Genomic DNA, 262,657 nt, shown 5'->3' with positions numbered 1-262,657 from the left:
GTCCTAGTCTTGATTGCACCCTCGCCTTCTCAGGTGTTTAAGCATCCTTCTGTCAGTCCCAACTCCCTACCTGGCACCAAAATTTATATACTAGCTTTCTGCTTTATCAACCAAACTCTCCTCCATATTCAACTTTTTATTTCCAGACATAGGCAATTGGAATGTACTAAGTATTAGAATTATTGTTTGTTTTTTAAAATCAGATTTTCTATCTCCAAACAAATGTTCATCTCAGGAAATCTTCACAATAAAAGGGTTTTTTTTTTTTTTTTTTTTTTTTTTGGGGGGGGGGGCTGCCTTCTTCAGTGAAAAATGAGAAAGATTGGTGTTTTAGTCAGCTATTTTGCTGCTGTGACTAAAGGACCCAACCAGAATAATTGTAGGGGAGGAAAAGTTGATTTGAAGGCTCACAGTTTCAGAGGTCTTAATCCATAGACAGCAGGCTCCATTCCTCTGGGCTCGAGGTGAGGCAGAACTTCTTGAAGGAAGAGTGTGGCAGAGGGTAGCAGCTCACATAATGATCAGGAAGCAGAGAGAGAGAGAGAGAGAGAGAGAGAGAGAGAGAGAGAGAGACACTCCACTGGCCAGATACAAATATATATACCCCAAAGCCACACCCCAATTCTCACCTCCTCCAGCCATACCCTATCACTTCAGTTACCACTCAGTTAATCCCTGTCAGGGGATTAATTCACTGACTGGGTTATGACTCTTACAACCGAATCATTTCTCCTCTGAACCTTCTTGCATTGTCTTGCACATGAGCTTTTGGGAGACACCACCTCTAAACTGTAGCAATCGGTAATCAATACATAATTTTTGTGTGGGCAGCATTTCCAAAGTACTGACATACTTTGTTCTCTTCATTGCTTTTGCTACAACCTAGAGTTTATGTTAGTCATCAGATCTGCACGTGTACTGAGGGATGGTATCTAACTCAGTCCAAACTTACTCACATCTCCCTCAAATAATCACAGAAGACCTACTGTGTGCCAGAGGATACAAATTGAATAAGTGGCAGTGTCTGCATGTTTCTGAGGAATAGAAGCGAATAGAAAATCATTGTCGTATGCCTAAGGCAATTGTGGAAGAAATGGGGACCAATGGGGATCCAGAGGGCTGATAGACTTGATCCAACTCAGAGAAAGACATGAAGAGTGTCATTGGGCCTATTTATGTTTGGGAGTTCACATTGCTTGAGTTCGCATTCATATTTCACGTCCTTGCTTTTCATGTGACGTGGAAAGTTATTTAAAATCTCTTGCCTCAACTTCCTCATTTGTAAAATGAGAGTACTAGTCATTACACCTATCTCTGTGGATTACTGTGACTGTTAAGTAATTGAGCTTCTTCTCTAAGCTGAAAAATGAAGAACGGAACTGAATGAGCTCTGCATGGGTAGGGAGGTTGTTCCGGGTAGAGGGAGCAATCTGAATCCAAACTCAGAACCATGACAGCATGGCATACTAGGGTCACTGAAGAAGTTCCTCATGGCAGGATCGTTTTCTTTTTTTAATTAATTTTTAAATACAAATGGAGTACAACTTCTTAATTTCTCTGGTTGTATATGATGAAGAGTTACATCATTTGTGCAATCATATTCATACACAGGGGTAATAATGTCCATATCATTCTACCATCTTCCTACTGACACACTTCCCTTCCCTCCCCCTCCCCCCATTCAATCCAAAGTCTCTTCCTTCTTCTCTTGTCCCCCTCCCATTATGGATCAGCATCCATTTATCAGAGAAAACATTTGGCCTTTGGTTTTTGGTATTGGCTTACTTCACTTAGCACAATATTCTCCAATTCCATCCATTTATCCATAAATGCCATAATTTCATTCTACTTTAAGGCTGAGTAGTATTCCAGAATTGATACCACAGCTTATTTATCCATTCATCTATTGGAGGGTATCTCAGCTGTTTCCACAGTTTAACTATTGTGAATTGAGCTGCTATAAACATTGAGGTGGCTGCATCACTATAGAATGCTGATTTAACTAAGTCCTTTGGTATAGATGGAGGAGTGGGATAGCTGGATCAAATGGTGGTTCCATTCCAAGTTTTCTAAGGAACATCCATACTGCTTTCCAGAGTGGTTGTACCATTTTGCAATCCAACTAGCAATGAATCAGTGTATCTTTCCCCTCACATCCTCACCAGCACTTATTGTTGCTTGATTTTTTTGATAATTGCCATTCTGACTAGAGTGAGATGAAATCTTAGAGTTGTTTTAATTTGCCTTTCTCTAATTGCTAGAGATATTGAACATTTTTTCACAAATTTGTTGATTGATTGTGTATCTTCATCTGTGAAGTGTCTGCTCATTTTCTTAGCCCATTTATTGATTGGGTTATTTGTTTTTTTGGTGTTAAGTATTTTGAGTTCTTTATATATCCTGGAGATTAGTGCTCTATCTGATATGCATGTGGTAAAAATTTGCTCCCATTCTGTGGGCTCTCTCTTCACTTCATTAATTATTTATTTTTCTGAGAAGAAGCTTTTTAGTCTGAATCCATCCCATTTATTAATTCTTGATTTTACTTCTTGTGCTTTAGAAGTCTTGTTAAGGAAGTCAGGTCCTAAGCTAACATAATGTAGATTTTAGCCTGCCTTTTTTTTTTTTCCTAGTAGGTGCAGAGTCTCTGGTCTAATTCCTAGGTCCTTGACCCACTTTGAGTTGAGTTTTGTGCAGGGTGAGTGATAGAGTTTTAATTTTATTTTGCTGCATATGGATTTCCAGTTTTCCCAGCACCATTTGTTGAAGAGACTATCTTTTCTCCAATGTATGTTTTTGACTCCTTTGTCTAGAATGAGATAACTATATTTATGTGGGTTTGTCTCTATGTCCCTTATTCTGTACCATTGGTCTACATGTCTGTTTTGGTGCCAATACCATGCTGTTTTATTACTGTAGCTCTGTAGTATAGTATAAGTCTGGTATAGTGATGCCTCCTGCTTCACTCTTGCTCAAAATTGCTTTGGCTATTCTGAGTCTCTTATTTTTCCAAATGAATTTCATGATTGCTCTTTCTATTTTTATAAGGAATGTCACTGATATTTTGATTGGAATTGCATTAAATCTTGGCAAGATCTTAAAGTGAGGAAGAGGAGAGAATAGATGAGGATGGTAGTAAAAGACAAGACTAGCAAGATAGGCATATTATGTAAGCTATGACTTTGGACAGCAATATTTTTGGAGAAGTGAACTTACCCATAGATTTTAGGATCTGAAGACAACCTAAATTTACAGGTGAATGGAGTCCTAACAACTGGTGTTCTGTGTGTGTTAACTTGAGTTCCAGGAGAGCTGCAAATGTTTGAGACGAAAGCATTTGGCAGAGAGCTTTGTGGAAACTATTTTTAAAATATCAACACAGAGAAACATTTGTAAAACTTTCAGGAAAAGCCATTCTGCTAGTGGAGGAGAAATATCAAGATTTGCACTTAGGTCTGAGATGGTACACTAAATATTTGGAAATTAAGGTGTCTCTTTAGCTCCACGGAAATGAGATTTTAAAGTTGGTCCTTGGAAACCTTGCTTTCCTGGTCTGTGCTGATAGAAAGATGTGTGTGTGTGTGTGTGTGTGTACACAGATTAATGGATGGATGGATGCACTTGATGTCTGTGCTTCAGGGATTGTAGGAAATGGGACATCTGGTCACCTCCTTTCGTACACATGGTCTGTATTACCTTGACATATTTTTAGTCAAGAAAAGGAATGTGTTCCGTATGGTGCAAGGGTATCAAGGAGAATGAACTGCTTCTTTTCACGCAAAGCCCAGACAGGGCTATAGTGGGGTACCAACAGGGATGGATTAGATGGATAATCCATCTGCTGCTTCCTGTTTCAGTTACTGCCCCAGAACCAAAAAGTCATTCCTCACCTGGGCACCCCCCCTACTTCTCACTAATCCAGCCTCCCACTTGGTCCCAGAGCCCCAGGGGAGCACCCCACCTCCTAGACAAATTTGTGTTTGTCTATGCTTCTTCAGACGCTTGAAGAAGGAAGGGGAAATGAGGACATGCTTATTCTTCAAGGCTTAGCTTACATGCTGCCTCCCAAGCTCTTCTCCAGCCCCATCTCTGGTGATTACCCACATATAGGTGATCTTCTGCTCAGACCTAATAGTTTATAGTTCTGTTAATGTATTTCTGAGCATTATCCATTGGCAGGCCTTGGTCCAAGCTATGCCCTCTGCCTAGAACACGCCCTTCTCTCTTCTTTGTCTTCCTTACTCCCACTCATGTTCAAAACTCCTCTTGAGCATCACATTCTTACCCTGAAGTCTTTCCCAGACTTGGTCTTTGACATTGGAATTTAAATATGTGCTCATTCTCCTATCTCCACAGATAGGAAATTCCCTGAGGCCAGAGGCCATGTGGTGTTTGTCTTATTCACTGGGGAATCTCTATCACCTAGCATATTAGATGCAAGCACACACCAACTTTTGAAGGAATTTGCATTTGCATTTGTGGATTTCAAAGTGGGCTCTCTTTCATCAATCAGCAGGAGCAATATCACATGGAAAGTTTTTAGAAATGCACATTCTTGGGCCCTACACCAGAACCAATGAATCAGAAACTCTGAAGTGGGGCCTGGTAATTAGTGTCTTTAACAAATCTTCTAGGGAATTTTGATGCATGCTAATGTTTGAGAGCCCTAGTCTAGAAGAATGGATTGGTGTACTGTACTGAGAACATCAAGGCTCCTATGAGTTTCTGTGTAATCCAATTTCAGTAGAACTCAAAGGCATCATGCTGTGGATACAAAGTTCTTTAGTAGGAGATAAAATGGGGGATTCTGTGGGCAGTTCTCTGTAGATATAAACTGTTAGAAAAACTCAAGGATTATCCAGGTCTACGGTGACATATATCTCTGCATACAATTCTCTTTTCCTATAAAAAATGGACTGGACTCCTCACAGTCTTTCTGGCTACTTTGTGGTCCCTAAACACTAAAATATTAATTGCATGTATGTGCATTTTAACTAAATTATCCCACTTCTTTTTCTTTCCATCCTCAATATCTAATTCATCACTGACAATATTCTACCACTTCCAGTAACTCTCTTGATTCCAACTTCATTTTTCAGCTGCTGCTACAGGACAACAGGTCATTTTTCACCTGGATGGCTCCCAGCTTCTCAGCACTCCAGGTCCCTACTTGGTTTCAGTGAATCCTAGCTCTCCCAGGCAACCTGTGTTCCACACAGTGGGATCCTCTCAAAACTGAAATTTGTTCATGATATTCTATTTCCTAAAAACTGCCATGGGTGTGCATCACAATCAGAACAGTGTCTAACCACATGCCTGCCAGAGCAGATCCCATTCATTCGCTGTGCACATCTCTTGCCGCCATAACATATGCTGGCCTGATCCCAGTCAGTATCCGCAGCAACATTTTGCCTGAGAGCTTTTCCTGGTGGCCTGAACCTTTTGTGCCCACCAGTGTGAAAAGGAGATTGTTGGAAGATTAATCCCCGAGGGGAATTCCTTGACCAGTGACTGATGGGAGAGATTGGCAAGTCCTCTAGCTGTCTAGCATCTCAGAAGTGTACTATCCACTGACTTGCCTCTTTCCTGGGAAGATTCATTTGCAGCTGCTCACTGTGGTAACCTGTTTGATAATGTACCCTCTTTTTGGCTATATTCACATCCTGGTTTCACATGCCATCTCTGCTTCTGGTAGGTACTGGGATCATCATCTTGATAAACTGCTTGTATTTGAATCTTGCCTCAGGGTCATCTTTTGAAAATACCCAGATTAAACATTTGCAAAGCTCTTGGTGGTTTTGTCTGTGTATAACTCTCTACCATCTCTCTTCCCAGTGTGGCTCCTAGGTCCCTTTTCCCCAGTCCAAATCCCACTGGTCTGAACATGAGCTTTTTCCCACACAGTCGTACCCTACATCACCTTTTCAGATTTTGTGCATGTTATCTCTGCCTGCAGCATGTATTGTTTTCCCCTGGGATGAGCTACATGCTTGTCTCTAAATGTGGTTGATAAACTCTGTGACAGCAGTGGCTGTGAATGTCTGAAGCAGGCACCACTCATATCAGTACTTTTAGTCCAATGCATTACACACAGTAATGTTCAGGAAATAACTATTCAACACATGATTGAATAAATTATACATGTATTCTGTGATGTTTATTGTGGTGTGTATGTGGAAATAAATTATTTGTAATGTTTCAATTCCAAAGATGTTGTCTGAGGGAGTCTGTCCCCTTCCCTGCAACCTCTGGAAGGAATTCTCTTTGGAGTGCCATGGATTTAAAGAGATAAATGAAAGCTATGCTTATACAGAGTATACTCTCTAAGAACCATGGGGATAACCATCCCTCAACCCCAGGGTGGACCACAGCTAGGCTAGTGTCAAGAAGAGAGAAAATAGAGCACCCCCAAAACTGGGGTCCTTGGCTGCCTTTAATGACCACCACCATTTTATCTTGGAACCCAAGCTTCCAAGACCTTATAGAACTCTGAATCCCATCAAGACCCCTGTGGAGAGAACTCAGAGACCAGGAAGCAGCAAAGCAGGTAGGTCCGTGATGTCTCTGTTCTCTACTTGTGGGCTCTGGGCCAAAAACAAGTTCAAATCCTGAATGAACTTTTGTCAATTTTCCTTTCTGTAAAATAGAACAGATCAGATCTTTTGCTTTTACATCACGCTCTTGGGAACTCCAAAGCTCTAGATAGTTGTTGCTGGGGCTACCCTGGGTTGGTTAGAGAAAATTAAAGCGGAATATCTAGAAGAGTTCTCTTCCTTACTTTGATTAGAGAATCTCTTTTGATTTGTTGACATTTCGTATAAATATTGCACTCAAAGAATGGATGACATGGCAAATAGATTTGAGAATCCTTGATTGATTTGATTACATCTGAGATAGCCTCACAGAGATATGAAAACCAGAGAAGGAAAAGGCAGACACTGTACTGAGATATACAGTTACGGGTATGTGATGATTATACCCGACAATTCTTGGGTAAAGCGGATTAAGAACCATCTGGCTCAGTCTGGGTTAGGATGAGGTTCTCTGAGGTTCCAGCCTCATTCCCTTCACTGTTTCTGCACCACTTTTCCATGGCATCTCTTGGGAATCCATCACAAGAGACCCAGACCAGCTTTTCCATCTTCTTCCTGGTCATCACTATCCCCAGTGCCTACACAAGGAATCATGAGGCTCAAAGATGAAGTGGCTTGTTCATAATGACAGTGACATAAGGCAGGACCATACCGGCTTGTATTTTCACAGCACCAGTGCACGTTCTTATGCTCCGCAGCACTACCATAATAAAAATCAGACTTCACCATAACTCTCAGAGCAGATGACCATATTCAAACTAGAGCAAATAGCAAAATAATAATAAGCAAAACATTTATGTCATTAGAATCTGGATAGGGGTTGGCCTTCAGAGGGATGGTAATGGGAATCTCTGAAAGGACAAGAAGACTTCTGGGGTACCAGTAATCTCCTATTTCTCAATGTAGGTATACTTAATTCTATTCAGCTTGCAAAAATTCATTAGACACTTGAAATTTACATTCTTTTCTGTATGTGTATCACGTATCAATATAAGTTTTGTCACAGGCAAAAATTCCCCATGGAAATAAGACATTTTTTAAGCAGTTTGGGGAAGAGGACTGAGATTCCACTTACTTTCAGCCACAAAAAAATTAGAACTTAAATTATTTTCAAGTCAGCAAAATGATTTAAAATATGATAGCTTGTTATTGGATGTTTGATTTATGTTATATTTCAGCTATTATGAATAACTTGCTTCAAATATGTATGTGTAGGCACTTTTTCAATATCTGTTTTGGGGGTGTATGTCTTTGAGAATCCTGGAGTTATATGGTAATCGTACATTTGAATTTTTGATGAACAAAAGAACCATCCCACAGTAGCTATAGCATTTTTACCAGCCCACCAACAATTCATGAGGGTTCCAATTCCTCCACATCTCCAGCAACACTTGTTATTTTTCATTTTGTAAAACTAATAAATAGCCAACCTTTGGCTTTACTCTTTAGAAAAATATCTGTCTAGGTTCCCTGTCCATTTTTAATAGGATTATTTGTCTTTTTGTAATAGTTCTTTATTCTACATTTTAGAACTTTAGCATATACATGATATGCAAATATTTTCTCCATTTTCTTGGTAATGTTCTGTTAATGTTATTGAAATTCAAGTTAAGTTTTTCTTTAGTGGCTTGTTCTTTTTTGTGTCATATCTAAGGATTCATTGCCAAACGTGAGATCATGGAAATTTACCCTTATGTTTTCTTCTAAGAGTTTTGTGACTTTATTTTTTTTACTTAGTTTGTGATCTATTTTGAGTTAATTTACGTATATGATATGAGATGGGGGCTAAACATCATTCATTTAAGTGTGGATATTCAGTTGTCCTGGCACTATTAATTCTACTTTGTTTATTTTTGTACTTCATGAAAGTGGAGATTATATGGTCTATCCTTTTTGTGTTTCTTTTAGTCAGCGTCATTTCTGTGGGATAATTCATGTTGTTATATGAGGTTGTAGTTCATTTATTCTTTTATTGCTCTATTTTTTACAGTATGGAAATTGAATCCAGGGCCTCACACATCCTAGGCAAGTGCTATACCACTGAGTTACATCCTAGCCCTTGTTATAGTATGTCAATGTATTTGATATACTCAAATGCCCCCCCCACACACTTCATACTGTTGGAGGAGGGGCATTTGAGTAGTTTCCAGGTTTGCGCATCATGAATATAGTTATGCACATTCTAGAACATGTCTTTTGGTAAACATATGTGTATATTTTAGCAGCATGCACTTATAGAAGTGGAATTGCTAGCTACTATCATAGCTCCTTTCTAACTAGGAAAAGACTTAAAGAAATTTTTCATGTTTCTCTTTGGGAATAATTATCCTTTCTGTTTTTTGCATATGGGAAATAGGAAATGGGGAAGATAGACTTATGAAAATTGGGTGAGCTGGAAATAAATTTATTTCCCGAATAGGTATTTTAATTTCAACTTAAAGCTTCCCCTACGCCATGTGCTATGTTTCTTCTTTCTATAAACCAACCCTGACTGCCCTTTCTAAAGAGCAAATGAACTGAAATGTGTTAAAATCCCCCTTTACCTTCAGTAAACTCTACCTTAATGTCTACAACCTTCCAGATTGTCCACCACAGAACACCTACCATCAGAGATAAAAGAATCTTTAGAAACCAAAAAGTTCTACTACCATTTTGAGAACTGATAGGGAAGATTGAGGACCAGAGAAAAGAGATTTTCTCTAGCCATTGAGAACACTGGAACAAATCGTTTCCCCTCATTTTATCATGACAAAGGAGAAAAGAGCACAGGGAGCCGGTGGGAAACATTGGTTTGAAAATCTAACATTCCCGGATAAAAATCCTGTCTCTGCTTAATATTTGCTGTGTAATTTGGGTAAGGCACTTTATCTCTCTGCACCTCAATGTTCTTACTCATAGAACAGACTTAAAAATAAACATTTATACCCCTAATGTGAGTCCTGAAGAAAGCATAGAAGGTGACTATTGAGTGACTGCAGCTTCTGTTTAACAACTATTTTAAGGGTTGATTTCCATATCCTAGCTGGTCAACAGAGGATAGGATAGCTGAAGAAGTACACAAAGTCTGCTTTTCTCCTAGGTATTGGAGGAGATCAGTGCCATTTAAAGAACCAAAATTCAGCAAGTCATGGAAGTCAAGTTCTGGCAAAAATACTCTACTTAGTACAAGTGATAATATACATTGGTAAATTGTACAAGGAAAACAGGATAGTGTGAAGATGATGATGTGCGTGTTCCAGCAAGAGTCATTCTCGCCAAGGGGAGAGAGTACTCTCCAGGGAGGGAGAATTGGGGCTCTTATATATCTCTGGGGAATCCCCTCCCCCAACCCAAAACTCAACTCCTCATTGGACAAATAAAGGGTTATACAAAATACAAAAAGACAAATATAACATTTATACTAGCACTCTCTTTCCCATGTCCATGATAGGTGGTATATAGTAAAAACAAAAAATATTTTTTCTTCCATACTCATACTCGACACTTCTGCAACCAGATTTATGGGGATTTCCTCCTCACTATCCAATGCTCCAGCACCAGCAGGAGCATTGGATAGTGAGCCCAACATTGACTAAAGCTAGCACAGACTCCACAGGCAGGCCCAAAAGACTATCCCCTAATTCAGACACTGATCACAAGTCCCCATGTTACTCAAACTTCTGTCCAATTGGGCTGCAAACTAGGGGTTCCCATGATTGCTTTCTGAAGTTGTAAAATTTGCTAGAGTGGTTAACAGAACCCAGGAAACAGTTTAATTGCTATTGCCAATTTACTATAAAGAATATTTTGATGGAAATAAATGAATAGCCCTTGGAAGAAACAAATTAAGGTCCAGAAGGTTCCCAAGAGCAGACACTTCTGTCTCGGTGGAGTTGAAGTGCACCACCCTCTTGGCATCTGCATGTGTTCACCAAGCCTACAATCTTGTAGGAATTTTTACGGAAGCTTTATCACACAGACATGCCAATTTTTAACTCCATCTTCAGTTCCTCTAAAGATGGGATGTGGGGATGAAAGTTTCAAGCTTCTAATCACAGCTTAGTTTTTTCTGGTGATGAGCTCATATCCAGGAGACCACTATGAGTCACACCATTAGAACAAAAGATGCTCCTATCACCCAGGAATTTCCAGGGGATTTAGGAGCTCTACATCAGAAATTATGGATAGAGACCAAACAGATAGCTTTCATTTTATTACAAGGGGCTATGGATAAGGAAACTGAAATTCAAAGAATTGCCTGAGGTCACATTATCTTTTTTTCCAGAGTCTGGCTGCATCCTCAAAGTTCTTCTCAACTGAGCATTAAAACTACTGTCAGTCAATCTGTGCTGATGTGACGTTGAAGCAATTCCCATCCTTGGAATATTTAAATAATCATGCTTTTAGTTTAAACAGACTCAAAACAGACATGACAAGAAGGAATCAGTGTAGAGTCTAAATCTCAAAAAGTTCAAGTTTGCTGCTAGGTCCTCTCACTACAAAAAGTCACTGACTCTCACCTGCAAAGATTGTCTCAGGATGCCCATATCATAGTGTTGTGTGAGAATTAATAGAGAAACTTTTAAGATGTATCTTAAGATGCACCTCTCTCACACCAATCTTTGTTATTGCCCCTTTGAAGCACAAGTCAGAAATTATGGAAATGTGCTGATTTAAAGTTTCTAAGATTTGACTTCATTCTGGACCAATTCCATTACTTAGGCCTGTGACCATGATGTGTCCCATATCACAGACACGGAGGCAAGTTGAACGGATTGCAGAATGGGTGATGTGATAGTGATGTATATTATCCCCAGGCAAATACTGAAAACTGAGCTGGGCATACTGCATTTCCTCCCCTCCACACCATTGCTATTGCAAAGTGTAGCCTGCTGTGGGAGTCAAGGATGGGCTGGAGAAGTGGGAGGGGACAGGGTCAGGACTAGTATCTAACAAGTACCTACTATATAAAAGCACCCTGATAGCACTTAAATTATGACATACTTTCCCTAGGTCAGTCAGATTTCAGATGGTAACATTGAACCTCATTCCAAAGACGATGCTACTGAAACTCAGAGAGGTAGGATACTGCTCAGGATAACACAGCATGTCTGTAGCTATGATCCCAGATCCCACCTGACACCATCATTGTGACCCCTTCCCCAAAGTCTTCCTCTCTTCTACTGAGAGCTCATGGTGAAACCACCACTGTCACATGAATTTACATATCTACCTGCCTGATCGCTTCATCTTAGTTTCTAAGCTGGTCCACAAAAATAACTGTTTTCTTGATCTGAGATTTTACTATTTCAAAAGAGAACTAATGGGGACTCTACTTTCTGTTTGTTTGTTTTCTGTCAACCTAAAACTTTTCTTAAAGACAATATCTGTTAATTTTTAAAAATAAATCTAAATCAGTGTAAGGCAGTGGCATATGAGTTTCTAGAATTGTAGAATGTAGAGACTCTAAAGAGCTTCACCACATATTACCAGAAAATGTCCTCTGCCCACCCGCTGCTACTACTTTCATCTAAACAGCCATCATTTCTTTCCTGGACTACTGTAATGTCCTCTGAACTCTTAATATGCATCTGCTCTGAACTCCTTCATCTTTCCCCTTTGTACTGCATCCAAGGCGGGGAGCCTCTCTCAACCCCACAGATCTGATTCTGTAAATTTCTAAACACTATTCCACAGTTCCATCTTGCTGTCAAGATAAAGTCTGAAATCCTTGGTGTCCTTAGTGTGGCTCACGATAACCTCTCCATCCTCTTGGACCATATCACCCTCTCAACTATCTAAGCACATCAGCCCTCTCCATTTGTCTCTCAGTTCCTTGAGGGTGCCCTTTTTGTTTTGTTTCTTTCCAAGAATCATGCATCCCATTGCTTCCACATTACACCTGCTTTTTCTCACTGCCGACTCCTCGACGCCTCTTGCTTTAGCAAGGGTGAGTGAGTTGCTCAAAGTCACAGGGCAGAGGGGTCCATGAACTTGTTCTTTGATTACTTATCCTTGTACAGTAGGATTTTTCACCCCAAACCTCATCCCTTTATAGTTTTTAAACATTTAGTTAAAAAAGTAAGGTTCCTGGGTTGAAGGTTGAAAGTCTGCTTTTTTCCTAGGTTCTGGTTGCCATACTGAAGTGGAAAAGTGGGGAGACTTGCCGGGGTCAGTGTAGCCTGTTAGAATACCTGCACTGCACTTTTTAAATGTTAATGACATTTTCCTTGTTTAGACACATTCTGAAACTTAGGTGATAACTATAAGTAGCTAAATGCTGAGCATTTCTGCCTTCTTTGAAGTGAGAGAGGAATATTTTTTCCCATTAGATTAGGGAACTAAAACCTACTGTGTGTGTGTGGTGGGGGAGGTGGGCAGGAGAAGACACTGTACCTAAGAGCTCACATCTTCTAAGAGAAAGCTTTCTGGCCTGTGATGTTCTGTCTCCACAGACTAAACAAAGGAGGATAAAAAGCTTATTAATACTCTCTTAATCTTTCTATCTGGAAAAAGTTTATCTCTTTTCATGAACCTGTTCAGTAAATTTTTGTCTTGATCTTCATAGTGAATTGAAGAGAACTACATAACTGCTTTCTTTTTTATCACTTGTCTTACTCTGAAAATAACTAGTTACCTTGAAAATTTAGCAATTTTTTTTTGGTGGCCTCCCTTATGTCTTTCAGTGAATTATGTTTAAAAGACTTGATAAAATGCATTGTGGATAGTTCTTAACTTCCCTTACCTCACTCTTGTATGTGATTCTTACTGATGTTCCCAAAATGCCTTTCTGCAAAATTAAAAAATTTTCAAGAATCAGCAGATAGATATTTTGACTTGGCTTAGGGTGTACTGCTAGCCAACAGCTTCATATACACTAACAATAAATTCATACCATAGAAACACCTGTGCCAAGACTTGGGTGCTTTAGTGCATCCTGTTTTTATTCTTTTAAAAAAGAATATCAATAAAATTCATCTCTTGTTAATACTTGTCATAAGCAGTTTGGGTCTCATGATAGTCACAGTAAGACCTATCACAATCTGTCCCAGTATTATTCTAATCACCTTACATATTGATCTTGTTTTAATTTTAGTAAAAGCCTTATGAAATGGGTACTTTTTAAATTTCCATTTCACAGATGAAAAAACAAAATCCCAAAGCAATTTTATAACTTTCCAAAGATCATGTAGCTACTTAGTGATGACAAAATGAGCAATGAGATACACTAAACAGATAGAAAGCAGCAACCAGATCAGTTTGGACTGCCGACACATTTGAAGAACTGGGTGATTAAGATTTCAATTAAAAAAAATAAAAATAAAGAATATACTGGAATATGCTGCTGCAGAAAATTCAAATACAAGATATAACTAGAAGTGAACTCCCCAGAAGTGGAACTTTCTTATATTATGTAAAAATGTTTTCCAATTTTTGCATATGTTAATGTAAAATTCTTTTTCAGGAATTAAGTGGAAGATTGGGATGTATGTTAGATTCAGCTTCATGCTATCATTGATTTTCTAATTAAAGGCACTGGGATTTTTCCCCCCATATTAGTTTGTGTGTGTGCACAGGCACATGTGAGTGTGAATGACTGTCATTTAAAATTCCAAAACAAAAACCACACAACCTTAGGGCTAGGATTGTGGCTCAGTGGTAGAGTGCTCACCTAGCACGGGTGAGGCACTGGGTTCGATCCTCAGCATCATAAAAATAAATAAATAAGAACAAGGAAAAGAAAAAAACACACAACCACACATTGAAGCATACAAGCTATTATATATTTTCATAATATAGAACTTTAAAGTATAGTAATCAACAGTGGCAAAATATTTCTGTCTTTGACATTATTATTATTATTTTTTTGTGAGATCCAACCTGTAATTGAGACCAGAGAAAATGGTATGGAAAAACAAATTCATGAGAATAGGATAAAAAATATCATGAACAGCAAAATATGTCTGAGTATTTAAAACCGTATAGAAAAAATAAATTAGATGAACAATTGTGTAAATATAAATTAAAAAAGATGACATTCTTAATAAATAAAGTTTACTATTTACATTTTTATATTGCTGAAAGACTTAACTTAGATCCATAAACACACATAAACAGGAAAAAAAATAAAACCCAAAATAGGAGCAGCAAATTTATGCGCGTGAGGTACAGAAAAAGGATTGGAATTGTGTTTAGTTTTTGGTGTTTAGATTCTTTCTTTTTTTTTTTTCTTTCTTTCATTTTTTTACAGTAGGCCAGTAGAATTCTCATGAGAACAGATTTTAAGCACTTCAATGGAGTCATTTTTTGGTAGCTTCCAGAAGGTGCCAAATTTCAACATCATAATAATTAGAAATACCCATAATAATTATAACAATAATAAAAAGGCATAATATGATACATAAATATGGAAGAGCAGTTTGTAATATGAATACATTTTCTCTAGACGAGATCACAGTTTTATTTTGTAAATATTACATTTAAGTATATATATACACACATATATGTACAACTATATATACATGTGCATATATATGTAAATTTATATTTATATATAATATCTTTATATAGATAGATATCTGCAGACGGGTTATTGATTATAGAGACCCAAGAAAGCAACTCAGTAATTGTTCGAAGTTCCCCTCACTGACTGCTGGTGTGTAGTTTAAGAAGCCCGACTGGTTTGCACTCAGAATGCCGTCTCTTTTTTTTCGTGGAACACTCGATGTGGAAGCTGAAGTGTGAGAAGTAAGGAGTCTGTGGAGGAGGAGACCTGGGAGACTCCCTTCCTCTCTAAGGTGGAAATGGCCCATAAGTCTTCAATAGACAACAGTAAACTGACTTTTACTCTGTAGGAAGTAACTGGCCTGTAATCAAATCACTGAACCAGTAAAGGCCAGAATAAGGGGGCGGGGGAGGGGGCTTACCTAAAAAGTGATACAAGTCTCTCTCTTAAGGGGGGGGCAGTAATCCAGGGGCTCTAGCTTTATGCTTTGGAATATCAACAGGACTCCCTATCTTTCTTCAAAGGCCAATGGACCCATGTGTTGAAAAATAACCATGGACTTCATGTCAGAACTTGGTCCTCACAGATTGCCACAGCCCATTTCAAACCTCAGGGCCTCACAATCCTCTGCCCTCCCACTGTGAGGTAGGTAAGTAGTAGTATCCCCATTTTGCAGCTAGAGAAACTGAGGAAAATGTAGAGGCAATTGGATCACTTGTTCAAGATCACTGAACAAACTGCTACCTGGAGTCGAGAATTCGAGGTCCCTATGGTGGGGACCTCACTCCTCTCTTGGCTATGAATATATTGCTCATCAAAAGCAAATGATTGGTAGCAATTTGGCAAAATTTGAAAAAAATTACACAGAGGCTTTTGATTCATCTGCTGTTTACCTTTTATGTTTGTTGTTTTCTTGGTTTGTTTTGTTTCTCAAAGCACATTGGAATTACCTGTCTGGTCATGTAGCAGCTGTTTAGGAAATGGGCCTGTGCGGTGTGCTCCTGAGTGCAGTCTATATAAAGCCCTGTGCTGGTGAATACAAACACCTCATAGCATGAAAAGCAGAGCAACGTGGTACCTCTCCTTGACATTGGGTAAAACCAATAAAAGCCCTCCCCACGCCCTGCTATCCCAACTGCACCCAACAACTGCAAGAAGCGCCCCCCCCCCCAACAACAACAACAACAACACACCAAGGGGGAAATGCCATATTAACTGGACCTACCACAATGTACAGAAAATAACAGTGTTATAAAACCCCACTCTCTGTTTTCTACGGAAATCTTTATGCTGTATCTAACTACTTGGTCTGTAGAATAAACAATTTTCTTTAGGAAACATAAAAATAGGGTTTTATTCTTAGTTGTTAATCATGCATTTTTATTTCCTTTTAATGTAATTGTTCTCTATTTATTTCTATCTGTACAGCTCTGTCACCATCAATTCCTTCTATATATTTTCTTACTTGAAGTAGCTCCAGAGAAAACAAAACGAAACAAAAAACACAAAACCTCAAAACTGTTAACTTGACTTTATGGTTTCCTTCCTTCCTTTTCTCCCTTTCTTTCTTTCTCTTACTCACTTTCTTTTCTTTTTTTTTTTTTAAACACAGGTAAGACCTATAACAAATTGACAGTTACAACCAAGTTAAATCAAACCTGGAAGGGAGGTAGCTGAAATCTGTCTCAAAGAATTATTTTCAACAAACAGCATTTAACCATTGGCCAAGATGGGAATAAGACCAAGAGAATTATCTAGGCAGTGACCCAATGTGCCGAAGCCAAAAGTAGCAGCTGATACCCTCCATCTCCAAAGGCCTGCTATTGATCTTAGTCTCTCTCTTCCTTTACACCCCATTTGCCAACCCAAACTGACTGACCGAGGACTGGATTGCCTGCAAGATCGTTGGCACAGAATTTGGGGGTAATGCAAATCCTCTGAAAAGACAGTTAAGGTTGTGGTTTGGAAAGACTTCCCAGGACAGCTTAGAGAATTGTCCCCCTCTTCTTTTCTTTCTTGCTGCTAACAGGCTAATACTTCTTTAGATGCTGAGCTCCTAAGCATCTTAGGGCCCCCGGACTGTGGATATATAGCAGTGCTTCAGAGACACCTCCTCTTGAGTACTCCATTGTCCCAAGTAGATAACTGAAGGGAGGTGACAAGGAGTTTATTCCCAAGGAGAAAATGGAACTGGGCATCAGTGCATTGCATTGCATGGATAGAGCTGATGCTTCTAATAAGTCTAGAGAAAAGTCTATTAATTACACATTGTTTGTGAGCCCGGGGCTGGCCACCAATCAAGCAGCCTCTTCTGCGTAAATAACAAGTTTGAATGACAGTGAGGAGGAGTCTGGGTGGGTCTTTACCCAGAGGACTCCATGGAATATGAGGATCTGAAGATGAAAGCCAGCCTCTGGGAATCTTTGCTCAGGTGGAGAATATAGGGATGGGATAGAGGGCGGTGAGAGTGAAGGCGGACATGGTATTAGGATTGACATAAGGGAAGCTGGTGAGATTTATCCACGGTTCCTGCAATCCTATCATTAGTAATGCCAGTTTTGGGTTTCAGAGCTTTTTCTATTACTTATGGGTATAATTTAGTCTCTGGAAGGTCTGGCCCTATTACCTTTCTTAGCTCGTACCTTCTAAACTAACACCTCAGTATGCTAACTCAGCTAGGGCAAGAGAGGGGCCCTAAGAGTTCGCAAGAGTTCTACGATATGGAGAAGGTTAGAAAGTAAGGTCAATTCTTCTAGCACTCTTCTTCTTCTTATTATTATTACTATTTTTTTTTTTTTTTTTTTGCTAAGGATCGGCCCTGGTAATTTAAAAAATCCCTCAATATAAATGTGATATGGTTTTAAAGGGGGAAATATAAAGGATTTGAGCCTGGCCTGCACAGTGGTGGCAGCCTCCCCATTCTGGAACTTAATCTCAGAGTTTGTAATAAACTCAACACTGCATCTGTGGGCACCTGTGCAAAAGGCACCAGATATGTTTCTTAATATAACAGACTACAGATGACCAATAGATGCCTTTTCAAGTGTTCTTAATCAACAGGTAATGGCTGTTGGGAGTAATAAGATTATTTCTGAAGTTATTTTTGGTCCCAATAGGAAAAGGGGACATGATGGATTAATAATGCCTGCCTTGGAAGCGGGAATTAGGAGGGGCTGCACATGTGCCTGGTGTTTTCCATTTCTGTCCAAGACTTTGCTTTTGTTGGTTGTCTTCACTTGACTCGAGATCACTTGATTTACAGTAATCTCTATGGATACAATTAGTTTAAACCCTCCCATCTCCTTACGTCCCAGCTCCAGGTTTCAAAAAATATGTCAGATTTAACAACTGTCTCCATTTCATCCTGTATGAATATCTTCCCATATTAATTCAAAGGGCACGGACAGGCAACTGACTTGAAAGAGGTAAAGAGGCCCTAATAGAGGTGGAGACTTCCATGTTCCATTGGCTGATTTCCTCTTGGCTTTTGGAAGCTGAACATGGAAGAGAGGGAGGGGTTGTCCATTCACAGGTGTGGAAAGGAGTCCTGATGGCTGGAAAATTATATGGAAAACCTGATGACCATATTGGTTTCCAAGGCTGTGATCTTATGGGCTTCCCTCTGTTTTCCCTGTAGAACCCAGCCCCGCTGATCACATCCAAGGTGATTCCCTGTTCCAGAATTGTAACTACTCAGAACAAGAGTGAGGGTCTCAGAATCAATTCCGACTCGAGCCTGGAGGGCTAGGAAGACGAGGAGACACATAAGAATCCAACCGTCCTGACAATTCCTAGTCTCTGGATGGCTCCGACATCCCAGAAGCTTAACACTGTTCCACTTGATTACAAAATCTAACACTGGCTTAGACGTTCTGGACTCTCTGGAAGGGCTCCAGCATCTAAGGTCCCTCAATTCCCTTCCAGGACAAGAGACCCACCCATAGGGTTCTTAACTTCTCACCATGTGGGCCCATGAGGGTTTTTTTTTTTTTTTCTTTTGTAGAAGGGCTAAGTGAGGAACTGTGGGAAATATGGGTCATTTTTAAGGCAGACTGCTTGGTTGTGTGGGTTTTTTTCCTAACCTAGTTCTACCATCTTGGGGTACTTAATGTATAAGATAGAGCAGCAGGAAAAGTAGCAGCAAATGTGGTCCCAAGGCAAGATCTGGGAAACTGGTGGGATGTGGAGGGATCTTATGACCTCAAGCCTCAAGCAGGGGGCTGGTATAATACCTTGACTTTGCAGTCCTAAGCCATTTCCAGCTTGGCCTCGAACCCTTGAGTTGGGATAAAATCCCCATGGCAGCAGAATAATTGGGTGGGGGGGGGGCTTTGCATACCTTGGAATCTTTACCTTTTCCTAGGCCCTAGTTCCCTAGAAGGTGGGTGATCACGGATCATTTCACTTCTAATCCCAAAGGACTGCACAATTGTGCATGCCATACATATTCTGAGCCCCGGGATGTGAGCAATCTTGGCATCTCAGTACTTGGTCTTAGCAGTTTCTGTAACTCTCTTTCTCCCAAGGATAGTGTTGGCTAGGAGCTTGGGAAAGGAAAGATTGAGTTTGTTCCAGTCTCTTTCTGCTCAGTCTCCAGAGCTGTCCTCACACAGATGTTTGTATGGGTGTGTATGCATGCATGTGTTCTAACCACAGATATGCATACTCCTAGATACAGAACATGTTTTTGCTGTGGTCATGTGACAAACGGTTAGAATTTTAGGAGGCTCTGGGACTGCACACTGCATATGCCATCCATCTCAGATTTTGGGATGGGATTCCATTCTCATTCAACATGGCGAGACTTGGTTCATTTGCCCCACTCTGAGTCCTTCCTGGGTGAAATTAAAGGCAGACCGGTTGGGTGCTAAGGATCCCTGGTGTGGAGAGGCCATTCCATTGAGCAGCGGACTGTGAAATCAATACCAAAGGGATGTAGGTCTTGGCGTTGGGAATTCTTTGAAAACTCCTGTCCTTCCTTAGCCGTGACTGTATCCCCGAAGATCTTTCCGGCTGTGTTCTTGGGCCTCAGGGTCCCGACAAGCACAGTCACCTTGTAGGTCACAGGACATAGGGAAAGGGGTGACCTGCAGAGGGAAACAGAAAGGGAGTGAGTTAGGTGGTTAAGTCTAATGCAGTAATTATCAGAGAGGCAGCTCAGGGCAGGAAGACCACCACAGAATTTGAGGAGAAGATTCAAAATCTGGACATGGTTCAGCTTCTTGCTAGCACTGCAATAACTTTTATCAGTAGCACCATGGTCATTATCATAGCAGGTCCCCCTTTGCAGAGGTACTCTTTATAACAGTCCATGTGCTGAACACTTTGCAGACAACAAAATACTAATTTGCTTTTATAACTCTCTAAGAAAAACTCCAACCAAAAAAAAAATCACCCTTTCATTGATGAAGAAACTGAGGCTGAGAAAGGGACAGGCATTTGCCCAAAGTGATAAGAGATCTGTTACTTAAAGAAAGATAAGCTACTTCTCTCTGAGTGTCAGGTTACTATATTCAGAGTTGATATGTAAGATCCACTGTCAACTAAAAGGGCTGAGTAAAATTATGTTGGAAAAATTGTGATACACTAATACATTATCCCAACATTGTTTAATATAGTTGTACAGTGGGATACCTAATATGTAGAACTCTTGATGACCAAGGGAAATAAAGGGTGTGGAACTGTAGTTTAAGAAAACATAATTAGCTGGTTCAGTGACACACACCTGTAATTCCAGCAGTTCGGGAGGCTGAGGCAGGAGGATGGCAAATTGCAAGCCAGCCTCAGCAACTTGGTGAGGCCCCAAGCAATTTATTGAGACCTTGTCTCAAAATAAAAAAAAATTAAAAAATGGGCTGGGGATATGGCTTAGTGGTAAAGTGGTAATCTGTGGTTAAAAAAAAAAAAGAAAGAAAGAAAGAGAAAATGAAGAAAGCATCACTAATGCCTAATTCTCATATTGGTAGTCTGGGCCGAGGCTGAAATCCTGAACAGGAAATAATTCACATGTGGGTTTTGAACAAAATTTATTTTAAGGACCTCTGAAGCAGGCTTTAGCATGAGAAAAAGTGAAAGGCCCGTGTTCTGGTTCCTAGTCCATCCTTCATGTGCTCTGTGACCTTGGGCTGGCTTGCCTTCCTAGAAACTGAAAGGAAGAGCCCAACAGAGACAGTGTCTTCCCATCCAGCACACGATCCATCTTTCCAAAGCGAGCAGTGCAGTCCCTGCTGGAGTCTCAGCCTGAACTAACGCAAGTCGATTTCACCTCATTGCATCATAACATTTGCTTATAACTTTCCCCAGAGGGTCCCCATCTGCGCAGATGGATTTAATGACCTCATTCGCCTCCTGCCTGGGCAGGGTCTCCAAGTGCTCACAGTCTCTGAGAGCATCTTTGTTTCCCTCCTCGTCCTCAGTGTATTACTTATGGGCTCATTCTCTATAGCCAGCTCTTTTTTTTTTTAATCTTTCTCTTTGCCCTTCCTGATTCTCTCTCTCTCTTCCTTCCCTCCACATCCTCTTGGCTCCCAACCTCTCTCTGTCCTAAAATTTTTGCAATAATTTGAAATGTTGGGCTGAACATCAGTAAGATTTAGATCTACAGCACGGCATTCTCATCTACTGAAGTTGTGACCTTGGGCATGGGATAATTCTCTGAGGCTCAGTAAATGCATTCATTAAACAGGAATAATGAAGGTATACACACATACCTCCCGACAACGTGATGAAGGATAAGCCAAATAACGCACAAAACACACTTAATATAGCACTTAACATATGCCAAGCGCTCAAATATACATATGTGTAATGTACACAAATATACATTTACATACAATCTCTCTCTCTCTCTCTCTCTCCCTCTCCCTCTCCCTCTCTCTCCTCTCTCCTCTCTCCTCTCTTCTCTCTTCTTCTCTCTTCTCTCTCTCTCCTTCTCTCTCTCAGATCTATCCTCCCACAGACTTTTTGGCTACTGTGGCAGGGACCATGTCTTATTCGTTCTTGTTTTCTCAGAGCCTAAGCCACAGAGTGAATGGATTTTCATTTCTGTCTCCCTCTCTTCTTTCTTTGTACTTATGTCTGGGCCATCTCTTTGCTTCTCTTTTTAATTTAAAGTAATATGTGCTTGATTCTCTTTTCTTATAATTCCCTATTCAGGATATTGACCTTCCTACTTCCATAACTAGAATCTAGAATGTTCTTCCACAACTTCTAGAATCATTTCCCCACAACCTCTTAACTTTCAAGACGAGCACAAGAATATTAGAGCTGGAAGAGACAGAGAAAACTCTCCATGTCCAAGTGGGGAAACCAAGGACAGGGTCACCTCAAATTCCAATGACTGAGCTTAGCATATGGAGAGTACCACCCTAGTGGCCCAAAGGCCTGAACTGAAATCCATTTGCCTCACAGTTGCTGAGCAATTTTGGGAGAATTCCTTCACTGCCATGACTGTGAGTTTCTACATTTATAAAAGGGTGATTTTTTTTTAAAAAAAGTACCATATGTCATGTAGTTGTGAGGATAAAACAAGAAGAAACATGCAGAAGCCCCAGCACATGGCCCAACACATAGGAAGATGCTCAACTCCACATCCATTAGTGCAGAATCAAATTTCTCACAACTCATATTTCACTATCATCTCTGCCTACTGTGCCTCTTTCATCTTGCACCTCCACCATGTGGACAATCTCTTTGTCCTCAACTCACCCATCCCTTTTTCCATCCCCTTCTCCTGCCCTTGCTCGCATTCTACCATTAGAATGATCCAGTTACCTCTAATGTCTTCCCTGAAACTCTTCCCTATTGAGCTGCAGTACCCATTAGGGACATCATCACATCTGCATCTCACACAGGCACAGGTTCAACAAATTCTGCCTCTTATAATAAAACCCAAAGTCTTTACCACAAGTTCAAGGCCTCACGTCATCTGATCTCTACACAATTTTCACACCTCACCTGGTTCTTTTCCCCCCTCACTCCCTGGGCTTTATTATTTATTAATAGGTTTCTCAAATACTCCCAATATTTTCTTACTTTGAAGTCTTTAGCCATTTGCACTCTTCTGCCATGACCGGCTCCTTATTCCTCTTATCTCGAACATCTCACTGGTCTGGCCAAAGATGGCACCACAGCCTTCGTACTAAATCTTTGCACCCTATCTTTACACTATTCTTGTACTAAGTGACTTCTTCACTGTGTGCCAGCTCAGACTGGACAGGGGCCAGGGCTATTGTAGAAGTCAATCTACCATATAATTCCATTCAGTGGACCCACTGGGGTAAGATCAAATGAATGCACAAACATTCAGACAAAATACTAGTTAGGGAGGCTCTTTCTTGTACTCACTTGCTGTGGAACTCAGTAAAAGTTATCTCTCTTCTCTGGCTTCAGTTTCCCTATGTGTACAACGAGAATTTACTTCCAACTGGCTAAAAATCCTTCTCAGTTTGAGAAAGGTAGAAGGCCAAGCCCTGGCCAGAAAGGAATTAAAAATATGGACTTTTCCTGCAAACCGTGTCTTGTCTACAACTGTTTCTGCCTTTCCCAGTTCCATTAGCTTCTTCCAAATCCTTGGTGGACAAGGCCTCACTGCCATTGAGTTCCTCAGGCTGCTCTGGTCATCTGGCTGTACTGGAGTGGTGCCACCTTTCTCTTCCCTTTGCCCAGTAGCCCAGGAAGTTTTAGCCTTTTCCCAAAGAAACATGACTCAGAGAGGGAAACCCAATATAGAATATGATAAAATCTAAAGGATTTGGCCTCAGAATGCAGATCCAGAGTCTCCTTGTCTATACCACATGCTTTAAGTGGAGCTGTATTTACTGAGCAAAGTTTGGAATTCATTTATAGGCTCCACGTAGGGACGGTGTGACTTTCACTAGTCCCTGGCACCCTGTACACCTCAGTCTCGCCATCTGTAAGACAGAGGTCCTCATCAAGATCTCCACATGTTCTGTTAAGAAGTCACTGAAATCATGTCACCTCCAGTTCTCAGAGTGTCCCATGTGGAGGAAACGCACAGTGCCTGGTTCCTTCCCCTTGCTTGTTCACAGTCTTGCTTGGTCTCCCTTGTCACAAGGTTGGTCACTACTCAAGGGTCTGAGGTTTCAAGGAGAAGGGTGGAGGTGTCCTGGTATTCCTAGGTTGGTCAGAAAGAGACTGCAGGAAGCCTGTTTGTGCAGGTCAAGCAGCAAACACAACTGAGCAAACAAATTAGCAATTGCCAGGGCTTTCCACAGGCCAAATGATTTCTGCATGCCAGCTCATTGATGGCACAATCTCACGATTAGCAACACATGGAATTTGGGGGCTTCAGAATGTTCTTCCAACTTGCCTTCAGTCTCAGCACCAGTTGGTAAGTTGATGGTGCAGGATTCTAAACCCCATTTCAATAACACAACTTTTCAGCACGTGAGAGTAAAAAGAGGACACTTTCCTCACCACCTGGCAGGGTTGGCTGCTGTTTCTGTCTAAATGGCCAACAGCCTTTCTCCCTTATGATGTGCCTGGCACTGGGCTAAGCTCAATGTGCATCATCTCTCTCACCCTTCCCAGCAACCCCAATAAGGCCACTATCCTCTTGTCCTCATGTGACATCTTAGAGGAAACCAAGATGCAAAAAGGTGAGTCGACAGGCTGGCAGGTGGCCCAGGATCTTCAACCATGTGTGTAATCACTCCTCTGTACCATCCCCCAAGAAGCAGGAAGAGCAGCAGTCAGGATCTTCTCTCCACAGAGAGAGAAACGAGGCATAAGAAGAAGCATCACATCCCGCCAAAGTCAGAGTTTAGAGCCTGATTCCCAGATTCTCTGACTCCCCAAACAGCTTCCCAACTAGTCTTCCGGATGGCCTCCCACAATAACTTACCACACAGAGCCTGAACTCCACTGTGACTAGTTTACATTTGGAGATTCCCAGCACTATGTGGCCAGGCTGTCCCATAAATGGCTTGGCCACCCACTCTGGGCTCTGTTAACAAGCCTGGTCAGTGACTCAAAGTCAGAGTCTGTCCTGTTTTCCTCTGGGCTAGAGATGGTGTGCAGGCACATGGGTTTCTCCCTTGGGGTGAGTTGTCCAGGTTAACACCTCCCTGCGTGTGTGTGAGTGGTTCAGGAATGTAGCTCAGGCAAATGTACCACAAAGCTGACTGCAGATCTTGTCTGGAACTTGGAGACAGGCAGGGGCTAGATTCTGACTCAGATGCAACAGGGAGGTACCAAGCAGAGAATGGCGTGTGCATTCTGGGAAACAAGAGGCATCCTGTGCTGATGATTGGAGAGCTTTGGTTCTGCCACCTGCTGGCTGTGGCACCTTGGGTAAATCACCTCACCTTCCTGCATCTCAGGTCCTCCACAACATACATGGAAAGACTTAATGAGGCCAAGTAGACAAAGGCATGATGTGAAGTGTGAGGACTGTCTGTGAGCTTCTTGGGGGTAGGTTGGATATGGTGCCTGACTTAGGGCATGGTTGCAATGAGTGAGTCCAGTGGCTTGTCTGCCTGTGGGAAAACTGTTCATGTGGATGAATGGAGGATAAAGTGGAGCAACACATGGGTAAAGATGAGAAAAGCAGCCTCCGTGAGATGGAGACAGGTTTGAGTCCTTGCCTTTTTGTTGACTTAGCATATGCTACCATATAAGTTACTTCCCTTGCTAGGCTCTAGTTTCTCTGTCAGTAAAATGGAGGTAATAACAGTCCTATCATGTAGAGTTGTTCTGCAAAAAAGTATAAAATTCACTGAAAGCACTCAGTACAGTGTATGCCATAAAATATATATCCAACAAATGCAATGATGGTGGTGGTAATGGTGGTGGTGGTGGTGGAAGTCATGGTGATAGTGACGGTGTTGGGAATGGTGGTGATGTGATGGTGGTGGTGGTATCGGTTATGTTGATAACGGTGATGGTAATGATAACTTTTTCAAGACAACAGGGTAGATTCTTTCACAGGATAAAGCTAACGATGGATGTCTCCTTCATACACATAAAAGTTATATAGAGCTATACCCTAAAAGGGATGGAACCATAGCACTTCTAAAGTCAGTAATTGTACAGGGAGGAGTTAGTCTAGTTCTCTGAACTATCTGCCTGTTACCTTCCACTAACACTCCAAGTTGAGCAAATCCACTTTCTTTCCCAGGAAATCTTCTGGGATCCCCTAGACTGATTCTGTGCTTAGTGAAATACTCTGTGAATGTCCCTATTGTCTTTTGGAGAAAGTGCAAACTCCCTAGTTAAAGTATAAAAACCCTTGATTGCTCTTCAAAGCTCATCTCTTACCCCTTCCCCTGTGTCCCATGCTCTAGCCATTCTTGGGGCTAATATTCTTGGGGCTGATACCTGGGCTTGGGCACTATGCCCTTTGCTAGAAACACTCTTTTTCCTTGCACCCCTTCTTTACTCCTCCCCTACTCTCTTCACTTGGACACCATTTTGGACAGGTCATGTCTTACTTTGGTGTTGCTTTGTCGACCTGCTTATCTGCTGTGTTTCCATTAGCACTTACTACACTCTAAATGTACAGCTGCTCAGCCACAATGTAAACTCAGCATAGCTGGGACCAGACCACAGCCTACACAGCATTGAGCACAGATCAGGGACTATCTCACTTCATCTCACTCAACATGGGTTTATTTACGGGCACTGATCACCTACCTACGGGACAGACAATAGTGACACACTCCGAAACTTGGAATACATCAGTGAACATAAGAGATGTACTTTCTTGTCCTCATGAAAATTTCATTCTAGCAATAATAGGGATAGGAATTGTCTTATCATAGATAAAAATATATATATTTTAGCTTGGTCTTATAAAGGAATCTAACTCTTTATCTCAAAAAGTTATTATCAACCTTGACATTATCGACACCATCACCACCCCCATCATCACCACATCATCAACATGGTGTTAGGGAAAGAAGAAAAAAAGTAGAACCCAGGATAAATAGGTGTGGAGATGCTAGGGGGTGCTGTGGGGTGTGAGGTCAGGGTGTGGCTCATTGAGAACATTACACTTAAGCAAAGACTTAGAGGAGGCGAGGAAGTGAGTCATGAATGGAGAAGAATATTCTCAGCCAAGGGACTAGCCAATGACAGAGACTGCAGGGTAGAGGACTGCCCGATGGTGCCAGGGGCAGCAGCATTCCGAGCACTGGAGTTGAGCAATGGAGGCACAAGTATTGTAGTATGAGGGCAGATAGGTCATGGGGTGGGCAGGACTGGTATTTTTCTGAGTAAAGTGGGGAGGCTCTGCATGGCTCTGCACAGAGGTGTGATATGATCTGATTTGATTTAGAAGGACTATTCTGGCTGTTGGATAAAAAATAGAGATTATTGTGCATCTCCAACTCTAGCCCTTTGTCAATGTGGGCCATGGTCCACATAGCTAAGAAGGCTGCTCTCCATCTAATGATCTGGATTATCTTCCCACATCTAACAGAATCACTAGGCTCCTTAGGCCAGTATGCTAGACATTGGATATATTGTCCCTTCCTAATAAATCATGTTCTCACTTAGGTAGGGTTTCCAGATTTGGCAAGTTAGCATAGCAGTCTTACAGTTTGTGTGATCAATTGGGTGTACCATTCTGTGCTGAGATGTGCTGTTGGGATTATTTTTTCTTCTCTGTAGTCTCAGTTCCAAGTAGCCTTCAATTCCTCCCTCACTAATCACCTCACCCAAAAACCATATGAAGAATCCTTAACCATGAATTTAATTCAAATGTTATAAGAACCCAAGGCGACTTGGGTCTTTTCACAGTCACAGAGCTAAAAAATCACAGGACTAGGACTACACCCCAACACCCTAGACATCTTTTGGAATCAGTCCTTTAGCAGCCACCAGCAACATGACATAACAAGTGTTCCAGGCCACCACACCTTAGAAAGGTAAGTTGACTTTGTTAAGGACATTTTCCCTTCCTCCTTCACAATACCAATATTCGCTTACTTAGCAAAAATCACAAACTGATTTTTGGTTTTGGTATGAAGAAATGTCATTGGAGCAACCATTACAAAAATCAGCTCTGTTTCTGAGACTCCAACAAGAAAATAATAAACCGGCATTCTAAGAGGCTAAGTCCTGCCCCTTCCTGTCTGCCTTGCACTGCAGGCAGGTTTCTGGGTGGGAAATTGGACACCCCTGTCAGACGGGGTTTCCTGCATTGCCTTGCTCCTGTCTGCCAGCAGGGCCCCGATCGATCGCTCTACAAGGGGGATGTGGAGAACAGCTGGTGTCTGCACAGACAAACAGGGCAGGAAGAATGGCAGGAGCAAGCAGACAGACATCATGCTGGGCCAAGTAACAGGGAGGCTCCAGCCCTGGGGACCAGGAAGAGACTTAGAAAGAAAGCTGGCAAGAAGGAAGTCTAGGAGAAGGTGCTGAGAGCTTGACCCTGGCCTGGAGTTCCTACCAACACTCTGTTCCAGGAGGTCTGTCATTCAAGAAGCTCACCTACCAGGGGGGAAAAGCAAGATGCTCAAATAAGATGCAAGCTCATTGCAGCAAGACGTTCAGACAACTTAGGGGCTGGGACTATGTGGTTTACACACTCTGGATTTGCATCTCGGCTCCATTTTTTACTGGGTGGGTGGCCTTAGCTCTTCTAAGAGAGTTTCATCATCTATAAAAGAAGGATAAAAGGACAACAGCTACAACCGAGCTACTGTGCTGATGAAATGAAACGAAAATCCAGTTAACACTGCCGGCAAGGAGTGAGCTTTCAATAAATACTAGCTATTATGACTTGTTTGGAGTTAGGAAATCCCACACCTAGCTCTGTCACTTTGTACAAATGATTCCACCTCTCTGAGTCTCAATTTTTCTAACATGCCAGACTGTTCTGGAGTCTAAATGAGACAGTGTGCACACATATCTAGCAAATCAGCACACACTGCTCCACGAATGGAATGCGTGTCATTTAGGAGAGTGCGGGAAGTCCATCTGCCCTGTGGGTGAGTTTCTGAGGGCAAGCCTGGATGCTCAGAGGAAGGGAGTTTCCTGTGATATAGGGTTGGGGCCCAGGGGATAAGCTGAAGTTAAATAGGACCAACAGATAAAGGCAGAGGAATGAGAAGGAAGTACTTCTCATCCACCATGAGGCTTCTTACTGTGAAAGCTGGAAAGAGAAACTAGAACTTTCTCCTGCCCTGTGGACACCCAGGGGAAGCTCCCGTGCAGGCTGTCTGGATGACATGGATGACTGGCAAGGAAGGAGCCTCTTCTACCTCCACCTTTTCTTTGCTTTACTGTTTGCCATGGGGAGGGAACCCACATCCAAATCCCTGGCAGTCTGGGTTCACGGTGAAATGTCTCTAGCCAGGACTGGAGGGGCCATGCCCAGGTGCACTAGAGACAAAGTCCTATTCACATGTACTTTCTACATCTGAGACTCATCCTTATGCAGCAGAAAGAGCAAGGCTTGTGAGTTGGAAAACACTGGATTCAAATTTTGGTATTCACCATTCACTACTTGGGGAAGTCCCATAAGTAGTCTGAGCCCAAATTTGTCCACTGTGAAAATAATAATATTGATCTGTCAGGGTTGGTGGAAGGATTAAAGAAGATAATGGAGGCCAAGTGTCCAGAAGTGGCTGACATATATGGCAATCCACATAGTATTTGTTGTTATTGATTTTCTCTGCCTATTTTCACCTCAAAACCAGTCTCCTGCAGGGAGTAGCTGGGTCCAAGAAAAAAAGGAGAAAAAATTTGGGAAGTTGGAGTGTATTTAGAAGTTACACATGGGAAATTTAAATTATGGGAAGTGTTATTTTGAGATTCCTTTCTTCTTGAGGACTCAAATGTCCAGAATCTTGAACCTGAGGAGCCCTATACACCTTGGGCAACTGGAATAACTAGGACAAAGTTGACTCTGCCACAAGAGAGCCTTAAATCTAAGACATACTTCACATGCATATCAGGCTCCCTTGCAGACAGTAAGTCTCCCAAGAGGAGCAGCCCTGTCTGCCTGGATCCTACCATGTGCACACAGCCTGACCCAGAGCTGGGCAAAAGATGCTCGGTGGACATTCAGCTCACTTGAAGAAGGAAGGCTAGCCATCTCCCTTCTGCTGCCTTGGCCAGTGGAAAGAAAAAAATTAAAGTAGAAGATGAGAAACTTTTAAGACAAAAATTTCAAACCACATTTATAATGAGGGGTCCTTTGAGAAGAGGTGGTGCTGATCCCAGAACCCTGGAGCCTGAAATTGTTGCAACTGACCCCAGTTCAAGAGTCACAAATGGAGACAGGCCTTCTTAAAAAAAAAAAGAAAAATTATACACACACACACACACATATGCACACACATACTGAAACCAAAGTTACTATAAAAATTTGGAGTCTACACTTCAACCTCATGACTTCCTCTCCCTACTATATACTCTGTAATAAAGAGTAAATATATTTAAGGATGTCTCACCTAAAATAAACCCCAGTTTTAATTTTATTTTTATATTTTAGTACATAAGTGGCAGTAGTCAGGGAATGAGAGAGCTGTTCTCTCATACTGATAGTGTAAGATAGTTTTAATTCCATAGGAAACTTCTATGTAAAACAAATTTCATTTTCCATTCATTTTCAAAAACAGCCTACTCCAATAGAATGAAATAGAGATGACTATGGTATACATTCATTTGGAAAGAGGTATCAAGAACTGTAAAAATGCTTACAACTTTTATCTGAGTCATTTCAATCCTAAGGATCAATTGTAAAGAAACAAGTATTTATGTGCAGAGATGTTTATGAGTGCCATTATTTATAATGGTAAAAAACTGAAATAACTGAAAAATTAAAAGTGGACACAAATAAATTACTGTAATCACCATCATATATAATAAACAATAATACAGAAAAAGTATAGTCAGAAAGTTCTCACTATTATTATATAATTCTTATGTATAAGATTTGCTGTGCTAAGTCAACAAAACCAAATAAAAGAAGATCCCAATTTATAAATGCAGCGATATATACATACACACATATATCTTCACACTTAATAAAATACACAGAAAATACACCCAAAAGAAATACAAAATATGCCAAAAAGAAAACAGAGGCTATCTTTGGATTTTAGGAGAATAAATGGATTCATTTTTTAAAAAATAATTTTCACTTGTCAATGGACCTTTATTATTTAATTTATTTATATGCGGTGCTGAGACTCGAACCCAGTGCCTCACATGTTAGGCAAGCGCTCTACAAATGAGCCATGACCTCAGCCCCAGTAAATAAATTCTTTTGTTCTCTTCTTTCTGGACTTTCCAAAGGATAGAATATATATTGTTTCGTAATCAGAAAGACAATAAAATTTTTAATAGAAAGCAAATTTTATTTTCCTGTACAAAACAATGTATGCCTTCAGTATTCTATAAGACAATCAAAATCTTGGAGAAAAGGGTAAGCATCCTAAAATTCATTGCTACACAGGAATGAGTGATCCTAGGGAACCCTAGCATCCTTTCTGTCAACCAGCAACAGTGCCCCCATTTGAGTGTGTCCTTATTCATCCCTGAATGTTACAGTCAGAGCATCTTTCTTGAAGGCACCAACTCTGAAGGATGTTGCATATAAAGGGATGTGGACTGGAAGCCAGGAGACTGGCTCTGGGTTTATTACTCAACTCTGCCACATTGCACAAATCATTCTTCCTCATGGGCCTCAGCATCCCATTAATAAAATAAGAAGTTTGTGGCAGATAAACACAGAGAGTTCTTCAGCCAAGACTGACTATGATTCTTGGCCTGACTTTTACAGTAAGATCGAGTGCAAATGATTGTTGAGATGGAAGGACTTTTTGGCTCACTTTATTTATTCATTTATATTTTGTGGTGCTGAGGATTAAACCCAGTGCCTGGCATGTGCTAGGCAAGCACTCTACCACTGTGCCACAACCCCAGCCCTTCATTGCACTTTAAAGATGAGTGTAAATATAGAAAGAGTTTCCAATTAATTCATTCACCACATGCTTCTCAACTTGGGTTGGGTGAGTTTAGCACCCCTTAGCTCTTGGCTGGATCCTCAAACTCTGGTGCCAGCTATAGACAGGAGGCAAACAGAGGTAGCCACTCTTTCATGAGTGTTTGATAAGCATATCTCACTCAAATGCTCCAGTTTTACTGAATTGCTCCTGTGTGCATCCAAATGGCAAAGGAAGAAAATCATGACCAGGATCCCCCCTCTCCTCCACTCCCAATTCCACAGGTGGGAAAACAAAATGGGTGATAAAATGCTCCAAGGTCATGTGTCCTTATTGGGGATGCTCCATTTTGTCTCTCCCCCCAGACTTCAGCCACTACTCCCTAATACATAAATTCTCTCTCTAGGACTTTGCATTCCAAAGTACATGTGAGGTAGAAATTACCATCCCCAACCCCACCTCCCTACCCCTTCTCTTTACCCTTCAAGTTTAGGTATAGATACAGCTTTCTCTGCAGGGCCTGTCTAATGCCTCACCTGGGCCCTCATAGCACATGTAATTTACCTTTTCAGAGTACTATTTATTGGCTTCCATAGCTGACTCTAAGCTCTCAGGACCACATCGGCCAAGGTCATCCAGGGCCCAGCACATGCTATTAGCCTAACTTTTGACTAAAGGAATAAAACATAAAACGAGACAAAGCTTGAAGACAGAGCGCTAACACACCAGGACAATGGGTCACCCAGCATGTAGGAGTGACCCTGGCCAGCAAGCTGCAGAGGCGTGCAGGAGGAGGCTGCCCAGCACCCCACACTGGCCTACCTTTTTGGTCTTCACCGTGGAGGTGCAGCAATCCCCACCATCATAGTTGCAGAAGGCTCGGTTGTTGATGGCATCACAGTAATTGTCTCCCATGAAGGGCTACAGAGGAGGAGACAAACAGGAAGGAAACAAGGCTTCGTGATCAGCCTGGAGTGAGTGGAGGCTGTCCTCAGAGTCTCATGGAGGCCTCTATGGTCATTTCAGTCTCTAATCTTACAAACATCTAGTAAGCTTATCTGTCTTCAAATCCCAACACCCCCTTGGATAGTTAATCATTTTTTTTTTTTTTTTTTACTATTTATAAACACTGTTGTCTGCCATGTTTTTCTCCAAAGGAGTGCTGTCTTGCAGAGAAACATACTCTTGTGTGGTGGAGTATACCAAGCCATAGGAAAGATCCCCGCCTCCTCTCTGACACAGAGGGCTCATTTTACTTGAAGAAATTAAGAAAGTTTGAGCTCACTTTCCCCACTTTTCCTGGTAGTGAGTAATTAAATATTTAATTCATAATAAAATATATGCAAATAAATTAGGAACCTGAATGTAAACAGCTCCGGAATCATAAATGTAAAATGTTAAGAACTCATAGGAATCAGGCACAATGATCTGTGCCTAAGGGTGGATTCCCTAACAGAGAAGTATAAAGAGACTCTGTTAGGTGACTACCATAATGAGCCATGACGCCACATGTTTTAAATGTTTTTTGTTTTTTTTTTTCTCTTTCTTTCAACAGTATGTGAGGTAGACATTACCATTCCCACTTTACAGATGGAGACCCTGAGATTCACAGTAAGAAAGAGACTTGGTCAAAATCACACTGGCCAGAAAAAGAGTAGTTATTTAATCTTATCTGGCTCCGTATCTTCTTCCTTTCATTCAATCACCACTCTAGAATATTCGAGATGGTACTGATTTACTTCTTTTCTTTTTTTTTTTTCCTCTGTGTTCTTTCAATCCTGTGATGCTCCAAAGATGAAGAAAAGATGATGGGGTCAAATCATTACTGATCTGAAGCCAGAGTCATCTTAGATGAAATTGCAAGTGTCCCTTTGATTCCCCTACCACCTCTATGTTCCCTATCCCAACACTTAGCACACCATATTTTGTGGCTGTTTATGCTTTTATAGCAGATGCAAGTCTCTGAGCTCCTAAGAACATGAGCAATATCCAATTCATCTTTGGACCCCTGTCACCTAGAAAGCTTTGTGGCTAGGGATGGTTCTCCGATGCTCTGTGTCTCACTGATGGGAAAGAAGATGCCATCACTTAGCTCAGCCCATCACGTTGCAGCATACCACCTATGATCTAGTGGCCTCTGCTTCCCATCTTGACAGCTCAGGGGAGCACCAAGCTCATAAGGAGTCCATCCCATGTAGCATCCCTGGATTTTGCATCTCTGCTCCAAATTCTCATTCACAAAGCGTGGGCCCTAACTCAGGATGCTAGAATCCCTTTCATTACATATTATTAGATTCTAAAAAATATCTTGGCAAGATGGAGTTAAGAATAAGTAATTGCTGAGCTCAGGTGTGTAGTGTGCATGCCCGTGGCTGAGCCCAGCTGTGACTCTGCTGTGACTACCATGATGAGCACACGATTGCATTCATGTTAGAACAGAGGGGAACAAATGACAAGGGCTGAATCTTTTCCTCTGTGCCTCAGGAGGTCTGCATGTGGGCTCTGCTCCTTGCATTCTTCCTCATACAGTATATGGACAGGCTGATGAAGGACCAATGGTCTCTTCTTTAGAATGAAAGGAACTGGCTTGGTAATGAGTAATCCAGAGAAGAGAAGGAGGAAAAAGAAAAAAATATATATAAATTAAAGTGGTTATTTTTCTTTTTTAATTTGGCCCCTGCAAAAAAAAAATCTCCTTTCTCATTACTAGCTACTTTCCCTATGTGGCCTTTCCTGTAGCTATACCTGTCTGTCCATCCACATATCCATCCTTTATTCAACACTATTTATCAAATGACTGCTATATACACATTGCACTAAGGAAAGTGACATAATAGCGAACATTTCTATCTCCTTCACCTCTAGACCTTACATTCTAGTGAAGAAGAAGTCTTTAATCAAATAATCACACATGTAATTGGCCAGTTTCTACTCTGATAAGAGATATGAAGGAGAAGTACATGATGCTATTAGAGTAAAGCGTTTGATTTAGTCAGGGAGCTCAGTAAAGGTGTCCCTGAGGAAATGACATTTCAGCTGAGATGATAAAGATGAGTAGGAGTTAATTAGGTGGGGGTGGAGGAGGGAGACTTTCTAGAGACAAGGAACAGCATGAGAAAGTCTCTGCTGCTTAGAAATTTCTCCCATCACTGGTTTTACTCCTGTTGCTATTTTACACGAGGAAAACAACCTGTCCTTCAAGATCTAGTGCAAATATTGCTCCTCCAAAATGCCTTCCCTAAATCACCCCCTGGGTACTCTGTGCTTCAACAGCTTCTTGTCCTTGCTTTGGTTACAGTCTTGGTATGTCATGTTAGAATTCTCTCTTAAATTATCTATTTTATTCACTGTGAGTCTTTCTCTAATTGTTTATTTTATTTACAAGGACTAAGAGTCATCCATTTTTGTCCCCCAGATTTCCTAGCAAAATGGTAATTTGAGCAAAACTTTTGTCAAATAAATGTTCGGTGAATGTTTACTTAATAAAATGATGGATGAATGGATTGATGAAGGACAGGAAAATATCACAGGTGAGTGATAGTTACTTTTTCATTCGAATAAAACCATTGTTTTATTCTTAGACTAGTGACTAGCATATAATAGGCACTCAGTGAAACTTTGATGGACAAGCAAGGGATCAACTTTGAACACAACCAGGAGCAGAGGAGAAGGGGCTAAGCGCCACCCAAACGCTTTCTCTATCTTGGCTATCTCAAGAGACACTCAAAGCTTGATGATTCCTCCCTGCTCTCAGGATTTATTCCTCTTCTAAGCATACTTTCAGCCTTTAATAAGATACAAACTATTAACTCTTAGCCAAGGGAAAAGAGAAGATCAGGGGCACCTGCAAGGGCGAAAGTGATAAGCATCACTGTCAGGGCTCGGAGCCTGACAGGTAAGGGTCTCTGGGGCCTCACTGCTGAGTCAAAGGAGAGATCGAATTCTGCTGTCACACTGGTTGCTCAGACTGCCGACTCAGCAGAAGGGGTGCCCAGGTAACTGAAGCTGCCTTTTCCAAAAATGCTGGACTGATCCAGAGAGATGGAGCAACAGCCGCAAGGTTTTGGTTTTGCCATTTCCTGGCTGAAGCTTGAAAGAGTGGGAGTTCTTCAATACTGCAATGTCAAGTGCCCTGAGAAGCTGCCACACCTCACAGAAAGAAGTGTGTAGCCCAGACTGTCTTGTGACACTTACAGATCGGGAATGGCTCATGGCAGGGGGTAGCCTCGTGGAAGAGAAAAGCAGCAGCCCAGAAGTCAGAGACCTAGGCTCTTGCTTTGGCTCTGTAGCTCTCATGCTGTTCAAACACAGACCAGTCCCTTCCCTCTCTGGCCTTCATATCCTAGTCTATACAAAAAGCAAGTAGAGCCAGATCACACTAAGATCCTTTCCAGTGTGGGGATCCATCAAATTCTGGACCTGGCTTCTGCTTAGGCCACCATTTCCCCATCTTTAAAATCAAATTTTAGGTTTACACAATCTAGAAGAGCCTTTCTCATCCTGCCGTTTAAGAGTTCCATCAAGTGCATATTTTTCCATAGCACAATTTAGTCCCTTTCACCTGCATTTTCCTTGGTGAGCTCTAGGGAGACTCACAGAGATTGGACATCCTTCTGGAGGAGATTTTGAGCCTCCGTTCTACTTTCATTTGAGAGGAACCAAATGGGGGAAGAGTGACACATAGAAAGGTCTTTGGGTTTCATTAGCCCTCTCTGGAGGACACATCTGTATCCCAAGAACCTGCCACCTTCAAGCTTGTGACCGGCACATAGGTCCTGGTCTCCATAAGGCCAAGACTTAGGGAATGGCTCAACTATGCATTCAAGGGTCTGAAAGGTTCTTCCATTTCAGCTCAATGGTTGGATCTAAGACATCCACATTACCTCCATGGTTGAAGAATAAGTGAATACTAAGATGTAGGGCACAAGGAACTCATCTGCAAATAAAGGTCATGAATAAAACGAAAATGAGAAAAAACTGCCTCTGTAGCTCTGTAAAGGCTAAATGTGGTAATGATGATAAATTTCCTGGCACATTAGAGATGCTTAATCAATACTGCCTCCCTCTTTTCTTTTCTTACAGAACCAATATTATGCAGGCCATAGGCATTGGCGACAGAAAAGCCTGCCTTGGATTGCTAGCTTTGCTATCTATAACCTGTAAGCTTGAATATGTTTCTTCATGTCTCTGTGCCTCAACTGCAGCATCTGTAAAATGGGATTGCTAATCCCTGTAAGAAGTCTCCCCAATGGATACTCATGACCCTTTTTTTGGCAAGGTAAATGGTAGCCATCATAAGCACAGCATAACAACATTAGAATTATTTCTAGGTAGCTGAGGAGTATTTCCTTGTGACTCACCTCACAGCCTTTGACACAGTGAATCAGAGCAGGATGAGGATACCACTTGAGACCAGCAGTGCAGACAACTCTCTGCAGAGAGATGGAGACAGAGGTCAGATGGGTTTGGGATTGGAGGCAGCCCCCTCTTTGTTGGCACCATATTCAACCACTCCACCACTCAGGCTTTCCAAGTCCTGACCTCACCCTATATTTACATGGAGAACTTGCCCAGGTACTTGTAATAACAGGAGCCATAAGATTAAAACAATATTTGTGTTCACCGTATGTGTCATGACTCTGTATTTCCCTGGCAGGAGCAATGGTTGTGGAGAAGCGGAATTGGGAGATGGAAACATGAAGAGAAAGGCCCTTCAGAAAATTCTTGACTGATCTTGGACCTATTGGTGTAGTTGGGGATAAGGTGGGAGAAGCAGAGTTTGGTGTTTGTGAGTGTGTGCATATATGTACGTGTATGTGCATGTGTGTATGTGGCCACAGCAGGGAGATGAGAGCAAGGCGTGGAGCAGTCTCTCCAAGCAGGACCTGCAGACTGTTGTCATCAGAATTAAAAAGGCAAATTCCTGGAGTCTGTTACGTATCTAATGAATCTGAATCTCAGGGCCTAGACTCTTCATTTTCAAATCTAGCCTCTTCAATGATTCTGATGTCCACTGTGGTTTGAGAGCACGTACTCTGGAGGATGAGCAAGCCAAACTCTGCTTGGAAACCCAGCAAAGCAGGGATCCTTCCTGTTGTCCTCATCACATGGATACAATTGGCTGAGGCTGCCTGGGCTTTTGTAACAGAATATTGTTCTTGCAGTTCCTCTTCATTAAAATACCCTTCCCCATCTGGGCACTTTAAGAATCTTTGGTATCTTTTAAATATTTCCCAAGACTTACTTCCTCTGTGGTGCATTTCCCAACCTGCTTAGGCAGCGCTTGTAGATATGCATATATGTACTTATTTATAGCCTCCCTTAATAATAATGATGATGATGGTGATGATGATAATGACAACTAAAATATACTGAGTATATTTGTGGTGCTAATTACTTTATGCATTATCTTATTTATTTCTTGCCACCCTGCTGTGAAGTGGGCATTAATCTTGTGTCACAGGAGAATAAATTCCCCAAGCTCCATAGTAGAGAAACCAAGGTTTGAAACAGGCAATTGTTCCAGAAGTGATTTAAAACGGCTTATAGCATAAAATCCAACATGATGATATATTTTTAAAGTAAGTGAAAGAAGAATGATAAACAAAACTAGTAAGAGAAAATACTGTACAGAAAGGAACTATCAGAATAATCTTAAAAGCTCCTTTTCTACTCCCTACAGATGCCCTGATTGCTAGATTATAATTATTTTCTTAAAAAATAAAATTGTGCAGGGCTGGGGTTGTGGCTCAGAGGTAGTGCACTCGCCTAGCATGTGTGAGGCACTGGGTTTGATCCTTAGCACATAAAAATAAAGATATCATGTCCACCTATAACTAAAAAAATAAATATTAAAAAAATTGTACAATGAGAGGTAGTTGTGTCAGGGACCAGCAACTGAGGTCTATGTGATCAGGGATAACTCTCCTGGCTGAATGCCAGTTGATTAATTTTAATTAAGAAATGAACAGTCATACGGGCCAGAATGTGGGGAATCCATGTGACCAGCCCATTCTCTCCCTGAAGGCAGACGCATATAGAAGCCAAAGTGTAATTAGGTTTCTTGGCAAGCTTGTGACAAAAGGAATCACATGACTCCAAGCTAGGAATGGGTTGGTGCCTTTCTGTTCTGCTCCACGACATCACTGGCTCATGTGTGAGATCTCATGTGCCTGGGAAAAGGGCCTGGCACACAGAGGAACCCCAGTAAATACTTAGGTTATGAAGGAATAGATCCATCTCAAAGTCGAAGCCATTTTACCAATGAAAAATAACTTCCCCATTTGTTCTCTTCTCTTACAGAGTCTCAGTGCCAGGCTAAGTGGTAATTTAGGGGGCTAACTTTGTGTAGACTGAATTAAATTAGAGATCTTGAACAAGGAGCTTCACATGATGATGTGCCAATCTGTTTCTCGATGTGACATCTTCTATCTGGCTCCCTATTGACACCATCTACCATTTCCCAATACACACATAAGGTAGTTTATGAGAAGACCAAAAGATCTTGAGTAGGGCAGGTGTAGTGGCAACTATAACTTGATATTCCTTTGTAAATTTCCAATAGGAGTCTTGGTTCTTCCATGTGTGAATGGGTACTGGAAATGTCAGAGGCTTATCATGATGATGCACTGAGACAAATGGTTAGAGAAATGGTTTCTCAGATCAACTCCTGAAATTCCATAAGAGTAGGTTGAAGGCTTCAAACACTTCTTGACTCCCTCCAGGATCAGGCCTGGAGCACAGCAAGCAAATACATATTTGAGAATTGTGAATGGACTTCATATTCCTTCCTCCCTCTGCTTCCCAGCCATGGTACCAGAGTGGACAAGATCACTTGCTTTCCTCCTCTGTGAAACTTTAGTGAAATTTTTTCCTGATTCTGAATCTGCCCCCAACCAAAATCCAGAGATGTTGGAAGGTGATTGTAAAGATTCAGAGGTAGAAAACAGCAAGATGGGGACCCACCAGTTACTGGATCCCCATCCTTCCCCCTGTTTACCCAATAGCTAATTTAATCCATCTGTAGGAATGTCACGATGTGGTTGTACAAGTTTCTGTCAATTGAGGTTTACCTGACGTGAGTTCAGAAAAAGGACTTTTATACTATCTGCATGAGCCTATTTATCTTTCCAAGGCTTCTGGATTTTCCACTATTACTCAGGGCTGCTCGCCCCACCTTTCTGACTACAGGGCCCCTCTGTGTGCTGGGGGAACTGGGAAAGGGGACAGGCACTGGAAGCTGAAGGAAAGGCTAAGCTGTTTATGCCACAGATTGAGAGATCCCAGAAGGGGCCCCTCAAATGTCAGCCTTGTTTCTCCAAATGCCAGTGAAGACATTTAGGCCAGGCAGAGACTTTTCAGACCAGATTTGGTAAGAAGGCTCCATTTCCTGCCTTGGTGGATAGGGAGAATAGACTTGTCTCTTATTCTTGGCTTCAATTAACATCATCATACCAGCACCAGCACCACTGCCATCATCACCACCAGCATCATCTGTAACACCACCAGTAGTATCCTTGTCACCATCAGCACCACCACTATCATCAACACCATCATCACCATCATCCTCATTAGCCCAAAAGTAAAGGAATCACATGACTGGGTACTGGAAATGTCAGAGGCTTTTCATGATGATGCACTGAGATAAACGGTTAGAGAAATGGTTTCTCAGATCAATTCCTGAAATTTCGTAAGGGTAGGTGGAAGGCTTCAAACACCTCTTGTCTCCCTCCAGGATCAGGCCATTTATAAAATAAATGAATATTATATTCTCAGCGTCATGCTTGGAGGTTTCACCTCATAGGTATTATTTTTTACTCTGGTTTCCATAAGAGGAAACCAAGGCACCAAGAAGTTAGACAACCTGCCCCAAATCACACACACACACACACACACACACATACACATACACAGTGACAGCAATTAAATCTAAATCTGTCTGACTTCAAGGTCTACACTTTGAATACCATACGGTACTTCAAAGTTTCAGAGATTGTCATTATAAAAAATGGTCACTGAAGTTGTCATTATAAAAAATGGTCACTCAGGCAAACAATGGGAAGATCAAGGTTCAGAAAGGTGGAGAGACTCTAAGATCAGTGTAGGAGAAGCAGAGTATCTAAAAAAATGAAGGCCAGTGAAGACAGGTCCCAACCAGAGTCCAAGACATGGGGGAGAGTCTTCAGAGGGCCTCCTTGTGCTAAGGCCCAGATCTGATCCCCTCTTAGATGTCTACTCAGATAAGTTCTCCTTCTCCCTTGACTTACAGGTCCTGCTCCTAGTGAATCCTATCAAATAGTGTTATCAGCCTTTTGTTATCTGTCACGGAGCTTCTGGTTTCTTCCATGTGCTATCATGGAAGCCCCTAGTGTTTAAAGCACACCTGCCATTGGGAAGTACAAGATCAATGTTTATGCATGAAGGAACAAACAAACAAATGAGCAAAGGAGTGAATGAATGAGTGGGTCCATAAGTGAATGAGAAATTACTCAATATACTCTGGCTGCATCTCTTCACTGTAAGCTTCCCCTCTGGGGAAACTGGTATCTTCATCTACACGGAAGATGGACTGGACTTACTAGTCACAACCATTCTACCTATGACCTTCAGACTCTTGGGATGGCGGTCCATCATGTCATCTTCTTTTCAGGGAAGCAGTTCTGCATCCTCTGTCTGCATGTACCGCATGTGTGTTTTTTCAAAATGTGGAGGGTGGTTGACTTAAAGGATGTAATGAAGCAGAATTAGCTAATTCAACTACACTGGTTATGTAAACCAGGCAGCTGTCACCTCTCTGAGCCTCATCTTCAACTGTAAAGTGAGGTGCAGTTCTCATTGGATGTGACAGAGACACAGTAAGGTGACATCTATGGCCTCTTCCCTCCTCATTCCCTATTTCACTCCATTCCTCTCTTTCCTCCTCCCATTCTTTTTATAGAAACCATTGTTAAAGCCAAAGGCTCTCCTACCAGAAGGAATCCTAAGGACACATTTTATGTAAATCTCCCAGCATCCCTCAGCAAAGAGCATTGCAGGGGCAGATTGGCCAGGCTTCTTAGGAGCTGATAGGAAAAGCTTCCATCCCCAGAATTCAGATATCAAGGCTAGAAGAGTCTATCTCATCCTAAACTTTCAATCTTGCACCTTCTAGGCTACATAACCTGCAGAAATGTTTGCTACGGCACTCCAGTGACTAAGACGGTCAGAATTAGTTATCAATACTAAAAGAAAAGGAAAAGAGATTTCAGATTTTAAAAAGAGATTTCAAATTCATTGTACTGAAGAAAAAACAAAATATGTGACCGCACAAGGCCCACATTTCCTCATTGCTGCCTTTGACTAGACCCACCTCCCACCGGAAGTGGCTACAAAAATGATGTGCTTTTTTTTTTTTTTTTTTTTTTTAATAGTTCACCACATTCCCCGCCCTTCTTTGCTTTCTCTCCAGCATCAAGACAGAGGGCATTTCTGACTATTGTTGAGTTTGCATCATATCATTCATTCAGTTCGAGGAAGAAGTCTCCATACTGCTTTCTCTTACAAAACGGCATGTGGGGGAAGTAAAGTTGAGAAGGGGATGACTTAGGGGGGAAAAAGGGGAAATAATGTTTTTCTTTGTAGAAATTAAAATGTGGCTATGAAAGAGGCATATGAGACATATACTGTGTGATTCTAGTTATAAGTCTAAAAATCAACAAAACCAACTGCAGAGGTGGAGACTCAAAACAGCCATCCCACTGATTAGTAGGCAAGGTCCACATCCTGATTTCAGGGGTACACAGGGCATAGGAATTGATCAATCTCAAGCCTTGTGCTTCCCATTTGTGTAAGTTACATCTTAAGAAAGGGAAAATGAAAACTTCTCAAGTTTTTTTTTTTTTTTTTTAAGTTAGGTACTATGCACAGGGGGGTTTGTTGTATTTTTTTTGTCAGTCTCTCTGTCTTTATGTAGTATTCATAGTAAACACCGGGATCACTAATGTTGATAACATGCCTAGGTGTTTAATATATAGGATATGCCAGCCTGTTTCCCCTACTTATCCTACCTGCCAGGTTCTGCAGGTGTTTGACGGTAGGACACCGAATCTAGGCCTAGCTTTCATTTCACAAATGAGGAAACCGTGACCTAGAGAAATGATAGAATTCTCCCCAAGACCTAGAGCATGAAGGTGCCAGGACTCGGACTACAGCCTCGGTCACCTGACTCAGCAACCCTATATATTTACTGAGCATCTACTGTGCACTAGGAACTGAGGGAAGTGCTACGGTAAATAAGATGACCACAATCCTGCCTGCACAAGCTCATTGTTCTCGTGTTGTAATCTTGACGCATGATCTCAGGGCTGATATTCTGCTCGTCTACATAGTCATCAGACGTGTCAGTGCGTGCAGAGACTGTTGTGGGTAAGTGTCAGTGGTGGGCCGCAGCTTAAAGAGGGCCAAAAGTCTCTGTGTCTTCCCAACTTTGTTTTCAGCGATGGATATTTACAGACCTTGACACCTGCTCTGGTGGAAGTATTTACACCACAGAAATCGGCAGACGCTATAAACATCCTCTTTTTATTTTTTTTCTTTTTCTTTTTGTCTGCCCATTCCTGGTAAGCAATCAGTAAGCGTGCCTTGCCTTTGTTATTATTATTTTACATTCCCCAGGGACTGCTGGAGTTTCTGAATCAAATGGCAGCATTGGGCTGCTCTGGGTCAGGTCCCTCTCTAACTTCTCTTAGGCAAGAGGCGCCATCTCTGAGATTCCATTTCCTCTACTGATAACACCCACCTATTATGCAGGGGTGTGTGTGCGGGTGGGGAGTGCCTGGCCCAATGTCTGGTTGCAGAAGGCATCTTTTGATGGCAGTCGTGACCCCTCTCACTGTTACTCTGGGGCAGAAGCAGGAGGTGCTGGAGCAGAACCTCACTCTAACCGTCTTCCTCGCAGTACTGCACAGAGGCCAACCCTCAGGAAGCAGAGGAGCTATCCAGGGCCTCCCTGGGCCTGGAAATCCTGCACCGGCAGCTTTACTTGTGCAGCTCTCAGCGCATGAAGGGCAAGGGTGCAGCAGGGGCCAGCTTTTCTGCCTTATTCCTGGAAGTCATCAATCTATGCCCTTCGCCCTCCTCCCTTTTTCTACATTTTTTTCCTCCTGGATAATGAGGCCTCCAGAGACCGGTGGAGGTCTGAACCTCGTTATGGCTCTCTCGGTAGGCCGGCATCAATAAAGGCAGGCAGACTGGGGAACTGGGTGGGGGCTGGAGCGGGCAGGCAGCGGGTGGGCGACTAGGGGGGTGGGCGGCTTGCAGGCTTTCAAATCCCTGGATTTATTTCACAGTGAATTACAACTGAACTCTTTAGTGCCCCCGGCTCACAGAGGGAAGGGTGGGAATTCACTCAAGGGATGGAAAAGACCTCAAATGAGAGCCTCACCAGGCCAGGAAGACTCTTGATACTGGGGTGACAGGGAGGTCTCTTGTGTCAGCTCTGTGGGTGAGTAACGCTCAGCTGCTTTGGGGTTTGGAGGAGCTGCCAATCACAAGTCCTGGCTGGGGGTCTAGCTGTACTGCCCATGTGATCCCGACCATCCCTCCCTCTGCAATCCTCAGCTGCTCTGAACAACCAGGGGCTTAGATTTGGGAATCTCCAGATGCCTTGAGAATGTGACTCAGGTGCTCAGCACATCCACGTACACCAAGGCACTCTGGGAGAATCTGCGTGGGGATTCAAGCATAGGAATCGGGAAGGGCACCTGGAGGAGGAAGAGACTGATCAAGGAGCCTGAGGTGAAGGGACTCAGGATTTCCTGTGAATGTACAGAGAAAAAGAGAGAGGATGGCGATGGGCAGGGGACGAGTGGTCAGAAAGAGACAGACCAGTGTGAATGAGATAGGAGGAGAGAGAGAAGGAGAGCAGGAAAGTAGGGGTGGGGTAAAAGGAAATGAAATTGGAGAAACAAGGATGAAACAGAAAAGAGTGGAGTAGGAGGAGAGACAGTGGAAGGGAGGTGGAGGGGAGACGCAGACCAGGGTGCACAGGGAAGCCGAGGGTTCTGGCCAAGTCCACTTGCCCAGAGCGCTGAGTAAGCCCTGGAAACCGTGCCCTCAGCTCATTTGAGAAACAGTACACCCCGTATCAGGTTCTGGCCAGCTATCCAGGGCTCAATCTGCAGCAGGCGGGCAGGCGGCAGTTCCTGACACCCCAGGCAGAAAGGCTGGTGGAGGGATATAGAGCTGGCTGAACCTCACCTGCCCCCACCTCCTTCTCTCACTTCTCCAAGGTAAGGAGCCAATGTCCAGACCAATCCATGAGGCCTGGGAACCATGCTGCCCTGGAGGACAAGAATGGGTTCCACCTCAGCTTGGGGTCCCTAGCTGATCAGGTGACATCAGGGAAAGTGAGAGCCACCAACCTCAGAGGCAAACTGACACTGTTACAGGTGGGGGCCTCCACAGTCATCTGGCCAGGAGAATGGGAGCTTTGTGCTGTGGGAAGTGCATGGTGTTGGGACTTGGGTTTGGGTTCAAGCCCTTGCTTTGGGTTCTTCAAAACACTCTGAGGTCTCAGTGTCCAGGAGTGCAAACAACCACACCCCCTCCTTCCTCCTACCATCAGTAGTGGGTTTAAATGTTATCTTGTGTGCAAAGCCCCAGGCACATGAACAAGGTAAGTGCTCCATAAACAAGAGGTGTGACTATTCCCTGTGGTTAGTGCACATAGTAATTGCTTCCCACCAAACTGGTAAAGCATGAAGAAAGAGTCCCCCAATCCAAGGCTACATAAAGTGCTCAGCTACAAGGAGGGTGTTAGAGAAGCCAAACAGCGCCACTTTACATCCCACCGACATTAGACTGAGACGTGGCTCTGTACCCCCTACCTATGTGTTCTTGGTGCCTCAGTTTCCTCACCTGTACACTAGGTACATTAGGACTCTTATTCCTACTCTTTTATCAGAACTCAGAGGGACAATAAATAAAAGTCCCTCAGCACAGAGCCTGATGGGAAGTATTAAATAATTATGGTCTGGAGAAGGATTGTGAGCTAGCCCCCCACTCTAAAGGGAGGTATGATGATTAAATGTGACAGTAGTGGCAAAGGAATGAATTTTAGGCTGGGACATGGTAAGGGCTCTACAATGGCACCTCCCTCCTCATCAGCTGTAGCTGGATGGCCCTGGTCACTCACCTCCACTCGTGTGGGGTTCAGCCAGTGGGGGATGTCACGCACGGTCACATTCGTGGGCAGGATGATGGACTCGCTGTTGTGGTCCAGGCACGAGGTGGCACACTCTGACCCTGAAGGGAAACACAGCACAAGGTGGCATCTTAGCCCGTTTCCCAGTGGCCACCAGCTGCCTTCTCATAGAGTGGGCATGGCCGCTCCCTGGTCCCCAGTGGACATGGCTGTCCCAACCTCAGGGCAGTGGAAAGGAGTGAATTCTCTTGGCAGGGCCACCTCTGGTCTCTCTGACTCCAACCACTTGTCTCCAGTCCAGCTGGCAGCTACCATTTCCTTGGCCCTGAGCCTAGTTGGGTCATGATCCTCTTCTGCTCGGAAACCTTTCCTGTGTTGCCCACATCCAGGACAAAGTCCAGTCCACTCTGCTTCCCCTTCAGTGCCTCTCATGATCTGGTCAGTTTTCTCTCTACCTTCTTGACTCAGTTCGTCCAGTGGCACTGAACTCTATACACTTGGGCTTCCATCTGAGCCCCAAACTTTTCTACCTCTGCTTCTGTTCCTATTCACCCCATCTGTTCATATATCCCCCAAGACTACCTTCCCATAACCAAACCTTATCAGTTCTTTAAGACCTTTTCAACCACCCCAAGATGTCTACGCTGATTTCTGCATCTTCTCAATGACTACTGCATTTGATCACTCTTTCGGATGGGCACTGATGAGTTTCTCTTTCCCCCTTCTGCCCCAGCTCCACAGTCAGATTGTTGCCTAGGAGGGTAGGCAACACCCTGGGCATCTACCAAGTGAGAGATGAGGACATAAATGCAACTCAGCCCCTTAGTCCCCATGTTCCCCTTCTACTGAGCTCTGGTCCCTACCTCTCCTGGGCCTTCTGGACCCTTCCCATTCCTCTTCAACTTCCACATTACTAATGACCCTCCTCCAGACTTCAGCACAAGTACCACTTGCCCAGAGAGGACCCATGGCTTCATGCCAGGTCAATCCTTACAAGCACCCATCATCCATTTGTCACATTGCCATTTCTCATTTGTTCAACGAGTGTTATATCAATAGTTTTCTTTCCTGATTGACTGTAACTCCATGGGGTCAGCACCATCCATGTTCCCCATTCTATGCTCAGAGCCTGAAATGAGTGACAGTCTGAATGAGTGAGTGAGTGCATCAGTGGACAAGGAAATGCGTGCATGAATGGATGGAGGAGTGAGGGATAAGTGTCTAGGTATCTTATGAAGGAGGAAGTGAGTGCATACCTGCATGTGTGAGTGGGTAAATGACGGATTAAACGGATAAAGGAATAGAAAATGAATCAGGTGATGAGTCAATGGCAGGAAGGATGATTAACAGGGACAGGTTTAGTACACAGAAGTGCCTCGTCCAGGGATTTCAGGGTGAAGACGGTTGACCTTCAGGCTGTGGGTTGGCAGGTTGACTATGACTTGGCTCATTCTTTTTCCAGTAGGACCTCACAGGCTCTGTGGTCTCCTGAAAATAAAGCTTATTATCCCATTGGATGTTCCCAGGACTCCAAAAGGGTCCTTATCCATGTGGGCAAGAACCGCCCTGTCAGAATCTGACCAGACACTGAGGAGGTCACCTCTCTGTCCTGGTGCCCAAACAACCCTCTGAACACTAAACGGTCGCTGAAAGTGAGCCAAGTCTTTCTCTCAATATTCTATTTAATTAGCCTTTCTAAACCCCTCCTCCCACATGTAGATAATGTGTGTGTGTGAGCACGTACATACATATGTAACGCACACACATGCTTACACGCATATATGTACATAATCTCTCCACGACCCTTTCCTTTCACCATCTTACCATGATCTTCAGCCTGAGAAGCTCACAAGGGCCAAAGACAAAGTTGGGGTTGGTGTCAAGTCCAGAACAATGTTTAAAACCCATCCATTTAAATATGGGGACACCCCCAGCCATCAGGTGGTTTTCCTAAGTCACTTCAGTCCCTAGCAGCTCCAGCCCTGGGTCACATGTGTCCTTACACCCCTTTGGTAGGTTACAAAGCCACAGGCCCTGCAAAGGACAAGGTGTGGCCACATAGAGAAGAGCGAGGGAGACAGTAGAAGAGCACAGAGATGGTGAAGGGCAGAGGAGAGGAAAGAAACGGGGTGGGGGACATAAGAAGATGAAAGGGGGCGAGAGTCAGATACTTAGGGAGAATCAGGGGTGTATGTTTTGTCATGAGACCAGTCTGAAAGGAGCTTTAGGGAGCAAAGATGAGACAAGACTGTGATGATAAAATTCTTGTGGAAAATGCTTCCTCTGAGATGCATCACTCAACAGACAAAGGCTGTCTAAGCTCTGGGAAGAGGAGGAAATGGGGTCCACACGGGGGGGGGGGGGGCCCTGGCTGTCCTCTGCGGCAGTCCTGCCTTCCTGCCCTCCTTTCTCTCTGCTCCCCTCCCCCAAGCCTGGCTCCTGGGCTTCAGGACCAGGCTGTGTGTTGTGATCTATGAGCCATAATTGGTATCATTACAGAGTGGTGATCTCACTGAGCCCCGCCTCCCCTTCCCGGGAGGCGCAGGAGGTGGCAGGCCAGTGGCAGCAGCAGCCGTCTACAGGCTCATATCTGCCACAGGAGCCTCCCCAGGCTGCTTGGGAGGGCCAGGCTGGGCTGGGTGACTCCAGACTGTGCCTTCCAGCCCCCACCCGCTGCACACAGGCTTATAAGGTCTCTGATCAAAACCCTGTTCCTGGGCAGGTGGGCTCTCCCCAGGCAGTGCTCAGCCTGGGGGCTGGACAAGGGGCTTTGTGGGAGCCCAGAAAAAGGGAAGGGAGCATCTTTCCTCCCTTCTCATTGTCTTCCTCAGTCTCCCTGAGTTCCACGTGGGTCCCTGTGTACTGTCACCCTCCTGGATATTGTGTTCATAGGATGGGCATCTAGGGTCCCATGGGTTCTGGGACCCGTTTGTTTTCCAATGTCATACAGATTTCTTTCTCTTTCTGCTTTGACCTTGAAAAAGCTCAGTGGTAAAGGAATCCTGCCCCGACACACACCCCTTCCTCTCTCTCTAGACAGTTCTGAGGAGAGTGGAGAGCCAGGCATTGCAGTTCATTTGCATGTGGTTGTAACACGTGAACACAGTATGCACACAATGTGGCCGTGTCATCTACTCGTGTAAATGTGTGCGTGAGCTCTGTGCAGCTTTGTGCGTTGGATATATTTGGGGGCCTACAATGTGTTGATGGCCCTGAAAGATGTGTACTTGTGTACTGCGTGAGTGTTTGCTATGTGTAGGTTATGTGCTTTGTGTGTGTGTGTGTGTGTGTGTTTGTGTGGAGCCTTAAAATCTTAACGATATTATATCAATTAAATAGAACAACTTGATTATTAACTTCTAAAAGTCGTAATTCTGACACAATTGTGTGATATTTGGATGATCTGCAGGTGTGGGGCCTGAACTTACTGTACGGTGTGGGGGTGTGTGTGACGCTGCATTTGGTTACAAAGCACTTATGCATGTGGTGTGTGTTTATAGGTGTGTGAATGTATTTGAATGTGTCCAAGTATAGACACACAGTAAATCTACTTCTCTAGTTTTTTTTTTTTTTTTAAGAAATGTTATTAATCAGAACTTTACCCACAGGGATTCTTAATGTCAGTCACAAGCATGATCATTCACAGGTCTATTCTGATTGCATTGGGGACAGGGACCCCATCGTAGCCATGCGTGTCCAGTGTCATGCATGCCCATCTGGATGCAGCAGAAAGTGTTGCTCACCAGGGAGGCAACCGTTGCACAGACAAGAATGTCAATCTTGGCTGGCCCCACAAGATCCCATCTCTCTACAACCCTCTTGGTCACGGTCATTTGGATTAATGGGCTCTGTAAGATCTTAAAGTTCCTTCTGAACCATCAGAGAGAGAGCATATCCATGTGCTTTGGTGTTTTCTGATGCTTGCAGAACAACTACCCTAGGCAAACACAGAAATGCTGATTCCTATCCCACATTTAGATGAAGAACTTCTGTCCTCTGAGGAGGTGGACAGTGCCCCAAGGGTCTCCACTCTCCAACCACAGGCCTTGATTCCTGAAATGCCGTGTCGACTCCCAGCATGCCAGTTAAAGATGTTGCCTCTGTGGATATTCAGATAACCTCTGCCCAAGAGAACTCTGGCAACTTCCCCATAAATCACACTGGCCATGAGAAAAGACATTCGATTCCCTGGGCTTTTCATCATGGTCAATTAGGGAATCAGATCAAGAGGTCAGCATCACTGCCCTGGAATGAGGTCAGGCTCCATGGGCTCCGAGTTCTCGGCAAAGTCATGCAGCTGGTGATGGATGCCTCTGTCCAGAACCCTGGTTTCAACCAGAGAATCCCTGGCATCGGGTCCCAGGTTGAATCCTTCACTGTGCATTTCTCAAAGTGGCCTATCACTGCACAAACAGTAACTTGAAAATGCTGATTATCTTCCCTGGGAGGCATCCCAGATGTCATGGAAAGGAGCCAGGCTCTGAGGAGGCCAGGTCTCAGGACTTGGGGGCACATTTCATGGCCTCTCCAGGTTCAGTTGTCTCATCTGTTAACGTTATTGAGAGGAAAGGAAATGATGCCCTTTAAGTCCTTGACCCAGGGCCTGACCCCATGGCAGGTGCTCATTGACATTTAGTGTGGTACAAATTTTAAGAGTTACAATGAAAGCAGGTACACAGGCTTCCTATAATTTCCCTAGACATGATTCCTACTCTCATATCTCCTGCCCCTTGGTCCCATGGTTTCCGGATGCCCTTTCTTAACTGGCAGGCTCTTTCGAATCTCTGGGTAAGCATCCCTTCCTTCAGAAGCCCCTACTTGGCCATGCAGCAGGTTTCTCTGCTGTTGACTCTGCCCATCCATCTGCCATGACTTCACCAATGCCCCGTCTCTGACTCCCTTTCTCGAGGTCAGGGTCTAGTCTCATTTGCTGTTTCCCTGATGCCCATGCAGGATCTCACATGGAGAGCTGCTCGGTGACCCACCCAGGCACCCAGTTCCTGGGAGGACCCAGCCTCCCACTGCTCCCCTTGTCGGCCCATCATACCTATGGCGTAGCCGTCGGGGCACTGCAGTTTGAGGTTGCTGTTGAGCTGGGTCGGGGCTGAGCACTGGCCTTGCATCTCCTGGCAGACATGGAAGGAACCACTCCAGGTGCCATCTTTCCGGCAGTGGATGATGTTACTCCCGCGTCCCTGAACAGCACAGGTACAGAGTCAGGGACCCCAACTATCCATAGGACAAACCTCTCAGAGTACAAAGAAACCAAAGTCTCATTTCCCACAGGGCTGAAAGTGTTCCAAAAAGATTTCTTAACAGGGGCTGGCCCTCAGTCATCCTGAAAGAGAGGGACGGTTAATATCTCCATTTTAAAGATGGAGAAACTGAGAACTCTAAACAGGAAGGAACTTGCTCCAAGCTTTCTAGACAATGGAACTCCAGGTTTCCTAAGATCTGAGCACAGTGATCTTTCAGAAATTTCAATCTAAGCCATTGTGCTTGGATTTGTGCTATTGATTTTGTTGTCTTTTTTATAAAATCGAGATGGTGGGAGTCCACTAGCTCCCCTACTTTTTGAGCCAGTGAGAGAGAGTGTCTTGGCAGATTTACCAAAGCTTGGTTTCTCTTGGCCTGTGAGAAAGCATCCTACGTCAGGGTTCTGCCTGGCATTCGCTGGGTCACCCCAGCCCAGCTGAGAGGCTTTGCCATCCGTGGCCTCCCTCCCTCCCTCCCTTTTCCTTCTCTTCCTTCTCTCCCTGTCTCTCCTTTCCCCTGTCCTTCTCTTCCAGCAGTAATAGCACCAAAAGAAGGGTGTGGGGCTACTTCTAGTTGTCACCTGCCCACACCTTTTTTAAATAGGCAACGTATTGTCCCTCAATCTACAAAATATTAGGCAAATGCAGCAGACAGGCCCTTCTTCAAGCCCCTTCCAACCTCCAGGATTCCAGTGGGTGGTTCTTCCTTTGTAGGTATTTGAGAACTGCCACCAAATTCAAGGAATAGTCCTACTCTCTGCCCAGCTCTGTAGGGTAAAAACATAGGGGACCACTATCTGCCCAGGGAGCTGGTGGGAAAGGTGGGCATGGGAACAGCTGGCCATGTCCCTGTAACTGTGCTCAGTGACACAGAGGGCCCCTGGAGCTGTGAGTACTTGGGGAAAGGCAACTGGTGGTGAGTGTACAACCAGGGAAGGCCTCTTAGAGGAGGTGGTACACGGAAAAGAGAGTGCAAGGATGGGAAGAATTCAGGAATCAAAGAACATGCTGGAAGATGGGCATGTGGAAATGCCAGGTAAGGTGGGCACAGCAGAGCCTGGTGGTGTTGGGGGTCTGTGATTCCGGGAAGGAAGAAAAGCAGATGAGGTGTGGGCTCTGGAACCAACTTAAGGAATTCTGACTCTCCCCAAGGAAATGGAGGGGTCAGGATGGTTTCTTCACATGGGGTCTTTCTTGCAAAAGATTTCAGAACAAGCTGTACATGCTCTCCCTCTCCTATAATAAAATGAGAGACTCAACATGGTAACCTTGAGCATTCGTTCAGATTCCTTCTCTGCCCTCCAGGGCCCTCCCAGCTCACTTCTTCCTGGTGCTCCCCCTCAAGGTCCTCTTTAGCACCCTGAAGGCCAGTTTCAACTACCTGCAGTCCAGAAGGCCCACGTATTGTGCTTTCTATTATTTGTGTGTGTGTGTGTGTGTGTGTGTGTGTGCGCGCGCGCGCACGCGTGCTTTTTGATCCTCTATGCCCCTATCTCCCTGTCCACCTGGCAAACACCTTATCTACGGGGACCCTGTCTGCCCTAATTCTACCCCAATTCTGCACAGTGCACTACTTCAGTATCTCTGACACAGTGTCATCTCCTGGTTTAGTCTGGTTCCCCCACTAGCTAACGAGCTCCTCAAGGCCAAAGATGGTACCCTACTTGGCCCTGTGTCCTCGGGGCTTCTACAATGTCCGGCCCTTCAGTCCACTCACATATCACTCAACAGATATTTTGTTCATCTGGAACTGGATTTTTAACCAAAGATGGGGCGAATAAGTGGAGAGTGATGAAATGAAATATTTTTCTAATAAACAGGAAAATACATGAATGCATAATCGAGGGAATAAATGCATAAGTGAGTAAACAGAGAAGTGTGGGAATAAATGCAGAAAAAGTGAGTGCAGAGAGACATGAATAAACTCTTTGAAAGGGCTGATGTGGACGGAAGCTTCCCTGTCTGAGAAAACAGCTGCAAGGAGACAGGATTCAGAACAGAAAGGGGGCCTCCTCTCTGGGTCTCGCCTGGGGCCAGCAGGAGAGGGTGCAGTTGTAGTAGAAGCCCCTCTGGCCATGGGAGAAGTTGGCCTCTCCCAAGCTGCGGGGCAACTGGCAGAGTCCCTCTCAGTGCTTCTGTGTGAGCTTATGGCAGATTTATGCAGCTTCATGTGGCTTTAGAGAACCTAGACTCTCCCTTTTGGAGCCCCAGGCTCTAGGCCCCATGATTCTGCTGGGCCCTCGAGGGAGTAGGAAGTTGACCCCAATTTCCTGGAGCCTTGGCCTGGGCCTATGATGCACTTGGCCTCTAGCCCCTGTAGGGCTGCAGACCTCAGCACTACACGGGCCAGAGCTGGCTGGAGAGCAGGATTTGCAGCAAAGAATATATTAGAACTAGCTGGAATCTGCTCAGGGAGATGCAAACAGGGGAGGTCTCGCCATAGAAGGTGCAAGCAGAAAGCACTGGTCTTGCTGCCTCCAGTCTGTCTGTCTTTCTCTCTCTTGCTTGCTCGCTTACTCTGTGTGTATGTCTGGTTCATCTGGCACTTTCTGCTGTTACATTTGCCTTAAAAATCACAGCAGCCCTCTGCTAGGCTATCTTAGCCTTCAGAATAAGACAGTCTTGTGGGCCAGCATTCAGGGCTTCCACAATGGAACCCAGAGGACACTTCCAGCCGTGCTTCCTGCTAAGCACACATCCTCCCTTCCGGAAAAGTTAACCCTGCACACCTCTCTTGCTCCCCTGCATCTTTGCATGTGCTGTGCCCTACACAGCAGACACCTTGGGGTCTCTAGGTGTTGAGATCCTTCCATGGAACTACATCTCAGTGTGCTCAGCATTTGCCCACCACCTGCTACACAGCAGATTCTTGCTGATCACTGAGTTGAATTTGACTACAGGGGATTTGATGAGGATCCAATCTGGGAAGACCAGAGACCACTACTGTGGATGCTGTCAGAGAACTGAACCAATGGCTTGGGTTTGGCTCCAAACACACAATTCTGCCTGCTAAGGTAGAATCTCACAAGAGCACTGAGCATTCTTCACCAAAACAGTTCACCTCTCTGTGCCCATGCACCTATCTGTAAAAACCATGTGGTATGCTCTTGGTACCTCTATATCTTTAACCACTCAGATCCACAGAGAGCAAAAGGCACTTTAATAATTCTATTTTTGAATATCTATTACATGCCAAATGCTCTCAAAATCATTTCAACAATTCAGTAGAACAGAAATCATTTCCTTTCTACAGATTTGAAAACTGAGGCTCAGAAACAAAGTGTAAAAGCTGAGAGCTTTTGCCCCACGCCAGTGGAATGGTTAAGAACATGGACTGGGCTGGGGTTGTGGCTCAGTGGTAGAGCACTCACCTAGCACGTGCGAGGCCCTGGGTTTGATCCTCAGCACCACATAAAAATAAATAAACAAAATAAAGGTATTGTGTACAATTAAAAAATAAAAAAAAGAACATGGACTTACACTGCCCAGGTTCAGAAGCCAGTTCTGCAACTTCCCAGCTGTGTGAACTTTGGCAAGCTCCTTAACTGCCTGTCCCTCAATTTCCTGGACTGTTCAATGGACATGAAGTCCCCTACCCAGGAGTCACCATGAGTACTGAGGAGTCAGTTTGGGTAATATGTTTAAAGTCTAAGGCACACCCTGGGGTGACCATCAGTTGATGCTCAGGACCACTTTACTGCTTTGTCTTGAAGGGAACTCCAGAATCAAGCTAGCAACAACGTGGTTTAGAAACCGCAGGAGCCAGAAAGAGGAGGCAATTGGGTCTAAGGGTAGCCAATGCACGGCACTGGCCTCTGGGTGCCTCTACTACCATGGAGGGTGAAGGAGAGCAGAAGGAGAATGAGGCTGCTTCCGCTGGATTAAATAAAAATCAACAAAATAATAATGGCAGAGGGAAACGTGGTGACATTGGAGCCCGATAGCAACAGACAGCGTGGATGCCTCGTGTGGCTGAGGTGCTTACTGAAGCCATCACTGTGAAGCAACTTGGCTCAGCAACTCGCACAGAGTGAGTGTTCACCAAGTGCCAGCTGCTGCTGGTCATTTTCCTCTACTTCCTGTCAAGTCCAGGGGTGACAGGTAGCCCCAGGAATGAAGATGGGCAGAAACGGTGTCTTGTGCCATGTTGTGGTACAGAGATTTAGCTTGAGGCCTGACTCTTCCAATAACTTGTGCAACTCAGGGTAAGTCTCTTCTTACCCTGTTTAGAAACAAAGGGACAAGCAGGACCGTGGAGTGGAATACCCCTTATTATCTCAGAGCTGCGGAAAAGAACTGAGCCTCCTCATCTACAAAATGGGAATGCCGTTTCTTTTTTTTGAAATTTATCATGCGTTATCAAAATAAGAATCTTCAACAGTGGCTTGGCACTCATAGAACACTAAAAGAAATAGTTGTTTTAAAGTTCTCTGTCTTGATTTAGAGGGACCAGAACATACAAATGCTAGAGCTGAACAGTGCAATACCCTAAGTATAACTGTAGCTGTTTACATTTAAATTTGAATTGATTAAAATGAAATGGAACTTAACATTGAGTTGCTCGGTCATGGTAAGCATGTGTCCGCTGCTCGGAAGCCACATGGGGGCAAGTGATGTGCTACAGATTGACCACAGTAGAAAGTTCTACTGGGCAGGGCTGGTCTAGCGGGACTAGTGGACCATTTTATTCTGCAGATTTATTTGGGCAAGAGGCCAGGTTTCACCAGGGCTCACACAGGTCTCCCCACACCACATCTGGCCTGTCTCTGACTTTCTGAGTCCGCCAGCAGGGGGCTACGTTTCAGTCTTGCCTTTGTTTCTCACATCAGGGATTATCTGCTCCAGAATGACCTCAAAGGCAGGTGAGTTCATTTTTTGTCTTCCCAGGGGCAAACAGAGGGTGCTGCGGGTTGGACAGAGCAGAACTCCAAGGGTACCCCTAGCCACACCCTACTTTCACTGCCTGCTCAGTCCTCCCAAGTACACTATGAAGTAGGTAGTAACCTGCACGCGGAAACCAAGGAAACCAAAGCTCAAGAGGTAAGTAACTGGTCCTCCAGCTGCTAGTGGTGAAGCCAGGATCCTAACTCAGGTTCCAGATCCACCATCTTTCTGGCTCCCATGGAATAAATGGAGGTTTTATTTATCAATTTGCTTTTAGTGGCAGTGGGAGGGAGTGTGTGAGTCTTTCCCTAGAGTAGCCCCCGGCCTTTCCTGCCAGGATCTGGAAGTTGTTTGGAAAGCTCGGAATTTCTGCACTTTACAAGCTGTTCCATTAGAGATGCTCTGGGCCATACGTTTCTTCTGTTTACAGGCAGGGAGAGGGGATCTGAGGTGAATCCCAGTCTTGGCTCTCAGGCCTCTGGTCTGAGGGAAGAGGAAATCCATTTGCAGTACAAACTAGACACGTCAATTGTATTAGGAGCCCATTTGGCATGGACGCCCTCACCCTTCAAGCCTACAAGCAATACTCTGCTCGGCCGTCTAGCCTCTCCACCCTCGGCCAAACAGAACCGCTCGAGTCGCCTGATAACTTTACACTTTCCTCTCCTTTAAATACAAACTGGCCATGAAAGTTACTTGGCAGGACCCAGGCCGACTGAGTTTCGTTTGATAACACGACCACGGCCAGAATATCATTGACTCAGCAGTTTGGGTAACGGTTAGCAACAGGTTTATGTAAGGGAGCGCGAGAGAAGCTGATTGGCCTGCGAGAGGCCCTAGTAGCCTCTGGCCTCTACTGGTTCCAGCACTGGTTCCTGCTGCCCTGGCAGGCAAGGGTGGGAGGGCTCCCCTGAGTGTGTACAGCTTGCACAAGTGTGCACCAAAGCCGAGGAGTGTGTGCTGCCAAGGCTCGTCAGGTGCTGCCTGCTGGACCCAGGCTAGCTGAGGGCAACTGGGCTCTGCCTCAACTGATAGCAGCTGTGCTACCTTGGGTGTTGAGTCAACCTCTCTGAGTTCTGACTTACTCAAATATGAGAGGATATGGCTTCCACGTTTATTTCATCCTTTTCTCCTGACCTTAATTCAGCTGTCATTTCCTGGGTACCTACTAGGTGCCTGGTGCTGTCCTAAGTGCTGAAGGTGCTGCAAAGTTAAAGGAGCAGGGGGGGATTTCACAGTCTGGTGTGGGAAAGAGAAATGAAAGCAGATGATGATAATGTCCTGTGGCCAGTGCTGTGAAGGGGGAACCCTGAGAGGAGCACTGAGCCCCCAAACAGAAGAGAAGGGGCTGTGGGAGGAACAGTGCCTGGGTTGGGGCGTGGAGCGTGGTGAGGAGGACAACAGTTGGAAGGGGCGAGAGATCTGGTTAAGGCAGAGAACTCAGAGGAGGGAGGGGAGATCTGTCCTACTGGAGATGGGGAGGGTCTGCAGCCCTGCCCAAGGAGCTGGGATCTTACCCCCAAGGACAGAGGGTTCTGGCTCCTGAAGGGCTATAAGCAGAGTGATGTCATCATCAGAAGGGGAATGAACAAGAGGCTCAAGGTGGCCCGGGAAAGAGGTGATGGTGGCCCAGGTTAAGGGGGTGTCGTTGGGAACAGACGAGAAGAGCTTTGAAAGATGTTCTGGATGGACAATGGGCAGGGCTTGGGAATGGCCTGGATGAGGGAGAAGGAGAAAGAGGAGTCAAAGGTACTGCTCAGGCAGCACCTGGAGAGTGGAGGCTCAGACTAGCAAAGACCAAGAGAGACCAGAGAAGTCTGGTGAGGACGAACTGCACTGTGTCCCCTTCTTCCCCAGGATTCACAAACAGCACTGCAGGCCCCGCTTTGGTCCCTTTCTCTCTGTGCCTCAGGAGACAACAGACGTCTACAGACAGTGATGCTCTAGTGACCGTAAACACACCAGGCACCGATGTAGGAGGCCATGGTAGGACAACGGCCCTGGTCCCTCCTATCAGAAAAACTTCACTCCTCAGTTTCTTACTCCGGGATTCCACATGAGACTTCCTCTAGTGCTAAAAAAAAAATTAAGCTAAGAATCTTTGGACAAATAAAACAGCGTTGTAAGATGAGAAATGATGCTGAGAGAGATTACCAGGGGAGACAGTTGGTCACTCCCACGGTGGTGATGCTGGCGTTCTACACGCCAGGCCTGGGCAGACAGGGTGCCGGAGAAGGCGGCGTTGAGGGTCAGGTGGATCTTTGGTCAGCAGAGAGGAGACGGTTGCGGGATGGATCTCAGTTTTCCACGAGGCTTACCTGGGAGGCGTCACTGTCTTCACACTTGATCCTACACTCGCTGTTGAACTGGAAGCCATTGGTGCACTGGTAAAGCCCATGGAATTTGGGTGGAGGCGGGTCACAGGTCACAGGAACACAAGCGCTCTCCTGCCAGCTGCCATCCTGGGTACACTGAGTCTTGAAGGCCCGTCTTTAAGAAAGAGATGACAGAAGAGACATCGCAAGGACCAGGTGGCTAGCTCCATGCCCTCCCCAACACCAGGGGGTGGCCTCACATCTCTCTCCCTAATCTTGATTCCCTGCCTGTCCCGTTGGGTGGTGAAGCATGTACAAAGATAAAGGAAACCCCCATTCACAGAAGCCTTTCACCAGAGGCAGGCAGGACCGTCAGGTTGAGATAAAACTCAAGCTCCACGTGCCCCTTTCTCTCCCTTTCTCCCCAAGTGTTTTGATGGGTGCTGGCACAACGATGACACCCACACCCACTATTTATTGAACAACTGCTATGTGAAAAGCACTTGGCAAGCACTTGGCACACAGCCTCCTTGACTCCTCACACCCACCTTACGGGGTGACTGGTACCTCCATCCTTATCTTGCCACTGAAAAATGGAGGCTGGAGAAGGGAAGGCACTTGCCTGAGACCACCTAACCACTCTGTAGCCCGGCTGGAATAACCCAGTGGCCATGACTCGGGGGTAGGTACTGGCTCCTGCAGAGCAATGAGCGGGTCCTTCCCATTGGGCAGCCGGTCTGCCTCTGTTCCTCCCCTGATCCCTTGGGGATTTTCCTGGGTACACTTACTTCTTTGACTTCCGAGAGGAGCCGGGCACGTGGTATCCTGGTTTACACTTGTACTTGCAGAAGGAGCCCACTTTGTGCTTGTTCTCTCGGCATCGGGCCGTCTGGAGGTCTGCGTTGGGCACCGGGGGTGGAGCCAGGCACATGAGCTCACACAGGGCCTCTGGGAAGGACCACAGCCCATCCTCCATACAGGTCAGGAAGCTGTTGTTGCCTGGAGCACACAGAGAGGCAGAGGTAGCCGAGAGGAATCCCTGAGAGTTGAGCTAATGCTCTGGCTACCTGGATTTTAGCCAGCTTGATGGCCCAGAGGATCCCTGATATGGAATTCCAGTTCCTTCCACCTATAACTGAGGACCCAAGGGAGCTCAAGAGAGCTGCCGTGAAGGAGAGGAGGCTCCAACTGGGGGAAATGATCACCCTGTACCTGCAGTGAGTTAAACTCCAAGGCTTCCGAAGCTGACTCTCAACCTCTGACGCTGCACCAGAAAGAGGCTTTTGCAATCCCTCCTCTCTCTCCCTTTCCTGGGCATCCTTCCCCAGAGGTGAAGGACTTGCTTTCTAACAGTTGACAGCATGCACTCCTCTCAGAACTTACTCCAAGATCTGCTATCAGTGTGCTGTGTACCACTCCCCTGAGGCCTGGGCCCCAGAATCTGTTCTGGCCCACTGGTGCCTGGAAGTGACAGCATCGTGTTATCAGGAGGTTTGACTTTCTGTCAGGCCCCGGCGCTCAGTGAAGCTCTGCCAAGGCAGCTGAGAACAGCACTTCCTCTCTTCCGTGCCAGCGCGGACAGAGTGCTGATCGCCACCGGGATGCTGGCCTCATGGGGAACTTTGCAAAGAGAAGTAATACTCAGCAGTGAGGCTCCTCACTGCCAGCTCATGTATTATCAAAGCTCAGCCTGCCCGAGACTCCCTAGGACAATTACAGGAGGACCTGAAACGTATTTCTCCATGGAACGCCCCCCTTCCTGGCTATTAGTGAATGGTGTTGACAACCAGGGCTGGAAGCCTGGGATTTGAAGGCTGGAGGGGTGGAGTGACAGGGAGGAAACTGACATTTACTGAGCAGTTACTATGTACTGAATGATTCTTCTATGCATTATTTTTTGTTCTCATAAATCAACAGTGGGTTTTAGTGTGACCATTTTCACGTGGAAATGGAAACTCGGAGAACAAGGTGACTGGACTTCTTAGCTTGTGTTACAACCTCTATAGGAAAAGACAAAACTCGGGTTCCACATTAATTTTGTCTAATCAAAGGGATGGTTGTTTTTAATGGGAAGTTGGCTATATATGCTCAGCAGAGCCCTTATTTTCCATTCTGGGAAAGCCCACTTCAACTTTCCTAACCGTGGAAAGTAAACAGTTGCTTTCTGATGCTGAAAAGATCAAATGCACTGACAGTCATGAAAAGTGCTGTTGATGTCCTTCTTGCTTCACTTCCTCTCTCCTTCCCACCTCCTTATGCTTTCACCTTCCCTAGCAGGTTTGAAAGGAGCATGTGAGCTGCACAGAATCCTTAGTTCATTCAACAGGCATCTGTTCAGTGTTGGCTATGTGCCAGATGCTTTTATAAATTGGGGGCAAAGCAGTGACCAAAACAAAATAAAACAAACAGAAAAAAATAACCCTGCCCTTTTGGAGCTTATAATCTAAGGAGACAGGAAGAGATGCAATAAATCATACGAAAAAAGTAGATGACTTATTGTGTTAGAGGGTGGTGAGGACTATGGAAAAAAATAAAGTAGAAAAGGGAGAGAGTGATTTGCAATGAGAAGTCGGCCCCTCTGCTTTTCCTAGCAACATTCATTTCCTTCTATTTCCTCCCTTGTAAATATAATTCCTCTCATAAGAACAAGACAACTCAAGGTCTGTAAAACCCACAAAAAGCACTACATTGATAACCTGTGGTCCTGCCCATTACAGATACCTTCCCATCATGTAAGAAGAGTAAAGGAGCCAGGCACAGAGGTGCACGCCTGTAATCCCAGGGGTTCTGTAGGCTGAGATAGGAGGCTTCTGAGTTCAAAGCCAGCCCCAGCAAAAGTGAGGCACTAAGCAACTCAATGAGACTCTGTCTCTGAATAAAATACACACACACACACACACACACACACACACACACAAAATAGGGCTAGTGATGTGCTTTGTCATTGAGTGTCCATGATTTTAATACTCAGTACCACCCAAAAAAGAGTAAATGATATGCAGGGTGATTTCATTTGACTTCCACAGAAGCAGAGAAGCTTCCAGAACACCTGTAACTACAAACTTCTCTTTGTGCTGCTTTTGGAATTGGGTTGGTCAGTGCTTTGGAGCACCCAGGCGTCATGACATAAGCCTAGTGAGAAGGGAACTATACAAGATACAGGGAGTAAGCACTTTCCAAATTGCTCAAGAGGGATAAAATATCTGTGGACAAAGCATTGGAACTCTCTTACGCAGTACACTGGATCAGCTATGCAAATTTTAAATTGTGAAGTGAGAGTCATTGTTCTTCTGTGGGAAGACAAAATAAAAACTGCTAATCAAGAGAGGAAATGTAAACCATAATATCCATTCTGGGAGAGTGTAAATAGGAGTCAGCAGTGTCAAAAGAAGAGCCACCCTAACAGGATTGTGATTCAGGACCATGGATATGTCCCCACCCCCACAAGGAACTCATGAGGTGCAGACAATGGGCTGTACAGAATCTGGATTTCCAAGCCCCCGCTGCTGCTGCAACATGGACCCACCAAGTGAATTTGAAGAAAGAAGGACATGATGCAGGGAGTCTGTATCCTTTCCTCATGCCTGACATTGACCTCTATATACTGAAGGGTGCTCACTGTTCTGGCAACTCTCTGCTTGAGTGCTCTGCCCATTCACAGGGCAAACTCAAAGTGCCAAGTAGTTAATGCCTCCAAAAGTAGCACTCAACTGGTGATGGAGCTGGTGGATTAACATGCCAGTGGTCAGAGTTTTGATTGCTGGGTGCATTTGACACCGTCCCTCAGGGCTCCCCAGAAGGACTGAGATCTAGTTGTCCATAGTAGCAATTAGCTTTGGAAAGAGACCCTTATTGACCTGTGAATTTCGTGCCTCTTATCTTCAACCTGACCCCATTTCCTGGAAACACAACTCGGATCACAGAGTAAAGGTGCATCTGAGCCTGGACTTCCCAGGAGAGGCTAAGACTATTGATATTAGAGAGTAAGTTCCCATGAGTTTGGGGTCCCTGTATCTTCATTACTCATCTTTTAAAGTCAGAAAAACAAATCTTGCTCAGCCTGTCTACAAATGTGGTTAAGGACACTTCAATCTCTAGTGAGCAGTAAAAAAAAATGGTAAACTGGTAGCAACGTCAAAGGAGAAGTGTTTTTTTTTTTTTTTGTATTTCATTGAAAAGATTACCCAGAAAACCAGGTCTCTTTGGGTGTGCTTTTAAGGAAAATAAGTTCTGGCGTTCTATGGAACCACAGGGTGACAGCAGTCAACAATACCATATTGTATGTTTCAAAGAAGCTAGAAGAAAAGAGTTTGAATGTTCACTCCAGAAAGAGATGATAAATAAATGTTTGAAGTGATGGATACGCCAGTTACCTTGATTTCATTACACAATGGACACAAATATCAAAACAACACATTCACTCCTGAAAGTATATTTGATTATAATGTGTGAATCAAAAACAATTAAGAACTGAAATCAACACAGAACATTTTCTGAGGGGAGAAGTATCACAGCTTCAGTCTGATTTCCTTAACATTTGCTCTACCGTCTGGCACTGCCTGGATCACAAGGCAAGGGCTGTATCCTGCTCATTCTTTATTCCCAGAACCTGGACTTCTGCCAAGCACATAGTAGGTCCTCAGTTCCCATTCATTACAGCATAATGTTTCATGAATCTAACTGTGATCTTGAACATGTCATTTAACCTGTCTGGCCTTAAACTAAAGCTGTATCTGCGTTCCAGTTCAGTGCTGGTGTTTCTGGATGGGAAAGGATACTTACTGACCACTACACAGGAGAAATCAGTAAGGCAGTGAGCTGAACTAGAAAAGGGGACTGGTACCAGTGGTTTTGCAAGGATATCCAATTTCGTTGCTCTTGGTGAGAAACAGATGGTAACAGAAGGTAGGGAAGAAGGTAAACTGAGGATAGGAGGCACAGATGTAGGAGAGGGCCAGGAAGGGCAGGAAATGGGGGAACAAAGGATGTCAGGCTGATTGCATTCCCAAAAGCAGCCCAAGGGAACTTCCGCCAGCCTTGGTGCTGGAGAAGGGCAGAAAGAAGCGAAACAGAAAAAGCCCAGGCACCAAAAGAAGCATAGGATCCGCTGCTGATAGGAGTTCGGAGAGCACATTTTTAGTCTCCTGGAATCCCGGTGAGTTAACGATTATTTTCGAGTTGAGCCTGACATTCCCAGAAAGCATATGGCTTACTCAGGAACACTGTGCTCTCAGCTCCAATGTGGGTGAATGGGATTACATTTTGATTGTTTAATCCCTCCCCACTTTTCTTTTTTTCTAAATCTCTAAAAGGAGTTCAGCCAAGGGCTATCTGTAACTGAGTCCACTAGGTAGACACAAGAAGCATGACTGGTGCTATCTCCTTGATCCTCCTATTAACCCAATTCCTCACTAACACCATTCTGTAGGTGAGAAAACTAAGATGAGAGGGTCCTGCTAATCATCATGCAAACTAAAGCTGGGACTCAGTCTAGGTCTGTGGACCCCTATGCGATGGCTTTAGCCCACTGTAGAGCTTCTGCCCAGGAGCATGGCCAAAGAAGAACTGATGTCCAGAGAAAAATCTCATGGAATCAGGAATTTAGACCAGTGAGTATCCTGGAATCAAGGACTAGCCATACAATAGGATTCCACCCACCTTACCCTCTTCCTGGTCTGTTCAATATGGGTCCCTGATTTTCAAATATATTTACCAAGGTGGCCCATTTATTATTCCAAATATTACATACAAAGAAAGGTCCTAAGAAGCCATTTTTAGGGATAATTTATGAAGAAACTTTCCTAAGAGTAAGAAGGGAATCTGGAATGCTAGGTACTTCTGCATAGTCAGGGACACTAGGGCAAGCAAGAGGGTTCAATGTTGGGCATTGTAGGACATGGCTACTCCAATGCCTACCCAGCCTTTGCCCATCTTCAGTAAAGCCTAAGAAATCAGAAAATGCTCCATGGGATTGGGAATCTTATAGAAATTAGTGAACAACAGGCTGTTTCAAATGTAAGGATAAATAGGCAAAATAGAGATAGAAAAGTCATCCTGAGCTAGGAGCAGGAAACAGACCTTTTACAAAGATCTTGGTAAGAAGGGGGCATGCTTCCTCAGGAGCTGCACTCCCTAGTAAATATTAAATGCACCCAGCATGGTTGAGTTGAGTTGGGGTTAACTAGGTGATGGGAGTAATGTTGTATTTTTAGCCATTTAATTAAACATTTATGATTCTGATCTCGAGGTTATCCTTTCTGAATTTAGGAGGACTTTTCCTCTCACGCATTTTTGCAGGTTCTGCCTGTGCTCATTTGATAAAGAACCCGGGAAGGAAGTGAGTTGAAGATCGGGAACTCACAGGCTTTTCCGTACAGATCTTAAAGAGTAGCTGGAATTCAAGTGATATTTTAGGACATTTGAGGAAAATTCATCTGGAATGTAAGGACAAGTGGGTCTGTGCTGTTTGGGTGACACTAAGTTTCTTTGGGTCCATACTCGGCAGACTGTCCTGGTTGGTGGCTGCTTGTCTAAAGACACTAGCCCTGTGAGTGGTGGGAGGAACGTGAAGAATGGAGTTTGTCCCCCTATTTCCTAGCATAAGGACTCCATAGGACAAAATGGGAGGGGCTGGGAGTACACTGCTCAGGTCTTTATATGGTTGCTTTTTAGAGACAATGAGAATTTTCCAGCCCTTTCTCCACTCTGCCATCATATACACACCACTTCTTTTAATCTTCCATCTGGCCCTTCAACCTGGGATCTGGGAAGCCTATTTTATAAATAAGGATACAAAGGCTCACAGATGTGAAAATGCTCCCCTAAAGCTGGTTAAGGGCACAGCCCCAAACAGAACCTTGGACTTGTGATTCTAAAGCTACCCCTCTTTTGGATTAAACCATGCTTCAAAGAAAGGGGATAGGGGAGGTAGAAGGGAAGATAAAGAAGCAAACAAAATAACAGGGAAAAAGTTGTTTTGATCACCCCTCTGCTCCCTGGCTTGCGAAAAGAGGCAAGTGAGGTGGCATTAACAGGCTCATCAGTCCGGCTGCCGCAGATCCAAGCAGAAGCCTCAGGATGGGGAATCTGTGTACCCCACGATGCTGACAAGCGAACTTGGTCCTAGTGGGTCGGTGTGGGGAGTAGAGAGGTACTTCCCGATATCCTCAAGGGAACAGGGTTGAGGTCAACAGCTCTCAGAGTGATGGTCCCCCTGAGGCCTCATCTCTCCAACAGGGTCCCCTCCCCTGACTCTACTCAGCAGGCAAGCCATGGCAGATGGGTTTGCATCACCTTGATTAAGGATTATTATTAGCCACAATGAAAGCTGTAATAATCAATGCTAATTTATACACCTCCTTTCCCCAAGGGCCTCTGATTGAGAGAAGTGTGATTTCCTAGCCTGCAGTTATTAATATATCCTGCATCCCACTGCCAAATGGGGCCAAGCAATGGACTTGGATGGCCCGAAAGTTGGAATGTGTCCAATTTCCATCGGTCTCTTCACCTCTCTCTGACCTAAATGTTCATAGTAGCTCAAATGAAATGTCTAATAACTTTTTATTCAAATCTTCTTGGGTTAAAACTGAGAGGAGTTGAAGGATGTGCCCTAGATAGATTTCCTGTCTTTCTTTGGGGATAGTTTTTTAGTAAGATCTCTGGGCCTTTCATTTGCTTCTTAAAGGAAACACGTCTCATGGTGTCTTTTTCTTTCTTCAATGCATCCAGCCAGCCAGGCGATAGCATTTCAGTGAATCTTACCATACTCCAGGTCTGGGGCTTGCTGACTGCAACATGACAGGGGTTAGACGTGGTCACCATTCTAAGGGACTCAAGCCCATAAGGGCTTCCTAACCTTTTGGGGTCATGGGTGGGTCTTCCTGAAAAACAAGGGGAAACTATTGGTGCCCTCCTTTCTTCACAATGCCTGAAAGGCAGGCACACACATTAGCACATCTAAGTTTACAGTAACTCATGGAGCCGAGTGCAGTGGCACATGCCTGCCATCCCAGTGGCTCAGGAGGCTGAGGCAGGAGGATTGTGAGTTCAAAGCCAGCCTCAACAAAAGTGAGGCACTGAGCAACTCAGTAAAACCCTGTCTCTAAGTAAAATACAAAAATAGGGCTGGGGATATGGCTCCATGGTCCAGTGCCCCTGAATTCAATTCCTGGTACTCTCCCCCCAAAAGAAGAAGAAACTCATGAACCTGCCTCCAGGGAAGTTCCATATGCCACAGAAGCCCATTCAGGGACACTCTGAAGCATGATGGACCCCAAATTAGGACCCCATATTCAAGTGAGTATTATTCTGGATATTTGATAAAAGGGTGATATATCCTCTGATATACCAAGTGATGTAGCTCCATCATTGAGTGTCCCTGACTTCAATACTCAGTACCCACCCAAAAAAGAGTAAATGATATGCAGGGTGATTTCATTTGACTTCCACAGAAGCAGAGAAGCTTCCAGAACACCTGTAACTACAAACTTCTTTTGTGCTGCTTTTGGAATTGGGTTGGTCAGTGCTTTGGAGCACCCAGGCATGACATAAGCCTAGTGAGAAGGGAACTATACAAGATACAGGGAGTAAGCACTTTCCAAATTGCTCAAGAGGGATAAAATATCTGTGGACAAAGTATTGGAACTCTCTTACCCAGTACACTGGATCAGCTAAGCAAATTTAAAATTGTGAAGTGAGAGTCATTGTGACACCCTCCAAAACTCAGTCTCATGTCAAAACACAGTACATACTTGATTAGAAGCCAGACACATTCATCCTGAAATTGCTGCAGAGTGACTCTGTGAGTTTATGCAGATTTCTTCCCTTCCTTCACTGGGCTTTGAGTTCTCAATATTTCCAGTTACTCTTGATGCACTCCGAGAGCTCCTCTGACACTCTAGGACCTGCTGACCATCTCTCGCTAGTTTTCCAAGTGTGGTCTCTTCTCCAGTATGCACACTTTTTCTTATTCAATTCCACCAGTGCCCAGGCCAGATGATATCATTCCTGCTCCCCTTTCCCCAGCCCACCCCCTTGCTAGAGAAGAGCAGCCGGCATTAGAGACAGAGACACTTGGGAGACAACAGAGTCCCCACCACTGATAGAACAGCCTTGGGCAATTTCTTTAAACTCAGTGACTCAGTTTTCACCTCTGTGAAATGGAGATACTAATAATAGGTACTCACAGGGCTTACTTGGCCCTAATCATACAGAGTGAATTAATTGCATCAGTTCCAAATATTATTCTCTCCCTCCCTCCCTACCTCTCTTTATTTATTTATTTATTTTTTATTATAAGATTTGCATTCTTGAAGGGAACTTGACTGCCATTTGTACCCACATATTTTTTTTTCCCCTAGTGACACAGCAGGGGCAGTTAACATAAATTCATTCAGTAGGAAGACGTTAGGAGCACAGACACAAGTGGTCCAGCCCATGGCATTTGGGACACAGGAAAAGGGCCTCAAAACAGCCTCTAGGTTTCCCACAGGTAAAGGGGGGTGGCAAGCTGAGGCCAAGGGCCCAGGATACCTTTCAGCTGAGCAGGGTGACGGCACTGAAAGGAGCATCTGCTGCCAAAGGTGGTGCCCTCAGGACAGGAGAAGGAAGCGGCATAGACGTGGTGGTGGTCTGGGGCGCCGCAGTCCACCGGCTCACACACCACCTGCTTACTCCACTTGCCCTCTGTGCAGGTCACTGTGACACTGGGTCCCACCTGAAAGACAGAGACAGGAGCAGTGAGGGACAGCTGACTGGATCCTGGGTGTGGGAAAATACCCTACTCTCCCGGGTGACAACGGAGTCTTGTCCAGGGACCAGAGACCAATGTTTAGCAGTGAGCGTTCGCTCAGGTGAACAATCTCCCCCAGTGGGTGAATTAGATATTTCAGCTCCCACTTCTTTTACAAGTGCAGAAACTGAAGCTCAGAGACATTATATGATCAGTCCCAGGTTATCCACCTGGAAAAAAAAGATAAATGGGACTTGAATCCAAAGACTAAAAGCTGCATATAGTATCTTCCAGACCATTATTTTCATCTTATTGATGAGAGATTAATGGTGACATAAGACCGACATGGTGATTTCTTTAATAAAACAGACTCAGAAACATGATTAAATGTTGAACTTGGAATTCTTTTCTTGGAGGAGGCTACCCGGAGTCCAGTCGAGGGCTTGGTGCATAGTAGGCCCTGCCCTGCGATAGAGGAGGCCTGGGAGTTTGCCCTTTGTGTTATGAGAGCATGAGCAAGGGCCTTTCCTTATCTCAGTTCTCACATTGGCCACACCAGTGATTGCTTTAAGAGCCACTCCCTAATTTGAGATTTGATGGCTCCATAGTCAAGAGAGACAGACATGAAGAACAAACAAGTGGAGGAAAAACGAAAAGTCTGACAGAGATCAGAACTAAATTACAAGATGGTAGGGCTGTGTAGGTGGAAGGGTGAGGCCATGCCACAGAGCCAAGGGAAGGACGGACGGTCATTGGCAGCCCGGGGCCTCTATTCAAGGAGGAAGCCGCCAAATCCCAGGGGATTGGGGATGCCAAGTGTTGATCTGAGATTTTTTTAAAGCAAAGGACATTTTCCTCTCTTAAGTACACATCAAAGCAGCAGAGGTCCCACTGCCAAAACAGCCTAATTGTTTCCATAGGCGTTCAGACCTGCCATGTCTGACACACGGAAGTAGGTGTCTAAGATGAGCAAGCCCAGAAGCTCTGTACAAATAGGCGTTCCCAGCAATAATGAATGTGCCCTGTGTGTTTGCAGGGTGAAGGCAGAGGCTATTGGCAGGGCTCCGGAAAAAAGGTATATCTAGCAACAGAGCTCTGGAATCCTCCAACCACAGGACCGGAAAGACTTTCAACTATAAATGTCTCTCACTTCCCCATACCCCACCCAAGATACCAAAGTAACATCTGGCTGAAGCAATATTCTGCCACGGCACTCAGATCCACTCAGGACCATGGATCTCATGCAGGACACGTCCACATTTCCATGAGCGCCGCTAATGATTTCCCGAAGCTTCTCTGCTGCTGAGGTCTTACCGTGGGACTCCAAGCCACCCACGTGGGCAGCCAGAAGAGACTTTGTCAAGCATGATTTGACCATGCCGTGTCCCTGTTGTCCTAAACTGCCTAACTAAGCTGGGAGGGCCCCACACCAGCGGACCCAGCTGGACCCTCTTGCCTGATGACTTAGTGAGTTTAGAAAAAGGACAGTGTTTCCACCTGTGACATGCACATTGTCAGCAACAGGCTTCCACTCATCACTCCTGCCCTGCCAGAGCATACACCTATCCCTTCCCCCAGCATGCACCGCTTTGTTTAGCTGTCTGCTTCTCAGTTCGATGGTTACAATGTCATGTCACCTATCCCAGGGCACTTTCCTCGCATCCCCCTGTGCTTCCAGGCCACTACTCATGAATTGTTTGTCTCCGCTCCCCAAGTAGCCACTAAGCTCCTTGAGAACAGGGACTAGGTCTCTCTTAATCTCCAGGATCTAGTACTGCGTCTGATTCATAGTGGACACATGTTTCGTGATGGATGAAAGGAAGACCACCTCTTAGACAAAGGGCTCACCTCTTCCTAAAGCTGCCCCATTCTAATATGATAGAGTTCTGACTGCAAGAGGTTCATTCCAGAATGCTCAGCCTGTGGCCTTGCAGATTCGCAACCTACAACAGACATGGTTGTGTGTGGGTATGGAACACAACTCTGTACAAGCAGCCCTCTTTCAGAGATTCCAGATGGCTTTGTTAGTTGCTTGATCCATTCATTTGTTGGGGTGGGGTGGAATCTAGTCTCTGTGTTGTGTGACAGCCCTGTCTTAAGTGCTGGGGATTCTGCAGGAGCATGTTCTGCACCCACCAGCCTCACCAGGGCTCTGCACTCAGCACCTGCACTCACCTGGCTCTTGATCAGTTCATCGTCCCGCTGTATCTGGAGCACGTAGCCTGTCCGGCAGCTCACAGTGCACTGGGCGCCATGGTAGCGGTCGCTGCTGGAGCAATTGAGAAAAGCCTTCTCCACGGCCAGCTCTGGGCAGTCGGTGGCTTCACAGGCAAAGTGCACACAGCTAGAGAAGGAAGAAACAAGAGGGTCAGAAGGGATTTCCTCCCAGGAAAACCACAATCCAGCTGGAAGATAGAGACTGAGCCTCTCTCCCCAGAATTCCTGGAGGCTGAGGCTAAGTGGAGGAAGGGGTGCTGGCTGAGGTAGAGAAGACTGACTCTGGAGGCCACGGGTAAGGTTTATCCTTACAAGCTCAACTTTGGAGACAGACAATCTAGGGTTCAAATCGTACCACTTGAAAGGGTTGTGGTTGTCAGGTTTCAAAACTCGTAGAACCTCAATTTTTCCATTTAAGAAATGGGGATCATTAGGATTACAGCAACTATTTATTGAGTTTCCTATCTTTCAACCACTGGGTTGAGTGAAAACCTCTTTGTTTTTTATAAGAGTAAACACCTTCAAGGGTCATGGGGAGGATTAAACAGTTAATTCAGACATAGCAGAGTTCCTGGCACATAATCAGCACTCAATAACTGGTTGCTAATTTTATCAATACATTTATGCTCTCTTCCCTAGAAGCTGTGTGACTCTGGACAAGCCAAATATCTCTCTAGGATTCTGTGTACCTTCAAGTTCAGCTGACCTCATAGAGCCATGAGACTCAAGTGAGGGAAGTAAAAGTCTTTCGTACCTGCAAAGCCACTGAAGAATTCTTAGTAAAGTTGTACAGCATGCCCTGCACCTTGCTATAATTGCTGTCCCTACTTTTTCTGCCAATCTGAATCCTACCAATTCTTTGAGGCTGAGTTACATGTAATTGCTATAGGAAACTTTCCCTTTGTTCCCCAAGTGAGCTCCCTTCCAAGCATTCTGCCGTTCTTTCTCTGACAAAGGTCCTTCATGCTGAATGCATTGAAAACACTGGGCCTGGGGACCCACAGGGACTGCAGTCTGTGCCAGCCTTTAAAGATAGGAATGCAAACAACATCAACCCCTGTGCCTGGATGATCTTCCCCCTTGTGTTACAGCTGTGCTGACTGTGGGAACATAACTCACTGGTGGCTTATACACAAGAGCTCACTCTTTGCTCACAAGCACCCTGTAGGCTAAATGCTCCTCACTTCAGAGTTGGAAAAATTGAAGGCCAGCAGGATTAAGTCACCTATTTATCTTCCCATCCATATGTGTGATCCCAGAGTCCTTGCTGTTAACCTTGCCCATGGTCCAGGACTAGAATATCCTGAGGGCAGAGGAAAGAGACCTTTTTCATCTCAGTGTACTTTGCATTGTGACTAAAAATGCCTGGCAACTGATGTTGCCTAAACTGAAAGAAACAAACTGGGTGGTGCCTTGCAATGGCTCCTAAGAATCTGAGACTTTATCCCAAACACAGAAGGCTTCTTACGCCCTGTTCTGTCTGACTGCTGCTGCTTCTACCCCAGCACCTGGCCTACCATGAGCACAGTTTTGCATTTTGGCCTACCGTGAGCTAGATTTGCATTCAGAATCTGGGGACTCTCATTTTCCTATTCCCATCCAGGATACCGGAAAACATTTTTACCAAACCAGATCCAGAAGAGCTTCCCAATATTTTCCTTGGTGCTGTTTCAGGATATCCCACTGAGCCTTCCCCGTTGTACACTACCTACTGATCAAAAGTATGGTGAAAGCCAGGTGTGTTGGTGCAGGCCTGTCATCCCAGAGGCTTGGGAGGCTGAGGCAGGAGGATAGCAAGTTCAAAGCCAGCCTCAGCAACGTAGTGAGAACCTAAACTTACTGAGACCCTATCTCAAAATAAAAAAATAAAAAGAGACAGAGGATGTGGCTCAGTGGTTAAGCACCACTGGGTTCCATTCCTGGTACCAAAAAAAAAAAAAAAAAAAAAAAAGTCTAGCAAAAATAGAGTAAAGGAAACTGAGCTAACAGCCTCTAGGACAAATCACAAACAAATTCCCTTTCCTTTTCTTGAATACTCAGAGAAGGGCAAGCCCTTTAAGTCGGGGCTCAGGCCCTCCCTGGTGTGGTTTTGTGTTGGCCACACACCTCTTTTCTGAAAGGCAGGGCCACTGCCATTAAATGGCGCTGGCAGAACTACTTTCATTCTCCACCCTCTCTTCACTCCTGACAGCCTGGTGCTGTGCCACGTGGAGACCTCCAAGAGGCTGCAACTGCGGCGTTCACACAAGGGCTTTGACCAAACAATGCATCTGTGAGCGCTGGGGGAAGAGCCACATGGTTCCAATTTAAATAGATTTACTCCATGAGCTACCAGCTACCGAGCTGTTCTTCGGACCTGCGCCTTACAGAGTGGACAGCTCACTCTGCTCCCAGAAGGCACCGGGGCTCCTGCCCTGTTGAAGACCCAGAGAGGAGAAAGCACTTTCTTCTCTGGGCTCTGAGCCATCCAGGGGAAACTAGCACCCTGCTTGTTCTGTCACATTAAAGATTTTCCTTGTGGGAAAGTGGAACACAGAAACGCTTCATTTCCTTGGGTGGAGAAAAAGCACAAGGCTTCTTGATCAGGGAAATCTGAGTGCACGTCCTAGCTCTGCCTTTTTTTCAGTTATTCTACCTTGGAAATTCATATAACATCCTGAGCCTCCGTTTCCTCATCCTTAAAGTGAAAACAATAAAATGATTGTTCCCTCAGAACCGTCTGCTGAGTGAATATCATCCATGTGTTTGTCCATTCAACAGCCTTTGACTGGGGGCCTCACCGAGTCAGGCATTCTTGGAGAGAACGAGTAAGTGGATGAGCATTTTGACCTCTGCTCTCCTGCCAGTTGAAAAAGGTGGTCCTTTGTATTTAAAAAGGGAGGACAGTGCCAAGGAATGGTAACCAATGAGAGCATTTTGGATAGTGATGTGCACCATAAGACATTAAAACAAAGTGAAATTATAGAGGTTGATTATTTGTGTTGGGGGGTGGGGACTTTTTAATGGAAGGACCCAAGAAGAAGGGACATTTGAACTAAAACCTGGGCGAAATGAAGGGATCAGACATACAAAGTGTTGGAGCAGAGGGTGTCCCAGGCAGACTGAAGAGCCGGTGTGATGATCCAGGACAGGACAGGGTATGGTGTGTTTGTAGAAAGGGAAGGTGAATGTCTGAGAAATGCTTTGGAAACAATGAAGCTCCCCCAGGTGTTCTCTTGACTCTGCCTCTTTTTGCTATAGAAAGAAAATATTTCCTACCTGCACATGAAACCAAAAAGTTTCATGTGCAGGTAGGAATGGGAAGGAGTGGATTAATCAATCAGTTTTCTTGGCTGCAGGACTTCTCAGAACCTTGATTATTCAAATGCATATGGACAGTGTCCAGAAAGAAGCAAAGGGTTGAATGATTTTCCAAACCCTTATACCTTTCTGTTTTCATGAGACATTTCTTAGGACTAAGGTCTTCTAGAACACAGTTTGGAGAGTGAGTCCTCCTTGGTTTTTAGGTACATCTGACTGCACCTACCTTGCAGACTTGCAAACAGAAAGAAAGGGGGAGAAAGAGGCGATCTGCACCAGGCATTTGCCACTGGGTCTCACCCACATCTTCATATCTGCAACCACACAGTATCTCCTTCAGGTAGTGAAATTAGTCCCATTTGGGACTAAGAGTTCTGAGCTGCTTGCTCAGGACCACTAAGCTTAGACAGAATTCTGATAGAGATCTGCCAGTGTGCTCCCTAGGTCCCCATTCTCTCCTTACCATCCTGATGGTTGGAAAAGGTTGTGGGAATGCACGTTCAAAAAAGGTAAGGCCAAGGTCGTGGTGCAGGGATACAGCTTGTCTAGAATGCGTGAGGAATTGGGTTGATCCCCGGCACCACATTAAAGTAAGAACAAATAAAATGAAGGTATTGTGTCCATCTACAACTAAAAAGAAAAAAAAAATAAAAATAAAAATTAGAAATAGAAAAATGGTAAATGTCACCCCAATAAACCCTCCCATGTAACTGTCATTTTCAAAATATAAAACCCCAAACCGAATTAAGGAAACCAAACAATGGCTTTAATACTAGTGAGGGACAGTCAATAAAAACAAGAAAAGAAGGGAAAAAATGAAGACACTTCTCTGAAAGAAGGAAGATGGTTGATGGGATGGATGGAAGAAAGGACAATGGGTATTTGTATCAAATTCTCACACCTGGTCAAAGGTAGAACCTGTGCCTCCATGATAAAGAGCTAATCAAACTCTACACGTATATTATATGTATATTTTCATGCATATAGTTACAGACTCAAGTTCCAAATGGAAGTAGAATGTAATGTGATCCCCCAACTGCTGTCCCCCCTGCTGCCTGAAATAGACACTAATTGCACCTAACAGCCAGGACCTGGGCAGTACTGGAATCAGGAGGAAGGTCGAGGGTAAAGGCTGGTGAAGCCTTCTCCCGAGTTCTGTCCTTTGACTGGTGGATTCCCGCCTATGACCTGCTGCTCAGCCACAATGACTCCATAGAGAGTGAAGATAATAACAGGTGTGGTTTAGGCATGGTTCTTGGTTGCCGGTGGACACCATGTACAAGGCTGGATACAGTCTCTGTGGGATCAACTTGGAGCTGAGGCTGAGAAACAGTTAGCACAAGGGGACCTAAATTTTCTGCCCAGAAATGAGGCTCCCAGGGGAAGTAATCCTAAAAGACCCTTCTACCCAGGATTTCCAGGAGCAGCACTGGGACTCAGTATGGAGGTTAAGATGCTGCAGAGCAGAGGTGCAAACTCAGTGGCCTCTGAGGTCCAGGCAGAGGACCTGAAAGGCTAGACAAGCAGGATGGAGTGGGATGTGTCTGGCCACTGCAGAGCTGTTCCCCACTTCAGTCCAAGGCTGCATGGTGGGACAGAGGGCCTGTTGCTTTCCAGTCTCATGATTTCTTGAAAGAGTTCGAGGAAGAAATCTGGTTTTTAATAGGAACTCTTCTGGTATTTAAGTTTTGGCAACTAATTAAAGATAGTAACTAATGAAGGCTAATGAAAAAACTGTTTGTGGCCTCATCTGGCCGAGGGGACATCAGTCTTGAAACCTCTGGTGAAAAAGGAAAGAGAAGCAGATTCCCAAGAACCAGATTCAAAGCTTGGCTCTGCTCCTAACTTGCTGGGTGGCTTTACAAGGCTCATGTCCCTTGTCTGGACCCTGAATTTCCTACTGAATAAGGATACAGAACTTGGGAATCTTTGAGAAGCTTGCATTTGAGGTGCCATGGTTTTTTGAAGACCAACAACAGAGGTCTATAAATTCAAAGCCCTTTGGAATGGGAAAAGATAGGCATTGATGAGCCTAAGTACTTATAAGGCAAAGAACTTGCAGGAATTCTGGTAGCTCACTGAAGGGGGCAGGAGCCGAAGGATAGTTTAAAGAGTGCAGCAGCATCCAGTACTGTCAAAGGCACAGTGATGCTCAGGCATGCAGTTCCATCTGCAGCTACATCCCTATGACCAGTGGCTGCCTACCCATCTGTGACATGCCCTGATTCCTTTGTGAGTCAGGGAAGTTGGATGCAGAGGTGGGCAGCAACAGCCTAGGGCCTCTGCTGGAGCAGCTCCACTCTTCTGTGAATCCCCACCAGACGTCTAGGGTATTCCACACCTGGGACCAAGCAGTGAGCACTCTAGCTCCAGCCTGTGGGCGCTCACAAACCGCAGCCCAGGTCCACCCTGGTTGGAAAGATTTCATACCAGGCATACAAAGGGCTTGTTCCTCCTAAAGGTGGCATTCTGAACACTATCTCTTTACCACACTGCCTCTCTCTGGATTGAACAGCAAGTAGAATGGGGAAGAGTTTAAGGTGAAAGAAGAAAAAGAATACAAAATAATAAAAGAGGTCAGAAGAAGGAAGAAGAGAGAGAATAAATGTTTAAATACACGATCCCTTGAATTTTATAATAAACTGTTTACTTTCCATTTAGAACCAGGAGGTTGGATGTATGGATGTTCTGTGGGCAGGGGGAGGGGGAGACACTGAGGCCCCAATGTCATGATGGCACTTCTGTCACTGAAGAAGCATCTTACATTCCCCACCCCCACCCCTGTGGCTGCTGCCTCCCCCCAACTTTTCCTCTTTTCACAATTCAATGTAGAGCTGGGATTTGGCTAGAATTCCACAACTGGACCCTCTCATTGGAAACCTGATCCTGTTTTCTTGGGCCTCTGAATTTATACCGAGCATTGCACAGGGGCTGGGGACCCTCGAATCTAGGTCAGAACATGTCGCCGGCATTGATTTTGCTAGAGTGAAGCTTCTCTCAAGGCAGCCCACTGGATATCACACCACTCTCAGAAGAGGAAGAAAATGAGGAGGACAGGGGGTGGGAGAGGAGGGGGAGGGGAGGGGAGGAGGAGGAGGGGAGGGAGGGAGGGAAGGGAGGAGGAGAGGCAGCCAGAAAAGAATAGAGGGGGTGGAGAAGGAGAAGGAAAGCTGGAGGGAGGAGAAGAAAGGGTGTGGGTGTGGGTGGGGGGAAGGGGAGGGAGAAATAGCACCTTTCACTACCTGGGACAAGGGAGAGTAAAGTGGGCGGTTCCAACTACAATCAGCTGAAATTTGTGCTATCAAAAATGATGCTAACAAATAAAACAAGAAGAAAAAAAAAAGGGATGCTATTTACCTTGGTGATTTTGAGAATGAAGAAAAAAAAACATCTCAGGGCTTCCTACAGTTGTTGCTGACTTTTCTTTTATTTCCTCTCCAGTTGTTTTAATGCGTTTGCACATTTGCAGGGTCCTGCTTGTTTTGATAAATGTCTTCACCATTCCCCAGGAACAGCTGCTGTCCTTTCCCACTAGGGCATTCTGGAAGGAGGTCCTGCAGCCCTGAGCCTCAATCCTGCACACTCAGTCTGGCCCAGGCTAGGCTCAGAAAAAAGGCAAAGCCCTCAGGGCGGCATCCTCCACCCCTTTACTAGAGTCCCACAAAGCAGCAACTCCCATGTGACCAGTCCTGCAAATTCCTCTTTCTCTCCTACCTTGATGAGGTGGGCAGGGCCCGCCTTTCAAGGTTTTGCCTCCTACTGCCTGGGTGTCTTTGACTCACCTATCCTGTCTCTCTGAGTCACACCTCCCAGGACAGGTGAGAATGAAACAATACAAGGTGCTTATCAGGGGCTCAACAAATGTCTGTGCCTTCCCTGCTCCTCTCGCCTCTCCTCGCTCTTGGGAATCACAGACAGAACTGGAAAGAACCCCAGAGAACATGCAGTCCAGCATCATTCTTTTCCCAAAGAGGGAGAACAGCTTGTCCACAGTCATACAGCACCTGAGTCTGAGACAGGACTTGGCCTCACTTCAATGGTCCTCCCTCACAACCAAAGAACTCAACAAATACCTACGGAGTGATTTGCTTCAGAGGTTAAAAACTCCTTACTGTTGATGGAGGGCCCAGGAACTGTCGATTAAGCATTCAGAGAAGTCAGTGCTAGTGTCAGTCAACTTGTGGATGGTCAGATGGTGTGAGAAGGCACTGTGCAAAACATTTTTGCATTTTCCATTGACATTGTTTCCCTGGGTTCTGAGAATTAACTTATTTTTATAGAGTCTAGAGAGTCCGGGATAAAAAGGCCCTCTTACAGTGCAATATGACAATGAGCGATATTTACGGAGCCCTTGCCTCTGAATGATTGCAACAGACTTGGCCCAACAGACGCTGGAGACAGTGGGTGCAAAACAATGTGGATTTTGCAACCACCCTTTGTGTCCTCTGTGGGAGCAGGGGCGTGGGAAAGGCTGGTGTTCCCTTGCACCGCCTCTTTCTCTCCTTTCCCTCAGGTGCACAGGACAGGCATGATCGCCTTGCAGAGGGCCTCGTTCTGCAGAGCCCACCAACATGAGAACCCTTTCTCCTTTTGGATCCCATTAAACAAGCTTGAAATGCTGGGCTGGGCAAATCTGGAACCATTCTTCTCCTGTCTGGGCCCTGGAATCCTGGTTGGGAACACGGAAGTTTGAACCTATTGGATGTCTTAGATCATCCCTGAGGCTTCCTCCAGTTTTGACTTTAAGAACTTCACTCAGAATTCTGTGCAGAGAAGCACCGGCCATGGTGGTCAGAAAGCAGTTGTGAATGTTCTTTATTCATATGTTATCTTTGCACAGTGTCTAACAGTCTGCAAGAGCATTTTCATCCACGGTGCAACAATTAACCCTTACAACCACCCTGTGAAGTATGCATTATTATCTGCTTGCTTCAAAATAGAAAGCTGAGCCTCAGAAAAGAGAAGCAACTCGTCCAAGGGCACAATCTGGGGAGTGGTAATATAAAGATTCAAATCCAAGTGTATTCCCAAAGGTTATATTCAGTCCAGGAACCACCATTCCCCGGCTACCTCCAAATGTGGTTCCTTAATAGATGCCAGATCAACAGCACGGATGGAGGTATGCCCTGCAGGTGAAAGGCTCCTGAGCCACTGGAGGCATCTCAGGGGTAGGTGAGCTGAAGCTATGAGGTTTTCACCTACCACATATACGCATGGTGAACTGGGGTGAAGCAAACGTCAACCCCTTCCATCCCTCTCAACTTAACAAGGTCACACCTCTTGCCTGTGCCACCAAGGAAGCAGAATATTCTAGTACTTTAGAGCTGAGAAAGCTAAGCCGCCTACCCTCTCTGTGTTCACATGGGGAGGCTGAGACCCAGAAAAGGAAATGGCTGTTTCCAGATCACCTGGCTTCTACTGTCAACTCTGCAGCTACAAGCCAGGTGAGGGAGCATCTCTATCCTCCCCGCTTCCCGCGCTCACCCCAGGAACTCAGAGCCTTGTGGGTCTCTTGAGCTTAAAGACAGAGCCGGCCAGAGGTCAGAGGATGGAGAAGGGAGCAACCCAGAGACTTTTCACAGCAACACAATGGCTACTCGGCTTCAGAATCTCAGTGTCTCCACTTGGCTACAAATGACCTAGGGCGAGTAGGCCCAGGAAACCTTACCTCTGCTCCGCAGGGCTGTAGGTCTCCCCTCTCTGGCAGCTGCTCAGGGTGACGGGGTCAAAGTTGTCGAAGGAGCGCAGGGCCACCCCCGAGATGGCGACCAGGGGCGAACTGAAGCTCACACGTACAGCCTGGCTGTGGTAGAAGGGCTGGCTGAGGTCATGGACCACAGGGATAATCAGGGGATTGTTCCTGCAGCTCAGGACATGGAGGCCTGTCAGGGAGACAGAGGGGCCGAGGGGCCAGGCTCATTACTCAAGGCCAGTCACGCCCTCCCCAACGGGCCCTTCCCGAAGCCCCCAGACCCTTTCATGTCACTGCACAAAAGCACCATTGGGCAGCCAGAGGGGATTTTGAGTTTGATTGAAAGTTTCTTTGTCCGCCTTTTTTTCTTGGTTCCAAATCTTTCCAATCCCCCTGCCTCCCTGCCCCCTAAGCCTTCCCTTCACCTAGTGCCCACAGCCCCTCTTCCTCCTGCGAATGGCCACCCATCAGCCAAGCATCCCTGGTCCTTGACTCCCTCCCACAATGCCTTAGGGCTTGAGGTCTGAGCTGCTGGTTTTCCGCTGCTGGTTGGTCTGAAAGGTGATGGAAATAATTCATAGTAACCGGCCTTCCTGGAGTAAACCGTTCTCTGCCATCCGTAACCTGCGGACCTGGGAGCAGCCCTGTGAGTTAAGGACTTCTACACCACCCGATCTGCAAAGCAGACCCACATGCTTGGGCAGGAGGGGCTTTCTAGACACAGCACAGCTGTGACCCGAAGCCCAGGTAGAATACAAACTTGCCCTGCTCAGAAGTCCTCAAGACTTTTTAGCACAAGGCAGAAGGGACCCCAGGACCCCAGGACCCCAGGTTTCAGGAAGGAAGTGGGAAGAGGGGCAGGGGGAAAGAGGTACCTAGAGAGAGAGGGAGTGGGGTGGGGTTGGTGGCTGGTGGACCTGGATTCAAGTGCTGGTCTAGACACCCCCTGATCATGGGACTCCAGCAAACTCCTTAAAATCCACCTCCACATCTGCAAAGGGGTTTAACCCTGGCTGTGTCCTGGCAGCCTGTGGTGGTCCAGCAGGTGCCCTTTGTTCTGCTTTCCTAGCTCTGGGAAGCCTCTGCTGGGGATGCTGGGATACCAGGGACAGGAGAACACAGTGGGAAGGGACAGGGAAGACAGAAGGCTCAGGCTCCAGTAGGAGGATCCAAGGAGCTTCTGTGGAACCAAACCTCTTCCCACTCTGCCGAGAAACCTCTCCTCAGAGCTCTCTGCCATGCCAGGACAACTATAAAAATATTTGCTTCTCACTTAGGGAAATTTCCCAGAAATCCAGATACGTCCAGAGGGGTTTTCTTTCTCTTCCTTATTTCCTTCTCTTTCCCTGGCCTTTAAAACTAAATAAATAAACAAAGACAAAACAAAATCTTCCCTGCTTCCTTGGCTTCTTTCTGACCCTGAAATGACCCCTGGTCCACTGGCTTCTTGCAGGTTTTTGAAATAAGCTCTCTGGAATGGTGTGGGCACAGCTTTGAGTCCAGGTTCCAGTGCTGGCCCAGGACTCTAAATGCTTGGAGGCCTACCCAGAGCTCTCCAGGGTAGACTGGATATGAGGGAGTGCAACAGGGATTGCTTCCTGCTAACAGGGAGTTCTTAGCACCAGCTCGAGTGCAGGGCCTGCTCACGGCAGTGTCATGCAATATCTTGCTCTGTCTGTAAGGTTTCTTTGTTCTTATTGTATATGAAGAAAGTGGGGTCTCTAAGAGAAGTGCTACAAGGTAGAGAAAACTGCTTCCTCTTTCCTGGTCAGTGAGTGGTGGAACAGGGTTCAACCCTTGCTGCCAGATCTGGAGTTGGGCCATTTCCCCCGACCATGGCCCAAGCAGAGGGGAGGTGCAAGTGACCACTCACTTGAACCTTTACCCAGGACAGCTTCTCAGCTGGTAGGACCCCTTTCCTCAACTGCCTCCCCACTCCTGAATCTGATAGGAAACTTTCTTATTCCTGTTCCCACGGGGATCTTCTCCGGAGGTTGTGCTGGGCATATGTCACCACAGGGAGGTCTCACAGACAATGATTAGGGGGTGAGCAGCAATGGGCTGGGATTCTGAAACCTGGTGACTCAGCCCTGACTTGATGTGTGACCTGCAATCCCTTGGTGCCTCTCTATGGATCTCAAGTGCTGACATGGGTGATGGGGAACTTGCCAGAGTCTTTTGAGGATCACATGTGATGCCTAAGGTTTCCAACAAAGAGAAGCCACTGAAGGGAGGGCTTTGCCATTGACCCTTGTCCCCTTAGCAGACACATCCAGGTTTCTCTGGACATACAACTACATCTTGATGGGGGCTATGGGCACACCCAATGGTGAAGAAGCAAGAAAGTGAAAAGCGGAAGGCAGAGGTCACTCCAAGCTGTGGTCCTCACAACCACCCTGGACAGGTAGGAAGCAGGTACCAGGGGCAACCAAGCCCTGGGGAACAGGCTTGCCTAGATCGTGGCTCTGATCTTTGGTATCAAGCAGCTGCACGCTGATGGTCTCTTGTTTTTGGTCCCCATAATATGTCCCATCGGTCACCAGGTGGACAATGACAGCCGCAGCAACCATTGGCTGAGAGTAATATGCCTGAAATGGAGAAGACACAAGAAGGTCACTCGTGTGCTCAGGCATAGGGGAGGGAAGCAGCCACACTGGGGTGGGTTTGAGGAGAATCTCCATCCATGTCTGCAACTGGACTCTTCATTGGAGCCTCAGACGGAAAGCAGAAGGCAAACAACAAGACAGTGAGGAGCACTGGCTCTGAGGTCAGCTTTAGTCTTGGCTCTGCTCCTTCTAAGCTGTGTGACATTGAGTGGATAGCTGGGCCACTCTGGGCTCAAATTCCCTCATTCCTAGTTAATGGATTAAAAAATACCCACAGCTACATCACAGAGTCACTGAGATGCTACCAAGACCACAGGAATAGTGTCTAGCACAGGACCTGGTACACAACCAAAACACACAAAACCACACCGTGCTTATTACAATCCATCACTCATTCATGTCAGCCTCCATACTGGGCCACAAGGAGATCAAGTTAAATAAGACATGGCCCTTGCAATTCTGGGATCCATGATGTTTAAAGTAGGTCAGTGACACATAAATCAACATCAATACAATCCACCAATCCACAGTCAGGAAGATTGCTACAGAGTATCCTATAGTGGATGTCATCCAACAAGTGACCAGACTCATGCAGAAGAAAGAAAATAGTCACTGATTTCTGTGGAGATCAGTAAAGTCTTCATGGTAGAAAAGTTGATTTTAAAATAAAAATAAAAGGTTTAGGCAGATAAAAGGTATCCAAATGCCTCTCCAGTGTAAAAGCTGAGTGGGGGTGTTCTATGAGCATTAAGGGATTCCACTTCAGGAAGCACCCCAGTACCAAGTGTTTTTTGTTTCCTGTCCTATTAATTAATAGCCTCCTGGGTGGATGAACTGTGTCCAGAAAGGCTCATCATGAGGCTCAGTGCTTCCTGGGTGCCAGTGATGGAGATGCCAGGGCTCTCGAGACTCAGGCTTACCTGCAACCAGAAAGTGGTCTGAGCCAGCTGGGAGTATGGATAGCTGATGGTGCAAGGGTACCAGGCATGCTGGGAGATTCCCTCACTGAGATCTATCACTTTGGTTCGACACACCTGGAAAAAGATAAAGAAGAAGAATAATGTTTTGAGGGTCTTGAAAGTTCAGTTTGATTCAATTTAACAACCCTTTCCTATCCATCAATTTTGTTCTTGATTCTCTAAGAGAAAGCAGGGATGTATAGACAAGCATCTGCCCCAGGAGCTTACATTCTAATATCGAGGTCATTCTCAGGGCTGTGAAACTATGGTGGTAGTGATATAGAAATCCTCACAGGGACAAATCTTGGAGGAGTTGACTTCAAGTTGAGCTGGGAAAAGCATTGCAGGCAGAAGGAACAGAAGCAAAGGCTCAGAGGAAAGTAAAAACCCAGAGTGCTTAGGTTGTAATAGGGTCTATTACTATAGCCTGGGGAGTGTGGCAGACTGCACTGGGAGAGATTTGATCTCAGAGTCTCAAATGCCAAGAAGGTTATCTTAGAACAAATCTGTGAATTATGCTCAGAGCCATAATAACAAAGCAAAGACTATAAGAATGAGCCCAGGTTTCATCAAAGAAAATCAATTCAATCTCTCTCTCTCTCTCTCTCTCTCTCTCTCTCTCTCTCTCTCTCTCACACACACACACACACACACACACACACTCATTCTTAATAATAGATAACACCAAAAGGATGTTAAAAGAAAAGGGGAACATTTATACATAAACAGAATTGCTTAAACTTAGGAGTTTCCTGCATATCATAATATTTCATTTAAGAAAAAAACTTCACTGCTCTGCTTTATAAATATCAAAAAGTATTAAAACTTGCTAACTCTCAAAGTTTCCCTCACCCTGAGTCTAGGATTCAGTTGGTCCTAGGAAGAAAATATTCGTTCTCCAAATATCACTGGCAACTTCTTAAGAAGCTTAAAGGTGCCAAGAATTAATATCATTTATTCATACATTCAAATGTTTTTAAATGAAAAAGTTTATTATCATTTCATTTATAAAAATCACATAAAGCAAAACTATATATTCCCAGGGATTCATATGAATTGAATGTAGCATAGAAAAATCTACATCAAATTCAGGGTGGTTATCAAGGGCTGGGAAAGGTGCTGGAAGTTGGGAACAAATGGGATTTAACTTATCTGTATTGTTATTTCTCTTGCAGAGACAGGCCAAGAGGAAATATGAAAATATCCCTATGGGTGTCAGAAGTTCATACACTTGGCATATATAATGCATTTACCTAGTAAGTATAGGCATTTTGATTTACATTGTTCCATGTAATTTTATGAATTAAAAGAACTCCAAAATGTTGTCATAAAGCCACGAAAAACGTAAGCATAAAATCATGAGCATAAACTCCCCTACCAATGTGTTTGTATCCACTGGGCGCCAATGAACTAGACTAGATCTGAATCTTGTCACCCTGTCTTGTTCTTGGCACCACCAAAGGCTCCTTTCAACATGCTGAATATCCCATCTATAAATCTGTTAAAACTCAAAGGCTCCTCCATCCATCACTAGTTCATATGATGCTGGCTACCAGGAGCTCTCAGAAAACATCAAGTCACAGTCCTTTTTACATCAGCGAGATGCTACTGGATGCCGCACTAACACAGACGGCTGCATTGTGACCTACCAGTGCTTTCCTTCTTCAAAAACCATTCTGAAGTAAGTCAGTATTTATAGTAAAGTTGCAAAGAAAATACAATAGCTTCTCCTACTCTTCACCCAGCTTCTCTTCATGATGACATCTTCATCCATTCATTCTCAAAACCTCAAGCAGAAGTTAAGATAGGGGGCTTAATCAACTTTGGAGAATCCCGCAATGTCACCCAGAAAGTTCTGTAGTGGAGAGAGCTGGCTTTGAATTCAGGAGACCTGGTTCTGGTCTGTGCTTGCTCAAAATATGAGGTATAATTATAGAAAGCTACTTGCATCTTTGGACCCCAGTTAAGCTTGCACAGTTGGATGCTGCAGTAGTCATAGATTGGCAAAGTGTCTTCAGTGGATCCCTAGGGCTCATGGAGATGGCATCCCGGGCCCAGGACCTGGAGAGATCTTGGTTCCCACTCTACTGTTACAACCAGACCATCTCCTCTCCTCCATTTGATATATAGAGCTGACTCAAAAAATTTTAAAACTTAGAACTGTTGAAGTTTCCCTCAGCCTGGCTGTAGGATTCAGTGGGTCCTTGGAAGACAATGGTAGTTTCCTGAATATCACTGGTAACTTCTTGTGGAGCCCAAAGGTTCCAAGAGTCAACTATTCCACGGTTTGGGAATCAGGCATGGATTCAGTTGTTCAAATATCTAGAAGCTTAATTCTAAGGAAGCTAAGGACAAAACACAGCCACTTTAATAGACTGGAAGACATTTTCAAGTTTATTTATTTTTCTCAAAAACAACCAAGACTGGGCTTAGGCAGAACTGCCAGTGGATTGTGTTACACTTTACAACAGTGCAAGAGTTTGCATAAACTATCTATGGCATTTGAAATCCAGGCCAGCAATTCGACATGTATCATTTTGGAATGCTTTTCCCTTGTGTTCTTAGCTGCCTGTCTCCCAGCAGAGTGTGGCAGAGCCCATCTCTGAGCGCCAGGCTGGGGTCTTATCTCTGCATCTAAAGCATTCACTGTCAGAGAATTTGCCAACATGAACAAAGCCTTCTTATTGCTTAAATACGATTTCCTCTTATCTCGTCAGCACTAGACAGGGCTTTAGAGGAATATGCCTCTGTTATTTTTTTTTTTCTTCTGTTTTTCTATTTAGTTGTGTGTTTGTTTCAGGCTGGCTACAATCCTGACCAGGGACAGTCAAAGCAGATCAGAGAGGAACAAACAAATCCAGCCGAACCTTTGCCCAAAGCTCTAGTTGATCTCAAAATTAGCTCTATTTCTGGGGAGGTGGAGGGAGGCTGGGGGCAAAGGGAGAGGTGAGGAACCATAAGCCCCCTGCTTTTATTGATATTGCATGAATATGCTCATCAACAGCCATTTATTGACAGCCTGTAGATATGCCCAGCTCTGGAGTGCTCAGGAAAGAGAGAGCCTTGCTGAAGTCACAAGGTTGGCTACTGTGGAAGGTGTGACCCCAAGGGGATCCAGACTATGGGGATGCTCTGTTTTTATTGACCCACTTTTTTGCACCTTCCACAAAAGCAAATCCAACTCCACCAAGCATTGCTGACCAAGAAAGATTTCTGTGGGGGAACAAATAGGAGAGTCACATGGCACATCATTGTAGATTTTACGCCCTCCCAACCATCACCCCAAGTTCCTCAACTATCCACTCGTCCTCTCCTCTCCCTGTTTCTCCAGTGATGCTGACTCTAGGCCTTCATGTCTCCCAATCTCCTGCCAATCCCAATCTGCACATCTCCTGAATCTCCTACAGAGCCATCCTGTTCTCCAAACTTGCACCCCAAATCCTAAAGACGCTGAGGTTCTTCCCAGCCATGCAGCTTCAGGGATGTTGGTGCACGAAATGTGGTAACCTCCGTTCACCTCTATCACACTCACATGAACAAGCATTCCTTTCAATCACGGGCAGGATTTTCATTTCCTGTGGAAGATGAGGAAGGGATTCTTCAGAGCTGAAATGTTCTATATTTCCCGCTGCCATGTTCATTGCTGCATTACTCCTAATAACTAAGATGTGATGATAAACCACCTGTCCATCAACAGATGCATGGATGAAGAAAATGGTGTATGTTTGAAACAGAATGTTACTCATCCTCATAGGGTACAGTGGCACACACCTGTAATCTCAGTGACTCTGGAGGCTGAGGCCAGAGGAGCACAGGTTCAAGGCCAGCCTCAGCAAGTTAATGAGAACTTGTTTCAAAATTTTTTTTAAAAAAGGGGGTTGCAGATGTGGCTCCACACTAAAGCACTCCTGGATTTCAATCCCCATACGAAAGGGGAAAAATAAAGCTAATCATCCTTAAAAAGAGAAGGAAATTCTGCTGCCGACAACAAGAAGAAGGGACTTTAGGGACATTACAGTCACAAAAGGACAAATACTGCATGATTCCATCTATATGTGGTACCTAAAACAGTCCAACCCATAGACTCAAAGATGGATTTAGTGGCTACCAGGGTCTGGCAGCGGGGATACATGGGGAGATGCTCATCAAAGGACATAAAAGTTTAGTTAAACAAGACAAGTTAGTTCTAGAGATCTGCTGTTTGCATTTTACCTGTAGTTACCAATAAAACATTGTTTACTTAAACATTTGTTAAGAGGGTCGATCTCCTGTGGTGCTCTTACCAAGAGAAAACACAATTTTGAAAACCAGCAAGTATTATTTTGAATGACTCAAATATTGTTATTTGGTGAACGAACAAAGGAATGAATACATTAATAAAGAAACAATCAAGTGAAGGCAAAAATGTAACGGAGCTAGGCAAAGAGCAACTGCGGTTGGTTGGGCTGACAAACACCCTCACAGGTCCCCTCAGGGCTGGAGGAGAGATCACGCAGTATCTTCTTGGTTACTTCATGGACAGATAACTCACTGCCATTCACAAACAGCTTGATTTACCTCTGCACAGTCCTTTGCAATCGTCATAGGGAGAGACGCCTGCCTGCACTTTCTTGTACTCTGTCCTCTACGTAACAATGTGTAAACTTTCTTGTTTTATAGTTTCATAGTTAGAGGGGACTTGGATAGTTTATCCACTGAAACCATTTCCTTTTCAGAGGTCAAAAGAGGAGAGGTATCTTGCAGAATGTCACTCACTAGTAAGCGCAAAGTTGTTACAGAAATGCAAAATTTTCTCTCAAAATGAGCACATTTTTCTCATTTATGCCCTGCACCTTTTCTTTTCTTTTTTTTTTTTTTAACCAAGGATTGAACCCAGGGGTGTTTAACCACTGAGCCACCTTTGTAGGCCTTTTTATTTTTTTCATTTTGAGACAGGGTCTTACAAAGCTACATAGCGCCTCACTAAGTTGCTGAGGCTGGCCTTGAACTTGCAATCCTCCTGCCTCAACCTCCTGAGCTGCTGGGATTACAGGTGTGCACCACCCTGCCCTGCTGTCCTACATCTCTTGACTCTGCCTTTGCTGTGCAGAACCCAGTAAGATTTGTCCTTCTTCCCCCAAAAAAATCTTGGCAGCCGTAACAGAAATCAGTGTTGGGGCTCACATCTTTGCCTTTGCACCTGTAGAAACCAAGGGGCATTTCACGTTCTCTTCCTCTTTAGCAGAATGTCTCAGACTCTCCAGCATCTTAAGTAATGTCTGAGTTTACTTCAAATAAACCCAGTGGGATACAGGAGACCTGGGTTAGTACCAGCTGTGTTACTTATGAGATGGGCATTTCTCTGGCCCACAGTTTCCTCATTTGTAAAATTCAGTGGTTGTGCTGAATGAACTCTAAAGGCCCCAGAAGCTTAAGAATGCACAGTACTAATAACTTGGGTTGCATAGTCACAAAAATTAAATCTTCATAGTTACTCTATAAGGTTGAAGTCTTTGCCCCCTATTTGTGATGAGAAGAATGAGGCCCAGGGGTTTTGAATGACCCTTTTAAGATCACAGGTCCACTCATTTATTAGAGCCAGGAAGTAGACTGTGATCCCCTGGCTCCTCATTCTGGGCTGGTCACAAACTGCTGCTTGGGCTTTGCTGAAGCCTTGGGTTCCTCTGGTGGACAAGAGGGGACCACTTGCCACTTTCCAGTGGCAGTCACCTACATTCGCTGCCTGCTGTAAGCTGAGAAACTAATCCTATTGCCCTGCTATTCATCAATCCCTCATGGCCACCTTGTCCACAGGATGGAAAGTTCCTTAGACACAGCTGACAGAAGCTGTTGAAGGCTGGGTTCAGCCACTTCCACCAACTTCCTTACCAGTCCCTTTCCTTCCCACCCACCAGGAAGACATCACACGAGCCTCAGGTGCTTCCTTCTCTCTGGACAGCTCACTCTCCCACACCACGGACCCCCATCCCGGATGCTGTGCCCAGACACACACCAATGTCCTGCACTGTCCGTCCCGTGAAATACTACACACACTTCAAAGGCAGTCTCAAATGTCACCCCTCCTCCGCTCACAGAATTAATTGCTCTCCCTACGTGACCATATAGTTCTGTATATATGCCTCAGTCACGGCACTTGTCAAGTTAGATTATGGTTGTTTAGAGTCCGGTCTATCCCTTTAAAGTCTCACAATTTCCAAGGTGAGGACCATGTTTTATTTATTCTCAAATAAATCCAAGCAGCCTTCCCAGCACAGAGGAAATCATAGGTGGCCAGTGGATATTGCAACAGCAGCAATGGCAACATATACGGAGTGGCTGCTTCATCCTGGACACGATTTTAAAGAATCTGCATGTGCTAAATCATGCAATCCTCACAACAAGCCTGTGAGATAGGTACGGTTATGATAACCGCTTTATAAATAAAGAAATCGAGGCCCTGTCACTTTGCCGAAGGTCATACAATTAGTTGGTGGTAGAACCAGGATTCGAAGCCAGGTACAAACTCAGCCCACTCTGAACCATGTACATTAATTTTTTTTTCTTTTTTTAGATACTAGGAATTGAACCCAGAGCATTCTAGCAATGAGCTTCAACCCCAGTCCTTTGTATTTCTTATTATGAGACAGGATCTCACTAAGTTGTTCAAGCTGGCCTTGAACTTGTGATCCTCCTGTCAGACTCCTGAGCTGCTGGGATTAGAGGTGTGTGCCACTGTGCCTGGCTGAAGAAAAAATGCGTAAAGAACCTGCCCCCCAGGGCTGCTGTCAGGATCCATCAAGTGAATAGATATATTTGTGCCAGGTGGATCTTAAATCCCAGCCACAGAGGGGATAGTCTCAGAATTTCTCCTTGTTGCCTTCTCCTGGGGTTCCTAAAACAGAAGCTGCTTCAACAGACCAAAGCAGGTCTTTATAGGGCTGCCGTGGGGTGGAGCCAGAGGATGGGGGGAGCCTCAGATTGCCAGGCAGGGGGGCCGGTCTCCTGAAACTGCCTCAATTGCTCACCGCTCTGAACCCCTCACCCTTCTCACTCCTAGAAAGACAGAGGAAGACAAATTCACCTCCAAAGGGTTCTGCCAGGTTTTGATTTCTAGCCTCTTCCAAGTGAATGCCATCGAAGAGAACATTGACTCAAACGAAGGGTAATACAACCACACAAACAAAACCACTCTACCAGGCGAACATCCTGTCGACCTCTGCGACTCACGGGTCGTACAGTCTCTGACACTCTGAAACAGAGGGATGATTTCCCAGCCACCTTCTCTGGCAAAGACAACCCCAGAGTGACATAGAATTTTACTGCAGTCATTCCAGCAACTGGTTTGTTTTCTTTCCTTCATCATTTTGTACTTGCAGTTTCACACTGACAAAAGAGTTGTGGAAGTTCTTTGCCCAGAGCTTTGGTTGTCTGAGCTGGGAATGTCCTCAGAAATCCTGATCCCAAACATCACACACTCAACAGATGGGAAAATAGAGTCCCGTTCATTAGAGGTGACAGACTGGCCTGGAAACACGCAGTTATCTCTATGGCCTTTGCCATGGGCCAGAATGGCTGGCGGTGAGTCGGGGGATACAGTCTACAGAAGCAGAGGGCTCTGTGGCTCCAGGGCCTGGGGACTTTCGTCCGGTCCATGCACTACCCCACCCGCCTCCAGATCCCCCTCCTTTGCAGAAGACTGCTTTCAATTAGAGGAGTTAACGATGTCTTGCTTTCAAAGGGTTTTTTAAATCCAGTTTATCTTCCACCCACACACGATGTACACAAAGGCGGGGAGACGGAGGGACAACGGGGGAGTGGGGGTTCTGGTATTTTCCCACCCAGGGACACGCCATGAGGTTTCTATTGAATTTTGATTTTACAGATTTCCATGCCTTTTTGTCAATCAGGGGAAGGAGGAGGTGCTCCTCAAGCCTCTAGCTCATCCTCTACGGTGTCATCTCTCCATCCAGAGGAACCTGCAAGGGACCTCAGAGAACAAGCAAGGGGAAGGAGTAGAGAGGAAGGCGTGTGGGGAGGCAGACTGACAGGAATGCTCCATGTGACTGCAGGAGTCACACACACACACACACACACACACACACACACACACAGCCGGGCAGTGTTTCCCAATATTTCTCTTTAGACCACATCTCAACCTCAGGCTTGCAGTTCCAATGCCAAGTTATTTCCTCAAGAATTGAAACGCTACAAGAGAGGCAGAGTCATTCCTTGATATAAACCACCAAGAGCTAGGGGCCCTGAAGACTGCAGGAAGGAAACCCTACCAGGAGGCAGGCAGCCCATCGGGCCACGGCTATAAAGGGCTTGGGAAACAGGGACACGGTGGACTAGGTGAAATAAAACTGCCTCCATAAACCTGTCTAGCTCCCTCCTCTGTGCTCCCCCGGGGGACCACCAAGCACTGAGTCTTAAAGCTGGTTGACCAGTACGGGGTGCTGACTGAGTGTGACATCTTCTCTCCTCCATGAGCGCTCCTATGAGAATAAATATTTTTATCTCCATTTGCAGTCAGTTCGCCAAAGCCTAGGAGTCATACCCAAGGTCATGTGGCTCAACGTCCACTCTCTTCCGTCCCTATGACTTGCCTTCCCACCCAGACTTGGTCCAACCCTTTGTGTCCCCACCGCATTGTGGCTTCTTGTCTGGCCTTCTGTCTCTCTCTGTGTGAGCTTCAAGAACAGTGGCCAGGCCTGATTTATCTCCCCTTTTCATCAGGGTCCAATGCAGGTCACCAGGCGGGGCTCACCAAGTGCTGCCCAGTGTTGGACTCGTGTGGCTTTTTCAAGGCAATGTGCAGAGTCTATGGGGGATGCGGGGGATTTAGGAGCCCAGATCCCCACAGGCTTGGGCCAGGCTGTAGAGACAATGACAATAAGCAGTTGGTTCAGGGAAGGCACCAGGAGGCCCAGGATTTATTCCTAAGCATCAAAGGCATTGCAGCCAGACAGTGGTCCACTACCCTAGGCCAACGTGGGCTTGATGTGCAATAACTATGATGCTGATGATAAAAATTGTATTCACAATGATTCCTCTAATGAGTCTCACGTACTGCAGAGTGGGTTTACGTCTGTTATGTCTTTTAATCCTAAAACTGCCCTGCGAGAAAGCTGTCAGCAGGACCCCTTTTTCCCAGATAGGAAACTGAGGCTAATGGCTGGTAGGATGTGCCGTGCCCTGGGGCCTGAGGCAAAGCATCGCATCAACACCGCCACTCTCCTGTCCCTGCCCAGGACAGTTCATCAATAATCACACCCACATCCCTTCCCGGTAGTGCTGGCTTCTACTCCATCTCAGAACACGCCAAGGGGACCCACTCACAAGTGGTCATAACTGGCCTAGGAAACCAATGCTATTTGCAATTGAACTTTCCCATTAGCTTATCAAGGGCAAGACTGAGGGTTTGCTTGTTATATCTTCAGTATGAACTCAGAGGAAGGCTCAAAGTAGGCACAGAACAGATATCAGTTGGATCCAAGAACAAACTAACAACAACAGTAGTCTACATATTTTATCTCAATGAATGCAAACAACGAACAAATGCAACCCAAATGTTCCAACCCCAGATTCAGGGCTCCCTCCACTGCCTTCAGAGTATGGTAGACCTTTCCTACTGGGGTCTTCTCCTTTCCTGTGTCCATTCCAACTTGTCTCCTCTGTTCTTTATTCCAAATTGACTTAGTAAACATATGCACTTTAAAGGCAATCAAGGGTTAATTTGATAGAAAACACAACATGTGCGCGCGCGAACACATACACATACACACACACACACACACACACACACACACACCCCTTGAATCCCCTCCTCCAACCTCCTTTTTACACACTTAATAACAATGGTGGAAAAAGAGGAGGGAGGGGGAGCGAGGCTTTCTGTCACCGACCATTAGAAACAATTATCACTTTCCCCAGGCCTCCAGAGCAGCTTTCCCCTGTGATGCTTGTCTTAAAGAGATAGAGGGGCGGGGGAGGGGTGGATTGCCTTTCTTTCAATTTGAGGATTTATTATTTGGCATGCACAGACAATCAAGCAAAGAAGCATTTCCTGTGTAGTAGGGTGGGTGTGCAGAGCAGAGAGATACCTTCTTCCTCCCTCCTGGAGCTTTGGAAATAGCAGCAGATCTCAGGGTCTCCACCCAGGAGACACTTGCAGATCCAAGACCTTGGCATTGGATATCCTCCATCCCTGGGGCTCAGATCTGGGCTGATTAGCACTCATTGTCCCCAGGGATCTGTCCATACCACAGTACACATTTCACACTCCCTAGAGGTCTAATACCCTCCAGGCCTGCACCTTCTGGCAAATATGAAATCCTATGATTTGTGGGATGTAAACCCTGGCTGACTCAAATGGCCTTCAATGGGAGGAGAGTATAGACCTGGTTGAAGACATCCCCGTTCTACAGCATGCTCACTAACACTTCTACAGGTCGTGACTACATTTCTTAGAGGAGAAACAGTCCCCGTAGAGTCAGTTCCCAGGAACTGCACATTCAATGACTTAATTTCATGGATAGAGGTTTGGGATTCCTGATGGACTGAAACTGGGTATCTCAACCTTCTTCTAAGGGCAAAGCTTATGTTGGAATCCAAGAAAGTATCCATGAGGGTGGCAAAGGCAAAGCGTTTTCTGTGCCCTCACTTATGGACCAGTATCTCTGTTCCAAGTACAGATTCCCCACAGTCCTGGAAACCAGGATCGCCAGTCTGCTCCGCATTTGACTTGCAGATACAGAGGCTGGGGCTCCGAAGGGATAAATAGCTTGCCAAGACTACCCCTTGCCTGGAGTGGGTGGTGAAGTCTGGGTTGGAGCTTCTTCTACAGAACTCCAAGACCACTTCCTCTATTCGGTCTGGTTTGCAGATGAAGAACCCGAGGCCCACGTGACATAAAGGATGATCCAAATGAGGATGACGATAACGACAGCCATGAGGACAAACCTCCAGGTGCTTTCACCTCCATCCTTTGGATGTGAGGCTCACATGATATTTTCAGATGGAGAAAGCTAACAACCACAAGGGCAGCGACAGTGATAATGAATATAACACTGGTCCCCAATTTCTAGTACATGAGATGTCTCTACCGGCTGGGGTTGGCATTATCTCCCCATTTTACAGACAGGAGACCCAGGCATTGGGCTGAGCCCATTCCGAGACACTGGTGTTCAGGAGGCACTGGGCAGGGGCTCCGCTCTTCCAGCTAGTAAATCCTCTAACAAGGGAGAGTGATTAGTGTCGGATGTGGCGGTGGCCTTTTGTGCTGCTGACAGCTGCTGCCATGAAAGGCCTGTCCGGGCTCATTTCACAGAGGCCCTCTGCAGGCCTGCTCCCAGCTCCCTAATTATGCCATTCACTAGTCACCGGGGCCGCCTCTGAACTCCTGACCCAGCAGTGAAAGACTTGGGATCTCATTACTAATCTCTTAAGCCACCTAGTCCTCCAAAATACACCCATTTAAGTTGGAGGCCAAGGCTTTGGGCTGGGAGGCAGGGAGAGGGAAAGCCCAGCTTTCACGGCATGGCCATCTTCCCTCTCTGCTGCCTGTGGCCCAAGCCACAGGGCAGCTAGTGCGGCTGTGCGGCCAGGCACAGGAGAGGCCTGGCCCAGGGTCGGTGGCTGGGCTGGAGATGAAGAGGCCCTGGCACAGGACAGGGTCGGGCATCTGGGCCCACCTGTTTGTCATTTCAGGGGTGCGGGCGGGGATGAGGCCTGTATTTGTTTTAATTATTATCATTGTTGTTGAAAAGGGAAGAAAAAAAAATGAGGAGAAACTGCTAACATCTGGGGCTGCTGTGCAGCTTACGTAATCTACAGCAGAGGAGGAACACGGGATCCCTAGCCAGATGGTCAGTGGGTGACTTCACGGCTCATGTGAGGCCTTCAAGAGTACCAGGCTGACGGGCTGGGAGAGAGGGATGTGGGACCTTCCTTATGTCCTTAAGGGAAAGAGGCCAGGGATCAGGGGCTTCCAGAGAGTCAAGTTTTGCTATTGGAAGGATCTGGTGGTGGCAGTAGTCGTTTGTCCAGCGGAAGACCAAACCTTTCTCTTCTATTTTTCCCTCAGTCACTCACTCATTTAACAGACCGTTACTTAACACTGGCTAACTGCTTGCTACCCCTGGTCTAAATGGGAAAAATGGGTCCTCAAGAAAGAAAAAAAAGAATTAACGATAAAATTTTTTTTTGTCCTAAATGTTTCCCAAGCCCACGGAGCAGGAAAGTGAAAAACTGAGCCAACACACACTCAGAAAAATGTGTTGGGTTCTGGATTCGAGCTTCGTGCAAATTGAGGGAAGAACATGGATGAGCAAGGGCTGCAGCAATCTGGACCTGAAGTTTTGGTCCAAAATGCAAGATCTTCACATTGAGTGGGCTCTGGAGATTAGAAACTGAAAATAAAAAGGCCAAAGAAGGGGAAAACCTGGGCCACAGCTGAGCTCTGACAAAGCCAGTTTCCCAGATGAAGTCATTCACAGAGGCTGAAGTTTGAGATGCCGAATCTTGCTGCAAATGCACTCTTTAGCACATGATTTGGAAAAAAAAATACATTGCTAACTTTCTGCATTTTAAAATATTTCTCCTCTCTCTTCCATTTATTCTGAGAGCAATGATTGACATGGAATTCTAGATCAGGATATAAGAGCAGTGAAATCTGGATTGGATCAAGAATGTACTGTTAACTCCATCTAGATAAGAACACAGAACTACTGCCAGGTGCAGATGAGATTTTGGAGGCATCACCCCAGATAAGAATTGGAAGCATGCTGAATTCTATTTCAGATCCTGAAGGCATTGCCAGTTCTAGAGCAAGATGTTGAGCACCCAAACACTTCCAGTTCTAGACCAGAACACCAAGAAGCCATAATTCTACAATAGAACTGGATGACACATTCTGCTGGTTATCTTAACACCCCGAAGGGACTGTTTGACCAAAAATAGAAAACCAAGTTAGCTTTAATTTAAAAAAAAAATCCTCTCTCCACTGGCTTTTGTAGAGTAAAATCAGGAAACCTAGTCAACTCTATAGCAAAGAAATCTCTACCACTCGGCTCAAAGGCATTGAAAATGAAGGGGGGTGTCTTAGGAAGCTTGTGGGTCTCTTCTTGGAATTTCTCTGAAGGATTTTAATAGGTTAATCAAGAAAGAACTGACCATATCCAAGCTCAATTCCTGGTCACCAAAACTCTTAGTGAGAAATAGTGGAGCAGTGGTTAATGGCAGTCTTGGCCACACGGGTCCATTCCAGAAAGGCCAGAAGAGTGATTTTTCACTTAAAAACATCTGTGTCATGAAAGATCAAGTATTTCTCAAGTTCATAAACCTAGGAGTTTCCAGGTTGTTTTTGTTCTCTCCCCCCTTCCCTTCTTCCTGTCTTAGTTCTTCAAATTAAGACCTGTGTGTCGCAAATTGTTGGAAACAAACAAGGCACAGTCCTTGCAGGGAATCCTGCTCGCTGCCAAGAGGAGGCTGCCCGGTCCTGGGTCCTGCTCCTCGTTGCAGATCTCAGGGTTCTCTCATGCCCTCCTCTAGCCTTAGTGAGCTCAGGCTGGAAACTGCTGCAAGATTTGCTTTCTTCTTTTTGCTTTTGGAAAAGAGGCCATGTCATGATCTTCCTCAGGCTGCTTTGAATTTGATTTCTCCCAGGAAGAGAATGCAGTGCAGTCACATATGCAGGAGCAACAGGACAGGGACTGCTTAAGCTTGTATCAGTCCTGCTGAGCTTCCAGCTTGAACAAGGACTCCAATTCATTAGGGCAGGGTGGCATTTCTCTCTGGCCCAGGACTCCAGATTTCAGAGGTAGGGATGTTGACCATGATATGCAAGCCGGGAGGCTTTATCCACCAAGGGCCCATTGGATAATGCTGACTTAGGTGTCCACCACCCATCAGAAAAACCCTCTGAGGGACTGGGGTCTTCCAGAGAGATGCTGCACCCCCCCCCAGTGGCAGCCTTTGCCAGGGAAGTGCACATCTGTGCAAAGGATAGTGCTTAAAGCAGCCGCGGTGAGATAGGGCCCCTGGGAAGCACTGCAGCGTGATCTCAGTCCACAGGGTGAACTCCTCAATGAGAGAGACCTCCACCTGCAACTTTGGAGGTCACACATATTTTAATGTCAAAAGGATGTGAGTTGGAATTTTAGCTTCAGCTATTCATTGACTGCATGACCCTGAGCCTGTCACTAAGTCTACATGGAATGAGATGACAGTACCTCCTCTGGAGCATTGCTTCAAGAACTAAAAGAACCCTGGCTTAGACACAGCCTGCTCACTAGAAACACACAATTAGCAGTTCCATCCTTCATCTACCCCCTTCATTATTTCTTGCTTTACAGGCAGAGTTCTGGGTTCAAATCCTGAACTGCTCTGCCCCATCTCTGGGCCAATTGCAGACTTAACCTTCCTGGGTCTCAATTTACTCCTCCACAAACCAGTGAAAATCACAGGAGCTTCCTCATAGGTGAATAGCAGGTTGAAATGTGTGCAAACAGTATAGAGTGCCTGGCAGGTCACTGCCCTGAGAGCAGCGTATTGCTCCCAATGTCCACTCTAATGATGAGCATTGCTGTTTTTATGCTGTTGTTACTATTTCATTTATTATTACTGTGTGGCCATTCCTTTTCCTTTCCCTTTTAATCCTATTTCCTTTCCTCCCCTTTCCGTCTACCTCTCCTTCCTCCTTTCTTTCTCTTCCTCCTTTACACCATCCCTCTCTTCTGGGGAAACAATGAGGGTGAACCACAGACTCAAGCCAGAAAAGCAGCCCATCTCTGTAGGAGTGAATCACAGGGACACCACTAAGACCTCAGTGCTCCCCACAGTAACAGGCAGAGCCTGTATCCTGGGGCACTTTCCTACTTTGTGTGCAAAGGTGTTGGCAAAGGAAAGATTGACTCTTAAATATCTGTTGGGAGCCTACTGTGTGCCTGATGCTGAAACACACAAAGACAAGCACAGAAAAACAATGCTAAGGACATCACCTGCTGGCAGGAAGCTATATCTCAAAGATGAGGGCAGATTCTGCAGGACAGGGCAGCAGGAAGGACATGAGGCTGGGGTTCAGGGTGGCTTCTGAGGACCTCTTTCTTCTTCCTCTAATGCATGCAGTGGCACTTGCTGCATTTGCCATGCAAAGGTACAAGCCAGGGGATTTCAGAAGGCCTTGCCTGCTCTGGTTGCCCATGGTATTAACAGGGGACTGTCACTTGGCAACATGACATTACTTATAGACACACACTCTGTGTATTTAATCTTATCACAAAGGAGATGTCTCTCAGCAGATCTCTTTCCGACAGGGTCATCCAATAAACCCAGAAACATTTTCTGTCAGTATTTGCTACATGGCAGGTCCTGTGCAAGGCACTGGAAGTATCTAGAAGCTGGGGGCTTAAATCCTCAGTCACTCAAGGTATCGATAGCTGAAGACATGGGCAATGCCAACTAAAATTCAGCTTGGGCTCAGGCTGGTCAGATGATTCCCGAAGTGTCCCCAGATGTCAGAAGATCAAGGACTGCCCACGTACTGAGGTCGTCAGAGGAGGCTGCATGGAAGAGTAGCCACTTGACCTAGATTCTGAAGGACAGCTGAGCCTTCAAGAGGAGAGGGAGGGAACAAGGGTGTCTCTGGGCAGGAGGAAAGAAAACCCCAAGGCATGTCCAGGGATGGCCAAGTCACTCATTCTGTTGGGAACATGCCCTTTAGTGTCAGGCTATCCAAAAAGCTGGTACCAACTGCATGGATTTTGGATTCATTGGCCTGCTTTTGGATTTCTTTGGTCATGGAGAATCTGCAGAGACTTTCACAGGCAAGAGATCCCTGACACCAGTATTTCTTGTGAATGGTGCAGAATGTCCTCTAAAGGCAAAAATCTCCCAATGAGAATTTACACAGACTGAAATGAGGCAAGACACCGAATCACCAAAAGATTAGTGTCATACCTTACTCTGGGAGAGAGACAGAAATGTCATTAAAAAAAAAAAAAAGTCTTGGCAGAGGTGCTACAGTGTAGTAAAAATAAAACGAGCTTAGGGACTAAACGAAACGGGAGGTACACCTGTTCTGCCCCCCTGTGAACCTTGCCTCCCTGTCTGTGAAATGGGCCTAGAGTTCCCACCACATGGGTGAGTTATAAGATTTTAATGTGATGAAGGAATTCGGGTGCATTAGGTGTGCTCAGATTGGGAATCCACCCAATCTCACTTTATTCTCCTGTTTTGCAGATGTGAAGACTAAGGCCTCGAGAGTCTAAATAGTTTGCCCAAGATCTCACTGTCTCTGAGAGTATTGGGATACGATGTTCTCTACACCTGCTCTCTTCAATTAGGTGGCCACGGTCTCCATGTGGTTATTTAAATTGAAATGAATAAAAGTTTAAAATTTAGCTCTTCAGTTTCATGAGCCACATTCCAAGGTCCAATACCATAGGTGGCTACAGACTACAGCATAGGACTGTGCAGGGGAGAACACCTCTTTCATCACAGAAGGTTCTATTGGAGAGTTGGTCTGAAGCCTGGGCTTTTTTTCTCTTTCCCTAGTAATAGGAACCACTGAATCCAGAGGCATTCTACCACTTAGTTACATCCATGGAGATATTTCTTCATTTATTTATTTTTTGAGACAAAAATCTCAAGGCTGAGAGCTTCACTCAGTTGCTGAGGCTGGCCTCCAACTTGTGTTCCTCCTGCCTCAACCTCCTGAGTTGCTGGGATTATAGCTGTGAGCCTCCACACCCAGCTGCGCCTGGGCTCTTGACTACGACCCAATTCTCCCTTCTCTGGAACACCAGTTCAGACCACAGCACCCTGATGCACATCAGTTAATCTCCCTGAGTCGCCCGCGGCCCTTACTGTCAGGAGGGTGCCCTGCAGATGGAGAAATCACTCTGGAAGCATTGTTTTCTGAAAGCCGTACCTGCCAGCAATCAGATCTCTTCCACGCCTAGGCCTTCCCAGAGGCATTTCTCCCAGGAGGGAGAGAACTGCAGATGTCAGCCAAGTGTCCCTTTCACCATCTCTGCACATGGATACATTTGGGGAAAGGTCCCAGGGTAGGCAGGGGCCCAGGGAAGTCTTGGTTGGACCACTGTCACACAGATGTGTGCCTCTCAGCAGGAGCTCCTCTCAGTCCATTTTCTATCTGGAAAATGAACATGCAATGGATCCAGGACCTCCTGGCGTTTGGGTCTGGCTGAAGAATTAAGCAAGTTTTAAGAAACTAATAGCTGGGTAGAAGAGGAGGTAGAGGCCATTATGATGGGGTTCTACAGGTCACACACCCAGGTTGTTTTTTAAAGGAATAGGGAAGGACAGAGAGTGGGGTAGGGGGTTTGGAAGATGCACACAAGCAAATGGGCACACACACAAACCAAAGCAAATCTCCTGTGCCCAGTCAAACCCCTGCTCGCCTTGAACCCCCCACCTCTGGGGCTGGCTGGAGAAAGTTTACTTTCAGACTAGAGCATGTGGTTAGGGAACCAAGTTCAATACTGTTGAAGCAACTGGCGCAACAAGCTCCACTGGCTCTTGCTTCCAAAGTGCATCACAACCCCAGAGAGTGAATGCTGTTTACATTTTTCACATGTTTCTTGGGTACAGAACATGAAACTAAATTACACAGCGAAGGCCATACTGGCTACATGCCGGTGACCCCGCTCAAAACAGAACAATAAAATAAAATAAAAAAGGAAAAAGGAAAGAAAGAGGCAAATTAAAGACCAGCATGGAAAAGAGTCTGAGGGAGACTGAGCAATCCTGGATGGAGGGAGGTCTTGAGGTTGAGATGGTGAAGAGGGGACGGGAGAACACAGACATGGAGAGAAGGGTCAGGCTCCAGATGAAAGTCAACCCTGAGGGATCTCCCTAGAGGGGCCATGGAGGGGTTGGCAGAGAGCCAAGGACACGACCAGTGGACGCAGCCCTAAGCCACAAAGCCCAGCTTACTCTCGGGCTTCAAGTCAAGGGTCCACTGGGAGGGGAGAAATGGAGGCTCACTCTGTAAACCAGGCCTTCACTGCTCCGCGGCACGTTCTCTTATCAATCAGAACATGTTTAGTCAATGCCTGCATATGCTGGGCCCACCTCTCCATTGCTTTCCTCTCTTTCCAATCCTTGTTCCTCCCTCAGACTCAATAGGGATAACACCCTTCAGTAGGATTGTGAACTGGGAGCCCAGTGAGAGGCAGGCTTGCTCTGCACACTTGATAGACATTAACTCACTGGATCCTTAGGCCTGTGACAGCAGGCCCATTGTACAGATGAGGGAAACCGAGTCTTAGAAAAGTGAAGTCATTTGCCAGGCATCATACAGCTGATGAAGAACTCTATTCAACATGAGTCTTTCTGGCTCTAAAGCTTACACACATTATAGAACAATGTGGCCACACTACTGTCGTTTAATTTTCCCCAAGTGCCCAGCTGAGAATAAAAACGATTTTCATGCACATCAGGCTCAGCCTCATCAGGCTCATCAGCCTCAGCCTTCCCCCTCAAAGTGCACCCCTCTAAGGTTATCTCCACGCAACACATCACTTTGCCAACATCTGTCTTGTCTTAGCAGAAGAACCCATTTTAGTGTCCCCATTTTTGCAGGGAAGAATGCATCCTGTTTGAGGGCAGAGGTTGCACTATTCATCTCAGTGTAAAGCCATTGCTGAACACGACGCTTTGGCCAGAATGCCTTCACACTAAGGTTCTATTGATTTGGAATTGGAATACCACAATCATTTCATAACCGAGAAGCTGTCAAAAGTTCAACCAAGAGAAGTGAGACCAAGAAGCTCTTTTAAGTCTCTCTCTGCTTACATTTCTGTGCCCAAAAGTCCACTCTTTAAAAAAAAAAATCCACGTTACTTCTAATCGGATTTTTTTCCCTCAGTTACCAAAACTTCACAGGAAAATAAAAGTGTTTCTATAAAAATCTGTTCATTGCTACCAGGAGGATAACCACATTTCTGGATCTTGGCAAACACCTGTTACATGGATGTCATTATTTCTAATAATAGATCAGAGATTGGGTGGGAACAAAGGGACATGACTATTCCAACATCACATGGGGAGTAGATGGAGCATACTAGAGTTAGGAATGGGCTGATCTGATTCCAGGTCTCATTTGTGTTTCTTTGAGAATCCCATTACCTAAAATATTTTCAGATTGAATCTCGCAGCCAATCACAGTGTCTGGGTTTCTATCAGCTTGACTGACTATTGGAAGAGGAAATGAATGAAGGGTGAAGAGAAGAGAGAGACAGGAGGAAAGGTGGGTAGATCCCTTTTCTGGAACCCTGTAAGATTCAGGAGATTTAAAGTCCCTCCCGGTCCAGAGTTTCTGTAAGTCTGAGGGTGGTTACAGCAACCAATTCAGGGGGCTCTGTCTCTGGAGAAACTTTTGGGTGCCCCACATCAATGGGACAGGCTGTAACAAACCATGGTACTTGCTGTTCTGTTTCCTTACATGACTCACACATGTGCTCCCCCAATTTACTCAGAAACCGCTAGGAGAAAGCAGATCCCTTGGGGATCTGGGAAAACTGCTTGGAATCTGCTCCTGCATCTCAGACCGTCCCCTTTGTCATTCCTCCTTCCACTGCCATTGGGAGAGGCTGTCCCATTTCACCTGCGAGAAGAGTTGAACACTTTGGTGGAGGAGGAAGGTGGGTGGGGCAGGCCGGGAAGGACAGACAGCCCTAAGAACACTGACCTCAGCCTTGGGGGTTGAGTTCAAGTTTTCTCCCTTCTCTTTGCAAACACGTTATCTAAGTAGCATGGGGGAATTGCTTGCCAATGCAAAATTTCCAGGTAGTTTTAATGTTCTTCCAGTAGCCAGGTATGAGAAAAGGAAGTTCTTAGAAGAGAGAGTGTCACAGGTGAAGTAATTCTTTTCTCTGAGACTCATCCTGAGCGAGGAGTAAGACTCTCAGGAGGGCTGCTATGAAATAAATGGGAAACTTTGTACTTAAACCACAAGAATAGGGTCTTACATAAGAGAGGTCGCCATCGATGTCACTGCTCTTCTTTCCATGAATCTATTATCATGTCTCTGTCTTAGAACCCCCCAAAAGCTCTCCATAGCCCTCCGGATGAAGTGTAAATTCCAAGCATCCATAGGATGCCGCTGAGCACCTCTCATGGCTCATCTCTCTTGTCTTTCACTTTATTTCTTACTGGCTTGTTTTGTTAGTTTGTTTGTTTTGATATGTCCATTCTTCTCTCTTTAATGTCCTCTTCTGATCCACTCCCTGTCCTGTCCACCAGCCTCTCCTCAGTGCCAGCTCTGCAGTCACTTCCATGGAAACACCCCCAGCCCTGCAGTGGGCTCCCCTGTCCCAGACCTTCCTACGCCTCATCGCACGTGCATGTGAAAAGACCTCTCTCCCAGGTGTCCTGAGGACGCAGTGGGTATCCCACCCCTCGCTCTGGAGACCAGAATGAAGAAGACACTGGTGAAGGGGCCCTGTTCTCCTGGCTCGGAGGCAATGGCCAAGAAGGGATGCAGACATCTTGTGAACTCTCTCACTGGCATTTCAGGATTTCCTGTGTGTGATGTGTGGCTTGTGAAAAAACCATAAATTGAGCAATGTTTCTTATCCAATCTACAATTATCCTGTTTGTGTTTTTTTTTTCTCCCATATTCCAACAATAATTAGGCATCCATTATAAAAATCTAAGAAATCTTTTTTATATGCAGGGGTTGGAGCTCAAAACACTTCTGTCTCTTCTATGTTTCCATACATTGTACGTGTTTTAGAAGACCCTCTGGAGAGAATGATGCTCAGCCTGAAGGAACATGTGCTGAAGACTGGGGATCTTGACAGCAGAGCAGAAAGAGCGGGGTAGTGTTGGGGGTGTTAGAGATGGGGTGCTCCCACCTCCTTTGTAATTCTGAATGGCACGCCACACAGGAAAAGACACAAAAGACATCAGCTCTTCCATCTATTCTCATGCATCGGCTACAATGCAGGCTTCAACTGCCTTGTCCTGTACCTGGGATCCTCTCTGGGACACAGTGGCCTACATCCTGCTTCCTGATTCTGGCCCTTCCAAGAGTAAGCCCCAAAGCAAGGCACTGTGCTCTCTGAGCCTTAGTTTCCTAATCTGTAATGTGACAACACTGACTCCTATTTCTATAGTAGCTTTAGATTCAAGGAATTTGGTGGAAACTTCAGAGAAACTTAGTAAATGCTTTTAAAAATATAATAATTAGTCTGATACCTTCTGAAAGTGGGCAAAATACTGACTCCCATCCTTGCTGGCTGAGTAAGCTGGTAGCATCATAGCAGTGTTTCTTTCCCAGGAAAACTCCCTCTGGGTCTCACCCCCTTGGGTCTTTGGCTGCTCTTTGTAGTTGGATGCACCCCTCTATTGAAATAGTAAGCTCTTTGAAGACAGCAAAAGGACCAGGACTTTCTTGATGTTTCTCCAAGTGCCTGCTACAATTTTGAGTATGCAACAAATGTTTGGTGATGCTGTTTAACCTCAGCAAAAGTGTTGGCTGAGCCTCTCTACTATGTGGGTCACTCTTGACCAGCTTGTGGGTGAACGTGTATAGGAGAACCTAGCATGAATGAGACAGGGAATTAATATCTATATTACTCAGTAGGTGCTAAAATCCAGCACTGGGTATTTTTCTCTGCATCCTTCATCTCCACCAGGCAGATATTTTCACCTTAATCTCCTACAGGCACATGTTACCCTTCCCATTTACCAGAGCAGGATACTGAGATTCCAGAGGAGTAACTTACTGTATGTTCCCAAGAAGGGACCAAAGTTATAAGAGCAAAGCCAGACTTGCAGGACTTCTACCTCACCTCATTGCTGCCCATGCTCTCTCCCTGACATTCCTTGAGGCAAGACTCAAATATATTTCTATATGATCAAATGAGTAAATGAATTAGTATATAAATCGCTATACCACAAGATATCTATGGTTTGCATTTCAGTGGAGGCACAAATTATTGTGGACACAACAAGGAATAGATAATAGCAACTCAAAGTAAGGCAGCAAAAGTATAGTTTGCTCACTATTGGGTTAATGGGATATAAAGTCAGAAAATCAATTACAAAGAAAGAAAAGGTCCCTGGGTCTCATCTGCCTTCTAATGCAGGAATTTTCTATAATATAGAATTCATAGTAACACCATAGACACATTTTCTTTAGTCTAGCCCTCACACTACTGCCCTGGAAATGGTTAGTCTAAGTCTTGCCTTCAAAGGATGAACCAAATAAATTGGTTGGTTGACTGAGCCTTGTACTCCCTAGGAGAGTAAATCCCAGACAGTCTCAGAATTTCCATGTCTTCCTTCCATCACTGCAAAGGAGAAAGGTGCCTGTTTGGAGAGGAGGAAGTAGAGTTTGGTAGAAAGGTCAGGGGCGACAGCAGAAGGAAACAATATCTATAGTGCACTTTGGCAGCCTTTGGTGCAAAGCATTAGAGAAATGTGACAGGTGGAGACAAAATAAGAACAAGACAAGATCTCTGCAAGCACTTAAACTAACCCATGTATCAGCTTCCCAGAAGAGAGATAACTTGATTCTTTCAGTTCATTTCCATTTTTGTTCCGTCTCAGGAACTTCTTGATTCCAGCTGGGCTGGGAAGGTACGTGGCCAAAATATCCAAAGAATGTCTCTTATTATAGGATGTTCAGCCCAATTTGCACAACCAGAAAGTTTTGATACTTCTGATAACGTTTGGACACGAGACTCGATGTTTGGACTCAGCTTTACTCTAACCAAATTTGGGAATCTTGTTTGAAGAGATTGGACAAGAGCAACTGGAAATCATTAGAAGTGGCAGGTTCACACAAAATCAAAACTGACGTCTTCATTAGTATTCTAAGCCATGTAACACAAGGAGTGTTGTGTGCTTACAAGGGTCACGAGAGCCGGCAGACTTATTCTTATAAGGCTGTACCTCTGGACAGAGTTCTCACCCCTGTGTCTTGCACAGTGGTAAGGTCAGAGCCTGGGTCTTACAGTCTTTGGTTCCCTTCCTAGGTCCTAGGAAGAGGTAGCCTCATACCTCTGATAAACATCTGTGTTTATTATTTTTACAGCATCAGAGAAAGATAGAGAGTTGGACACAATGGAGTATAAAGAAGAAGGGGACAGCTTTGGTCATTTCATCTTTCCCCAGGGAAAGGAGTGCCCAGGGGCCCATAGAACAGGTCACTGTGTCCTGGAGTGGGTACAGCCGCGATTCCAGCCCCTCGGGGGGGGGCCTCACAGTGATACCAGCATTGAGATCTGTCCTCCTCGCACGGCTGCTTTCCTAGGAATCCAGTTACTTTCAACTTTCAGATGTGCCCTCACGTTCCTGAGCTCCTGCTGTGTCTTCCACAAGCTCCTTCTAACTCTAGATTCTCCACGTCAGGCTGTGGGACTCCCTGGGGAGACCACTGGGCTACTCAGGTTCTCCAAGGTAGACACGAATTCTCACCTTGCAGAATGGAATGAGTGTCCAGCACAGGGGTTGGTGGCCTCAGTAACTACCAGCTCCTTCCCCCTAGCTTCCTCTATCTGCTCTAGTCACTCTCTGGACTCTAGCTCCTATGGGGGTCTATTCATGTATGAATTTGTGTGTGTGTGAGTGTGTGTGTGTGTGTGTGTTAGAGAGAAAGAGAGAGGAGAGTATCAGAAGAGGCAGAGGCACATGGTGTACTTTTCCATCTTAAGAGCAACTTCCAAGAGCCTCCCTGCCCCTCCCTCACACCATCAATGTCTTCACTGGAGGCCCTGACAGGGTGAAAATGAGGTACCAGTCTCCACTAATCACTGCACAAGGTAATGAAGGGCACAGTCTCCTGCCTCTCTGCTGTCAGAGGGAGCTGTTTCCATGTCAGGAATAGCCTTTAACCTGAATTAAGCAGGCTCTGGTTGTCTATGTGTGAACATGCGTGTGCACACATGTTAGCACATGCACCTGTGTGCATGATGGCGGGGGGAGGTGGGAATGATTCTAGGCACTAGCCTTCATATGAGGAACGTGGGAGACTTTTGTTCTACACCCTCCAGGCCGCCCTCGGCCTGGCCCTGCACCCAGCCTGCGCGCAGATCCCCTCCCTGACCCTGTATTCTCCAGTGAGCTGATCTCATTATGGCAAATTTAGTTACAGCTGAAGTCTCCTTGTAACAAAGATTATGTCCAAGCCCAGAGTAATGGAACCTAGTCGATTTCATTAAAATAAAATTGGTTACAATGAATAATTCAATAGGATGATTTTGTTTCCTCATCTCCTCTTTGTAGATCGAAGAGCTAGTATTTATAATGATTTTTTTTAAATTGGATTTTTGTTTAGGAAGAGATAATCACCCATAATTCCTGACAGCCCTCTCCATACAAGATTGGAATAATTGCCCCCATGAAGCCTCTTTTCAAATGCTAAGACTGGAAAATTCTCTCCTTTGCTCACATTAGTGGCAATAACCTTGGGTGGTTTTTAAACACAGCTGCTACCTTGACCCTGTTCAGATGAGGTTCTGAGTGTGTTGATGATTCTCTTGTTTGAGAGATTTTTTTTTTAAACATCTCTGGGAACTGGATGCTGGTATCGAATTTGGGATTCCCGTACATTCTGTGTGATGGAGAGGTGACACCCAGCATCTTCTTTCAGAATTGTTTGTTTGCATGTAGTAATAGACATTTCCTGATCATCTAGGCATATCCAGATCCCATGTTGAAGGTAAAAGGACAAAGATGAATGAAACTTGCATCTACTCTCAAAGAACTGAGAGCCTAATGGGGCAGCCAGGTGGACAAGTGAATGGGTGTGACCACTGAAGGGAGCTCACCAAGTGGAGAGGTGGAGAGGGGAACTCTGGCCTCTGTTCATTTACCAGGCTGGCGATATACACGAGAGGCATTAGGGAACACCAGATTCCTATTCTCACCACTCTCCATAAGACACCCAGAAATAAATGCAGATGAATAAATAAAAGAATCTAATAATGTCAACATAAGCTTTCATAAGACAAAAAAAAAAAAAAACAAAAAAACGCTCAAGTAAACGTGGAAACTAATAAATGAGGTGGTCTTATCTTGTACTAGTAATTCTTCTGTGGCACCCAGCAGGTTGTAATTCTCTTTATCTAGAAAGAAGACAGTCCTACCCCACTGAACCAGAGTCAAGGAAGCAAAATTTGAGAAGTACACCGGGGTTCATGGTTCATCTGTGAGAGCCAGAGGCACCCCGGCTCACAAATAGCCATTGGGCTGGGCAGTCAGAAGCACTGACTTGTGTCTCAGGGAAAAGGAAGTCTCGAAAGAAGGCAGGTGCTTGCTCAGCAGGATAATTGGAAAGGGAGCTCTGGGGACAGCACAGCCATCCCTAGAATCACACAAGCTCTGGTGGCCCCAAAACTCTTGCTCCTTCAACTAAGCTGCCAGTCCCCTGGGGGGGAACCATGGTACATAAATGGTGCATTATGGGACTGAAGAACGAGTGTGAGCTTCTTAGGATTGGGAAGGTCCTTGGAGATCATAAAGCTCTCTATTTTAAAGATGGGAAAAAATAGGGTCCAGAGAGATGGAGAGACTAGCCCAAAGCAACACAGCCAATTTACTGTAGAGTAATCACTGATTCAGGAGGAATACAATTTGGCACTCTCCACTAAACAGATAGACTCCTCAAAATGAATTTGTTCTTACCTTCACTGAATTTCCATGGTATATCCAATTATGAATTATAGTAGGGACATGGAAGGACAGTCATTATCCCTATTGTGTTGATATTTCCTCCCTTGGCCATTGCATTTCTAGTCCTTTACAAATGGTACTCAAAAGCTAGGGACATTACATTTGGCTAAAAATATGCCCAAGGGGCCAGACCAAGGACACTGCATTTGAAATGACCCACCTTGAGCGCCACTCAGAGCAGAGATTCAGAGCATCTGCAAGAAGTGGCACACGTGGTTGGGATCTTACCTGGGATGCTGCTGGCTGTCCGATGACAACCCAGCCTGGGCACTGTTGGTCCTGATGAGACACTGAAGCATTGGATGCCCACTGATCCAGGAACCCCTGAGGTGTGTAGACGCCACAGTCTTTAATGCTAGTCTTTTGTTCAAACTCTTCACATACACCGTCCCCATCATGGAAATAGCACCGGCTGGGTTCATCTGCAGGAGATGGACATAGAAGGGGAAAGAATAGATAAATATTCATTCTTTGTCCTCAGTTACCATCAGCAGTTAGGAGATTAGACCACCAAAACCATGTCATGGCAAGCCCATCACCCTGAGTCACAACAGAATATTCTCCAGCCTTAAGGGGGAAAAAAAGGAAATTCTGTTATATACAACAATGTGGCGAACATTGTTGTACATGAAATGAGTCAGTCACAGAAGCACACACTGCATGCTTCCACTTCTATGAGGGGTCTGAAGCAGCAAATCTCATAGAAGCAGAACGAAGAATGGGTATCGCCATGGTCTGGAGAGAGGGGAAGGGAGGAGCTGTTCATGAATAGGGAGCTTCCGTGAAGCAAGTTGAAAACGATCCAGCACCACGTTGGGCAGACAACAAACATTTATTTTACTCTACACTAAAGTATATTAAGAAAGCAGATTTCATGTTTTGTCATATGCACACCAAAAAGTTCACACTTCCGCCTTAATTACCCCCAAGTAAACCTCACAACCACCTCATGGGGAAGGTGTCATATTTTATGACTCTTTCAGTCTTTCTGATGAGGAAACGGAGCTCCTGTGGGGCTTTAATAACTTGCCCGAGGGTCACAGTGTGCACTAATGCCAGACCTAGGACTCCGAGTCAGGCATTCACTTTCCAAGTTCTGGGTGCATCATCTGATACCACAGGACTTCATAGTTGCAAATTGGCATTTATTTAACTCCAAAGAGGATTTCAGTTTTGCATAAAGAATGAACTGGCTTCCATCCCAGTACTGAAACTAAATTGCTCTGTTATGTTAGATGAGTCTCTTTCTTGCTCTGGACTCAGTCATCAAGGGAGAGGGGGTTAGAATACTGGAAACCAAGAGCCCTTTCTGTCTAATGCCTCTAAGGACTTGTCAGATACCTTTGGAGGTTCAGTTAAAGACCAAGAGAATTCTCAAGCTCCTGTGCAATTCTAACCACAGCAAGGTGTCGGCTTGGCATGGTTTAAAGTGGCCACTGGCTACAATACTTCTCACTTAGCTGCAAGGACAAGGATCACAGAAGCACAGAGCTAGCAGCAGGATGCCTTCTGAGCAGGTACGGACTATGCATGCTTCCTGGCATTTGAATATAGACTATTACAATGAAAAGCCTGGCTGTGAGCATCTGAAAGCGATCACCCAGGCACCTTTTAATAATTCTAATGTCAGCAAAGAAAAACACCCCTTCCTGGGTGGGGGTTATTTTGTAAAGATCTCGACCTCAACATGCTGCCATTAGTTTTACATGCTACCAGCTCCTCCAAAGGATTCTAAATGGGGGTCTCTACCCAGTACCGTAGGGTTGCCATACATTGACCGTGATGGCCGTGCTATTAAAGACCATCTTCAAGTGACTGGCACAGATCCTGAAAAAGCCGTATATCCCAGGCAAATCAAAATGTAAGGTCATCCAAAAAATATTGCTTGATCTGAGTCATCCTTCCCCCATTGACTCCAAAATAACCGAGTGGAGCTCTGGAAAGGGCACTGAATTAAAGGCTAGAAACCCAGGTTTGATTTCTGTTCCTTCCATTTGCTATGAAGCTCTGCCTAACCAGCTTTGCTTCTGGGTCTCTGGCTCCCCATGTATAATGTAGACATGATAGTCCCAGCCAGGGTAACCATAGAACTCACACAGGAAATGAACATAAATGTGTTTTGTTCATTCTAAATAATCATCAAGAGAAAAAATAATACTCTTCTTCTAAGGGGTTGATTTGTTCCTAAGTGAGTGAATTAAATCAACTTGTGAAATCAGTACTCTCTTGAAATATATTCAAACAACATTCTCCCAACTAGGAAGAGCTGGGGTCAAGGAGAAATAAGACTTGAATTTCTATGCTGCTGACTATCCGAAAAAGAAGTCACTGAATTCAGAGGCAGCAGAATGTTGAGCCCCTTCCAAGCTCCAAAATCCCTTGTTTATTTCTGCAAACAGTTTACATAGTGAAATACCATCAAAAGAGCCAGAATAAATCAATTCATTATAATACAATTATTTTAGCCTGGGTCTGAGCCAGATGAGGACTCTAGTGTCCAGTAGCGTGCCTGGCAGTACAAACATGGAAAGAACACAGGCGCAGCACTTCTCAGTAACCCCGACCTCTTGGTGACTGTGGCCAGCTCAGATACAACAAAATTTAGGGCCAATCCAAGAATGATCAGCCATAAATCCAGACTTTTCTCTCTAAAATCCAATAAAGGGGACTGCAAAGAGCAAAGGTTTTTGACGTTCAAATGCTACCTCTGTCACACATAAGTCGCGTAGCACTTAAAATAACCTCATCTCTCTGTGAACATCCCTTTCCTTATCAATGATAATAATAATGAGATGATAATGTTCATTTATGTTATTGTAGTGATTATGTGAGACAATATGCACAACGACAGCCCTCTTGCCTATTTTATCTAATGGAAAACTGAGAGCTACAGGAATTACAGCTCTGCTTCTTGACTAGAGGGAGCTGCTACCAGAGCTAAAAGTTGGAGTCTGTTTTTTCACACCTCAGAGAGAGACCTTCCCTACACACAGTCCCTATGGTGTTGGAAATATAACCTATGTAAGGATAAGATCTGGGGGTGCCTGATTCTTGGAACCACTTTTGTCCTCTCTGTAATAAAGGACAAATAGGGAGAGATTGTAATAAAATCATGTAAAATCTGTTCTTTCATATGACTTAAGTCCTTTCCTTAGCAGAGACCTCTCAGTGGCCAAAAGTGGTACCAGAGGTCAATTATCACGAAAGCTGATTTCTTCCTCATGATTTTGAATGCTACAATAAATCTGTCTGCTTGGAACTGGCAGAACCTGAGAACGACGGGAGGTACAGGTGCATAGGTAGGTAGATGTGCAGATGAATGATGGATGGAGAGGTAGACAGAGAAAGAATCAAAAGTGAAAAAAGAGGTAGCATTAAAAAGAGAAGGACAGAGGGGAGAGAGATGGGGGTGGCTGGTTTCTTCAATATTCTGCTGACAAAGCTATTCCATATCACTTTTAAAAAAAAAAATAACATCCTTGGACTCTGCTGTTCAGTTTCTCTTGCTACTAGTGTCCCGAGGGCCCTTCAGCTCCATCTGCCAGTCCTTCTCTGGAGAATTCTCTCTCCATTTTTACTCCCTCTGCCCCAAGCACTGAAGAGAACAGGGTAAGGAATGGAATACAAATGTGTGGCCCGGAAAAACAAAGACAGCAACAACCACACAATAAAACAAAACTGGTCTTCTTGTTTTCATTACGTCATTTTACTTGGTGCTCCTTGAATACTTTATGCTCAGAGCTGAGCAGGTTTCTGTCAAGAACGGGAAGTCAGTACCAAGGTCAACTAATCACCTTGCCTTCCATATAGTAGCTAGGTGGCATTCATAATAATATATTCCACTGGGAGAAGTACTGTGAAGACTGCACACATGTACATATAAAAATGTCTGGAAAACCTAACAGACTTTCAACAGATATTTGCTGAATGAATGAATGACTACACTTTGGCATTGCTGATTTACACCTTCCTGTGCAAACATAGTTTAGACTGTACCTTTTGGAAATGTGTCTTAAGACTGAAGGAGAATAATCTACCCATAGGAGCTGGCTTACAGTGGGCCTACATTGAGCAGTCTGATCTTTCCATCTTGCTCCATCTTCCCCTAGCTTGAGGAATTAAGTTCCTCATTTCAGAACAATCCCCTTATAGGTGGAGACACATTTAGAAATTTGCTCTACCACGCTAGGAAACTTGATGCGTGTGGGGTGGCATTAACCTTGTCTTTCCCACTTGGGTGTTCATATGCCAGAGACTCTTTTCCTGTTTTTGGAAGAAATGAGCTCAGCTGAAGAGCCGAAGGCAGATGGACTCTCTAAGTGGACACACACAGCTGATGCAACCCCTCATTGACTTAATTATCAATTTTCATCTGTCTGGAGCATCAAGATGAAATAATATGAATGAAATGGCATGCCTGCATTCCTGAGGCATATCTGAAGGCCACAATCTGAGATAGGCAGAGACTGTGACATCCATTGGAATGTTTGGAAAGCCACATCTAAAGGAAATGATACAAGTTAACCTTAAAGAATAAGCAAAGACCGAGGTTAGAGTTATAGTGAAGAGTTCTTATCCTTGAATCAGAAAACTTGGATTCAAGCTACTGACTTATCCTGATTTATTGGTTAATCTTGGACATGACATTTCACCTTCCCGTACCTCACTTTCTCCATCTATAAGTGGAAATAAGATTACATTTCAGACATCTTCATTAAGATGCTGAGTATTATCAAATAGTATCAGAGACCAAGAGATGTGAAAATGGAAATGGTCTCCAAGACACAAGTTCTACATTTTACAACAATAACACAGGGATGAGGTAGGAGGCAAAGGAGGCTTTCTTAATAAGAGATCCCCCTTTCATCTACCCAGGCATAGATCCTAAGGAGTCTTCAAGGATCAAAATGATCAAAGAGGGTGCATGGACTATTTTTTTGTATAAATGGAAAGACACAAGTAAGCAAGCAAAGAAGAAAACCAACAACAATCTAAAGAAAATAATATAATTGCTTATATACTGAAGTCATCTCAACACAATGGGGAGACTAATTAACTTAGATGAGAAACTTTGATAGTATACGGTATCCCCCAAATCCCTCAGATGAATGAATGGAAGAGCTCATACTGAAGGGCTCATACTCGGAGAAGAGAGGAGACAGTTAAATCACTCATGCCTTCCCGTCATCCTAGGTATGGATTTCACAGGGGATTTGCCTTCACAATGGCTCTCACCCGTTTTAGGAGCTGGACAAGAAATGGGCATAAGTTATAGGTCACTTATAAATTAATGTGAGCCAATGTGTTTGTCAAAGGCCCAAGATAATGAGCATTCTTTAGGATAGTGGTCAAGTTTAGGGTATTTTGGCTCCAAGTCTTCTGCCTAAAATAAAAAAGCTACCACGCTCCTTCTTTACATGTACTCCTTTGATAGATCCTGACTGCTTACTGTGGAAGATAATTTTTCCTTAGCTTGGCATAAGATTCTCCACAAACCATCCTCTTTCTGCAGTTTTCTAGACCAGCCACTCACTCCATTTCATTCCTCCACGTCCTCCTAAGGGTTGTCTTTCTCTTTGGAATGCATTTTCGGTTCTTCCCTCTGCTAACTTTCAATAGTTCCTTAGGCTCATGTCTATTTGGCAAGTCTTCTCTCTCCCTCACCCTCTTTCCCTGACTCCCACCCCCGTGGGGTTAAATGTCCTTCCTCTGTGTTTCCACAATTCCCGGATTTCTTCATCACAGCCTCTCCCCTGACTGTCTATGAACCAGTCTCCCCTAAAAGGCGAGGATCGTCTCTGGGAACAAAATCGTTGAGTCTTTCATACCAGTAATTCAAACTCAATGCAATGGTCAAGGAACGTTGGAGTGGATGAATGAAAAGTGAAAGCTAATAAATGCTTTATACGTTATTTCATTTATTATCCAGATTATGCATAGCCTAATATCATAATTGTTAATGTAATTACTGGCCATACCAGATCATTCTCCAAAATAGATTTTATCAAAATAGAGGAACCTTCTTAAGTGAAAGGAAATACTTTGCCTAAAAGGTTTACAAGTTTCATCACAAAATTTCTTCAAATCTTGAGGTTGCAGTTGTTCTAAAACAAACTCCCAAATCATTGCCATTTAAAGATTTCCATGATGCCCTTCTGAGATTAAGAGCCAAGTAATTCATTTACAGTCATTTTAGCAACGAATGAGCCACAGATAAGAGGTACCAAAGCTTCCTGGAGATTTTAAGAGCGAAAGCTGTTATCATCCACAGCTAAAATAGCTTTTAACCCTTAAAAGAGACCCCAAGAGGCTATTAATTCATTTAATAAATATTTACCAACCACCTTTTTGCTGTCTATGCACGTGTTGGGGATATAAGGATGAATTATGTTGGGCCTCTCCTCTATGAAGACAATCAATATGGCTTGGGAAAATGGGAGATGGTTTCTTGAGAAAATGGTTTAAGGGAAACTTCTTGGAGAACAGAAATAACTTGAGTATGTGGAGGGGAGAATATAAGTGGAGGTTAAGCTTTGACCAATATTTGATTAAGTTAGGAGTACAGTGGAAAGCTGATCTGAGGCCAGATTAAAGAAGGATTTTAGTACCATGTTAAGAAATTTGACTTATATCACTTAGCAATGGGAAACTTTGAAGTCCTCCCAATCCCAAGCTGGAGAATCATGTTGTAATCATGATTTTTTACACTTTCAGAGGCAATGAGGTACAAGACTTAATTTTGCTTAGTAGCTCTGCCATTTACTCTTTATTGAGTTGAAGCGAACTATTTAGAATTTCTAAGCCTGTATTTCCTTATCTGAATAATGTTTGAAGGATTAAATGCAGATTGATGCTCAAATCACTGAATGAAGTAGTTATATAATAATCAAAAAATATTTACAGAGTTGCTTCTGTGTGCAGGTACTATGACAAACTATAGTCATAGAGCAGTAAATAAGACATGCAGGAATTCTTCCTCCATGGAACTTATGGTATTAAACGTACATAAGTACTTGGTACCTAACAGATGGCCAATGTATGCTCTATGATGATAATATGGGAACTGAAAGATCTGAGAAAGAAATGATCTCATTTCACCGAGAGTAAGGCTGAGGTTCATAAGGTTGAAGTAATTAGCTGAATCTTTTAGAGAAAGTTTTCATTAGAGACAAGACTAGAAGGCTGGTTTTCAGACTTGTAATACAATTCCTTTTCTACTGCACCATTCTCATATTTTAGTATTTAATTCTGGGAACGAAATAGTTTGTTACCCTTAAGCAAGTTTCAATATTACTTTTGGGAGTCTCCAGTTTCACATTTCATAGTGTGTGTACTGGTATGAACTAAATAGTCTGAGAAATTATTGGAGTTACCAAGCTTCAAATCCTATGAGGAAAACAAATAAACTACCTGCAAACAGGGAGGTGAGAATTTTCAGTCACAGGAGATGGACTTGATTTAGGGATCAAGGAAAAAGCACATAATTTCAACGTACACTCCTCTAAAATAGGCTACCTTCCCAAGCATGGGCACATTCATAAATGTTTCTAAACTTCTTGTTCATAAACATGGATCAACTTTTGAGAAATTAGCATCTGTTTCTATTTTCAGCTGAGGGAATAGTGATTGGCATTAGGCTATTCTCTTTCAGTCCAATGATTACTATTTTTTTTTCTTTTTTTTTAAGACCAGGAAAAATATTATTTTTAAGTTCAGCTGTTTGTTTAGGGATGGGTCCAACTACATCAAGCTTCATGCCATTTAATAATTCATCCAAGCAACAACAAAAAGACCCCCCCCCCAAAAAAAACGCACAGTCTCTGTATTCAAATAATAACTTCTCAGAACAAGAAGAATCATAATACCTTAAGCCCCAGTGGTTTACAAAGTGGAAGACTGGGTGGAGGTTGGGGAGGGTTATCTTGGAGGATGCTTCCTCTGGCATAGAAGCATCTCAACTTCACATTGCCATTCTGTCAAAGGCTTCCTGTCTAACCCATAGCACTGCCTACATTTCACTCTATTCAAAGCAGGGTTTGTTCTTCACATCTTAAACCAGATCAGCCTACCCAGAGAACAAGAGGCAGGGTGGTAAGGGCTCCTAAAGAACCATGAATTTGCTAACAAGCTTCACTTCTCGATTAGGTCTACTGAATCTGACAAGTTTAAGTTGGTTTCTGGTTCCTTCACAGGTTGCTCAAACTCCAACAGGGGGAAGACATTCCTGCCTGTATTTCACTGTGGCAGCCAGACATCATCTAACAGACTAAAAGCATGGGGAAACAACAGAGATCCCTGTCTCACAGGCTCACTCTACCTCAGCACCTAGACCCATCATAGACAGCACCCATCACATAGTGGAGTCTTCTCCTTCACCTAGTCAGCCCCTATGATACTGTTAGAACTGACTTAGGTCTTCCCAACTTCAAACCCTTCTAAAACAGCAGCCTATGAGTGGTTAATCAAAAATGTAAGTTTTATGTTTGAAATACTTGCCTTCTACATGAGTGTGTGTGTGTGTGTGCATGTGTGTGTTTGTGTGTGTAAATAGTATTGGGTATTAAATCCAGGGCCTGGCACGTGCTAGGTAAGGACTGTACCACTGAGCTACACTCCCAGCCCTTTTTAGTTTATGTTGGAACAGAGTCTCAATAAGTTGCCCAATAAGTTGCTGGCTTTGAACTTGGGATCCGCCTGCCTCAGGCTCCCAGGTAGCTGGGATTACAACTGAGCACTACTACATCCTGTTACAAAATATAAATGTCTCCACCTTGCTTTCAAGTCCTTTCAAAATCTAGCTCCTGTCTATGCTTGGTTCCAACCTCATACCTACCCTCAAATGAACAGAGTTCTTCTACAGTACTCTCACCTCAGGGGATCTGCCCTTGTTTCCTTATCCTGAAAGGCTGGTCTCCATCTTCCAGACTTCTGTCATTAACTCTAATTCTAGCATCTTCCCTCAATGACACCTCACCTACTACTCTACTGCATCTTTCTTGACCAGCACAAACTAACAACTTCTATTCCCTGCATCATTATGCGCTCCTTCCAAACCAGCAAAGCAGAATACTATCTAAAATTTTTAAAATTTAAAAAGCGATGTTTGAAAAGTTCAAGGTTTTTAAATTAAAAAAGGCAAACCTCCTTTCATTCCCCATCTCCTTAATACGATTTCTCCTACCTTCCATTTCTTTTGGATTAATAGTAAAATTTTATTAAGAGTTACCAATGTAACTTATATAATTTGTTGTTATATAATAATAACTTATATAATTTGTTTGTTATATAATTTGTTGTCTACAATTTATTCTTCATTTCTCTTCAATCTAGCTTCTATATTCATGACTCCATCGAAACCAGTCTTGCTAAAGTCACCATTGACCTCAGTGTTGCTAGAACTAGTCATAACATCCTTGGACTGCCTTGGAACTCACAAAGATCTTGAAATGTACTTGCTCGGTCTCTCAGATTCCATAACACGATACCATTCTTGTCCCTTCTAGAACCTTCCATATACATTCACTTTATGTCTTGTACTTCTCTAACTTTATGCTAAATGTAATAATAATAATAATAATAAGTGTTATGTGTTTATTATTGTTCCCTGCACACTTATAAGACTACATAGAAAAATATTTCAAACTGCACACCTTTTCCTTTAGGATCAATAAAACTCCCAGGACATAATATGTGATTTATATTTAAGAATAAGTGATTATCTATACTCATGTATCCCAAGCTATTTCTAGACTTACTCCAGTGTTCTTTTGCTTATATTCCTAATTCTTAGTATAGTGTCAATCTTATATAAGATACTCACTAAATGATAAAAAAGTTCTTTTGGAGTTTCAGGGTCTCCTCTATAGATTTTATTAAAGATGTCTCAAATCTGATTTGAATCTATTTTAGAAGATTATACCATATAAAGACTTTTATGAAGATATTAATTAGAATGAGGACATAGCACAAATCCCAATACACATTAAGGATAAAAATTTAATTCCATATCAACTACCCCATAATATTTTTTCTGGTGTGACATTGTGTTTTACCATCTGTCCCAAATATTATTTTGTTTTCTATCTTAATGAAATTTGCAATGAAATAGTTAGACAGAAAAGGGGGTTTATAGTAAACTGAAATTTAATGAAGAGATTTGACAGCTGATGAATTAGAACTGGAAGATGCAGTTTCATCACCTTGAATTTAGTATATTTAGTTGAATTGTCTGAGACGATTGTAAGCAAAGACAGCAACACTAATAAATGACAACATATAAATCAGATCAGAATATTCAAGCCCTAAATGATTTTCAGCTGGGTGTCTTTTCGGTTTCAATGATATCACACAAAGTGGGAGAGGGGGTGGAATTCATACCCGTATGAGTCACACAGTGGCTATGGATCACATAGGCATGCTAAGCACAAACCAGAGAAAGTATTCCCTAGGACCCAAAGACGTTTCCAAGCATGAGCAGGAATTGACAATGTGAAATTTTGCTTGGAGAATATAAGCCAATAAGTGGGGAAAATAATCCCAAATATTGATGTTCTGAAAGTAAGCAAAACTGGCCCAAGAAAGAGTGATAAGAGAGAATGTACTATAAATGAAGTGTCCATGGACTGAATCTGCTGTCACCTTCATCCAGAAGAGAAGGAAGAGTGGGAGGGAGGGAGGAAAAAGAGAGAGGGGAAGGTGGAGAGCACCTCCACCTCCCAGGCTGGTGAGGAACAGGAGTCAGAGGAGCTGGATGGAGCCTGTGACTCTGGGCAGGTCATCGTCCTCTCTGGGCTGCAGTTTCCCCTTTTCTAGGTGAGCTAAATGGAGGAGCTTTGTGGGCCTCTCCAATTCTGTCATTCTTCAATGTATTTGGCTCTTGATTCCCCCCCCCACACACACACACACCTTTAATCATTAAGCCAGCTTTTCAGTCTGAAAATGGGGAAACATGATTAACCAAGTGAAGACTGAGAAGCTTGTGGGTGGCAAATCCATTCTGGAAGATACGGAAGGGAACTGTAATGAAAACCAGACAAAATCAGGGACCATAAATCAAAATGCGAACCTTAACTGTCACTAACTCCCTCTCTGGTAAGTTACTAACTCACTCTTTTTGCCTATTAAGAAAATAATATTACTTTTCTTACCCATTTTGGAGAACAATTGTGATGATCTGGGAAAATAATACTGTGGAAAAACACTTAACACTGTCAAAAACTATATACAGGATTGTTTCTCATTTTATTTTTGCAGATAGGAGCAAAAACTCACCTCCCAAATCATCAAATAAGTTTTCCAAACCACTGTTGAAGCTTCACCTCAAACATTACCTGTTCAATGAGGGCTTTTCTGACCACACTATCAAAACACACTTCCCACCTCCACTCTTGTCTCTTTCTACACCACCAGTATACTGTATTCCCTTCAAAGCATTATCTTGCTTCTTTGAATGTTTACTTGACCATTCAATACTTCTAATACAGAATATCACTTCTATGAGAGCAGAACATAGGCTGTTTTGTGCACTGCTACATTGATATTCTAGTACATGGAAGACAATTGGCAAATATTTTCAGCACTGCAAGTCTCTAGAAATCATCTAGTCCACATTCTGCCTTTTGCAGATGTGGCCACTGAGATTTGAAAAGGTTAAGTAACTCACTATATGAAGCCCAATTAATTGTTGGAGACTGAGGGTGCTGACTGGCTGATGAAGGCTCATTAGACAAACACTGGGAATGTGCAAGGTGAAACAGAAAGTGGTCTATGAGCAATGTATGTATGTGAGCATAAAGAAATATAATGCATGCAAATGAAAGTCAGCCTACACACATATATGTGTGTCTATTCTTCAGTCCAGTCAAACATGCAACCCATCATTCTCCCTTGTAATAATGAAAGCAGAAGGGAGGGAGGAAGGGATGAGAAAATTGGTCTTAAATTTTAGGAGTCAACATGGAACTTTTGAAAAGACAAATCAAATCATTGCCCTTTTTGATCAGAGATGATAAGGGTCATCATGACTCTTCATGTTCAAAAAATCTTCCAAGGAACAGTGGTTACTCCGAGGTCAGTTTCCACCAATTGGAGGAGGTGTTTGCCCAAACAAAACCTGAGATTGCAGACTGCGTTACAGGCTATAGATTCTGTAACAGGGGTCAGAGAAGTCCTCTCTGGTCCTAGATGAGGAGCTCATTGTGGGTCACTGAGGGCTAGGATATGGGACCTTGGACAGACACCATCCACTAAAAATGCTCATAGAGCTATGGAGATGTTTAACCTGAAGAGAAGGCAAGGATAGAGTTGAAACTCTTCCATCAAATTCAGTTGGTCCGAAAATATAATTGGTGGTTTCACAAGATACGGAGAAACTCATTTAACCTCTTCTAACAGAGACTTAAAGACCATTGACAAGGTGTAATCTTGCTCTGCCTCTTTTGTAGTCTTTTCTCTTCTTCTCTGAGGCATCCAGTCTAAGATCCAGGCAGCCTGAAATTTTAGATGCTCCCTGAGCCTAACATGTACCCTCCTACCTCCCGGTCTTGCATCTTTCCTCCAAATTCCTAGGTGTTTTTCCTATGACCAGTCACCATTCTTTCTCTATTCATAGATTAACCAGGCATTCCTAAACCTCGCTGGCATTCCACCCCCAGAGAAGCTAGTTACCCTTCCTATGTCTTTCTATAACATCATCCTTATTTCCAGTTATAATTTCATGTAGTATATTTTCTAAATGAATAACTGGTTGACTTGCTACAAGGTAGGCACTGTATTAAATGTTTCAAATACATACTATAACCCTAGAAAAGCCCTGGATATTTGGTGCTATCATTATTCCCATTTTACACAGAAGGGAACTGAGGTTTGAAGAGGTTACATTGTTACATTGTTCACCAGTGGCACAATCAAGAATAAAATCCAGACTAGCTTGATTCCAAAGACTCCACTTCTCTGCCACTCATGTTGCCCGAGTCCTTCCTTTTGTAAGAATGTGGATACGGAGGAAGATCTAAGAAGATGGGCTGACTGGATTCTCTCTTGGAGATACCTTGCATTTTGCCCTCTTTGGGGGCTCAAGGCTCATGGAACTACAGTCACATCTGGGTTCCCTACTAGTTTGCTGGATGACCAGCACTCTTCTGCACTGAGTTCCAATTCCCTTTTTAGCAAAATGGTGAAATAGGGTCGATCTTCCAAGATGTTACAAACATAGAATGAGAAAACAGAAAGCACCTAGCCCCAAACCTAGCCTTTAAAAGAAAATATCTGAAAAGATCAGGGACCTCCCTTTCCCTAAAGGAAATAATCCATCTCTGCCACCCTGTGCCACAGTTAAACTGCTTGGGCTTAATAACTTATGTTTTAGTTACATGTTTTTAATTTTTTTAAGTGGAATCCGAGTTTTTGTTGGCAAGTGATTGAACATGCTGGGCCCAGCCTGCGGCCCACAGTCCATTAGGGAATTTACGAGGCGAGATGGGGACCTTCAGCTCAAGTACTCCCTTCAGACACAGTACTTACAAAGCCATCAATTTCCTTAACAAAGAGCATTGGCTTAAATGCCCCTTAAAGCAGTGTTATTTACACAGTTATCCACTTCCTTTTGAATTCTCTGCCTGGGGGGGCACGCCTGCAGTTCCTCCTTGCTACTAGTTAATTAGGTTTCCTCCCCAAAAGGAAGCCGACCTCCAAAGTGCTTCAGTATTAAAAAGCAGCTCAATTTGGGGTTATCCGAGTCCTGTGGGGTAATCCAAATAACCGCCCAGATCACTGATTCTACCCGCTCCTTCTTCTAAAGTCCTAAGATGTTTTGGACCACTGTCAGGAGAGAGAAGAACTGATACCTTTTGAGCCAGAATGTTCTTTACATGAAGGTGAAATGAGGGTCAGAAGGGGCATTCACCGCACACGCGGATATGGTACTTTTCAGCTCTGAGACACAGCCATGTAGTAACACTGCCTCTGTATGAATGAAGAAACCCTAAAGTAGCTTCTGCATCCTCTGTGGTAGAATTAGGATCTGGACACAAGCAACCCAGCTCTGGCATCATCATCACCCTGAGAGAGCCACCCAAACCAGTGTCCTGCCCGAGAGGACAACCAGGTGGCAAGTTTCAATTCCAACCAAGGTTTGTCTGAATCTCAAGACAAACTCACAACACTTCACTGCCTGGAAAATAAAACTGTCTTACAGAAATGTATTTACTGAACCACAAATTAAGTAAGGCTGGTCTTAGCACACCAGGACTCAGGTTCTAGTGGGAGGGGGGTATGTAGTTATGCACAGTGTTATGCTCTGAGGTACTAAATGCTGTGGGAGCACAGAGGAGGGAACCTTCCCACCTACCTACAACCCCACCCTCCAGCTTAATCATTTTACCCTGATTTGAGGTTTCCCCTTAGGAGGTAGCCCCTGGCCTGTGTCTCTCAGAGGAGCAGTGGGTGGTAGGGCACATTTGAGTCAGGGAGACTCAGAGCAAATGAAAGGATTCTAGAAATAAGGTAGGAGGCATAAACTGCAAGAAGATGTTGGAGCAAAAATTGTGAATGACTGATCAGAGCATGCAGACCCAGAAGGCCATAGTAAAGAATTCAGATTTAAATCAAAGACTTTCAAATGGAGAGTGACAAATGGTGTTTCCCTTTACTAATTTGTTCTCACTCTATAGGAGGATAGATCAGAGCAAGGAAAGATGGAGGAACCATGAACCTTTTAGACCCTTTGCAATAGTCTAGGCAAACACTGAAAGGGGTCTCAGGCAGATCCACAACAGTAGAGACAGAAATCAAAAAAGACTGACTTTGGGGAAAAGGTAAGTTTTCAAAGTGAAATTGGAAGCATGGTCATTGTTTGGATGTGGGAAATAACAGAGAGGGAGCAGTTGTGGCTGTTTCCTGCAACTCTGGTTTAAATGCTTGGTTGGCTGTGGCACCACTAGTGGAGACAGAGAAAACTAGCTGCCCCAGGGCTCAGGAGCAAGATGGTAAGTTTCTAGGTGTATTGAATGTGAGTGTGTACAGGGCATCCAGGTAGAGCAACAAGCACAAGTTGGTAGGCCAGAGAAAGGCTCAGGCAGAGGACAGAGGTAAATCTGAACCTCCAGTTTTGAATGTCGGGCACTGGGAGAGAACATAGCATGAGAAGTCACCCATTATGGGACTCTGGAGAGTGCTGATAGATAAAGAAGGAGGTCTATGCAGGGGTGATCAGAGACATTAGGAAAACCGGAAGAGGATAGCACTTCAGCGATACCAGGGTTTCTATGTTTCTAAAGAGAGCCAAATAAGTCCAGCTAAAATATACTTTAATTAGTTTATTTAATCATACTATTTAATAGAATTCCCTTGAATGACGATTCTCAAATTTCTGTTTGATTTCTTCCAGGAACAGGGGAATCTCTACTTGTAGGAACTAGATTATTAATTTCAATGACCATTACAATTAATATTTATCAATCTCTTTTCCAAGGACAAGAACTCTTCCAAGCATTGCAAACATGGTATGCTCAGTGTGTAGCATAGACCTGACATGTAAAGGGCCCTCTATAAATAAGGCATGAATAAACACACTGAATAAATTCCTAAGTGAATGAAAGAACAGTAACTCCATGAGGGAAGGGAGATTGCTCTAGTTTTTTCAGATGGAAAGATATTCTGGGGCAAAATCTTGAGCAGAAGAGAGGCCCCTGTGCTTCCGGCTTGGGTCTACTGGCTTTTCCTTCCACCCTATCCATTTAGAAGTTCTCTTGGCAAAAGGTAGAAAGACAAATGGAAAAGCCGAGGGATTTCAGACGCGCTCTCAGCCCTTTCTTTGGTAATGAGGCTGAACCCAGAGTTATGCGCGTGGTTTGGACTCCTGAGCCGAGGGACCAGCTCCAGCCAGGGCCTTCACGGCCCTGCCAAGGGTGGTTGATCGTTTAATTTAAACTTACGGATAATTCGGGCAGTGTTTCTGACTGGTGTTGAAAGCTGAAATCACTCTGATTTCTTTTCGGGTCAGTTTGCCAAGAGTACTTCGTTGGCCCTCCAAGAGCGTCCCACTCAAGGAGGTTGATCATGTAAAACACTGCTCATAGCATGTCATGCTTCTGCCCAGAAACCACGACCAGAGCACCAGAGCTGTCCCCCACCCCTGCCCCAAGGCCTCCTGTGACTTCCTGCAGTAGCCTTCTTTAGGACTAGTCCACTTGCTGTCCCCTTCCAAGAACCTGCCTTGTGGTGGACTTTCCTGAGGCAGAGTAGAGTTCCTAGTCCTATCCGAGTCCAGCTGTCCAGGAGTTTTCCACAGATTCACCAACCACCCCTCACCCCCAGCAGGGACTATCCACAGCTCCTTGGGGCCTCCCACACCAATTCCATCATATTTTCAATGACTATCCACGTCGGGAGCCTTCTTCTGTTCTTTCCTATATGGTGCAGAGCTTTGTATGCAGCAGGTGCTTAATACAGACAAATATTTGTGTAACATATATTTCCAGCTCTTTGCAGGACCACTGTGGCTGCTGCCTGTAGGACAGAGAAGGCAGTCATGGGTGGGCTTCAGAGCACAGCAGCAAGACACCACCAGCCTGGGGGATTTTATCTTTCTGTCCAGCAAATTAAAATGGAAAATCCTGTCCCTTAATAATCATTATAATTTCAGATTTGCTTTATGTTAATTTTCTTGGTCCTCAATCCTTATCAGCCAAGAGACTGGTAGGTATTCAGTTTCTCCCTCTGTTAAGCATTTAATGATCTGTAAACAAACACTCCCCATAGCGTTTCTTAAAGAGACCCAGGGATCCTTTTGTTCTGTGAAGATTTCTTTGGTTTCTTGCATTGTTTCCCTTCCTCCTTATCTTTTCCCTGTTTGGTCCTTCAGCTCTTGAGAGTACACTTTTATTAGATGACCCTAATGATGGCGACTAGTGTAATTAGTAGTTAAGCCTGAGGGCTTAGGAACCAGACTTCCAGAGTGAGAATCCCTTACTGGGAAATGGGAACCTTGGGTGGATTCCCATCTTTGTGCCTTGATTTCCTCATCAAGAAAGCCTGGGTAATGTTAACATTACCTGGTAGGATCCATGTGATCAATCAGAGTTAATAAAGAAAATCATTGGATTAATTAAATTAACTCAATCTAATTAATAACCAGCTATTTGCAGCATTACTGTTGCCTGGGATGACAAGGTGGAAAGGGGTAGGGATGATGCATGCGTCCTACTGATTCTGAAGGTCTGGTATTTTGAAGGAGAGCACCTGGCTACTCTAGCTTAGCAGCTGGGCAGATCTGGGTTAGATCTCAACTCCACCATTTCATAATCACCAGCTCCAAACAAGCCCCTTCATCTCCCTGAGCCTGTTTCTCCTTGTGTAAAATAGGAATAAGGACCCCACCTTCCCATGTCCTTGTGAGAGTCAGAAGAGAGAGTTAAGTGGCATGCTTGGCAGCCAGCCTGGCACTTGGGATGGATCCCAGCTCAATAAATATATATATATTTTTTAATGGAGGCCACTCTGCCAAAGTCTGGGGGCTCCACTGTGGCTTCTGGGAAGTGCTGATCTTCATACCTGGCCTTCATGTACCTAGATCCACAGGCAAAACTAGGGTCCCAGGGGCTGCCTGAGTTTTTGGAAGGTAAGTTGCCTGGACTCTTGTGGCCACTGTGTCCAGCCTCAGTGTCATATGCTTCAGTGTATCAGATGATGGCTGGTTTGAGGTGGGTACTGGGGACAGGAATGGGGTGACATTGTTTTTCTTCAGGGACAAAGGACACATGTGAAAATGGAAATGTAGAGAGTCAATAAAATCATAGCCTTGCTAGTATCAACACAGGAGTGAGATGGCAAAGTGATAGCTTCACGTCCCTACTTTCCTTCCCTTTCATCCACCTTAATCTGGCTACTGGGCTGTTCACACACCTTCTACACCAATAGGTAGCACCTTTTGTGTACAGGGCCAGATAGTGACTATTTGGGTTTTGAGGGCCATACAAGGTCTCTGTTGTAAGGACACAACCCTTCGTTGTAGTGGCAAAATGTTAATAATAGAGCACGGTGGTGTTTCAATAAAACTTTATCTGCCAAAACAAGAGGCAGAGTGATCTTGGCCATGGGCAATAGACTGCTGACCCTTGGTCTGTGCAAGTATTCACAAGCCTGCTGTATACAGAGCAGGGTGCAGGGTGTAGAGGTCACACGTACAAGTCACCCTGCCCTTCTGCTCTGCAGTCAGGAGCAGCCTCACCACAGTCCTCAAGGGTCTGCAGGACTGGAGCCTGCCAGGCAGTAGCCTCAGCTCCCCTCCTTCACTGTTGACCCTCTTCAAATGCTCTTCCCTGCCTAGAGGACTAAACAGTCTGAGCATCTTGTAATCCCTGCTCTCCATCTCCAGAATGTGTCTACTTCCTATTCAGTCCTCTAGTCTCGTGGAAGTGTCTTCAAGGAGGCTTTCTGGACACCTGAGGTAAAGGAGGCCCTTAATTTACACAATTTCAGGAATCTCCACTGATACCTGGCATTGTCACCAACGACATTTAAATCATTGCTGGTGTCATTTTCCTGACTTCCTGGCCTTCCTTGTTCACTTCTGCTTCCCTTGACATTAGCACAGAGCCTGCCACACAGTGGGCACGATGCCTGTGAATAGACTGAACGAATGACCACCCAGCTGCCAGCGTGCGCCATCTTGGGCCTGGGTCTGCCTGCACTTGTTAGAGCAAGCGGCCGACTTTCTGTGCAGTCTCACACAGTGAGGTTTTTCACACAATCCTGACTGCCCATCCATCATTTTATTTTAAGCACATTACTTCCCTGTCCAAAAAAGAAAAGGAGGATACAATTAGGTCTATATCCCTCACTTGCTTAATATTTCAATCTCCTCCAGGGAGTTCCCTTCAAGTGGAGATCACAGCTCATGAATATTAAATGTCTCTTCCAGCCCAATGGGGTGGACTCCAAGAAAGAACAGAGAGCCAGGAGTTGGGAAAAGCCCCAGACACCCAGCCCTGCAGCCTTCCCTCTCCCAGCCTACCTCATCCCAACTACTCAAATGCACATCCCAGTACATGTATGTGCAGATGGATTCCTGGCCACTTTACATGCCATAAAGAAGTCCTTGTTTTAGGCTCCCCAGATTCACCTGCTTTGGACTCTGGCTGCCTTTCAAAGGCACACATCAAAGTTGGTCTCACATTCAAACAAGCTCCAAGTGGGTTCTCTGAGTCAAGTCAGAGCCTTCCTCAGAGTCAGGAAGCTGACCTGGGCTGAGGGTTAGATAGAATTCCTCCCTGCTGGCCTCAGAGGCCCTCCTGTTTCTTTTCATTCCAACCCTGCCTCTCTGTGGGGTAGGCCTCCCGGGTTTGCAAAGGAGGTGGTAAGCCTTGGGCTGAGGCAGGATGGCAAGCTGGATACTAAGTGGTGCTGACTTAGGATGTTTGAATGCATCCCTCAGACCTCCCTGTGGAGGACCTGAGATCTTTGGTCCTGCGGGCAAGTCAGCCTTCCGCCCCATCGCCTCCTTTTCCTGCTCTTTTGTTCCTCCAATGACCCTCTTTGACCTTCTGGGTGAAAGGAATTCCTTTCTCCTCCCCAGCCCCTCATTTCTTTAAAAATGCACAGTTTTAAAACAATTACAATCTGGGATCTAAATTCTAGAAATTAAAGTCTAAAGGGCCCTGGGAGCTCATAATCACTTTGTAGTGGGGGGTGAGGGGGGACTCAGAAGAGGACACCCAGTCACTGTGCAAAAGGTGCCACAGTAATTTAGCAGCAGAATCCAGTCCAGGACTATTTCGCCACAGATGGATGAGCTGCTCTGCATCACTCACGATTGAGGTGAAGAGCGAGGAAGGTAATAAGAAGCCCACTAACTACCGTGTGCTGCACTAAATACTTTAGAGAAAAGAATAATCAGAATTATAGGTGTTATAATTATATAAGTTCATTTTCCAAAAGAGACAACTCAGACCTAGAGAAGGTATGAAAGAGGCCCAAGGTGACCCAGGCAGTCACTGCAAACAAAGACTTTGGAACTCGGCTCCTATAATGCTAACACATTGCACAACAATGGAATGAAGTGCCAAATCATCCTATGCTGAGAAATAATGCAGATACTGCCCTTGGAGGGCGATCAGTTAAAATTACCGTCCAAGACACAGAATGATCCTGCCCCAAGGGCAGGGCTCTGTGCAGTGAAACATTTGTAGGATGATAACAGCTGAAAACTTTTGTTTTCACAACTCATGAAAAAGACACAAGAAGGACATATGGGTTCATGTTGTTTCCTGTTGTGACTCAGTGGCACCAAACGGAAATAGTAGAAAAAGAAACATTGTCCTGCTTCTTCCAGAGTTTGCCTGGGTCTTGGACACTGTGTTTAAAGCAGATGGATTAGGCTGGAAGCTTCCTTCTCTGACCACCTGGAGATGAGACTTTAGGCAAGTCACTTAACTCTCAGTGCCTCCGTTTCCCTATCCCCCAAATGGATAGAATTCTGATTGTATAGAGTGGCTGGGAGGATGAGTGAAGGTATGTTTTTTAAAGGATCTCTAGGCACGAAGGCAGAACAATTGGGTGCTCAGCAGATGGAATCACTTCATGGTGAAGTGAGTCTAGACTCTGCCTAGGTACCCCAAATTCCACCACTATTTCTAGCCATGTGGCCCTAGGCCAGTTACTTAATCTCTCTGAACCACAGTTTTGTTTGTCCTCTACCAAACTGGGATAACAACCATCAATTATTTCGCAAGCTTGCTGAGAGGATGAATTCAACTTCTGCAGGAATAATATTAATATCAAGGATAACAGAGCAGTAGCACCCAATATAGGTACTGGGGTTCGCTGTTCCAAATGCTGTAGGTAAATGCACTCTTTTGTTTGCACTTCTGGCCATAGAACCCAGGCCTTGCACATGCTAGACAACTTCTCCACCACTGAGCTACACTCCCAGCCTGATCAACTCATGTGATCCTCACAAAAATACTCTAAAAAGTAGAAACTATTACTGATGAGACAACTGAGGCGTGGATTAAGAGTATGTGAAGCAAGTTTTTCACCCCCAATCCATGGTCTTAACCACCTTGTCCCAAGTCACACGCCTGCCAGTGGGGAGCTTGCCACCCAAACAGGCTGGGACACTGTCACCTCTAGGGCCACCCCCCCAACACACACACACTGCTCACGTTTCTCTCTCTTTTCTTTTACAGGGCTATCTTCAAGCCAAGGAAAGCTTCATTTCAAGAAAGTGTTTTGAGGAAAGTAACTACGCCTTCCACAGACGGAGGTCTGAAGGAACACGGGCAGCCAGGAGAAGTTTTATTTCTCTTTTTTTTTTCCATTCTAATTTTTTTGTAAGGTGAGAGGTGGATCATCTATTATGCTTTCAAATTGTTAGAAAGAAAAATAACAATAAAAGCAGCTCCCAGCAGAGCCCTGTCTTCTCCCCCACCTCCCCTCCCCTCCGCCTGGGCTGGCTTCCTTTTGAGTCAGTGTTGTTCTACAGTCTCATCGGAATATCCACCGAGAGAAGACGTGGCGATTCATCTTCTTGTTTTTCTTTCTCGCCTTGGCTCAGCGCAGGCCAGGGCAGCCTGACAGAAGGGCCACAGGCTTGGTGACCCCCTGCCCCTCCCAGCAACTGGTGGGGAGGCAGAATGATCCCCATCCCTGGTCCTCCCCCTTATCTGCCGCACACAGTGAAGGGGAGGGCCACGGGCTGCAGGGAGTGCTAATTGAATGTCTCAGCGCTGGCTCTGAGACAGGGCTGGGGACGTGGTGTCAGGGATCAGAGACAAAGCGGTGCTAAGGGCAGCCAGCAGGAGAGAGGCAGGGAGCAGCCAGGGAGGGAGGACAAGGGACTGGAGGAAAACGCTTGCAGGTTGGGGGGAGATGACATGCAGGTCCTTGTCACTTTGCTAACTATTTATCAGCATCAAGCAGGATTTGGAAACTCCAAATGAGGAACTGGGGATTCCTCGGGAGATCTAGAGTGCTCACTTTATTTCACGAAGCGAGAAACTGAGGCTCTGAGATACTGAGGTGCACACAAAGCTTCTAAGACTAAGCTAGGTGGTCAATCAAAACACAACAGGGGAATCTCCAAAAGCAAACCCTTATAATGGCTGATAGGTCCCCTCTGAGGGTAGCAGGCTTCCAGCTCTGGCTCAGGATATATTACCAAGCACAAATCCCTTTGGGGGACCCCTCACATTTTGTCTGACTAATTTGACCGTTACCATCCCTCCTTCAGCTTTTATCAGTAGCCTGTCTGTGTTTTATGACGCAGTGGCTGAGAACAGAATTCCCAGTTCTGCTGAGCAGGCCTCCCCGGCTGGTGCCCGCTGGGCAGTTATCACTGTACTGATATCAGCGCTTTTAACTGAAACCCCAGGTCTGGTGTATGTTATATTTCTAAAAGGAGGAAAAGGACAAGATAATTCCTACTTTGTGAGGGGACGCAGCCTGAATTGCCCAAGAGGTCTTGTGGGTGGTGTTTGTTTTAATAAGCAACTTCTTATGTGTTGGGGGATGAGGGCTGGGGGTGGGAAAGTGGGAAAGGGAAGTCCCCAGGGTGTTGCATAATAGCACCCTGGCACCTTGGGAATACTTCCGGATGTGTGGGCTTCTGAAAAGTGAATGGGAATGTCCTCATAAATCTGTCACCCGCCCTCATGCTGGTGTTACTGACCCAGGGAAAACGGCCCTTCTAAGTGGCCAGTGATGAGGACCCATGGCAAAGAAGAGGAGGAGGAGGAGAGGAAGGAGGGGGAAAGAAGGAGAAAAGAAAGGCAGGCAGTGGAAGGAAGCCAGAGAGGGAGGAAGGGAGAAAGCAAGTCATTCGTGTGGCAAGACAGAGTGGCCCAGTAGAAAAACCAGGGCTCTCTACTCGGTCTGTTGATGGGATCACGCCTCTGTGAGCCCTGTGAACTTGAGCCATCACAAAGGGTCTCAGAGCTCACATCTGGAAACGAGGAGGCTCACATTAACCCAGAATGCATAATGCAGGGCTACTACCTAGCTACCCCCAAACTGTGGTTGTTTCTGATGATCCCTTCCCCTATCAACAATCACCCCACCTCACCCTGCCCAAATACACATTGTACACATCCAACTTGCCAGGAATGGAGCGAAACGACACAGTATCTAATGAGGACAATTTTCAGTCAGGATCTAAATAACAATCAACAGAAACTAACTTTGGATAACTTAAGCAAAGCGAGCTAAAAACTTCTATTCAAAATAATATTTGATGCTTATGGAAGACTCATTGGGAGGGGGCTGGAGAGCCAGGATTGTATATCTGAAGCCAAGTCCAAGCTAGAGATTTAGTCCTAGAATTGGTCCGGCGAAGGGATCCAAGGCTGCTGCTCTGTCTACCTCCACTTGGACATTGACAGAAGCTATCCCTGGTACTTTGGGAACTGTCATGGGTGTGGCCATTCCCTCCATGGTCATCCAAATGGTTTCTGCAGGGTCCCTATGTGATATCACCCTAGCTTCCAATTCCAAGTGTTGGGCTGCTGTGTCTGTTGTGGAGCAGAAGGAAAGCCCAGGCTGTGTGTCTATGTTCAAGCAACAAAGGTGTCCAGGAGCAGGAGAAGATTGGATTTCAACTTCTCTGGTGAGGGTTGGAGGAGAGTTATGAGCAATTCATGTAATACAATGATTAGGAGGATAATTCCCTAAATCTAGGAAGGAAATTTAGATAGTAAGCATTCAAAAATACTGGTAAATATCTTCCCCAGATGGTTCCTAGAACTTTCATGTTTTTTTGGAAGAGAACATGGAGGCTTAGCCAAGGTCACACATCCAAGCCATGGTGTTTCACGCAATCCTGTCCGACTACTGTCATTAATACGTTAATGATGAGCACAATGTCCACGTTGGCAAAGCCTCCCACTTCAGTTCTACTGCTCTGACTCACCCCTAAAGCTAGATCTTCTGGGAGTCAGTCCCTGTCTATCCTTCAGCTGTTCCTTTTAGAGGAACAAAGTTTTCTAGACTCAAGATACGGAGTTTGTCCTTAGAGCGTAGTCCCCGAGAGCTGGAATCTCTGGATGAACTCCACTCTGCCTGGAGAGTATCCATAATGAGATTCCAATGGCCAGTGAAGGGTACAGCAAGGTGCTTCCTCTGCCACAAATGGCCCTCAGTATACAGGGGTAAGAAAGAACCTTCCCTGGACAACATCCATGCCACTGCCCATTTTGTATTACCTTGCACTAGTTTGCTACAAGAATTGCTCACAACACCTAAAACCCTGCAAGATCAGGAGTTATCGTTTTTTTGCAACTAGCTTACCGAGGGTGCTCTGGGCCCAGATGCTCAGGGTTTCAGACAACTTTTACCATTTAACTCTATAGCCTTAGTTTATCACACGGTATCTCCACATACATTTTGGGAAAACAGTGCATGAATGAGTTGTCATAAGAGTAAGAGTTTAAATGTGCTTGGAATGTAACAGATGTTCAGTAAATATGGTCAGTAGCAGCAGAACACTAGAACCTATTAGAGAATAAAAAGCTATAAAATGACCTAAGAGGGTCCTGGTCTCATCCTCTTGGTCACTCCCTTGTCTTCATCTCTTTCCTCGGAATTTCAGTTAACACAGTTTGAAGAACACTGATCTAGTCCAAAAGAGTCACTTTGGCCAAAGTGTAGAAGGGCAGATGAGGTACAAGGAAGCAAAAAATCCTGGGATGAGACCCAAGATCCAGCGCTCTTCCCACCAGATTCCTCCAGTCCCCACCACTGTGCATGCAAAATGCTGTGACTTTTCTAACAAATGGTGAGTGATGTCCTAATTTTCATCTACCTTGTACATCAGGCTGCAATGACCACATCCATGGACCAGGGGTTGACACATGGTAAAGGGCCAGATAATGAATATTTTGGGCTCCTAGAGTCACCTGTTGAAACCATTCACCTCTGTTATAGCATGAAAGCAGCCACAGACCACATGGAAATAAACAAGTGTTGCTACATTCCAATGAAACTTTATTTACAAATACAGGCGGTTGTTTGGTTCTTGCCTGTGGATCATAGTTTGCAAGAATATTTCTTGTTTTCGTGTATTGTTGGGAAGGGCATTTCTAAAGCAACATGGTAGGGCTCCAGCATCTCTTTATAGCACCATATCTGACCTTCACAGCTTCCTGCCTTCTTTCCAGAACCACTTAAGTTACATGTCACATTGGAGTGAGTGACATGGGTCAATATTTTCCAGCATGGGCTACGAGTAGTTGGTTGTCATGACAGTAAAGGTGAGGGTTTGCTTCTAGTAGAGCTCATGATTATGAGGAACTCAGCCCCATACATTGGAAGCCACACCACAGAAGTACATTCAGGTTCTTAGAGACCTCCTAACCCAACCATCTGCATGTACCAGAGGTAAATTGAGGCCTCCTAGAGAAGCCACTTGGCCAGCATTATACCAATTCTTCCCACAGCTAGGACCAGAACCTGATATATTTTGAATTTCAATCCAAAGTTCTTTCTGTCACATACTAAGCGAGCATCAGGCTTTATTACTATGAACCATTGTCTAGTCAAGAGAGAAGAGAAAAACAATCTTCTCCAATTTCCTAGCCCAAGGCCCTGCCTCGAAGCTTCTGTCTTTCCTTCTTCTCTGTCTTCCCCTTTTTTTTCAACCATAAATGTTTGCAGAACACCTTTCTTGTGTTGCTCAGCCCCTACTTGGTGCCAAGCAGATAGTAGGTGCTCAATAAATGTGTGTTGGGAACAGAACAAAAGGTTGCATGTTTTTCACCCCCAGGGCAGGCAATCTACTGGGAGAAAGAATGTCTAAACACCCCTGTAATGCGCTGCAGATGCAAGGATGTGATGACATCTCCTTCCCTTTTCGTCCTAGAAAACTGCCTTTCAGTGAGAAATCTTCCCACCGAGGTTTTCATTCCCTCTGTAGCTGCCCCTTCCTTTTTCAGATAGAGCACCTCTGTCTTTTGTACTTGCAAATGAATTGTGATTAGTTTTCACCTCCAGCCCAGGGGATTAGCTGGGGGACCTTTGATCTTCAGGTATCGATTTGCATCTTAAAGGAAGTATGATCTCATCTGGGCCAGCTCAAAATTCCATCCCTGCCCCCAACCCCTGTCTGTTTAGCAGCCCCAGGCTGGCCAGGGCCTCCCAAGTGGGGCTGAAACAACAGGATCGGCCAGACTCTGCAAGAAGGCAGAGGAAAACACGTTCCCCATCTGACTCTGTAAAGGTGGGAAAAGGACATTTGCTTTCTAAACACAGACTGGTCTGCTCTATCTCCTCCTTCAGATCAGAGAGACTTCCCCAGGGTTCTAAGTCTGCATCCAGGACCCTGGCAACTCCTGGATCCTGGCTAGAGGATGTGCAGCAAAATGATCCGAGTACAAACTTGAGAATGGAACAAAATCAGGTTCAAGTCTGGGTTCTGCCTTCAATCCTTCTGACCTGGCCAAGTTTTATCAACTCCCTGACTTTTGATTCTTGTCATCTTCAAAGACAAAAAGCCCTACATATCTATAGTAATAGCCATTCTGAACAGGTGGTGTGAAGAAAAGCAATAGCATTTGTAAAGTAGAGTCTGATCGAAATCAATTACCTGTCATTATCTATGAGAGCCTAAGTTCTTGATGGTAGGAATATTTACACTTTATTTTGCATTCCCCCCGCCCCCCACTGATATATTCCCTGGTGCCTGACACATAGGAGGCACTCAATAAACGTGTAAAACCAAGGGGCAAATCATCATTTAGTCAAAGTCATTGTTACCCTTTTAAAGACCAATCAGCCAGGCCCAGAGACATGGCAGACTTACCAATGCAATTGAAGGAGATTTCTTGCTGGCAGAACAGGGAGCAGCCGTCACCATTGATCTTATTCATATCGTCACATTCTTCACCTTGGTCTCTGCACAGTGGATATAGGAGAGAAATTTTCCAGATCAGTTTCTGAACCAAGGCTGGGCTGCAAAAGTCCCCTCGCCCCATGGCCCATGAAGCTTCTGGGGACCTCTCCCACGTCCCTTTTCTTACTTGAGTCCATTTCTTCATCTTCAAATGAAGGTGATAAAAGGTAGAGAGGTAGAAAATACGATTACATTTGCCTCATTTTGTGTTTGAGAGGATGAAGCAGAATTTCTGCTTCAAAGTTATCCTTTGAAATCTTGTCAGTTAAATTCAAAAGTCAGCTGGGAGTCAGAAATGGATGAAGAAGTGAATGAATACGTGCACAGATCTCTTGTTCCCACGGTGTCTAGGAACATCTTACTGCTATTCTTGCATTTCTGATTTCTAAAGAGTGGATGTGAGGGGAGTGGAGGTCCCCGTAATGTCAAAGCTTCTCCTCCACTCCTTCCGGGTGTTTCATTCACACATTCATGGTCGTCACCCTTTCTCTGGAAAGTTTTATTTTCTTCACTGGGTGTGTCATTGCATGGTGTCAAGATCTCAGAGGCCTGTGGGACTGTGCTGTGAAGGAATAAAAATGCCCCCTCTTTTTATTCTCTTGGAATTATTTCATCACCTTAGGATGATTTTGCAGAGGTTGGGACAGGCAGAAAATGAGCAGCATTCATTTTTCTGAATTGGGCTAAGGTGGGGAGAAGGAGGAGCCAAAACAGAGAGGCTGGGTGAATTTTTGTTTTCTGCAAAGTTCCCATCCTTTTAGAGACAGAAAACTTGGGTTGAATCCCTGTGCTCCACACTAACTGTCCATTCTTATGTAAGTGGTTTGGCCTCTCTATCTGATCTTTCTGTGATGACTTAACTTTAAATCCATTAAAAGTTAATATGATTAAAATCCTATTCCTCCATCATGGTAGACACATAGCAAGTATGCTATAGCTGCACATGGCTGGTGGCCAGTGTTGGATAGCACCGAATACTTCCATCGTTGCAGAAAAATCCATTGGACAGTGATTCTCAGATGTTACCTCTCAGTTTTCTCCTGTGTTCCATGGAGATGATCTGCATACTCGGTAGAGTTGGATTCCAAAACGGAAGGAAAGGGCTGGCACAGTGTGTGGCATACAGTGGATGCTCAGGAAATCACAGTTCCCATTCCAACTTTGCCTTGGGAGGTCTCTGCAGAGGGTGGGCAATAGGCTCTCCCTCCCCAGAGACCAGCTGGGACCTGTCACAGGATGGAAGAGGCCTCAGACTTTTCCTTTTACCAGGGCAATTAACACCAGGCTATGTTTGTTGTTTTTAGGAGGTGTCAGGGTAGCAAGACAGTGCCTTGCAATCAATCCTTAAGATGGCCTAGGACATTGCATTGATCTCCAAAGAGCCACCCAGGTTCTCTCCTGTCTGCAAACCCATGAGCAAAGAAGTTCATATTCCTAGACAGTCCCAGCAATCGGTGTGTGAATCTTGCAGCTTGGAAATTGCTGGTGACCTGCTACTCAGCTATTTCTTGGGTTATCTGGGGAGATACACAATTTTTTTAAACCTGGGTTATGCTATAAATAAGAATATTTCCAATACTTCCATTACCACCCAATTGGCATGTTCTATTGTTTTAAACAAAACATTAGGGTCACCAGGAATATTTTCTAGGCATGATAGATCTCTCATTAGATAGAAGAGTTCTAAGAAACCTTCTTTGATCTCTCAGGCTGGAGTTCGTGGCTGCCATTCTCTGTGTTCATAGACATCTTGTTCCATCCACCACAGCAATTGTCAAACTGATGCCTTTGCTTATTAATTGAGAGGCCTCTATAATAGAGTGTGAGATGCCAAAGGGAGTGATAGAGTCTCTGTTATCCTAGTACCCTGGTACCTGCTACAGTGCCTGGGATCTAGCATACAATTCATAGCCACTCCTTTACTACCTAATTTTTGTAGGGTTTTCATGTTACACAGTAATGAGATGATGAATTCAGACAACAACCTTTGTCCTCAGTTCATATATTGGTTCAATCCATTACTGGGTGGATATGCTTGAGAAAACTGCCTTATTCTCTTTGTGCATTAGTTGTCTTTTCTGTAAAATATGCTAATAGGACCTACCTCATATGATTATTGGGAAGACGCAAGAAGATGATAATGTAGCACAATACCTTGTGCATAGTAGAGGCCCAATAAATGTTTATAAGGGTTGTGATTACAGTATCTGTCCAGTGCTTTTGTCTTTTGCTACATAAGGAACCAGAAGAATCTGTTGCTGTGAACATTTACAATCAAGTGTTTGTCCATTGGAGGTGTCATCCAGTGCTGAGTCTACACAGATTTCTATGCAAATTTTCTTACCCATAGCTAGGATGATACCCCTCCTTTTCTCCAATGTTTCTTCCTTCCTTCTTTTCTCCCTTCCTTTCTGCCTTCCTTCTTTTCCTTAAGTGAACATCTCTAAGCTGCATCCAGTTTTATATACTATGTCAAGAAGTATTTGGTATCTGTGGTAAGTTAAGTATTTGATGTGTATAAAAGATACCAATTCTAGGTAAAATTACTATTAATTTATGGATATTATGTAAAATTAATGATGGTGATAACAATTTCAGATCAGCAAGAAGAATGACATTGTTTGCAGTGTTTTATCAATGTATCTATATTTGCTTCCAAAATGGACAGACTAATGTAGCTTAGAATTCCAACTCTCGTGAGTTCCTTTTTAAAACTTATTTTAGCTAAATTAGCATGCCCCCCCACAAAAAAAAAAAAAAAAAAAAAAAAAAAAAAAAAACAATTGTGGGTATTGAACCCAGGATTTTGCATAGGCTAGACAAGTGCTCTACCACTGAGCTACATCCCCAGTCCTTGGATATAGATCTGAAATACCCATAATACGTCATGGAGTTGCATCATGGGGTTTCATCATGGGATGAGAAACTTTATAATCTATGCTGAAACTCTTGGCAGTTAGGTGATTTGTATCACAACTAAATACTTAAAAATGCTTACATTATCTCCTCACTATTTGTCAATTCTGTTTTGGAATTATACCTATAAGGACATCCAAGACATAAATATATATTCCTGAAAGATACTGCTTCAGCAAGCCACTTGAAATCATGCAAATAATTGTTACTGGCCTTATTAGTGCCAATGTATTTTTCTAATGAGAAAAAACATTGATTTTTAATTTAAAAAATTATAGAAATCTTCAGAGATATCAGAGAAAAATTCAGGTAATTCCCCTCTGAAAGGATATAAATTTGGTGTAAATTCATGTTTACTAAATAATTACCTGAGTTTTAAAAATTGAAGAACGCACAACTTTTATGTAGATCATTTTATCAGAATTACTAAAATACATCTTGGATGTTTACAATTTGTATTTGGTCCAGCAAATGGGTTTTAAAATGTTTTGTTCAGACAAAATGTGAACTTCATTTGCTTTAAAACATGAGACAGAAATATATTTAAGGTATTAAAATGTAATTCTTTATTTCAAAACCTTGAGTTAGTACCTCTCCATTAACCTTTGATATGCTTCAATGGTGGGGAGGCAGAATGTAGCACACTCCCACCTTTATGCAAAGTAAGTTGAAAGATGTCACTCATCTGATTGTGTTTGCAGTAGTCGGTACTTCATTACTCAGTCATGAACACAAAGCATTCTGCTGGCCAACAACCATGTCTATGTGCCACTTGTGTACCAACTCTTCTTATTTGCAGAGCTGTGGCATTTTTGCTCTACTCCTAACTGGTCCTTTCATCCCAATACAGGCTTCCAGTTGACATCACATATGACATGATCATCCGTAACACATGAAATTGCCCCTCTCCTTGCAGCATCCGTGCTGTGCTACTGACTAACAGGGTCATCCGGAACTTCTCTTTCATGCATGTACTGTACCTATGAGCTGATGCATGTTCTGCACATCAGTAGTTTCTTCCAACTGTGAAGCAAATGCTCTCTCTCACTGCCCCTCCCTCTACAGCGATAGCAATTGCAATTCCATGTTACACGGATATGATGTGACACCCAACAGTGCCATTTAATGAAGGAATTTTGCCAGTAGCTTGTTTCGCCATCTCTGCATATAATGTTTATCATTAAATCTGTCAATAGTTTTAAAAGTCTCAGTGATTTTGTGACTTACAAATAAATAGGTTAGCAATAAGGACCATAATTTTAGCAACAAGAAATTTAATTTTGAATTATTGTTGGTCTCTAGTCCACCTCTAGGGATAAAACTCTCAATTTTGTTCCAGAAAAGATTTTTGTGCTTATTCTGGAAAGAAAAGTATCAGAAGCTTTATTTATTGATTTTTTTAAATAATGCAAATTTCTTGATGGCTTCTTGCCCCTATTTGGTAGTTGTGTCACATCTTGCCCTGAGAGCAACAGGATGAATGAACTGATAATCTCATGAAATTCATTTCTTAGATGCATGTCTGTGTGTTTTCTAATCATAATTTCAGTTTGGGGTGAAATCTTTACTCTCATTGATTAATTTCCTTTGGTGTACTCATATCAAATTTAATATTCACTTTAGAACCTCTTTTGCTATTTATGTTTCAATATTACACTTTGCTATTTTTATAAGCCTTTGGACCATTTTCTAAATTTTTGATGTGCAATTTTAACAAATGTAAATGGTAGCCAGCCAGCACAGAATGTAAGCGTGTTTTAATGTAGAATAACTGCATCCCATTAATTGTGTGTGGACAATGACAAAAAATGATGAGTAGAATCCTTGTATCACATATAAAACAATGGAAAATAAGAGCAAAATGGCAGTCAATGTATCCTGGTAGTTCTGTGTAGATCATGTATTCTACAGCATCCTTGAGAAATGCATGTGTTAAAAAAAAAAGTCACTGATTTTCTTCCAAGGTCAGCAAATTGCTTGAAGATCAATTGATAGACTGCTGGGGATCACTGGTAACTCAGGACTCAGTATCTTATGAGCTCCTCTATTCAGCACCCTGACCATCCCTTGGCCTAATCAGCATGCCCCCTCTGTCCTTACTTACTTCTGGATAATGCCATCACCACAGTATCCACTCCCATGGATGTATATGGCAGCAGGTGATGGCTCACTTTCTTCAGTTCCTGAAATGGTGATAACCCGGTACTGGTACATATTGCCAAGTTCTAGATCCCTAGAAAATGCAAAGAAGATGATTACAAATATAAAAGTGGGGGCAGACAGGCAGAGAATGAAAAGTGAATTCTTGTGTGTATTTTATCAGTCATTTTCATTTTAAAAATCAAATGCACATTTAGTTTTCAATTTTTTTTTTTTTATTATCTACTCAGGTGAAGATCCTCTGCTAAGCATCATGAACTGCACCAAAAATGTACACTAGCATCAATTGACTGATGGCCCCGTACAGAGTAGGTGCTTTTTTTCTTTAATTTAAATTTCACAACAACCCTGGTAGAAAAGTATCAGATAACATGTGGTCCAATAATGAAAGCATTTGGGAGAAAGCCATCAAGGAAAAAATAAATACAATAATCAAAATTATAGATGTGATAAAATATCCTAACAGAATCTCTGGGCACTATCTGATCATTTTCTCCCATTTTAAGACCCACACAGAAACCTCATTATGTCTGTACAAACCCCTTCTTCATGCTGCATTTACAGTGACTCCATCCTCCCCACCACCTGAGCCTCCCTAGTCTCTCTTGACTGAAATAATAATGGTAGCATCCATTAATTGAATTTTGGCCCTAGGCTAAGCATTTTTCTATTTATTTTCTCATTTGAGAATCAAAACAGCCCTACACGAATACTAGCATTTTCATATTGACTTCACAGATGATCAACCTGAGACACAGAGAGGCTAAGCAACTTATAACCACAATGCTATTGAGTAAGATCCTATACTCTGTCTCCCTAGTTGGAGCCTGACTTAGTAATCTCATCCCTTGCAAAGCATTGTCTTGTCCTGGTATTGAAATTCCAGAGGCTGGTTTCTGCCAGATTTCCAATAGGCCAAGACTACATATCTCCTCTGACCTCGAGACCTTGGGGTGCCTGTCTTAAACTTCTCCACAAAGGAAACACCAAAACAAACCCAGCTATTACCAATTATCCTCCAAGACAAATACATGTTTATGTCAATTCCACACACAACTAAATCTCCACTCTTGTTTACCTTTTGGTCATTTTCAAAGGGGGATGTTATTCTAGTTTTCCATCTCTCTCTCTCTGAACCCATTATTCATCTTAATAACAAAAAGTACCATGGGAAAAAAAAAACACTAAATGATTATGAAGAGAATTCCTATCAGATTCCACACTCGAGGAGGTGGATTTTATAAACAAAAGGACAATGTCAAAAAAACCTTCAAGTTCTCCTGCTCATCTGTTATTTCAGCTGCTCTTAGGGCTGGGGCTGTTTGGATAAGGTCAATAAGATAACAGGTGCAAGGGGCCACAGACACAGGTCTCCTGATTCTCACTGCAACAGTGAGTAAGTTGGAGTTTAGGAGCAATGAAGGATTCTGTTGAGGAACAGAATGACAGATGAATTATGCTCCCCTGCAAACAAGTTAATATTAGCAGCCCTCGAGCTGCTACTAATTTTGAAGGTAGACCAGAAGTTCCTAGAGATTCTGTCAATTTGTTGTCAATTATAATTAAGTGGGCAATGGCATAAAAATCTTCATATATATAATTATTGTATTGTAAACCCTTAGAGTGATAATTTGTTGACAGAATTATAGATTTTACATTTTTAAAGATTATTGTCTATTTTATTCACATCTAGGCTAATGAATATATGCCTTTTTCTGGTGATTCTCAAAAACTGAAGTAGGATGGGGGAGAAAGTGATAATCTTGGGGATACCCAAAGGCACAAAATAAATATGCCATACATTCTATGACACTTTCATTTTGCTCGAAAATACTGGGTCATGTTTGATGCTAAAAGAATACGGCTATATTATGGAATAGAATAAGAAATTTGCTTCAGGCTACATCTCAGGCCATTTGGGGGCACACGGTCTCTGCTGAGCAGATGGGGCGCTCCTGTAGAAAGCCTGCCAGTGTGAAAAGTATTTCTCTATATCGTTTTTCACTGGTGATGTGTGTCACAAATGATTTGTGGCTAATAATATTTAAGGTAGTGGGCTAATCTTTGTGAATGTTTTCCTTCTCCTCCCTAGGCTAGTCCTCCTTTCTCAATAAATACCAACTTCCTCCTCCTTCTCAATAAACACCAACATAGAGACAAGCAAACACATGTTTGAGTCCTGGCTTCATCTTTTTCACCAGGAAGTCACTGGCAGGTGTTTTACCTCTCTGAGCCTACTTCAAATCAATCATAAACCTGACCTCACATCATTTTCCTACAGGTTGAAGGTGAGAACAGATATAAAACACATATGTTCCCAGCCTATGATAAACAGTAAGTGTTAACCTATTGTTATCAATGTTGAATTATCAACATTCTCATTCATTGGAGTTATGCTATAGTCTCTTTAATAGAAGAGATGGAATGACAGATAACTGCTTGTAACTTTGCTTAGGTAAACTCATGAATACAGGACCACCAGCTAACATGTGGGCCACAGCTTGAGGAACAATCTCTTTTCCACCACGTCATCTGACTAGGGAATGGCTTACTCTTTTTCTGGGTGACCCATTCCAAGTTTTTAAGATTCTGGATCTCAGCGTTATCTTTACCCTGGGGTCAACTGTATCCTTATCAGCAGCACATAGGACCCATCAGATTGGTAGAGGACTTTAATGACCCTCCTTCCTCCAACTGGGTTTGCAAGGCTCATGTATCATTATCTCACTGAAGACTGACAACAGCTGCTGGGGAGGCAAGGACTGTTATCCTAAGTTTTCTGGTAGGAAAACAGAAGTCCGAGTCACTTTTTCAGTAAACAGTAGAGGAAAGAGGACAGGTGCAACTCCTATTAAAATGATTATGTCTTGCTACCCAAAAATTCCTGTGTTGAAAGTACATTTTTCTCCCACATAAAGTCAAAATTAATGCTAAACATGGGCTCCTTTGTCAAGAACCCGATGGAATAGAATTTTTGATGGAATATAATTTTTTCAGAGGGACAAACTAGCAGCCTCTGAGGACTTTGCCAGAGGTTAGAACCTGTTTTATGGTTGGTCTAAAAGTAGGACATTTATGTCAAGTTGTTCCTTTCAGCGGCTTCTGAAACCATCTGGAAAGCCTTACACTGCCATTGAACTCCTTCCCTGCCTGCACCTTCCGTCTCCAGGTGGACCTGCATCTGCCCGAGAAGGCTTTCTCATCTGCTTTTCTACATTCCTGCTGCCATAAGCAGCTCAACTTTGATGGCTGAAACAGCCTCTGGCTTGCTTCCTACTTATCCTGTCTTCCTTCCCCAGTCTTACCAACACTGTCAGGATATTCTTAGATCCAAAGGCACTATCCAGCTCAAAACCTTTTCTTTTAGTGCAGCAATGGGAACTTGCCACTAAGCAGAAACCTCCCATTTACTATTTCTTTGCAACTAAAACTTCAGCACTTCACCTGAGATGTGATTAGTTTGGCTACTTCTGATATCTGTCATAGCACTTAGAATGCGATTTTTAAGTTTCTGTCTCTTTCTTTTAAAATCTTAATAGTTAATTATTAATGCTTGATCACCAATTTTCGAACTGCTTCTCAGATTAATTTCATGTTTCTAACTAACAAATTTAAATGCAATGAGTTGTTTGGCTGGTGTTAATAGGTTGTTTTGTTTTTTTCACACACACACACACAAAAACAAACAAACAAACAAACAAAAAAAACCTTTTTGCAGCATTTAGCCATCATTCTTTCACAAATATCTCAAACAAAACATCTGCCTTAGGTTTGCATTTCTGATCATTAGAAAAAAAATGCTGGTATTCCTCATTGATATGATTTCCTCAATATTCCTCCTCAGAAATGTCATATTGATGGTGGCAAGTCTATATCAAATTTGGTGCACAATCTTATGCTAAAAATTAGTTGCAGATTATGAAATCATTATCTTAAGAATATTAAAAGTACATAAAGTAACTACACACCTGTGACTTAAGCTTAAATCTTTATTTAAGTGAATATTTAAACTTTTGGCATATACCTAATATTATAATATTGTCAATTAAAACCTATGTGAAATCTATAGGTTTAATTGACCTTAATTCTTTGGGTCTCTTTTTCTATCTTTTAATTCAGATATGATTCTTGTCCATGTTGCTATGAAGATAAAATAAAAAAACACTTAAGTCCTGTAGGAGTAAGCGAGAGAGCTTCATACACTATGGGAGCATGCATTTGTTTCTTTCAGGAACCTATGTGAGTTCCTTGATTACTCTTTATTGATCCCCTATTGTCTCCATATCACAGTATTCATTTATCATAAGCCATTTCCCAAAGCAGTCTCTCCGTCTACATTGTGTTACCTCTTTAACACTCCATCTTCTGGAATAGTAATTGCAAACATAGTTTTGATTTGTCATATGTCTTAATACTATGCCTTATACTTACTATGCATAATTTCAATCAAAATGACAATCCCTTGAATAATTATTATTGTTTCTCCTTTGTTAGGTGAGGAAACTAACACGTAGGGAGATTATGCTATGTGTCCTTGCAAGCTATACACCTTGCTTTAATCATGGGTAGAGACTTGATCCAAGGCTAACTCCTTCCCCAGACAGTGCTTTTCAGACGCCCCAGCTGTTATGAACTGGGAAATACAGAAGACTAGAAATCAAAAGCCCTAGTTTTGAAATGAGAAGAGTTTACATACAAAAAGCACTTGGAAACATCTCAAAGTCAGGAAACACAAGTTTTCTGTTAACTACTACCACTGACCCAATGACCATACACAAGCCATTCCCTGTCTCCAACCATCGATTTCTTCATTTATGAAATGGGAATTGGAGAATGGTGTGATGCTTAGCTTTGCAATCCATAGTTCTAATTGAATGAGGAATGTAGTCTTGTATCTTTCTGTCATGAACTTTTCTGCAGGCCAGAAGCTGCCTAGCTGTTAAAATTCTGCACTAAGAATGGGCGTAGGTCAGAACCTACCACCCAGATTGTCTGAGCTAGGAGACATAGTGGAGAGACCACCTAGGATGCCTCTGGCTCAGGAAGAGCCTGAGTATTCCAGTCCACCCTTGGGCTAAGAATCAGAGGGTAATGCCTGGGCACTCCGCATGTCAGCTTGCAGCCAAGAGTGTGAAAGGGAGGAAACAACCACTTTTCGAGGCTGAGATGATGTGCCAGAGATTTCATACAAACTATCGTAAACGTTTTAATTAGAAGACATTTCAATAAGATAGGAAAGTATAGACAACACTATAACAAAGGTCCATAGATGTATTCCTCATCTCTGTCAAATTACAACACTGGACCGTATTTTCTTTATACCTTTTATTTTTGGTGGGAAAGAAAGAAACTACTGACAAAATTTGAACATGTTTGTGTCTTTCTCATGTCCCATTTCCTCATAGGCACATTTAAAAAAATTTTGTACATACAAATTGATTTGCGGATTTTAAATTTCATAGACATTTTAATACTATGCTTATTATTATGCAGCTGGCTTTTACCATCTCAGTATTGTTTTGAGATTACACATATTGATACACGGGAGACCTAGCTCATTTATTTTCACTGACCTAAGTGTGTTACTAGAGGAACATATCATACTTTAATTGGCCATTATTTTATTGATAGGCACCTCAGTTGGTTCTTTTATTATGACTATTATTGTTTGTTTCATCTTTTTTGTTATTTCCAACAATGTTGCTTTAAACATTTGTGTTCCTATTCTTTGGTACAGAGAACAAGAGTTTTCTGAAGGAAATGAAGCAAAATGGTATTGTTAAGCTGACAGTAATTGCATTTTCAACTTTACTACATATTGCCAAATTGTTCTCCCAAAAGGTTGTGCCAATTAGCATGTCTACCAGCAGACTTCCCATTGCCTCAGGTCTTTGCCAGTACTGGATTCTGCCAGATTTGATTTTTTTTTTTTGCCAATCTGATAATTATTAAATGGTATTTAATTATCATATTATTTAATTATTGTATTTTTATCCTTTCCTTCGTTACTAACAAACCTAATGATCTTTTCACTTATTTGTTGACTACTTACATTTCTAACCACATGGATTGACTGTTCATTATTTCGCCTAATTGAAATTGAGCTATTTTTGTTTTTCTGTATTAATATATCATTATTTACATGTACTGGATCCTAATTATTTATAATTAATGGCTTTGTAAATACCACTTCTGAGTCTGTTACTCCTGTTTTTACACTTTGTTTATAATGCTTTGTTAAACAGAAATTTTTAGTTGTTTCTTTCATAATTTGTCCGTGTCTTGTGCTGTGGGATAAATATTTCTTTACTCATAATGCAAATCTGTTATATTTCCTTTTAGTAGAGAGATTTAAATTTTTTTACAAGTATTGGTTTAATCAATCACAATATTATTTTAAAAGTGATTTGAAGTAAGGATTGTCCCCTGTGCTCAAATATGGACGAAGTACTATTTACCCAGCATTACTTAATCTTTTAGGATAATAGTTAGTCACCTTATTATTGAATTGTAATAACATCTTTGCCATATATAATTTCAGTACTTGCGTCCATTTGCTTATTGGTTATTTTGTTTTATTAGTCTATTTTTCTCTTTCTTTCTCTATAAAAGAGTTCTTTGCTTTTTCATGTGCTTTTATATTTCATTTTTAAAAATGCCTGTAGAATTTTGATTCAATCTTCTAGTCCCCCAGGCGTTATGGGGATTGAACTCAGGAGCACTGTACCACCAGGCTTTCAGAATTTTTACTGTTCATTTTAAGACAGGGTCTCACTAAGTTGCTGAGGCTGGTCTTGAACTTGCGATTCTGCCTCAGTCTCACAAATCACTGGGATAACAGGGGTGCACCACCAAGCCTAGTTTATTTCAAGTTCAATGAATATATAAATGGATTTGAGTAGAAAGGACATTTTTACAATATTTTGTGCTTCCATTTATGCACATAGTTTATCTTCTAATTTATTTTAGGTATTCTTTTATGATTTCAGTAAAGTTTTAAAGCTTTCTTCATAAAAATTGTGATGATTTTTTTATAAGGAAAGCATTCCTAACTCAAAACATTTTACAGATGACAGTTCTATAATAAATGGTGGCTTCTATCTATCCATCTATCATCTATAAACACACTGTGTATGTCTGCATTGTCTAGAGATGGTAAAAATAATTTGTCTATGCAAATGTATATTTTACAAGTCCTTATTAGTTCTGATAATTTGTTGATTCTTATTAATTTCTCTATGTAGTCTCCTCAGATGAAGAATAAAGATAGTTTCTTCATTTTCAATCCTTGGCATTTTTTTTTTTTCATCATGAAGGGATTTCATTTTTTTCAAGAGGATTTTTTTTAAACTCTGCTTCCAGAAAAAAATCTTGTTTTAAAAATCACTTAATATGCTAAAATTGGAAATTATGTTAGGAGACTATCTAATAGTAAAATCCTCAGTCATCCTGAGGTAATTCAGCTTAAGATCAGTATGTTTGTGTGTGTGTGTGTAAATGTGTAAATTTTCATATATTGCTGAATTCTGTTTGATAATAAAAAGAGTTTTCATTTTTGGTTGTAAGTTTCATTTACTGAAAAGCTTTATGTTTTTCATTTATTTGAGGATGTGGGGAAAAAGATACACTCATACATTGCTGGTGGGACTGCAAATTGGTGCAGCCAATGTGGAAAACAGTATGGAGATTCCTTGGAAAACTGGGAATAGAACCGCCATTTGATCCAGCTATCCCTCTCCTCAGTTCTATACCCCAAAGACTTAAAAACAGCATGCTACAGGGACACAGCCGCATCAATGTTTATAGCAGCACGATTCACAATAGGTAAACCGTGGAACCAACTTAGATGCCCTTCAGTAGATGAATGGATTTTAAAAAGTATGGCATATACACACAATGGAATATTACTCAGCAATAAAAGAGAATAAAATCATGGCATTTGTAGGTAAATGGATGATGTTGGAGAAGATAATGCTAAGTGAAGTTAGCCAATCCCCAAAAAACAAATGCTAAATGTTTTCTCTGATATAAGGAGGCTGATTCATAGTGGGGTAGGGAGAGGGAGCATGGGAGAAATAGACAGACTCTAGATAGGGAAGAGGAGTGGGAGAGGAAGGGAGGGGGCGGGGGTTAGAAATGATGGTGGAACGTGATGAACATCATTATCCAAAGTACATGTATGAAGACACGGATTGGTATGAATATACTTTATATACAACCAGAGATATGAAAAAAATGTGCTCTATGTGTGTAACATGAATCGCAATGCATTCCGCTGTCATATATATATATATATATATATATATATATATATATATATATATATATATATATAAATCAATAAAAAGTACCTGGCAACTACTTTCCATGCCTTTACCTTTAACTTTTCAGCAAAACTTTAGTTAAATCTGATTTGAGTCTCTATCTTCAAACATTTGATTTTTATCTTAGCAGCATAATGATTGCTATGTTAGATTTGTTTCTCCAATTTTGTTTGTGCTTTCCATTCATCATTCTCTTTTCTTGTTTATTTGTTCTTTTTCTCCTTTCTTGCCTTCATTTGGATTTGCTGGATTTATTTCCACTATTTTCCCCTTCTTTTATTTTAGATCTAATCATTAGCTTATACTTTATAGTTTTCTTTCTTTTTTTCTAAAAATAATATGGATACGTGTTATCAAAGTCAAATTTGATTTTGAAAAGAAAGATCTGATATTACATTTTGTATTTTTAATTTTGGCATGTGAACTCATGTTCAGTGGGTTTTAAGCTGTGGGAATCATGTGCCTCCTGGGTCAAGGTTATGCCACCCTCAAAGTAGCTTTATATTTATTTCTGGGTATCCTTGGAACATCACAAACCAAAACCCGTTATTTTTCCAGTTAATTCCTTGGCTCAAGCATTTCCAGACTATAGTGAGCAGTATTGATTCAATCATATATATGTGAGGTATACAACAGTAATTATATACCTAAACTCATATCACAGTCCAAGAAAGTTTTAACTGTCATGCTGTTAAGGTAGATAGCTAAGCACATGCATAGACATATATTTTCCCCCTAGTTCACCCTCTCACTAGGCACATAGGCCTTTAGGGGTCTTAGCCTTGTTCTGAACTCCTTAGTTTCAACTCTGTAACCTTGCAGAGTTACAGAGTCAACTCTCCCTCTCTGGAATAAGCAAGAATATCCAGGTTACTCAATTCCTAAAACTAATGGCTTTCCCTTATCCAAACTACACCAATAAGACTTTAGATTCAAGGCTTACTCATTCAGTTCTTGACTCCACTGAATTTCTTGCCTATTTCACCCTTGGAAATCATTTTTTTCTGTTTTTCTGATTATAGTTATACGCTTTAAAGGATTCTAGTTATATCTGTTATATTTTTTCCTATAATATTCAGATGAATGCTTGTATTGGGAATATTTTGTAACTACATAGGTCACCAAATTTTCACATATTATTTCTAAAATTAACCTGAAAGGTAAATTTTTAAAAATTCCATTTTTCAGTTGAGGCTCACTGCAGGTCAGTGATCTGCCCAAGGTTAGAGAAATAATTTAAAAGCAGGATTTAAGTGATGTTGTTGGATTCTAGAACATTTGGCTTTCTCATGACATTAGGCTGACTTCTTGGATGAGTACACATTAATAAGTCATGCATTAATATCCAGTCGAATACAGAACTTTAAAACTATTTGAAGATAAGTTAAGTTCCCCTTCATGGTTCTAGTCTTTAAAAGAGCTGCAATCCAGACTAAAGTACAATTCATTTTTTATGTATAAAAGTAGAGGAAAATAGTTTTAGCACACACACACACACACACACACAGTTTTGTATAAGATCACAAATTTGTTAACTCACCTCATCCTTAATGATCATGAAAACAGTATATGAGAAGTAAATCCAGCTAGTTAATCTTATGATATCTAATTATATTTATGACTTTGTTCATTTTTTCAAATTCTGAATAAATATATTTATATCCTTTCATGTTTCATCTACTTGTCCACCCAAATTGCATTCACTAAGTCATCTCAGGTTATTTTAGGCTTCTGGGATGCAAAGATGAATAAAATATGGTCCTGTCTTCAGGATGTTCTGAGGTTTGTAGAGAAGGTATTAAAATTGATGGCTTTGAAAAGCCCCCAAAGTGTAGGGGACTGTAGGAATACAGAGGTGTGTCACCCTAGTGATAGGGAGAGTTTGAGATCTCCCAAGCAAATATACTAGCTTGAGTAGAGAAAGGTAAGAAGTCCAGTCAAGAGGAAGAGGAGAGAGCTGTCTTCTGGGGAACTGACATAATTATATTTGATTTGGAAGACCACTTTGGTAGAAGCATAGATAATTGTTTTAGGCAGTACTGGTACAGAGAGACCCCAAGGGATGGGGTGTTCCCCATGGGATGGATAATGCAGAAATAAATTTACCTAACAAATTTTGCCATGCTAATAGAAGTTTTTATATTCTATTTTATTTAAATGGAACTGAAACTTAAAATACATGTCTTTTTTCACTGAATGACATTAGAGCTGTGATTCATCTTAATGAAAGAATTTCTGTCTTAATAGTCATATAATTAGATTACATATGCTCAGTTTTTTTTCTTATAGTGATAGTCTTATATTCTTAGATTCCAACTTCCTATGAGTATCACCTAGAATCCTTAAGGATTCCATTCTGTTTCAGACTAGGAGACACCATGGTCTTCCGTTTTACTGATGGTGGTGGGGTGGATGGTTGTTAAGAATTTGGAACAAAGAATATTGCATGTCTTGGGAAACAATATCTTGAAAAGCAGTCTGATGCAATGACTCTGGACCACAGGTCAGGAAAAATTACATTGGCTTTCCCATTTGTGTGTGTGTGAGTGTGTGTGTGTGTGTGTGTGTGTGTGTGTGTGTGTATGACTCTGGATGAATCAGTTTTCTTCTCTGGATCTCACCTTACTTATTCAATTAAAAAGAACATGGAGTTTAGGTAAAGTGAAAATCCCAAAGATGAATATATTATCCTTGATCTGAAATAGCTGAAGGGCAAAAAGTAGGATAAGCCAAGAACAATAAGGTTGAAGTACAAGGTAGAGTTTGAAAATCCCTAACAAGAGAAAGAGGTAGCTTGGAAGGATGAGAAAGATTTGTGAAGACATTTTTTTTTTACACTCAAATTAGGTTGGTTTTCTTGTACTAGTGTTCTTAGTATCCCATACTTCATATTAAAACTAAGAACATTTTTGACCATCAGAGATTGAATACCTGTCTACAAAGGTGTATGTTAAAGACAGAGAATGCATTATCCCTGCATTGCTAAATCTCTGTTCCTTGCACAGTGCCTGATACACAGCAGGCTTTCAACAGTCTCTATGAATGATTTCATCATTTGTGAAAGTACACATGGGGAAACATGTCAGAAGACATCAGCGATGAATAGGGTGTTCTGAGCAGTAGGAATAGCACAAGACAGGACACAGGCAAATCTTTTAGATAAAGGACAGTTCATTTAGACCAAACTTTAGGATAAGCCAGAGAAAGTGGTAAAGTTTTGTTACAACAGTCAGGTGAGAGTTTACAGGAGATGGTTGAAGGGAGCCTCAGAGGCAGATGTTGGGCTTGAGTCATCCAGAGGCAGAGAGCTACTGTAACAAGAGCAGGGCACTGAATGCAGTGATTTCTGAGCCTCCTCCTTATTGCAGCTAAGGAGGTCAGAGCTTAGACATACTAACAGTAGATACTGCACCAACATTTAGTCTTTGTGCCGTCTTCCTTCCTTCTAGACCCGGGCACTCACTAGACAGAAGTCTTCCCACTTCAGATGTCCCCTTATTAATGCAAAGCTGCCACGCGGAAGTCCCATTGTCAAGAAAGAACCTTTGTTTGGGAAAATGGCCTTTATTTCTGAAATATCCATCATCTTATTCCTCCTGGTGACCATCGTGAGCTCCAGCCATGGTTTGGAATCAATAAATGATGAATCAGATGACAAGGATCTGAGAATCCCCCAGGCTTCTGGCTTCTTCCCCAATGGTTCTAGAGTACATCCCTCTCACACAGGTAATGGAAAAACTCTTGTGTTTGTGTGTGTGTGTGTGTGTCTTAGCAATGCTGCCTTACTCTGTAGAAGGCCCAGAAAGGAGCAAATATATATACATGCAACTGATTAATTCCAGCAGCCTTTGATATAATTGTCCAAAGATTTACCCTGGTACCAATTTAAAACCCAGTAGCAAATTTAATAAAACTAACCGTTTGCAGCCAAGGCCTTTGTTATTTTGTTTTAATCATCTTTTACCACCAATTGAAATGATTTTCTACTTTCTTGGTGCAATGAAATAAAACGTAAGGGAAAGAATGGAGGGACAATGTGGAAATTATAAAAGACCCAGAGTTTCAAATCCTGGGATAAGGTAACAGCTGTCCTGAGATTTTCCTGGTTATTTGTGTCAGGCTGAGATTTGAAGGGAAGACATTTACCAGTTTGGGGAAAACTCCACACCTGGATAGCATTAACCAAGGGAGAGAGGAAAACATCTACAAGAAACTCTTGTTTTTCCTGAATGCAACCAAAGGAGATGTGTGACAGCTTCCCCAAACATTCTGCCGGTGATGGGCAGGTCACCTGATTACAGAGCAGGGGCTTGTGACAAGCTGACCAGTCGCCAAGGACTCTGGAAGCCAAAACATCAGATACAGTTGGAGGTAAACAGGCATGCTGCACAGTGTGAAAATCGAGGCCAAGTTGGGGCCAGCGAGCCGAGCACAGGGACCCAGTGACAGCTGTGATTGAGCGGCACTAACTGAACACAGTTGTTGAGGACCAGGGGCCAGTGGGGAAAGCAATCTCCTTTCTCCTCCCTGTGGCCTCTCTGGGTGGCCAGCAATTTTATTACTGGCAGAGGGCAAGCCCAACAGCATTTTCAAATTTGGCACCACATCTAAAACCATTTGGGGGCTGGGTTTCTCTTTCTTCTCTGCCCCCACCCTCCCCTTGAATGCTTTGGGTTCCCTGAAAGCCCGCGTGCAGTTAGCAAACTACGTTTCCCCTCAATTTTGAAACCCATGTGCACTGGGGGAAAATGTAATCCTTATGTTTCTGATTCATTTACACTTAACTCATCAAAACACTATTTTGTAAGAGCTATTTGATGTCCACGAAGTCTTCTGAGCCCTTTTGTAAGCCCCGCTTCTTAGATGCAGGAAGTTACATTTCTGATGAGAGGGAGAACTTGAACCAAAAAGGTTGAGTTTGTTTTGAGACCAGGGTTCTGCGAGGGTCACGTGGACTCTGAGCTTGGCCAAGTGTGTTCTCTCATTTCCTAGACCACCCCTTCACCCGTGCCAGCTGCCATATTGCTCCTGTGTCAATTCTCTATGATTTCACTGCCAGCAACTGAAGGAGACTTCCCCACGATCAGAGAGAGCTGAGCTCAAATTTGAGTCCCAAGGTCTGGCCAGCTTCCAGGATTCTGTTTTGTGAGAGAAAGAACACCTGGATTGGGAGTCAGAAGCCCTGGGTTCAATTCTCTGTTTTGCCACCAAATGACTGACTCTGAAGAAGTAGCCTTTCCCTCTGGGCTTGATTCTCCTATTTTTAAAGTGTTAGGGCTGGCCTGGATGATCTCAATGCTCCTTCTAGGTCTGAGAGTCTGGAGTCTAATTCCTGGACAGATGCAGGCTGCAGCATCTTAGAATTAATTCTCTTGGCCTCAAAATTCTGGAGGCTGAATTTGTACACAGAGAGCTTAGCTCAAGAAGGATCCAGAACAGCAATGCAGAAACCAAAGCAGGATTAGTTTGGATATCACTTACTCCAATTTCCCTACTATGGGATGGATGTGGAAGACCAGAAGGGAGGAGAGGAGAGGAGCAAATAGCCCCAGGTCATGGCACAAGTTAATGGGCAAGTGCAGCTTCCCTGGCATTTCTGAAAAAAGTCCTTGGGTAGAAGTTACTAAACTTTCCAGTTCATGAAAGATTAAAGGTGGTAAGGAAACAACAACAACAAAAAAATAACAACCAAACCTACCCACTCTGACAACACTGTGAGAGCAGACATTAGGATGGAAGGGTAACTGGCATTGTTGTGCATGAGGCACAGCGAGGTGGTATCTGGCTTGTATTAAAACCCATGAGTGAATGATTAATCCTGGGTAGAAAACAAAGCCCATGCTTTGTAACGTTATAGGTATTAGTGCTTTGGAAGATTAACCCCATGACCCCCTGAGGGACTTCCAGAATATTGGACTACCCTTTCAGAATCAGTAGATGATGAAAACTGATGGTCTCCTGGGTCCTGCCTGCCTACCCCCAGAACACTCACACACACATGCACACACACAGGCACTCATGTGTGTCATATGCACACACACACATGTTCCCAAAGATGCACATGCATACCTCAATTGCTCCTGCATTTCTACACAATAAAGGTTAGGGTTAGAGTATATGTCTGCATCTAATTCACGGGCCAGCAACTGGAAGCCTCTTCTAAACTCTCCCTCCTCTCAACCCAACCCAAACATGCTTCTATCTCTGCACTTACTCTGTTTCGGTGATGTCAGTAATGTGGGCATCTTCCATGATCCACTCACCTGCCTCCTTCTTCTGATTGGTCATCTGGGCTTCCGTCCCATTAATGCTGCTCTGCCCCATCCAATCCTTTCTAGTCCCACTTTGACCACCCTGGATCACCCACCATCTCCCACTTCAGTTTTGCAACCTTGTTTTCCTCCCTTATCATTCAGGCTCTCTGCCTCCATCCCTCCCTCTACCCAGATTATCCACACATGGCCAATCCAAAAACAAATCTCATCAGGAACTCATCTGAAGACACTCAATGGTACCCATTACCCTTAGGATGAAGTCCACACCCTTAGTTTGGCATTCTAGGAGTGGTGTTACCTGCCCCCTCTCAACCTCCCCGGCCTCTGCTCAAACTCATTCAAGTGTCACTCCTAAGCCTGAGCAGCCAGTCTCCCTTCCCTTTCTGACATTCACTCAGATGCCACTTCTTCCAGGGGGTTTTTACTGACCCTTTAAGTAGAGCAAGGAGCTCCTAGTCCATGATTTCCCTTGACATAACAATGCTCACTCTGTTTTATTGGTTGTTTTTCACATTGACTGGACTCAGTTCCCAGAAGGCTGGTACTGTCCCTCATTGCCTCCTTCATCTCCATTGCTACATACAGGGCCCATTACAAAGGCAGAGCTAAATAAATGCCTACTAAATGAATGAAACACTGAATTACACTTCGTGGTCCATGTTTTCACTCTGAGAATAAGAAAACAAAGTTGCTGCTAGACATGGTGGCACAGGCCTGTAATCCCAGCAGCTCAGTAGGCTGAGACAGGAGAATCCTAAGTTCCAGGCCAGCCTCAGCAATGGCGAGGTGCTTAGCAGCTCAGTGAGACCCTGTCTCTAAATAAAATACAAAACAGGGCTGAGGATGTGGCTCAGTGTCTGAGTGTCCTGAGTTCAATCCCCAGTAGAGAGAGAGAGAGAGAGAGAGAGAGAGAGAGAAAACAAAGTTGCTAAGCTAAGAGGGGAAGGAGCCATTCTCATTTGTTCTTTGATCTTCTAGTAACTAATCCACCTTATAAGTTCAGAGAAAGACCATTGATGCAGCAAATGCACCTGTATTAGGGGTCTCTTACCAATTCCTGATGTGCCATGAGTTTACTCACTCGCTCCTTGCACATGCAATATGCATGTACACATATTGACCATCTGCCCCGTGTCTGTCCTTCCTTGAGAAACTGAAGGCAGAGGGTAATGAAGCAAATACTGTCTATCTCCCAGCTCTAGCATCCCATTGTCAGGTGAAATACCACTTAGGGAAAATGCACCAAAACATTCTGAAGTCACCTCAAAGGGAGAGCTTTTAAAGTTCCAAGTGAGGAGGCAGCTCTAGAAGGCAGCCTGAGAGTTAACCACTGTCCCAATCCCTAAGCTCAGAGCCCAGACTCACTGACAGTCACCTGCTGCCTTCACCCTTATCAAATTAGATGCACTCAGTGCAGGTGTTTGTTCAAGGGTGGTCTAAACAGGATTAGAAATTCATTGGCCTACCCCTTCACTTCTAGAAGGGTGGCACAGGTCCACAGATGAGGAGACAATTGCCCAGGGACACGGCATTTCAGGATATCAGTTTGGAACCTAAGTCTCCTGATTGAGGGCTAGGACATGGTGTTCTCCCCACCTCCCTATTTTCTCTCATTCAGCTACACAGATTAAAATGCAGTTAATCTTTTCCTTCCTCTCTTCTAATCCGGCATTGAACATTGAAGCACAGCAACTCTGCATAGTTTATGGGAAACTGATTCATATGTGTGTCTGTGCATGCCAGGGTTTGGCTCTCACACATACTCTCTGGCATGATGCTGGCCAAGAACAAACCTCATGAAAACCAAATAGGAAGAACCATTTAAATCCTTAAAGTTCCTAGACTGAATCATGTTCTCGCAAATCTATTATCTCATTCGTGTTTCCTGCCACCCTTTGTGAGACTATCTGGTGAGGAATCATACCTACTCTGTCCAGGGGAAGGAGCTTAGGGTCAGCAGTTGAAGACTCCTGGACAGGGTCACACCACAAGGCAGTTGCATACTGATCTGTGAGTCAGATCCCTTGACTCCAAGTTCAACATCTCTGGAGTGATGCTTGAGGTTCTCATTTCAAAAGACACAACATAAACCCACCAAGACCTGCCCTCTTGATTCTCAGTGTCTCTAAGCACAGACAGAATGGATTTTGTCCCCTCTTTTTGCCAATGCCCAGTATGAGGTAAATTCCTCCATTCTTCTCATATCTGTAATTGCTCTGACAGCTGTTATTTTTCTTCTCTTTCTTCTTCATTTATTTATTTTCTTAAAAATCAGGAATTGGAGCAGCACAACCAAGCCCTGTCTACCCTGCCTACTCCCAGGGTGAATGGATAACAACAAAGAAGCAGTTGACACCAGGACACAATTGCAACCTGATTTCGCTACGCAAGCATTCCAAAGGAGCTTCCTCTGGAATGCCAGTGCTGTGACGTGGGACAAGAAAACAGTGTTGCTTTTTCCAATGTCAAATGCACATAAAGCCTTCTGGCAATCTCTGGGCCATCCTTCCTCTTCACTTCTGCTCCTATTCCATCAAACTACTGGTCCACAGACATCCATAGAAATATCTCAACATTACCAGAATCGCTCTGTTTTTCTGATCACAGGTATAGGCATCTTTGCTTTGGTAATATGGTGTAATCTATTGGAGGACACTCATCATACCCTTCCCCATGATAATAATAATATCCATTTTCTCTCCAATGGGTAATCTTGCTTTTTTTTTTTTAAACTTGACTTATTTGTCTAGTTCCTTATCCTAACGGAGGAGGACCTATCTCAATTCTGACCATTAATTCTGCTTGATAGTAAGTTTCTGTCGACTCAAGTTGATTCATGTATGTTTATTGACAAGGCGCAAGCTAGAAGATCTCAGTGAAGAATCCCACTTCTAACTTCCTGGAAGAAGTTTCTTAAAGTCTTTAAATATTGATTTCTCTAGCTGGAAAGTGGAGCTAATAATACTCAAAAATATTTTTTTGAAAAGATTAAATGAGATAGAATATTTAAAAGTGCTTAATCCAGTGTCTAATACATAGCCAGTACATTACAGAGACATTTGTATCATATGTTGTATTGTACTTGAATAATAACATAAAGGATTTGTAATTGAGAGTCATCAAGTCTATCATTTTATAAGCAAAGTGTGCGTGGACCAGTTACACAGTTCCTTTGCACATAGTCTAAGAAATGGGGAAAGCATCTGTTTCCTGGGATCATTGGGGTATCATTACACTTAGAATGGTTTAATGCATTTTGGGTAATTCGTTCAAATATGCATTTGAAAACCCTTCTCAAAACCCTTTTAAAATCATGCTACACCAGGAAAAGTTAGGGTAATCACCACAATTTTCCATACAAAGTACTGCTTTCATTATTTACCTATTTATTTACCTACTTATTTGTTTGTTGATTTATTTCCTTATTTAACTTCATAAAAATCAGTCCCAGTCTCAAAAGGATATGGATGGGATCTGAAGGCAGCAGATTATTCTGTCTTTAACAATTTGCTGGAGATGTGGCACAGATGATGGTGGGTGGAATGGCAACTTTATGGTTGTGGGAAAGAATCCGAGTACCTCACGGAAGCAGCTTAGCACAGCGAGCAGAAATGGTCTCTGTGGTATCAGCATTGGTCCTGAGCAGGCCCAGCCCTGTGTATTCAACTGCCCCCTTAGCAACTCCTTAGAAGTCTCTTGGGCATTCCAAACAATATACATCTAACACTGAACTGTTAATCTAGCCCAGTCCCTGACTAAATGCTAAATTAAAATCTATTTCTCCTTCTACTTCTGGAAATAATATTCTCTCATTCCAGATACTCAACCAGAAACTTGAGTCATTGAATAATCCTTTTTACTTAAGCCCTTTGCATTCAATGTACCATCAAGTCCTATTGATTCTACCTTGATAATGGACCTCCAACTCACTCACTTTTCTGAATAAGTAACTACAATTTCTGGTTTGGGCTTTAGGACTAACCTTGACTGGAACTCTCACACTTTCTCTGTCCTTTCTTTTTTTTTTTTTCTCTTTCTTTTTTTAAATTAAATTTAATTTTTTTATTCGCTACACTTGACATTACAATGATCTTGGCAATTCATACATTTGAATCATTGGGGTATAATTTCTCATTTTTCTAATTGTACAGATTGCAGAATCACACTGGTCATAGAGTCACCTATATACTACCAAGCATTCAGAGTGATAGTATAATAAAAGAGATATGATTGGCTTAGTGCTTCTATTTTGAAATGAATAAATCCAAACTCCTTACCAACCACTATCAACCCCTTCATACTATGGCCCCTGGTTATCCCTCTAACTCATCTTCCATTCTACTTTAATTTAAGGGGGCAGGGATTATATTCTATCTACTCCTCATGATAGAATTCCTCAGTTGGTTATTACCATGTTTATGTGTGCTTTTGTTCAGCTTCTCTCTCCTGGGAGAACTTAGGGTTCAGAATCACAGGGTCAGCACAGAGACTGACATGCAGTAGTCACCCCTTCTTAAATGAGCAAGAATGAATGATGAAGCAAAGGAGCGTGTTTATCAAGAGAGCCATGTGACTATCACTTAACTTCCCTGGGCCTCAGTTTCCCCTAACTGTAGAAGAGAAACTGTAATGACCCAGCCGCTTTCAAGTCTGGTAGTGCATCTGACAGATCCATAGAAATTTAGAGGAGTGATTTTGGTGGTGTTAGCATACAATGGGGGTCTCTTGAAATCATAAAGTACCTGAAGACCGTCAACACTTCTATGGCTGTTACTGACCCTGGGGATCCATTGATTTTGCCAAACCCCTTTGCTTATCCTACCATACCCAGAACCTGTATTTCATTCTGAAAGGTACTTGGCCTAAGACTGATGTGAGGGAGTCAGGGGTGGGTGATGCCTGGCTTCCAAAAATAGACTGAGATCTTGCTCACTATGCTGGTCTGAGCTGGGAACAGTGGTATTCATCCTGGGCTTGGAGGAACAGCTCTCCCTACTGACACTTCCCAACAGCACCTCAGAATGCAGGTACAACCACGTGGGGCAGGCGTGGGAGAAGGCCTTGCTCAGGAAGGGGTCCAGCCCGGATTGCACATTTCTGCAATGTGTTCCTGGAAACCACGTTGGTCTGACAACGTCCAAACTTCCTCAAGCCTCCTCCTCCTCATCTGCTTAAATGCTCAAAAAACAAATGGAAAAAAATTGTTCTGTCCTCTTTTATTTGTGTTTATTCTACTGCTTTTGGGAACAAGAAAAACTAGTTTTAACATTCATTTTCTCCATTTATCACGACAGCACCTTGATCTATACCAGTCATCACCATAATACCCATGTTAGTTTGCCAGGCACGCCTTTTGGTGGGGAAGTCAGACAAAGGAGATGTAAAACTTGGATCTAGTGTCTAGTACCTTTGGGACTTTAAATGAACACTTTATCTCCTTGAGTCTCAGTTTCCCCATTGAATAATCAAGCATGCTAATGCCTATATCTCATTGATAGGCTTAAATAAAATATATGATAGTTATTAGTAGTCACGATTTTAGGACTACTAGCTACAACTGACACTTGAACATGTGAGGGTGGTTAACACAATGACTATGTTTAGGCGGAATCCAGGTTGGTTTTTATTACCTATTTTATCTTCAGAACACGATCTGGTTCCCAGAACAGGGAATGCAGTGAAGTAGCATTTAACAAATATATCAATGCATAAATTGTGACTCAGAGTGACCTCTTCATAAACACTAGTTCCCTCTTGATTGCCTTTTCTACTCCAGATCCTAATTACATTGATGGACATGCAGGAGAGCCAACATTAAAATCCCTATGTAAGAGAGAGGAAAATGGGGAAGTGAAGAGATTAAAGACTATCTCAAGGATATTAACAGACAAATCACAGAAGAGGAAATGTGGATGCCGTGGAAATACTTGAAAAGATTCTCACTGAAGAGTATCTAACAAGCTGGGCTTGGTGGCACACCCCTATAATCCCAGTGGCTTGGGAGGCTGAGGCAGGAGGATGGCAAGTTCAAAGCCAGCCTCAGCAACTTAACAAGGCTCTAAGCAAATTAGCAAGACCCTGACTCAAAATAAAAAGGGCTGTGGATGTGGCTCAGTAGTTAAGTGCCCTTGGGTTCAAACCAAAAAACAGCAAGCAGTACCTAACAAGAATGGCAACGAGAAGCCCCTTTTATCCAACAAAGGGTCAAAGATAAAGTACAAATGCGCCAAGCAGTAAGCAGAACTTGCTGCAGACAGCTGGTGGAGGGTAAGCTAGTTTACCCTTAGAACGTCACAGGTTGTGTCCACTAAGTTGAAAAAGACCCATGGCTTATGGCCCAGCAATTCTGTCTTAGTGCCAGTCCTAGAGAAATGCTTCATGCATGTGCTCGGGGGGAGGCATGTACAAGAGTACTCAAAAAGCAGCATTTGTGCTGGAAGGAGAATAGAAAAGGAACAGAATATTATTTATTTCTATTCATAATAGAAAAAAAGGATGTGTGAAATAACCTCAGTGCCCATCATTAGGAGTTTGGCTAAATAACTTGGAGCAGATTTGTTTTATGGAATATCATTAGGTAGCTAAAAAAGAAGTACGTGTAGGAACTGAAGTGGATGCATAAGCCAAATTACACCGTTTCCACCTCAAAGCTCTGCATTTGATCTGAGATGGAGCATGCACTTCTGTGTACTGTAATTTATTCGTTCATCCATCCATCCATTAATTTACTTATCAACGTTTACTGAGCACCCACTTGGTTCCAGCCACCTGCATTTTGGTAAATCTCTTCAATGATCAACTGTTACACGTCCTTCAGGTTGGTACAGACGTCACTCCCTCCAGGAAGCCTACCTTACCCACTCAGGCTGGGTTACGTACCCTCTCTGTGTTTTCTCCCAGCCCCCTTGTGCTCTTACACAATAGCAGTTTTCATGCTTCAGTATCTTCACCTGATACTCTGTCTACATCCCCTTTCCCCACTTTTAAACCATGCTCCTGAAGTCAAGGATGATGTCTGCATCGATTAGAGCTGCAGGCCTAGCCCAGAACCCACACTAGTATTATTGTTAAATGAAACGAGTATTACTGAACATGGTTACATTGGAGTTTCAGTATTTGATGGATGAACGAGCAAATGAACACACACAAGAACAAAAAATGGAAGACTGGATAGCAAGCAGAAAGAGCTAGCAAAAAAAAAAAAAAATGGTGGGGGACTTAAAAAAGAGAATGAAGTGACTCATCCCAAGAGCCGGAGAAACAGCATTCATGAGCCACCTTGCCTTCCACTGACCCTGAGTTAGGATAAATGTTTCAAATCCTTTGAGGCTTAACATGGCATCGCATAGCAAATCTGACCAAATGGGATGTTATGCAATCACGTTTTCTTTTTGTCTGCCCCAGCTTCATTGTAAGAATCAATGAACCAGGCATGGTGGCACCCGCCTGCAATCCCAGTGGCTCAGATGGCTGAGACGGGGGTTCATGAGTTCAAAGCCAATCTCAGCAATGTTGAGATGCTAAGCAACCCAGTGAGATCCTGTCTCTAAAATACAAAATAAGGCTGGGAATGTAGCTCAGTGGCCAAGTGCCCATGAGTTCAATCCCTGGTACCCTCCCCCAAAATAAAAATAAAAAATCAATGACAGCAAGGACCTTGATTCATCACTGTATCTCTAGTGGCTAGGAGGTAGCCAAGTTCAGGTAGGAAGTCAAAAAACCTGAAGAATAAACTCATTTTTTTTCTTAATTGATGATGGCCCTGAACATTTAGAATCCAGAGGAAGAAATTTGGATCTGATTTGTGAAATTTGGACTTAATGTGAGCTGCTATTAACTCTTTCTGATTTGATAAGAATGTCCATACATATCCTATGACTATATTCTTTCCTCATGTCTATTCATTTTCTCTAGGAATTACATTGGGAATGCCAAGGAGGTAGAGTAAAATAGGTAGAGATTGTTCTGGAAGTTTAATAGAGCTAATGTGTGAGAGAAATTAATAGGTTAATACACTGGGGCACACAAGTCAGCCAGTTGGGAGAGATGACTTCTAAAAATATTTCTAACTCTAAATTGAGGATACTAAGAATAGAGAGGCACTAACAAAATAGGCAACACAAGCATATTTGTTTAAGCAGAGAATGAACAATTAAGAGCACTACCTTTGCAATTGATAGCTCTATATACAGACCCAGTTTTGCTGCTTGATAGTTGTGTAAACTCTACCTTTTCTGATTTTGCATTCCAGGTCCATTAAAAAAAAAAACTTACTGAGTGCCTACTTTGTGCCTAAAGTTGTTCTAGGTGCTTGGAATGCATCTAGACAAACAGGCAACAAGCCCAGTCCTCAAGGAGTTTAGATTCTAGTTCTAAGTCTAGACCTCGGTCCTCCCAAATCCAAGCCAACTTCTGACTCTGCATCTCTGTTTCTTCCATCAGAGCCTAATTGACCGCATGATGTTGCTTCCTATGGATACCTTCTCCCATAGAGTGTGAGCACCTTGAGAGGTTGGCACTACTGGGTCACCAATTCATCACACAGGACATGGGACAGACAAATGAATAATAGTGAGCTGCTATTAACTCTTTCTGATTTGATTTATACTTCATTTTCTTATTCTCTCTCCATCTACTCTCTATCCTCTATCTATCTATGACTTAGTTTTGTTTAGACTCTCACTTTTTGGAGAAATTTGCAGATTCCACACAGAGCCATGTAGCACAGTGCTTAAAGCATTTTGATAGCAATGTTAAAAAACAAAAGCTTCTCTGCTTTTTCCTTACAGCCAGGGACATAAAGACCTGGTTGTGTAACTTGTGTGACTAGAGCCCAAGGGTAAGTCATGGCAGCAAACTCTGGGCAGCTAACACTTTTAATCCTGCCTTCTACCTGCTCTATCTAGAACTTTGGCCATACTAGAAGCATTCCTCAGCTCTAAAAGTCTGCCTTCACATTACTTCAGGGGGGAGGTGGTACTGTGTAGTGATTAGGAGGGTGGAATTTGGAATTGGTCCTGGGGTTTTAACCTAGCTGTGCCATTACTAGATGCATGAGGTTAGACAAGTCACTTTGACCTTCAAATTTCTCACCTGCCTCATAAGAACTTATAAGACACTAACAGCAGAGTGCATTGTAAATGGTTGTCAGTATTATTGCTTTTGTGTACACACTACACATTTCAGAAAGGCATCCAGAGCCAGTGAGGGTCCCTTGGATGCTAATTTTCATGTACAATTCCTGTTGAATCCTTTTGATTACAAAAAAGTGTATGAGTTGCCTGTTACCTGAGACACTTTCTCTGATGTCTACCCACAGAAAAGAGCTCCATATATTCTCCCCTTATATTAGAGATGTGGAAAATGAGGCCCAAATAGGTGAAGCACCGGGTCTTGGTGTTGTATGGTGAGTCAGTGGAAGAGTTGGCACTAGTACCTTTTTTTTTGATAGTGTCAGTTCTTATTCACTGGAGGGGTTTTGGCTTAAGGGAGATGGAAGCATTCCACATTTCTTCCTTGTCCTGGCCAAAAGTAATCAGTCTACCAGAAACTTCCATGGGGTAAGCACAGAAGGCTCTCCCTTCATCAATGTCATACCTTGGAAAACTATCTCTAGTGTAGATAACAGAAAGAATAAATATTTTTGTTGAGAGAAAAAAATGAAGACAAAGGTCAAAGGGAATCATGTAATGGGTTGAGTCAGGGAAAAAAAAAGAAAGCCTTTTTTTTTTCTCTCTCCTCTTTTTCTCCAAAACAGTCTTTATATAGAACTTGTATAGAAGCCAATTTATTTGATACGGAAAAAATGTTAAAGCAGCAAAATACACATACACATATATGCACACATACAAAGAGGTATTTGTGGTGGGGTTCAGAACTAAAATTACCAAGAGATAAAGGAGATGAAGTGGAAGGTTGACTTGGAATGAAGTGATGTGTTTTCCTTTATTTTCAGACATTCAGAGAACATTAAGGTCAGAAAGCCCAGCCCAGGTCTCTAATAAAATTCTTGAGACTCAAGAAAGAAAAAGAAGAAGGTAAACTGGTATTTGTGCTTGTCAAATTTGAGGGTCTATAAAGGAGCATTTGGTGCATAAATGGTTCATGAGCGTGTGGAGTTGAACATTGGTGGTTTCGGGAAGCAAAATGGCATAGGCGTTGGTTTTTCACCAAGGGACAAGGTCCTTAGCACTCCTGTTGAGTGCCTTCAAGAAAGGGACCTGACTCCCAGTTCCCTGTACAGACTCTGGCACGTAGAATGTTCTCAATATATACTTGTTAACTAAACGAGTAGTTTCGAGAGTGGAAGAAAATTTGGAGGTTACTGGACTGCAAGGTTTGTTCAGAGCAGTCACTATTAAAATTAACCAGCACTGGAATCACCTAGAGAGACCCTGCCCACAGAAATTCTGATTCATAGGCTGGACTGTGGCCTCAGAACCTGTCCTTTGGAAGTTTCCAAGTGATGTAGATGCAGCTGGTCTGAATCCAGACTTGGAGAACCTATTTTAGTGCAGGGGATCTGCAACTTGGTTGCACGTTGTAATTGCCTGTTGAGATTTTAAAAGTCCTGAAGGTTGCACCTTACTCTTTCCAATAAAATCAATACCTGGGAGGAGGGCAAGAGGGATGGAGGCTGACACTCAGAAAATTTTAAAAGAGTCCAAGTTTTGGGGTTAGGCAACTGAGTGTGAGAATCACTTCTCCTTGTAGAGTTGAGGCATTTAAAGACCAGAAAGGGCAAGCCACTTACCTAAGATAGTAGAGCAAGTAAGTGACTTAGCTAAGAATAGAACTCAGGGTGCTTTTACTTCTGTTTAACTTCTACCATTCCACACTTATCAACCCATGTCAGCTCTCACAGACTCATAAATCAAGGCAAAAAATGAAAGCTGTGTATAAACTGAGGTTTTAAGACATCTATTACTTCTTTCCTCCATTGTTTTATAAAGAAATTTTAAGTGGATGCATATTTATAGAACTTTACCACTCCAGACAAGTGAGGAGATGGAAGAGACAGGGTTATGGAATATTTTCAAGGCAAGACGATCCTTTAAATTTTAAGTACATTCTTAAACACAGACCAAGTGCTCCCTCTGAGTTCTTCACCAGATGTTCTTCATCTCGGATTCAATGCATGGGTGAGGGTTTGCTTGAGATGTGCACATTAATTGCTGGCATGTAAAAGGAAGTGCTGGTAAAGTGTTTGAAAGTGGTTCTGTCTCTTAAAAAGATTAAAAGTTTCCTTCCAGAACTTGGTTTCCATTAATGATTGGCTGAGTAAATATTTTCAAGTAGACGGAGCAGAGATTATGTCTTATATCATCTTAGAACCAAATAAAGAGCCACAAAAGGCTTACAGAAACCATGGACTTGGACTTTTTCATCACACATAGGAGAAATTAAGGCTCAAACAGATTAACTGATTTATCTGACATTAGTAAGTGGACCAGCTGCTACTAGACGCAAAGCGTCTGAGTCCAGAGTTATGGTTCTTTCTAGTATTCAAAGCAGTCCCCATGTACATAGTGGGTATTTGATAAATGTTTGTTGATTGACAGCTTAGACCATTCTACCCACATAAGATGATTAAGGCTATATCATTTTTCAGACTAAAGGGGAAGTTGGAATCACATCTCTGATTCAACTTAAGCTGAGTACACTGGCTTAGGAGTTGGGATTGGATGCTTGCCTTGATCTCATTGCTTCCTAACCCCATGATCTTAGACAAATGACTTTACAACTCTAAGCCCCAGTTTTCTCCTTTGAAAAATGTGGTTGTAGAGAGGATGAAATGAGTAAAAGATGAAATGACCTTAGCCCATTTTCTGGGACACAAGGAAAATCACTAATAACTTCATCATAGGGTGGCCTTCCACATAAAGCCTAAATCCTGGATATGTTTGAAGAACTGGTTTTAAAAGTGACGATTAAAGACAAGCACTATCTCACATGAAATCATTGAGCATCCCCCCATCCCTCAAAAACAAACAAACAAACAAACAAACAAAAAAAACCAAAAAACATGGATCCTAGAGCTACAAAGACCCTTAAGAGGTCCAAACACCTGTTTTCCATCTCAGGAAATGAGACAGAAACAAGGACTGTGATGCAACATTCACCTTCCAGCAAAATATATATGAAAATACTCAGGAGTATGCCCAATTCCCACGCCAATCTGCTATAACTTCATCTCTTTTTCATTCACCAAAAAAGCAATCAGAATGCTTGAATCTGCTTCAACTTCATAGAAAATGGAAATCATTAACAAACTTAGGTTCTTCTACCTTCATTGTAATAAGTGAGTTTCTTACAGCTATTCACATCCAACCTTGTTCATTTACTGATGGGGAGGCTAAGTTTCATAGGTTAGGGTCAAACATCAGAGGTGTCACCAGATTTAAGCCTCTTGGTTCCTTGCTTATCACACTCTTGCTACTATATCAATCCTGCCTTGTTGAGATGATTCTATAATCCCCAGAAGTGATTAGAGCCTGAGGAACTTTCTCCTTCCACTCCAGGTCTTTCTGACGCTCTGAACATCCCTCTACCACCTATCCACTTGATCAACTTCCTATGGAGAAGGCGTACTTACATGTCTTTGAATCTTCTATTGAGGTGTAGGAGAGATGCCACGTCGTCTTGGAGAGGAGGGTCTCGGACCACTTTATACTGCAGAGGCTTACACTCCAGGCAGAGTGGGCTGTCTGCAACCGAGGTCAACATGGCAGCATCGATCTCCAGATGTTCATCCAATGTGTAGATCTGGATGCCATACACCTCCTCGCCCACATCCTGGAGTCTGATGGTCAGTGGAATGTCACAGAAAACATTCTGAGGGCCCAGGGAGATGTTCGCTCCACTGACAGTCAACAATTTGATGTCATTGACAGCTCCACTAGAGTCCCAGTCAGTGGAGACAAAGGTCACCCAGATAGCCAGAGACTCAGGGACTACGGGGTACCGGAATTCCAGCTCGAGGTAGCAGCCTTGTGGCTCAGGGCAGGCTGGAGGGACTGTGTGTGGGTTGACAGCTGAATTTGGGCTCCAGGTGCGGACGCTGGACTTACAGGGCTGTTCCACATCTGGATGACCTATGGAGAAGATGGGAGGGAATGAGCTCCTCGGTCAAGACCTTCATTCTGGTCATTAGAATTTCCCACAGACCCCATAAGGGACTGGTCTAATGAGAATGTAGAAAAATGAGAGAGAATTCTAGTGTTGTGATTAATCTTTTGTATACATAGCACCCAGTTTCTCCCCATCCCTGGAAAACAGATCTCGGATGAATCACCAGACATTTGGTCAAACTGCATTCAAATAAGTGTCTTACTATTGAGTTGATGTCCAAGATTCTCTTCCTAATCTTTCATTTGACAACTTTGCTCCTTAGCATAAAAATCATGTATGTCCCATGAACATGTTTAATTTTTTGCAAGGATTCATTTATAAAGTGAGGAAACTAAGGCTCAGAAACGTGGAGTGAATGGACCAAGTTCATAAACTTGAAGTGTCAAGGTCAGCCTTAGAACCCAGCTTGACCTCATTCAGAAGTCCTTATAGTTCATTGTTTTTCATGATGGATGTGGAGTCACTAAAATAAGTGAGAATCCATGTGCTATTATAGCCTTTGTGACGTCCTGCTTGGACTGAAAGATACACCAGAAAACCCTGAGCAAAGAGGAGGTAAGCAAGGGTAGCATCCACCCCTTGGACTGGAGATCTGGGAGGAAATAGCCATGAAAAGCTGGAAAGCTCTGGAGCCACCTTATCTGTCTTCCTCCCTTTCCCTACGTGAGGTCATTCCAAACCACTGAGCTTCTCTGAGCTCTTTCCAGTCTGATTCAGGAAGGGGAGGGCTGGGATTCAGGAGGGGGAAGAGAGGGATTCTTCTACTCTTTCCCCAGGGAGATGATGCCTCATTCCCAACTGACCTCAGCCTGCCATGACTTCTGAATTTTTCTCTGCTGAAATCACATCTAGACCCTCAGAGAGCTCTTCCCTACACTACTGAGAAAAGTAACCAGGATGCAGCAATTGGCTCTAACTTGCTTATGGGAGCCTAGTTACAGAGCATCTGGTGAGGGTAGAATGGGGGACATTCAGGTTGTGCTATTAGCCATACTCCTTTTCATGTTCAGTATCAGTGGTTGGTGGCTATGGCGGTGAGGACACCGGACATTTCTAAAGCAAAAAGGAAAAAAAAAAGTGATCTTTGTTTGAAAACACCTTTTGGTAATGTCACAAGGTCCAGGTAGCAGGTATAGGAATCAGCACCAAATGAGTATTAGAAAGCCACGTGGGGTAAAAAAGCAACTCTCGAAAAAGCTGTAAATGCCTCCAACCTCTTTGGCTCTGCCAAGACAAGGAAGAAGAGAGAAGACACCAACCACGTGGAGATGGAGAAGAGGAGAAAAGGGAACAAGGGAAATGCACAGACTTTTGAAGATACAAGTCATCAAAACAAGAAGAGATGGCTATAAATATAAGATTCCCTCCAACCCTCCTTGACTAGGTTCATTCATTATTCACAACAACTGCTGGCTAGAAGCAACCTTTAGTTTAAATGAAAAGCACAAATAAAACTTCCTGCCCAGCTGAAGCTTTTCCCCTGTCTGCTCCCCAACCCACTGGATTTCTGACTCAGGTTTTGTGGATGGTGGGCCCATGTGTATTACTTGTTCATTCAGTAAACATTATCGAGGGCAAAACTTTACAGTATATGAAGCACATTCCTTAGTGATTAGTGAACTCATCTGATTGTCATCAAAGCCCTGAAGAATGGGTAACATTCCTGTCTGTTTTACAGGTCTGTTTCACTCTATGCCACTGAGTCTTTGCTTAATAACATTGCAAACAGCAGATGCTCAATCAGTATTTGTTAAATGAAGAACATTCTACCTTGTGAACACAGAGTTAAAAAAAACAAAGTTACTGCGTGGATTAGAGCCTGCTGCCTGGAGGTGGGTGCCAGGTGAGTGTGCTCCACCCTCCATGGGCTTTCTCCCAGAATTGGCAAGGGATAAAATGATCTTTCTCCCTTCCTTGGAGAAAATGACTATCAGTGGTGGGAAGCCACAGGAGAGCAAAGATGACAAATCTGTTTGGCTCGTCCTTCCTCCCTGGTTTCTTGTTAATCAACAGGGACCAAATGCTTTCCAAAGGACAAGAAGGTGAGCCTGGTCATTATGCTCCAGTAAGTAAACAGAAGTAGCAGTCTTAGGGAAGCTTATCCGTGTCTGGTTATTAGAGACAGACCCTGAGTTGTAAAGAACAGCCACAAGGGTCATGAAGTCCAGCCCATCCCCAAAGCAGCAATCCCTGCCATAACACCAGGCTTCAGGAATCGAGCATCCTCTACGTGCAGGCACCGTGCCAAATGCATTACATGCCTCAGCTCCTTTCATGCTGGCAGTAAGTCTATGACGCAGGTTTTATGAAACTCTTTTTACAGAAGAGGAAACTGAGACTCAGATGGTTAAGTAATCCCTGGTGGGGAGTAGAATATTATGTGATACTGTTGGTCCAGGCAGCGTGCCAGGCTTTGAAGCAATGAAAGTTGGGTTAAAATGTCAACTATGCGGCTTCTCATTGTTACCTACTGTACTGTTACCTACCTCACCGGGTTGCTGTAAAATGCAAATGGAACGAGATCACTAATAAATGCTGACCAATATATTAAGCTTGGTCCTGAAAAGGAAGGAAGAACTAATGAGGAAAATCTTGGTGGGAGGAGGAATTCTAAGCAAAGAGAAGAGTGGAGAGAGAGGGAGAGCTAAGGTGACCCTGGTTTGCAGAGTGATGGGAGAAGAGCAAATGCTGAGGCTGGAAAGATGCGTTAGGAAGCGTCTTGTATGTCACATTAAGGAAAGTGAGTGTCAAAGGAGACCGATGAAGAGGTACTGGGAAATTTAAGCAGAGGAAAGTTAGATTTGCTTTTAGAAAATTCACTACTTGGAGAATGTTAAGGTTTACATGTAAGGTGTCCCCAAAGACATGAAAGAAAATTTAGAGATGAAATGATTGGGTTATAAGAGGCTTAACATAACCAGGACATTAATCCCCTGATAGGGATTAACTTGGTAGTAATGGTAGGCAGGTAGGGGCCCTGGGGGTATGTCTTTGGGGTTTATATTTTGTCTTGGTGGGGAGAACTCTCTTTATCTTTGATTCCTGGTGCAATGCCCTAATTTGCTTTCCTACACTCTACACTTCCACTATGATGTCCTGCCTCACCTCAGGCCCCAAGGAATGGAGTCCACTGCCTATGGACTGAGACCTCTGAAGCCTTGAGCCCCCAAATAAACTTTTCCTCCTTTAACTGTTCTTGACATGTCTTTTGGTCATAGCAGCAGAAAAGCTGACTAAAACAGAGACACAGGTACTATGTACCCCTCCAACCATCTATCCATCTTAGCATTCAAAGAATAATTATTGAGTGCCAGGCCTGTGTCCAGAGAAAGGCTAGCCCCCGGGGGAACAGGGTTCTAGACTCTGTCTTCATGAAGCTTCCAGTCTGGCAAGGTTTGGAGACTCCTGCATTAATAAACAGGATACAACTAAGGCTGGGGCAAAGACAACATCAGAGATGACAAGTCAGAGTTGCTAAGGAGGAAAATAGACAGGGCTGGGAGATTGATTGGGTGTGTTTTTGAGGCAGGGAGAGGGGCCAAGAAAAAGGAACCAATAGTAGAAGAAAGAAAGGAGGGAATACTCTGGAAAACAGTATGAAGATTCCTCAGAAACCTTGGAATGGAACTACCCTTTGACCCAGTTATCCCACTCCTTGGATTATATCCAGAGGAGTTAATCAGCCTACTATAGTGACTCACCCACATCAATATTCACATCAACTAAGCTATGGAACCTACTCAAGTGCCCTTCAACAGATGAAATGGATAAAGAAAACATACCCAATGGAATATTACTCAGCCATAAAGAAGAATGAAGTTATGGTATTTGCTGCTAAATGGATGGGACTGGAGGCTATCATGCTAAGTGAAATAAGCCAATCCTAAAAAATCCTTTGTCTCTCTGATATGACAAAGCTAACTCTCAATAGGTGGGGGTTGGGGGAAGGATGAGTGGAGGTTCTCTGGATTGGACGGGGAGATGGGGGAAAGAAAGGGGGGATGGGAACAAGAAAGTCAGTAGAATGAATTGGTCATAATTTTACTATGTTCATATATGAACACATGACCAGTGTGACTCCACATCATGTACAATCACAAGAATGGAAAGTTATACTCCATGTATGTATGATATGTCAAAATACATTCTAGTGCCATACATAACTAAAAAGAACAAATTTAAAAAAAGTAGGGAAGGAAGAAAGAAAGGGGAAAAGGAGAGTAGAGCAAAGGAGGGAAAAGCGGGGAAGAAAGAGAAGTCCAAAGTCCTCATTATTAATAATGTATGTGGTAACGAAATGTACATATGGTAACTAAATGAAAGGTTCCATGTTGATATAAACTGATAGAGTGAGGTCACAGATGTGTGCAGAGATGTATTTATACATATTATGCTGATCTGCATTTACATCATGATGCTCTGTATAGACACCTACGCTGTGTCTATCTGTATGTACACTGGAACTGGAGACATGAATATTGTCATAAAAACTTGGTGCCGGGGCTTTTTCTAGATGTATAGATGAGCACCCTGAAATAGTCTGGCCAGAACCCACACAAACAAGAAAAAATGGAAACAATTAGTGCCATGTGTCAGTCTCTCATGGTAAACCCAACACTTGGAACGCACAAGTAATCTTAAATGGGATTTGCACCTGCCAGATCCAGCTACCTAATTCCAGGCTGTACGTGTATCATGGAAAATACCTCAGGAAGTATCCCTCTGTGAGACCGTTCCTGCTCAAGAAAATAGGAGTGCATCCACTTTCTGTGAACAAAAGGAGGAAGTCTGTGACCATCTACCTTCTTTGAAATTAGGTTAATGGAGCACAATAGACATCCAACAAATAGCTGTTTGGATGTAGAACCTTCTGTCTTCTTAGTGTGAAATTAAAAAAGACGTTACAGCTCTACTATTAGAGCTGGGAAAGACATTATAATCCCACTGTCCATTCTATGGGCAAGAGTTGTGAAGGGACTCACTCGGGTCCTGGATCATGTTGATGGAGGGGCTGGGACCAAGGTGTGGTCCTCCTCATCCCCTGCCCTCCAACTGTACTTTTTTATTCCCAACCCACAGATACGTCTGGCATCACTTATGAATCTGGGAGTTTTCTGTTAGTTTGGGAAGTCCAAAAACTTAAACACACAAAGATAAATAGGATGAAAATGAGTTGAGAAAGAAATTGCAGAGTTTGGCTCATGGAAAAGTTTATTTCTTCAAGGATATTAAAAGAGTCTGAGCCAAACGGATCACAGAGCCTGTAATAGGATGCTCTAAAAAAAGAACGGTGTCTTTCCCTGGCCGGCATGTGCTAAATTTACATAGGAGGAAAACCCAGAGTGTCTGGGTTTCCTTGGAGGCCCGAGTCAGCTCAGGAAACCAGGGGATTCTGCGCTTGCAGTGGAACCCCCGTATCGCAGGTCACAGGTTAAGAGGGTCGGGGACAAACTGACAGTTGGTTTGGATGGAGGTGTGAGGAGATGTCTGGAAATCGTGTCACTCAAACAAGAAGCAGAACAAGCCAACCTGATGCTAGCCAGAGAAGCATCAGGGAGATCCTTGCTGATTCCACCTCCTGAATCTCTCTCCACTCCTTCAACTCCTCTCCATTCTTACTTCCACAAACCTCACCCAGGGTACCACCTTTCCAAGCCTGGATCCAGGTACAGCCACTCATCATTCCCTGTCTTCCTGGACTTTCCACCCTGCATCGTTTCTCTGCAGAACTGCTCAAGCAATCTTTATAACATGCACACCTCACCATAAACACAACCCAGACCAAAGCATGTGGTGTCTGGTCACTGCCCTCAGGGTGAATTCAAACCCATCCTCACCCGGTCATTTTCCACCTCACCTATGGAACCTCTCCTGGCCCCATCAAGCTCTCATGCTTTACACCCATTTAAACTTGTACAGAATTTCACAGGCTCTCCTATGTAGTCCATCTCTATTGGTAGCTACCATATTATAAATAAGAAGCAAGAATTTTAAAACTCATGATTACAAATGTGCCTTCTCTTGGTCAGCCATCAGAGCACTAAGAACATCATATATTATGCATCCAATGGAAAACCCCACTGTGTTCTCTGAAGAGAATGAAAGTGAAACAGGCAAATGGTATCCTAGTGACATCATGAAAACAATTCTGACTTTGAGGATACCATGAAATCCCTTCCAGAAAGCCTCTGGATCAAGTTTAGAAAACTGCTGCTCTAAACATATTAGAGTTCTTCCCATTCTCAAATGCACTTCGTGACATTTCATGGGGAGCCTATGTCTCCTACCTACTGGTCCCCAACTCTTCACAACTAATGACATAGTTCTCTTTACATTGAGCGGTCATGGCCCACTTGCTCATCTGACTGCTCTGGCAGACGGTCAGGGCAGCCTTGCCCTCTACTCAGGACAGAACCCAGCCCCATCCTGAGGCTGTCTCAGTTGAGAATAGGTTTATTCTATGAAAGTATGTAAAATATTGCCAGTTATCAGGGACACACACAGCTTCCGCTGTGACATCTCAGAGTGCATTGGGTAGGGGTGAAAAAATTCCAACCAAAAATCTAAGGAAGAACTTTCTAAAACAAATGAAGCTATATAACAGGGTACGGGGAGCCTCAGTGAGGAAGTACATAGAGGGGATTCCTGCACTGGGTGGGGACCGGAGCTGGATGACCCCAGGCATCCCTTCCAACTCTGACAGCGTGTGATTCTGCGAGGCTGAGCCGAGGGTTTCTCCCAGACATCCCTCTTGCTTTACATTCCAGATGGATTTGTTTAGAGTTCCCGAGTTCAACTCTCATTTTTATTTTAAGCTACTTTAGAAAATAAAGTACAGTGCCATCATTTTTAAACTTTGCTTTCCTCTCTGATCTCTCTTCTCGCTTTAGTCTATCTCTGGCTTTCCCTTTTCAACCTTCTTTCTAAAAATACAGAGGATAGCAGAGAAGTTCTCACTGGCGCTCAATGAGGAGACAGATTCTGCTTCCTCTGATGAACTGGTGTAATAGTGTCCCCACCCAGTGACTGTTGGCATGAGCTGACCTGCACAACAGCAAGAATTACTGGGTGGGGTCAGGCTCCATATGCAAGTCTCTGAGGGACAGGAATGGGGAGATAGAGAAGGGGAGGAAGGCACAGGGTCTCTGCCACCCTGGCCTCAGGGTCAAGTGACAGATGGCACTTGGCAAAGGTGTTCTCTTAGTTACTGTAGAGAACAGAGCAGCTGTTTTCTATATAAAGTGATTATTCTGTAAGAGGGCACAGTTGTTGGCCCTTTGGAAGGCCTGAGAGGCAACCCCAAGCAGGGTAGAGTCTGATGATGGGTGCAGCCCAGAACAGTGGCTATGGCGGGGAGAGCTTTCCTTAAGCTTCTTGTAGGTAAATGGATCTCCAAAAAGAGGTACAAGGAAGACATTAAAAGGAATATATGTGACACATGTGAGAATTCCCTGGAAGTCTCAGAAATAAGAAAAATCAAAGATTATTGACACCTCGAAGACCTCAAATAGGTGCATCCACTAAGGTGACCTTGGTTGTACCCACAGACAGCTGAAGTCTGCAGGCTACATAAACATCTTTGCATACGGCATCTTTATCAGGTATGTGGCCTCTTGGTGCCTCATTTTCTCACGAGTGTCATGAAAATAACATACCTAGGACAACGTAAGTGCTCCAGATATTTGTTGAATGAGTGACTGTGTGAATACTGGCCTTTCAAGGTGATCTTAAGATCAAACGAGATGGTATAGGGGAAAGACCATAATAAATCACTGAATGCCATATAGGAAAGACTTGTTCTTCGCACATCTCCTCGTCAATGCGTATCCAGAAAACTGGCTTACCTTCGGCTTCCCGAGGGCTCCAGTGTCCTGATGGGCCACAGGGCATTGGAGAGGAGGCGTTGAAGGCATACTGCACCAGGATCCTCCCTTCCAGGCAAAGGTCACATGCTGATCCCAATTCTCTAGGAGGCCAAGGAAAGAGGGGAAATGCACAGACTTAGGAACAGTTGGATGAGCAACTTATGGGACTAGACCAAAGCAACAGGGCAGAAGACACACATTCTCTCTCTCTCTCTCTCTCTCTCTCTCTCTCTCTCTCTCTCTCACACACACACACACACACACACACTTCTCCCAACGTATGCTAAGGTTCAAAAAAATGACTGTAAGTGAAATTTCTCCCTTTGCCTAGGACCTCATATGGGCCAAAGTGGCTTCTGTCCTGATGGTGCATATGCTTTTCTCATTTGAAGCAGCACAAAACAACAAGCCAGAGGCCCATCATCTGCAGTAATTTTAATTTCATCTGGCTGAGAATTTGCCATGTGGTTGTGAGAAAATCTGTTGCCTCATCTTGTCCTCAAAAGTGACTCTTTTAACAATATTCAGCAGGTATCTACTATGTGCCAGGTGCAATCCTGTGTCATAGGCATTAAATATGAATAAGGCATGGATCCCTCATCTGAAGCTAAGTGATCTGGATGAGATGATGCCCGGGGAACCTTCCAGCCCTGACATTCTGGGGATGGATGAGTCACTCCTTAACTTAACAGTCAAAAACAGTTTCTTAACTATGCCATCTAATTCATTTTAGCAGCTTTCCAGGGGAAGAGCCAATCCCTCAATGGGACCAGCCCCAGAAGTGGAATATTATGGTGGCTTCCCCTACTGTCTTGTGTATCTGGATTCAATCTCCCTTTGGCCATAACAGCCCTCTGGGATCCTACTTGCTCTCTAAATTTCTCTGCAGAGAAATTTAGAAGACGGTTGTGGGGAAGGCAAAAGGATGAGTCTTTTCCTGCCATATGATTGTGGATCCCAAACCCTACATAACTGAGTGAACTCTAAGAGGAATTAGAAACTGAATCTAGAGACACTCAGCCTAACTCTTCATTTCTTAAAATGCAATATCCTTCTGTCTATCAACCTAAAAGGAATCTCTGTGCTTTGGTTACCTGAAAGGACACAATGAAGAGCCAGATCATTAAGTGTTAGGGCTCTCCCATCTCAGGGAAACTCCCTGTGCCTCCAGGCTCCGGTGGTAAGGAAGACATGCATGTGAGCATCACAGTCTGACTGTGGCCAGATCGTCCCCAAACCTCAATCTCAATGGGCCATGCTTACTTCATTGGGTAAGTCCAGCCCCCAATAACCCATACTATGGCATCCAACACCCCAGAGAACTGTTCTTCCCATCACTCTGGCCTTGTTTCTCTCTGCTGATAGGCTCTGGTGAGCTGCCACATTGAGTCATGTTGTCCTCTCCCCCAATCCTTGCTTCTGTCACCTCATCCTTCAAGGTTCTCCTTGGATATCATTTCTTATATGAAGACAAATGAATTTCTCTCAGTAGTCTATGAGGTTCTTAAGGACACAGTCCATATTTTATGATTCTCTGTTTCTCCCAGGGCCAAGGATAACTAATTTCATAGTGTTGACCATCATATCTAGTTAATGGATAGTTGGATGAATAAATATCAGTCACTCAGATGCACGGCTAATATTTATGGCTAACCTAATCCAGACCTTCAAATTGCATGTTCTGCATTCTCAGGTGTATAATTGCAAGTGCCAAACTATACAACAGGTAGAAATTTTGCAAGCAGAATAATATTCAATGATAGGAGAACAATGAAAAAAAAAACTATGGTTAATCTGTTGAAAGGAAGGCAAGAAGTTATTATGAAAGCATTTATAAAAATTATGCAATTTTATGCAAAATGTGTAAACTATAATATTAAGATGAAAAAATCATATTCAAAGCTGAATTTGCAAATGTCTCAACACTATTCAAATAATCTATATGACAAAATATTATTGTTAGTTGCTTCTGAATGGTGGAACTTATAGTGATTGATTTCCTCCCTTGTGCTTATTCTTCTAGGTTTTTGAAATTTTCTATACGTTTTAAATGCATGTAAGTTATTCTCATAAGAGCAATAATAGTAATTATATAAATGTACTTGTTGGGAATGAATTAGGGGTGGAGAGAGAAACTTGTTCAGCATTGTTAATGAGGGCAATTTCCTTAGACTGACTGTAATCCATGCACAGCAACTCTTGAGTCACATGACTAGCTTTAGGGTGACAATGAGACTACAAATGTCCTGGAATGGGTTCAGGAACCATTGACCTTAATGGTCACAGGGATTTTCTTTCTATTTCCTTTAGATGCTTTTCTTTACATGATACACACAAAATCACTTGAATTTCATTAAATTCTCAACATATCCCAGGTTCCTAAGAAATGCTCAGATGAGTGAACAAACCATCAACAGACCAAGAGCAAATGGGTGACGTCCTACACATCCTGGGAGTGCATGTGCTTCCTACCTTTGACATTTATTTGATTTTCATGGGCATCTGTGTCTACACCCAAACACACACTGAAGTCATATACCCACAGGATGCTAATGCTGACAGAGATCATCTTTCTTACCCAGGTTCTGTGAGACTCAAAGCTTAAAGCTTTAAATCTTTGCTGTTCAATACGGCAGCTACCAGACACTTGCTGCTACTTAAACTTAGGCCAATTAATAGTAAATATAAAAATTCTGTTTTTCAATCACACTAGTTGTAGTTCAAGTGCTCTTTTGCCACAGCTGGATAGCGGTTACCAACTTGGACAGTGTGGACATAGATGATTTCCATGACCACATAAAGCCCTATTAGAGAGTGCTTCTCTAAGACATTCTTTATATAAAATGAATTAACTTGTCTCCATTACAACTAGAATTATACTGATTATGTCCTATCTTCGAGATAAGTGAAAAAAAATAGTTACTCAAATTGTTTTCTGTGTTCTGAGATATGGAAGAGAAAACTTGGTCGGGAAAGGCTAGAACCCTTTGGGCTTACAGATGAGAAGAACACTGAGGCTGAAGAGGCAGAGGGAATGGACGGGTTTGCATTCAAACCCAGGTCTCTTGGTTCTGAGGCCAGTATTTTCTCCAATACACCATAGCCAATTGTTCAAATAACTGAAACCACCCAGTCAACACATGTTTGCAAGGCAGATAAAAATAAAGGAGCTAGAAAAACCAGGGGTGGCCTTGAATTATTTATTCAGTTGCCCATGTGTGAGGACACAGGCTGTGGGAGGATTTGAATATGTTTTTTTTAAGGGAAACCCTTGTATTCTCTTAGACCACAGATGTGAGAACAGCAGGAGGACTTGAGCATGGCCGGGGGTGAGACGTTGGCATTGATGGATGACGTGGAAAACACCAGAGGTTTTGCAGGGAAAGGGGATTTTTGAGTAGCTAAACAGCTTCAGAAAACATTGCACAAGATGGAAGCTAAAATTGCCTGAGTGTAGAGTCTATGTGCTTGTCCTATCGCAGATGTCATCTTGTTGAATTTCCCACAAAAGCTGGGTGATGTGGGCACAGTGAGCACCTTTATTTTGGAAGAAGACACAGAGGATCAGAGAAGTGAGATGGCTTACCCAACGTCCAGTCAGCCGGGAGTAACAAAACCGAGAAGGGAAAATGGATGACTTGACATCAAAGCTTGAACACTCTGTACTAAGCCAATTTGCAGGAATGTAAACTCCAAGTGTATGGGAGAGTGATATACTTAAAATGTAGTTCTGTTTCAGCAATTTATTGAACTTGGGGACCAAGTTCCATTAGCTATAGACGATGGTTCATGTAGCTGTTAACCCTAATTAGATACGTTTCAAAAGTGTCAGTTTTAATTTAACCTATGATAACTCCATTATGAAATCTTAGACGGCACAGAATAGCTATTGTATGAGCCTCCAGTACCAACTGACTATAGGTTATTAAAAACATATTGATTGAAGCTGAGGGCACTATGTAATAGAGACATATCTCATTACACAACAATTAACCCTCCAATAGGCTACCAACAATCAGATGGTATTTATTTAATGGACAATAACTGCTTTATGAAATACAAATTGAATACATACACAGGAAGCTGCATTTACAAAACTTCCATTTTTAAGTAGAATCGAGGCCAAGGACGGAGCAAAAGCCCGAAACTTCTCATCACCACAGAAAAAATAAATAAGTCTACGGGCTGCTGGAAAGCCTCCTCTGAAGTGTCACATGAGGTTTCCCAAACCCAGTGCTGAGCTCCCAGTGAGAGCAGCTGGGGCAGAAGAGAGGGAGTTTCTACAGAGAGCCCAGGGAGTACGTCTCCTTCCACATGGATTGCACTCATCCAGCTGCCCAAGAAGGCTGAGATTCAGGGACTGATGGAAATGTGGAAAATCGGAGCCTGAATTTTACATGGTGCCATGATATATCATGATCTTAAATTTTTAAAAATTCTGTTTATAACTGACATTGAGAATTTGTGAGGTACAATGTGATGTTTTGATACAAGTTTACTATACGGAGTGATTAAACCAGGCTAATTAACAAACCCACTCCCTTTCATACTATGCATTTTGTGCCAAAAAAAATTTGATCTAACCTTTTAGCAATTTTAGAAAATACGATGCACTTTTGGGTAGTAGGATCACCATTTTTGCAATAAGATCAGGAAAGCTTATTTCTCCTGTCTAACTACTATTGGGTACCCTTTGATCAACATCTTCCCTTCCTCAGGAACCCTCCTCCTCAGCCTCTGTTAGGCATCATTCTGCTCTCCACTTCTATGAGTTTAACTTTTAAAAATTCCACATCTAATTGAGATCGGGTGGCATTGGTCTTTCTGTATCTGGCTTATTTCAATTAGCATAATGTGTTCCAGATTCATCCATGTTGTCACAAATGACAGGATTTCCCCTCTTTTAAGGCTGAATAGTATTCTCTTGTGTATACACACCACATCCACAAAATCTTTATCCATTCATCTGATGGAGGATTCTTAACTGGTTTCCACAGCTCAGCCATAATGAACAATGCTACAACGAACCATGAGAGTGTGGATAATTCTTCTGCATACTGATTTCCATCTCTGTGGATAAATACCCAGAAAAGGGATTGCAGGATCATAAGGTGTCTCTATTTTTAGTTTTCTGAGGAGCCCCCATACTGTTTTCCACAATGGCTGTATTTATTTACATTCCCACCAATAGCCTCGGAATGTTCCCTTTCTTCCACGTCTTCTCCAACCCTTGTTACCTTTTGTCTTCTTGATAATAACCATCCTAACAGTGAGAGAAAATATTGTAGCTTTTCTATGCATTTCACTGATAATTAGTGACCTTGAATGTGTTTTCATTTACCTTTTGGCTATCTCTATGTCTTCTTTTGAGAAGGGTCTACTGAGGTCCTTTGTTTAATATATTTTTGTACGCACATGAGCACTCATACAGAATCTTGAAGATGGGAGCTGTTTGTCACCCCTTTGTGGCTCATTTGCAGGAAGGTACAATACCTCCTTCATAACTCAAGTTCATGGGAGTCATAGACAAAACATTGGAAAGTATGAGTTGGAGTCCAGCCCCTACTACATTCTAGGGGCTTTTGGTCAAGTCTCTCATCTTTTTTCAACTCCAATTCTCTCCTTATCTGGCATATGAGGAAGATGATCTCTTTCTTAGAGGGGTACTGGAGATGTTAAATCAGACTCTATCAGCAAAGCATTTAGTATACAATCAGCCACACCGTAAGCACTTGAAAAATAGCAGCAGCCCCAATAGAGAAACAATACTTAATTATCAGCATGGCTATCATTTTCACCAACATCAATGTTATAGCAATGTTGCTAGAGGAAACATCCCCAAGAGGAGCTGTGAGTGGGGTGATATACTCATCTTCCCTGAATTATAGAAGAGGTCCAAAATAGATGTTAACATTACGTTATGTGATCATGAACCCTTTAAACCTGGCTCCCTCCAGACCTGAGCTCCTCAGGGATTCTTCAGGCTGAAAGGAACCGCTAGGAACCGTTTAGTTCAGGTCTTTGCCTTCTGTCCATTGAGTGTTATCAGACCCACTTTCCAGAGAGAAGAGAATAAAACTCAGAGAGGGAGAGTGATTTGTTGTCTAAGGTCATATAGCCAATTGGTGATTGACAAGGAAGGGAGTGGAACTAAGGTATATTTTTCTCTGGACTTCTAAATATTTCACCCTCAGCTCTAGAAATAAATAGCAGGCATAAATATTTTGAATAAATGTTATACATATACATTCATGCAAATATATACATGCATACACATGTGCCACAATAGAAAATGTGAATTATACATAATAGAACATGAAGGGTTTGGCCCATTAACCAATTTCAGCTCCCAAGATCATGGAGACTGGTACCTCCCTCTCAAAGGAGGTTTCTAGCAATAGAAGTTTTTAAGTTCTTAATAATAAAGTAAATCTAAACATGTATTCACTTAAAATTGGGTATCATTAACCTATTCTTTTCTATCAGCAAGCATTTGTTCATTCCCTGACCCAAAATTTACCACCTGCTTCCAGGTACCAATCACTGTGCTAAGGGGCAGAGGTGTCCCTTTAACAAGCACAAGAAACAGAGCATACATAGCAAAACCCCTCTCCAAGGCTGCCTCCCTTCCATGTTTCCCCTCTTCTTGGCAGGAAAGAGAGAGTGGGATCAACACTTCACAGGCCACACTCACCTTTCAAAGAAGTGGCCATCGATCGGTGGGAACCACTCCAGCGTCACGGAGTCCATGGTGTGGCCCACGACCTGGGGCGCGAGAGCGACGGGCGCCGGCTTTCTGGAGGGCTGCCAGCTCTGGTACACCAAGTCCAGGTAACAGTGCATTCTGGCGACTTGATTGGGCGTGAAGGAGTCTGTACAGTCGTCATCTGCAAGCAGGCAGAGGGAGAGATAAGCACCGAGCTGCACAGGCAGGCAACAGAACGATGACGTCTCTTGGCGGCCAGAGAGCCAGCCAGCACCCGGGTCCTTCCTTGCCAACTCAGGGTGGCCTCTTCCAGTGCTCAAGAGTTAATGGTCTGTGAACAAATTAGTGTAGTCATCACTCCTGCAGACAGGTGAGAGGAAGCAGGAGGAAGGGGAGGGTGGATGGAACCGGAAAACTATGTCTGAGACTGGGGAGAGGGCAGCCAGGCGGCACAGCTGAAGACAAGGGCAGGCGAGAGGCTTTCTAGGGTCTCCAAATCCTCGGGTCCCCAAGGAGTCCCTCACTGCCTCCCTTCCCCCATCTCATCCACTCTCTCACTCACTCATCCTCTTGCTTATCACTCACTAGTTCATGTGCTCACCAGTTTCCCCAAGTCTTCCCTCGCCTTCATTCATCCACTCATTTGTCAATAGTTTTTTTAATGGATGCAATGATATGGCCCTTCACGAAGCCTTCTGAGCATCTAACGCAAATCCTCTGCTCCATTAAGGGGCATGGAAAGAAGAAACCAAAAAAAAAAAAATTTGAAGAGCTTTTGGTCTAGTTATGGGGTCAAGGCCAGCCTACTGTATGCATCAAGGTTGCTCTAAGGTCGCAGAAGTCTGTGATGTCCACCACCACCAATGATCGGAGGGAGACAGCAGGAGGGGAAGGAGGGGAGCCAGAAAGGCTTCTGAAGAGGGAGAGATCTGAGGTCAGATTACATGGCTGGGACTAGGAATGAAAGTTGGGTGGCGTTGCCAGAGAGGAAACTCACAGCCCAGAACCTCCGTGTCCTGTGCAAGAGCACAGGACAGGTCAGAATCAGGCAGGCTCAGCTCAGTGTGCAGATGGGAAAATGCAGTTATACCCCCGCTCATAGTTCTGTCCCTGGGACACGTGCTTAGTATGAGCCAAGCATGAATCAAACATGGTGCATAGTCTTGGGGACACATTTAAACCCCTCTCCCCCAATACTCACTATTTTTTGGAGTGCCTTCTATCATTTTCTCCATCTTACAGAAAAGGAAACCGGGGATGAGAGAGGGCAAGCAACTTTTCCAAGATCACAGAGCTAAGCACAGATCTGAGATTTGAACCCCAGCAGCCAAGACTCCTGTCTGTGCTTCTAATGAGCATGAGAAATTCTTTCTGAGAGTAAATGAGAACTCATATGCACAAAGTCTCCTGCAGGTGGCTGATAGATAAGAGTGGAGACTGGATCTGAGCCTGAGGGAGATGGGAATGTTATCTCTCAGGAGCCTTTTGGTCTAATGATCCTCAATCTTTCTCTTTCTCTCTCTCTCTTTCAGGATGTGGATTAAAGATGTGACCCAAGACCTGGCCCCCAGAGAGCGAGGCACTGTTTGGGCTTGGTTTCCAAAAACATCACCTCTCAGAAGTGTCTGTGTGGTCAGGATTTCTGTAGCTGGGCCCCAGACAGAGGAGTACATCACTTGTCTGATCTTAAAATAAACCTGCTACTGAGAATCCTGCAGCATAAACTCACTTCTCCTTATCAAACAAACAGAAAATAAGTTGGTCAGGTGCTGGGGAGTTAGACATGACCTTGACGGGAAGGGACAGACATGTGAGGGAGTTCATACCCAAAAGCTGCCTTGAATCCCTTGGTGATTTTTAACAGTGTCCTCCCAGCTTTCCTTCCCAGCTCTCACTTGGAGGAAGCAGAAAAACCTGATGTCCCTTTAGAAGCATTGTATAAGAGTGACTGGGTAAACCATCTCGAAGTCAGATACACCTGCAACTCCATGAATACCAAACATTCTAGGGCTCCCCAATGCCCAAACACCTCTGTTAAAGAATGGCCGGATCATCTGGTCATTTTTTTCTTCATCCTGAAAACCTTAGAAGAGCTACTGAATAGGTCAGATGCAGGAAATCATCATGATGGCTAAGGAAAGAAGTATAGTTATTTATTCAGAGTAATGCACGTAGGATCTGAAGTCAAACGGACAAGTGACTTTGTCCTTGGTTTCCCCATCTGTAAATGAAGATGGTGATAATAACAAGAGTGCTCATCTTGGCACATGGTGAAGGTGAAAGAGTGAAGGGTCCAAGAGCAATGTCTACTGTTGTTCGGTGGTATCTTACTACCTCACGTTAGGGAATATTGTGTGCACATGATTGTGCATGACTGTAGAAAGAAGGAAGCAGGAAGAAAAGTAGAATGCAAAACACATGTTCTTTTTGATCTAGCAATTCACAGTCATGAGTTCAACAGATAGATGTTCCTGTTCAAATATGGGGGGAAATACATGTGTTGGGATATTCCTTGAAGCATTGCTGATAATAGTAAAAATATTAGAGCTGGGCTGAGGGGTGTGGCTCAGTGGTAGAACACTTGCCCAGTGATGTGAGGTCCTGGGTTCAATCCCCAGCACCACAGGGGAAAAATAAATCAGAGCTGATACATCTGTCTATTAATAGAGAGTTGACTCTCTATGATAGGGCATAGAATGAAATACTATCACTACCGAAAAATGAAGTAACTAAGAAGTGTCTTCATGTACAAATTAGAGACATTCAAATCAACTTCAACCCATGGGTAATTGTGAGAATTTGACGAGGCAGGGGGCATATAAAACATTTATCAAGATGAGTGGGGATGAACAACAGTAAGGACGTTTCCCTCTGTCAATTTCAGATGTATTTGCTTTTTCCCCTAGAGAAGTATATTTTCCTTCATAACTTAAAAACTAAACTTTTTCATGTTTGTCAGTAAAAAATTCTGGAAATAGACAGGTAATAGAATTTAGGGGGGGATAAGAATGTATTTGAAGATTAAAGCTGAAGCTGGAAGACACCTGTCCCAGGGCACATCACATAGAGAATCACCTGCTATCAGAACCTTGGGTAAGGTCCCACAGGCTTTACTTTTATCACAAATGCTCTGTCTCAATTCGCTAATGTCTCAAGTCAGCCCTACTTGGCTTCCTGCCCCTAAATGTCCCTCTCCCACTACCTGTGGCCACTTCATCCTGGCCTCCAGGAACAGCCAGCTCCTGGGGTTCTTCTGTGCCCATGTTACCCCTAAGCAGAAAGGACTTTGGGGGCCTTCCCAGGTCACCATACTGTTGTTACAGTGTTCTGGGCTTGCCAACTGAGTCTTGGTCTCAAGAACTAATTTGCACCTGTAGCTGGAAGTTTGCACTCTAGGACTTTGGGCAGAAATTCTGACCCTGTCAGCCTCAGTTTCACCCACCGTGAACTGAGGAATACTATACCTGCCTCATAAAGCAGATGAGACCCATTTAACAAGTTAACCATATCTAGGGCACGGACGCCTGAGTCAACTTTTGTAAAAGTCTTTTTTTGTTTGTTTTTAAAATAATTATAAAGAAAATAATAGCCCTAATAATAAATTATTATAGAAGTTATAGATATTTACTCTAGAATATTTGAAATATTCCTAGGGATAGGATGGAAGGATCAAAGCATTTGTGCACAGTAAAAGACTCTGACACATGAAATATGGGAACATGGTTTGTAGTCTGGAGAAACCCTGATTTCTTATAGTCTTAAGGAGGTTCCAAGTGGAGGGTCCTCTTGAGTACCCCCTTTGTATGGCCTATTATCTTCAGGTGTAGGGTCCGGGCTGCTGCCCATCTATAAGTTAAAGGTTGTCCAACAGTTCAAAATAAATATACTCCCTTGGTACTTCCTGTTTGCCCCTATCACCTGCCTTCTGTCTGTTTGATCTGAGCACTTGGGACTCTTCCTCAGGATAGGAAAGCTCTATGGTAATAGACTTGGGTTTAAGTCACAACTTTGGCCCATTTTATCTGTGTGACCCTGGGCAAGTTACTTAAGTTATCTGAACTACACTTTGTGTATCTGTAAAACAGGTATGATGAGAACAGCTCTCACCTCCTTGAATTATTTTTGAGGATTCAACACACACAATGCCTGACATATCTTAGGTACTTAAGAATTGCTGAAGGGGAGGTTTTGGGGAAAGAGATTGGTCAAATTATGTGATGTGGATATATGAATAAGCCACAATGAATTCCACTATTCTGTATAATCAAAATGCACCAATAAAAAAAGAATTATCCTAAGCTTGAGAAGGCCAATATGGTGGCTACAAGCACATGTGACTTTTTCAATTTAAATTAGTTAAAATGATTTGAGAATAATAATTCAGGTCCTCGTCACCCTGGTTGCATTTCCAATGCTCAAGGGTCCCATGTGGCTAGTGGCCGCCATATTGAAAAGCACAGACACAAACCATGGTCAGATTTGCACAAAGTTCTGCTGGGCCATGCTGCATTGACTAAAACTTTTACCCAACCATAGACCAGGCTTGGGGAAGAAGCATCCAGAAATGAAAGGCCAAGGGAAGAAGTTGACTGGATAATGCTTCTACCCTTTCTTCTTGAAGAAGGGAGTCCTGGGCCCTGCCTTCTCCAGCCCTGAGAACCCAATCCCGTTCTGCATTTTGAATTCCATCCAGCTGCTTTTGTCACCCCATCTGTCAGAGATCCTAAGGGAAACAAACATTTCAAAGCTCGTGGTCGCCTTGAATATGCTTTTGCGGGTGTAAGTTTGTTATCGTAGTTCAGTGAATTAGTTCTGCTGTTAATGGGTCACTGAGCTGAGGGGGTTCCTTTCAAAAAAACAACAGTAAATCCATCACTCTTTAGATCTGTACAAAGGGGAACAAAAAAAAAAGTTTAGTTTATGGGGGTCTGGTAGCTAGTGGCTGCTTCTAGGCCCCTAAGAGGCCGGCAAACTTCCAAACTCATGTTATTGTTTATTTTCCATGTGTGTTGAGCTGGCCAAGGAAAGGTGCTACGGAAATGGAACGTAAGCAGGGCTGTGTGAGGGGACAGGGGCACCGGATGTGGAGTGTCAGTGTGGCTGGGAATGGGAGCCCAGTGGGAATGTGCTTTTGAGGAAATACCCAACACCCTGGTGTATTTTTAGAGATTTAAATCTAAAGACTCTTTATGGTACCAGAGGTGGGTTACTGGCTTTTCAAGAGATGTCAAATTTGACTGTAGGAAACTTATAAAAAAAAAAAAAAGGTCCCAAGAGGACATCAACCATCAACCCAAAGGGGAAAAGAGGAAGGACCAGTGGGTTCATCAAATCTTATGGGTTTCAGTAGTAAAATCCTCTCTTCAAATATTATCCCTGTCAAAACTCCTACGGAAATGTCCATCAATTGGAAAGGGGCTTCCCTGGTTCAAGCAGGAATGGGGGCCTAGACCCCCACTCTCATGGCACCATGGGGCAGCTACCCCAGGCACCTCTGTGGAACAAAGTATGAAAACCACCCAAGGTGGGTGCTCAATTCTTCCACATGTGTGACTTGGAGCAAAGGACTGCAGTAAACCTCAGTACTGTCACCTGTAAAATCGGGGTGGGGGGATCCTACCCCACAGATGAGTTGTGAAAATTAAATGACATGGAGCATATTAAAGTATTTTATGGGTAATAAATTGTTTTATGAGGGGAAATACTGTTATCAGTAAGAATCCATTTTACATATCTTCTGTAAGAGATTTTCTTTCTGTGTCTCTCCTCTCCTCCCCTCCCCACTTCCTTTCCTTTCTTCCTTCCTTCCTAACACACTTTTATTGGGCACCAGGCCCTGGGCTAAGTCCTGGAAATAAGTGATATATGAGATGCCATCTCTTCCTGTCAGAGAATCTGCTTGTTCTATTGGGGAAAGAGATGCCTACATTGAGTATTATTATAGAGTTCAATGCTGGCCTACTGTGTGCAAGTTTGTGGATGGTCCCTTTCATGTGGACTGAAGGAGCTGGTGGTGAGGGTTGTGATAACCTGAGGAAGGTGTGTCTTGTCCTCATTTACCAAAGGTCTCAAAGGGCTTTAGTGGCCTTGACAATCAGGTGCTGAAGGGAAACTCAGGGCATCGAAGAACCTAAAGCATCCTTATTACTGATGGATAGAAAAGGTTTAAGCAGTTGTGAGAAAAACATGCCCAATCTCATGTAATAATTTGGCATTTGCAAAACCAAAAGCCCCCCTTTTTTTTCTTTTTGCAAAAAAGCTATAAAGGAGGGTGCAAGAATCTTACATTTGTCTAAGAGAGATCTAGGTTAAATAAAAAAAAGGTTCAATAACCCCCCACTTTAGAAAAATATAAGTGAAAAACTGGAAGGGACTTTGGAGATCAGGCCCAGAGATCTTACTTTCTTGAGGAAAGTGAGAGCCAGAGAGGGGATACTTTCAAGCATTAGGTCTCAAGAGGACTTCTACCTGCATTTCCTGCATATGGGTCGCTGTCACCCTCCTAAAGCATGTCTTACTGAGAAGCTTCGATATGCATCATCTTCCTTGTAGCCCTAAGATGTTTAGGAAGGAAATATTTTTCTGATTGCTTGGGATAAGAACTCAGTCTTAGGAAAGGAAAGCAGCTTCTTTGAGGTTATCCCTGAGCCAGGATTGGAGCCCAGGTGTGATGCCCAAAGGGAGCACAGGGCCCTACCTGCATAGCTCATGAAGTTGTTGAAAGGAGTGTTGAAAAAGCTATGAAAGCCACAGGTGTCATTTCCTGGTCCTGGGTCGCCACAAAACTTGTGTTTGGGGGCTGGGTTGGTGTCATTGCAGAGGTCTCCGGTCTCAAAAGAGGGCTCCGTCTCCATGCAGGGGTCGCTGCAGGACTGGATCTCTGATATGCCTCGGAAGATGTGATAGAGGCCCAGGCTGTGCCCGATCTCGTGGATCATGGTGTGGGTGTGCCCAGGAATGCCGTAGAAAGAAGGGTTCAAGACAATGCCACCTGCAAGGGGGAAACCAGAGTGTTAGGCAAGGTGGGTATTCTGCTTCCTGCTGCAAGAACCCTGAGTCAACCAAAGATAAGGGAAGCTTCCCAAATAGCAACAGGCTTCTCCACCCTGAGACTCTATAACCCTGAGTGCTGTTACAACCTGAGACATGAATCATGGGCTTACAGAGCAGGAAGGAGTTTCACAAGTCATTTTGGAAAATTCCTTCATTCTTAGATGACAACACTTATGCCTGGAGAGATGAAGCAACGTACATGCAGCGATTTCAAACTATCTAGAAGGAGAGGCCTGAGTTGAATTCAAGGACTCTGATTTCTGGGCTGATAGGGCTTTCTGTTGTCACCTTTATCTTGGTAAGTAAGACTTGTCCTGGTTTACAAACAGCTTACACCTTCAGAACTAAATGAATCCCGCACATGAGCTTAGACATCTTGGTTCCAGTTCTCATTTTGCCTTCACTAACCGTGATATTGCACAAGTTCATTATTCCCAATGACTCTAAAAGCAACAACACTCATGAAGCCTAGTGTCATGTGCTCACCATTATAATAATGTTTCCTGAGCGTTTACTATGTACATTCAGGTGCTGTGCTGGGTATTTCATGAGTACTTTCACACTTAATCATCTTACAACTCCATGAGAGAGGCACAGATTCAAGAGAAGTAAAGTAACCCATCCATGATCAAGAGTAAGTGTGGAGCTGAGATTTGAACTCGAGACCCTTGGGTTCCAAAGCTAGGGTTCTTAATCTGTGTTCTACTACTAATGCCTACCCCAAGGCCTAGGATATAGTGTTTCATTAAATGTGTGTTGAATATTTCCTGAATATTGACTCATCTAAAGCAGGTTGGGAGGTCTAACTAATCCCTCAAAGCAGCTAGCCTAGTACCTGACCTGACATACATCAATTGTGCCACACAAGTGAATGACGGTCTACCCACATGAAAAAAAAAAAAAAGCAGTATAAACATCTCCCAGGAGCTTAGTAGAAATGCAGAATCTCGGGCTCTACCCCAGACCCACAGCATCATGATCTGTATTTTAACAAGAACCCCAGATCACTTGTGTATGATCTAGTTTGGAAAGCCATGTTTTACATCCCATGTCCCCAAAGATGGAACATTGCTTAGTTAGCTGAGGTTAGGTAGAGCAGTTCTCAGCAGAATCGATGGATGGAATTTGTTCCACATTTATTTTAAGTATTAGAAGGATGCATGCAGGTTGACAGAGAAATGTTTAAATTTCAAAATCCAAACATGTTTAAGAGAATGTTAAAATTCATGTCTGAGAACCTTGCAAGTGTAGACTTTAGCCACAGAGCAGCATCTTATGAAAGACAGGTGAGGAGGCAGGGCCTGTGTGATTTGGGCTGGCAAGCCCAGAGCAGGCCAGAGAGGAGTCTTATCTTGGACTGAACTGCTGGGGTGGTGAGCTTGCTCAATCCGGGGGCTCATGTGGTCTATTAATTCTGAATTACTCAGGACTTCTAACACAAAGATAAAGATGTACATACGAGAGGGTGTGTGGGTGTGGGTGTGCATGTGTGCGTGGGTGTGAGAAGGGGAAGACAGAGGCAGGGAGGAAGAGAAATTGAGACAGGAAATCTTTCTCCATCATTTTCTGTCAATCATAATATGAAACATAATCCCCTTCCCACCCAAGGTTTTTTCCAAGGATCATGGTGTAACTGCAGGAATAAAGGATAAAAAAAATATGGTTCTAATAAATTGAGTTTGATTGGGGCTACTGCACAGGAGTTGCTTATGATCAACATGTCTCAGAATGGGGAGGTGGCAGCTTGCAGGCTGGCTGGAGGTAGCCTGACATGGGTCACAATCCAAGTTCTGCTTCACAGTGGCCTTGTGAACTTGAGAAACTGACTGCATTTCGGAAGAGTTCTAAAATAATTGGCTGCAAAAGTGCCAATGATTCTTTATTGCTTCATGAAGCTTGCATATCAAGGTCATAGGGGGCAGAACCATTCTAAGTATAATGGCAGCACAGACAACTTTCATCCAGGCTGGCTCTGTTTGTTCTACCTTACTTCACCCCTTCCACAGTGACAACACTGGACCCAAGTCCTGTTTCATTGCTCCTCTTAAAAGGTGAAATAGCTTGAGCCTGACATCATCCTGAAATACTATAACATGCTATGGATTTATAGCCTCCCAAATTCCTGGCCCTGAGCCAGTCCCTGACATTCATGAAATTATCAGGAGTATTTTTCTCTAACTTTAGAAGCCTGCTGTTCAACCCTTCTCAGACTCTGATCATCACCCTTTGGGTTGCTTTTCCAGCAGGCAGAATTTCAGAGCTGAGAAGGGTCTTTGGAGGGCTATCCAGTCTAACCTGCCTAACTAAAATCTAAGGACATTGATACCTGGGAAGGAAAGAGATTTGTCTAAAGCCATACTGCTAAGTGAAGTCACAGGTGAGAACCATGTACTTTAGCTCTGGTTTAGTATGATTCCCAAACTTCATAGTAGGTATAAGATATAAAATGGTCATCTTCAGGTTTACTTAAGTTGTATATTCTCTTCTGTCCAACCCCTGCCTCTCTGTGCCTTATCTCTGTCTGTCTATCCACCTGTCACTGATGTCAGGGTTTATCAGGGTTTCCCAATCTCAGCACCATTGATATTTTGGACTACAGAATTCTTCATTGTGGACATTTCAAGGCATTTAGCAGCATTGCTGGCTTCTACTCGCTGCATGCCAGTAACATTTCCCCATTGGTAATAGTCAAATACGTCTCTACACATTGCCAAATGTCTGCTAATGGACAGAATTTCCCCAGTTAAAAACAACTAGATATTTATCTTTGCATCCATCTCTTTTCATTCATACATGTACACACACACACACACACAGATTTGTTTCATTTCTTAAATACAGTTGAGAAATAAAAGCAGTCTGAAGGGAACCAAGCTTATGGCTTAGTTGGGCACAACTTCCATCATCTGAAGTTGCAGAATCTCTCATCTCCAAGATATCCCAGAGTTAGAGCAGTTATTGAACTCTGAGTGTATCCCAGCAAGACCAGGCAGGTCTGAAGATCCAGCCAGCACTGTCATTTTGCTGAGCCCTAACATTCTCAGATGAAGATGTTCACTGAGTCATCAGAATTCACTGTTGTAAATAATGGGAACACTCTACCAAGAGGAGAATGGTTAAATCAATTGTAGTGCCTTTATTCAAAGGAATAGTATGTGACTATTAAAAATTTCATCTTTAGGGAGGTGTAAATAACCCAGAGAGATGCTTTTGTCTTGAGATTTTAAGTGAGAAAACTTAGTTGGAAAGTAATTGTAAGGCTTAGTTGGAAAGTATATGTAGACAGATAGCATAATATTAAGTGAAAAGAAAAAGAACTGTGTGTATTTAGAGTTCAAAGATGCACAACATTTTTTTAAAGCACATCTACCTATAGATGTGTACTAGATAGAATATGGAAAAAAAATAAAAGAACTATAGTGGTTTCTTATAGGCCCTGGTTCAGAAATCATTGTTATTTCTTATTGGTTTGTATAAATTTATGTTCTGTTTATGGACATGCATAATTTAAGTGTAAAAAGAGTCCCCGGTGTTATGAGTAGATAGAACACAGAGGAACAGAAAGTTCTTACAAATGCACTTCCTCTTGCCTCTTTGCTCTCTCTCAGGCCAGCCCATGACCGGTCATGCTAATGCAGTTGATTACCTGTTTAAGAAGATGTTTGCATGAACTGGGAGACAAAATGTTAAGAATAAAGCAATCAATGGATAGTCAGAGACATGAGTTCTACTTGCAAATCTGTCACTGATTGAGTGTGATGTTAGATAAGCCTTATTCCCCTAAGTCTGAATTTCCTACAGGTAAAATATGGCTATTAGTATTGTGCTATTTTCTTCAGTGCATTCCTTGGTGGCCAAAATGAGATAAGGAATGTTGAGTTTTGTAAATTAACAAGTAAATGGGTTGCTCACTATCACCACCCACCAGCTACACCATTGTGATCATGACAATGATCACGCTCACTATTAAATGTGTTACTGTCTATGTTCAGGTTCCTCCCGGAGGAGTTTCTAAGACTCACCTAAGTGCATGAGGGCCTCCTTATCCCATGGCCACGTTGCTACTCCCGCCAACTCCTCCTCTGAAGAGTTTGCAAAGAAAATATTGAGGTGTGTTGATCCATCCAATCGAAGAATGTTCTTCAGCTCATTAACATCCAAGTAGGCTCTGAAACAGAAAAAGAACTTTGGCTGTTATCATCATCCAAAAAAGGTACTATTCAAACAACAAGTACTCCCTAAATAATTAAGAGCTATTACGTGCCAGGCACTTTCCTCAACTCTTTGTAAACATCACTTTGTTGAATTTTCCTGATAACATTAAAAGATTAGATGATTCCATTTTTACAGATACCAAAAAAATTAAGTCTTGCAAATATTGCTCAGTTTATAAATAGCAGCATGACGTTTTGAATCTAGATTTGTCTATGGTCAATGTTTGTACCCCTAAGGACTCTGTTAAATTGACTGAGGACGGAGCCAATAACAGGAATGGATGAAAACACATATTTTCTATTCTTGGCTGCTTCTGCTTTTTGCTCATTCATTTGTGTTTTGGACCATCTATTTGGAAAATATGTGGATGCACTAGGAAAATGGGCTTCACATCTCTACATTAACCTTGCAAGGAGTCACTGTTATTCTGTTTTCAAGATGAGCAATCTGTGCCCCAGAGTTTTTAATAGGTTACCCAAAGTCACAGAAACAGGGTTCAAGGTCAACAGTGGAATGTAAGCCTGGAAACCTCTTTTAATGGAGGCATCTTGCCATCATCCATAGATGATTCTGCGCTCTCTGAAATTTTATTTCTACATCTGATTAGACTAGGGAGGGATATTGTGTTTGGGTTGCTGTCACTGTAGACTGACATGTCCTGAAAATGAATGAGCTCTTTAAGCAACCAGGATCAGCTCTTTAATACATGGGACGAATGTGTTCAAGAACGAGGGCAAAAGAGAGTGAGAGAACAAAGGAAGTGGTCACTGGCATATCCTAGGTGCTCAAGAAATAAGAACTCCTCCCCTGAGGAGCATGACTCTCATCAGAACATAAACACTGCATGTGAGAGAGTGCCTTCTGCTTTGGATCAGTCACAGGGATATTATTCCACAATTCATTTTATAAACACATTGTGCCCTGTCATGCTTTTTTAGGGGGGTGGGGAGTACCAGAGATTGAGTGGTGCTCAACCATTGAGTGCCATCCCCAGCCCTATTTTGTATTTTATTTAGAGATGGGGTCTCACTGAGTTGCTTAGCACTCCACTTTTGCTGAGGCTGGCTTTGAACTCACAATCCTCCTGCTTCAGCCTCCAGAGCTGCTGGGATTATAGGCATGCGCCACCATACCTGACCCTCTCATGCTTCTTTCTGCCCCATTTTGCCTGCCATCATGAATCTCAGGATCCTTGTAAGTAGTTGACAATCATTCCTGAGTACAGTTAGGAATGAATCCACGGATCAGTGAACATAAACCTAAATAAATACAAAAGCAGTCACCTTAAGCAGGAGATGAGATAAAGTCAACTAGTATTTGTTGGGTCCTTCTGTGTGGTCTAACTATTCATTATTCTTTTTGATAACAAGGAGGTAGACAGTATTGGTATCCCCATTTTCTGGGTGCAGGAGAAACAGAGTCTCAGAGGAACTTTATTCTTCATAAGGTCATGCAGCTAGTTGATAGTGTTCTGTTTTTTCATGGAGTTCTCACAGAACCTGGCCAGGAGCGCACATTAATGATGGATCCCTTTCTTCCTTCCCTGTAGTCATGGAGGGGCCTCTCTACAAGTGAGGGTAAAGTCCAAGCCTCCAGCACGGCCCAAACATCCATCCCTGCCTACCCTTGGCTTCTCCTCTCTTGAACTTTCCACTGTGTACAAACAGCACCTTTGAACCCACCATGATCTGGGTCCTTGGGACCTTTACCTACGCTGTTTCCTCTCTGGGCCTCTGCTCATTATTTGTCCTCTGATGAACAAACCTGAGGTCCATTCTGGTATCACTCCTCCAGAAGGCTGCACTGATGCCCACCTCACCACCACCCCCCATTTCCATATCTGTACTCACCCACCTCCTTTTGGTGATGTATACTCTCACGTATGATTCCCATTAATCCCTTCACCTGTCTGTATATATCTCTTTTTTGGGGGGCCATTTTCAGGCAAAGAAGCTACCTTATTATCTCTGTTTACCCAGTTCTTAGCTCGGGGCTTGACACCTAGGGAGCCAATGGATTAGAATTTAATTTAGAAAAAAACAAAAGCTAAAATATTTAAGTCCCAGAATCAGTTATACCAACCATGGACCATGAGGCCTCAGTTTCCTCATCATTGTATTGGGATTAGTAACACAGACACTCCACAGAACACTTTTGAGGATGGCAAGCCTACATCCTTCCATGCCCATGTCCATAGGATAGATAGGTGCAATACTTAGACTGTTCTTCTGTTATATCCATGTCATAGAAAGCCTCATGCTCATGAGACCAAATGTTCACATGACCATAATTTTTATGGCTTGTCAGGAAAAATAAAATTTATCATGGGTGGGAGATACAGGCAAGGCGTGAACTGAATAATTCTAGGTATAGTCATATAAGACAGATATTGACCCCAAATCTTCCTGCTGAGACCTCTCCCCCAGAAGTTCATGTGTGACTTCTAACACTGGAGGCTTCCTGAGGAGCTCCAATCAGTCTGTTCTGTCACCAGAGAGGGGGAAAGAGGGTGGAAAGTCCAGCATTTATTGAGCATTTGCTTCAAGTCAGCCCCTGGGCTGAGTAGGCACATTTTCTCATCTCTGTTTAGTATCTGAAGTACGTAGAATGGGCAGTGTGGCTTGTTCTCAAGCTATTGCCCCAGGGTTGAATCCAGCTTTTCTTCTTCAGGTTTGGGCCATCCTGGGCAATGGACTTAACTTCCTGTTTCTTTATGTATGGAAAGAAGGTGATAATAGATAATAGTACCAAACCCACAGAGTAGTTCAGAGGAGTAAGGAAGTTTTAATAGGGAAGGGTGAGGGTTTAGATTAGGGTGGGCAAGGAGAAAACCCTTGACACAGGTGTAGCAGTTTCTTAATTTATCCCCATCTTAATGACAGGAACAGGGGTTTGTCAATCATATAACTTGATAAGGCCAAGTACAGATTTAGATGTGTCCAACACTTCCCACCACCTTACCAAGTTCCCAAGCTACCCCAGACCCGCTTATAAAAGGGAAATGATACTTGGGAGGAGAATGAAAACACAGAGGAGCCGAGATTTTCTTGGATGGGCCCATTCCACATTATTTTTTTTTTCTCATTCCTTTGTCCATTTCCATCAAATGCAGAGAACATTTCCTAGTAACACTACTGTTACTAGGAAAAAAAAAAAAAAACAACACCTCTGTCCCATTTCTCTGGGATGAGAGGAGGGCTCAGGGTGGGGTAGGGGTGGGGGAGATGTTTTAATTGGATGTTTATTCAGTGGTAATTGCAGAGCCAATCTTTACAAGGGTTGGTATTCATCCTGGCCCAAAGCAGAAATGTGGGATGCTGGAGCCTCTCCCTGGCTCATAGTGGGGTTTTCTCATACTTTGGGAAGTCTCCATTTCCCAAAGGGGGAAGAATCAATGGCGGCTGGCCAGACCCCTAGCCCCACTGGCCTTTCTCCTCCCCATCTCTCTTGGGGGGACCCACCCAAAGGAAAAAACAGCTCTGTGGTTAAAAATTTCTATTCTGCTGGCTGAGGGTTTCCTAAGAATACAGAGCCAAATGTGGTGTCTCCCAAATGCATCAGAGGGAAATCTTGGGAACAGGATTTACCTCCTTCCCCTATCCCTTGACAATGCTGTTTTCCCTCTTGGCCAATGGAGGAGAAGAAAGCACAGGAGTTAAATTTAGAAGGAACATTCGAGTTTAGGAATATTAATGAGAAAAGGAAATGACTTGCTTAGGGTCCCTTCACTTTCCATTCTGCAACTATGGGAAGTCTGGCCCTGTGTGTGTGTGTGTGTGAGTGTGTGTGTGCGCGCGCGCGCGCATGCAAAATTGATCACAATTATTTTAGAAAAATCATTACCCCTAAGAAAAATCAACCCAAATCCAAAACACTATGTGTTTATTAATTTATGTCCACTGTATTCCTCAGAGATGGAAGGACAGACTCATTTCCATGGGCAAGTTGCTTTAAGTCCCTGAGTCTGTTTGCTCTCAGGGATGCCAGCAAAATTAAATGAGACAGCCAAGCCCAGTGCCAGCCCACATCCAGAAAATGTGGACTCCTCTCCATCTCCTACTCTCCTATTTTCTCTACTGGGGAAGACTGGCTTTCCCAGTCTCAGCTTTCAGTGTATCTTCCCCATCATCCAAACTTTTCTTCCTCCTACAACCTCATCCACTCAGGTTCTCATAGTTTCCTTGTCCTTGGAACCCTACATGGTTCCCCAACTATTCCCATCCCCTACTCAGGCCCATTAGTCTCTCTCTTCAGTCCCACAATCTCTCTGCTTGAACCTTAGCCTTTCAAAAACATCCCCCCTTGCAAAGTTCAGCTTACAGGTGACACACTCCAGGTATCTTCCCCTGGCCACTTTCACCTGTAAAATGCTAATGAGGGCAATCACATCTCAGGGTGTTGGGAAGATTAGAAGCAACGAAAATAATGCAATGTTTTATTTTGTGTGAGCTATGGGCTTTACACAATAGGGACCAAATTATTATCAGCTCTGTGTCCCTTAAACACTTCCTTCAAGATGGAGAACTACCACTGATTTGAAGCTACTGAGCACTGTTCCCTCAAAATTAATAATTTCAAAGCAGGATGAGTAAGCACAGGGCCCGGGATAGGGAAGGAGCCTGTCAAGGTCACATATCAAACAAGGGGCAGGAAAGGGTAGCAATGGACCTCTATGCTCTAGCATGTGTACATGGGACCTAATGTATAGTAGTACTTTCATACCACTAAGTAAAATCACCTCTTCCTTCAGGTAGAAACAGTTCCCTAAAAGGGGGCATCGCTTGGATAGCCACTGTAGCCTCCAGTGTCCCTTGACTGGGGCGCAAGCATGGATATCTGGCTTCTTTTCACCATATTCTGGGCCCTACTCTGCACACAGACACTCTGGGTCTGTGTCTACTCAGTGAGCTTGAAAACTAGATGAATACTGTCCAGATCAAGGTCTACAGAAGGCTAAATCCACAAGAAGCAGATGAGTGCTTAGCATAAAAGAGTTTCTGAGTCAATGGATTTAGGACATGCTCTGCTGACAAGGTTAAATACATATAGTTTCTGATTGCAAGAGTTTTTAGAACCTTCAATATGCAAAATGAGAGAAAGGCAGAAAGTGCTTGAAGTGTCCCCAAATATATTTGACCATAATTCTTCCCTGTCCCCACCCTCCACCTTTGCCAAAAATCAAATAACAGCACACACAAACAACAGCTTGGGAAATGTTGAGATAGCTTAAAATGTCCCTCCTCATTTAGATCCTTTTCCCAAAGCCGCCTCTCAAGAGTGGTGTCTCCGTGTCTGTTCTCCTCCCGCACAACTTGTGCACCTGGATTCCACTGTGGAGGTTGTGGGTCCCCTGGAATGTCTGTTTCAGGGGGCTAGCCCTGACTGCCAAGGCACCCAGACTTTACCCCTTTGCCAGAACTGCATTTCAAAGCCATGAGTGCAGTTCTGGAGGGAGATCAAAGCTCTCTCAACTCAACTGTCATTAGAATATTTTCTTTATGCATCTCACTCGCTGATGAGTGCCAACAACATATTTCCTAAATGCACTGGCCTGGGATGGTACAACTCTGTAATAATCTGAATGAGAGGGCTGTCAGGGCCTGTTTTATTGAAAGAGCAGCAAAAGGGAACCACATTCAAAATGCAAAACAACCAACAAATCCCTTAAATGAAATCATGGGAAAAAGTGCGGGAAGGCTGAGCTTTTCCAACTCTAGAGGCATAGCACATTGGCACTCTCATTGTAAAGAAGGGTGGTCGGAGGTGTGGCTCCCAGGAGGCCTAGGTCCGTCTCATAAGTCTCGATTTTTATTCCCATATAAAGCACGTCAACTTTCAGCTGACTTGCCTGATACAGAGGTGAGAATATCATTCCAAGGTCCTGCTCCCTGGAGGGTTTATTTGAGCTAGCCAACTGGCTGAGAGTGAACCACTTCTAAGCTAAGAGCAGTTCTTTCAAGTGAAAGGAAAAAGGAAGGACCCCACCAGGATTCAAATCCTCCCTCCTCCACTAAGTTGCCTGGTGACCTCGAACATGTGACTCAGTCTCTTCTTAGAGCTCACTTTCCTCATCTGTAAAACGGGAATTGTAAAATTCAACTTAGAAAAAGAGTACATAAAATTCAATATGATAATAAGAAAGTGCCTAGAAGAGTAACCAACTCATAAAGGGCTCTTTTAAACCCAAGTTCTCTTTTAAACCACGAAATCCCACGTTTTCGATTCTATGTAGGATGATGGGACATAATGGGTTAATCTTGCTCTCAGCCCCAGTGCCTGTTGGGTTTCCGTTCCATCACTGAACCCTGACTCCCTCACTCGACCGATGTGTTTGTCTCCAGCTCACAGAGCAAGTGCTGAAACATTGCCCATTTCCAAATTCTGATTGCAGCTTGTCATTTCCAAGGAACCTCACAAGTCCACGAACCACTACTCCATTTCCAGAACACACTAGACCATTTGAAAATGATTATCAAATATAAAGATCAAAGCCACTCAGGGCAAGTCATTAAAGCAAGATAAACCTCAGAATGTTTATTGCATCCATATCCTTGTTCCAAATAACAAGGTTTCTCCAAGCTGTGACCAGTTCTAAAACCTGAATTTTGTACTTAATCCCAAGGGCCCTCATGAGCTGGGCTTTCTTTATTTTCTTGCTTAGTTTCATCATCAGAAATGCCTAGATTTGCCTCTCTTCTCTATAAAAAGAGACACAGGGAAAAATGCTTGGGGTATTTATTAAATTCTGAGAACCCTGAATGTTTGATTTCCAGAATAATAGCATTTTTTTAATGGAAGTTTGACACACAAACAAGAAAAGTATAACATCACCAATCAAAGACTAATTTAAAAACTGTTCATTTTTTTTCATTCATTTGTTGAATAGGTCATTCTTAAATTACCTACTACTTTCCTTTCTTTCTTTCTCCTTCCTTCTTCACATAACATTCATTCATTCATTCATTCATTCCACTTACACTGATCAACATTTGTGAATATTCTATCATATACCATGTTTTAAGGCTAGAAAATTTTCATTATCAAAAGAATTAAAAGTTTTATGAATGAAGATGTGTAATTGGATGATCACAACATATTGTTATAATACTAATAACTCCTAGCATACGGGGGAATTAACTATATACTGACACTGTTGAAGTCCTTTTAAACTTCACCCCTTTGAAGTTTTACAAAAGCCTGAAGGGGTAAGGATGAGTGTCCTCAGTTTATAGATGAAGAAACTACAGCTAGTTGAGGTGACTCCACACTTATCCAAGATCCCCTCCACTCGTGGGTGTCAGAAGTGGGTTATGACCTCTGGTCTGTTGAATACTAATAGACCATATTGGTGAGTTAGTCTCTCATATCCTTTTACAATATGTGTTTCGATAAAGGGGATGCTGAGTGTGGAGGGCGCACAGAGCAATGCACATACCCCTCTGAAGGTGGGTAAGATACCACTGGTTTTCACGCAAAGAATGAACTTTGGCTGGCTACTGGTGCAACTGTGAGAAACAGAGAAAATGACACTTCCTCAGAAACTCAGAGGCTGGGAGGAGCACTAGTAGAATGATAAGCTACAAGCCCTCACTTGCAAGGACTGCAAAGTTGGGAATATGTGAGGAACTTCGTGAGATTGCTAGAGGAAGCAGCAATGGCTACATCAGAAAAGATCACGTATTCCAGGTTTTGTAGAATGGAAGGTGTCCTGAAAGTTCTAAGTAGACCCTGGACAATTTACAGGAGAAAATGAAATGATCTGGCTTATCTTTCCCAAAGAGCTTCCGGGAGGAACGTGGATGAGGGACTGGAGGAGGGGAACAAGTACAGAGACAAGGTGGAGCAGAAGGGAGAGCAGACATGTGAACATCCAAGGTAACAGTATCCATGGAAAGGGTTTGACTCTGAGTGGGGCAGGAGTGAGAGAAGCTGAAATGGTGGTTCTGGCTCATGATTTGGTCTACAGCACTTTCCATGCTACACAGCAAAGACCCGTTATTGGTGTTCTAACCCTAGGTCCAGCAAGAGGCGGACTCTCCTGAGGTCATGCCCTCTGCTGAGTTGCCTAGGTAAACCCTTAAAAAAAGTCACTGGCCTGTACCTCTCTGGGGATAAGACCATAATGAGACCAAGCAATGGGTAGGAGAATCCTGAGAGTGGGGATTCGAGGAGGGGAGGTACTGATTCAGAGAAGCAGGTGGGACAGTGAAAAGGTTCTCAGACTTTTGGATTGCTAAACAAGAGTCAAGGTGGAAGTGAATAGAGATTTTTAATCTCGAAGAAAAGAGAGAGGATTTAAGAGAGAATAAAACTCCACTATCAATGATGTCTCTTATAAGTGCACCCAAAAGGAATACTCTCTCCAGTAGTACTACAAAGAAAGAATAAAATAATCTTAAAATAAAGGACTTTATTTTTAAATGAGTTTATTTTATCCAGAACTACACATCTGCTATTTTTTCTTATTTACCTTTTTGAAAACAACCCTTTGAGACTTCTAGGGTGGAACCAAGTGTAAGAACACCCTGGCCAGCTTAGCTACGTCCACTTGGTTAATGTAAGTCATCACCCAGGACTCAGCCTAGAGACAACAGGAACACCTCACATCTCAATCAGGTTCCCATCTTCTGTGCTCCCCATAATAGCACCTACCCAACTAGCTACCAACCTAAGTGCAAGAAATTCCAAGGTAGAAAAATCATACCTGCTCTTGCATACCATTCAATGTAGTATTCCCAACAAACACTAGTAAGTCTGGTCTACAGTGGGCAGGTACACAGATGTGCGTGTGCACACACACACACACACATACACTCTCACACACACACATGCTGCTCAACAATCCCTTCTCTCTGATCTTTATCTAGGGTTCTACAATGTCTGCTTTGACAGTGTCGGGGATGCAGAATGTATTAATTTTCAGGGCAGCTGTTAAGGCACGAGGGATCTCTTGTGAGGGAAGAAAATGCAGTCACTTGAAGTATCATCTTGTGTTTGAAAGTACCAAAACAGTAATGTGACCATCCTATGTCCCACTATGGCTTTCACAACAGAACCATGGAGTTCAAGGACCCACAGCTTTCTCTTCCCATTGCCTCAATTCCTTCTCAGAGCATCAAAACCACAATTGATAAATAGTACAAGTGACCACTGAGCAGAATGTGCCCAGCTCACTGATATCCCTGTGGTTTGCCTTATGCTTGAAACACAATTAAACAAAGGCAAATCGCATGTATTTCACAAGTTGTAGCCGTCATAATGGTTTAGATAGAGGAGCTATTTCAGAAGACTGTGTACTTTGGCTCTAGGTTTTAGCCATATTGGCTATGTGACTGATGTAAAGGCTACCTAAACAATATTAATTTTGGAAGGATGAATCAAGAATGATGTCATCACCACTATGTCAATATGGCAACATCTGGAATTTAATCTGGATCACGGCCCTACTCAAATCACCTAATCTTAGGCAAGTAACTAATTTATTTAAAATTAAAGCAATACAATCATGACATTGGGTATAGGTCTCTCTGGGTGACCTTTAACATACCTAATAACTTCTTCAAATTTTGCCTTTTCTGGGGCTAAGATGGAGATGTTCAGAGGCTCAGGCAACAATGAAAGAATCCAAATATGGAGAAAGGGTTCTGACACTGTGTGTCAGGCTGTTGGAAGCAGAATTAGGTTCAAATTGATTTTGGAAAGAGGATGCCACAATCAGCACCTGAGGGGGAACAAAATAGTAGATGCGCAGACTGCCTAGGTGTGGGGGACCATTGCTAAGCCTCTGTTGGGATGCCAGTGATGTGAGTAGGATTTCTTCAACTTGTCAGGAAGCATAATTGCTCCTTCATTGCTACACGGAACACAGTGCACCCTCTTAGACATGGGGCTGGCAAATCCTTTGAAGGCAGGACGATCTCTTACTTTTGCAGGTATCTTCCGTGTTAACGTGTGGCTTTATTTGTACCTTTTAAACATATCAGGCCTTTCATTTCTACCCTATGCTTGTGTAGGCCTCTTCCCCACAAGCCAGGAACCAGGATTACAATGTCTGATTTGAGAAGGTCTTAGCAGGGGCAGACCTTAAGTGGTCTCATTTTACAGATGAAGAATTTGAAGTAAGGGAAGTGCCTTACTTTATTGTTAGCAACTAAGTTACTGGAAGAATCCATCACCTCTTTCCTTCAGGTTTGGCTAAATCACGGCAAACTGTGTATTTCTCACATGGATTCTCATGGGAAAGAGGTCTACTTGGAATCTTCCTTGAGCCCTCTGTAAGACTCTTGGACACTTCATGCTTTTGTGGAGTTAGGGTCACCAGGGCCCTCTGTGGAAGCCAAACCCAAGGCTAAGGGCAGCAGGTGGCAGTCTGAACTCGCAAAGGGCGGAAATCATAAACATGAGAAGCTTGGAATGAAGACAGTGCCCCTGTCCCTTCACCACCAGACCACCCAAACAACCTAGAACACAGAAAAAAGAAAGGAGGAAAGAGAAAGAAAATCTCCCTTCCCAAACAGGGAAATTCCAGCCCACCCCACTCACGCCAGTGCACCTGTCAGCAAACTGCTCCCAGCTAGCTGGGCACTTCCAGAAAGTGAGAGTAGAGGTGTGAAGGTCTCCCAGTCCCCAGGAGTCAGAAACAACCCAGTGGTGAGTTTGAAGGAAGACACTGAGTTGTGATCAATTTAGGGAAGTGCTTTCACTATTGTCTGTTGGACCCTCCCTCCCTCTGCCCCCTGGCTTGGTTTTCTAACCTGGAAGGACACTGATCAAGTGTGGAAGCTGTCCTGAGCTCTCAGGGTCTCCAGTGGATGGAGAAAACGCAATGAGAGTGCTTAGTGTGCCGATCGTAAAAAACCCACCAACCTACAGTAGAGGCCTCAAAGGGCACCCAGTGCTCCCATGTGTCCAGGGACCTGGAGTTGGAAATATGCATCTGGGAAAGGGGTGAGAGAGGGAAACCCTCAGATCCTGGTCTATTGGGGGAAACTTGTCAGGCATGCTCCACTAAAAGGATCCTAACTGTCACCTGCAAACTTTGAGGACTGGGGTGTATTGGGGCAAGGGTGTCAGGCCAGAAGGCAGCTGCTGGGGGTGGCCCCGAGTATGTTGCAGGAACTCTCCTTGGCCTCTGTTTCCTGCCCTTCTCATTATTCAGTGAGCCCCAAACTGGGATCCTAGACATGCCTTTGATTTTTGATAGAAATACATAAACTTAGTGCGGCATGTCGCTTATCTCTTAGGAAAAGTAATCTATTAGAATTTAGTGTGTGCAGGGCTTTTGGAATTAAAACAAACCTTGAAAAAGATGAAACCTGTGAGAACTAAAACAAAAGGGCTCTTGGTAGTAGAGAGAGATGGATTAGGCCATCTCTGACTCCTAGGACAGCCCTGAGATCCCAGTGAGGCTACTGAGAGGAAGCTGGGAATTTGGGGATATGCATGTAGGAGATCAGAAGATTTCCCAGAGGAGGGAAATCCTCAAACAATGGCAGCAATACAAAACAAAATAAGACCAAACACTATTATTTTCAGATGCACTGTGTGCCCTGTGTTCTTCTAAAGGGTGGAATTTCATTGAGTCTTCTAAACTACCTAAGGCAGTTCCTTTCATCCTTAATTTCCCAGAGAGGTAACTGAGTCTTTTGCAAGGTTATAGCACGGTTAAGTGGCTTAATCCCAATATATTCTGTCTCCCAACCTTGTGTTTTTATTTATTCACTACACTGTTCCGATCCTGTTCCTCACAGGTAACTGTTTTTGAGCTCCTTGTTGAGTTCATTTTTAGGAGCCATGAGCAGCTCTTGTCTTTGATACCTTTCCCCCCTGCATTCAGCTCTCCAAGACCACAGTGACATGTGCGCAAGATTCACAGGTGGGAACTTCTGATTAAAGATGGACTTGGCTCGAGAAGGACAGCATGAAGGAAACCCAGACTGAATCAGAGAAAATGTGCACTAGTCAGCCTGGACATGTATACTTGTGTATCAACACTCAAGTGAGATCAAGGGATGGTCAGAACCTTGAGTAACTTCAACCAAAATGGCACATGTCCCATTTTGACCAGTCCCAACACTGCACAGGAAGGTTCTGTGAGCAAAAATGTCCCCTAATATAGTTAGACATTTGCATCATTATCAAAATAAGCTGGTGTGCAAATTCAATGAGTTTAATATAAGTGATGTGGTCTTTATTTAAAAATACCAATTCTGAGCCCAGTTCTTAAAAAAAAAAAAAAAAAAAAAAGGTAGTATTTTAAGAATGAAAGTACTGGGGATAAATGCTTTCCATTTGTGAAGTGCAGTTTCATCCAGGCCTTTTTTATGATCCTGCAGGAAGGCAGTCTCTGTAAAACAGTGCTGACAGGGAGGCGATTCTGTACGCGTGTGCATGCAAGAAGGGAGGGAACTTCTCCAACACCTACTATGTGCCAGACACCAAGCCAGATGTTTCACACAGGTGACTCCATTTACATTTCATGACATGCCACAGGATAGCTGTTATCACCCAATTTTAACAGATGAGAAACCTGCAACTCTTACCGAGCAACGTGCCAAGGTCAGACAGCCAGGCAGAGTGGAGCCAAGATTCAAACCCTGGTCAATCTCCAACACGCATAATTTTTCCACTACACCAACCCTGACTCCTGTTATTGCTGTAATGAATATTAGTCACGTTAAATAAACCCTGATATTCTGATTATAAAATTCCAAGCAATTTCTCTTACATGATTACTGGAAAAGAATGAACGAAGTTACTGCAGGAAAAAAAAAAAATAATAATGCCCCCTTTCATCTGCATGCTGGTTAACTCTTCCCAGAACTCTTTATAGGGATATTATTTTATGTGATCCTCATGGCCACATAAAATAATATATGATCCATGGTGTCAGATACTACTATTTCTTTCAATAGATGTGGAAGTGGAGGTTCAGAGAGATTAAGAGACTTGCCCAAGATTGCATAGCTAAGAAACTGCCTAGCCAAGGCTAAAATCTATTCCCCCTGAACTCTTATGTCATTCTAAACCAGCCTCATTCTTTGAGAACTACAACCTAAAAAAAATGTAGCACATGAAGTCCCAACTAGACTCACCTTTTTCCTGTAACCTAACACTTTCAACTTTCACCCCATTCCACGACGAGTAGTCTGATCATCTCATGAACCTCTTTCCTATCATCATGAGGTCTGCTCATGCTAAAGACCTATTTGTGTCCCTTCTTTAACATTAAGACTTTTCTAGCTACTCCAACAACTGTGATCCTTCCTTTTCTCAGAGCCGTGGGAACCTCATCGTCCTGTGGTTCCACTGGAAATTACTCATCTGACTTCTTGCCATTTTTTGAATGATTATGACGAAATGTCATTAAACCACAGCATCCAGGCTCCTTTAAGACAAGAGATTCTGTCTTGGATCCCTACAGCATTCATCATCACACTCTGGATATTAAGGGAGTCTGAGCAAAATATGGATGACGGGTGAAAACATGACCATCCTAGATATAACTTTTTCAAGTTTCAAACTTCTGGTTTCTAAAATATCAAAGGATTTTGGGTGGGGGTGGAAATGGCACGAGAGTAGGAAGTGAGACCCTGAGCCTTGGCTTCACTTCAGTCCCTCTCTTACCAGGAGGTCTAGGTCAGTGTTACTCCTTCATGAAAATTTTGTCTCTTTATCTGAACCAAGAGGGGACTGGTCCCCTTTTTTGTTTCTTTCAGCTTTGAGAATCCTGATTCCATGAAAGATTTTTTTTCAGATTTAGAAAAGAACTGGGGAGTAGAAAATGTATGGTGCATAAGACCATTCTAGAAAAGAAGTGGTGTACCCCACTAAAGAAAAGACAAATCATTTAAAGGACCCTGATAGAGGACAGAGTGAAGAAACTGAGGTAGGCTACAGCTTCCAGCAGAAGGGTCAAGGAGCTGACTTCAGGACTTATCAGGGTCCCTTTTGTAAGACTTCCTATAATGTTAACTTAATAAGAAACATAATGTAGACCTACACTCTTGGGAACGCTCTTGTTATATTATAGTAATAATAACAACAACAACAACAATAATAATACAGGAAGACGAAGGACACATTTTAGTACAAGACAACAGTGAAGAGGAGTTTTCTCACTCATCTAATTCCATGTGACTACCTACTCATGAACAAAGTTGAAGGTCACCTGTCCATGCCAGAGCCAGTGATCTAGAAGGGTCCACACGGGGAATTAACTGGTGAGTTTACTGCAGTGTCCTCTCTCAGTGAGGTAGTTACAGCCCAGGATGTCCACTGACCCTGAATTTCTTGACACTGAGACTTTCTATTCATATCAATCTTTTGCATCTCACTTTCAAAAGAGCACGTGAAGTACATTCTACTTGTTTGCTGAAGAAGAAGTTATGCCCACCTGGTTTGTCTCCACCACTGAAGAGAGAGAATGACCCAAGGTTCACCTAAAATGTCTTTTTCAAACTGGATGCTCACACAGCAAGACTCCCTTTGGCTGCTCTCGTGGGCCCTTCCCTCACCAGTGGCGTTGATGGGGTGTTTACTTGTCTGTCTTACTCACCAGGAGGTGAGCTACAAAAGGGCGGTAATTGCACTTGCAGAAAGAAAGTACTCAACCAACATTTACTGAGGGAAGAAAAGAAGAACAGGAGGAATGAAGACAGGAAGGGGAAAAAGTGGGAAGAAAGGAGGAAGGGAAGGAGCATGAGAAGGGATGAAGCCTGATATTAAATTTTCTGTGAGATAAATTGGACCTGTCGCTGCTCACATTCTGGTCCCCAGCCATCCTGATGGCCCCTGCTCTCCATGCCCTTCTCCATCCTGCCACTCACTCTCCTCCCTGCCCTTGCAGATTCCCTACCCACTGCATGGCTGGCTTCCTCTGTGCTCTGGAAAGTCTATTTTTTTCCATCCTGAGCCACTTTTCCCTACCCCCTGGGGAGGGTGGCCTCTATGGTTGCATCAAGTCCCTTTGCCTTGTGATTTCCAGTTTGGTTCACCCGATGGAAAATACTGGCAGGAGAGAATGACAGTGTGGAGAGAATGACAGGCAACTGTCCTAGGTCCCTTCTAGTCAGGTGGCTGCCTCCCTCTTCTGAGAGCCACAGCTGCTGCCAGGAAACCCTCTCCATATGGCCACTCTCTCTGGGTTCCACAGTCACGCCCTTCTCTTAACCCCACGGATCAAAGGTAGAAATGGCTACCCAGGTTTGCTTGCTCTGAGTTAAGCCCGAGGTTCTGTTGGTTGGCCTAAACCCTTTCTGCAATGTTGTAAATAGCTGTGCCTTCAAGACAGCCCCTCCTTCAACTCTCCTTAATTATTCTGTTTGAATATGCCCTCTGTTCCCTGCCAAGACCCTGACGACTGATGCAGTGTGAGTCTCTATTTCTCAACAGGCTGCCTGTTCCTGGATGTCTACTCAAATCATCTCTCCTCCTGCCTTGTTTTCCCTAATCAGAATAAATCTCTGGCATTTCAGGTCTTCTGTCCTCAATCTGATGACATATAATGCTTTCATTCAACTTTCCTGTAAAACTTGAGGCCCCTCTACGGTGCAAGACATGTTCAGCCCATCACAACACCCTCAATGAAGAGCAGAGATGCTGAATACCCAATGAATGCCTAATAGACAGAAAAGAAACCATCATGTAGTTTCCTAACATGACTTGGAATATGATATCAACAAAAAGTTGTGCTGTGCTGTGCTGGGCTGTGCACAACCCAAGACCAACAAGGTCACTTTCTCCACTAGCACTGTGATCACAGCTATGGTCTCCCTGTGCATGGCTATCAGTGTCTACTTCAGGCCAGTGGTGATGGGGAGCCCATGTACCTGCAGGGAAGCACTCCCCAGGAAGAACCACATGGACTGGAGACACCATCATCTGTCACTCAGCTCCAAGCTTCCTCCTGCAGCTGAAACCATGCTTTTAGAAACCATATAGAATAATTCTGTCCTCTTTCCCATAGAACAGGCCTTCAGAGACTTAAAGCGTATGTGTCATGACTGTGTGGTCATGGCCCTGTGACAATGTTCTCCTCCAACTCAGGCATCCTCAAATGGGTATATGGCATGGCTCCCAGTTCCTCACTGTTCTAGTGGCCTTCTTCAACATCCTCAGCTGGCTGTCCTTATCACTGCCTCTCACTAAGGAAACCCACTGCCAATGCAGCTATAGTAGGTCTGAAGTGGCTCATAAAAACTCAAGGCCATGATCTAATTTTCTTCCTAACTTACTCAGCACTTCACAACCCCAAGCTCTTGGGAGAAGCAGAAGAAGGCAGTGAGGGCAGAATATGAGGTAGCAGGTGTCTGTGTCTAAAAAGAACTCCATGGCAATTCTGGGAAACTGGGCCATAGCAGATGACCAGGGTTGGGAATCTGGAACCCCTCTTCCCAAGCTTCACCATTAATGGACTGTGTGAGCTTTGGCTTCAGTTCCCCTTTATATGATATAAGGAGGTTGGGCTGAATAATCTCTGAGCATGTTGCCAAGTCAGAAAACTGACATCATTCGGATGCCTTCTGAAGACCCTCCTCAGGAACTGGGTACTCTCCTGTAAGACATGCATTCCTGAATCTCGGACCAATGGGACCAAGGACTAGTAGATCAAAAAGGGAGAGTTTCAGTGTGTTCAAAAGAATTGGTACTTCTCTGTTGGAATCGGACAATTTGCTCAGCTGCATTTTGGGTGGATCTTATTTTTCTCCGGGGAAGTACCACAGAATTTGAGAGAATGATGAATTTTAATCAGTGCTACTCAAAGTGGGCCATGCATGAGCTGCCCATGGCACAGAGAATACAGAAATGGAGAGTCAGCAATTGGAAACCTTTCGAGAACCTGACATTGTTGCAGGATTCTGAAGGACTTTCATTTTTATATCAGCTCATTTTTGTTGTCTATGAAAAAGATACTAGTTTGAGACATTTAGTGAAAAAAAAATCCCTGTCTTTTGCCATAGGTTAAGAAGTAGAGCTTTAAATATTCTCTTTACCCATTAAGAAAGAGACATAAAAAGAGGTAAAGACAGACATGGAAAGATAGGTATAGGGATAGAGCTAGAGTTACAGGTAGAGACAGAACAAATTCTGCATGAGCTTTGCTTTCAGCTATTTATTAAAATCCACCTAGTTTCCCTGTTTCTATTAGAAGGGCTGGCCCTCTTCCCTTCTTTCTTGCCCTCGTTCCTTCCTTCCTTCCTTCCTCCTTCCCACCCTGCCTCTCTTTTGTTTAAGGTCGCAAAGAAACTATTTCTTCCACAGGTTTCTCCCTTCACCCAGGAGAGTTGATTTGGCCAGAACCCTGTAACCCCCAGCCTCATAGGGAGATGACCACATAGCCTGGTGGGGCACATAGTTTTGCCAGCCAGCAAACAAACAGACCATGGCGTGAGTGGTCACAGCACAGACACATGGTCATTCACAGGTGCTCCGGGCATGCAGTGCCATGACTGAGGCTAGAAGAGGCCTTTGGAACCTACCAGTGCTGTCTGCTGATTGTGAATTATCTGGAACATGGGGCCCCACAGCGCCTCCACACCAGCATGGTGCTCTGCACACGCCAGCTTCCCTGGATCCTGACCCAGTGATGGATCACTGTCATCAGCTTTCTCCCAAGCCTTTAGTAAAGCCACCCTGCCTGTCACCCCTGTCCTTTATTTCTGCCTCTAATTGTTGCTTGAATTTAAAAATATCCCACTTCAGTGGGAGCTTTGTAGTCAGTAGGCCTGGGTTTGAATCCAACGTCTCCATATGTTAGTGGGGTAACCTTAGTTAGATCCTTTCATCTTTCTGAATCCAGGATTTCCTTTAGCAAAATAAAGCCAAGGGTCCCTACCTACCCGGCACATAGCAGGCACTGAACAAACATTTTGTTGTATGAATGAGTGAATGAGCAAATGAATGGATGTACAAATGGGTGATGCCTTTCAGTTATGCCCACTCTTCCCTGGCACGTAGATACCTCCTGGTTCCTGGCTTTAATAGAACACAAATTACACTGATCACAGAAGAACTGCATTTATGATTCACCTACTGACTTTTCTCATCTGTGAACTTGGCTAAGTCATTTCACTCTCTAACAAGTTTCCTCTGTTTCCCATCAGTCAAATGCAAAGGTTAATGCCTATATCTTGTCTCCCTTGTAAAGTTCTGGCAAGGACTAAATGGAAGCAGAGCCCACGGTGCCACATGACCTGGAAGGAACTAGCCACACGGCAAGGCTGCTTCTCACATGTCACGGCGCCAAGGTGAGAGTCCAGGGGCCCTCCTGGTGCCAGGAGGCTGAGCTGAAGTGCTTCCTGACTGGCTGCCAGGCAGGACATTCCCCTGCCAGCACCGTCATTCCTCTGCACATAGGTACTTTGCCTGTGTACGGGAGGCCCTTGCTCTTTTGACAGAGACATAAAGGGAAGTGTCAGCAGAAAACCTGCAGAGGTCGGCAAATGTGCTACAGCCATCAGCAAGTGCAGGGTCCTGTGTGTTGGGCAGAATGGAAAAGTTCAGCTTGAATCTGGGAAAAACAGGAAAATAGATGTTGTCCATCTCTCTGGATTAAAAACCAGTTTCTTCAGGTCTCATATTAACTATGGGTCACTGGTGAGTTCACCTTTGGGGTCCAGGTTGGGGTTACTGGTCATGACAGAGACTAAGCAAGGCATTAGATAGGGGTCCCCTCTTAGCTTTCTAAAAGCCTCCAGTGTCCTGCCTTCTCCCCTAGTCTCTGCTGTCCAAATTATACCTATCTTTAAAAAATGAATTTTATTGTTTATATTTAAGGTCTACAGCAGGATGTTTTGGGATACATGGAGATAATAAAAATGTTACCATAGTGAAACTCATAAAATATCCATCATCTCGCATAGTTACCTTTGTGTATACGTGCCTGTCTGTCAAGAGCAGTTCAAATCCACTCATTTAGCATGGATCCCAAATACAGTACAATTTTATTACTTACAGTCTTCATGTGCATTAGATCTCTAGCCTTGCTCTATTATGCCTCGAATGGCACCTCGTCTTGAAGACGTTGCTGACATATCACCTCTTCCAAAGAAGTCTCATATTCAAGGTGCAAGTCAACTTTTTTCTTGATCTCCTCTGCCACCCCCTCAACACCATACACTCACATTCATTAGACAAGGAATGACAAATACACTGATCAAGAGCTAATTATGTGCTAGCCACTGATGGCAAGAGACTGCACTTTATGCATCCTCTCAGTCCCCACTGCAACTTGAACCAAGTAGGTGCTATATTCATTCCCATTTTACAGACGTAGAAACTTCCTTAGAAGCTTCTAAGAGGTCACAAAGTAAGAATATGGTAGAGTTGAGGTCAGGCCCAGGTTATCTGACCCCACTGTCTCCAGCTCCACCAGCATTGTCCATTAGAACTTTCCATGATGATGGAAATATTCCATATTGCTCCATCCAGTATGGTGGCCACTAGCTACCTATGGTGACCTCATATTGGAAATAGGGCTCATGCAACTCAGGAATTGGATTTTAAATGTTATTTAGTTTTAAGTGATTTAAATTTGAATTGTCACGGGCAAGAGACTTCTTTATTGAAGGGCAAAGCTCTAAACTACTCCATTATACATAGTACATAGCTTTTTGTACTCATTGTGTGCCAACCAATATAAATTGAGTTCTTTGAGAACACAGGTCTTTGAGTTTTTCTTCATGACCAATGGGAAATTCTCAAGATGAATAATGAACTATGCTTGCACATGGTCCTCTTGATTGCCTGAGCAATAGACTCGCCCTGGTCATTAAACTGCTGCATGACCAAATTGTCTTCACCCTGTAGGCCTCAGGGGATCTTATCTATAAAATGGAGCAGAGTTTTCAGCTATTTACTGGGCATCTTCTGCCCAGGAGGGTCTTACCTGTGTGGAGAGTCAGGATCAAAGCACGTCTTGGTGACATCAGTGATTTCGGGGTCACAGCACTCCCCACCATCAAAGTTGAACCGTTCATAGTTGCAGTCCATGTCACACACACCATTCTGCTGCTTCTTCATGAAGGCAGGGTGGCGCAGGTGGCGGCAGTCCCCACCGTCATGGCCAGTCAGCGAGTGGTTGCACTCGGGGTCACAGTTCTCATCCCCGATCTTGCTGATGTCACAGTTGGCCAAGATGAGGCGCTGGCGCAGAGAGGACTTGTTCACCTCCAGCACCTCCAACTCCCAGGAGATGTTGTAGTGTTTGAAGGCCTCGGCCAGCTGCTGGTGCTGGAAGTCCACCTGCTGGCGGCTCACCATGGGGTTCTTATGGTCATCATCGTACAGGTTGACCACGCGGTAGCGCACCACCTTGGGCCTGCGGAAAGTCGGGAGCTGGTTGTAGCTGGCGATGACCTCTGTGTTGTCACACAGCGTCTGCCCGCACAGAGGGGGCTCCAAACTCGTATCCAGCAGGAAGCCATGAGCACTGCTGAATTCCACTCGGGGGCTGTGACCGTCCTTCATGGGGGACCAAGTGCGCTTCACATTGTCCCAGTTCTCCTGGAGGAGGAGCTGAGGTAGAGGGGTGTGGAGGCCATGGGTTTCCATGTCGGACAGTATCTCCTGCTGAGTCCTGGCCACCTTCCACAGACTGAAGTGCTCAATGTAGCCCCGGAAGTTGTGGTTCAGAGCACTGCCTCCCAACATGAGCACTTTACACTTCTGGGTCAGCGGGCTGAATATGCCACCCACTTGCTGCCCAGAGGTTGCCACCTGGGCACCGTTCACATAGAGCTTCATCAGCCGACCGTCATAGGTGGCAGCTAAGTATACCCACTGGCCTGGGAGGTAGCTGCGGTGGGCATTGATGGTGGTCACTTGCCGGGCCCGGTCTGTCTTCAAGGAGAAAAAGTAGCGTGGGTCTCTGTGGCCTTGATCACTGACGGTGTGAATGCCCACGACCCATCCTCGGTCTCGTGAGGTGTAAGAGCATTTGTCATACAGCCCTGTGTGACCCCAAAGGAAAAAGATCAATGAATCAAGGATGGAAGGAGAAGGTGGGCAAGTTATTCTTCTCTGATTAAATACGTATCAGGATATTCTGCACTAGTGGTTTTCAAACTGCCCTGGTGGGACCTTGCCTCTGGGACCTCCCCAAGGGCAAAGCGAAGGCTGGAGGAACTGAGAGGGCAAGGGAGCTATATTTGAGGCAGTCTAACTACAACTTGAATTCAGGCAGTTTTACTGCCATTTTTCAATATGGCACATGAAAGAAAACTTTGGAAAAATGGGTGCTTCCCTCAAAGAAAACTCAAGAAGAACAAAAGTGGTAATAAAAACATGTAAACCGTTGGTTTTGCAAAGAGTTGAATGGGAAAGAAGACCAGGGGAGAGAGTATACTAATTGTAGTATGATATTTGATGTGAAAGGAGGAATAGTGGGAGGGGAGGCGGTGATAAATGGAAAGTGCTCACTTAAAAGGGCATTCCCTAGGATCCACTTAGCAGTCATTCAATGATCTGTGGTGTCAACCCTGTGGAAAATTGGCTTAGAAAAGTGTGGGCCAAGGACTGAAAAGGGCTGTTTCTAACAAGAATCTTGGCTAAGCCCTAATGTGCATCCCCAAAGAAAGGCAGACAATTAATAGCTGAACCATTTTTTGAAGATCATCACCTCCAACTCCTTCTCTTTCTGGGTGAAGGAGTTGAGACCCATAGAATGGAAAGCATTTGTTGCATTCCATGGAATCAATCATTGACAAATCTCCTAAGACCCAATTTAGCTTGCTTTTCTCTAGTACTAATCTATATATAATCCATAGACACACGTGTACCCTCTTAACATAAGAAGAGGCCAGGAATGCCTAGATCATTATTAGTACATTAGAGCAAAGTCCACCAAGCCTCTTTGCAGGCCAGACATTGTGTCAAGGTCTGTATATGTATTAGTTCAGCTAATACATCAGTGATACTAAGTTTCTAATTTGTGTCAAGATGGATATGGCAATTAAAGAAAGGGAAGAGACAGGGTCAGGGTCAACTGGTTGGTAAGTGGATCCCAGTTCTATAAGATTCTGGAATTCACTGTCCTGTGTGCTAGTTTCGTAGCATCTCCTACCCCTTTACTCATGCCTCAGGGATTTGGACCCCTCAGCTACCTGGGGGGTATCACATGCTTTAGCTAAATGTTTGGGGTCTTTCCAAGCCAGGCATCCCTAGACTTATTCTGAGAATGTTAAGAAGTAGCTTAGTGGATACTCTCTGGATCTAATTATCTTTATACTTACCAATCCCCTGTTCCTAGCCTTTCTGGAATATACCCAGTGTCCTTGGCACAAACAAAGCTGTTGGATAGGGAAAAGGACTTTCTAATTAAGAGTGTATTTTAAGTGTCAGATGATGCATGAGGCCAGGTGGGAGGAGAAAGAGAGGGAGATGAGAATGAATAGATGATGCTCATTTAGAAAGACAGTCCCTGTTCTCAGATGGAGAATCACTGCGGTCACCATAACTCTGAGTGTGCATCTGCCATTATGCTCATCAAAAGAGCATGGAGAGTGTCCAGAAAAATCAATAGAGGGGGCCCACACAGTCTTTACTCCTTTGTGGCTCTGGGACCTGAGAATTTATGTAAATCCCTGCTAGCTGCTAACACAGCCAGCATTTTGGCTGAGGATCTAGGCCCACCTACACCTCTCTTCCCATTCCCTGCTGAACCATATTTCAGGTCAGAGTCTCCATCCACAGTCATCCTTCTCTTATGGTTAGGGTGACCTTGGCAAAACACCAATTAAGTCTTCTGGGTCTTGGTTCTCTGTGTGGTCAAGCAGGGGACTGAATGAAGTTCCCCATTACGTACTCAGACCCAGTCTGATTTCCCTTATTCCAGGATTTCCAATGCCAGCCCTGTGAGTAGAAATCTCTCTCTCCACTGAACCTGTTCTACTTTTAGGAAACTTGACACTGGCTGTCCGGTTCAAGAGTTGCCTATGTGACTTCCCATTGCCTCCTCTCTGCAAGACTGGGTCTTCTTGAGAGTGATGACCACGTCTGGGTCATCTCCATAACCTGTCCAGCACCTGCTGCAGGAGGCCTTCCATTAATGTCTCATGAATAAGCACGGGACACGTGATTCTGAACAGAGTGGGAAAAGAGACAAGGCAAGGACTTTAAGGACCAAACAGAGTAAAAGACAATACTTTGTATCTCCATGGCTAAAGGACAGAGAGACTCAGAGGGCAGAATGTGTTCTTGGTATGGGGAGAAAGGGCAGGATCTTTGGACTCAGGATAATCTGCTTGAATTCTAATGACAGCAATTACTATCAGTACATCAGGGACAAAGTCACTTCCCCTCTGTGGACCTTAATTCCCTCATATGTTGTCATACTTAAATGACATAGTGGATATAGAGTCCCTGGCATACAATGACTGTCCAAAGGAGAGTTCCTTCTTAAGATGCTGGAAGGTCTGGGAGTAACATCAAAGATGAAAAAGTAGGAAACAACCAGAAATAAAATGCAGCAAAGCCAAAGAGAGAAGGTTCCCTGAAGGTATCTTGCCTAACTGGTTAAGAGCTGGAATGAAGGCACAAGTCCCCTCAATCCCACGGACAAGCCCTTCTTGTAAATCATAAATCCCCATCAGCTTAGATGATACTAAGGGAGTATATATAAAAAGCTACCTCCCTGCCAACTCCCTCCAAAGACAAAGACTGGACTCCAAATTTGGATCCCATTGCCCCAGATCTCTCTGCACATCAGGAATCAACAGGAGCAGAGGTCGCTGAAGTCACCACATTCATGTCCAGCCCGCATCTTAGCTCCGCTTCTTTCCCTCCCCTGTCTACTCCGTCCTGCTACAAAAAGAAAATGAAGGGTCTTCTAATGAGAAAATTCAAATCTGAAACAGAATCTTCTTCTTCTTCTTCTTCTTCTTCTTCTTCTTCTTCTTCTTCTTCTTCTTCTTCTTCTCTCTCTCTCTCTCTCTCTCTCTCTCTCTCTCTCTCTCTCTCTCTCTCTCCCTCTCTCTCCCTCTCCCTGCAGGTTTTTATTTTGCCAGGGGCTCCCAGCCCCTAGTTTTCCTGTTGCCCTTGGAAGGCGGCTTGCCTGGTTAGCAAGGTAAAATGTTTACACATCTGTAGGGTGCCCTCAGTTCAGAAGCCTTCCGAGGCTCGGGCCACCTCTGTTTGCAGTTTAGAGAAAAGAGGGAAGGATTGAGAGAGGCCAGATGCCACAGCCCAGAGCCCAGGAGTAAGGGGTAGCTGAGCCCCGGGAGGCAGAGAGGAAGGGCAGAGAGAGGGTTTTCAGTGGAACCAAGAGGAAACATATGAAGGGAAATGAGAACCTTGAAGCAGTGGCTTCAGAAGTTCCGAGGAAATGTTTACCTGGAGTGTAAGTGGTGGAAGAAAACAAGTGGGCTGAAACAGGGATAGGAAGTCTAATGGCAATGGGGCTTTATTTCTATATGAAAGTAACGTAATCAACAGTAGTCACATTTCAGGGGGCTGGGAGGGAAGTATCCATGTACCACCAGCCTCAAAGATCTGCGCTTGGCATGCCAGGTGACCTTGCCTGGGACAAGTCAACTCTCCCCTCTATGCTGCTGGGCTTCATTTCCCTTTTCTGTAAAAGGAGGGGTCCTGATGAAATGATCCCCCACTGGAATTTAAGAGGTCTTTTGTTCCCTGTTAGAATGGTTCCTTGTATGTTCATGGTGCTCAAAAAAATATGTGTTGATTTGAATTGGATGTCTTATTTCATTCCCAATTCCCCCAGGCTTGGTTTTCTATCCTCTGTGTCTCTCCACACAGGACACAGAAGCATATTCTCTGGAGGACACCAAAGTTCCAGCACATATCCACAGTGCCCTTCCACAGTTGTTCAGCTAGCTGGAATCCTGGTTTTCAAATTGGTGCTAGTGAGTCTGGAGTCAGCACTACCGTATGAGACTAAGGGATGATCCCAAGGGACATGCCCCCTGTAACAGAGTGGTAGTCCACCTGTGATTTTGCACACCATCTACATATAATTAGCATATACCTGCCCTAATTCTATAGGCCTGCAGGACCCAACAGTGAAAGTATCAAGAATCCTTTTATACTTCAACGAGGTGTCTGGGCACACTGCACAGCAGGAGAGCAGTGGAGGGCCATACCAGGAGAGGGGCTCCTGTTAAGACACTGGTCACTGAAACCCTGGTCAACTGGTCTTCTAATAGGTCCCTATTTTTTCTACAACTAAGCTTGATACACAAAGGGCTTCAAATTCCCCCAGAAACCTGATGTTTAAATAAACATTAAGTTTAACTGTAAAACACTGTCTCTTTTTCTTCTCATCACCCCATTCAACCTCACTCCAAAGAGCAAGACATGCATTAAAGAAGAAAACCCAAAGGCAGAAGGTAGAGGTAGGGGATGCCCCCCAAATCTTGGCCAGCACTGTCCTGGGAGAATACCCTGGGAATGAGGGGCACCCTTTAAAAATCACTTGAAAGTTATACCTCAAAGCAGTATATGGTCTGAGCACCCCCAGCCACCCCAGGCCCTGACACATCTCTGTCCCTGGTATTTATCCCACTCCTGCATGTCCTAAAACCCATCACTCATTCAATGCCCCCCTGCCCAACATGAGTCTGTTTGGTTCCTTGGCAGATATTCAGTGTCTTGAGGCACAGCCTGGTATGTCTTAGGTGTCCCATCAAGTGTGTTGGATTTCTGCCTTCTCTGTAATAGCACGCTACCCTTTCTTTAGAAATGACTGAACACCATGTGCTCAAGCATTCATCTCCTTTACAAAGCTGTCAGCAGAGCCCACTCTTCAGAGTAAACTGAGGCTCAGAAAGAACAAGTGGATATCCAAGGTATCACAGGGCAGTAGTCAGACCTACAAGATTCCCAGACCAAGGCCTGGAATCACATCACTGCACCGATTGCCAAGTGCCAAGCATTTTATTGTAGGCTGTTTGAAGGACAGCCCCCCTCCAGGGTTACTTCTGCAAGTCCTGCAGCGCCAACACAAGCAAGCTGTACTGAACTGCAAGCCAGGAGGCGACTTTCCCTGCCATTCTTTGCCTGGACCTAAACATGGACTCAGAATCCATGGTTCTTTAGCCCCAGTCAGGAGGTTGTTCTGTTGAGTTCACCCACTTCACTGGGACTCGGGACTTGCCTAAGCCCTTTCCTTCCTTCCTGCATTAGTTATTGGACACAATAACTTTATTTATTTGTTACGTGGTGCTGAGGATGGAACACAGTGCCTCACATGTATGAGTCAAGTGCTCTACCACTGAGCTGCAAGCCCACCCCTGGCCTCTTTCTTTTTCTGCAGTATGCAATGTTTCCTGAGCTTGTCTAACTGCATCAGGACTTCCAGCACTGGCCTTCATGCTTGATGGTTTCTGACCCAAGTTTTTTCCAACTTCCGGTTTTTATAATGCCTTTTTTCCCTCCTGAGATTGCTGTCGTACTCTGATTGCCTTCCATCTTTCTTTTCTTCTGTATGTGAACAGTAGTGCCCCCCTAAAATGCACAGGTTGAAGTCATAACCCCTGTAGCTCAGAATATGACTGTATTTAGAGAAGGGGTCTTTAAAGAGGTAATTACATTGCAGTAAAGTCACTAGGTGGGTCCCAATCCAGTAAGACCAGTGTTCTTGTAAGAAGAGGATAATTAGGGCACCTAAGTGTACAGAGGGAGCCAGGTGAGGACACAGAGAGAAGACGGCCACCTGCAAGCCCAGGAGAGAGACCTCAGAAGACAACAACCGTGCCAACCCCTGGATCTCAGACTTCCAGTCTCCAGAACTGTAAGAAAATAAAGTTTCTCTTCTTTAAGCCACGTCATCTGTGCCCCTTCCTTAGGGCAGCACATTCCATGAGCTTTCTACATTCTCTCTGGGATTTCCTTAAAATCTATCCCATTGTCCACTTGTTCCCAGTTGAAAATTATTCCTGCATTATGATGGAGTGTGTCAATGTATTCAATTCCTATTTTGAAAGGAGCCAAGTGTATATTAGGAGGATTCCTAAATTGGTGGCGTGGTCACCATGCACCATGCACCCTGGGGAAGGGTGCTCTGTGTCTCCATGTGAATTTGCGTTTGGAGCCCCTGCTGTGTGCTGAACTTGCAGCTACTGCTTCCCAGGCTGAGATACTTCCTGTAATCCTCACAGAGACCTTGTGCCATACATGGCTGCCATTTAAAGGTGAGAAAACTTGAGGGTCAGAGAAGAGTGGTCCAATGCCCAAAGCCACACAGCAACTCCCAGTAGGAAGGGCTGGAAATCATGTATCCTGACTTCTAGTTAGGTTTCCCCACAGCTCAGGGAGACCCTGGTCATGTCTTCATCCTGTGGCTTTCCTATGCTATTTTCCTGAGATGGTTAAACTCAATAGCACTGACAACATTTGATTTTCTTTCATCACTGTCAAAGGAGGAAAATTAGCAAAAGATGGCAATTTATATCCAGTCTGTAATTTATTTTGGCTCACTAGGAGAGTAAATACAGGAGGAGAGAAAACTCTACCAAAGTCACTCTTCCCTATTAAAAGTAGTATTTTCAAGTAAATGATAACAATAATAGTCTTTGAAAACCTTCATGTGTAAGTTTCTCAAGGTGCAGATACCCCATTAGGATCTCATAACAAGCCAGGGAAATGGGCTTTATTGCATTCATTTGGCAGATAAGGAAACTCAGGTGTGGAAAGGCTAAGTGATCTTTCTCCCCAAGTATCCCACATAGGGAATGGGGGATTTGGATCTGATTCTGCCTGCCCTCTGTCTGACTCTAGAGGCAAAGTTGACCCCAGCCTGCTTTCCTGCAGGAGAATATCCCTCATCCCCAGTCAAGGCTGTTGTTCCCAGGCCTGTTGGTGCAGTGCTGTGGGTCACTAGATAAGAGGTCCCACCTCAGAGTTTCCTCCTTTCCCTTCCCTATCAGATGGCAAGATCACAGCAGATGGTCATAGAGGTCCCTGCTCTGTCAGCCTCTGGACTCTAAAGATCTGGCTCCTTCAGATATCCAACCCCGGGCTCCCACTGAGGGAGATGTAAGGTCCTGGTGGGGGAGACAGCTCCAGGCCCTCCAATTTCAGGATGCCTACTAGCTGTGGGACATCTGCCAGGAGAATACAAGCAGAGGTGAGAGGATGTGGGGATGAAAGGGGGGAATTTAGGTCAACAATCTGGTTTCTTTCAAGAGACTAAAAAAAAAATTAAGAGCTAAAGGTTGAAGTGGGTCCTTTTTTTGTTTTGTTTTGTTTTCCCTTCCTCGATTTAATCGCCGGTATCAAAGCCACAGAGGAATGCTTGAGAGAGCAATACTATGGAAAGCTTTCATCTGTCCAAAGGAGAATGATTAAAACAGACAGATTTGGGTTAAGTATGCCCATGTCCTTGCAGAAGGTTCAGTCAGGGGGAGAATCACCCAAATGACCCGAAGGACTTGGTACCACCAACCATTTAGGGGAAGGCTGGGATGTCCCTGGAGAGTACACCTGAGGACCTTTCCTCAGCATTCCTAACCCTCTAGGGTCATCCTGGCTCAAAGGTTCCCCTTAGGCTCGGTGGCAGGAGGGGACTTAAAGTGAGTCAAACTGGCTGGAGTTCTGGGCATCCTATTCTGGAATCAGTGAAGCAAGAGCATCAGAAGTAAGCATACAGAGCCGTTCACAAGGTCAAGATTGGCTTAGGTGTTTCCTCCACTTTGGTCATGGAAGACCATGGGTAGGACCAGGTTTCCCTTTCCCAATGCCAAGGAGCTGCAGAATAAGCATCCGCAATGCTATCTCTATCTGCTCTCCTACCTGGATTCTCATCCTTGCTTGGGGACATGATCTGGGAGCTCCCTGACTACATGGTTCTCCTCAACTGTTTGAGTAGCTATGGGACCTTGAATGGGTTAATTCAACTCTCTGAGCCCCAGTTCTCCTGCATGTGCTCTGGGGATGGAAAGTCCTAGCCTGTACACTTCACAGATCTCTTTTGATGGAGAAAGGAGATAAATGGGGATGCATATTTCCTTACAAACGACTTCAAGCTATTCAGATATGAGGTGATTTTGAGAAGAGTATTCTTAGGGGTTCCTCAAACCCTTGCATTTCATCAACATACTGACTCACGTAGTGCATTTGGAGTGGCAAAGTGCTCCTGGGGATTCCAGGTATACATGTGTTTCCCTCTGGCTCTTGACTCTCCAGCCTGCCCCCTTTGCTCGTGCGTAAGCAGTTTGTGTAGGCATAGAAAGGTCAGGGTCTTACAGATGGACCAACCTGGGGTCAAATGCTGGCTCTGTCATTTACTAGCCATGTGACTTGGGAAGTCAGGGCACCTCTTCTAGTATTAGTCCTCTCACCTGTAAAATGGGGATAATACATCTTCCTCTGATGGTTGCAGAGGGAGCTAATGAGATAATGAACATGACAGAACTTGGCACGTGGCCACTGGCAACATAACAAGCGTTAAAACACATGTACTGTGGAGTCAGACTGATCTTTTCGAATCCCAGTTCTGCTCCTTGTTAGCTGTGTAGCCTGGGGCAGAATCTCTGCACCTCCTTGATAGTTCCCTCATATGTAAACTGACATAACAAGTACTTAACACCCAGTGCCATTTTGAGGATTTAGTGAGAGACAGCAAACATGCATTTGCATATCCCGTGATAAAGGTAGCTGCACTTTTTATTAATATTCATAATAAATGTCTGTTCTTTTTCTACAGAATCAGGGCTATTTTTTCCCCCTTCGCCTGTGCTGTTATACATTATCCTTTCTGTCACTGTTCTCTGAAATCGAGACACACACTCACTGCTCTCTTTTTTCACACATTGTCAATGAAATTGGTGCATATCAACTTAAAAAAGGACGTAGAGGAGGAGATGAAGAAAAAAGACAAAGAAACAGGGGGAAGAGGAGGGCAGCAGCATTTCCAGTTTTTTTTTCTACTTTAATAGTTGTGCATCTCGCTGAGTGCTAGCTAGAGCTGGTCCTTCTGTTGATGCAATATAGATATAATAGGAGCTGGTATTTTGCAATTAGGAAGCCCTATTATTACCATACCACCTCCTTATACTATCCCTAGCATTGCTACTCTGATTTGTTCTAATGCCAGACATAGCTACATGTACCTATTGAGAAATAAATATATCCGCCATTCATGATGTGCCATGTATAAGGTCAAGAACTTTACATGTATCATCTCATTAAAGTGATTACAACTGTTTAATGAAATAAGTTTTCTTTGTCCCATTTTACAAGTGAGGAAACTGAGACTCAGAGAGCAGCATATGATTTGGCAAAGGTCACCTGAACTGTAGGAACAGGAATAGAATTAGACCCAGCTCTCTGATCCTAAGGCTAAAACTTAACCAACATACTGTTTTCTATGGAAATTATAAGCAAGAATTATTTTTTTATTTAGTTGAATATTTATTTTTCATAGTTAATTTTTAAGTCTACCTAATATTGATTATGCATTGTTAGTTATAATAATACAGAAGAATCTTAAGTTTCTTTGAAATTATGGAATATACAAAGCAACTTTCTTTCATTTGCTTCTCTCAACGCTCTCTACAGGAGACAAGATAGAAATGATGATTTTGTTCATACTAATGGGGAAAGTGAGGCTTCCAGAGAGGCAGTGAAATTGCCAGTGTCACACAGCTTGTGAGAGGCAAAGCCAGGATTTGAGCCTTAGCTCCAAACCCAGCACATATCGATGCCCTCTGCACCGCCTCCTCTTGCCTCATGAAATAACCCTGAGTGATAATCTCACCATTTCCACTCATGCTCTAAACAGATTTATACCATAACTCTACATTAATCTAAGGGCAGAGAATTTGAAGTTGTAGAGCAGTGTGTGTGCAATCCATTCCAATCAGAACCAGCACCATCCATCTGTCCATATAAGAAGTCATTTTAGAAAGAAAAGTGATTCTCTGTATTGGGGTTTCCAAGTGGGATCATTGCTGTGAATGAGGCTGGGAATGTGGCTCATGGTGAAGCACTTGTCTAGCATATGCAAGACTCCAGGTTCAATTCCCAGTACCACAAAAAAGAAAAAAACAATCATTGCGCTGAATGAACACAGGGCAAGGGAGGTTCCAGAAGGCAAGTGACAATTTGGTATCCTTAGAGGATGCACAATGATTGGTACATGGAAAGCACTAATTAATGTTAATGCAATGCTTGTATGTATGCATGCATAAAGGAGGGAATATAGGAGTGCATGTGAGGGTGTTTGCTTCAGTGCAAGCATGATGGACAGTCTGATGATTAAAAGCACAGTTTGGGAGCAAACATAGCTCTGTTAAGTCCTGGCTCCGACATGATGTCAGCTCAGCTCTGGTTGGGAGGATATAAAACAGCATTCACAGAACATTTAGCAAAGTGCCTGGCATAAAATAAGCACCCAAGAAATGGGTTTCAGTATGGGTGTATAAGAATAAGAATGACCAAATTCACCCAGAAACAACCACAACCAGGAGAGAATTGGAGAAAACAGAAGAGAGAAGTGTAACCAATAAGCTCAGAAGGATATTCTGCATAGATCTCCAAAGCCACTGATGGATAATGCTACCAACACTATTGGTATTCCAGAGATTGAGACAGTGATGGTCGTTTGCATCACTGGAGAAGGAAAGGAGGCTTTCCTGACATGATGACTTCCTCCCAGTTTTGCTTTAATCATAACTTGGACCTTCTTGACTACTCCAGTTTTATCCCTGTGTGTAATAGTGTGTGTTCATGCACATGCATGTGGTGTGTGTGTGTGTGTGTGTGTGTGAGAGAGAGAGAGAGAGATGTTTGCAAGGGTGAATGTAATCTGTACTGCCTCGAATAATGGAAACACTTAGTAGGTACTCAACATCTTATGGACTACATATTGACTACACTTATTGATCTACATGTTCTGTGGCTACAGCATTCTATCTACAGGTTCCTAATTCCACAGGAACTTAGCTTTTCATTTAGCTTTTCAAGACGGGGAGTGAGTCGCAGTTTCAAATTTAGCTCTGCTATCATATAGTATGAGATACAGTCAAGTCCTAACTCTTGTCTGATCCTTTCTTTTCTTACTTGGTAAAATTAATGTGCTATTACCCACCACAAAGGGTTGGGGATATCATGTACTGGAAAGCATACATTTGATGCTCAACACATCACCACCATTATTGGAAATCCCCTGACTGGCCCATGTTCCAGTCCTTTTATCCCACCCCCACACAATCTATAAAGCATCACCAGATTCATCTTCCTAAAATCCCATTTTTCACTCTTCCCCCCAAAGAGACAAACTAATCTTTTTTTTTTATCGTCTCAGGGTCAAGACCAACTTTCACTTTGCATTTCAGAAACTAATCTTATCTTGTTTTTAAGGGTGCAGACAGATGATGGTTGGGTCCCTCTCTTTTGGCCACACTGTTTCCTCCAGGTAGAAATGCCTCCCTGTTATCTCTGTCTTCTCTCTTTTTCAATCTTGAAGACTAACATCAGTGTTATCACTTTAGAAGACATGAGTCTGTACCTTCAGCACATAAACACGATGGGCCCCTGCCATCTGCTTCCTCTGACACAGATGTAGTCAGTCTCTGGCCCATGCATCTTTATGCACCAGGCATACAACATGTGGCCGTTTCTTCATAACTCACATGAGTAATTTTGAGGGCAGGCACTTTTATTTTTTCACCTGTCTTTCTCAGATCTTAACACTGTTTGGGGGTGTTTGGTTGTTGGTCTTGTTTCCCCTTCATGGCAATTACCACTGCTAACAGTTTGATTCATTTTGGAGGTCACTCTCCAATGACTGTCTACTCAATTAGACTACAAGTCCATGAGCATAATGAGTACATGTCTGCCACCACTCTGCATCTAGAACCTTCTGTTTGGTACCTTGGATGTAAGTACTCGACAAGCATTTGCTGAATGAAAGATATATGTGCCTAAAGCTTGTGAGGAAACCTGATTTAAGTTAATTTTGAGGTTTCAATCAATCCTTCCAGTACTGGAATAAAAGTCTTGATGTGGAAATCGTGGATGTCCTGGCAACAGGGGGAAGCCCCTTCTAGCCTGGCCCTCACTTTTCCCTTCTATGAGTTGGGAGGCTGGATCCTGTAGCCAGTAGATTCAGTTGTGCAAAATAGTAAAAGGAGAAACAGGAAAACACAATTTAGCTGCAAGCTGCCTTTAGGAAGCCATGTGACCCCAGGCAAGTTGTGCCATCTCTCTGGTGTTCATTTTCTCATCTCCCCAAAGGAGAGAGACTATGGCAAAATAACTTCTAGGGCTTTTCTTGCAAATGCAAATATTTAAATATCCAAATTTAAATATTTAAATATTTCTGAATTGGGGGTAATATAAAAACTTGTGCCTTGATTTGTCTTTAACATACTATGGATTCCAGGCAAATCCCTTTTCATCCCTCATGGCAATATAACTTTCATGGGCTGTAGAATTCTTTTTTATTTTCTTTTTTGGTCTTTGGATGTCCCTTCCTGTGTGTGTGTGTGTGTGTGTGTGTGTGTATGGATAGAGATACAGACTTACACCTAATGATTTCATTGGCATAAAGACGAATACAATTGAGAAGCCAGATTCATTATTATATATGCATTATTATTATGTTATTATTTTAAATTCTGATGTTAAAATAAATTAATCCAATTTTGTGGACCCTGAAAGTACTTTGGACCTCAGGCATGGTGCCAACTCTGCCTAAAGGTTGAGCCAGCCTCCTTCCATTCCTGGACCAAGAGTCCTCACCTATCAATTGGCATTAGGAGAGGACACCTGCAATCAACCCGAGGAGCAGAGAGAAATGGAGAAGGTTCCCCCATGGGCAAGTCAAATGACATCAATCCCAGGCCTGATACAGGCCCATAGCATGTTATGTAAAAATGCACCCCAGACCATGTTGGCCGAGCTCTGGAAACAAAAGCACCTCTCTCAGGAGAGCCTGCCATCACCTCATCACGACCAACAGAAGGAGGTGAACCTTATGCAGAGAAAGACAGCAAAGGGAGGTAAGAAAAGGTCCAGGCCAGATAAGTAGATCTCCACCCCGCAGGGCTGCTGCCATCCAGTTCCTCTCTGAGACAGGGAGAGCAATGCCATCTTTGTGCCAGGCAGGGTCCTAAGCTCTTTGCATGAGTTAACATGGAAAATCCTGTCAATGATCCAGGCGGGGGGGGGGGGGATTATTATTATCGTCTTCATTTTGCAGATGAAAGAACCAAGATTCAGAGTCCATATAACCGGCCCAAGTTTGAGTGACAGAGGTCGGGGTTCAACTCCAGGCCATCAGAATCCAGAGTTTAAGTTTTTGCCATCTATATTATGCTGCTCAGACAGGGGGAAACTGACTGTAGGAGGAGGAAGGGCCCTTTTTAATGATAAATAAATAAAGTCTAAAAAAATCAAGTTCTGTAGCAGAGGTACTAGGAAATGGCTCAGTGGAGGGAGCCCTTGATTCTGATGAGAAGGTCTCAAGGAAGTTTTCCTGTGTGACTTTTAACAGAGCAGCACCTTGGTGAGGTACAGGATTTGGGTGGATTAGAAGCAGCTGGGAAGAAGGTGGAGTGCAGAGCTGTGAAATCATCTCCAGGTTGAGATGGAGGCACGGAAGATGTTTGCATCTAAGGGAGGCGAGGCTGAACAGAGGAGCAGAGAGGAATTGAACAGGTAGGGCTGCAAAGACCTGTGAATGACCTGGGGTTTATTCCATAGACAGCAGGGGATCTTTGGTGGGTGTTGAAGAAGAGAGCTGATGGGAAGTGGGGATCATTAGCGAGGGATGATATGGTGGCCCCTTCATAGAATGACAGAGCTGACAGTCAGGAGTAATGCCACACGATGCCCCACCAAGTGCTCATTTGGTGATCTGGAGTCATCCAGATGTATTAATAAATAAGGTGAAATAAACGCAAATTTTGGAGGGGGCTGAGAGACTTTTTCGAACTAGCTGTTAATTTTCTATTCTTATGACATCTCCTTGGAAATGGTGAATTATAACTCGACTTGAGAGACCTCTTAAAGTGATGGGTAAATGGCATTTCTATGCTTGTTCGGATGTCAGGTTGATACTGTTTTGCTAGGTGGAGGATGGTTTCTCAGCCTTGATCCTGGTCTCTAGTGGACCTGGATTCAGTTTCATCTACCTTCTGCCTCTGAGTTCCCCCATCTTATTCAACTGGGAGAGGACGCAGAGCTGATGCCTAAGTCCCCTTGCAGCCCTTTAATCCATCACATAAACTCCTTAAAGGGTGAGGAGTTTACACCCTTAGAGTTTAGCTTGCAACCTGACACATGGGAAACCCAATAGCAATCTGAATGCATAGAACAGATTGAGTTTTTAACTAACTCAAGACCTCCTATAGACTCCTTAGGGGATTCTAAATAAAAAGTTTAGAAGTGTTGGGCATTTTTAAACTATGAAAACAGCAAGTAAATCAGTAACCCAGACAAGGTAGTATTTCCCCTCAAGATGTATAAGAGGTTGGGGAAGAAACAGACTATAGGGCAGAGAAGACTGAGGAGGAGGAGGCCAAGGTCACTGCATGGTCAAGGGGAATCCAAATGTGAAGAAGCCTGGAGGTGGGAACATGTGTTCCAGGAACATTAAGTAATTTTGTCTTATCTGAAGAACTCGGGTAAGTCACTGGTTGGCAACCAGTGGAGATTTTGTCCTCTGGTGGCAGATGTCTGACAATGTCTGCAGACATTTCTGTTCATCACAACTGGGGGGAGGGTTGCTGCTGCATGTGGGTGGAAGCCAGGGGTGCTGCTAAATATCCCCAAATGCCCAGTAATGCCCCCACCCCAACAAGGTGCTATTCATTTCAAAATGTCCATGATGCTGAGGGTAATAGGTTCTATCGGGAGAAATTAAGAAAAGTTATGGTAGGAAACAAGGTTGAACAGTAAGTTGAATGTGAGGCTCAGGCATTGAAACCCACTGTGGGGAGGTTTTGGGGGGAGTGGCTGGAGTATGAGAACTGATTCTACCACTTACTTTCTACAGACTTAGGGAAACTCACATGACATACCTCATCTCTCATCATCTGGAAAACTGGGATATTAATAATACCTACATCAGAGGATCACCTGGGAGGAGGATTAAACTGAAGGCATATAGAATATTTAAGACAGTGCCTGGACAAAATCACGTATTAAATATGGTAGCTTTTATTATTACTATGTGTAGCAATAGGGAGCTACAGCAGACTCACTTTCAGCAGAGTGGCTATAGCATCACTTCAGTCACTAGGGATCCTAGAAAAATGATCTAGAGCCACATGTCACTGTGTGACTATTATAGACATCAACTTCCTCCACCAGCGTCTGCTTCAGAAGGTACTGCAGGCTTGGTGTGTTTGGGTTTGTTTTACTGTTTGCAAACAACTCCCCCTGTCTGGGCTCCGTCTCTCAGATACTCACGAGGTGCAGGCCAGCCTCCACTGCCTTTCTAGTCCAGGCTCCTCCTGGCTTTAATGAGTAAGTGGAAGGAGACAGTGAAAACCAGATATGAGGACAGATGGAAAGACAGAAGCCTTCTGTAAAGCTGCTGCCAGCGATACATGCCATTCACAAGGATTCCAAGGACAAAACCAGGGGCATGTTTCAGAGCTTGTTTGAGCTACTGATACTGTTCTCTTGGAGCCCTTGTTTGTAAACAGATATTTCTGCTGACACTGGGCTTTGTAAAGGCAGATGGAGTGGGGGGTGGGGTGGGGGCTAGAGAAAAAAGGCAGGTTATGTCCGAGAGCCTTAGACCATGTGTTTGTTGTTGAGAATACAAAGACCTCACTGTACTGAATGAAAATGCTTGTTTTACAAGGCGAGTGGGAATATGATAGGTACATGTCGAAAATGCTTCGGAAACTGAAACAACCCCATACCACGAGGGCTTCCTGCCACATCCTACATCCAGAGGCACACAGGGATCTGAAGGCTCAGCATCCCTGGGCAAGGGCTTTGGGAGGCTGTGGACAGACAGCGCCCTGGAGCCAAGTGACTGACAGCTCTCTTCGTTGCTCCCACCTGTGAACCCAGCCCTTTCCCTAAGAGCAGGGCTCCATTTCACAATCTCTATTGGTTTCCCACCACCTGCTGACCTAGGGTAGAAGTGGTTATTGATCTAAAATGTTAGTGTTGGTAAAGGACCCTCTGGTAGTCTAGATTGAGACTCAGAGCACCACAGGGAATACTTATAATTATATAACTGTGCAGGCAGAACACTTTTTTTTTTTTCAAAGTAGTTTTCAACTTCTGAAGTGAGTGGTTTTCAAACTATACTCTGTAGAAGTGTAGGATTCAATGGAATGTTTCAGGGAAATTTTTTTAAAGGACTCACAGTATCATAAAATCTAGAATTGGGAGTCTCCTAACTCTTGCCTCAACTCTAGCACAAACCTAGTAAATAGATGAATACATGGATGGAAGGAAAAGAGGAAGGAGGGAGAAATGGATGGGAAGGGAGGGAGGAAAGGAAGGAGGGAAGAAAAGAAGGAAGGAAGGAAGGAAGGAAGGAAGGAAGGAAGGAAGGAAGGAAGGGAGGGAGGGAGAGTTGGTGAGTTATGGATGGTTGGATTCATGGATTAACGAGAAAAGTCCACAGGGAACAATTACAGGCTAGACCATTTCAGGCCACATTAGAAGTGAACTTGCTTATTTAAAATCTCACAGAAATACAGAGACCAGAGTTTGAATAAACAAAGTTGTAGATTATATTTCTAAGGAATAAACTAATTCCTCCTTTGAGGGAAAAAAAGCTCTGAATTCTATTTACTCCATCAAGGGTACAGATGAAGGAAAGTGCAATTCCTCAGTCCAATATGACAGCTCAACATCAACATTCTTATTTTCACAGATCCCCGACAGTGTTCAGATTTGAGAGCTGGGAACAAGCTTCAGGAAATGACCTGATATGCCCCCTGTTTTTCAGCATTTAAGTCACTCTTTGGAAACCATAGGTCCCTTGGAAAAAAAAAAAAAAAAAAAACTTGTGAAAACTGTGGACTCCAGAAAAATGTGTATGACCTCAACTTTTTACAAAAAAATGTCATGAGATCCGCAAACCTCTTCTCAACAGGGGCAAGAATCCCCTGGTCCTCTGTTGATCTAAAATAGGAATGCTATTCAGGTGTTTTAGTTGGCACTGGGTATTAGAAAATAAATGCTAATGATATTAATCAAAATAAAAAATGATAACAAAAATAATGATATCAGCAATCAACTCACATATGATAATGCTGTAATTGAGATTCCCCACCTGGCTTTGTGGAATCCTTTCTCCAGATAGTGGTCAGAGTGATCTTTGCAAATGGTGCACCAGATATTGCAATTCCATTGGTTGGAGCCCTCTGAGAACTTCCTCACACACTTGGATTAAAATTCGGATCCCATGATTTGGGCTGTTTTGAGGTCAGACACACATGCACACTTGCACACTTGATACTTCCACATGTGGAACTGGCCTGGTCCCTGGTCTGTTCACTAGCATCTCTCACTCTTTCTCCCTAACACCTATCACTTATCTCTTCACGTGCCTTGCTTTCTCCTCTGTCAGTGAAGCCGCAGCCTCACTATTCAAACCAGTGGTCCTCTACCCCAGTCATTTTCTATAGCATCCTATTTTATTTTTCCTAGGATTTCTCACAATCAAGATATAATTTCTCACCATTGTTTACTGGGTTATCCCCCCTCCCACACACCTCTCTCGCCTCTTCATGAGAATACAAAGTCCACAAGGGAAGGAAACTTGCACTGTCTTACTTCCTACCACATCTAATAGTGTTGGGAACACACTAAATACTTGTTCATCTATGGAGACATGCAGAGCTTGGTTTGTTTTGGAAACCTTGGTGTTGTCATTACCACACTGTGGGACCCTGAACAAATATCTTCCTCTCCTTGGACTTCAGTCTTCCCAGATATAAAGGAAAGGATGTATTCTATGTAATGATAGGATTCAGTGATCTCAAGTCTTTGCGTTTAAGTTCAAGGGAGCAGGGTTTGAACCCCAGAACATAATGGTAGGTAGAAGAAATGGTCAGGGAAACTACACCAGTCCTTCACTCCAGTACCTAACTTGGGGTGAAACTTGGGATGATTTTTGTCTTCAGATTCCCCAACTGTGAGCTGAGCAGTCTGGACGAGGCAACCTGTAAATGTTTATTTATCCACTTAGGTGTCTACTCAAAAATATTTGTTAGACCCTGCAGGGTGCCTAGCTCTGGGCAGGTGCCACTGAGCATGGAAGACACCATCATCCTACTCTCAGATGAGGAGAAGTTGCTGGGACACAGGCAGGGGTCGCTGAAGATGCAGGGGCATATCCCCTTATCTTGTACAGTTACACCTGGGACCTCAGTAATCCTCTCCAGGGATGGGGTGGGAAAATCTGAGGGAGAGTGGAGGGGAAGAGTCCTACAGCTAGCAGATAGTGCTCAGAGAGGCCAGGGCCACAGCTAACAGCCAAAGCCATTCACAATGTATCTTCCCTCTATGTGTGGTCCTTCCTAAGGTCCACACTATCAATTATTTTCCTTCACACACCCTATTTCAGTCACCCTGTCTTTCTCCTTATTTAGAGTCATCTCCAAATCATTTCACTCATATAAAAATGCTTACTCACATCTATTGATGTGGCTAGGACTGTGCTTAATTAAATTATGCAGAGAAGAAGACAGAAATGATATCTCTCTCTCTCTCTCTCTCTCTCTCTCTCTCGGTACTGGGGATTGAACCCAGGGGTACTCTACCATTGAATGACACCCCAGCCCTTTTTATTTTTTGTTTGGAGACCAGGTCTCATCAAGTTGCCTAGGCTGGCCTCAAATGTGTGACCCTCCTGCCTCAGCCTCCCAAGTTGATGGGATTACAACTGTGTGCCTCTTACTCAGCTACAACCACTGCTCTAAGGAGCTCAGAGACAAGTCGGAGTGACAGATGGGTCTGAAGGCAACCATAAAAGAGTGCAGTAAATGCTTTATGGGAGGAATATAAGGGGCTGTCTGGACTTGGTTCATATGACAATGGATTAAATGGTCCAAATACTTCCTAACACCATATTTCTAAAAGCTACTGTGGGTCAATGTCCACAGCAGAGGCAAGGATAAAGAAGTGCTCTCATTTGTTTATGGTTCTATGTTTAAAATGACATACAAGGCAGGTCCTACACCTGCAAACATATCCATTACACCTAGTACATGAACAAATCCTGTGATCCTTTTAAGTGGATGAGACTTCTCATGCCTTTGAAATTACAGAGAACTTTCCAGTCCCCACGATAAGGATGGGTATTCCACAATGCAGTGCTTCTCCCTGAGCTTCCCCAGGACTCTATTAATTGCTTAGTTATAGCTGTTCCATGATGTCATATATCTGTTTACCAGGCTGCTTCCGCCCCCACAACTGGTGCTCCTCAAGGGAGGGAACTGTGCCTTGTTCTTCTTTTTTAATCCCCATTTCTTAGCTCAGTTTGATATAAAAAGATGCCTCAAAACCAATGAAATAAATAAATGAATGGATGGAAAGGGAAGGAAGAAAGGGAGGAAGGGAGGAAGGGGGGGAGATTTTCCATTCCTAATAACATTCTATCTCCAACTGAACCTCACAGGATGTCTAAGACAGAGGTTTGACACCTAAGAAATGTTTAAGTTATTGAACAGCCACACCGTTTCTAAAAAGCTCACTAATGTCAACCCATAACCATCCCACATCACAAAGGAAAAGAGTAATTTAGGAATCAAGAGACTTGAATTCCAGTTTCAATTTTGCTGCAAATTTGCCGCTTAACCTGACTCAAGTAAACTCAGCTTACTTAGCAAGCAAATTTAACTTGCTTGGACCTCGGTTTCCCCATTGGTAAACTGGGCAGATTTGATGAAGCTGCTTCTGTCACTTCAGATCTAGAATCTGGGAAAGGAGTGAGAAAGATACTATTTGTGTTTGCTTTAGCAACTCAGATCTAACCAGTTAAGTGGAGCTGCTTAGTAAAGGAGTTGTCCTGGGAGCTCACCAGAGGCTTTGCCAGGGTCTGATGGGCTCCAGTGACAGCCACATCACAAAGCAGCCCTGACATTCCAAAGTCAGTCTTCCACTCAGAATTCCATAGTTCATGCAGCCTGGCCCCCAACATACGTCCCAGATTTGCCTCATAATGTCAGAGGAAGACAGTGTGCCTCCACTGAGCACATTTGGGGTAACATGCCTCAGGCTCTGAGTCTCTAAAGAGGAACCCCAAAAAAAACTTTCTGGCAGACACAGCATCTTTGAAATAAGCTATTTCCCCCAGTAGACTACCTAAAGGTGGGGGATGCTCTGGTGGATGTAAATGTTCTTTCTGTTCAAAAGTCACCTGCAAATAAAATGCACAGTGCACAAAATAGAGATTTCTTGGTCAATCATTTTACAGTCTTATGATATGCATTTGAATTTTTTCTCCCTTTACCCTCCCCTTCCTCCATCCTTCTCTTCCTTTCTTCTTGCTTCTTTTGTTCACTGGATAAACGCTCTTTTAAAATATGTGCATTTAGCCACTAGGGGCACTATTGTTCAGATTCCTTCATTCATTCACATTTTCTTTCCTGTATTTCACCCTATCATGGGACACTTACTGGGTTATCCAAGCAACATGGCAAGCCCTGGGAACAGACAGAGATAAAGTTCAACTGGTCTGGATTTGAATTCTAGTTCCACCACCTGTTCACTATGGGTCCTTTAGTAAAGTCATGGGACTTTCTAACTCAACTTCAGAGGGTATAAAGTGCAGCCCTCTGTACAGTACCAGCACATAGTAAGTGTTCATTATAAGCTAGTGCTTTTATTACTGTCATTACTGCTGCAAATGTGTATTCTCCCCCAAGGGTATAAAAACAGTGAACAGAGGATTTTTTTCCAGTCCAAAAAGTCTCACAAGATCAAGACAGAAAGGCCCCCATCAGGAAGGAGGGAAGTGGATGAAAACCCAAGCAGCAGATACCAGTGCCAGGACACTAGAGGCCCAGTGAGGTAGTGATAAAGGGGAGTGGGGAAATCCGAGCAGATTTAGGATTAGGTGCTGCAGTGCAGACAAAAAATAAATGCTTTGCAAAAGAGACCAGGGTCTGAGAGGGGAAGACCGAGGCCAAAATGTGGCTTGGATTAGAAAGGCCACAATGTGAGCTGAGGAGGCCCTTAAATACACTGCTCCCCTCCTCCCTCTGTTTTGTAAGACCAGATTTCTATTCCCTTCTGACTTCTTTGCTCAAGGGGAAATGGAATTAACCACTGTGTAATGTTTCTGACTGTGGCACACGCAATAGGTCATGTGCTTTGGTTACGTAATGCAACATGCCTGGGGTTCCTGGACTCTTTCTCCCAGAATCATTAGATATTCAGCTGGTTCTCTTAGCCATTCATCCATGCATTAAACAAAAACACATATAGCTCTTTTATATGCCAGGCACTGTGCTAAGCACTGGAGAAGTTGAGATGGAGAACTCAATTAAATTAAATGTGATAAAGAATTAAATGTGATAAAGAATTCCAGGTGTTTTGATATAAGAATGTAGAAAGTATAATAAGACAGATGGATAAGAGAGGTGGGGAAATCAGTTATACTTTGGGAGGGTCAGGGAGGGATTCCCAGAAGAGAAGAAACGTGAGCAGAATCCTGTACAGGCTTAAGTATTCTTTAAATGGTACACGGGAATACCGGAGGAAGATGAGCCAAGTAAGTGACAATAAAAAAGCCTTATGTATTTGGGAGAATTTCAAATAATTCATATGTCACTGAAGAGTCTTTATCTAGGAGTAGAAGAGTCAGATTTGCATTTTAGAACAATCTGGCTGTCCAGTGTTGAAGGCTAAATTGAAGTGGGTAGAGGGGCTGAGGCTCAGAGATGTCGACATCACCATACCAGGGAATTAATCACAGAAAGGAAGGAAACGACTCAGTTAACAAAATGTTCAGAAAGAATGGATGGGGTTTGAGAGCTGAGTAAATACTGAGGACAACATTCTAAAATTGGCAACACCAGCCAAGGTAAGGACACAAGGAATTTTGTAAGAAAGATGATTCAATTCAACTCAAACGTGTTGAGTTTGGAGGGCATGTAGATATTCCCAGGGGACAGCTGGATCTATGAATCTTCAGTTCAGCAGAGTTTGGAGATAAATGGTATACCTCAGCAGAGACATGGTAATTAATTGATGGAAAGAACTCAGAAATAAATAGGGGAGCAGCAGACTGTGCCCTGGCCTAGGGTTTAGAAGACAAAGAGTCTCACCCAGATTGGTCACTGATGGACACTGATAGTCACTCTGCAAGCCCTTTCCTCACCAACCCTCAGTTCCACATCTATGATACACGTGGCTTAAACGAGTGCATCTGACTCTCGCACAGTTTCTTTGGTCTTACAGGGATTTTGCTTCCTAAGACTAAGTAACATTTGAAGTGTGGCCAGTCGACGAGACCTTAGAGAACCAGGTCTTTCTGGGATGAGAGTTGGCATGGGGGCCAACATTCATCTGCGGGCACTTTGCCCCTGAGGGTGACAGGCACAGACACCACCTAGTGGAGGAAAATGTGCCCAAAAGGAAGAAGAATGCGTTGGTTGCTGATTTCACAATTTTGTCTTTGGACCATGCTGATCAGGATTACAGAACCTTAAAAGGCATCTACTAGAAGAGTATTTAGTACCCAGGCAGATAAACTGAAAACACTCCCATTTTTCAGATGAGGAAAATTGGCTCAGAGAGGGAAAGTGACTTGCCCTAAGTTACACTAATGTAATGAAGGGCTGGGTCTAGAACGGATGTCTCCTAGTGTATAGAGCACTGCTCTGTCTTGAGATAGCTCTGAGTCTGCTCTTACATCTGTTCCCCAAGGCTACCTCTCAGGACAACCTTCCTGACCCCCGTATTCAAACCTTACTCCTTCTGAGTCCTTCTATCAAACAGTCCCTAGATAGGATTTTATTTTGCTGCATAAACATTCACCTGACGTTATGTGATATACAGGTGTACTTGTTTATAGTGTTTCCAACTCCCACACCAATCCCTTGCCTAGAATATAAACCCCCTTAGGATAAAAAGAGTTTTTAAAGCCTAAAACTATATCAAGCAAAAAGCAGGAAATTTAAAAAAAAAACTGTTGAATACTTGTACAGGGAATAAACAAATTTAATTGTCCCTTGTTTTTATCTATTTCTTACATTTTTCTTTTATGAGTACACACATTGCTTTTGGAAAACAAAACATTAATCTATATACTGTGTTTGCCTCTCATTTTAATTTAATTTTTTTAACATTAAGATACTAATAAATCTTACCTGAGTAGAAAAGGAAGGAAAAGTAATTCCTGGCTTTGCCTAAAGAGATAAGCATGTTTAATTCCTAGAGTTACAGAGAATTAGAAACTATGTGTGGTAAGGGTCAGACACACATAGTACCAATGTGAGTTAACATTTGCTGAGTTACTCCATGCTCTAGATTCCATTACTAAGCATTTTCCACATGGAGGCCCAGTTAATCTTCAAAACAACCTCATGAAATAGGAACCAGTATCATCCGCACTTTACAGATGGGAAAAGTAGAGCCTGGAGATATTAAATAACTTGCTCAAGGTTGTGCCACCAGCAGGTGCAACAGTCAGGAAATCAAACCCAGGCAGTCTGACTCCTGAATTCTATGATCAAATACCACAAAACAGTTCCCCAATAAACATGTGCTTCTGCAATTCCTCCCCCCAGGGCTCTAGACAGCTGTCAAAGGCTCTAGAAGCTTCCCTGAATAGTTGGAAATGAAGAGAAATGAAAACCAGGAGTATGTGTGAGAAAGTGTGTGTGTGTATGTGTGTGTGTTGTTATTGTTGATATTGTTACAGAACATCTTGGACTTTCACAAGGACCAGAAGATCTTACTGGGATTCTTACAGGCAGGGCTGAGGATGCTACATGTTTCACAATATATAGGGCAATGCCATAGGCAAAGGATTCTGTCACTCAAAAGCTTGTTACCCAGTAAACCTATGCTGGCCCCTTCTGCCTGGCCCTCCTAAGCCTCCCTCTTTACTTTTCTTCCCTCCAGCTCTCTGAGGATGGACAGGTTAACCCATCTGCAGGTGTACAGGATGGGAGGGGCTCCCAGTGTGTGGAGCCTGGACTGTATGACTTTCAGTGAATCTTTGTGTGACCTTGCGGAAGTCCCTGACCCTCACCAAGCTTCAATCTCTGAATCTGCAAACACATCAGCTCACAAACCTGCAGTGATCTAAGATGTCACCTCCTCTTGTGGCTCTCGGGTACTTTTAATTTTTGTAATTTTTTTATCATGACTATCTTTCATCATATGCCAAAAAAAAAAAAAAAAGCACAGACAAAAATGTATGAAAGTCCCAAGTCTCCATAACCTGGCTTTAAGGAATATAGTCAGTTTGCCAATCATTCTTTCACCTTCCTCACTCTTACCCCTAAACTCCTTTGTTTTTATTTGTTTTTTTTTTTTTTTTCTGAAGCTTTTTGAAAAAAAATAGATATATTTAACCCATTAATACTTTGATAAGCATTTATAACAAGTTAGAATCTTTTAAAACAACATGATAATCACAGCCATCAAGATGAACAACTCCCTAAGCTCAGCCCCTGCTCCTTCAAACTCCTTGAACAGAAGAATGTTTCTTCCAAAGGTAATTTTAAAGAATGACAATTTAAGCAGAATGAAGTGAAGGGAAAGTGGGGGAGGTGGAGGCTGGCTCTCTAGCCTCTCCCCTTCCCTGAGATTGTGGGGGCACAGTGTAAAAGTTCCTGTTCTTTCCCTACCTTTCCTTTTGCAGCCTGAAAACCCTGGGGCCCAGGCAGGAGCAGTAAGTTGTCAAGGTCATACAGCAGTAAGTGGCAGGGTTCGGCGGACTTGTAAAGTGCCAACATCAAAGGACTCCAGTGAGGTCACAGGCAAGAGAAGGTTTGCTAACTCGATCGCTATTTATCATCCCCAGTGCGAACCATGATAATAAAGGCACCTGTCTAGGAATGACCTTGACAGCGCAACTCCCTCACATCTCACCTTCTGGCTCCTCCTCACTGTGCTGACATGTGCATGGGTTTCTGATCTCAGCTGAGAGCTTTCCCTGCCATGGTCACACCTGGTCCCTGGGAAAAGAACCACACCTGAAAACCTCTCCCCAAGGCCTCAGGTCACACAGCTCAGAGGACATCAAGCCAGGACCTGAACTCTGACCTTCTGATCCTCAGTTTCAGCTCTTCAAACCACCCAAGAGGCCAAACCTTTCAAATCAGTTCTGAGTTACTGACGTCAGGATCTCAGTTGAACTTTTCCAGAAACTGCATCAAGGTATGAAGCCGAGTTCTCAATGCAGTAAGAGGAAGACAGGGAGGGAGAGGGAACTACCTCCTAGAGAAGCTGCCGATGACCAGGGGCACACTGGAGGGATTCTGCCTTCATGAGTCCTACCTAGGGTCCTGGGATCTTCTCTCTTCCTTATCTGAGACTCCTGAAGGCAGAACTGGCTTCAGAGTGACCCCAAGTTGAGGGGATTTTAGATAATAGGACACACGCCTTCTCACAGGACCAGCTCAGGGCAAAGTGGTAAATGCCTCCGAGCTGAGCTTCCCTTTTTAAACCCCTGGGCTTCACTTGAAATCAGGTGCAAGGAACTCAGTGTGTGGCCCACTGGCAGAGGAATTCATGCTTTCAAGAAAGTACTGGAAGGAGAAGGCATGGGCTGTCAGGGCCCACAGCACCCACACTTTGGGGTGAGCAAGGGGGACTCAGGATGGAAGAAGAGTCCTTTCTCGTTGGACAACTCAGAGCTGGGATGGCTGGATTTCTCTGAAGTCTCAGTCAGTAACCAGCTCAGTGAACAGGTGATGTCACCTCCCCTTTGATTCTCACTTTCTCCACCTGCACAACCAGGGCACATCAGACTAGATTTGTGATTCTCCTCAATGATAATACTCCCACATAACTGGAGAAAGCTTTGAGAAACACCAGTTCCCAGGTCAATCCTAGGCCATGACATCAGGATCCCTGGAGGGTAGCCTGGGCTGAGAGATGCTTTTAAAAGCTGTTGACTTTAATTGCAGCCAGGAATGGTATCTAATGGATCAAAAGATCTCCTAAGCCCCTTTAAGAGGGGTGGTCTGTGAATACTGTTCATGCTCCATGTCCTGGTCCTCAGCTTCCCCCTTGCAGTGAGCTGCTTGATCAAGATAACTGCCAGGTCTAGGCCTGGGCTGGTGATTCCCCCCACACTCCTGAGTTCCCTGCCTCTGGACCTCAAGGTGGCCTGCCTCTGTGCAGGGGGCAATGGAAGGTTCTTCCCTAGGTTCTACAGTCTCCATCACCCCCATATGCCCACTGAATGGCAGTACAGGAGAAAATGAGAGTTTGGAGAACACCTGGGGAAGGAAAAGGAAGCATGTGACTGTAGATCTGTGGCTTCTGTCTGTCTTTGGTTCCCGGTGCTACATGCTCTCCTTCAGTGGCACTGATTTCCCCAGATACAGGACTCAGTGGTTCTGGGCCTTCTTTGGCTCTTACTAGCAAGAGGTTATCTCCATCAGGAAAAGGAAGGGATCACAGTGAAAAGAACAGATCTGAAGGAGTCTAACTGCTCTCCACGTTCCAGTGTCTACTCTCGAAAGACTCCTCAGTAACTCAAGAAGAGAAGCCCTAAAAATGCACAAATGAGTCCTTCTTCCACAAGACCAAATTGACTAACTGGGAGAGAGGGATGTGGTTATAAACAAGATCCAGCCACCCTGACTGAATCCCTAATACAAGCTGGGACAATGTGAGGTGCTCTCTGCATATTTCTCATTGAAAGATGCTGAAATCATTATGCCCATGTTACAGAGGAGGAAACCAAGCTAAAAAGAGATGAAATGACAACTGGATCACCCAGCAAGAATGGAAAGAGAAATTCCAAGCCTGGTCCATCAGATTATTTGATGTGAAAAGAAAAACAGATACGTTAAGTCAACTCAAAATTTTCAAGTGAGACTTATTCCTATTTCTCATCCTCTTTAATCTATAGATATGCCGTCAGCACAGAGATGCCAAATGGAATGGAAATGTTCTGCAGCCGGGTTAAGGAAGGGTACTCAAGTCCCTTCTCTGCTGACACAGGAAGCAAGCACTTGGAACTTGAGTTCACATGTGGGCCCTGCCCATTAGAAGACCTGTGGGACTTTCATCCAAGTCACTCCAACTCTCTGAGATGCAAACTCCTCTTTTATAAAGAAGGGGCAATGATGTCCATCTCCCAGGGTGGTCCTGAGGGTGAAAGGCTCTGGCAGAAGGCCATGCCCCCAGCAGAGTCTGCCACCCTGCAGGCACCCAAGAGAGGAGGTTTCCTTCTTGCCTGTAAAAACGCCAGGACTGAAATATTTGAAAAATCACATCTACTAATAAGAATGAAATCTGTCAAGCACTTTCTTCATGCCAAGTCTGATTCTAAGCACTTTCCACGCACAAGCTCACTTCAAGTTCATTCTGCCCTAGGTGATAAGTGCCTACCCCACCTTTACTCTGTGGATGAGGAGGCTGAAGCCCCGAACAGTCAGCTGGCTTGCCCAAGGTCACACAACTAGTCCAGGGCAAGGGTGGATTCCCCTGTAGGTGATCTGCCTGCTGAAACTGAGTTCTAACCACTGCGGTATTCTAGATACCAGGTAGGATCACAGATGTTAAGGGAGAGCCATGTTAATAGATGAAGTTCATAAAACCTGGTGCAACTCTTTTTGAGAGGTAGAGTGAGAAGTATAAAGCAGGGGCTACAGATGGGAGGGATGAAGACTCTGGAGGGAAACCAGCAAACTTAATCCATTCCAACAGTTCTAACAAGAGAAAAGGCGAGCCAAGGTGCTGGGTGGGAGGTAGGGAAATCCCTTTCTCCTTCTGAGTAGGAATTCCAGGGAAGGGGAGTGGGACTGGGGCTGGGAGGCGGGCAACACTTGTGGGGTCCACATTTCACTTATCTAACAGGTTAGGAGAAACTTTAACAAGATTAACTGCTGCTCAGGGCCTCTGCTCCACGGAGCAAATTGAGTCTATTGTTTTCTTTCTCTTTCTTTCAGACTGGAGAGGTGTATGTGTGGGGGGCGCAGATGGGGATGAGGGGCAGGGGTCTGGATCCTGCACCGTGTGATACAAAAGCAAAGGGATGTGTCAGAAACAAGCCCCAAGCCCAGGCCAACTTGAAAGGGAGCCCACTGTGCCAGCAGGAAAGCTGAAGGCTGCATCTGGGTGGTGGGTCTGTGTGGGGTGAGAGGAGATGATGTTTATGAGCTATGTACTCTCAGCATGTAGGGGGCAAGGCTGAAAGTCACTGAAGAAGCTACTGAGGAGCTAGCTGTGCCAGCCAGCACCCACCTGGTCCCTCTCTGTGTCTCTCCCTATCTGGCATAAAGGGTGACTGACTAGCTTGGGTAATCTCTGAGGACCCTTCTCACAGAAGCCTTAAAGAATTCTTCAATCCTAAAGACTATTCATCATTAGTGGGTCCCCAGAGCATGCAAGCAGGCACTTTCTAACTTTGTCTTTGTTTTTACCTGCATAAACCTTCATATATATATATTTTTTCCCCCTCTCCTTCCCTTTTAGAAAAATGAAAGGCATGTTTTCCAAGCCTCAGAAGCAAACTGCTCCTTCACTGTTTCCCCTGCCTCTCAGAAGAGGGCCTGAACTGGTGTCCCTGAAGTTTGAACCTGGGCGGAAATAGCATCCCAGGCCAGCAGATCAGGGAGCACCCCCAGCCTACCGGGAGTGGCAAGGGCTGCCCCTGGCAGACGACAGACCTGGTTAACAGCACCGTAAAATTAGACCTTTATGAAACCCAATTGAATCCTGCAGCAAAGAGTGATGTAAGGCAGCTTGGCCTGACAGCAAGTCAGCAAGCAGCCCTCTGCCCGAAATAGCAGTGTAGTCCCTGCTGAGCGATGACTGCTCTCAAGATAGGTGACCAGGGATTCCTGTGAAAGTGGTGACGCCCAGCCAGAGAAAGCCAGCAGAGGTCAGGCAGCCAACTGGGCACCTGAGGTCCCTGCTCAAGGATGGACTTCCTGCACCCACCTGAGTGTCCAGCCTCTCCCAGCCCCAGCATACAACCAGGAGGGAGCTGGAAAAGCACTTCTGTTTGCTTTTTAATTCAAGGAGAAGCAGGTTCTTTTTCCTCCAACAGTCTGTACCGTGTAGAGGATACTGCAGAAGGAGTCTTTTCTGGCTCTGGGCCAGGTGTTTACACACCGCCAAATCTGGCTCAGACTCAAGTAGGGGAGGGAAAAAAAAATCCACCAGAATCCTCCAGAGAAAAGCTCCTGGCTTTCTGGGGCTATACAACAGCAGTGCCTTTTTTTTTTTTTTTTTTTTTTTTTTTTTTCCGTTTTGAGAGGAATGTTATTTCCACACATAAAATGGACCAGGCATTTTATACAAGCAATAATAGCTTAACATCCTCCATCCAATTAAAGTATTTTACTGCAACAATCTTTGTGTGAAAAGAGTGAATGAGTATCAAGAGTACGCATGTGAAGAGACCCTTGTCTGAGTTATAGACACATAAAGCAATCTCCCGTGGAATCCCAGGTGTGTGTGTGTGTGTGTGTATGTGTGTGTGTACACACACACATACACACAAACACATATACCCCTTCACTTATGATACCTAAATAATTCTGGGTTCTCCTCTTCAGAGGGGAAATGCTCCAAATCACCTTCTAGGACAGGTAAAGGCTCAGAAAAACCAGGTCTATTTTTTTTGTTGTTGTTGTTGTTTTTTAAATCACCTCCAAGCAGCAGACTGCTTTTCATATGCATAAAAAAGGAGAAGTACACACCACATCCTTGAATTATCACTGTCGTCATTATTATTTTGAATACTGTCTCTTCTGTTCCATATTATATCCTGCTCTGGTTGACTAGGAGAGCTAAAAGCGACTGAGCCCGGTTTCCTTCTCCTTTCCCGGGAAAAAAGGGAAAATAGCAAGCGATGACGATGACGTCAGTTGTGTGTGTTGGGGGAGTCGTTCTTGCTCTCCTTTGGTAGCTGGAAAGTACGGGCTTTGAGGGGACATCTTTTTGGTACAGCAGCAGAGTTTGGGTTCCCTGAAGTGGACTTCATGGAAATAGGATCGTCAGCACATTGTCAGAAAAAGTCCAAGCCAAGGAGAGAAAGAAGCTGACTGTCCAAAGAGCTCTCGCTTAAGCTTTCCCTTCTAAGAAAGTGTGTGTAAGGGGGTGGGATCGCAAAACGCCTCCACACGTTTGCTGGCTTGCAGCGAAGGGGGAACCCCTACTCTCACTTTAAGACGTCCCAGGACATGGCAAGAGTGTACAGAAAGGGAATCTCCCAGACAGAAGAAGCAAAACTTTCATTCTCTCCTCCAGCGCCGCCCCCTCCACCCCCCGGTTTTATTAAAGGCATTTCCACAGATTCATTTAGAGGGGGAAAAATGAATGTTGGCGCATTTCTAAGGTTTGCAACCCTCGCTAAGTGTCCGGTTTCACTATGGGCTTTGCTGCGTAGGGGAGAGAGAGGGAGGGTAAGGAGGGAGAACTCAAATTCATTACGGGCTCATAAAAGTCCCAAATGAGAAAAGCGCCCCATTTCGCAGCGGGGTCTGGAGAAAGCTGGCGGGGTGTGTGTTAGGAAGGTCTCTCCCCAATTCCGAGTGACAGGCAACGGGCTTTAAAAGCAAAGATATGGGAGGACAGTGCGTGGGGCTGCGGTGTGTGTTGGGGGACTTGGGGGACAAGGGAGGTGGATCCCAGAGGCAGGTTTCAAACAGAGCGACTTTGGGGCACTTCGAGGACTTCTAAGTCTGGTGATCACAACAACATCGTCCCTGCCAGCTTCCAGGGTGAAGGGGCCAATCCAGGGGGCTACTTCCACCAAAAAGTCAGAGAAATCAACGGTCCCCTAGCTTCCTTTTACATGCAACCCAATTGGGTCATCCTCCCCTCCCTCTCCAACCCAGACAGAGTCCGTCTGACAATGCAGAGAACTGCTTCCGTGCGCTAGGCTCCCCGGGGACTAGCCCTCTCCGACTCAGGGTCTCCAGCCGCCTGGAACGCTCCCCACTCTGCTCGCGGTGGCTGGGGGGCAGGCAGCGACACCTTCCCCGTGTGCCCATTCCTCAGATGGGACAAAGTGAGGCTCCCGAGGTGGCTGCCCCACAGACACACCCGCAAGCCCCCGACCCGCCCGCCACCCGCGTCCAGGCACCCGCGCGCTTCCAGGGCCACGGGGACGGTGCGGCGCCCGTCTGGGCGCCCTCGCCTACCTGTGATCACCGCCGGGGACCTCTGGCCCCCCTCCGCTCGCAGCCACACTTGCAGCGTGAACGCGTCCCGGGGCAGCTCCAGGTCGGCCCGGAGGCGCAGCTGCTCGCCGCGCCCGCTGAAATAGAGCGCCCGGCTCGGCGGGCTCGGCTCCTCGGCGGCGCCCCTCGCCTCCCGCTGCTGCCGCCGCCGGGGGACGCGCACGGCTTCCCAGGCACCGCCCGGCGGCGGCGGCGGCGGCGGCGGCGGCGAGGCGCGGCGGCCGCGGGCCGCCCGGGTGGCGCAGGTGGCCGGGCCGGCGGCGGGGCGCGGGGGGCGGCCGGCCCGCGGGTCTCTCCGGGCCCGGCGGGGGCGCTCGGCCAGCCCGCAGCCCAGCGCGGCGCTCAGCAGCCCCAGGCGCAGCACCCAACTCCAGAGCCGCATGTCCGACGGTCCCCCCCGCCCCCCCTTCGCCCCTGCACCGCCGCCCGGAGCTGCCAGCTTTGGGAGCCTCCGCGCCTCGACTTTCTTCTTGTTCACCCTTCTTGGGCGAGCCCCCCCTTCCACTTGCTTTTTTCTTTTCTTTCTCGCTTTCCTCCTCAAGGTGTGTGCTCCACTCCCCCCACCTTTGAAAAATACAGTCCAACTCCTCCTGGTTGGCAATTAATTTCTCTCCCCGCTCCTTTATCTGCCTTATTTCCCCCTCTAACAGCTGGTTACCTTCCTTCTTGTTTTATTTCATTTTATTTTATATGATTTCTCGCTCTAAAAAAAAAAAAAAAAAAAAAAAAAAAGCTCCTCTAAGACACTGATCCGCTGAATTCCCTCCCCCCAAAAGATGCTCTAATTTATTTATTTTTTGCGTCCTTTATAACACAAGCCACAGCCCCCTTCTCCCCCCCCAGTCCCCCCTCCCCTCCCTCCTTCTTCACAAAATGAAAGGAAAGAGGGGGAAAAAATCCCTCAGAAGATGAGTAAACAAGCGTAAGCTAATCTGCTCCCGAGCGCTCCACCTTCTCAATTGAATGAGTCCCTGTTAAAACTGCGGGGATCATGACTAATCAATCGGTTTGGAGAGGCCGAGCTACCCAGCCTTCCTCCACTTTGCCATTTGCCTCCTTTCCTTCGCTCCCGCTTCTCCATCCCCCCCCCCCCCTTTTTTTTTTTTTTAAAGAAGACAATCTTAAAGTAACAATTTAATAAATTCTGTACACACCCCCTTATGGTCCTCCCAGCTCTCCTCATTCCTGTTCAAAACACACATTCCTGTTTTTGTTTTGTTTTGCTTGTTTCCCCCCCCCCCCTTCTTCATCACTCCCCCTCCGCCCGCTCCCCTGATTTTTTTTTTTTTTTTCCCCTCCTGGCGGGAGAAAAACCTCTCTCTTCTCTCAGGATCCCCTTTGCACTTTGCTGGTAAACCTCATCCTTTTCCATAGTACATAAAGAGTCTTGAAACTTGATTCTCAAATTTAAAAAATATTCTCTCCATTTTTCTCTTCTCCCTTTTTCTTTCTCTCACCTCTCTCTCTCCCTCCCTCCCCCCCAGTCTCTCTCCTCCCTCTTACCCCTCTCTCTCTCTCTCTCTCTCTCTCTCTCTCTCTCTCCCTCCCTCACCCCCTGTTCCATTCCTCTCTCTTCCTCTTTCTCTTCTCTCTTACCTTCCCAGTCTTTCCTCCCTTTTTCCTTCTCCCTCTCAGAATTTTCTTGAAGTTCCACAGTGTAGTGATGAAGGGCCCCCCTGTTCCCGGAGCCCCAAAGAGTGGCCAGTTGTAGCTAACCCTAGTTGTTCCCAAATTCATCATGGAGTCATCAGAAGACAGCACAGGGGAAGGCATTTTCCGGGACATCTGTCTTTCAGAAGCTGTAGACCCAGCGAAACTGGGTCTCTGAATTCCCCTGAATACTCTTAAAAATATTCTGTTGGTGGTTAAGAATTATTTTAATATTATACAAACAACGAGAGCAAAATATTAGTTTACCTAATTTCAACCTAAGCAATTCCGGTTCTCTGTTATTGTCCAAGTCACAGAAAAGGATCTGGCCATTTGCTGTTTTGTAAATCTGTTTTTGAACTGGGACATATATGTAATATTTTTTTTTTTTCTTTTTCCCCCCTCTTTATGGAACTCAAAAGCTCCCCCTTATGGCAAAACAGTTTCCTTCTTTTTTTTTCCCCCTCCAAGTGTTTAATAAGTCAAAATGAGTTAGCAGTGGTGGATTACAAATTATTAGTTACCAGTCTGTCCAAATAATGTAGTGATAAAAATATGCTGTGTGAGGTTTGCATGTGGATAGCATACTGGAGACCTGATGTGAAATTAATGCCACTAATTTGTGACTTTCATCCCTATGGTGCGCCTGTCCTCAGGGCTGCTCCAGATCCTTCCTGAGGTCTGGGATCATTGCTACATGCTTCAGGGAGAGAGAAAACCAGTGGAGAATGTGTGCTGGTAAAAGTATAAAGATTTGTAAGATGAGCAAACGACTCAGACATCCCCTCTATAAAAGCTGGAATGTGCTCTGTGGGAATCATGGAACCATTCTGAAAACAGGAGATCCCAGATTCAGATCTTTCTGGTTTGGGAAGAACTTGCTATGTAATCTTAAGCTAAGAAGTTTGAACTCTAGTTCTCCGGTTATAAAATGAAAAATCACACTATATTCTAAATGAGTTTTCAGAGGCTGGCTAGAAGAATAAAGGACCCTGGGTGCACAATGCTATGGATAAGGAATTCATCTTAGCAAATGTTTGACTTTCTGCTACTCCAGCTCACCTATAGAAGTTACAAGGTTGTTCAAGAGCTCTGTTGAACTGCATAAATTATGTCATTCAAAATTTCCCTTTCTCTCCAATAGAAGTTGGAACATGAGTACAGATGGACTTCAGTGGTGGCAATTAAGCATTTGGAAACTGTGTATCTTCAAGGGGGCTTTTAAGCCATTGTGTTCAATAGTTTTGAATATTCCTAGACTTTTGGGATTTCAACTGTCCAGCCAGGAGGGAAAACAGGCACTCTCAGTTGTACTCCACTCTAACTCCAGCACATACCCGAATCCTGCCCTTGAAGGAGTCCTTTCACCTCTGTACCCTTCCATTTCCTCACCTTTCAAATAGGAATATCTACTTCCCAAATTTATTTTGAGGACAGAATATGCTCTGGGACATGATACTCTGAAGTATAGAACTGGCATTTAAATATCATTTATTCCAGTCCTGTTAAGAACAAAGTTCCCTTTAGGTTCTTATAGACAAACAAATATTGAGGAGGCCAACTTATGGAGGCAGAAAAAGGAAGGGACAAAACAGCCATATCTTAAAAGTCATTGAGCTCTTTGGCCTCATTCCCTAAATATACAGGGAGCATTTGGCAAAGCCTTTTGCTCATTTATTCATTGACCCTGCAATTATACTGTTTGGCCCCTCCTCTCTTGGAAGCCACTTTTATTCTTTATGTATGTATTTTTGTATTTATTTATTTTTGGTTGAGGTGCAAAGACTTAGATGAATCCTAACCTTTGGCTGATAACTCTTTCTAAAAATCAATGACTTATGCATAACCTTTTTATGTATTGATGTATAATATAATGTACCATGTGCTGCTATCCTTTTTTAAAAAAAATTGCATCAATTGATCTTTCGTGGATTTATTCCCTGTCTTTTCATCATTTGTAGTACAGGAACAACAATTTGAGAGTCAGTGATTGCTGGGCAAGGTGGCACACACCTGTAATCCCAGCAGCTCCAGAGGCTGAGGCAGGAGGATTGCAAGTTCCAAGCCCGCCTCAGCAACTTAAGGAGACCTTAAGCAACTTAGTGAGACCCTGTCTCAGAATAAGAAATAAAATAAAATGGGCTTGGAATGTAGCTCAGTGGTTAAGTGCTACTGGGTTCAATTTGGGGAAAAAGAAAGAAAGAAAGAGAGAAAGGAAAAAAAGAAAAAAAAAGAGGTGACTCCCCGTTTAATTCTGATTTGTGTGAGATCTTTGGATCTCACTTTGCTTTTATGTAAAGTGAAAGGGAAGGAATTGAAGATTCCTAAGATCACTTCCAAATCTGAGCTAAAATGAAGCCTTTTGAAGTATGGCAACAGTACCCACCTAGTTGTCCTGATTTGGGTCCCACCCACCCACCTACCCACCCACTTCCACTCCTCCGGGACTTCCTTAAGTTTCTGGGGATTTATTTTTGTTCTTTATTTTTATCTTTTTTACCCTGCTCCTTCACTCTTAGGGTTTAGTCCTTCAACACTTATTTTGTTTGGTAATAAGTGAAAGCAATGATGGGGCCAGGGAGGGTATAAGATTCTACTGGAAGTTAGAAAAGTAACGTAAAAGCAGATCCCTAAAGATTTCGAAGGATAGGAATGGGTGAGGGTGGTTCAAAGTACACATTTCAGAGTCACCATGACCCGGGTTCCTATGACCTTCTGCAAAATGCTTAATTGTTCTGAGTCTCAGTGACCTTACCATGGAGTTGTCACTGAGATTAAATTAGTAGGCTACATGACAAAGTAGGTGCTCAATAAATGAGCACCCCCATCTTCCTCTCCACATAACTACATTTTATGGCCCTCTGGACTTTTTCTGTCAGCTCTCTTCCAGAGCCAGAGCCCTATTTACTTTACTCCAGGCCAGATAAATTATTCTCATCTCAGAATTCCTAGTGCAAGCATTGTCTGTTAGGCAGAATCTGGAACTAAATGAGATAGGATCTTGCATTGTTCTTGGTGTCCTGTTTATGTCTTTCTTCCAAGATTAGAAAGCTCCAAAGGCCAATTCAGTCACCTGCTTAGAGAACCTTCCACTAACATCGCGGTCCCCCACCAGCCTGATGGGCTCCCTCCTCTGGACTTTCATAGAACTGCCTCTGAATTTGTATCAGCACATGCCCAAGGCAAATCCTCACAGTGAGTTATATATCTACCTAGAGCTTGTTTACCTTTATGCAGTGCCAATCATGGTGTTTTAAGCATATTAGGTTCCGAATAAATACTTAATTTGAACACATTTTCTCCATCTCAAATTTCCTAGATGAAGCATCTGTGGACATCTGACAGACAGTGATATTCATCTGCTGTTCAAGTGAAGGTCACTAGAAAGAATCTAGGTTTTGGAGTAGAACAATTTGGGGTTCAAATTCTATTTTTGCGGAATACCAATTCTAATAACAGCTTACATTTACTGAATGTGCAGTAAGTTCCAAGCAATATGTAAGTGCTTTTTATTGGAACAGTCCCTTTGAATCCTTATAAAAAGCCTACAGAGATCTCATTATCATCCCATTTTACAGGAGTTAAAAAAAATCTGAATTAGAGAGATTAAATAAATAGTAGAGAATCCAGCCAATCCAGAGTTAGTCCTCTGCACGTTAGATCCAGGAGCAAGAAGAAGTCCCTGAAGCTTTTGAATCTCATTTTTCATTTTTACAGATTTCATAGTTATCTGGGAGATTTAATAAGACAATGGATATCATGTTGCACCTGACAAGCATACATGCCAGTGAGCATTGGATAAACATCAGCCTGTTTGCGTCCTCCTCAACAACTGTAATTGTAGGAATGTAACATATATACTAGAATCAACAATTGTGATAATCAAGCTAGCAGTACAAAATGTCACTTATCAAGCATCTACTGTGTGTTAGACACAGTGCTAAGTTTTTAGGTTTCACAAGAGGTAGATTTGAACTCAGGTTATCTAAATTGCTCAGAAGTTTTCTATATTCTATATTCTTAAGTCATTTTAAAAAAGTTTATTCACAGCCCAGAGTACATTTGAGCATCTCCAAGAACCTTCTGAAAAGTAAATCCATGATTTAATAATTGCTCTTCTGAGTCCAGGGACAGAGATTAAGAGAGCTGGTAAACACATGTTTTGCCAGAGGTGAAGGCAGGGTAGTGGAAGTAAAGGTCCCTTTGAAAGTAGAACCCACAAGGTCTGGGATTTGTGAACCTTTTGTGTTTGTGATTCTGGCACCAATTGGAGTCCTCTCTTAGTCTTCCTGACTAAAAAGCTGAAACAGAAACTTCTAGATTCGAACCATTGTTCTTTGACTCAAGTCAAAGAGCCAACTTTTGTTTATCTCAGGTACCCAGAACATTTCTTTTGCATTCTTTTTTCTTTCTTTTGTAAGACTTTTCAAAAGTGTGTCAGTTGAAGATTGACACTGCATGTTTTTCTCTTTAATTTGTAGAAAACACATAATTTTGTGGATTCTATTATTTTTATTCTCTTAGTAATAATAATTAACTATAACTTATTAGGACAGGGGCTATCCTGATTACATAAGTTATTTCATTTAATCCTTAGAGATATCATCTGTAGTTTTTATTATTTTATTTTGCATATGCAACATAAATGAAGCTTAGAATAATGAGATTTTTTAAAATGTTGACTGGGTTCTATGATGCCATAAAACCCAAGGCCATTTTACTCCAAAGGCCACATTCTTGACTCTTTGGCTGGCCTACTTCTAATCCACCTTTAATCTTTCTATTGTTTTAAATTGGAAATGGGAAAATATCCCCAAAGTCTTGTGGAAGCGGAAGCTTTGTGAGAAATCAGAAATGAGCAATGGTGGGCGTTCTCTCTATTGGGTATGTTTTGCCTTGTTTTGTTGACCAGAAAACAAAACCTTTGATAACTCCTTCCGCTTAATTCCAGGACAAATGTATCTTGTGGCTTACTTGAGAAGAGGCCTTGAGTCACATAATGGACAATGCTTTCAACTCTTTTTTTTTTTTCTTCCAGAAATTGCAGAATCACTGTCCAATTGGCCACTTTTTATATCAACAGAGATTGAAAGCATGCAATGCCTCGCTGTCTGGTGAAGACCTCTCCAGGAGAAGCTAATCCAGCAGTGCTTTCTGATGAATTCCTTCTATGCCAATTAACCACAGCAGGACTGACTCCTTTGCTCCTTCTGATCCTGTATGCATGGACTGATCCTGTATCTCTCTTCATCAGTTCAGTTAGGTTGGTTTTGCTCTGTTAGAAAGGGGTGCGATTTACCACAAACCACCTAGTTGTGAGATCCATGTCCAAATCAGAGCTCTAACTGACGTACTTTTACTCCAATCCAGTGCAGATGTCACTTCTCCATAACATTGGTGAAACCAACTTTAAAACAAATCATTCCTAGAGGACTATTTAGCTTCTCTCTTTTTTACTGTTGGATTTATGTGCCTCTCTTTCTTTATGTGCTGGGCTTTAAGTTTCTTGGAGATGAGGCCTGTGTCCTGTGTCTTTTTTTTTTTAATTCCTTCAGAGTTTATTTTTCTGTGTTTTATGCCACATACAAGCTCAGTGCAAATTTGATAACCTCCATGAGTCTTCCATAAACCTTAACTATGTGACTTCCAGAAACACGCGGTGCTCTTCTCCCAGATCACCTTAGATTGGTTCCTTTGAATTCTTAAAATCTAGCTGAAAAAAGCCATGGCTCTGTCAGGAAGCCTCTCTCATTCCCTGTGGCCACTGAAGCTAATCTCCCCCTCTGTGGAATTCTCTTCATGCTATCCCCAAGTCCCTCAAGCCAGCCCAGGAGTACTCAGCCTTACTTTACCACCCTTCATGTGCACCTAGTCTTAGCTGGGTGGCACTGGGGAAGATGTTAGTATGTGCTAACCCTGCCCATTATCATTAAAAAAATAAATAAAAAGTACTTTACAACCTCTACAATGTAATACTCTCTCTCTATAAAGACCCACAGTAAGGAAAGATCTTTCCTGAAGTCACACTCCAAACCACTCTATAGTAAGAATTCCCCAATTTTGTAGTGATCAAACTAATATACTTTCTACCAAAATGTGCTTCTGTTAATGCAAATGATGATAATGTATTGATTCTTTCAACAATTCTTTATCATTTTTCCGTTATGTGCATAACACTTTGCTACAGTCCGGATATCTGTCTAGCATGACTTTTCACTCTTAGGTTATCATTCTTGTTATAATCATCATTATTATTATCATTACTAATAGTTCACCATTATTATTTACTAGACTTATAGATTATCTTATTTAACACTTATAATAACCTCAATGGCAGGTAACATGACTATGTCTGTTTTATAGAGGAGAAAAATAACTTCAGAGCACTATATGAATTTGTAACAACAAAAGACCAGGTGGAACTGGCTCTAAAACCTATATTTTTGAATTTCAGGAGAAACCATAATAATAAAAGTTCTTTTTAGATGACTTGAGATTTACCATGCCAGTGCTTACATTTGCTGATACACAGAACTAGCAATGGCTTTTCCTCCACAAGGGGGTCAATAGGCAATGCTATTGATATGAACGTTGAGAAAGAAGACCACTTAATTCTGGTAGAGTACAGATCCTAGACTATTCAAACCACATTTAAAAGGAATAATTTCCATTTATTTATTCATTTATTTTATTTTTTTTTTTTGTGCTGGTAATTGAACACCCAGGGCCTCATGTTTATTAGACAATCACTTTACCACTGAGCTATAGCCCCGACACCAAAGTGTAGATGCTGGTGATGAAACCCAGGGCCTCACTCCTGCAAAGCAGTGCTCTACTACTGAGCTACCTGGAAAAACATCAAATGCCATTTTTCTCTTTCATTTTTTCTTTTCTTCTTTTTTTGGTGGTGTTGGGAACTGAACTACACAAGGCCTTATTCAACTTAGGCCTTAGGCATAAGCTTTACCACTAAGCTGCATCACCCGACTCCTAGAAACTAATTTAAAATTAGTTAAATAATAATGATAATAACAACAACAACCTCAGACAATGGCCCTAGCATATTGGAAATGTTTTGTGCTTCTCAAAAGAAAGGGACATTTAAGCTTACTGTGAAATGTCATGTTGAGAAATGACCAGCTCATACTTGGATCTGCTCTGGTAGTGTTTAATAAGTGCTAGACTAATTGGTGAATTCTTTGTTTTTAATTATTTTTAATTAGTTACACATAGCGGTAGAATGCATTTATACACTTTGATATATCATACATAGATGGGACATAATTTCTCATTTTTTCTGAATGTACATGGCGTAGAATCACATTGATCATGCAGTCACATATATACATAAAGTATACATGTCTGTTTTGTTCTACTATCCTTCCTATCCCCATTCCTCCCCTCCCTTCACTTCCCTCTACCTAATCTAAGGTAATGCTATTCTTCTCTAGTGCCCTGCCCCCCTTATTGTGAATTAGCACCTGCATATTAGAGAAAACACTGTTTTGTGGGGATTGGCTTATTTTGCTTACCATGATATTTTCCAACTTCATCCATTTGCTGGAAAATGCCATAATTTCATTTTTTTTAAGAGAGAGAGAGAGAGAATTTTTTTAATATTTATTTTTCAGTTTTCACTGGACACAACATCTTTATTTTATTTTATGTGGTGCTGAGGATCCAACCCAGCAACCCGCACATGCCATGCAAGTGCGTTACCACTTGAGCCACATCCCCAGCCCAATTTCATTCTTCTTTAAAGTTGAGTAATAGTCCATTGAATATATATACCACATTTTCTTTATTCATTCATCTATTGAAGGACGTCTAGGATGGTTCCATATTTTAGCTATTGTGAGTTGAGCTGCTATAAACATTGACATGGCTGCATTAGTGTAGTATGCTAATTTTAAGTCCTTTGACTATGAACTTAGAAGCTGGATAGCTGGGTCAAATGGTGGTTCCATCCCAAGTTTTCTGAAGAATCTCCATAATGCTTTACATAGTAGTTGTACCAATTTGCAGTCTCACGAGCAATGAATGAGTGTACCTTTTTCCCCACATCCTTGCCAACATTTATTGTTGCCTGTATTCTTGTTGATTCCCATTCTTACTGGAGTGAAATGAAATCTTATGTATTTTTTATTTGCATTTCTCTAATTGCCAGAGATGTTGAATATTTTTTCATAAATTTGTTGATGGATTCTATTTCTTCTTCTATGAAGTGTCTGTTCAGTTCCTTAGAATTCTTGTAGGACCCAAGAGTCCAGATTCTGTTCTTACTTCTGCTATTTAATTCCTGTGTTGCTTTCTCTTTGATAATCTGTCAAAACTTCAGAAGTAGAAAATTGTCTAGCTGTTGTTCTGATGACTCTCAGGTATTCTCTGATAAGACTACTGTTTAACACCAATGGCCATTCTGTTCTGAAGGGTCAGTGTGCTTTCTGGTTGATTGGTGTCATTAAATATGTATAACCCATATTTAATGATTCTGAACATTACCCCGGTTCATGCACAATGTCACATTTTATTTTACACAATATTCACCATTCAGAGGGGAGAGAATAAGCCCTGTCACCTTAGAAAGAAAAGTGGGAAAGCCTCTGAGTGACTGACCAGCCCAAGTTAGCATCTTCATGTACAGCTAGTTAATGAACTCCTGTGGCTAAAGCACTGATGGAAAGAAGTCAGAAGGGCCCAATCTTGGCCCACACTGGTTATATTGGAATCCTGGTTATATGACCAAGTGCAGGAGACTTAACTGGCTTAGTTCATTCAGTGGTAAAACGAGTACTGTAATACCAAGATCTGTATTTTAGGTTTTCTACAAGGATTAGATGAGTGGAGATGTACTAAATATATGGGGCTTACCTGAATGTTCAAAAAAATGTTCAATTAATTGTGAGATATTTTTATTATTTGTATTTATGAATAAAATGATTTTATTTATAAATAAATATAACAAAATATGTATATTTAATATTGTTTTTTCTACTCCTTAGTCGCCTCCTTATATAGAAATCAATGTAGCATTCTTTTATTGATTAAGAAGTATTTATCAATCACCCACTGGGTACTAGGCATAAGGTTAAGAGCCAAGAATTAGGTAGGACTCATGACTTCAAGAGCTCAGCTGTCTAGTAACACCCATGAACACTTGGTAAGAATCTGTAAGGCTGGGTAATGTGTTAAAATAATTAGTCCTCACAATAAAGACTTGAATTTGTGTCCTCACTTTGCAGAGGAAAAAATTGACCTAGAGAGGAAAACTAACAAGTATTATAATTGGGTGGTTAAGACGGTACACATTGGGATAACTCTGGGAAGAGAGATTGAGAGAGCCTGGGGCAAGCAAAAGGAAATTAATCAGCCGGGCACAGTGACACATGCCTGTAATCTCAGGGAGGCTGAGGCAGGAGGATCTCGTTTTCAAATCTAGCTTCAGCAACTTCGAGGCAATAAGCAACTCAGTGAGACCCTATCTTAAATTCAGAATAGGGCTGGGGGTGTGGCTCAGTGACTGAGTAACCCTGAGTTTTAACCCTGATACCAAAAAAAAAAAAAAAAAAGAAAGAAAGAAAGAAAAATGAATCAAGGAAAGATTTTCATGGCCCATGTTGTTCATCTTTCATTTTCACAATGGCGTATAGTTGTCCTTTTGTGTCCACAAGGGTTTGATTCCATGACTCCCCCTGACCCCCAGACACCAAAATCTATGGATGCTTGCTCGTGTCTCTATATATAAAGTGAGATGGTATATGCATATAACCTATGCAATATCCTCTTGTATATTTGAATCATCTCTAGGTGACTTATAATACTAAATATAACAAATTCTATGTAAATAGTTGTTATACTGCATTAAGAAATAGTGATAGAAAAATATGTATGTATTCATACTTACATGGTATGGGCTAACTGCACGGTATAGGATCAGGGTTGGCTGGATCTGTTCATAAAGCAATGCTCATTGATACAGAATGCTGATTGAATATTAATGGCTGAACTTATTGATTAAAAAGAAGAGAAAAATATTCAGGGTTAGTTAGCAACACAGACTCCTTCTGTATACCAGATACTTTACAGTTAGCCCAAGGCTCTCTTCCCTTATCTCATTCAAAAATCAGGACCTCCCTCCAGGGGGTGAAATGTGGAACCTTTACTGGCTCCACTTTAGAGATGAGGATCTTGGAGCTCAGGGGTGTAGTGTCTAACCTAGAGCAAAGCAGACAAGAGGTTGTGGATCTGAGTTACCCACGACTCATTTCTCACAAGATTCTACGGTGCTTGCTAAAACAACGGAGATCACCAAGCTTAAACACGTCGACTTTTCCCGATACTCATTTGGAATAATGTGGTTCTTAGGCACACTTTCCGGATGGGGAGCCTGAGGCATACCGGCAGAGGCCAGCTGTGTGAGGATTCCAGCTAAAGCCATTTGATACACAGATTTTGTTTTTTACTAGTCTTCACCAACACCTCTCTTTCCAGTCATCAGAAAGTAGAAAACAGACCCACCTCACCTCAACCTCAAGGCTGACTCCTAAGGAGAACTTTCTTAAACCACCAAGCAGCTGTCCTGCCATTTTCCTCCTGCCAACTGCTTTATCACCTGTACCTCAGTTTCACCCACTGGGAAATGGAAATAACTCCTTTGGAATCTGGCCTCCCAAATGGTATGGTCCCACAGAGCCCAAGCACCTGCACAAAGGAGCCTTGGCTCAAGAGCAGCCCCTTGGCTTTGCCATCTTATGCAAATGTCTCCTTCAGCCAAATAGGATGTGAGGACCTGGAAAAGACGTTTTGTGTCTTAGAAACTGGCTTGGGGGCACAACAAGTGTTTATATCCTGGCTCTGTCACTTACAAGATATATGCCCCTGGGTAAATGACCTCAGCTCTCTCTTGGCCTCCATTTCCTCATCTGTAAATAGGCTTAAAATCACCTACTTTGCAGGGTTATTGTGAGGCATGAATAAGATAGTGCAGTAAAGCCCCTGGCACCCTGCCTACCACAGAGTACGTGCTCAGAGAAGTGGCTGTCTGTGTTCTGTGTCTGTGTCTCATGCCACACCCAAATCCACTACCAAGGTGCAAAACCCATGAATGATAGAGAGTTACACAACCTTACAGGAGCAATTCCAACCACAGATACTTGTTCCAAGGGATCTGATGCTATCCAAATGGACTCATTCATCCTCAGTCTATATTTCATAAGGGAAAAAGAGAAATGACATGGTCTATTTTAATTAAACTTCTTTCTCTTTTTTCTCCTTTCCTTTCCTTTCCCCCCTCCTTCCTTCTTTAAATGTAAATTGCAGACTCCTTGGGACCAGGGAAGGCAACCTAAGGGAAATATCATGTGGATAAATATGTCAGTTTTTTTTCAAGCTGTTATTTTCTCCGGGCCATATCATGTGTGTCTGTCATATCAGGCAAGTGGCAATGAAGTTGAGACATCCCCTCAGTAAGCAGACTTGATTTATGAACTTGATTTATCCACTGACAAGGCTGGCAAACTTCATGCTCCAGTATTGGCCTGGGTTTGGCATTGCGCTCTCCTGTAAGCACAGGTTTGACCTTTTCTCCTGATTCTAGGGAGCCTTAATATATTGCTAATGGTAATGATATCTTTGAAATAGGTGCTGACATTCAGATCTGAGGAATGAAACACTGCTTACTTGGGACCATTGACAAGGAGATCAGTCACTTAAGAGCTCTAAGACTCAAAGGTCTGTCTTTCTCTCCCTCCCTTCCTCCCTTCCTTCCTTCCTTCCTTCCTTCCTTCCTTCCTTCCTTCCTTCCTTCCTTCCTTTCCTTTCCTTTCTCTTATATAACATACTAACTAATATAGACACAAATCACAGCCTCAGGAATAAGGAGAACTGGGTTTCCAAACAGACCTAGTAAATGGGACTCGTGGGACACAGAAGTAACTATTTATCCTCAAATGACAAAAATTAATCCCACATTTACTGAGCACCCACTTTATGTCAGATATCATTCTTTACAATCATTATAACTTCAAGTCATGCAACCAGTATCTGTCAGATGAGGACTCAACCCTGGCTAGCTTCTTCTCTTTACCTATTGAGAAACAGCATGTATAGACCTTCAATCTTCTAAACAGAATGTACCGGTTAATTATTATTATTATTATCTATCAGTACTAGGAATCTAAGTACTGATGCAGGTCACAACAGCAGCTGAACCTTTTAAGGACAATTAATGTAGTCAAGTTGATAACTTGCAGTCATAGTAGCTGTGTAACGAGTGTTTTCTGCAGCCTACTTGACATGATTGTCATTCTTGGGAATATTATCAATCCTTTAGTGAATATTAAATATCCCTGAAATTGATTGCAAGGCTTTTTTTTCTTTTTAATAAATGTCACATAAGTCAGAAAAATGTGTCTCTGATTTCAACCACCATGGAAAATTTGATGTTCTAATGAAATTTCTCTAATGATTTCCTTAAACTCTAGTTTTGTTGTTGATAGTGAGATACATGGGTTAATAAAACTCACGGACATATGTACACCAACAGGTTCACAATTAGAAAGAAGCTTATTTTGTTTTATAGTTTTATCCTCATTTTAGAGAGGGGGCAGCAGAGGAACAGAAGGGTGTGTCAACTAACACTGGGCCTTTGCTGAGACAAGTCCCATCTACTCGCACAATAACTGTGGGTATTGTGAGTTCAAGTAAATTTTTTTTTTGGTGGGGTGTGCTAATAAAACAATTTTAAGATCTAGAAATTTCATTACATCAATTGAATGAGCCCAATTTTTTGTGAATGCTAATAATCACATGATTAGGGAAATAATATCATAACCCTTGCAATTGATGTTTCACCACTCTGGGTGGCTTCACTCCAAGGGTTGTGCACCTCTACAATGTGGAAGAGAGACCATCACAAAGGTTGATGTGCCTTATTGAAAGTCCTTAAAGAGCAACTGCTGTGACCTTCACATTTTTCCAGTGAATTGCCACATTCCCAGGGAAGTTATGCCTATATGTAGCAACTCCCACCCAACCCAGGTAAGTTCTTGAGGCAATTATGTACGTCTGTTGTTGTTGTTTTTCTGGATTAATAAGCTCCAAACAACACCTTTGCTGTCTGGGGGAAAGAAATAAGAGAGCTCCAGATGGCACCCCATCAAAAGCTGAACATGCTCCCTGAATCCTCCTCTTTCATGGTGACAGGGTCCCTGAAGGGACAGATCACCACCGGCTGGCAGCTTCCACAGAGGAGAACCAAAGTGCTTGCTATGCCCCATCTCACACCTCAACCTGTGAGGGGTTTTGAGATTTTTATTAAGGGTCAGCAGCTCAGCCTGAGTCTAAGCCTTGTCCCATAGAAAGGAGCATAGGGCTATTTCTTGCTTGGATAAATGTTTCTTTCATGATGCAGTGTTTGATAGTGATGCTTCTATGTCCCCAGATGGCACCGGGAAATGAAAAATCTCACCTCATTTGATTATTCTTCAGATCTCCATTATGACACTAATTATACAGTCTAATTAGCAGGCTCCTGGGTCTGGAGATTGTGAGCTACCTGAAGAAAGGGGGGTAAGTCTTGGAACATGCTTGATTTTATATTTGATCCAATGCTTAGTACTTGGAACTTACAGTGAAAAAAAGTTTAAGAATGAATATGTAAATTTGCTGATTTACTTTTTTAACACCAAGTGATAGTTTGGGCAGTTCTGGATTTTTTTTTTTTTTTTTTGAGGAAGAATTTTAATATTTATTTATTTATTTAGTTTTTGGCAGACACAACATCTTTGTTTGTATGTGGTGCTGAGGATTGAACCCGGGCCACATGCATGCCAGGGAGTGCGCTACTGCTTGAGCCACATCCCCAGCCCAAATAAATGGATTTTTTTTTTTTTTTTGGTGGTGCTGGGGATTGAACCCAGGGCCTTGTGCATGCGAGGCAAGCACTTTGCCAACTGAGCTATATCCCCAGCTCTGGGTTCTTAATTTAACAAACATGATACAACAGATAACTGGGATACAGCCTTTGCCCTCAAACACTTTAGGGTTGGAAGGGGAAGACAACCTTGTAGAGAAATGAACACAATAAAGTATAGACACTGTTCCAATAGAGGAGCACACACAGTCTGGTGTGTCTGAAATAATCTTTACAGTCTGTATATCAGGTGTCTCCTTATATCCAGTTAACATCCAGTCTCCAGAGATAGAAGTTTAACTCAAATTTATATGGGAGGAGAAGGTGGCCAAGATCAGAAAGGATTTCAAAGGGGAAAAAAACACAATTTCAGCAGAGACATTTTCAGGTAGAAGAATAGCATGTGCAAAGGCCCTGAGGGGGAAAAAATCTGGACAGACTGTTTGAGAAATACAGTTTCTCTGGCTGATCAGAGCATAGTGTA

At 43.6% G+C, this 262,657-nt stretch overlaps 1 protein-coding gene across 1 annotated transcript; it reads right to left on the bottom strand.

Moving 5' to 3' along the window:
- Nucleotides 1-20,057: 20,057 nt before the first annotated feature.
- Pappa (pappalysin 1) lies at nt 20,058-246,993 on the bottom strand. The gene is made up of 22 exons (XM_027949427.3): nt 246,573-246,993; nt 214,235-215,297; nt 194,154-194,299; nt 189,776-190,069; nt 183,067-183,259; nt 176,352-176,473; nt 167,972-168,470; nt 140,722-140,850; nt 135,612-135,703; nt 109,052-109,245; nt 83,099-83,212; nt 82,025-82,160; nt 79,549-79,762; nt 70,539-70,707; nt 68,165-68,348; nt 59,422-59,632; nt 58,637-58,808; nt 51,227-51,374; nt 46,171-46,280; nt 37,358-37,429; nt 32,820-32,918; nt 20,058-20,165 (listed from the first exon to the last, which is right to left on the bottom strand). Exons 1-22 carry the CDS (start codon nt 246,991-246,993, stop codon nt 20,058-20,060), a joined length of 4,890 nt encoding a protein of 1,629 aa, XP_027805228.2.
- Between the last annotated feature and the right edge of the window lie 15,664 nt (nt 246,994-262,657).

Source organism: Marmota flaviventris, chromosome 13, assembly GCF_047511675.1.
Source record: "Marmota flaviventris isolate mMarFla1 chromosome 13, mMarFla1.hap1, whole genome shotgun sequence".
In the NCBI taxonomy this organism is placed as follows: domain Eukaryota; kingdom Metazoa; phylum Chordata; class Mammalia; order Rodentia; family Sciuridae; genus Marmota; species Marmota flaviventris.
The sequence above is the reverse complement of the archived record's forward strand: the minus strand, read 5'-3'. Positions and strand labels throughout refer to the sequence as shown.

What these genes read in the sequence shown, in the direction of transcription:
- Pappa (XM_027949427.3), bottom strand. Translation starts at nt 246,993, where the DNA reads ATGCGGCTCTGGAGTTGGGTGCTGCGCCTGGGGCTGCTGAGCGCCGCG. An exon ending in GGTGATGGCATTATCCAGAA is followed by an intron (nt 135,704 to 140,721) that starts GTAAGTAAGGAC and finishes TCCACTGTGCAG; the next exon opens with AGACCAAGGTGAAGAATGTG. An exon ending in AGATCAGAGCCACGATCTAG is followed by an intron (nt 79,763 to 82,024) that starts GCAAGCCTGTTC and finishes TCTCCCTGACAG; the next exon opens with GCCTCCATGTCCTGAGCTGC.